Source organism: Pangasianodon hypophthalmus, chromosome 14 (genome assembly GCF_027358585.1).
Source record: "Pangasianodon hypophthalmus isolate fPanHyp1 chromosome 14, fPanHyp1.pri, whole genome shotgun sequence".
NCBI lineage: Eukaryota > Metazoa > Chordata > Actinopteri > Siluriformes > Pangasiidae > Pangasianodon > Pangasianodon hypophthalmus.
Window position 1 is genome coordinate 23,426,159 of NC_069723.1, and position 230,414 is coordinate 23,656,572.

A 230,414-nucleotide genomic window follows, 5' to 3' on the forward strand; every position below is an offset into this window, starting at 1 on the left:
TAACAACTACACATAACTACACATAATCTAAGTGTAAGAATGAATAGATTTTAAAATGGTGTTGTTATTTAACATGTTTATTTAACATTTATGGAAGGAGTCTCCAGTGTCAAATCTGTAGCTTGAAGTTTTCCGACATCTTCAGGACAGAGGAGTTTACACTTTGCGGTTTCTCGGTAACATGACAAGCTGTGTTTGTTTGTTTGTTTGTTTGTTTGTTTGTTTTTGTCTTATTAACTTCAAGAGAGAGAAAGAAAGAGAGGCTGGTGAGGGAACAACTGTTTATAGCTGCTATAATGTAAGTGAGAACAGGAACTAACTTGATTCTTGGACGTTCCACAACATTAAATGTAACTATAAACTGTAAAACAAGTAAAAAAAAAAAAAAAAAAGGAATTGTAATAATTACAAATTGCATGGTGTTAGAGGAACAATAACAGTCAGGATGGGCTGCCAGAGGAAAATAATCAGCTTTGAGGCAGTAACAGTAACTCAAAGTGTAAACTCCTCTGTCCTGAAGATGTTGGAAAATTACAGCTTTCCCTCTGACTGTTACAAAGCGCTGACACTGGAGACTCCTTCCATAAATGTTAAATAAACATCTCCTCATAGAAGAAACAAATCACCATCTCAACGAATACACACGTGTTTTAATCTTGTTTACGTGCCGTATCCGCTGTGAGTCCCTGTGAATGAGCTGTTGCTATAGAAACGATAACGTATTAGACCGAGCACATTAATATAAACCTGTGATTCGCAGCTGCACTACAGTCAGAGTCGCTGTTATAGAAAATTAATCAACACCTGTGCTTTTTGAACCCTTGTTTTTTTTCCATGTGACTCACTCACTTTGAGTTTTTTATATTCTTTTATAGGTTTGCAACAAAATCACAGCTGATTCAGGATGACAAATCTTTTGTCTTTTGAAATCCTATAAAAACATCTCTGTCTCTTTGTCTAAAAAAAAATAAAAATGCATCTCTCAGGAAGTGGATCATAAGCGTCTTCTCTTCCAGGAACCAATCACAAACCCACGCTGCTGCGGAGAAATTGTTTTCAGATGGAAGCAGAGATAGAAGAGGGCCTCCATTGTTGCCGTATTCACAGCCTCTATTTCTGGCACAGGCGTTCCTTCAGGTTTGTCAGATTTAATATACGGGAACACAGTTCGCCTGTTTCCACAAAATTATCCAGACAAAATGCAGCGAGGCAATTTTTAAAAGAGGTGGAACTGAAAACAGGCTCGGAAGCTGTTTCGCATTCAGAGTGGGGCATTTGGAGCTGCAGTCAGGACACTCGAGCTGTCTGAAGGCGGGCTGATGGCTTCCATGTCTCCTGTGAGGAATCAGTGTTAATTCTGATGTGCTTATTGCAGGCCAATTGAACACTGATGAGTTCTTTTAAGATTATTACTTGTCACACTGCACAATATCCCAGTAATATTTATATAAAGCATGTGTTCTCCATGTCAGATTTTACAATGAAGATCCTCTAAAGCTAAACCTGCAGTTGATAAAAATTATTACGTTCTATTTATGTCATCAATCAGCGTGGAGAAAACGGGCTCAGTAAGCACGAACATTCTTCAAAGTGAGCTTGAGGTAATAAGGAGATTTGTTTCTGTCAATTAACATGTTTTGTTTACGTTTCTCCATCGCAGCTAATGTATTTGTAGCTGTACCGTGAGTTTGGCGTTGTCCTACGCTGTCCACCTGTTGGAGGATTTTAGCTGAGCGTCCTAGCACCGCTCACACTCTGAGATTTTAATTAAAAAAAATTCTCACACTGACAGAACTCTGTCGTCAGCCTTCTTTAGTCGCAGTGACACAAAATCGGCCGTCGATAATGTGAGCACGTCACGTTATGTGTTCTAAGATTGCTGATCTGAACTCACGACCAATGAATTCTTTTATTACGTGTGATTTCTATCTATGACAGATAAATCAGGCTGAAAAAAATAATTCATACTGTCAATCACAGTGACACTCGCCAATCATGGACATCTGTGAGCTCACGTATGTGGAAGAGGGCAGATAGCGCTTTCCTCTGAGTGTGTTATGCTGCTCTGCTCTTAGAAAAGATGCAGTTGGCTGACTGAACCACGTGTTCACCTTCACCATCCCAGATTGGTAGATGTTGTGTGATAGGGGAGAGATGACTGTTGACCAAACTGGGATCACTGGGATCACTGGGACAAACTGCATCATTCTCATTCTCAGCTATGACATTAATTTATATTTAGTGCACTTTCTCTTGGAAGACCAGTACACCAAAGCACCAAAGTCTGAAAATCTGGTATTATTCTACACATCTGGGCATATAGAGCCTGAACAGCAGGCTATCACAGATGGCAGAACGAACTCTCTGCATGGATTCAGCCCAGTGACCTTTACCAGATCCAGAATGTCTCACACATGTTAGTCATCGTCTTCCCCGAAAACCCGTTTACTCCCATAATTAAATGTTTTCATTTCTCTGCGTGAGTCATCGGACTGGGTCTGCGCCCTTGAAACCGCGCCATTGTGGATGTGGAAGAGGTCTGGGGACATGTGACGCTGAGCTCATGTTAAATCCATGCCATCGTTTTTGGTTTTGCAGGTCCATCACTGTCAGCATCGACGCTCCGAAATTGTTTTGAAATCATCCGCAGTGCCAACTGTGCCAACAGATCGAGTTCCTGTTTACACTCTTCCCTTGTACGTAGCTGATAGTTTTTTCCGCAGTGGAACATGTTTTTTCTGCATCGGCTCGTCCCTTGACACACTGGAGCATTTGAACAGGCAGAGTGGCCATAATGAATAAGCACCACAGTAATCTGGCTAATTCAGGGTGATTTATGGACAAAGCTGTAAAATATGACTTTAATAACAGTTACAAATGGCTCAGCCGACGTCTGTTTGAGGGAAAGGGACAGAGTATCTTGGCAGGAGCGTTTGTTATTAATGAAATGTGAAAATTGGGCTGTGGTGGGGCTGTTATGGTTACTGCAGACGAAACTGTTGATAAAGTCGCTGGGCTCGTGGTTCTCCTCGTTACTGAGTTTGGGATGCTTTTGTGTGGCTCTTGTCAAGTGCCAGACTGCGGGATCTGCACGGTGCCAATGCTCCGATCCAACGGCTGACCAGTTTATACACATTACTGGTACAGAAACTGCTCGAATTTATAATAGATGGATTGAAGAAAATAAGCAGTGCTATTTTTGGTGAATTTACTGCATAGCTGATTCAAAAAGGACATCATAATTGGACATAATTTACATAAGGACATCAGCAATTTAGGGTTTAAATCCTTTGAGACATTAGACCTAAACCTAAAAGTGGCCAGCTGTGCGCAACTTTATATTTATGACTGTAATTTAGCAGTATAGCACACTATCATCAATAAATCTGCCTCTTCAGTTCTCCCAGCAGCTGAACCAAATACTCAATACAGACATTTTTTGCTACTTTATTATTATTTCTGTAGTAAAGGACCTCAGAAAACTAACGAATAAAAGAATCGAAGGACAATGTTGTTATGGAACGGGTTACTTTATAGTCAGATGTATAGGTCTGAATAAATCTATTCCATGTTTAAAGTTTTTCCATTTCTTATTGAACCAACAATAACTTATAGATCATGATCAATAAAACATTTTATAAGCCAATAAAACTTCCCGGAAGTCAGTTTTCTACAACAGAAGCCACATGTAGGATACAGCTACTGTATTTATATTCAATCAGTCAAAACATGTTTAAAGTCTGAAGTTTGCTGTTTTTCTTGTAGGAGGCTAATGTTGCTAGCAAATAAGGAAAGCTTATAGCATCCAGATTAGCATGACTCATCTTAACAAGACACTGTTTGGTTCAATAGCATGATTTTGACATTTACTTTCATTAAAATAACAGAATAAAGTGCTTTAACATGACGGACAACAAATCACTCATCACTTTATGTCTCACTCTGCTTCATGAATGAAAGGTTAGCTTTTCTGACAGCAGACAAAAACCGCTAGCGTCTCTGACATGGTAACCACGACAGCAACATTAACCACAGCTAGAGCTTGTCCATATGCTACTTGTCAACAATATAAATAAATATAATCTATACAGTGAAGTCTTTCAGAAATGTGAGTGAGCATCTTAACTAGCTAGCGTAGCTACCACACTCATCATCCATCGCTTTGCTGGCAATGTTACAGCCTTGCTAGCGAGTTCATAAGCAAATAGCTGAACAACTCAATAAACTGTTAGTGTTGAGTTTATGATAAATCAGGTAAACTGCTAGCTATAAGCTTTCCTTAAATGTTAGCAACATTAGCCTTGCAGCTTCAGTGCTAAACTAAACCTAAACCAAACATGTGTTAGCTGATTAGTGAAATCTGCAGTAAGGAGGAAAAACCGTACATTTCATTTCAGCTCAACTGCACATTTTTGCCTTTAACTCTTAGATTACAAAAATAAGCTTAACATAAAGCAAGATTTTATATTTTATTATATATATATATATATATATATCTACTTTGTTATAGATGTTTATTTTCTGACTTCTACATTATTGATTCAGTACAAAAACATTTTAGATTCCAAACTTTAGTTTTCCAGCCCAAAATGAAATGGTACAGAAAAATGTTTGTATGTCAGTAAAGAAAGCAGCAGATGAGAGACATGAGAGACACTTTTCAGATAAAAACATAATGAAGGCTGCTGGGTTTCGCTGCAGAAATAAGAAGCGAGTCGACAGTCAAAGTCTCCAGAAGAACTGTGGCTGCTTCTGCAAGATGCTCAGTAACACTTACAGCTCATTTCCTTATAAAACTGCACAATTTTTTAATAGGAAAGGGTCGTCACACCACATATTGACTTTGTCTCATTTATTACTGTTTACTGCTCTTTATAGTATTTTTAATGTAGAAACATTTAACTTCATTATTTTTGAAAGCATCTTTGCTCTGCAGCATTTCTTTGCACGTGCGTAAGACTTTTGCACAGTCCTATTTTATATATATATTTATATGAGCGAATTAACAAGTAATAAAAAAATGCCTGTGCCCAGTCTAAGGTAATCGAAAACTACCGCATATGCATATGCAGTATATTTATGCATTCTGATGTTGTATTAACATGCTCTCTAAGCACATTTGATTGAGTATGCTATGGATTTGTAGTAGGAAGTTTATTTTTTTATTATTGGTTAATTGTGTCCTGTTGACTAATTGTGGAGTGTTTGTCATCAATCAAGCTAAAGGGTCATATGATAAGGCCTTGGGGGATTTTTTTCATGATGATGGTCTAAAACATTTTGTATTTTTGCAACTCTGTGTCATCTATAATGGGAATTTAGCTCTGTAATTTTGGATTTTAATTAATTTTTGCTGGAATTTCCCATTTAAGTCAGACCAACTGGCGCAGTATTGGATGTCCATGAACGTCTCTGGTCAGGCCAGTACTACTAGGCTCTCAAATGTTTAAAAACAGGGTTAAAATAGTAAAGCTGACTTATTATACTGTTCAGAGAAATGTTATTCTGTTATTGCATGCCATTAACTCGGGTCGTTTCACGTCTCTGCCTGTTTTTGTCCCCTGACCTCCAGTTCACGCTTTAGGTATATGGCGTTTTACGACTCACAGCCGGGGTCGGCAGTGATGCATATGAAAGAACCAAACATGGGATTCAGAGCTTGAACTTCATCAAAGAGTTTTATATATAGTACAGGAATAACTTCACAGGAATATGTTTAAGCGGCTCTTGTGTTACTGTGTTACGGTGAAACTGGAGAGTGTCGAGCGGCTTAGCAGAAAGCTTCCCACCAGAACCTGGGCCAGATCCTTCTGAAAATAATCAACAATGGTGCTGCTAAGCATCGAAGGTTCCCCGGAGCTTTATAGGCATTTCAGCCAAGTACATCATTATTCAGAAGATGGGGAAAGAATTCTGCGGCACTGATGCCGCCATTGCACACAGATTTATGTCGAAGATGGGAAGAGTTTCACAACACTTTTTTTCTGGTCGACAAAGAGAGAAGGAATGTTGTTCATTGTCACATGATGTGGTGGGAGAAGGCCTCGGAGGCCCCCTGTTTTTTTTCTCCTCCGCACGCGGCGCACATCTTGCCTGCAGATGTGCCGATACCACAAACACTTCAAAGTGCCTCCTCTCCGACCAACTGATACCCTGACGCCAACTGTAAATGTCCTGGACACGCAGAATGGAAAATGTGAATCCTCTCGCATAGCTTCCCGAGGAGTGTGGAAATCCACAATTGCACAATTCAGACAACAAACGAGTTCCTTCCAGCTCAGAGACAAGCGAGCCTTTTACATCAATATGAATATGCATTGTTTTGAACACCTTCAGGGCTAACATTAAACATTTGGCCATGTCAGATTTATTTTAAAAAATAAAACCCCACATGGGAATTTCTGCAACTGCTAGAAGGGCTTTTGAGAAAATACTAACAAATGCTTTCATGAAGGACATCACAAGAAATATTTATTATGTAGTATATCCAAGCTTTCTGAAAAAAAAAAAGAAAATCATATTATTCTTTATTAGAGAACAGTACTTTGTTACACCAGAACCGTGGAAAAAATGAATAATTAAAGCCATTTTTCAGAGAAAAACGCCAGAAAAAGTATCAGAATCTCTTGACTCAAGTCACAGAAATCAATAGCCAGCTTAGTGTTCATGGTTTATCCACTATCTAATACTCTTTAAACTTTCATGCAGTAGTAGTAATGGCTGTATTTCCAAATTGAGATAAAGGAAAAATGAGTAGGTTGCCAATGTAGACTGACTAAAATTGGGGAAATATGATCTGTGTCTTTACTGGTAATGACGCAGTCTGAACGGCGCTGAAGTTTACGTAAAGAGACAGCAGGACAGCCGGCCAGCAACATGCTGCAACATTCCAATCCCAAAGTTATCAAAGTGTGCACTCTTTGAGTTCTTTACCATCCTGTAGAGTTATCAAATTTCTTACTTTGGCAGTTTGTCAAATTAAATCTGCCACAACTGTGTCCTCTTTTAAAAATAAGCTTAAGATCAGTCGTTCCCTCACCAGCCTCTCTTTATTCTCTCTCTTCAAGTAAATAACACAAAAAAAACCCCACAGCTTACTGAAAAACCACAAAAAGCCTAAACTCCTCTGTCCTGAAGATGAAGATATAAAGTTACAGCTTCACCTCTGACTGTTACAAAGCGCTGACACTGGAGACTCCTTCCATAAATGTTACATAAGCACATTTCTCCTTACAGAAAACTTCACCGTATCAACAATTATACGGTTTTATGCAAAATCAGAATGAGAGAATTAATATTAAACCTGTGATGTGCAGCTGCACTACTGTCAGAGCTGCTGTTACACACAGTTAAACACCTTCTGACCAATCACAATCCAGAATTCAACAGCGCTGCAGTGTAATCTGATTGCAGCACACGTCTGCCACAGACTTTCACCAAAATTTTATTGCCATCTTTTGGTTTTTTGGCAAATGAAGATGTCAAATTTATTATTTTAGAAAAAACAAACTCTGTAAAGAAGCTTCACATTACACTAGAATCCAGTTCACATTAATTTGGTTAAAGTGGGGGTGTGGACAATTTAGCATGTTTGTAATAGCCCCGCCCCCACAAACCTGAAGTATCTGCAATAAAATAGTTCAATGCCATAAAACAATACCACAATGACTGTGCTGGGTAATCTGACACTAACAACCGACTTTCTATTAACATTTTAATGATACAGCATTCTTGAATGTGATTTTTTTAAAGTGTGCTTGAGTAAAATGCACAGTTTAGACCACACGGTAAATATTTTAGCTTGGACTCTTACATTCTTTAGTCTTGCGTGACACCTAAAGCAAAAGGACAAACCACTATGAACCACCAGAGCAGGGAAGGAAAATAAACAGTCGTCCTTCACCACAAACCAACGTGGGGAAGTCCAGTGAAAGTAGGCCTTTTAAAGAGCAGTGATGTGTGAGACTGTGTTATTCCAGACGGTTAAGTAGTACGGTGAGAGGTAAAAAATATGAGTGGCAAATCTTAGGGTGATGAAGGAAGACTGAGTGACTGATCAGTTGAGGAAAAAATAATGTCATGTACATCATCTGAATCTGCCTGAGAGAGGGGCTGGAAAAAGTGTTTAGCTGTACATTTGATTATTATCGCTATTCATTTGGAGTTAAAAGGTTTTCTGTTCCAGTGAACTGCCAGCACGCCAATGTTTGCCAAACAACAGTGAAAAAAAATCATCTTCAGTGTCTCAGCTCTGTGCTTTAGGCTTCACTTTGGATAAAAACGACTCTCAAATAATTAAATGCAAATGATGCCTTGTCTGGGTCGGGGTGTAAGGCTATTTATTTGTTGTGACTCATTTATGAATCCCTTGAGTCAGTTTTATTTTGGAACCACATCCTGGTAAAAATAAACGGGTCACTTGGATAAAAATGCACCCAAACAGGATGCAGTGTGCTAATAAAAAAACAGCATCAAGCTACAAACACAGCAGAAAAGCAATAGAAGCTGAAAATACACCATAACAAGAAAGTAAATCTTAGAGACAAATGACTTAACATAATCACATCATAGTCCTTATTTTTAACAATGTTTACTCTATCCATACTATATGTGTGTATCCTGGCACACTCTTCTCACGTAAGTAAGCTAACTGTACTAGCGACGTACACTCACCAGAATCACCAGTGATCTCTGCTACTTCCTTCCAAGCTTTAGTTTTCCTTATAATGTCTCTTTACACATTTAATGACAGGATAAAACCTTTCTAAAACTTTCTATTTTTGTGCACCAGACAGGAAAGACGAACTAATTGCAGGTTGAAACTAAAGTTGTGAGAGGGGAACTGAAAAAACGTCGGACCACACACACTGTAGGATCAGTTGGAGGAATCATTCGAGCCAATTGTATTGGATTTTAAAATCCCAATATAAACGTTGCTTGTTGCTTGTCGTTGTCGGTAAAATTGCAGCTCTGGAGTTGCACTCGTACATTTTGTCGCTTTGTTGCTAGTGTGAAATTTTCTAGGTGATATTTCTTTGACTTCCAACTACAAAGTTAACACTTGCAGTTTTCTGATGATGTAATTACGCACATTAATTGACAGCCATCATTGACAGTGTGCTTTTCTCCACATACCAGAAGAGTGCACAGGACTTTCTTTTTTCATTCTGTTTCCTCAGTTATTATTATGTTCATACCTATCCATGATGTTTTCTAATGAACTTAGTTGCTTCTATTTTCCAAAATATAAACAAATTAGTAATTCAATATTGAAAGTATAAAGAAGTTACTGAAGGTTTATGAACATGGTGCTCAACACGCAAGCATCCTGTCCTGTCCAGTATGCTTCTATGTTAATTAACTTGACCTTAACAAAGAAAAACATATAATTATTGATATATATGTATATTGACATTTTCCGTAAGGAGATGTTCATTTCTCATTTATGGAAGGAGACTCCAATGTCAGCGCTTTGTAACAGTCAGTAAAGCTACAGGATGGAGGACTTTCTCAGTAACATGTCATGCTTATTAACCTCCAGAGGCGGTGGTATTAGCATGAACGTTGAAGCTTTGGAAGTTGATGAGGAAGTGAGAGAGCTGGACAGGCTACAGGAATAAAGCACAGCTGCATCGCTCTCTTTAGTTAAAGATGAAGCAAGAGTTTCGGCTAAAGCTTGGAACTTGGAATTTCCCATCTTATTGTAGGAAAAAAAAAACAAGAAAATGCCCCCCTCAACTTGGAAGTCCTACTCAACCCCGATTTCAATACCATGACATAATGTTGTTGTCTTTTACACCAGAACAACACTTCAGTCAGATAAATCTGGAGATAGGATCTTCACAGCAGATGAATTTTATTTGCGGAAAGCTCTTCAGATGAAAAAATACGGGAGTGTGGTAGGAGTTCTGTTCCAGTCTTGTCACACGACTTGCCTCCCTTCCTGTCTAACTAAATGTGTGAAAGCCTACTCAATATATAACAATTTTTTAATGCAATAACATGTTCAGAGAGGCTTAGCTCATTGTATAATAAAAGGGTGCTTATGTACATCTATCCACTTATCTTATGGCGAGACAGGTCAGGTCATTCTGCAGAGTCAACATGGCCGCTCACACCGTCAACAGGAAATAAAACATCTTTACTTTACTACTTTAAAAGAGTTTGTAGTAGTTTTTACTTTAGCTTTATCAACATAGACGCATTAGTTGGTTCAATCTATAACACTGATCGTACAGTTCACTGTTTTGAGAAAGAAAATATATAAGCATGTTCACATCTTTCATGGAGATGTCCATGTTTTTTCCCACTGTGTAGCTTAAAGGAGCCGTGCTTGAAAATGATTCCGATGTACGTACGTAGATTTTTGACTTCTGAGTTAAGTCGAATGCAGGTATCAGCAGGTAGGCGAACGGCATTGTGGGTAATGCCGAAAACTGTTAATGAAATAGGTTTAAACCTAAAATGTCAACTAAATTGTTCATTACAACATATACATCACATGGTAAAGATGAAGGTTAACAGGCAAATCATTCAGGGTGTATTTTTCCCTTTAATAAGAATTGTGACTGAGAAAGTTCAGTATTTTTATCTGTTATAGATGCAACACTGTCTTACCTGGCTTGTATTTTACACAGTCTGTCTGAAATCATGACCACTTTTTGCTTATATATACAGCAAATTAGCCCAATCCTCACTCTACTGTATATGTACTGACTGTCACTTTTAATTACTAGTGTATTATATTACTGCCCTTTGTTGTACTGTTTTTGTTGTTGTGTTTTCTTTGTAGACCTCCAGTAATTCCAGTTTACTTGTCTTGATCTTGATCAACACAAATAAGCTATTTTAATCTGAGAATGTAAGAAAGAGAGGAAGAAAGAAAACAAGCTGAGTACGCTAACACGCTCTTACTGATGGCAGTAACTGCACTAATCTTAACCAGATGTTCACTAATGGCTCTTTAAGAGTCTTCGGGGAGCGACGCTGAAAAGATCGGTGCTCTGATCTCGGTTCATGGAGCTCCACGAGAGCAGAAACGCCACACATCATCATCTGGCAGCGCTGCTCCTTAGCAACTCACCTGTTTATGTGGAAAACAGCCCTGCGTGTCATTTAACAATTAGCTGACCGTGACAGATGCTAACCCCTCGGTATTGTTCACCGCTTAGCAATGTTCTCTCCCTAGCCAGTCTTATTAAATTTTACAGCAATACAACTGCAAGATTTATTTTAAAATGGGATTTCCAGTGAGACCTTCTTATGGTTTATTAGCTTCACACTAACAGTAGTGTACCTCCACACTGGGTTTAAATCTTAATGTAGTTTATCTTAAAGCATAAACATGTAAGGCTGAAAACAGAAAAGCTCTAATATACTGTATATGGGACATTTTTATTCGCATGTAACTGTTTTGCAGTAAATTCTTCATGATAAGTGTTCAGTTAGACCTATTAGCTTATCTTGCTAAGCATATCTTACTAGCAAGGAACTTTTTAGCCTGTGAATTTGTGAAACTCAGATAGAAAATAATAGACGGCAGGCTCTTCTTTCTGGAAGAAACAATGAAAAAGTAACTAATCAATGTAAAAATAACAATGTGAAGTAAATGCTAATCATTACATAGCGTTAACACTGTGTCTCATCCTGCTATATATGCTGTATAGCTGCTAACGCTGTATGATTTTCTTTCCCCAAAGCTAACAACACTTCAGGCTGCATCCTTAATAATATCATCCGATAGCACAGCTATGTGTTATTAAATAAATCAAAGTTTTATTATTTATAATTAATCTAATGTACCTAGCCAAGCTAGTTATTTAGTCAGTACTAGCTAAAACTTGGCGCTAATATTGTCTCTATGATTACAGTGTACATGTCATGTGAGGTTTTTTTTTTTCATATCACCTTAAGGCAGCAACTTTTCTATACAAAAATCATTCAGTTTAAATGCAGCCTTAAAAAATTATTTAAAAAAATTATATTAAAAAATATCTAGCTTGCTAGCACTACATTCTGTCCAAAACTGAATCAGATCAGGACTCACAGGTTTTTTGCTCTGCACTGGTGAAGAAAATAGAGAGGTGATAAAGTAGATAGGTATGATGTGCTGGAAGGTGAGAAAATAATTTACATATCTGTGTGAAATCCTTAAGTAGCATGTCTACTGTAAGAACACAAAACTAGAACAGAGTACACTAACTACTGCTGAAAAAAAAAAACAGTAGAAATTGTGTTTTTTACTTCATTAAAGGAATTAGTCTAATGGTTTCCATTAAATATAAGAATGGATTTAATGTTTTCTCTTGTACACATTATGATCAAAAGCAAAAGTATGTGGACACCTGACCATCACACCCATATGTGGTTCTTCTCCAAACTATTGCCACAAACTAAAGGGATGATGATGAGGATGATGATGATGATGATGATGATGAACTAAGACGCCCAAACCTGTTCCTGTTCCAGCTTGAAAGCACAAAGCAAGCTCCATGAAGACATGGTGTGTGAAGGTTGGAGTGGAAGAACTCGAGTGTCCTGCACAGAGCCCTGACCTCAACCCCACTGAACACCTTTGGGATGAACTGGAACACCGACTGAACCCCAGACCTCCTCGACATCCCAACATCAGCGCCTGATCTCACTAATGCTCTTGTAGCTGAATGAACACAAATCCCCACAGCCACGCTCCAACATTTAGTGGAAAACCTTCCCAGAAGAGTGGAGCTTATTATAACAGCAAATCTGGAATGGGTTATACCTAGATAGACAGCTAAATTTAGGATTACAGACACAAAAGTCAGAAAGATCCATTATATCAATTAAGTATCACGTTTAAGCTACTGGCTCTTACCATTAGAGTCACCATTAGAGACCACCAGATACCATTAGGACCATCAAATTCATCCAGACTCACCTGTTAAACCACAACGACCCATATGGAAAAGAAAAAACCTTCATTAAAGTAGATACTCGTAATAGCTGACTAACAGTTGGACTAAAGGTTTAGCTCTGGTATATCTTACTCATGTTCTGAATCAGTATAACTCATCTCAAGCACTTCGTTCAGCTGAGCCAAGTTTACTATTAATTCTTAAATTCAATCACAGCCCAGTTGGTGGAAGATTTTCTTATATAAATATTTCTTTTAAAATCCAGAATAAAGATTTAATGGCTCACACTGGCTTATTCAAAATCCCTGGTATTAAAAATAGCACTTGTGACTGTAATAAATCTAAAGAACTAGTTTTTAGTTACTATCTGTAGATTGTTTTATTAACCGTGGGTTATGTTATTTATTAATTACTCAATTTGTATTAGCAACTTTTGCTATTTATCTTAACTGTGATTCCTTGTTTTATTCTTTATCAGTTTTTTTATCTTCTGTTTAAAGGGCTGTGAGATTTTGGACTCAGAATGCAAAGTGCTATATAAATATAGATTTTTTTTTCCTTTAGGGAGGATAATGCAAAATTTGAATTGTACATCACAGTACATCTATAAGGTTAAAAAAGGGGAAAAAAAAGTCATCTAATAGTCTGAAAATGAAAATTGCACAAGTCAGCCATTTGCTGTAACATAAAAGTGAAAAGAATTTTTTTATTTATTGATGAGTCTAAGGTACATTCTGCTTAGAGAATGATTCAATAGCTAATAAAAAAGAGCAGCATAAAATATTAGACCCCAAAGAAAATATTTTTATAGCACAAGTCTTTAACCTCGTGTATTTAATTAAACACATCAGTCAGCGAGACAACAAACCTTGGGGAAGCTCAGCTGTGTCCACTTTCCAGACCTGAGCAAACCTGTGTGCGTGTGTTTGTGTGTGTGTGTGTGTGAATTCTAATAGCACATATAAAGCCGTTTTTGTATGTGCTGTATTGAGATCCCCACTGATCAGATATTTTTCTTCGCTTTGGCCGAAGACAGAGACTCTACACACTTCATCTGATGATCCATCTTGCTCTCTCGAGTGTGTCCTCGTTCGCCTCCTCTGTATGACTGATGAAGAATCACTCAGTCTTCTGGGAATGATCCTAAACTCGCCTACACTGCCAAAATCGCCCTAGATCAGTGCTTTCCCGTCCTGACTTCTATGAATTTCCCCATTTTACTGTTTTTCTTTTTTAAATTAAACTCCTGATTCAAGTTATCAGTTCGTTATCAAACTGAAGTGTCTGAGCACAAAATTGGTATAGTGTATGTATGAAAAATTCCCAGAGAAATTATCTACAGTGCTCTGGCATACCATTAACAGCAGAACTATTTTAGAGGTCCTTAGTGTGGTCCAAGGTCTAACCAGTAGCATAAATAACACCAGACTCATACTCATACACAATAAATATTTAATATTAGAAAACATTACAAGATCAGTGTATATATTATTTTACTATATTAGTAAACTATAGTACTCATTAATACAAGTGTATCTTTTTCTGACAGGAGTTATGAGATCCTAAATTCCCCAGGCCCAATACTCTCAGGACACAATATTCCCAGGATGCTGTTTTACAAGAGTCTAATGTTCCTAGCGCTTTATGCCCAGTGTTGCCAAAGCAATTATTATTCCCAGTGTCTCTAAGTTCACAGGATCCAGGTTCTTATATTTCCAAAGCCATGTGTCATATTCCTATGTCCTTGGACACAGTCCTACAGTCCCCTCCGAAAGTAATGGAACAGTAAGGCCAAATTTTTTTGTTTTTTCTATACGCTGGAGACATTTGGGTTTGAAATCAAAAGATGACTATGAGACGATAGTTCAGAATTTCAGCTTACATTTGCTGATATTTACATCTAGAGGAATGACCCAGAGAACATACAGATACTTTTCTCTTTCAAATACAGTATGGCTGTCAGCATGCCCTTGTAAAATCTTATGGGATGTACAATTACTTATTCATGTCAAAGGAAGTTTGATGCCATCTTACAATCCAAGTGGCTAGTCAACATTAGGCTACTCTATATATATACATGACAGCTGATGTTACTTTATGTTGCTAGATAGTCTACTGGTATGCTATATTAGTTAGAAAGGTAGGAAGTTTGCTAGCTTATAAGCAATCAGTTATGTAATTTAAAATCAATAGATTGTACACCTTTGTGCACAATGTCATTGCTTCCTTGTGTATTGTACTGTTCTTGTTGAAGGAGTTGAGTCCCTTGTGCTGCAAGTGTCCACTTGTGTGGTGCAGATCTCACATAATTTTGCAGAAAGTCTATGATGGTATTTAATGTAGGATCACAAATGTGCAGTCTCTTTATTAACACACTGGGAAAAGCACAATAAGCCAGGCAAAGAGTTAAAAACTGACAGAGACACAAAAGGACAGTCCAAACCACAGGTAGAGGCAAAATTCTCAGAAATGGGCCCTTTTCACAAAAAACTGAAGTATGTTGATGCAGGGAAAGTCTTATAGCTGATTGTTTACCACAGAAACACCAGAGTTATTACATCTTCAATTGCAACAGAACGATTTTTCACTTCATCTTCGTCAAGGCTGCTGAGACTTGTCCAGAATTTAGATATTCACCAGAAGTGATGATGAGTAGCTAGATATGTAGTTCATTAATATTGTGAATGTATTTAATATTTACCATATTTCCGTATTTTACCATATTTACCCCTTGTAAGACTTTCTAATAGACCAAAAACAGGATGCACAAGACTCAGCAATGGGACAGTTAAGAAGGCAAGACTTCGTAATTAGCTGTAGTGAGTTAACTTATCAAGGAAGTAATGTTCAAGTAATGTTCATGCATTCAGAGAGGCGACCTCTGGTGGTGTGGGGTGGAATTGTCAGGCGAGACTGTAACAAGGAAGGCATTGTAAATGCATGAGGAAAACAGTATGAGAACACACATTGTTTCCTTGTCTGCTTAGACTGCAGAGCTTCATCTCTTCTTATGGTTTTGCTCAAAAGAACGTCCACAACCTCTCTTTGTTCCTTAATGCAAACCAAACATGAAAACAAGTGCGCATTGTATCGTGAATGACATGCCTTACATGCATTCCCAATCAGAGTCAGTCTAAAAGACGCTGCTCTAAATTTAGACTCCTGATCTGAATAAAAAACACACTCTGTCTCTGTGATTCAGGCAGAACGCACACACAAACTCGAACGGCGCATAATTGCAGGACCAAATTGGCCTATTAGCATTGCGCAATCTAACTAGCACATGAATGACAGGAGTCTGGAATTGAAACGACATGTGATTGCCGTCATTTTGTTCCTTTTTAGGCCTTCAAGGGAAGCGGGCGATTTACGATGCGCTCCACACGTATCCCGAGCTCGCTCGACTCTGTGGCACACACTGGCCTTTGTTTATAATGAATCCCGACACGGAAATGGAACACAGCCGCCACGCTGGTCCGAGCCTGACAGGCCGCATTTATATCAGAGCATCACCAAAATCCCAATGATTTCCAGAAAGCAGCTTTTCTTTTTGATCTGATGGCTTTTGAAATGCGCTCTGTATTAATTACCATAGTGTGATGCAAACGCCTGCTTCATAACCAAACCTTCACTTCTTCTCCTTCCAAAATCCCAGAATCCAATTCGAATGAGATTACCTAAGCAAACCTTACTGTTTGATCGCCAGCTCTGAATCTCAATTGGTACCAGATGTGTTTTTATGTTTTTACTCCAGACTCCAGTGCTGCTGCGAGCTTGAATAACAGTGAAATGTGAAAAAAACATACACGTTCGTCCTCCAGGGCCGCCATAATGTCATGGATCACCTACGTCTTGTCATAGAGCCGAATTCTTCTAGAGTAGTCTCATGAAAAGTGCTGATGACCAAAATTATTCGCCGTGATACTCCTGTATGTGTGTAAGACTCTTTTTTTCTGATAAACACCCAGAGTTTCTCCCAGAGTGAGCTCCAGTCCTCATATTACATCTGTAAACATTCCCTCGCTCTCTGTGTTGCCGTGAAAGCATGAGTGCGATTCAATTATAATCAGCGCATATCTGCTGAGCGGTTTATTTATGCAGCCGAGGAAAAGCGATGGGACATTTTGGGCTTAGTTAAATAAACCGGCTATTAACCCTGTCCTCCACTTAAACTAATGCGTTTTGCGAGTGTTTGCTTTTTTCTCTTCCTTACGCAATGGCTGGCGTTCAAATGGCGCTAAAAGGGCAAAGTCCATGAGCACATGTTTGGATTAGATGGTGAATCGCTTATTTTAATTCTACACAAAGCAACGTAGATGAAACGTAGATAAATGAAATGTTAAAAATGAAACGCAGTGCTGTTTAAACCCTGAACTCTTAAGAAAAAGGCCTGGCAAAAAAGTTAAATGTACACAATTTCGTATGCCCTTCAAATTTGCTTTTTCAGTGATGCACTAGAGCTTTGAGGCTAATGTCGCTTTATTAATGAAAAATAGTAACTCTGCTTATCGAAGATGGACGCCACAATAACGTTCCCGTGTTCAGCTACACACAATAAACAGTAAAGTTTTATAGCTGTTTTGTAGATGTTTATAGATTACAGTAAGTTTGTAATTTGAGCAGAAGATTTTGCGTGAAACAGACTTCCATTAATTAGCTGCATTAGCCTTGTAGCTCCAAAGCTGTGCAAACTAAGGGCTGTATTCAGAATAGTGAAGATTTAATACAGAAATTGCACACGTCATTATTTAAAACTGAATAACGCTTAACTACTGACTATAAGTTCGATATTAGTTTTCAGAAGTTACATGAGAGTTACGAACACAGGGTGGAAATGTGCGTGTCTCAGTTTGTTACACTTGATTCTAACCTTGATGCATTTTTCTTCCGTTCAGAAGTATTCAGTCCTGTGCCACTGACTGACGTACAATATGTCTCACTGAAATGTATTTTTGGCTGTAAATACACTCTAAAACACTATGAAATGCCATTCAAGGCCAATATGAAATACATAATTAATAGTATCATTTCTTTAAAGTTCACGAAAAGGTTTTTTTTTCATATGGAGGACATCAGAAGAGACATATCTTAATCAGAGACATCATCTCGAGAACCAACGTATGAAGATTTTATGTATAAAGTTATGAAATAACATAAAGTGAGCTGTAAGTGTAGCAGATCGGTCAGCTTATCCTTCAAACCTGTGGGCACTATCCAATTCACAAATCAAAATAGTGAATTAAAAGCATGATAAAATAGCATACATCCAACACTTACAGTATTTCACCATTTTATGACCTCAATTTACAAATAAATATTGATGTATCTTTTGAATTTAAGTCTGAACCTAAAGAAACAAACATCAGACTCCAGACTTTGACAACGTTTGGAGTAAAACGGAGAAAACTGTTTCGATTTATTTGCTGAAAATTCAGTGTTGATCTGTGTGGAAGTGTGATTGATGTGTGTATAGTGAGTGTAAAAGGTAACTTCTCACGTACCTGAACTCCTCAGAGCTTTCATCACTTGTCAGATCTGTCTTCATGCTGGCCGAGTTCTCATGAACGTAATCTACACTCAACCCTCCAGACATACACGTCAGTCCAATGTACCGTCATTTTTGGCAAAACGGCACACCAAAGTGTGAAATGCACGGAGATTCCAGATGTTTCTCGGTTCCACACAGTCCCTCGAGTTTCTGATGGGTGGACTGGACTGTGATCTCAGAACTTTTGGATAGTCAGGGCCTTACCACTAGTTTCGCAAAAGGAAACCAGGGTTGTGTCCACTGTTAGCAAAAACATGATTCCTCTAAGCACCCTTACTGGTTCTTCTGTCCCATTGGGGGAACCATTAATGGTTCCCACCATTTAGGAAGCTACCCAGATAAAAATATGACATCCTTGAGATGTCCTCTACATATCCTCAAAATCTTTACCGGGTTTAATAAATAGTAGACAGGTCCATGTCCAACATCTATGTATGTTTGAAATCAAAAAGTTTTTTTGGTCCAATGAGTTTACTGCATTGAAGGACGTTCGCTAGTGCTATACATCTTCTGTTAGCTTGGTAAGAACCCGTGACTACCCACAGAACACTTGAGAAAGTGCAGAAGTTTCTCAGAAAGGACTATTGCAACCATCCCCCCCCCCAAAAAATCACAAATGTATCTAATTCTAACTATTATCAATTTTTTTTAGTTGAGACTATTGTTTTATTCAGTTTAGAGTCAAATGAGGAAAGCATATTATGAGGCAATGTGTTAACAATCTTGCATTAAAATGATAGTTACAAGATGTTGTTGTAAAAGCAGTTCTGTGTTTGTACTATAGGTGCTGCAGTTATTCATGTTTTTTTTTGAAGTGAGCCAATAGACTTTTTTGTGATCTGGCTCGGCTAATGTGGAATAGTTGTCAAACGTTTCTTCGGTAGACCTGGAAGAGCAAGACGTTATCAAAGCCGTTATCATGGGTTCGGTTTCTGAGATAAACTATTTAGGTCGCCTCTTCACATGTTCAATCCTGATCTTAAAAGAAGAACAAACAAATAAGGGTGATCATTTGATTTCATACAAAATAAGGTGTAAGAAATACGTTAATAAGTTTGAACACTAAAGCTGCTAATCTTAACCCTTGTAACATTTTACATGAATCAAGTCCTATGAATTGTTAGCAATTCTCAAGCATGAGCCCATGAAACATTCACAAAAAAAGTAAGTTCCTGTTCTCACTTACGTTATAGCAGCTATAAACAGCAGTTCCCTCACCAGCTTCTCTTTTTTCTCCCTTTTCAAGTTAATAAGCCAAAAAAAAAAAACAAGGCAGGTTGTCATGTCAGAAACCTCAAAAAAAGGTAAACTCTTCTGTGCTGAAAATGTCAGAAAATGTAAAGCTACAGCTCTAAGTGTTACAAAGCACTGAGACTGGAGACTCCTACCATAAATGCTAAACAAACATCAAACTTCACCATATCCACAATTACACACATTTATGTGGAGCGTTCAGCGTACAAGTCCCTGTGAATGAGCTGTTACTATAGAAACGATAACGTATTACAATGAGCTCGTTAATACAAACCTGCGATTTATATCCTGAGCTACTGTCAGAGCTGCTGACCAATCAGAATCCAGAATTCAACAGCACTGTGGTGAACATATCTTGAATGAATAGTCAATGCTGTAAAGAAGGCAACATTTGAACCCCTTAAAATGCTGTAACAATACACCTTTACTGTTAGTGTTATTGTAGCTGCTGAATAATACGTTTTAGGAATAAATAACTAGATGGAAACCCTTGATTTTTTGTAAAAAAATAAATAAATAATAATAATAAAAAATTAACTCATTTTTGAGTTATTAGGACAAGAATGAAATGTCATTTAATAATCCAAACTTTCCATTAAAGTTAAATTTCTGTCCATCCATGACATGGAAAGTTCCACTGCACAAGTTTAGGTTTCAGACAAATTTTGACAATCTATTAACTGGAAATGTCCAGAGCGCCACAGTTTGAGTTACAGCGCAGCAGCCAAGTTCACTTTCGGACAAAATCCAACATAGGCTGTTATTCCGTCTAACGATTCCCCGTACTCTGCTGGCTCAGAGGTGAGACGGTTGGACAAATTAAGAGACAGGAACAGAGTTTAAGAAGATGATCGATAGCGAGTTCTTTGACTTTAACTCATTCCCCCACAGACCCACTCATCAAACCCATCCGTGCTGTTCAGGAAGACGTCAAGGCCCCATGTGTGCGTGTCCCTGTTGGCCAAGGTCGTGTGTGTGTGTGCGTGTGTGTGTGTGTGTGTGGGTGTGTGTGTCCCGCTCAGGGTCTCAGCATCCCAAACTCGCTGCAGATGTCGGGAGTTACGAGGTCAGGGATGAAAATTAAAGAACAAATTCCGAACAGGAGTGAGGGAGTGGAGCAGAGAAGAGCGGAGGAGGAGGTGAGGGAGGCAACACGTCCTTTTAGGGGGGGTCAGAAGAGGGCAAACAGCATATGGCTGCTTTAAACACACTGATTAGAGCGCACCGCCAATCAAAGACAGGCTGATGACCTTCCAGTTCTGGATGAGCTGAAGTAACACACACACACACACACACACGCACGCACAGTAGTAAAAAAAAAAAAAAACTTCAAATACGGATTTTTACCATAAAAATAACCATTTATGGTTAACACGTCATGTCCAAAAAGTGTGTTCTGATGGTCTTTACTGATATTACTTGTCATTTTAGCTTTATGATTTTACTTTATTCAAATGAAAATTTCTACCTTGTAATAAAGGTTTATTATTTATAAATAGTGTTTATTTTACTTTCCAGCTAATATCCATTTCACTTAGCTAACATCTAACATCAGTGGAAGCTCTCCAGCAGGAGTAGCTAGCTGATATTAAGTAGCTAGCTGATATTAAGTTTGCTAATTAGCTAAGTAGCTAATCTACGGTGATGATTTCATGTGAGCAAGCTTGTGATTAGTTGATTAGATTTAACTTAAGCTCCGCCTTTTTTGAGACAGACACCAAAGTGCTGCCATATTAAACATCTCAAACGTAAAGCAGCCTTTTGGTTTTATATGTTTTAGCATCTGTAGTTTAAAAAAAAAAAACAGTTTAAAATATTTTAGAAATGTATTTTGATTATCTTTGCTGATGTTAGTTGTAATTTTAGCTTTATGTTTTTATCTTATTGGAATAAAAAATTCACACTACTTCTTTTTTACCTCCTAATAAAAGGTCTTTTATTCATATTCTTTATTTTACTATCCAGCTCACATAGTTACTATCAAACTAGCTTACTTCTCTAACTAGCCTGAATTGAATTGTGTGATTACAACCAATAGGTTAGTGTGATAAAATCCACTAGCAAACTAGCTGACATAAGAGTGTTAATTTTAACTGTTGTGATGATATCATATGATAAAGTTTGGGATTGGCTGGTCATATTTAACTTTAGCTCCACCCATTTTGACCTACTTTGACCTAATCTGTTTTTTTTTTATATTTAATGCTAATTAAAATGAATTAAAAAATAAAAAAAAATTATAGTATAATAATAAAATATTGGCAGCAAAAACAAACAAAACAAACAAACAGAAAACAAACAAATTACAAAAAACACTAGTTATCTTTGTTGTTGTTAATCATCCTTTTAGCTATTTTTCCATTATTTTTAATTAATATGATTTTTAATAAAGGTATTTTATTCACTGTATGCATATTGTCATCCTGTGTATCATGCTTGTAAAGCATAGTAAATGTGAGTAAGGTGCTTTATAAATGAACTTATTATTAAGACTAGTTAATAATGCATTAGTAACAGTAGTAGACCTAGCACAGAACTTTTATTCACTTTATCCATATTAATGATCTGTGTCTTGTTTTTGTGCACTAGCAGCAGTAGGAGTAACAGTCACCGTGCTGATCGCAGCCCTCCATGCTGCCTCTTTATTAGCTTTCAGCTGTCTCCTAAGTGGGTTATTTTTGCAGAGGATTTAAGGCTGAGGTCAGGAACACTGACCCGGTGAACTCGTGCCGCTGTGTTCGCTGTTTTCCTGCCGTCAGATTCAGACTGATCTACTCCGACCTCAGCTTCTCATCTCACCGAGCATTGCACAGGCAATTTCCTGTCCATAAATCATCCTTTATTCTAGGCTTTGACCCTGATATATAATTCTTTTGTGTCGTCTTAGTGCATTAATGTGTACATTATATCTACAGGACAATTCGGAGTCACCAGTGCAAAGCAACTTTACTTCAAATTTTACTTCCTGGATATAATTTCTCTGTATACCTGCTATGTACATTTTTATACAGTGTCTGGGAAAACCATTCGCATATCACTGTGGCTGAATTCAGGCCAAAAAACTAAAACAAAGTTTTCCAAATGCACTCTGTCCATGTGCTATCACATCTGTAACTCTGATAAATATATACAGTCAGGTCCATAAGTATTTGGACAGTGACACACTTTTTAAAAATAATTTTGCCTCTGTACACTACCACAATGGATTTGAAATGAAGCAATCAAGACGGGATTGAAGTGCAGACTTTCAGCTTTAATTCAAGTGGTGTAACAAAAACATTCCCTTAACCGTTTAGGAATTACAGCCATTTTTACAGAGTGTTACAGGCCTTTACCTCAGCTGCATTCAGTTGCTGCTTGTTTGTGGGTCTTTCTGACTTCAGTTTTGTCTTCAGTAAGTGAAAAGCAGCTCAATTGGGTTGAGGTCATCAAACATTTAAAAACATTTAATTTCTTTGCCTTAAGAAGCTCTTGGGTTGCTTTCGAGGTACATTTCGGGTCATTATTCATCTGTACTGTGAAGCACCGTCCTATCAGTTTTACAGCATTTTGCTGACTCTGAGCAGAGAGTATAGCTCTATACACTTCAGAATTCATCCTGCTACTTCTATCAGCAGTCACATCATCAATAAACACCAGTTACCCAGTTCCATTGGCAGCCATACATGCCCATGCCATAACACTGCCTCCACATGTTTGACGGATGATGTGGTATGCTTTGGATCATAAGCCCTTCCTTTCCTTCTCCATACCTTTCTCTTCCCATCATTCTGGTACAAGTTAATCTTGCATCACAACTGGTCAGCCTTTTTTTAGAGGGATTTTTTTTTTTTTTTTAGCAAAGTCTAATCTGGCCTTTCCATTCTGGTAACGGTTTGCATCTTGAAGTAAACTGTCTGTATCAGTCAATTGTCCAAGTACTTTTGAGCCTGTGAACATGGAGGGACTCTGTAAAAAATGGCTGTAATTCCTAAATGGTTAATGCAAAAACCCCTTGAATTAAAGCTGAAAGTCTACACTTCAATCATGCCTTGATTGCTTCATTTCAAATCCATTGTGGTGGTGTACAGAGGCAAAATGAGAAAAATTGTCATTGTCCAAATACTTATGGACCTGACTGTAAATAAGAATCTTACATTTTAATTTGAAAGGTCACATGACCAGATATGCAAACAAAGTAGATACAGCAATTACGATAAAATAATAATGATCTTTTCAGCTAGAACTTTGGATCAAATTCGTACAAGTCATTTTAGTAAATGTTTACACACCAATATACAGCTGAAATCCACAAATCAGTTCAGGTGCATGACGTCTGCAACTCTAAACCGTTATGCTTTGACATAGTACATAGTGCATTTCTTCATCATTCTTCTCTCCGCCTCATTTCCAACACACTAGAAACGACATTTTTCTAATAAACATGGCTGATTTCTTGCATTTCATACGCATGAAGTCATGCAAAACGCTGTGATTGCTAACGCTCACTGCTAGTAACTTTACACACCTGTTAATTAGCGTGAATTCTTGTGAATTTTCAGTCTTGAGACTGTTTTAATGACCTCATCCTTCATCTCTTTGCTCTGTTTCAGCCACTGTTTCATCTGGAACACAGAAACATCCACAGTCTCCACAAGGACATGGGATGTGGGAGTGCTGATAAAGATAAACAAATAAAGAATAAAAAATGTTTAGAGCATTGTGACTAGTTTTTCAATCTTTGAGTAAAGTTGTGCGTGAATGTTTGCGTAAACCAAACTGAACTAAAAATTTCCGCCAGATTTCCAAATGTTTCGCAAAGGCTGATTTTCTTCATACTCCTGTGTGTGTGTTGATGAACACCAATCATCTGTAAATTTCCAGGCATGTGCATGGCACAACTGATTTGCGTTTGGTGACACCCACAAAACTCCATAAAAGGCAAAGCTCCTACAGCTGAAATGGACTTTCTCAGAGGCAGAAGTGAAAGTTATTTTTAACTTTAACTTTTTTTTTCTACATCAGAAGAAAAATTTATTTAACAGCGTAACAGCATCTGAAAGTCAGAAGCTGAAAATCTGGAGCTGAGAAAAGGTGAATTAGATGTGAATTAGAATATAGTCATTGTATTTGTCTTAATTTATGGATATTGGCTTGCTTTCTTTATTTTTTTCATTCTTAATATTTCTTTAGTTAATGCCATTAATATGAAGCAACTGCTTTTCACAAAAGTTTAATTAAATTTGTGTGTGTAACTAAAATTATTGAAACTTGGCAGCATAATCCACATATAATCACATATAAAAGTGCAGTAACTTGTGATTTATATAATTTGAAGTCAGTCAAGTCAAGGTTTTCATTAGTTTGTGTTTTTATGCGTAAAATGTCATGCACTCAGGCGCACGAGTATAGTGTGTAAATATATATATATATTTTTTACAAATTTAAATGATTTTCACAAATACCAAATTTCTTGCGTAAACACTCGTACAGATGATTTACGAGTAATACTGTCCTCATCTACCATGATAAATGAGGCCCGTTGCCTGTTAAAAGAAAAATAATTTGACTATTATTCGAGTGTGACCTCACACCACATGTACGCTGCTTAAATATGGCTGATTGCTCTCATTAATCTGTACTCCGCAACAACAACTATTTTTAAAATGTTATAAAATACTGATAAACTGTGATTTATCTACAGAATGTGAATATCTTACTTTTTAAAAAGTGGAAAGGTTACATGACCAGATATGCAAATAAAAAAAGTTTACAGAAAATATTAAAAACAATTATGTAAAAATAAATTTAAAATAATTAAAAACGTCCAACTAGAAATTTGGTTCAAACTCAATAATTAAATAATAGATTAAGTTTAAAATCCACAAATCAGTTCAAGACTTTAATTTTCTCTGTCATACTTTCGTTATTCTTTAACGTCACACCTTCGCTTGTGTGAATTCTTGTACATTTTCAAATTTGTGATTGGTATAATGACCTCATTCTTCCTTTCAGTCTTTTTGATTTCCTACATTGTATTTTTCACTATTAATATATTTTCCTGACGTGATTCTTGTGATGCGTTTGCCCAGATTCAGGAGTTTTCCTGACCCTATGCTCAAATTCTCCATTTTTCCACTCGTCCATTCTCTCAGTTCGCCTCTCGGTGTCATTTGTTTCTGCTCTTTTTCTTGTCCATTTAGGATACAGCTGTTTTACATCCGAAGTTCAAATTCCCATCTGAAAGCACTCTGTCCTTGTGTGGTCACATCCATTAACACTAAAACCTGCTGTATATCTGTAATATGTGAATAAGTATCTTACTTTTAAAAAATATTATTCCTGATTCTTTCAACTTGTAAAATTTCAGTTTTTATGTTCAGACTGCTGCAATGACCTCAACCTTCCTTTCAGTCTTTTTGATTCATTTATGCCTTTTTGTTTTTCACTGTTAATGCGTTATTATAAAATTGATTTCTCGTGCTTGTCCAAATTCACGTGTTTTCCTGTCTCTAAGCTCAAAATTCTCAATTTTTCTAAATTTCTAAAATTAAATCTCTTTGTCTGTTTAGGATTCAGGTGTTTTACTTCCTGAGCTCAGATTCTGAGAGCTGCCAGCCTCGCCTCTATTCACTCCATTATAAAACCCAATTTCCTGTTTCCGGCCTGGATAACTTCAGCCGCTCAGATTTACTCAAATGGTCGCAGAATTCGCTGCCAATTTGTTTGAGTTAATGGCTGATATTCAGCTTCAGTGCTCTCTGAAGTCAGAAACGCACATGGTCCTCAATCGGCCTTTGTGTTGGAACCTTTTTAGAAAATCCCAGGATGTGCGTGGGTTTTTTTCTTTAAATTGACGTCTTTCAGGTTTCCAGTAAAAACAAACCCTGATGAATGAAACGGAGGGAGATTTAAAAAAATAGATCCTGGCATGAAAACAAAGATTAGCTTTGATTAAGAGATGTCTCGGTGGTCGTTAGCTTTGATTGGAGAGCTGAAGCTTTGGGTTCTAGTGGCACTACTGAAAACCGTCGACGGGCAAAAATGTGATCATGTTTGTTAGAGTTAATGATGCATCAGCGCTTGTTCTTTTAACTTGCGGGTGATTTATTGCAGTCGTAATGTTTTCACCCTCCCACACGTGGCCTGTATCGTCGACGCTCACACTGTTCAGTGGTGAAGATCGTGAGCATAAATACAGAAGAATACTTTTTTTTTGGACGGAAATTTTATGCTGTTTTTTATACGGTAATACTCTGTATTTGCTTCTTTTCAAAACTCCGTAGTGGATTGACATGACACTTTTCTGAAAACAGTCTTCTTCTGGAAGAAATACTATTTTGTGAATTTGGCTTGAAAGCCCCTCTTTTTTTCGCTCTTGACATGCCTGTAATGTATTCTGCGTTAAAAACACTATTATCATATTTTCATAGCCCGGACTCGGAGCCCCAGAGTGGCCCATATGTTTTATGTTAGGAGCGTTCGTGTTTTCGCCCGGTGATGTCTGTTCCCTGGGAAATTCGACCCTATATATTATGACTAATGGCCTTTTTATTTTCAGAAAAGGCTGTATTAGATGTTAACCGCAGTGCTGTGAAGTTCATCCCAGTGTGTCAGAGACTGGCGCTTTAACACACCTCTCAAACCCGGTCATTAGGCGATAAGTTAAATCAGGTGTCGTAGAGCTGGACTCTGATCCTCCAGTCCACACAGCTGAACTCTGATTGTCTCATAAAGTTCCCGCTGGTTGTGTAAGCGTGTCACGGTCCTGCTCTTCCCTGGAGATTCATGCTGTTTGGAAATTGGGCTCATTCTTATATTAACCCCATGACCCTGGGAGACCGAGAGGTCACGGTTGTAGACGCCGAGGAGGGCTCGAGTAGCTAACTGATGACCAGTGCGAAGAGACGGGAGCACGAAAAGATAAACATAATTAGGGCTGCGTGATGAATATCAGCTCGGAGGGAGCAGTGGTTTATAAACGGGAGGCGTTAGGCCATTAGGCCACGTCTTGACTGATGATGGGACAAACGTAGAGGCTTTAAACACCAGTTTTAAGTGCTTTCACCTCGACCTAAAGTGGAGGAAACCATGTGTGGGTCAGAGTTAGGCGTAATTGTGATTTTTTCCCCCCTTTAACACGTCTACTAATCCTGGATGTACCTACTGATGAATGGAATCAGGTTGGGAGATCCTGAACTAAAAGCTGTAGAGATAAATCATAATCCTATGATGCAACACATCTGCTAAAATTATTTCCGAAATGAAGTCAGATATAATTCTCAACGCTTGTTCCAATAATCTGCTTTTTTGTGGTCAGCAAAGAGAACTGGAAAATTGGAAAAATCTGCCTGACTTTCTGAAGGCCTGTTGCATGACTAGTGGCATTTTCTTCTATTGTTACTGAAAGAAAACACTTCCTTTTTAAAATCTCCAGATCCTCTATCAAAGACAAAATATTCTCTCAAGGGAGTTCATGAATTGTTTTGGTCTTTTCTAAGAAATTGCCTTAAATTTCAGAATGACTCATTTAATCAAGTTTCCTGTGTAACTGTCCCACTGATGACTCGTGTCACATTTCAAGAAAAAAAAATTCACATATACACAATTTTTTACCTTTCAGACAAATGCTTGGTGTCTAAACAGTTTTAGTTTTGAATATGTTAGCTAATGTAGCTAACGAGTAAAGAAGCTTAAAGCTACCAGTTTAGCATCCCTCAGTGGCATCCCACAGTTTAGCATCCCTCAGCATCTCTTCAGTTGGTGGACTTGATGTGTTTTCTGACTCTGTACGACACAATTATCTATAAAAACATGGACAAAATGGACAGTTGTAACTCCATCACTTTCTTCCTCAGTCACAAAGTGATTCTTATATTAACATCAGACTCAGGAAGGAGACATGGCCTAAAATTTGGGGGGAAAATCTTAATTAACAGTTTAACTATTAACTGTTTTTAGCTACAAAACCTATTTTAACACTTTCTACACTTCATCAGGCATAATACACATAATTATGTCTATAAATGCACTAAGCTCTATTTCATTATTCATTATGTAAGGAATAAAACACTCTGTGTTGTGCTCTTATAATCAATGACAGTGTGATGTGATGTTCATTTTTGTTTGCTATAACATCATATTCTGAAGTGTTTTATTCCTCTTATACCACAGACATTTACAAAGTAGCATAAATTCTGTCATAAATACATTAATTATGTTTTGTAATATCAGTAACACTTTCCATAATACCACATTTATGTACAATGAGCTATGAATACATTCATAACCTGTCATTATGCATTCGTAAGGCATTGTCTACATCATTCTAATTATATATGAAAAGCCTTCCAGCTTGTAGCAGTGTTTATAATGCATTATTATAATGCACATAAACTGTCCACAAAATGCATTATAAGTAATAGCAAATAAATTATATTTCTAATATGAAAAAAATGAGTGTATTAGTGCATTATAACTAGTTGTAAAGTGCTAATGTTTTGTAGCATGAGTTTCTGATTATCTCTCTAGTATAATTTGTGTAAAATACCTTAGGAAGTATTATAACTGGTTATGAATGTGTTTATAGCACAGTATAGATATGTCATAGATAGTGTTTCCAAAAGGTACTGGTGTTATAAGTAGTGTTCATCACACTTTATATCATGTATATTCATTCATAAAGTATAATCCAGATAGCTATAAAGTGCAATGTATAACAGCGTGTATAATGCCTTATGAATGCTTTATAACATGAAATGAATATGCTCATAGTATATAATAACTGTGACATTCATATAAAGTGTTAACATAGGAATAAATAGTGAAAAATGTTATAAATTTAGATTCAGAAATTAATATTTATGATTTTGAATAAATATTTTAACAAAGATATGATGTGATTTTTATGTTTTTTGTGGTATTGTGCTGTTAATCCATCTTCAAAATTAGACATGAATTGACTATTTATCATCATCATTATTATTATTATTATTATTATTATTATTATTATTACAGTGTAAAAGAAGACGTCATAGATGCAATTTATCCAAAATCTAGGAAAAAATGACTGACCTGACCAAAATCATCATTTCTACCTGCAGCGTAAATTGATTAAATTTTAAAAAATAATAAACAGATGTTTCTCAGATGAATAATTTCCCTCAGGTGGCCTGAGACTCTTGTCCAGTTGTGTATGTTGTACTTCTGTTTGGTTTCCGTGTAACTGAAACATGCTGCAGGGCTTAAATATGGAGTTTGTTTTCTCTGGCTCAGGTTTTCCTTTAAAGCTGGTTTTCATTTGCGAGGCTCGTAGGCCTTAAAGCTGCTCCAGACAGCTTTGGGGGAAAAAAAAGGAAACCTGTAACTGGAGAAGTGAAATGTTGATGAGATGAACTTCTGCTGAGGAGTAAAACCGCCGCCGGCTGCACTTTAGTAACAGGTTACAGCCTCTGACACGCAACGCAAACGTAAAACTAATTAGGAACTAATAATCTGATTATTATAAGTCATTAATAATGAAGCAGCATCGTTTTACTCTGACGGCTTCTGAGAAAGTTGTTAAAAGTGCATCCTTTTTAAAACTGGGCTGTTTTTTTTATTTACATTGTAATCAATTGTGTAAATATATAGAGTAATTGTTAATTCCTACACAGTAGCTAGTTCTTCCCTATAACACAAAACTTACTGACAGGGCAGGCTGAGGAATACAGCATGCTTTCTCTGAGACATGTGAGGCCAACCTTCACGTCTTTTCTGACTCCTGCTCTTGCTACACCTCAACGTGGCTAAACACGCTCGGAGGACAGCATTAACTTTTCTCCTTTTTGGTTAGTATCTCTCTACTTTCTCTATACTATGAGCATACAGACAGATGACATGTTTACTATACATTTACGAATGATACATACTACAAGCACACAACACGGATATTGTGTATATATATATATATATATATATATATATATATATATATATATATATATATATATGTATATATATTGGTATAGGAAAATAATCAACCACAAAGTGGTGTGATGAAGTGAACTTACTGTTACCACCCCAAAGCACAGCAAGTGTTATAAAAGTGTTTTATTCCTCTTATACCACAGCAATCTGTATTCATTAAACACCACATGTTATATTTTTGATCTGTTTTTCATTACTTTTAATGTAAACAAGTTAGTTCCTGTTCTCACTTATGTTATAGCAACTATAAAGTTTTTTTCTCCCTCTTTCTCCTGAAGTTTCCCAGAATTGTGTGAAAACTTAAAGTTACAGCTTTACCTCTGACTTTTACAAAGCACTGACACTGGAGACTCCTTCCATAAAACTTCACCATATCAACAATCACACCTTATTAATCCATTTTTATTATTAGTGGAGCGTCTGCTGCACACGTCCCTGTGAATGAGCTGTTACTATAGAAACAATAACTTATTAGAATGAATGCATTAATGTAAACCTGCACTATTGTCAGAGCTGCTGTTATAGAAAATTAATCAACACCTTCTGACCAATCAGAATCCAGAATTCAGCAGCACTGAGGTATATAAAACAGGACAGTGAAACAGGTTTTATACGCTATAGCAGGTAGCCACAGATACTTTTTGACCATATAGAAGGGAATGATTTATAATCGCACTATCCGGTGTCACCCAGATGAGGATGGGTTTCCTTATGAGTCTGGTTCCTCTCAAGGTTTCTTCCTCATGAAGTCTCAGGGAGTTTTTCCTTGCCACTGTCGCCTCTGGCTTGCTCATCAGGGATAAATTCACATGCTTAAAATGTATATCCTGAATGTATTTATTTCTGTAAAGCTGCTTTGTGACAATATCCGTTGTTAAAAGTGCTATACAGATAAAATGGAGTTGAATTGAATAATGATTTATACAGGATGTGGGCGTGGCCAGTTAACGCAACAGTTTAACTTTATGCAAATGAGCAACAATGCGACGAGCAGATAGTAAACTGTTTAGTTTTTTTTCCTAATTCGAAACATGAGCCTTGGATTTTTTTTTTCTTCTATCAGATATTAGATATTTATTAGATATTTGAACTGCCCATATTCAAGAAATTTCTTCTTTCCAGCTTTAGATGAGGGATTATTTTTTTTATAAGACTCATATTCATGGTGTAGTGTTTTATATTAAGATTTAGATTTTGCTTCAGTTGAGAGGTTGCGGGCTTTAACGATGAGAAATTCGCATGAAGTCGCATTACCGCATGTTTTCTGGCCGAAATGTGTTTTGTGTTAAATTTTAATGTTGCTCTGTCGATACGGAAGACTTCAGTGCTATTAATGAGTGTTTGGAAGATGTGGGACTGTGGTTTAGATCTTACAGCATGAACACTGGCGGTGTAAAAAAAAAAATTAAAAAAAAATCTCCCAAAAAAATCTACAACCGTTTAAATGAAGGTTATTTACACTCCGCTTTTTACTGCACTCTCAGAAATAAAGATCACCATCAAGAGGGAAGCTTCTGTAGCAGACTGTAGATCTCCCTCACCTGAGAACATGAACAGCAGATACATAAGTACAAAAAGTGGTAAAGCTGTAAAGCTGTGCTCTAAACGCTGATTAATGGCATAATAATAATAATACACATTAATATAATAGTTATTATTATTATTATTATTATTATTATTATTATTTCATATTAAAGTACATTTCAAAGTGAAAATCCCCTCTGAAAATCACTCTGCAATTTTAGTTACATTTTAAAACAACAAAAAATGTAACTAAAATTATAAAATTTATTATAAAAAAAGCCGCAAATTTAGGGCTACGTATTATTATTATTATTATTATTATTATTATTATTATTATTATTATTATTACGGTTGTTGGTGGTGGTGGTGGTAGTGGTAGGATTTCCCTTTCAGTAATAAATCATGCATGTATTTTTTATTTTTTTCAAATAAATGCCTAAATTTATAAATCTTTCCGATGCACGACATTCACAATATATTTATTCAGCCCTATTCTATTTATACGTTTTACCTAATATTACCTATATTTCTATATTATCTAATCTACACCCTGCCTAATATACCTTCATAATCAGACTGTAGAATAAAATACCAGGATGAAGGGCTTAAAATCAATAATATTTACTGTATTGTGCTTTTTTCTCTACAGATGAACAAATGTCATTAGTATTATTATTTTTCTTTAATGTAATTAGATTAGTGTATCGAAAAGGTGTGAAAGACCTCTGGACCTTTTAGGTTTCTCCTGCTCTGGATTAAAAGAAAGAATAATAATGAAAAAGAAAGACCGAAGAACTTTGACTTGAACTGTGTGTTGCAATATACGCAGATGATTTATGATTTATTTATGAGGGAAAAAAAGGAGTTTAGTGCGACACGGGCCTGAGACTGAGGGGAAACTAATGATGACGGAAAGTCTCCTCAAATCCAGCCTGGGTAATTAAAAAGCGCAGAGAGAGAGAGAGAGAGAGAGAGAGAGAGAGAGAGAGAGAGAGGCATCTGGACTGAATCAGTGGCTCTTTGATGCAGTTGAAAGTGATTTTTTTCCCCTGTGTGCACACCGCGGCGGGGTCTGACATGCAGGCCAGTTTTCAACATCCGCTGTAAAAGCCAAGCTCTCAACAAGAGCAAAAACATTTTAATGTCAAATCAGAGGTGTGTGCTGACACACGCGCCCTGCTTTATTAGCCTTATAATGTCCTGATCACTCAGCTTATGAGCTCCATCAGCACCAGCGCTCAGCTTTTAACCCTCCAGGAACAAACACAACCAGGAAACATTTAATAATAATAATAATAATAATAATAATAATAAGGATAATGTGAAGTCGGAAAAAAAGCAGGCTTATATTTTTATTAAGCATTAAGTGATGACAAATCTGCTGTTTAACACTCCCACTGTGCTGACTGAACACCTACATTATACTGAATTAACACCTACATTATACTGAATTAACACCTACATTATACTGAATTAACACCTACATTATACTGAATTAACACCTACATTATACTGAATTAACCCCCACAATTCTGAATTAACACCCGCGTTACTGAATTAACACCTACATTATACTGAATTAACACCTACATTATACTGAATAAACCCCCACAATTCTGAATTAACCCCACATTATACTGAATTAACCCCCACATTATACTGAATAAACCCCCACATTATACTGAATTAACACCTACATTACTGAATTAGCACCTACATTACTGAATTAACCCCCACATAACTGAATTAACACCCACATTATACTGAATAAACACCCACATTACTGAATTAAACCCCCACATTACTGAATTAACACCTAAATTACTGAATTAACACCTATATAACTGAATTAACACCTAAATTACTGAATTAACACCCACATTACTGAATTAACACCTACATTACTGAATTAGCACCTACATTACTGAATTAACCCCCACATAACTGAATTAACACCCACATTATACTGAATAAACACCCACATTACTGAATTAACCCCCACATTACTGAATTAACACCTAAATTACTGAATTAACACCTATATAACTGAATTAACACCTAAATTACTGAATTAACACCCACATTACTGAATTAACACCTACATTACTGAATTAACACCTACATTACTGAATTAACCCCCACATAACTGAATTAACACCCACATTATACTGAATAAACACCCACATTACGAATTAACCCCCACATTACTGAATTAACACCTAAATTACTGAATTAACCCCACATTACTGAATTAACACCTACATTACTGAATTAACCCCCACATTACTGAATTAACACCCACATAACTGAATTAACATCCACATTACTGAATTAACCCCCACATTATACTGAATTAACACCTACATTACTGAATTAACCCCCACATTACTGAATTAACCCCCACATAACTGAATTAACACCCACATTATACTGAATAAACACCCACATTACTGAATTAACCCCCACATTACTGAATTAACACCTAAATTACTGAATTAACCCCACATTACTGAATTAACCCCCACATTACTGAATTAACACCCACATAACTGAATTAACACCCACATTATACTGAATTAACATCCACATTACTGAATTAACCCCCACATTACTGAATTAACACCTAAATTACTGAATTAACACCTAAATTACTGAATTAACACCTACATTACTGAATTAACACCTAAATTACTGAATTAACATGCACATTACTGAATTAACCACCTAAATTACTGAATTAACACCTAAATTACTGAATTAACACCTATATAACTGAATTAACACCTAAATTACTGAATTAACACGCACATTAGTGAATTAACACCTAAATTACTGAATTAACCCCCACATTACTGAATTAACACCTATATTGCTGAATTAACACCTATATAACTGAATTAACCCCCCACATTATACTGAATTAACACCTATATTACTGAATTAACACCTAAATTACTGAATTAACACCCACATTGCTGAATTAACCCCACATTGCTGAATTAACCCCCCATTATACTGAATTAACACCTATATTACTGAATTAACACCTAAATTACTGAATTAACACCCACATTGCTGAATTAACCCCCACATTGCTGAATTAACCCCCACATTATACTGAATTAACCCCCACATTATACTGAATTAACACCTATATTGCTGAATTAACACCCACATTATACTGAATTAACACCTATATTGCTGAATTAACCCCCACATTATACTGAATTAACACCTATATAACTGAATTAACCCCCACATTATACTGAATTAACACCTATATTACTGACTTAACCCACAATACTGCATTAACACCCACATAACTGAATAACACCTACATTACTGAATTAACACCTGCATTAGTGAATTAACACTACAATAAACATGTTGTCGAATTAACTCTAAAATCAGCTTCTAAAAACACTTACTATAAAATAAAATAGCACGATAATTACAGCTAAATTAGCTGTCAGTGTTTAATTAACACTTTATACAATGTCAAATTAACTCACTTAACCCTGACATGTTAATTAATTATTTAGGCTATAGTTATATTAAGCATGAGTTAGGACAATCATGAGCTTCAGAGCGAATCTGTTTAACCCTCGTACAGTACTGAATCAACACCTAATAACGCCTGCGTTACTGAATTAACACCTAATAACACCTGCATTACTGAATTAACACCTAATAACACCTGTATTACTGAATCAACACCTAATAACACCTGCATTACTGAATTAACACCTAATAACACCTGCGTTACTGAATTAACACCTAATAACACCTGCGTTACTGAATTAACACGTAATAACACCTTTTTTTTACTGAATTAACACGTAATAACACCTTTATTACTGAATTAACACCTAATAACACCTGTATTACTGAATTAACACCTAATAACACCTGTATTACTGAATTAACACCTAATAACACCTGCGTTACTGAATTAACACCTAATAACACCTGTGTTACTGAATTAACACCTAATAACACCTGCGTTACTGAATTAACACGTAATAACACCTTTATTACTGAATTAACACCTAATAACACCTGCGTTACTGAATCAACACCTAATAACACCTGCGTTACTGAATTAACACCTAATAACACCTGTATTACTGAATCAACACCTAATAACACCTGCGTTACTGAATCAACACCTAATAACACCTGTATTACTGAATTAACACCTAATAACACCTGCGTTACTGAATTAACACCTAATAACACCTGTATTACTGAATTAACACCTAATAACACCTTTATTACTGAATTAACACCTAATAACACCTGTATTACTGAATCAACACCTAATAACACCTTTATTACTGAATTAACACCTAATAACACCTGTATTACTGAATCAACACCTAATAACACCTGTATTACTGAATCAACACGTAATAACACCTGTATTACTGAATCAACACCTAATAACACCTGTATTACTGAATCAACACGTAATAACACCTGTATTACTGAATTAACACCTAATAACACCTGTATTACTGAATTAACACCTAATAACACCTTTATTACTGAATCAACACGTAATAACACCTGTATTACTGAATCAACACCTAATAACACCTGTATTACTGAATCAACACCTAATAACACCTGCATTACTGAATCAACACCTAATAACACCTGCGTTACTGAATCAACACCTAATAACACCTGCATTACTGAATCAACACCTAATAACACCTGCATTACTGAATTAACACCCAGTTGCACCTGCATAACTGAACTAACACCAAGTACACCTACTTTACTGAATTAACACCTAATAACACCTGTGTTACTGAATTAACACCTAATAACACCTGCATTACTGAATTAACACCCAGTTGCACCTGCATAACTGAATTAACACCTACATTACTAACATCTACATTAAACACAGTGTTGAATTAACTCTAAAAGTGGCCTGTTCAATTAACACCAACCCCCACTGAGTTTAAATAACACCTTAATTAACCACACAAGGCTTTCATTTAAACACACACAGTGCTACATTTTAGCTGTCAGTGTTTAATTAACACCTTGTACAATGTTACATACCTTCCCTGTCGACTGAATGCAATTAACACCAAAAATAATAATGTAATAATTTTTTTTTGTTAGTGTTTCATTGAAGTTACAGCATTAAAGTGACTGTCAGTTTTACATTAACACTTTATTTAATGAACCCATACAATGTTAAACACACCCACGCTGTCAAATTAACACCAGCATGTGATAGAATTGTTTAACTATTTAATTAATTATTTATATTTTTATTAATCATCAGTTATGACTTTATTCCCAGAGCAAATCTTCTGTTTAACACCCACACAGTGCTGACTTAACCCTTTCATTACTGAATTAAACACACCTACATTGTCGAATTAATGCTATCCATGGTCTGTTTAATTAACACCAACGCCTACTGTGTTTAAATAATGCCTTAGTGAATCACACCAGTGTTTTACTTAAACACTTACAGTTGTGTTGAATTTGTAATCAACAATTTAATTAGTGTTTAATTACAGTCTACAGTGCAGTACAAAATAAACACACCATCCTGAATTAACACGGTGTTGGATTTACACACCTACAGTGTTGTATTAGTGTTTTATTCATTTCCTCAACTACTCCATTATAACACAAACACACCTACATTATTCAATCAGGAGAAAATCACACACACACACACACACACACACACTCTCTCTCTCTCTCTTCAGATATGAATCATGTCATTATTCACATGTGATGTTCAGGAGACTTTTCTCTAAGTGTTGATGCAGCGATGTTCAGTGTGAAACTTCTCCTGGTTTAAATCCTTCACTACAAACTGAGACTAAAAATAATTCATCATTCATGTCTCTTCATGTAAAGCGTCTTTGAGTATCTTGAAAAGCGCTATACAAGTGTTATGTATTATTATTATTATTATTAATAATAATAATAATTCAATAATAATTCAATAATAACTTCAACAGACTTTATGTTTTTGCAAAACAAAGTGTGAACTTTAAAAATGCTATCCTTTTTATTCATTCTCCATCAACAATCTTCCTTTCCTTCTCTTTCCTTCTTTCTTTTCTCCATTTCTTCTGTCTTTCCTTCTTTCTTTTCTCCATTTCTTCTGTCTTTCCTTCTTTCTTTCTTCCTTTCCTTTTTTCTATTCTGCATTTTTCTGTCTTTCCTTCCTTCTTTCTTCCTTTGCTTCTCTTTCCTTCTTTCTTTTCTCCCTTTCTTTCTTTCTTCCCTTCCCTCTTCCTTTTCTTCATTTTTTTCTGTCTTTCCTGCTTTCTTTCTTTCTTCCTTTCCTTCCCATTCCTTCTTTCTTTTCTTCTTTACCTTTTCTCTTTTCTTTCTTTCTTTCTTTCTTTCTTTCTAATCCTATTAGATCTTTAATGTCAGTGCTGAAGCCTGCTCTACAGATTTTATTAATCATATAATAATCGCGATCACGGTTTATTTTTTTAGATTAATGAAACAGAACCTCTCTCTCTCTCTCTCTCTCTCTCTCTCTCTCTCTCTGTCTCAGTGCTGGACTTCTCCAACCAAGTCCAATGTTCATCCCGGTGTGTGTGTGTGTGTGTGTGTGTGTGTGTGTGTGTGTGTGCGCGCGCGCGCATTACGGGGTGGGGAAATGTCTGCGCTCTCTGTAAAACGTCAGAAACTACGAAAACACGACTTTGCCACGTAATTAGGGCGCTCCTCATCCGTCTGTCCGTCAAAGCCGCGACTCATTTATTCTCCAGCAGCCGAGCAGAGCGGACTGAGAGAGAGAGAGAGAGAGAGAGAGAGAGAGAGTGTTGTGTAGCGTGTGTGGCGTGTGGTGTGTGTGTGGGAAGAAGAGAACGTGGAGCTCATCATCATCATCATCATCATCATCAGAGCTCGTGCTCACTCTCGGAGACGCGCAAAACTTTGTGACAGATGCTGAAGAGCCCGGAGCGCGAGCGCGCGCCCTGACCTGGAGAAGTGCGTTACTCTATCTGGAGTTGTCCCGGAAAGAGAGAAACGGATTCATGACTAGGTTTCGGATCTGACAGAAGACAGAAGACACGGCAGAGAGATAAAGCTCTGTCCTGAATTGATTCTCAGCTCCTGAGTGAAATCCATGTTTGCTGCGGCGCGCTCTCGGAGGCTGTGCGCGCGCCACTTCCGCTCCCTCACCGCCGCAGCTTGAGTCATGACTTCTGGTTATACAGCGCATGTAATGGACAGAGCGATCACTGCGGCCAACCTGGACCATTTACACGCCAAGAAGAACTTCTCCGTGAGCCACCTGCTGGACCTGGAGGACGCGCGGGAGATGGCCGGAGCTCAGGCCGAGGAGAGCAGCGCGGAGGCGGGCACAGGAAGCCTGGAGTCTCCGGGGCTCACCAGCGGCAGCGACACGGCGCAGCAAGACAGTAAGCATCTCTCTCTCTCTCTCTCTCTCTCTCTCTCTCTCTCACACACACACACACACACACACTGTCTCTCTCACACTCACACACGCTTGGAATCATTGAAGCACTTTTTCCCCCCACAGATCTGGATAAATCTGGCACTTTAGAGAAAATCTGAATCAAGAAACTCTATTTCTGAAGCTCTTGTGTTGAATGTTCTGCACAAACACAGCCTCCCAAATTCAGCCCACTTTTCATGTCTTGTGAAATAACTCTGAAAAACTTTGAGCAAGAAGTCAGAACTGCAGTGTGTTTTCTCTCCACAGTGTGTTGTGCATGTATTTCATATGCATGTACAGTGTAGCTCACTGCAGTCTCTTTTTCACTGCCTGGTTGTAATTAGCAACATTAAAAGAAATAAACACTAAATCATGGGAAAGAAGGAAAGAAAGAAAGGAATAAGAGGAATAAAAGAAAGATTGATTATGATTTAACAGCTTAGGATATTGATCCTATATTATAATAAATACATAAATAGAATAAATAAATGTAGCAAAAAGGTTTTTTTTTAAACAATTTTACAAGACATTGTTTTTACAGTTCTTTCTTTCTTTCTTTCTTTCTTTCTTAGGATGAATGAACAGGATGTAATAAATGCTACATATCTCTCTCGCTTCTGTGAGGAAAGTAAACGTTAAAAAAAATTAAAAGTTAAAAAGGCAAAAGTCATAACAAAAATATTGTGTACTGAAAGTGAGAAATAGGTTTAAGCATTAAGGAGGAGTGGTTTTTCTTTTTTCATGGTTCTACAAAAAAAAAAAACCTGTAGATGTAAAAGTCTGTAGATCACTGAGTCTTACAGCCAATCACAAAGTCTAAGCTGAATGTAAAATAAATACAAATACAAATTAAATACATGCTGCTAATAACTATGAGACCATGCCAAGGGGAATTTGAAAATAAATAAATTCATTAAATAAATAAAGCCATGAAAAGTATTTGGTAATTTAGTTATTGTTCATGTAAAACTGAAAATACATTTTTAAAATATTAACATTTTGATTTGGGATTGTGATTAATGCTGATTTTCTGCTTTAATTAGAATATAAAAGTGAAAATAACTCTAGATAAATTAAATTATGAGCAGTATAGCTCGAAGACTATTTACACTGTAAAATAAATTTAAAAGAAAAAGATTAAGGATTTAAAAAAACATGCCAAAAAAACCCAAAAAGCAGTAGTTTGCTACGTGCACTTTTTTTTTCTTCAGTAATTCACTTTATTCATATTTGGAGACATTCATATTTGTTTTGCACAATCTCTATTTACTGTTTGTTGAAAAGCTTTTAGTTTATATTAACGAGAGAAAATAACAATAAGAATAACACAAATAAATTAAATGATGGTACGAACACAAACAAATAAACAAAACCAAATCCTGAAGCGTAAATGAGCTATACAGAAATCAGAGATGTTTGTAGAAAGCTGCAGTGCGGCGACGCTTTAGAGATCAGGGAGTCAGGACGTCCATGCATGAAATAAATGACGCCTAAGCAGTAAAGGACATAAACAGACCCTTAAATTGTAAATGTAATTTTCTCCAGGTTTGAAAACCAGCCAAAATAGGGACGTAGATCATTTTTTCCAGTGCAGGAGAATTAACCTGCTCATGTGAAGAGATGAGGAGATGCTGATGTCTGAGCGTGATCTGGATGAGGCAGGACTAGGGCTGAGCGATATCAATATAACCATAATATATCGATATTGTGATACATTATGTCACAATACTTAATTTAAAAAAAAAAAAAAAATTTTTTAATAATTACAAACTCAACGGAAAAAATTGTAGTTGTAAAATTACAATTTTTACAGATTTATCATTTATTGATTTTTATTTTAAAAATGTTATTTTTGTAGACATTACATAAAGTATGCTCGTTATTATTGTTATTATTTATTTTATTTTTTTTTAAATCAGCTTTTTCACAATTGTTTTGCTAGCAGTTTGTTAGCAAGCCTGAATATCGTGATGCATGTTGTGTATTATAGTGATGTACTATGTAGCAAAATATCTTTGAGAATCGTGATATGATATTTTTTGTCGTATCGCACACCTCCTGGCACTGCACAGCCTATAAAAAGGCAGACTTAAGGACCAGGAGCTAATTATAAATTTGTCAGTTGTGAATGTGCTTCAAATACGGATACCCAATACACAGAGCAGCAGGGGTGTGTTTACATTTGGTGCCTGTAGGATCTATCTATGTTTGATAAAATCTTAGACCACAGGTTTCCACGTGAGTCGCTTGATTTATAAATGGCCTCACCGTCGGCCCCATCTCTTCTGCATTAGACGGTGGGTTTAAATCCCACTGATAAATCTCCTGCAGAAGTGTAAAGTGCTGAAGTGTAGTAAAAGTACTCCAGGTACGTCCTTAAGTACGCTGGTGAAGTGTTTGTGCTTCAGTTATCTATAATAAATCTGTAAAGTTTACAGCAAGACATTTCTCTTCAGTTCTCACTCACAGGATGTAATAAACATAATAAACAGTTTTAAAAATTGGTAAAATAAATGAATATAACAAATATCGCTCGAACTATCAGGACGGATGTTGTGTTCTATCGTTTTGAAATGTTCCTTTCAAACAAGCCACACAATGTAAAAAAATACTGTAAAATTTACAGTAAATAATTGCAAAAAAACATATTTACAGTAATCTACAGCGTATCTAAAAATGATCTTTAAAACTGTGATACTAAATCAAAAATTTACTAAGACACATAGAATTTCCAATCAAGGAAATTTAAACACATACAAACCCAGGAGTTTAAACATTTAATATGAGCACCCTCGAAACGCTGCCGTGTACGCTACGACATCACATCCACATCAGTGTCTTCAACATCGGCCGTGATTCTGGCCTTCAGATCATCAGATGAAGATGAGAAAAACTTGTTTTTTCAGAAAAAACAACTGTCAAATGGGACAATCCCAGTATTTCTACACGTCCTGCTTGACTGTTTATAATGGATAAATAATGAAGATCATTTTCAGATGCCCCGTATATACAGATATTTACTGTACATGTTACATCACTGTGATATACTGTACATTTAAAATAAAATATTATTCACCATATTTGCTCATTTATCCAAAGAGACGTTTGCGGCAGGTGAGACAGGACACGGCTGAGCAGCTGTTGGGATCTGAACACACAACCTTCTGATGTTTAACCACAGAGTCCCTGAGTCACCACTTCACTTCCCTCAGTGTATAAACTTAAACTCAAAGAGTGTTTGTGTTCAGCTAAAACGAAGAGCGCTAAATAAAATCCGCTAATTTTCAGACATCAACACAAACACAATCTTTTCCATTCTCATTCCCCCCTCAGATATCCCACAATGCTTTGCTTTTTCTGGCATTTTACTGCAAACCAGCACACTGCTCTAACTGTACAACTGTTTTGCAAAACAATAATAAAACAGTATTTTACTGTAAAATAAAAGCAATGAAGAGTGAACATGCTTTTCAGTCTTTTCTCGATCCTGACACGCTGCACTAGTGTCGCAGGAGTTCAGCAATAAAAATGGACACGTTTCTCCATCCATCTTCCTCCACTAGTTCCTCAACAACAACACAGAGCACCGAGTGGCTCTGATTCAGTGGAACAACACAAGAAAACACTTTTGTCGAGAAACCAAACATGAAAAAATGCTGAAATATTCATTAAAGAAGGATTTACACTCTTCTGTAAGTGCAGCGTGGCAGGGCTCGCAGAAAATTCACATTTGGTTTGGGTTTAGTTGTTTTTTTCATTATTTCTTCCTTTGTTTCTTTCTCCATTCCATTTGTTCATTCATGTGTTCCTCTTTCTTTCTTTTTTTCTTCTCATTCTTTCTTTTTGTTTCCTCATTTCCTTTTTTCTTTCCTTATTTTCTCTCCTTCCCTTTTTCTTTCTTCTCATTCCCTCTTTTCTTCTCATTCCATCTATTCTTTCTTCATTGGTTTTCCTTATTTTTTTCTTTCTTTCCTTATTTTGATCTCATTCCCTCTTCTATTCCTTATTCCCTCTTTCTTTCCCTATTTCCTCTCATTCCTTCACTCTTTCTTTGACTGGGTGTTGTTCCTCCAGTGCCTCTGACTCAGTAAAACAGAAGTCAAGAGAATGAACACAAACACGCTGAAACTTTCATTAAATAAGGATTTAAAGTCCTAAATGATAAATCTGGAATAAGTAATAAAATGCAGGGAAAATTCCTAATGTCTCAGACTCAGGCACGTGTATGAAGACCAGATCTCGCGCGTAACGAGACGGTGTGAGTTTAATGATTATTAGAGAATCAGTGTGTAATTTAAAACGCTAACGACGCAGGAGAGGAGTAAAGTGATAAAACACAAACACTTCATCAACATGCTTAAGGACGTATCTGGAGTGCATTTACTGAACTCAAATAACGTACACGTGATCCTGAGCTGAACAAACTACTGCTTTCACTTTAAACCACTAAACCACTAAACACTTCCCACTGACGCTAGAGTAACCTTATCACACTTATCACTGTATTGACCTGAAACCTGAAACACATACACACACACACATACACACACACACACAGACAAGCACACATACACACACATATTGTGTATTTTAATCTATCACACAGTACTTATATTAGCAGTACTCACAGCACAATATTTCTAATTCTAATATTTTTAAAAAAATCTTTTATAATTGTTTTGTTGTTGCGTTTTTATCTCTGAATCACTTTCAAGCTCCATCTGAAAGTCAGTTCAGCTTCAGTGACGATTTGGCAATGTTCAGTTTTAGTGTAGCTTAGTTTTTATTTTAAATGTATTAGCTTATATGTGTATTAATTCTGGTGTTAATAGAACAAACCATTAAAGCACAGTCGTTAGGGCGTGTCATTAGGGCTGGGTGATACGACCATACGATATTGTTATTGCAGTAAATACTATAAAGTCACAGAGCGCATTTCACAAGTACACATCACAAGTATTGACATAAAATTCACCTCATTTCCTTTTCTTAGTTAAATAACTCATTTCTATTTGTTTTTAATCCTGCTTTTCAGGCACTTGTATGTGACACTACTCATTTTGTTGCCACTTTGTTCTCAAACGTAGGCTATATACATGTGTGTGTGTGTGTGTGTGTGTGTATACATATTTATGCGCTGATACATTTCACCGTTCCTGATATGATGTATGTGGTGTATCGTTTCACCCTGGAGCTCACACACAGCTTTATTCACACTTACCAGGAAGTTAAAGAATGAGTGGTTTATTTAAGCAGAATTGTGTTTATTTAGTATAATGCAATGGTTTAGCTTGTTTAATGGGGTTACTAGTGACTCAGGAGAAGAAGGAAGGCTTTGTAGCTAATATGAGACACAGCTCACTCGATGAGATCTACTCGATGATTTCTGTTGCCAGTCAAATAAAGATACAAATAAGTCAAAAATAAATTCAATTCAGCTAAATTAAAAAAAAAGAAAAAATGGTAAGGAGGCCCGTGCCAGCTCAGTGTTAAAGAGACAGGAACCAGGATGTCATTTAAAATGTATTTATAACTTTGCTAAAATGTATTTATAACTTTGCTTTTATATATTTTTAGTTCTATATTATTCCAGTTTCAACCAGAGCTACTGAGCAATTATACTGTGATCATGTGACCAAATCTTTCTCAGTTAAAAATGGAAGTATCCAGCCGTATTCAAGACAAAGTGAGAAAGTCACAACTTTTAAATGTAGTCAAGTTTCAACTATTAGGACATATAATAATAATAATAATAATAATAATAATAATAATAACTAGTTAAATTCACATGTATATTTATATTTCTATATTATTAATACAACACATTTTCGGTTCAGGTTTAGTTCATGTACAGTTTGTATCATCTCTCAGCATCTCGCAACATTACAGCTGGGAAAACTGTGCTGTTTTAATCCCAGTGTTTATTCACTGCACATTTATTAATGTTTTATTAAGAGTAACTGGATATCAGTTTCATTTTGTGTAATTTTTTTACTACAATAACTAGGAAGTAATACAGCAGCTCGCTCTGCAGCATTCGCCTTTTTTAGTGACTTTATTAAACTCATTTACTAGCGCTGAGAGAGATGTGTGTCACTTAAAACCGGTGCGGTGTAAAAATCATAGTGAAAAAAAAAAAAAAATCTAACCGAAGCCCTAAAGCTTATGTTCAAATACAAATGTTCAAAGAAACTAGAGCTGAAGTTATAATGACTAAAAGTTGACATAGTTATAGTGCTATTCTTTCTTTCTTTCTTTCTTTCTTTCCCTCCTTCCATTCCATATTTTTTTTCTTTCTTTTGGGTTGTAGAAAATGGCCGTATGTCAGGGCAGATAACGTAATATGATCCAACTCTAGTCCTGTTACTATAACAATGTTATTCTCACTATTGCAGTTTTTATTATTTAAGCCGAGCACCTCGTCCTGTCTTCATTGTGGCGTACATAATAAAATCAGGCAGGTTGATTAAGACAGTTTTTCAGAAGGAGTTGTACGGATTGGGGTGGCTGCAACAGTTAACACAATTACATGTTCAGAATTAGATTATGAATTTTATTGGCCTTTTTTTTATGCTAAAACACCTTCAAACTAATGGCTTTGGAGCGATGCCACTTTTAAAAACATGGTATCACTTATAGGTCTCTTATAGTTCACTTATGGCCATTCCATAACATTAAATGTAACTATAAATGAATAAAAAGCACAACATGTAGCTCTTTAATAAATAAAAAATGTAATCGTTGGCAAATTGCTGAGCTATAAGAGGAATAAAACACCTCACGATGTGCTGTTATAGGAAAATAATCAACTTCGAGGTGGGTACAGTAAGTCTGCTTCATCACACCACCCTGTCATTGATTATTTTCCTGTAACAGCACAACATGGAGTGTTTTATAAACAGCTGAATCAGTCAAGAGCAACATTGTGATGTGAGGCTTCTATTTGTACTGCCATTAGTCTTTACTGATGTGCCATCTAACTGTGTGTGTGTGTGTGTGTGTGTGTGTGTGTGTGTGTGTTCTCAGATGAGCAGCTGAACTCAGAGGAGAAGAAGAAGCGGAAGCAGAGGAGAAACAGGACCACGTTTAACAGCAGTCAGCTGCAGGCACTGGAGCGGGTGTTTGAGAGGACGCATTACCCGGACGCCTTCGTCAGGGAGGATCTGGCGCGCAGGGTTAATCTCACCGAGGCTCGTGTGCAGGTTAGTGATCCAACATAACAGTGACAATAAGGTGTTCACTAACTACAGTACGGTGGATGGTCCTACATCGCATACACACTTCCTCAAAATCCTGTAGTCAACTTTCCTTTTCATACATAACGAATAAAACACTCCATGTCATACTGTTATAGTAAAATTAGCACCCTTACCACCCTGAGGTGGATTATTTTCCTGTAACAGTACATCCTGATGTGTTTTATTCCTCTTATACTGCGGAAATTTGCCAACTATTACCATTTGTTACTTATTAAAGAACACTACATGTATTTTTTTTATCCATTTATAGTTTAATGTTGTGGACATCCATGAAACGAGTTAGTTCCTGTTCTCACTTACATTATAGCAGCTATAAACAGTCGTTCCCTCACCAGCCTCTCTTGAATTTGAGAAGCTAAAACTGCAAAAAACTGCAAAGCTCCTTCATAAAGACTTCTCTGTGTCAAAAAAACTTTTAAAAAAATGCTACAACTTTATCTCCGACTATTACAAAGCGCTGACACTGGAGACTCCTTCCATAATCGTCTCCTTACAGAAAACTTCACCATATCAACAATTACAAATCACACATGTAATTGTTACTATAGAAAACATCACATATTCAAACAAGCGCATAAATATAAACCTGTCATCTGCAGCTGCACTACTGTCAGAGCTGCTGTTATAGAAAATTAATCAACAATTTCTGACCAATCACAATCCAGAATTCAGCTGCGCCGTGATATAAACTAACGTCACTAACAAATAATATAGCTTATAGCTGTGACAGTCGGCTTTGAGGAGATGGTCAGTGTCTCAAATTCGCTGTTGTGGTTTCTGACTGAAGTTTTCTGTAAGGAGATGTTTATTTAACATTTATGGAAGGAGTCTCCAGTGTCAGCGCTTTGTAACAGTCATAGGTAAAGCTATAACTTCTTCATCTTCAGGACAGAGGATAGTGTTAACAGTTTTTTTTCCCACATCAGACCCAGATAGGAGGCGTGGCCTAAAGTTTGAAGACGTCATTCAGATGTTAATATAGTTCTCATTTGTATTGCCAAATTATTCCACCATTCAGAACGTCATATACCAGCTTGTTCATGTAATAGAAATTTGCAATACATTTGCGATACCTTTGGTGTTTACATCATGCCTAGCATGTGCTAGCTGATGATTTAGCTAGCTAGCAAGCACATGTTCATTTATATGAACAATATAAAATACAGTGACACTGGAAATGAGAGGAACTGTTTAGGAACATCAACGTTTCCCTCAAAGTCCCTCACAAAACCTCGCCATATTTAAAGAAAGCATTCAATATTTGAACAACGTTAAAAACATTGCAATTACAGACATTATATAGCACAGACGATATATAAGGTGAATGTCATACAAAATGTATAAATACACTTCTTTTCAATGTTCTCCTCTTTAAGAAGAAAGCTACGTTAATGGTTAATGCTACACATAGTTCAGATTTCCTTATCACAGGAATAGTCACACTGTACATGTAAATATATATAATGTTGTGCATTCGTTGTTTTTTTCTGTCCTGCTTATGTGGAGTGTTTGTTATCTTTTTTTTCTGAGTGTAATCTCTGTTGCTTTCTCAGGTGTGGTTTCAGAACAGAAGGGCTAAGTTCCGGCGTAACGAGCGCGCACTGCTGGCGAGTAAAAACGCCTCACTGCTCAAATCCTACTCCGGAGACGTGACATCGGTGGAGCAGCCGATCGTACCACGGCCAGCTCCGAGGCCGAGCGATTACCTATCCTGGGGAAGCTCACCTCCGTACAGGTAACATCCTCCATCACACACAGCTTAGAAACAACTGCAGCTTATAGGATATTGAATTCTGGATCCTCTGATCGCTTCTCTTATGCAGACATGACAACTGTAGACCATGTGAAAATATAAATGTAAGCAACCGGATCTTATTAATGATATGTTTTTTTTTTTTTTTTAACAGAAAATAACATTTAGAACTCATTAAGTGTCTGAATTCAGTCAGGTGTCAGTTGCAATAACCAATTTTGAACTCATGTCACTTAAATCAACCCCTGTGTTAAATAAAATAAATTCAAAAGTTCTATCATTTCATTATGTCAAAAAAAATCTCTAACTGCGGCTAATCATTTGAAAATCCTAGCTAGCAGGGTCGCTTTAAAGAAAGCAAAGAAAGCCAAGCTAGCACGATATGTAAACTAGCATCTTGGCAGAAGAACAGGAGAAATTTTCCCATCATGCATTCTAGCCAAGGATTTAAAATAAAAATGTATAATATATTTTACTCAAAGATACATGCTAGCTAGCTAGCAGGAAGGCAGGCCATCATGCTAGCTATGCTTCTGTCTAGCTAATATTAGGCTAGCTTTTTCCTAAGTTGTACTGTGTATACTGTATATATATATATATATATATATATATATATAGTGTGTGTGTGTGTACAAACTAAAAAGCTTTTATAGTAATTAATTTTTTTTCTGTTATCTGGAAATAATATATTTGTGGCTTCATCACCTATACATATATAGCATATTGTTAATTGTTATGGTTTAGCTATTTCAGATTTCAGATACATATATTTTGGAGTTCTGAATAAAGTTTTGGAGTTTAAAATCTCTGATCACAGTCACAAAACATTTAGTGGTGTTTGTGTCACTCTTAATTAAATTCTGACTGCAATCCTGACCTTTCCTCTTCAGCGCCATGGCCTCCTACTCGCCATCATGTGCCAACAACAACACAGCGCAGGGCGTGAACATGGCCAACAGCATCGCCAACCTGAGACTGAAGGCCAAGGAGTACAGCATGAACCAGGTGCCGACCGTCAACTGAGAGAGGAAAAGAACTACAAACGCGGGCGACGTGTGGCACCGAGCTGCCATGATCCCCAACAAAGCCCTTTCACACAAACGTTTTCTCTGTGTGGACTCGAAGGCTCGGAAGAAAAACATGTGTAAAGAAAACTTCTAAAGCAGTGATTGACGTCAACGGTGGTCATATTTTTGGCAGAGTGGGGAAAATTCGTCTCAACTCAACTCTGGAAAAACGTGAAATGGAAAGTGTGTGTTTTCACGTTTGCCACGGCTACACGGGCGTTGCTCCTCGAGTAGGAGATTTACTCGAGAGTTCTGGAGACTGAAGCAGCTCCACGGATGAACTTTTTGGAATGTAGCAGTGCAAATCCCGTGAACGTTCAGGGAGCCTTCAGGACTTTTCCTTGATTTCTCCTGGGACGTAATCAAGACCACAGACTTTTTTTTTTTTTAGGAAAAATGTACCTTTGTAATGAATATACTAAGATTTTGCCTTTGGGATTATGTGACTGACATGCATTTTAAAGCATGTCAAAGCATTCATAGGTCTCCACACACACTCACACACACACACACACACACACACATGCACACACAGCATAACTACACAAACAGGAAGTACACATATTGTGTGTGTGTGTGTATATATATATATATATATATATATATATATATATATATATATATACATACATACACACACACACACACACACACACACACACACACACACACACACAACACCTTGCCAATTTGTATAAATTTGTATTAAAAATAAAAAATACTAGCCATGGAAAGGTTGACCAGTTGACCAATCAGAGGTCTTGTCTTTATATTTACCATACAGCTGCACTGATTTAAAACCACATGTAAACAGCTGTTATTAGTTGTCTGGAAATCTGGGTGTGGCCTCTGTGCCTGTCAGTCCCAGTCATAGGGAAGGAGGTGTGGCCTCTCTGCTTGTAAGTCTGAGAGCAGGCGTGGCTTCTATGTATGGAGTTCAAGCTCTGGTCTTTTCTTATGATGAAAAGAAAATGGCAACTTCTTGCATTACTTCTTTCTTAAGATTCACCTTATAATTGGTTTTTGCGCTTCAGTTTTATACTAGTCTTGACTTAATGGGGCGGGGAAAGACGAGTGAGGCGTAGCCAGGATGTCACGTACATGCTATATGGTCAGCTTCAATATATATATATATATATATGTAAAACGTTTGTAACTCACTGAGGGTATTAAAGACCTCAATTTAACTCCATATATGCGCCTGTCAGTGAAGGAGGCAACGCTTGTGTGCATGCCAGTCTGACAGGAGGCATGACCACTGTGACTGTCAGTCCAGTTAGAGGAGGCGTGGCCTGGGTACCTGTCAGTCTAAGAGTAGGTGTGACCTCTTTACATGGAGTTCAAGCTCTGCTGTTTATTGTCTTTTCATCATAATCAATCACAGAGATTGCTGGAAAGACACAGCATGCAACATTTGCTTCTTTCCAATAATTCTTTTATGATACAATTTTCTTTCAGTTTTTGCATTACTTCTTTCATGTTTTATAATTGTCATTTGTTCGCTTCACTTTTGCTTTGTTTTAATGAAAAGGACCAGGGAAAAAATTGTGATGTAAAACCACAGAGGATGACACGTTATGTACATGATCAGCGTTAAAATATTTCTATCTAAATACTGCATCAATACTGAGTGCTCAGTGTTTTATATTTTCTCTTTTTCATAAACGTTAAAGATCTTGATTTGATTTCTGTACCTGCGTGCTGCAGTGACGTAGCCGTCTCTCAGTCCAGGTGAAGGAGGCGTGGCCTGTGTGTCTGTCAGTCCCAGTCCAGGTGAAGGAGGCGTGGCCGCTGTGTCTGTCAATCCCAGTCCAGGTGAAGGAGGCGGGGCCTCTGTGTCTGTCAGTCTCAGTCCAGGTGAAGGAGGCGTGGCCTGTGTGTCTGTCAGTCCCAGTCCATGTGAAGGAGGCGGGGCCTGTGTGTCTGTCAGTCTCAGTCCCGGCGAAGGAGGCGTGGCCTGTGTGTCTGTCAGTCCCAGGGAAAGGAAGTGTGGGCTCTATACCTCTTAGCGTTAGCCCCTTACCCACAGCTCAGTCAATTAAAACTAAACAAATAAATCATTTATATGTATCTTTCATACATCCGATCATTGATCACATATCATATCATCTCAAAACTAAAGATCTACATCCCTAATATAATACACTAAATAGGCAGTTCCTCCTGAATTAATGTGGTACAAGATGCTGTTGAAGCACATACCAATTAAATACAGCTCATGCAGTGTGTGTCTGTGTGTGTGTGTGTGTGTGTGTGTGTGTGTGTGTGTGTGTGTGTGTGGGTGTGAGGCCTTTACCTTTGCTTTTCTTTTTAAATATGGCTTGAGTATATCTGATTCTGTAATATTCTTATGCAATAAAACATCTGCAAGCAGCATAATAACAAAGGATTAGTGTGTTGTGGAACAGAAATATTTTCTGCATTCATCATGCAAAAGTATTACCAATAATGAAGAACATCATCTTTGAGGCATCTGAGCTGTTGCAGGCAACAGTAATGTATATTAACACACACTACATGCTTAGTTTCTTCAAAGTTTTAGAATAAAATTAGAAAAAAAAAAGCATGCGCTCTCATACTTCGACTATTTCTACTATTTTAGAGGTCCAAGCACTTGCTGCTTCTGTGAGGGCTTATTTTTACTATGACTTTATTTTTTTTTAAATCTTGTATCTTTAAAGTAACTCCATCTGGTTTGTCAGTTCATTTAGTTTTTAAAAAGGAGGTCCAGATGTCACTTACATTCTTTCTCTATCTGGATGAAGAATGACCAAAAGTGTCTCTCTGACCGTCTCTTATCTTTGAGCACAATAAAAACTCTGCACAGTGACTCCAGGGGACTCCAATCACTATCACCTCCCCCTCCTCCTCTTTTTCTTCCTCTGCAGCAGGAAAATGAAAAATACCGCTTTTCCCTAGTTGCTGTGAGATCTTACTAACATGTCCTCCATCTCATAAGTCCACTTATGTATTTGTTTTGGACATAGATCGCAGAGAAAAAAAATCTTTTAAGACCGAGGAGAAAAAAATAAGCTGTCTGGGCGCTTCCAGAAATCTGCTGCAGTGTTTTATAGCCTGATGATGGACTCCTCGGTGTTAAGTGCAGAACTCTGATTCATTCAGAGCATCCGCAAAGCCACGGCTGTTAGGGTTTTTTTTCTGTCAAGCAGGAATGTTTACTTTCAAAACACGGTGTTTATGGCACAGGAAGCACTCGTTTGAGTTTAAGTGGCCGCGGGGTGTTTTCTGAGCGCCTGACACAGGCTTGTTTATGTGCCTGGCGACCCCCTTGGTCTGCTGATTGCATGTGACCCCAGATGACCTCGGAGACAGTGGGGAAACCAATAAAAGGGTTTTGGGGGGAGTCCTGGCAGGACAAATTGAAATCTTTGTTTAAGTATAGAAATTCTGCGTAAAGAGAGCCATCCAGAAGCAGAGGTGGCAACATTGCTAACAGGTAGCATGAAAAACAGAATCGCACCATGAGATGGCTAATTTCAATAATAAATCAATGAGGAGAAGTCCAGTGTGAACGCTACTGAATAAAAGCAACTCCTCCATTTTGTTTACTGAAGACAAGAAACCACAGCCATGCCCTCTTTCTTCTAATTTCTATTGGCTCACAAGATGGAGACTCGTGAATTCACGCGTCAAAGTTCACCCAGATTAATTAGAAACGTAAGTAAACACTACCAAAAGCAAATCCTGTGTCCTTTCCCTGTCAGAGAATCAGCTTCTCTGCAGGGCGTTTTATTAGTGTTCGGTCTGAAAAAAAAGCAGAAAAGCACAGACCCTCTGAAAAAAATGTACCAAACTCTACCTATTTTTGTCACTGCGGTGGTACCATTAACTTTTCTATCTCTATCTTTAATAGTTTTTTGACCGGGAAATGTAGATATATATTATACATGTGAAAATTATTTAAGGTACATGAAGTGGACCATAATTAGTTTTTAGTTCTAAAGGTACATTACATGCACCTCTCTAGGTAATAGATAAATACTAACAAGGTACCACGCCAGCAACAAGGACTAGCACAGTTCATTATCCCTTCCCCCCCCAGGAAGGGTAGTTTCCAGGGGCTCCTCTATCCCCATAGCAAGGGATCAAGAATTGTGAATGCTAGAGAATAAGGATGTTTAGAAGAGGTCCAACAGACTGTTATGCCTGGCGGTAAAATGATACAAAAAAAATCCTGGCATCATAACCATACAATCCAAATATCACAGTGTTAAATGATTTGGTTAGGAAAATGGAGTTGTTAAGAGCATCACTCTTGGCCATCACTTGTTCAGGAGAATATTAAAAAAAAAAAAAATTCAACTTTTACAAAAAATGGGCTATTTATACCACCACGCTGTTGAATTCACAAATCTGATTGTTCAAAAAGTATTGACTATAATAAAATGTTGACTATTATAATAATATAGCAATAATATTTTATTTATAAGTGCCTTTCATAGTAACCAAGGACACTGTACAGTTACAAGAACATTTAAAAAAAAAAAAAAAAAAAAAACCCTTAATATTCTCTAACAGTAGCTCTGACAGTAAATCACAGGTTTATATTAATACACTTGTTTTAATATGTCATCGATCCTGTAGTAACAGCTCATTGACAGGGACAGGTATATAATGTAAGGGTAATAATATACTTAAGTTTTATGAAGTTGATATTTAACAAAACTTGTGTAATCATTGATATGGAGAAGTTTTCTATAAGGAGACATTTATTTAACCTTTATGTGCTTGTTTGAAACATACGATAACTGTGGTAAGTATTTCAGATTTATCACAGTATAACATCACACTACTCTCACAGTCTACAAAAAGAAAAAATGAAGCAGTAGTCTGTCAGTATGGTGGAATAAAATAGCAACCAATCATAAGGCAAGAACATGAAGAACAACCCAGAGATAAATATAAAGCCTGATTTTATTTTATTTCCTTTTTTGGATACTCCACAATTTCCTTTGATGCTCTTTTACCATTATTTATATCAATAGGTCTTTAATTGGCTATTTCCCCAAAGTTCATGTGCAGCCATCCATCACAAAAGATCAACCATGAAGTTAATTCACGTAAAAGCCTGAATTTAGAACAGCTCAATTAAGAGACTCAGTATTTCCAAACAAGCCCCGTCTGATCCTTGCACTTAAATCATCCGTCCATATTAAAATTCCAGTCATTATTCCAGTAACGACGCCTTTTCATGTGGCTTCGACCCTCCAGCCTGACCTGTTCCACCTGATTTCAGCTGGAATTTTTATGATCCAAAACGTCCACAAGCCAAAACTTTTCCCAAATGCTAGTCATCCTCGGAGGAGCTGCAAAAAAAAGCTGGACATTAACTTTGGAGTGGGAGCCATTTCCTATTTCAACACAACCTTCTACAGCCATTTGAGTTGAGCTCAATGGGCCTTAAAGTCTTTTCACTCAGCAGTGTGTGGAATCACTCATAATGACACATGGAAAAAGTTGGACTGATGAATTGCATTGCCACACAATAAAACATGAATGGGATTAGTGGATATTTTTCAAAACCTTATAGATAAGTGATATGATCACGGAGCACTGAAGAGTTAAACTAAAACACAAATTTCCACACTAGAAGTCCTTTTCAGAAGACCTTGATCAATGGTTAAGGTGGTGGGACCAGAAGGTTAGGAGTTTGAAAATGTCCTATGAACCAATCATTAGCTTCCAATCAGAAGGCAATATTATTGGGCTCCTAGAAAAAAGCTGTCTTGTTCCGAGATTCCTTTTTTTTTTGCCAAATTTCAACAAACATGCTGAGGAGTGTGTTTACAAATTCAAGCAAATTCATTGTGTCGTAGCTTGCCAATAATGTAGCTTGTATTTTTATACATATTTGTGTTTGAATGAATTAATGACTTCTATCAACCTAGTTACTCTTCAGTAAGCGCTTTATCCTGGTCAGGGTCAGGGTTTTTCAAGCCGATTTTTCTGTGACGGACAAAAATCGCACATCATAAAAGAATTGTTTGGTCATGAGATGAGCTCGCATAAACACAAACATTCTTCAAAGTGAGCTTGAGGTAAAAAGGAGTTTTTTCTGTCCATTAGCATGTTTTGTTTATGTTTCTCCATCACCGCTACCGTATTTGTAGCTGTCCCATGAGTTTGGTGTCCATCTACTGGTGGATTTCATGTGTGACTAAAGACAGCCGAGGACAAAGTTCTTGCAGTGTGAAAAATTTCTAATTAAAATCTCGGAGTGTGAGCGCTGCTACGTCGCTCGCATAAAATCCACCAATAGATGGACGCCAAACCATCTATACTAGCAATCCCTGACCGTCCTAGATTAAAAGAAAGCATGCCCGCGACTTAGTAAGGTGTGGGAGCGAGATAGTTAAGTCTTTTTATCTATTGTAAATCATAGAACTGAGATGGTGATTGTTTTGTATATTATACACTATTCACATACAAATCAACTGATTTAATTGAACACATTAATGTAAAACAAGTATTTTATTATAAAAAAGTTTCTCTAGTGTCTACATCTTAACTAAAACAGGTGTGTGGTGGTTTCCACAAAACCTCATGTATACACCAATTTGTGTGCACACATACACAATGATCGTGTCTTATTAGACGTGGCCACAACTTAATGAGCTTGTTCCCACTAAGGCGTGGCCACGCATTTGGTCCTCGTTCCCATGTGGTAATAAGTCGTTTAGGCAGGGATGTCACCAGTGGGGCTGCATCCAAGTGTGAGGTTTACATTTCACAAAATTTCCCACCATCAAGATTCTGAAGCTTGTGGCCAGAAAAGTGTACCTTCAACAGAACAGATGAGGAACCTCGGCTGAGTAAAGAAACAGCTTCAGGGTTACAAAACGGCTCCGTCTCGTTCCTGTCGTCGGTGTTACAGAAGTGTGCGTGATGTTTCTCCGACTGTAAAGGCCCCATGTGGTTTCCTCTGCCCCTCTACCCAGCCCCTCCTGAAACCCCCCACGGCTCTGCGTCCATCTCACCTTTCAGGTCTCTGACCCCAAGTGTTTCCAGATGTCCTCCAACTGTTACCCCCAACCTCAAACCCCGAACTCAAACTCAGCAACACACAGGATGGACAGATCCACGGATGACAAGCGAGCGCCTCACCCCCATCAGGACGCACATCTGGAACGCATTAGGGAGGAGAGGGACAGAGAGAAAAAGACAGACAGAGAGAGAGAGAGAGAGAGAGAGAGAGAGAGAATCTGGCAAAAGGATACAATTTCTTTCTCATCTGGTCTGAAGCCAAATGTTCACTATCAGTTTTTTAAACCATTTTTCATTATTGCTATTTTGCTCCATTTGCTTTTTTTTTCATTTTCCTGACTGGTCTTCTTGTTCCACATGTGCTTTACAAACTCAAAACAATGAGTCACTACACTATAATTCACATAAACATTGTTCCAACTTCCATGATGTTAATAAGCTACATGGATTAATTACATTGTTTAGCTTTTTTTTTTGAGAATTCTAATAAATTCCACACATTTTTTTTTTACACGTACATACGAAGCATAATGTCCATTTTAGATTTAAGTTTTGTTTGCATTTTATTTTACACCCTTTGTATCTGATAATTCAGTTAAAATAGTTATTTCAAGTTATTTATATTCTCTATAACATCTCTATGTCTCTAATAGGCTAAAGTACAAACTTGATATATATTAAACTATATCACATGAACTAGTAACACAATAAAGAAGCAAATTATGAGCTAGAATTAAACACACTAGCATCATACTAAACACGTTAGCTGGGAGCTAGCATCATAGTAAACATGCCAACCATAAATTAGCATTAACTATGGATAACTTATAGTAAACAGGATAACTACAAATGACTAATACAGTAAATCAGCTAACTAAACTACCATAATAGAAAACACGCTAATCATGTAACCATGTAACTACCATCAGAGAAAACATGCTAACTACAAATTAGCATTATCGTAAACAGTCTAACCGCAAACCTGAAATATATTAAACAGGCTGTGAACTAGTGAAACAACACACAAACTAATCATTAAGCCAGAATTAAACAGGTTTACCACAAACTAGCACCATAGTAAACATGCTAACCGTGAAATAGTACCATGGTGATCATGCTAAAATGAACTAGCATTACACAAATCAGTAATCACACAAACTATGAATTAATGTTACAGTAAACAATGCTAAATACAAACTAGCATTACAGTATGGAAGCTAAATACATATTACATACTTATAGGAAAAGGGACCGTGAGACAAAATCCAAATAATTAGAAATGAAAAAAAAAACTCTGTGCTTAAATTATAATAAATTATAATGAGCTGCTTTCACTTACTACTTTGACATTCACAATGACCTTGAAAACCAAAAACCTGTACGTTGAATATCTTCAAAAAATTGCACTTTTGTATAAGTACAGGTAAAGTATAGGATTTAAAATTTTAGCATTTTGCACTGGAGTTTAGCATTACCAGCCCTTTAATTAAATGAAAGCTAGCTTCAGGGTTACTGTAGAGAGAAGATGAGGATTTATAACCCTCAGTCTGGCCTCGATCAGCCTCCAAATTTCTTCTTCTTCACAAGTTTCCAATCTGTGTCCATCATATCCAGCTTTCTGAAACACATCTCTATGCATGAACAATAAATCAAATCAAACCAGCGTCTCCAGTCTGAACAGAGACATCGCAGGGCGCCAAAACTTTAACGTTCCCACAGAAAGCTCACCGCACACTGAGTGGGTGATATTACAGAGCCGATCACGGGTCAGTGTAGGTAAATGTGCTGTAGAACATGGAGAGATCAGTGAGTGATGGTAAAGCCGGAACGCTACATGACACGACTGGGAAAACTCTCCATCATGGAACAATCTCTCCTTTAAGTTCCACATCATTCCCATAAAAGTATCGGCTTTACCGAGCTATCTGGAAGGAGTTTGATATGAAGGGACACTGCAGGGGAATTTTTTTCTTAAACGATATTTATAAATGTTTGCCAAGTGATTGGTGACTTTCTTACAGGTATTACTTGGTACATTTTCAACAAGTCATGATTGAATATGCATAAATTTGCATACTAAATAAAACCAAAACTGTAGTCTTTTGGTTTTGTTACTATTAAAATATTTATTTCATCATGAAGACGCTCTCAAGAGAAAGATTTTTACAGAAGAGTGTGTTGTGTAATCAATTCTTTAATCAAGAAAACACCATGTACAGTTTATAAATAAATATTTATGCCATTTTTCAGTATACAAATCTAACATTAAATGTCAGAATTGCTAAACACATCACAAATATTTCAATATAAACATGTTGAATGTGGATTTCTTCTTTAACTGGCATGAATTAGCTGACTATATCAGTATAATAAAAGACGCGAAACATTTGGAACAACATTTGGAAGAAGGTTATGTCTGCAAAAGTAATACACAAATACACAGCACACAGCATGTAGTCACACCTCCAGACTGTTTTTGTGCTGTGAGAGTTAAAAAAAAAAAGTTCCTGTGATACATCAAGAAGAGCTCCTTTTGCCAACAGAGGTTCACATTTATACATCACACATATTCACACTGACAGACTGGACGCTAAACCTCCTAACACACTTCCCTCATAGGCCTCAGCTTGCTTGTTCGCCTGAACTGTAAAGGAAACAAGTCCACACTAAAGCTCCAGGAGAAGGAAAACACCGCCGAGCAGGAACAGGGCCATGAGAGAGTTTTCCTAACAAAGCGGCCATGCCGTAAATCCGCAGAGCGGCTCTGTGGAAAAGGAGCGGTGATATTAATGCGCCGGTCCCTGAGGCGGTACACACCCTCCTCTCAGTGCTGACTGAGAGAGTTCATTCATCCAGAGCAGGAAAACGGGCCGGACGTCGTGATTTTATCAGAACACCGCTATTTTCAATGTGATATCAGGGCCTACAGTGAAAGCGCTAGTCACGGGGGTGTAAAAATCACACATTGTGAGTGGAACAGGGTCAGAAAGTAGGCTATGATAATCACACGACATGGTATCATTTTTTTTTTTTTGGTATTTTAAAGTATAAAACATAAATAGTGCACATACCAGGTTTTTACGTTGCATGCAAACACTCTGTGTTGCGCTGTTACAGGAAAATAATCAATCAAGCAGAGTTACTGTTACCAGAAGTAACGAAAGTTAATTCTTCTCCAGTAACAGCACATCCCCAAGTGTTTTATTCCTCTTGCACCACAGCGATTTTCCAATGCTAACAATTTTCAAATAATTAAAGAACACCACGTCATATTTTACCCACTTATATTTACTTTTAATGTTGTGGCACGTCCATGAAACAAATTAGTTCCTGTTTCTCATTCACGTTATAGTTGCTATAAACAGTCGTTCCCTCACCAGCATCTTTTTCTCTCTCTCTTTTTAAGTTACTAAAAATAACAAACAAACAAAAAAAACAATTGAGAAACCACAAAGCGTAAACCAGCTTTGCAGCTTTACCTCTGACACTGGAGACTCCTTCCATAAATGTTAAATAAACGTCTCCTTACAGAAAACTTCGCCATATCAATGAATACGTCATACATATAATTGTTACTATAGAAATGATAACGTTAGAAAGAACGCATTAATGATGAATAAACCTGTGATTTGCAGCTGCACTACTATCAGAGCTGCTGTTATAGAAAAGTAATCAACACCTTCTGACCAATCACAATCCAGAATTCATCAGCACAGTGGTATAAAAAAAAAGGAAGCAGCAAGAAATAAGAAATTTTGCGACCTCATGACATGATCACAGGAGATTTTTTAGTGTATACTGTATTTTTTAGTGTAGCCTACAGTACATCACAAATAAAAACAGAACATGGATGCATGTCATATGCTCTCTCATGTTTCTACACTTCTCTGGACACATAAAGACACATGGAATCATTTCTCTCATCAGTATTTACTGTATGTTGTGCATAGAGGGCGCTAGTGAGCACTGCTCTGAACCCCAAAATGACAAACGTGACCTCCGACGTCTCTGCGAATCTTGTGGGTTTTGCACAAACGCAGTCCAGAGAAGACCACACGTACACGTACAGGATGGAGGACTACACTTTATGATTATCTTCTGAACAGATTACAGCGGAGGAAAGGACTGACCTGTCAAACACACATCAGAACATGAAAGACGTTTTTAATGGTCGTCTTAATTCGTTCTGTAAATTGGTTCCACAGATACGAGAGCGATTAGCGTGTCCGTCTTGCACCACATCTGCCTTCAATTTCCCCCTTTAACAGCCCACCCTACATGTGGAAACGCACTCGGGCTGCAGTTTACTTTATCAATTAGCCATTAAGAAGCAGAGGAGATCTCCTCTGATAGCCAGCGCTAACACACTTCACACTTGAACTCAGACAGGGTGATTCATCATCTGCTGATTTTGGCATGGTTTCTGAGACGAGGGGATCGGAAACGGCAGATGTGATTATCGATCATTATCATAATTATTATTAATGCTCTCAGTAATCAGTTACTTTGGACCCGGATCAGATTCTGTACTTTTCAGAAGCTATTACTGTTATTGCGATTAGTCATACAGATCAAGTCTTTTGAGGATAAAAACATTTTACACATCGAGTCGGCAGTCTTTCAGATTTCTTATGGCTTTAATAAACGTTACTGTAACTGTGTTCGGGGAAGTGAGCAATTTGAAAAAACAGGAAAATTCAGGGTGTGTGGAGGAAACCTAGTCATACACGTGTCATGCTGTTATGGGAAAATAATCAGTGACAGGATGTGATACAGCAGAGTTACTGTTATCACCACGAAGGTGATTATTTTCCTGTAACAGCACATCCCCAAGTGTTTTATTCCTCTTAAACCACAGCAATTTGCCAATGATTACAATTTTTTTATTTATTAAAGAACATCATAATTTTGATCCTTTTATAGTTACATTTAATGTTGTGGAACATCCGCAAAACAAATTTTCCGTTGTCACTTCTGTTATAGCAGCTATAAACAGTCGCTCCCTCACCAGCCTCTCTTTCTTCTCTCTCTTATTATTAATTTAGGAAAACAAAAAGGAGAACGCAGCTTGTCATGTTACTGAGAAACCGCAAAGCGTAAACTCCTCTGTCCTGAAGATGTCGGAAAACTTAAAGTTATGGCTTTACTTCAGACTGTTCTATTTAGCTATAGTTATAAACTATACATTGTTACTATAGAAACGATAACGTATTAAAACGAGCACATTAATATAAACCTGTGACTTGCAGCTGCACTGCTGTCAGAGCTGCTCTTATAGAAAATTAATCAACATGTTCACCTCACTGAAGTACTGAATATTTGCACAACTTTTATTACCTGTTAGCAATATTAGCCTTGTAGCTCCATTGCAGAAATAAGGAAGCAAAAGTCCAACATGAACTGGGATTTTTGGTGTTATTATGCAACCTAGTGGTTAAGGATCTAAACCCAGTCACCAGAAGGTTGTGAGTTCAAGTCCCACAACACAACACGCACCCCGTTCTGTGCATGGACTGGACTCTGATTCACACATGAGTCGCTTTGGATTAAAGGATTCATTGAATGAATGAATGTAAATTATTTACACACCGAGTCTCTGAGTAATGAGTAATGAGGATCACTTCAAAATGTGTTCAGGGATAAATGCAGGGAAAAAAAGCATCCTATTAACATGCATTTAACATGCAATTCTTATTTCTAAATCTTAAATACAAATATTACAAGCAGAGGTACAAACTCTGAATAAATGCTGTAATTTGGTTGATCCAGGCTCAGAAGTAAAGGCCCAGGAAAAAGAGAAACATATTTTAAACATCTGCTTCAAATCTGCTTCAGATCTGCTGGCCGGTGTATTGGATACTATTGTAATGACTCACTCTCTCTCTCTCTCTCACTCTCTCTCTCTCTTTTCAGTCTGGTTTTGATTAAGCCTGATTAAAGGACCTGCCAGCTCACTTCTCAAACACGCTGCCAAGTCATCCGACTGGATTCCACCGTGCATGTGTGCTTTATTTACGCGCTCGGTTTACAAGATTCTCTAATACATACTGCAGTCCGCCCTAATTAGGGCTAAATCTTTACGCTCTCAGAGCACCGGGAAATCGGTGTCATGCTCGCCGTTTTGGAAAAGGGTTATGACAAATCTTCTCAGTGACAGACTGTAGTTCTAAAAGGGAGGCGCACACACACACACGCACGCACACACGCACACACGCACACAAAAGGCTTGGGATCCTTATTAAATCTTCTTCGATGACTTTAGGATTAAGTGCACAAACCTCCTAAAAAATAAGTTATGGAGTCTCCCTCTGCAATGACAACATGCGAAATGCTGAAGAATGCGAGGTGTTGCTGCATTTCAAGACAAACTAATAAACTCACTAACGCCCAAATGTACAACAGCGTCAAAAAAACACGAAGGCTGTAACCACAACACGATAAACTCGATAAAAACAAATCACAAAACAGCATCACTACTCTACAGTCACTTTTCTACAAATCTACACGTTGCACAATGACGACATCTTTGTAGATGATTATTTTAAGTAAAGAATAATACGCTGCGTGCAATGCTGTTATAGAAAAATAATCAGTGACAGGGTGGTGGGATGGAGTGGAGTTACTCTTACCACCCTGAAGCTGATTGTTTTCCTAGAACATCACGTCCAGAAGCGTTTTATTCCTTTTACACCACAGCAATTTTCCAACGCTAACAATTTTCGAATAACTAAAGAATGACTTGTAGTACTTTTTAATCCATGTATAATTACATTTAATGTTGTGGACCATCTGCAAAACAAGTTACTTCCTGTTATCACTTTATGTTTTAGCTTAAAGTTAATAACACAAAATGTATTTTTTAAATTTTAATTGCATAATATACCTGAAGTTAGCAGTCTTGCTAATGAGCCTGTTAGTGGCTTTTCATACAATATTAGCTGACTCTCTCAAAATTCATGATTTTTAATTTTACAATAATATAGTTTACATAATTTGGTCATTTTAATTGCACAAAAAATAATTTATCATCAGGTTAACTCCGCCCTTGTTTTAAATTATGTAATAAAATTGTTTATATACTAGCTACATTTCTAGCATCAAATGTACTTGCGACTGTTTTTAAATTCACAGTAAAATGATTACGCTGATGTCAGCTAGCTTGCTACCCATTTGCCTAGCTATACACTATAAGCTAGCTATTGTTAATTAACATATCACTTTTTTATGCTAAATAGTAGCTTCTGAACTATTAAATTGTCTTATTAAAGCATACGCTAAGCAGTTTAATGAGCCAGAGGAAACGTAAAAAGAAAGTCTCAGATCAGTTTTTTTGGCGTCTCTTTGCATACAAATATTTTAAAAGCTAAAAGGTGCTAGACATCAGAAATTGCTACTTTTTCGTGAAAGTCACGTGGTCATGTCTGTGCTCGGCATCAGGCTTGAGCGGAGAGTGTGCAGATTAGCCAGCAGTTAATTTAGCTAGCTCGTGAATAATCAGCAACAGTGCAAACTTATGATGTTTATGACTTTTAATAAATACTTTTTAATAAGCATTAGCATTTGGGATACAGCATCTTTCTTTCTATTTCTCTGTATTTCTTTTTTTCTTTTTCCCCCTCTCAGTCATTCATCAGTTGAAAATGCTGATGAAGTCGAGCAGACTCGCCTCACCGTGGAAAGAATTTTCCTCCTTCGATCTGGAAACTCTGACAACCACGTCAGGCCCAAATAGCTGAAAGACCACTTATAGGGTGGGGAGCTGGGATTTGTGTGTTTTTTTTTTTCTTTTCATTATGTTGCGCGTTCACAGCATGAGTAAAGAAAAGTCCCAGCTCTGTGTCTTCACCGCAGAACAGCAGGAAACATGAGAGGAAAGGGGATTTCTTCCCACGCTGGAATACTCAACACAGAAATATGGCATCCAGCTTGTTAGATCGGCTTCTGCGACGTACATTTCAAAATGTATATTATTCCATTTAATGCCTGTATACAGTAATGAGTGCTGTATATACTGAAAATATAAAGTAGACTGAAGGCTTTATTATTATTTTCAAGAAAAAAAATGGTCTTATTGAAATTTATACCAAGTCGTGCTCATAAAAAAAAAAAAATAGCATGTTGATGGTTAATGTTAATATTAATATTGGTTCTGTGTCATAAATAAGAGCTGCAAATTAGAGAAAAACTACAGCAGCCTATTTCCTATCTAGGTTATAGTTTGCATGCTAATCAGTGAATTAAAATTTTGCATATGAAAATGATCTTGATTGATTTGGTCATGCAGACAATGAAAATAATGCTAGCTATGACACTACATAACTACTTAACTACACTACATAACTACTAACGTAAGCTAAGCTTTGTTCAAACGTTGATATCTTGCTAGTTAGTTAGTAAATAAAGCTAACATAGCACTTGCTCTTTTTAATCCACAATTTATATTCATTAGCCTCAATGATCCAATCTGGATAATATTTGACTAGCATTAATTCACTTCATTCATTTTCAGTAAGCACTTGATCCTGGTGGATCTGGAGCTTATCCTCATTCACACCTTTCCTTGGGAGGAAACCCAAGCAGACGCAGGAAGAACATGAGAAACAGTTAGCGGTAAAGCTGTAACTTGAAGTTTTCCAACATTTTCAAGACGGAGGAGTTTACGCTTTGTGGTTTCTCCGTAACATGACAAGCTGCGTTTTTCTAGTAGGAAAATATTCGTCGTGTTGCCGCACACCACCCCCTATAAAAGCCTTGCCCACTGTACATAACACAAAGTATTATAATGGTTAGTAGTCATATTTTAAAGGAAACTACTTTGCATCTTGGGAATACAAGATTTTTTTTAATTTATCTTTGAACTTTTAATTTTGAATTTGAGCCATGAGACTTCCCCTGATCTATCGTGCCATCCCACTTAAAATTTCCTGGAGGCACCACTGCTCATAAATTCAATGCAAATCTAAAGAAGTACCAATGCAACAAATCATTCCACATTCAAGATTCATCATTTTAGAAAGAGGGATGAAGCAAAGTTTAGTGTTTAAGCCAGTATGATATGATAAATCTTGGTGCCTTTGAGGTTTCTTCCTCTCTTGGGGCTTCTTTCCTGGATACGACCATTCATGTCTGTTCACCGCCCTCTGTAAGTAACCCTGCTTTCTATTCCATTCTATAAAAGTGCTCATAAACCCCAGAAGCGGCACTTTTTTTTACTGTACCTGGGCAAAGTGCACATCATTCTCCCCAGGACGCCACCATCCCTGAGACAGACGGGGGGATTTTTTAGCGCTCTTTTGTTGCCGTGCTGTTTGTGTGCGGCGCCTGCTGCCACGCCGTGCTGAGGAGATCAGCGCTATCACCTTTCACACCAGCCTCAGTGGGGACTCGGGAGGAATTCGGTGCATTTCCCCTTTCGCTCGGCCAAAACTGCAGCCTTCTGCCAGATGAATCGCTCCTCAGTAACCTCCGTAGATCTGAGCCAAGCCGCCTTAGTACCGAAAAAGGCAAAATATCAAGAACGCTTTGGCAGGGTGATGCTAAGAGTATAAGATTTTCACTAAAAGAGCAGGTTTGGGATACACAATGAAACTCTGGAAAATGGGGATGTTTGAGGGAACGTTGAATCTTTGGAGCTTTATACACTGAGTCAGGAGTAACCGATCACACAATGTCCATCCAGCTAATAATTGTAGGTTAGCAGAACATTTTTCCTGAATGCTACAAGTTCCTATGACTCACTTTTCTGGACTTCTGTTAGTGAAGAATGATGCGTGATCTTGCCTGAGAAATCTAATTTGACAAAATGATGGAGTCAGACTTTTATTCTCTATATTTAGAAAGTTCTGGAAGAAATTTTCCTTTCACATACTGGCCTCTGGATTTACAAAGCCCTGTCTCATCCCCATTCTGCTGTTATACAGATGTTTTGAGTTGTTTGAACTGAACTGAACCTTTAAGCCTTGCAATATATCAGCAATTTACGTCTTCATACATCAGTAGCTTTAATGTTGTGCTGAAATTAAAGATGCCATCACAGAGGCCTCCTGTTTACTGCCTGTGTCATACTGTTGATGTTTTTTTCCCCCCAACATGCTGCTCCAGTTCTGCCCTAAGTTATTAAAATACCTTTTTCTTGTGATTTTTTATTGTTAATGGCCATATTAATGACTCGTTAGAAGGAACAAACTGAAAGACCCGTAATTCATTGTGACTGATGATTAATCACTGTATGTTCTCATTTTGTTATTTTGTTTAACCAAACAATGTAAAAATCTGAAAAGAAAAAAAAAAAAAGCTGTGAGAAATGAGTAATGTACTCGTAAGATGTTTGCAGATTTGCTACAAGAATCACATAATATGGAATTTAGTTCAATTCAATTCAATTTTATTTGTATAGCACTTTTAACAAAGGATATTGTCACAAAGCAGCTTTACAGAAAGATGTTGAGGAGTTCAGTTAGTTCTCTAACTGTTTTGGATGGATGAGTGGACAGACAGATAGGTAGTCAGATGGATGGGTAAATAAATAGGTTAATGGATGGTGGATGGATCAATGGATGGGCAGATATATAGCTGGGGCAGACAGATGGATTGCTGGCAGGCTGGATGGATGGATTAATAGACAGCAACTGTATGGATGCATGGATAAATAGATGGAAGGATGAATGGATAGCTGGAAAGCTAGACAGACAGACAGACATGTAACTAGATAGATGGATGCTTGGATGGATGGGTAGCTAGACGGATGGATGGATCGATGGATAGCTAGGTAAACACATGTGAACAGACGGACGGACGGATGGATGGATGGATGGATGGACAGCTTAATAGATATGGGTAACTAGATGGATGGATAGCTAGAGAGACAGACATATAAGTAAATGGATGAATTTACTGATAGACAGGCAGGTAACTAGATGGACAGATGGATGGCAGGATGGTTGGATGGATGGATAGACAGGTAACTAGATGGATAGACATGGAGGGATGGAGGGATGGATGGATGGTTAGATAGGTTATATAGTGGGAGGAAACCAGAGAATCCAGAGGAAACCCACAGACACACAGGGAGAAGGAGTGAAACTCCACACAGGCAGTAACCACTAGCCTCTGCACATGACAAAATCATTCCTCTCAGAAATGCAAGTCTGTCCTACGCATGTTCATGATTCTACTCGTTCTCCATTTTCCTTGTTTTCTCATTGTGTCATTCTCCTAACATAGGTTACGTATGCTCTGGTGCTTTGACATCTATCTGTTATTTGAAATCACATTTCGAAGTTACTGCTGTTGAGCCTGACTATTTGTGGATTGGAATTAAGATTCTTGGAAAAATAAAGTCACAGCTCATATCCTACTGACACTGTCTCCATTCTTTATTTAAATATCATTCACATTATCTCCTATGTGCTGTACAAATGTGGAACAATAATAGAAATGACGTTTCCAGTATGAAAATCAATACACTTGGCCTAAAGTATCTCTAGTACTGAATATGAACATTTGTTCAAAATGATATTTATATTACACAGATGATGTTCAACTCAATGTGCAATTGTAATGTAAAATAAACCTTTTTAAAAGTACTGTTTTACAAAGTGGATGTTAGCATCCGTTCTATTACTTCTATCTATTTCCTTCCAGATGTATTGGGGATTTTAAAATACATATTGTAGCTGTATTGCTATAACACTATAGCAGTTAACAATATAATGGCTGTGCAGTTGGTTGAAGTAAATAAAGAAAAAAAAAAAAAACACTTTTTTATTGATCATGGTTACACAATGCTAAATATTTAAGAAAGACTGTTCTGCTTAAGCCCTTTGCGGACACATTTATGAGAACATCTTCATAAAAGTGATTTAAGGCTCTGCGGAGTCCATGTTTTAGCGTGTGTAAGCTGGTGATTTGAGGAGCAGCTGTCTAAACACAGCAGTCAGTGAGATTGACTTTACGTTACAATGTTCTTACTGTGCTACATCAGCAGGTGCAGCTAATCCGCGCTCGTACATGAGGGATACGGCACACCGTCGCTGACTTTAAATTTACTTTTGCTGCTCTGTTATTAACTCTGTTTCACAACACCACAAGCTGATCTGGGTTCAATAATATCAGAAATAACTGAATATTCCATCGTTCTTCACTGATACATAAACACTCAGAGGAGTGCAGTCACTCTGTCAATATCAGGTGTTAATCAGTAAGAGGTTGGTGGAGAGACAGATGAATGGAAAAAAAGATGGATGGATGGATGCCTGAGTGGGTGAAAATTGCAGGTGATGGTCAGACAAACAGACAGAGCGAGATGAGGGTTGAGGATAGATTAATAGAAGGATGGAAGGACAGATGGATGAGGATGGATGGATGGATGGAAAAGGCTAGAAGGATTGATGGATAAAGGTGGAGAGAACAGAAAGAGGGATAAAACAATGGATGAAAGGGTAGATGGATGATACAAGGGTGGATGGATGGATGGATGGATGGACTAGGGTGAAGAAGAATTGAAGGCTATGTAAAGGTGTAGAAAGATGAAAGGATAGGTCATGGACAAGAACAAAGGAAGGATGCTATAATAAGGGTGGAGACAGGGTGGATGGATAACAGTTGGGAAGGATAGAAAGTAGAATGGATTGAAGGATAAATAAGGGAGGAAAATGATGGATAGGTGGGAGGAAGTATTGATAAGGGATGGAAGCCTGGATGGATTAGTAAGGGTGGAGAAGGATTGAAGGATAGATAGATAGATAGATAGATAGATAGTTTCATGGACATCAAATTAATGGAGAGATGGTAAGTAGACAAAAAGATAGTGATGGGTGGAGATAGTTAGAAAGATGGATGGATAGAAGAGTTGATGAAATATCATGATATACAAAGTGCATGATATTATCACCACTGATTCTTTTAATATTGCACTTAATGACAGACAGATCAGCAGGAAACGAGGATGTGACTAAGAATGGTTCATAAACTCTTATTTTACTGCTTCCCCATCTGTCCTCCATGCTTGAGGTGTGGTCACTGCCCTTCTTTCCCACTGACCACCATCAAAGCCTCTTCACAGTCTCTCTGAAATTCCCAATTTGTTCCGAACTCTGGCTTTGAAGACCATTCGAGCAGTGAATGTAGAATTCGCTCTTCCTCTCCTGCCATATGGCACCAACATGGGCTCAACACTTCCTTTGTGCTCCGTGTTGGAAATAAGACCAGTGATGCCCAAGGCCTCGATCCTGGCGAACGCTAAAGCGTATCCCGTTGAGGTTAACACTCTCACGTTTGTGGGGTTTTTTTGCCCTTGGATCTGGTGCTCAGAAGTCCCGTCTGCCGAGATTTGTGTGAGCAGAAACCGCCACTTCTCATCACTTCTCATCACGGCAGGTCCAGCACTGAAAATGTGCAGAATGTAAAAAACAGAGCGTCTCTGAAAAACGAGGTGTGATAGCGAGTGAAGTGTAGAAAAGGAGGATGGAAACGCAGCCGGCATGCTTCAACACAGCATGAATGCCGAGTATGTATCTCTAATGTTAATCTTTACATCTGGTAGCATTTCAGCTGAGACGTATGTAAGTATTATACAGCATAATAAATGCATGCATGATCATAATGAAATCAAACATACAACCCTGTTTTTATTGACATTAAGAGGAACGCAGGAACCTTTTAGAAATTCAGAAATTTTACATGTTTCCATCAGAGAAGCCCAAGACTAATTTTAGATCCTGGCCTGTAGTTCCAGGTACCTTTTCTAAATTCCTGCACATCATTTAATGTTGCAGAACATCCGAGAAACAAGTTCCTGTTCTTACTTATGTTATAGCAGCTATAAACAGTCATTCCCTTACCAGCCTCTTGGAAAAACACACCTTGTCATTTACCTCTGACTATTACAAAATACTGACACTGGAGACTCTTTCCATAAATGTTAAATTAATGTCCCCTAACAGGAAACCTCACCATATCAACGAATACACACGTTTAAAGAATTGAAAATGAGTTGCTGTTATAGAAAATTAATCAACATCTTCTGAATTCAGAATTCAACAGAACATTGATATGACAAAAACACTAGCAGATCATGCAGATAATGCTGCTTAGCAAGTTCGCTTTTAAACTTAGCCAATAATATTTTGGCATAATTTTTATTAAAATGAAAAACGTAAATAACAACGGATTTCACCTGAATCCTTTTTTTTGCCGACTCGACATCCCAGAATACTAAAATAAATATTACAGATTTATACCAAGCATTGCAACTGGCTACCTAATATTTTAACGTAGCGTGTGTCTGCTGTTTACATTAAAAAAAATCTGCTAGTCTTCACGAGGATCATTTCAGGAATCATTCCTCAGTCTGAGGAGAATGAAACGTTATGCTTTCCTCATTTATTACTGAGATATCCTATACTTCTCTAGAGATCAGGAAATCCCAAGATATCACCTCGCATAAGGTTACAGCATCCACGTTGCTGTTAAACTCGGTTAGAGATGAGCTTTGAGACCTGTGCTGGCTTTTTCTCCTTCTGTTTGTAATCATGTGTAATGAGTTTCTGCTGTGAACTTTACAAAGCTGCGAGATGCTCGGCTGCTGCCAGTGTGGCTCTGATTCTGCCCTTTGGGATCGTCACATAAAAACCACAGCGTCATTATCATCTCATGGAGCTTTCGCCCACCTCCTCCCTGAGGATTTCTCCTCTTCCCCTTTCCCACTCATGCACTGCAACCCGATCTCACGCAAAATCCATGAGAATTTGTAGAGATTTTGTAGGATTTCACAGGAACACAGTTCTGATTAAAGACACAGTTTGATTAAAAAAATAAAAACGTTTCCTTTACCCCATATGTAGACAATTACAAGAGCTACAAGACTATTATAGCTAACAAGTACAGCGAGCCTACAGCCTCCAGGTTAGCATTGTGCAAATAAAAGGAAAAATTCACTCGGAAAGATTTGCACATTAACCTTTATAATCATCATGTGATCTTCAACAGCTTCCAATGTTTATTTTGTAAAGAAATACTGAGGTTTTTTTTTTAAGGGTTCAAAGTTCTTTCATCAACATGTCAATCTATTTTCACTTAATGGTTTCCTACATTACCCACAATGCCATTCAACTACCTTACTGATAGTGGTGCAGCGGGATTTAGCCCTCCCTTCATCACTACCTAGAGAGAGTGATGCAGCGGCGCTTTAGTCCTTCAGTCTGTCCAGTTCTCTCACTTCCTCAGCTGTACACTCTCCTCAAACAGATCAGCTTCCAAAGCTTCAACTTTCATGCTAATACCACTGTGAACACCATCACACTCGTCATCTCATAGATCGCTAACTAGCTGTTTTAGATAGCTGCATTGCATTCTGGGACTTCGAGACCAACATTTGCATCAACGTCTCCACTACTTCTGTGCTGGATTTCTACCAGCAGCTCACAGAAATGATGATTCAACCAACAAATTAGCACCAAAATCACTAAACACATCACAAATATTCCACTATAAACATATTTAATGTGTTTCACAGTGGAGTTTTCCTTTAAATGTGGAAGGTTTTAAGAGACAGTCTGAGGTAATTGTGTCAAAAATCTTATTTAAAAGTGGACTTTATCTTTTTAAACATTATCTTGGAGTGAAGGATTAAACTGTGTCCACATATGAAAGTAAAAATAAATAAAAACTTTGTGCAAATACATTTAACTGAAAATAAAAGTCAGAACATGGTCTCACACTTAAGGTTAAGGGTCAGGGGCAGGGTTAATGTTCATACATTATCTTATCTTGAAATTTATTTGACATTATTTAAATAAATACAATTTTTTAATTGAAATTCATGCCAGTTTTTCATTATTCTTTTTCCTTAAAGTAACTTTATCCACGCTGGGTGACACGCTTTATCTAATTTCCCATTGGAGATTAGAAAAGAAAATCCATCCATCCAGCCAATAAAGGGAGAGTGACACTAATGGGCTCTTGTGCTACAAATACAAAATAATATTGATTTTATTTATATATTTTTTTAAAATATAGTTATAAATGTCATTAATACATAAAGTTAAATGCACAGAAATGATTAATTGGACAAAAATAAGAAAAACAAAAATATTTAAGTCATGACGTTTGAGATTTGTAACGAGTAACTGGGAAAGTCTAAATGAAAATATAAGTAAAACAAAAGTTAGGGTTTTAATAGATATGTAAAGTACAAGTTTCAATACACAGAGGAAGTACAATTTAAAAAAAAATTAAAACAAAAACTTTAAAATGATATGCAAGTACTGAATCTGATTGTGTCATATACACACATTTGTACAATTTGTACTGTATGTATGTAGAGGTGTGTGTGTGTGTGTGTGTGTGTAAAGCTGAAATGCCTCCCCATATAACTTTTTTTTTTTTTTTTGGAGGTGTGAGTGATGGTTAATGTACTTCAACTAAACTGCTGTAATTTTCTACACAGCAACAGAAAACCATCACAGAACACACACACACACACACACACACACACACCCACACACCCACACCCACACCCACACCCAGGATGATGATGATGATGATGATGATAGGAACCAGAAGTGCTACTGCCTCCTTCTGGCCTCTCAGAGAATTTTTACAGGACCTAATCTGGCAGAAGATTTTATCCAAATCAACTAACAAGAGAGGCAGAATCTAGTCCCGATAACAGGATGTTGAGGGTGCCAGTACTTTTTTACTAACTGTGCAAAACAGTTACAGCATGAACAGCATGAGCCATGATTCAACCTGAATGATACTTGTGTTTCGAAGTGTATTACAGGGAAACACAGTAGTGGTGCATTAAAAAAAAAACTATTATTAATTTTAAAAATTATAATAAAAGATAAATATAAAAAATAATTTAACAATTAACAATTGTGACATAAGCTGCTACCATGCTATGCAATTATTTTAAAAATATTTTTTATTAAATGCTGAAAATGTTATCACAATCACTCAGAAAAGTGTATTATCACATAATTTATCACGATACCGATATTATATCATAATATCATCATATCGCCCAGCACTTGTCTCTGCATATCTCAGAAGGTGATTACTACATTTCTGGGCTTCATTGATTTTCTGCAGACCAATGTGATAGAAACGTACAGCCATGACGACACAGTGACATGCCACGCTAAGCTAGCTGTTAGCTAGCTACCAACTCCTGTCTCAAAACCAAAAATGTCTCTTGATACCAGAAAAAAAGTATGAAGGAAACCACCAATTCCAACCTAAGAGCTAGCCCCATTCAGCCAGACAAAACTGTTAGCTAACTAGCAACCTCCGTTTTAAAACCAAAACTGAAGAAAACTGAACATTCCAAACCTGAACTAGCTAGCTATTTAGTGATGTGTCAGCATTTATTATTAGCTAGCTAACTAGCAATTTCTATTTTGAAAGGAAAAAAAAAGTCTCACAAATCCAGAAAGAGGCAAAGTAAGTAAGAAAATAGCAATAACAATTGATGTTTTCAAACAACATCAAAAAAAGTCTCTCACAAAGCTAGGAGAAAAAGAAAAAAGCTAAAAAAAAGCTATTTAAAGCTAAGAAAGGAGAAAACTCAGGGAACATTGATTAGCTAGCGAGCCATCTTGGTGTAAAGACCAAAAAGGTCTCTTTTGGAGTCAAAATGAAGGAAAGCTGGAAAAGAAAAACACAGATTCCGACCCAAATGTTTAAGATAAATGTTTATTCAGCCATGTGCCAGTGCTAAACTGACAGAGTAATGCCATTAAAAAGACAGAAAAAAGAAAGAAAAACACCCTGGACGAGACAGAAACACAACAAAAACAACAAAAAAGGCAGCATATTGCGTAAAAACAACAGAGCTCCTTCTGAAAATGAACTCTAACTGCTGTTAAACGCCAGACTAACAGAGGCTGCTGCAAAACAACATGAAACTATTATTTAATGAAGAAAATCAGAGGCTAATGGCTTCATTAGAGGTTTACTGGAAAGTACGAGCCAGTATTATTTCACCAAGCACATTATAAATCCATCGGCTGACCTCCAGCTCTGTATGCAAATAAAGAAAAGCAGGATAAGGGCACTCGTTCTCTACACGCCGTCCTCATTAGGAACAGATCGGCTCTAACAAGGAGCAGACTCATGTTCGACCTGCTGTGAATTAAAGCGCAGATCTGTTACTGTTCCTCTAGCGTGAAAATCCGGCCTTTAAAATCAGCCAGGTTTTCTGATGTATACATGCAGTTAGGTTTCATGGGGTGTTTTGAGGAGTGTGTAAACTTAACACGGCTCACACACACACACACACACACACACACACACACACTATGTTCGATCAGGAATTCCTGATCACTGTGGTTTGGTTGGGAAAGTAGATAACTGGAGTACTGTCTCGGAATACATCAATATCAAGAATATATTTTTGGATTATTCACCTTGTTGGTCAATATGTAGTCCAGTTTATTCATCAAGTAGATTTTTAGCATCAACCCATACTCTGTACCAGTAGTTCACAAACTTTTTGGACAAATGACCCTAAATGGTCATTATGAAATTTCTGCAATCCCAGGCTCTGTCAACCCTACCTTCTTTTTCCTTTCGTGTTTGTTTTCTTGACCTCTGTTGTTCCACCGAGTCATTCGATGTTGTCAAGGAACTAGTGGAGGCAGATGGAGAGTGAAATTTGTCCTTTTTTTTTTGCAGAACTCATAGTGAAAAAGACTAAATTAAGAGCACACATGCTGCTTTAAACATGGCTTGTTTGAATGTGACTCCCAGTAACATCTCAAAATAATATAGCACTCAAAATCTCTCGTCACAGTTACAGCAATAATTAATTAATAAATTAATTGAAATCAAATCAAATAAATAAAATAGTATGAATAAAATAATGAGGAAAATGATTTGTAATGGGGTCATGATTCCTAGATTGGGAACTCTTGGTCTATTTCTATAGATGAAGCTATGGAAGTGCAGAACTTAATGTTCTAGTGATTAGAAGACGGAGTTCAAATCCCCAGATTTCCAGAAAGCCACAGATGAGTCCACAATTTTCCCCCTTTTAACCAACATGTAGTCGTCCCGCCATGACATGATTAGTGTCCAATCTTTGTGTCTCTAGATCTAGTCCACTGGAACACCGGTCATTCTGAAAACGCTGTTTTTATTTCATGACCATACTAGCGTTTTCAGTCCATTTCCCAAAAATTTCGTAGCTACAATAAAAAAAACAAAGACCATTCAAAGAATATTGTAATATTTTTTGTACTCCGTATAAAAGATTTGTTATGAAGCTCCAGAGGCACTTTCCTCCACATGTTTTGAGACTGACTGTCTAACTGTTTAGGACTGTCCAACTTTTGTTTTTCTGAAAACATGTGGTCCGTCTTTTATGTGAAAGCACTGGCCTTGAATCTGGCCTAGCTCCTTCCCTGCTGTCGAACGATGATCTTTGTACAACTTTACACTAAACCACGAGAGACTGTTAAAGGCTGGATTCACAGCAAAGAAATCTACAGAGCAGTTATGGATTACACCTGATGTTAATGTAAAAATAATACGGCTAATGTTTTTCTATAATGTTGAAATAGCCCAAACGTTAAAGAATCTGTTTTAAATTGTCATTATATTTTTAAGTAGGCTGCCTCCACATTTTTAAAAGGTTTCTCTCTCTTCATTTATCCTATCTGTATTCTGCCCAACTTTTCTTCAAGCATTCAATAAAAGTTACTAATAACTAATTACTAATTGTTAATAAAATACTAATTGTGCACACTGAGTGTCTTATCCATGACCTTTACATAATTTCTGCTGTTTTGTTTGTTTTGACAACATGAACATAAAAAACACACTTTTTTACATATCCTAGCATCACTTATACGCTATACAATGGGAAAAAAATTAAACTGTTCGGCCAAAATGATCAGCACTAAGTATGGAGGAAAAGAAAAAAGGGTGAGGCTTTTACTGTGAAGAACAGCATCCTAACTGTGAAGCATGGGGGTGGCAGCATCATATTGTGGGGGGAGTTTTGCTGGAAAAGGGACTGGAAAAGGCACCTCAGAAAGTAGATGGCATCATGAGGAAGGAGAAACATCTAGAAATACTGAAGCAACACCTCAAGACATCGATGGAAATGTAAAACTTGGTCGCAGCAGGGTGTTCCAGCAGGACAGTGATGCTAATCAAACCTCTAAAGCTGAAACTAAATGTCTTTAAGACAGCAAAGGGAAAGTCTCAGCGTCACTTATACACTATACAAACCTGAAATGAAAATACTTAATATATAAAAATGCATCATAATAAGTTCCACCTTGTAGTCTTGTAAGTGTGGAGATCACATAACAGTCATCGAGTGGTGCTTTCAAAAAGCTACATTTCCCCTTAACTACACTACTACATAGAAACAGCTTTTAGATTGACTATAATAATATGAAATGATTAGGAAAATATTCCATTTAACAAAGACACAATCGTTTTCTGTAAGCAGATGTTTAACGTTTAAGGAAGGAGTCTCCAGTGTCAGCGCTTTGTAACAGTCAGAGGTAAAGCTGTAACTAAGTTTTCGGACATCTTCAGGATGTTGCGAAGATGTCCTTCTGGCCAATCAGAGCAGAGAACTCAGAAGCGCTGTGGTTCAACGCAATTTACCGTCTAATTATCACAGCATGGCATATAATGAATCTCATACTGATCCAGCTCTAATTGGAATAATCAATTAATCAATCAAATAAACAAAATCAGGAATTAAAAAGCCACAATATTCAGTAGATCATTTCCTCATCTGTCTTCAGGACTTTACAGGGAAAGTGTTAGGGAAAGTGTAATGAGCTAGCTGTGCTGCTGCACTGTGGGAAATGATGAGTGTACTTCTCAGAAACAGAGCTGTGTTTGTCTCTGTTGTCTGAGCCGCACACTGCGTTACAGTTGTCCTTTAACCAGTCCATTGTGCTGAATCAGATCTGAAAGAGCTGACAGTGGGTTTTCACAAACGCTCTTCCAATTAGCTCTAATTGCTCCGTAATAGGACGCAGGCGGACGTGTGTTTTCCATTTGGATTCTTTAAGCTTTAAAACAAAGGTGTTATTAATAAGTGTTTGGGTTGGGTTTTTTCCCCTGCTAGTGATGTTCTACACGACACACAGACGGATGAGAAGGATGAATATGTTTCAGATAAACTGCTGACTCTCTTCCAGCTCAGTGTAAATACGCAGAGGCCAGGAGGCCATTAGCTCATGAGATCATGAAGCGATGGAACGGAGAACAAATCTCAGTATTCAACACTTTATATTTTCAAGGAGGACAACATTAAATGATGTACAACACTGCAGCAGAAATACAGTGCTTCTTTAATGATAGGTCATCTATAATATATTATTAATAAATTGTACTATTTATTAAATATATATTATTCATTAATATTGTCATCACTATAGATCATTGCTATTATATTATATATAAATACAACTATTATTATTATTATTATTTTATAAAACAATTGTTCCACTCTGTTTAATGCACCCTGAACTGCATCAGCTGCTATTTCTACCTCCACTGTAACGTAAATTATAACATAACATATGTAATAGAAAATATAATAGAAATAAATGTATAGGACAGTCAGAGTTTATTATTACTGTAAAGCATCACACTGTTGTATCATCACATCTTTATCATCAGGTTTGGCCATGATGAACGTTAGACCTGTTACACTTACAGACTTTTTAGTCATTTAATTGTAAGAAGTTGCTGTTTTAAAAACTTGCTTTATTCTCCCCCAACAAAACTCTTCATACATTTCATTTTTTTCAGATTTTTGGCACATCAGCTCATTTTAGGTAAAAAATGCACTACAGCTAAAGCATGCTAAACAACAATGTCATAAAAATGTCACAAAACACTGACAGTAGTTTTCTTTTTCTACTTAAAAACCAAGAAATATTGCCTATATTTTGTAAGTCTCAAACTATTATATTGTTTCTTTTGCCATTTGTGGCCTGTTTTAAGCCACTGTTTGAGTGGATGGATGGAAGAAAGAAAGAAAGAAAGATCAACATGGATATTTTTGCAGTAGGAGTGGACTACACTAAACTCTACACTCTTCTGCATGTCCCATCATTCTCCTGTTGTTTTTTCCTGCCACCTTGTGGATAAAATGAGTACAGCAGGAAGTGTGAAATGTGGAGATAAAGTAGATGTATGACGTAATGCAGTATGAAATATTCATTATGCCTTAAATTCATATACACATGTACAGTATTTCCACACACATCATACATTAATAATTATATTATTATTATTATTATTATTATGATTATTATTATTATTATTATTAACAACAACAATAGACTTCATATTCACTGTCTTAAATATATAAACATTTATATATTTTTATAACATTTATATTAACATTTATTATATACACTGACATGTCCAAGAGAAATAAGAGTAAAGCCAGTAATGTTACTCACTCATCGGATGGATTTCCTCTCAGCATGGAGTGGCATTTAAATCCTCTACAGACAACAACGCTCCATATAATCACACACTGCAGCTAGTTAGTAGGTTCTGAGCTAATCTAGTTATTAGTTAAGGATTGGGACAAGATACCAGAAGGACCAGATTTATAAAAATAAATAAATAAATAAGATTAAATTCTTTCTATATCCTCTCTCTTAGTTTTATGTTTGTAACCTAAATTCATTCTCATATTTCTGTCAGACAGCTGCATTGTTATAACCCAATCACTGCAATTAAGCAAAGTGATGTGATTGGCTCACCAATTAACGGTCCTACATCACGTGATTAAACTTAGCTCCTCCTCCTTCTCCTTCTTTCAATGACACCTTTAACAGCTCCTTCACATGGATTATAAACGTGTGTAGTTGTTCATGTGGTGAAGTTTTCTGTGAGGAGACTTTTAACATTTATGGAAGGAGTCTCCGGTGTCAGTGCTTTGTAACAGTCACACGTGAAGTTTTACGACATCTTCAGGGCAGAGGAGTTTACGCTTTGCAGTTTCTCTGAAGGTGGCAAGCTGCGTTTTTTTTTTTGTTTTTTTTTTGGTCTTATTAACTTCAAGAGAGAGAGAAAAAAGAGGCTGGTGAGGGAACGACTGTTTACGTCAGGTCCACAACAAAAAATGTAAACTATAAATGGGTTAGAAAGTGCAATGTTTTGTTTCATAATAAATGAAAATTGTGATTGTTGACAAATTGCTGTGGTATAAAAGGAATAAAACACTTGAGAACATACTGTTACAGGAAGATAATCACCTACCTCCACTTCACTCATTATTTTACTGTAACAGCACACCCCAAGTGTCTTATTCCTTACATGTTGTACAAACAATACCAAGTGCAGCTCAGAGAAGTGCAAAAGTTTGCACCCCCATGCCATTAACATATAATATATAATATTTAATATATACATATATACACACACACACACATTAACATACATACGTATGTATATGTACAGTCATTTGAAAAAAATTAGGGCACCCCATTAAATATTATATTGGAAATTATTTCAAAAGTAGCAATTAATTCACTCAAAAAACAAAGACAGAATGGTGCACTTTATTTTTCACTATATGCAATTTGATAAAAAAAAAAATTCTACATTAAAATAAAGATTAAAAACATGTCTCAGATTGACCACAGATCATGTCCCTGTGTGAGATATATATATTTCCATTTATTTCCTTAAAATGTCCTTTCAAAGATTAGATCTGCTATCAGACCTGATTTAATAATTACTGTGCTGATAATCCCTTATAATTTGCTAGCATTGCTTTGTAAGCAGCTTATAAAGTCATCATCAAGCCTCATCATAAAAGTGCTATTAAATTACACAAGTGTCACTCTTCATCACAGGAAGTAGTCAGAATGAACGGACCGGTGTGGAAAAATAGCGAGAAACAAATGTGTGTAATTAGTTTGGATATAAAGGTTTCCACTTTATAGTGATTATACAGAAAATAAAAAATAACTAATGACATTAAATGTTCATAATGTTTTATGATTCTTTATAAAAATGATTAAAGATACTTAATAAATGCATAGAGGAAAAAGTTAAAGATGAGATTTTGAACAGATTGATGTTACTTAAGGAATTAATACAGTATTTCACAGAGGGCATTATTACAGTGTGTAAAGCATTATTAGTAGAAATGGCACTGATATAATTCCCAGGATTCGTTCTGACTCCAGCAAAAAAAAAAAAAAAAAAAAAAATCAGATATTGGAGAAAATAAAAAGTGAGTTTGATTCACTATGTTTCCTATAACAAATCCTTTAGCACAATAACGTAAACAAGGTACAGTGAGTCACATGTGGAAGTACCTTTTTTTTTTTTTTTTTTTTGGGAAAACACCCATTAATAGCTTTTTTTTGGAAATGTTTACATATAAAGAATGATTACATTACATATATTACATATTAATATAAAAAAAATTACGTGTTTTTGTTAGAATTTTTTTTATTCCATTTATACTTTATACTTTAAATTGCAAATATAAATAAATATAATGAAGTTATTTTGTGTGAAAGAGTTTAACTGAATTTTTAAAAAGCTGCAGTTTTGATAAGTCATGTTTTTAGCATGTTTATTTTTTTTTCCCCTTCATTCATAAAAATCTTTTTTAAAGCTTAGTATTTAAAGGAAAAAAATTAGATGGGTAACAGTGTCAGAAAAGAATAAGTGATATTGTGCCATGTGTAATTATTAGCAATGGAAAACAGGTCGAAAGCTTTATGAATAGAAAGTATAAGTGTACAGTCAGTAAACTCTTGTCTAAAGAACACCGTGTCCATCACCACATGATGCAGCAGTGTTGTTCCCAGTGAGATCGAGAATAAAAATAATCCACGTGCAAGTTTTTAACAGAAACTTTACACATGATTTCCCTTTAAACATAAATGTGCATTTTTTTCCATTATTAACTTTTACATTCTGCTCCATGAGTATGTATGCTCCAGTATTAAACTATAATAATAATCATAATAAGTGATTATTTTATCTCTTATGAGACTGCCTTCTCTGCAACAGGACATGTGATGCACTGGCAAATCTGTCTGAAAATAAAGGACAGTCTTTTTCTTAGGAGGACAATCATTTCCCAAAATGCACTGCCTACGTAGGGAGACTCCTCGAAAAAGCAGTATAGGGAACATTTTAAAGTGTCCATGACATTATTATTAATTATAGTTAATGTTAATATAATTCATAAGTAACGTATCGGAATGTGCCTAGCTATGACATAAATGTGAACGTGATAGTTCAGCCTAAATGTATATACATGTAGAAATGTAGCCTAAAAGTCACGACATGTTTGTCTTTAGTTTAGTCTTTAGTGTTGCACATGAGGCTGATGTAGCCAACAAGTAATGCAAGCTTATAGCCACCAGTTTAGCACTGTGCTAACAAACTGTATCTCTAAAGAGCTTCAGAAGGCACTGGGCCTCTTTTATTAAAATGCAATATATATATATATATAAAATCAGAAGTGAATGAATTTATTCATAATTTGTTAGCAGGAGCATTTACTCAAGATGTGTTAGTTCAGAAAAAAAATAATAATAATCTGTATCCTGAGTTTTGCTCCTGAGTTTGTGTAAATTTATGTATAAGGAGACTCACTGATGTGAACCTCAACTGATCATCTTCGAATCGTAAACTCATCGACAAGTTACTGCGATTTTATATACGGATTACACTGCCAGGCTTAAATTACTTCATTAAATCCAATTTAATGAACATTTTTTGAAACAGGAAAGCTAATCCATAAGGTATGACAAAAGTAATGGCACCCTATAAAAGGACAATGAGTTAGTGTGTCTCTACTGATGCGCTGCAATGGCTGAGCTGCATTACTGGAAGATTTAGCACAAACACCGGACTTGGGAGGTGCGCTTTCGCCGTTTAGTTGCCATTTTGGTTTTCAGCTCTCTGTGAGCTTTGAGTTTTATGGCGTGGCATGGCTAAATGTAAATCGGTTGTGTCGTGAAAGCGCTTAGTAATTTACTCCGATTGACATTTTAACACTCGTGTATGAAAAAAATCAATGTTGCCAAAACTTTAGTAAGGAATTTTTAGATCATTTTGGCCATGAAAATATTTTACTTAAAGACTGATAAATGAGACTCGGAATTTGTCGCAGAAATGTCATTTGTGCAAACACAGCTGGATAAAATAGTAGAAATCTTGCTTCTATTGTACAGATAAAGAAAAACTAATGAGACAGCAAACATGTCGTGGCTGAGTGACTACATTTTTTTTTTTTTTGGCTGAACCATCGCTTTCTTATAGATTATAACATAATATACAGATAATAATAATAAAAAATACATTTATAACGCTGGTCCCTTTGTAAACCAATAGTGTCTGAATGCCTTTAAAATGGATCATTCTCTCTTACACTCTCTCTCTCTCTCTCTCTCTCTCTCTCTCTCTCTCTCTCTCACACACACACACACACACACACACACACACACACACACACACACACACACACACACACACACACACACACACATTATGGGTAATATATACTATAGTGTATCTGGTCTATGTCATTTTGTGAAACCCAGATGCCGAATAAAAACACTTGTAATAAACAATAATACAAACGTGAAATAAAGTAAAAATATTCCTCTGGCACTTGGGGTAGTGCTGTTAGTTACGATGATGATGATGGACTGTACAGCCCCACACATGAGAACGTCCAAACACACACACACACACACACAGGATTTATCCATAAATAACTGGATAAATAGGAATATAATGTCAGCAGTGGCTCACTTCAGCTCACAATAATACCTCAGAGTTCAGTTTGTGCAGATTTACATGTATGTTTCAGAATAATTCAGTTAACGAGCGTCGGCTCTGTGCTGCTTTCTGAATCTTCTCCGTCTGACATCAGACCGGGCATCACACTGAGACCTGAGGAAACACACACACACACCAAAAATGCAGACAAAGTCAGAATTCTCAGAAAACACAAATTCACACAAATGCAAACTGATTCCCGCTGTGGTCCAGTGAACAGAATCAACAGTCTGATTCAGATCGGTGGATTGTGATTGGTCAGAAGGTGTTGATTCATCTTCTATAACAGCAGTTTTGACAGTAGTGCGGCTGCAAATCACAGGTTTATATGAACGCGCTCCATTACTATAGTAACAGGCACTTGTACGCGGACGCTCCTCATAAAAAACGTATAATCACTGTGTAATCACTGATATATTGACGTTTTCACTAAGGAGATGTTCAGTTAACATTTATGGAAGGAGTCTCCAGTGTCAGCGCTTTGTAACGGTCATAGATAAAGCTGTAACTTTTCCGATATCTTCAGGACACAGGAGTTTACACTTTTAGTGGTTTCTCAGTAACATAAGCTGCGTTTCTTTTTTGTCTTATTAACTTCAAGAGAGAGAAAAGCGAGGTTGGTCAGAGAACGACTGTTTGTAGCTGCTATAACGTAAGTGATATCAGGGACTAACTTACTCCATGGATGTTCAAGAACAATAAATGTAACTATAAAGAGATAAAAACCATGATGTGTTGTTCTTTAATAAATAAAAATTGTAATTGTTGGTAAATTGCTGTAGTGTAAGAGGAATAAAACACTTCGGGATATGCTGTTAGAGGAAAATAATCAACTTCGGGGTGGTAACAGTAAAATTATTTTCCTATAATACTTTGATCCCTGTTCCTAAGTGTATGACCTGATATCATGATTTTACATGTTAGGCATGTGAAGATAATTAGATGTTAAATTCAACACGTGAAATTTATATGCGAGTGAATAAATAAATTTCATAAAGCTGAATCACAAATGAGCCGAGGTTCTCTTAGGGGTAAAACGTCGAGTAGTGAGGCCGTCACGAGATCATCAACCATGACATCATTTCTGTAGATAAGAACCGTGCACAGTGCTGTACAGGTTTTGATTGCATTTCATTAAATCCGTGACATTTCAGGATGACGTTGGTGAAGTGAGATCAGTGATTGAGTGAAGTGCAGTCTGTATGAATGTGAATAAAAGTCTCACCATCAGGGAGATGGTTAGCAGACCCGTTTACCTGCTGCTCCACCGACACTGTAATACACAACACCCACCTTGCATATTTGTGTTTCGACTTCATGGCGTATTCCTGAAACTTTTCTGGATCACTTTTCAATTCTATCTCATATCATTATTATTATTATTATTATTATTATTATTATTATTATTATTAAGTCTCTATGGCTAAAGAAAGTACATTAGACCATGTTTAAAATGAAAAGTTTTTTTTTTACGGACAGCTTTTTTAAGCAATAATACATTTAATTTTCTGTTAAAATATTTAATACAACATTTTTTTTTTGTATTAATTTGACTAGGATTCATGGATACATGGATACATATATATCGACACACTCACATCTGACACTGTCTTTCATTAACAGTTCATCACATGATTTAAAGTGCACATGATTTAGGTCACATGACTTCCTGGAAGACTTCTGCGTGACTTCAGGTGAATCCCAAATGACTTGCAGTTTGAACATATACTGCACTAGATATGGTGGAGAAACCATTATTCCATTGCCTACGTCAAAGATGTTCAAACTGTGAGGCGTGAAGGAATTGCAGAAGCGGGGCACGGGTGACAGGTGAGATGAAAAATACCAAAAAATTAATTAATTATTAATTAATTAAATGACTGTATCAGACCTGCCAACCTTTTTTTGTGTTTAGAAACTCTGCATTTTAACATCGGCGTACACTGGGATGCAAAAATACTCCAAACGAGCAGTCTCCTTTCCCCCGCAATAAAAGAGCCAATGAACCAGTGGACATATGAATTCAGAATGACTGACAGCTGCATAGATGTTTTAAACTCTCTGATATTACCTGACACCCTGGAAGCCCCGCCTCCTTCACCACAGCTCACATTAGTAATAATAAGTGCCTCGACTTGATTTGTCTTACGTGTTGCGCTATACAGGAAGCAGGAAGGTTGCACTAAAAAGGAAGATTTCTAATACTAACTAGAGGAACTAATACCAACATCATGGCTCAGTTTGTTTGGAATGACTGTCACGGTGTCAGAGGAGGAAAAAAAAAAAAAAAAAAAAAAAAGAGAGACGAAGGGGATAAATGTGGACTTACGATATCTGATCCTGATTGGCCAGATGAGAATGGTGCAGAGACTGAGTGCTGCTACAACAGCGACTCCGCCCGTAACGATCACCATCACGTAGTGATAATACCACACACACGCAGGACAACATGCCTGAGTACTGCAGAGGAACACACACACACACACACACACACACGTCACATACAGCATGTATACAGGAGACAGGTTTTCTCTGTTAATTCTATCATAATATAAAATTTAATGTACATTTGTATACATTTATAAATATGCGTGTCAAAGACATGAATATTTATAAATGCATAACAGCAGAATGTCAGTAAAATAAAACTATATCATCAAAATTTAAAAAAAAGAGTAAATAAAAAAAAGAGTGAACTTGCTACAGAAAAACTGAATAAAATAATATGAGCGACAGTAAAATAGAGATATTTTAAAATATATGTTGTTTTGGTTGTGTATAAATCTTACAGTGCAAATTTTTGTTATTATCCAAGTGGCTAAAATTCATCTTATGATTTTTTTTAGAAATTATTTGATACTCAGTAACATTTCAGTGTGTTAAATTGCTGTTAATCCCATTTAATATGCATTTGTATATTATTATTATTATTATTTTTATTATATAAGAATCTAATGTGAAGTACGAAGCTATGAAATGAATTCATATTACATTTTTATTTTTTAAAAATGTTGTCACTGACGTACCTTTTCAAAATATATTCAAAGTCACTATTTTACTTTACATTTAACATCGAAATATCTTGAATTGATATTATAGTTTATACCTATTAGATGTTTATGTCGTTGACTTACTGGCACGGGTGCAGGCCCTGGATGATTATGACTCCCACTCCGTTTGCGACTTTGTCAGTGAAGCTCATAGCGCCGTAAACGAACGCTCCGCTTTGCTGTGAGGACGAATATAGAAGGAAAGGAAGACACACATGTAAAGATAAAAGTAATATATTGAAGATGTTCCTAGGATGTTTGTAACCATTTCAGCATTAATAACAATACATTAAACAATTTACTAATTTAAATAGATTATAGCGCAGGTTCCCATCCCTGGTCCTGGAGAACCCCGTCCTGCACCTTTTAGTGTTTTCTCTACACACCTGACTCAACCAATCAGCTAATTAACACACCTGACTCAACCAATCAGCTAACAAACACACCTGACTCAACCAATCAGCTAACAAACACACCTGACTCAACCAATCAGCTAATTAACACACCTGACTCAACCAATCAGCTAATTAACACACCTGACTCAACCAATCAGCTAATTAACACACCTGACTCAACCAATCAGCTAATTAACACACCTGACTCAACCAATCAGCTAACAAACACACCTGACTCAACCAATCAGCTAACAAACACACCTGACTCAACCAATCAGCTAACAAACACACCTGACTCAACCAATCAGCTAATTAACACACGTGACTCAACCAATCAGCTAATTAACACACCTGACTCAACCAATCAGCTAATTAACACACCTGACTCAACCAATCAGCTAATTAACACACCTGACTCAACCAATCAGCTAACAAACACACCTGACTCAACCAATCAGCTAACAAACACACCTGACTCAACCAATCAGCTAATTAACACACCTGACTCAACCAATCAGCTAATTAACACACCTGACTCAACCAATCAGCTAACAAACACACCTGACTCAACCAATCAGCTAATTAACACACCTGACTCAACCAATCAGCTAATTAACACACCTGTCTCAACCAATCAGCTAATTAACACACCTGTCTCAACCAATCAGCTAATTAACACACGTGACTCAACCAATCAGCTAATTAACACACGTGACTCAACCAATCAGCTAATTAACACACGTGACTCAACCACTCAGCTAATTAACACACCTGTCTCAACCAATCAGCTAATTAACACACGTGACTCAACCACTCAGCTAATTAACACACGTGACTCAACCACTCAGCTAATTAACACACCTGACTCAACCAGTCAGCTAATTAACACACGTGACTCAACCACTCAGCTAATTAACACACCTGACTCAACCAATCAGCTAATTAACACACGTGACTCAACCAATCAGCTAACAAACACACCTGACTCAACCAATCAGCTAATTAACACACCTGACTCAACCAATCAGCTAACAAACAAACCTGACTCAACCAATCAGCTAACAAACACACCTGACTCAACCAATCAGCTAATTAACACACCTGACTCAACCAATCAGCTAATTAACACACCTGACTCAACCAATCAGCTAATTAACACACCTGACTCAACCAATCAGCTAACAAACACACCTGACTCAACCAATCAGCTAACAAACACACCTGACTCAACCAATCAGCTAATTAACACACGTGACTCAATCAATCAGCTAATTAACACACCTGACTCAACCAATCAGCTAATTAACACACCTGACTCAACCAATCAGCTAATTAACACACCTGACTCAACCAATCAGCTAACAAACACACCTGACTCAACCAATCAGCTAATTAACACACCTGTCTCAACCAATCAGCTAATTAACACACGTGACTCAACCAATCAGCTAATTAACACACGTGACTCAACCAATCAGCTAATTAACACACGTGACTCAACCACTCAGCTAACAAACACACCTGACTCAACCAATCAGCTAATTAACACACCTGTCTCAACCAATCAGCTAATTAACACACGTGACTCAACCAATCAGCTAATTAACACACGTGACTCAACCAATCAGCTAATTAACACACGTGACTCAACCACTCAGCTAATTAACACACCTGACTCAACCACTCAGCTAATTAACACACCTGACTCAACCACTCAGCTAATTAACACACCTGACTCAACCAATCAGCTAACAAACACACGTGACTCAACCAATCAGCTAACAAACACACCTGACTCAACCAATCAGCTAACAAACACACCTGACTCAACCAATCAGCTAACAAACACACCTGACTCAACCAATCAGCTAACAAACACACCTGACTCAACCAATCAGCTAATTAACACACGTGACTCAATCAATCAGCTAATTAACACACCTGACTCAACCAATCAGCTAATTAACACACCTGACTCAACCAATCAGCTAATTAACACACCTGACTCAACCAATCAGCTAACAAACACACCTGACTCAACCAATCAGCTAACAAACACACCTGACTCAACCAATCAGCTAATTAACACACGTGACTCAATCAATCAGCTAATTAACACACCTGACTCAACCAATCAGCTAATTAACACACCTGTCTCAACCAATCAGCTAATTAACACACGTGACTCAACCAATCAGCTAATTAACACACGTGACTCAACCAATCAGCTAATTAACACACGTGACTCAACCACTCAGCTAACAAACACACCTGACTCAACCAATCAGCTAATTAACACACCTGTCTCAACCAATCAGCTAATTAACACACGTGACTCAACCAATCAGCTAATTAACACACGTGACTCAACCACTCAGCTAATTAACACACGTGACTCAACCACTCAGCTAATTAACACACCTGACTCAACCACTCAGCTAATTAACACACCTGACTCAACCACTCAGCTAATTAACACACCTGACTCAACCAATCAGCTAACAAACACACGTGACTCAACCAATCAGCTAACAAACACACCTGACTCAACCAATCAGCTAATTAACACACGTGACTCAACCAATCAGCTAATTAACACACGTGACTCAACCAATCAGCTAATTAACACACCTGACTCAACCACTCAGCTAACAAACACACCTGACTCAACCACTCAGCTAATTAACACACGTGACTCAACCACTCAGCTAATTAACACACGTGACTCAACCACTCAGCTAATTAACACACCTGCCTCAACCAGTCAGCTAATTAACACACCTGCCTCAACCAGTCAGCTAATTAACACACCTGACTCAACCAATCAGCTAATTAACACACATGACTCAACCAATCAGCTAATTAACACACGTGACTCAACCACTCAGCTAATTAACACACGTGACTCAACCACTCAGCTAATTAACACACCTGCCTCAACCAGTCAGCTAATTAACACACGTGACTCAACCACTCAGCTAATTAACACACCTGCCTCAACCACTCAGCTAATTAACACACGTGACTCAACCACTCAGCTAATTAACACACGTGACTCAACCACTCAGCTAATTAACACACCTGCCTCAACCAGTCAGCTAATTAACACACCTGACTCAACCACTCAGCTAATTAACACACGTGACTCAACCACTCAGCTAATTAACACACGTGACTCAACCAATCAGCTAATTAACACACGTGACTCAACCAGTCAGCTAATTAACAGCGCTTCCTGGGTGGAAGTGGGTGTGTTAGAGCAGAGAAAAGACTCAAATGTGAAGGATAGGGGTTTCTCCAGGACCAGGGATGGGAACCTGTGGATTATAGGAATGGTTGTAAATTCCACATTTAAAGAACAGATAAGAGAGAACAAAGTGACAAACTGGCAAACGTATAAAAATATTCTAGTAAAATAAATGGAACTGAAGGGGAACCTGCAGGGCTACATGATCTGTAGCATAAACATGAATGTTTAGTTCTGTGTAAAAGTCTTAGGCTCATGCAAAGAAATGCTGTAGAGCAAAGACGCCTTCAAAAAGAATGAAATTAAATTAAACTAATGAAATTAAATTTCTACATTAAAAAAAATACTATAAAGAGCAGTAAACAGTAATAAATGAAACACAGTCAATAAGGTGTGACGACCCTTTGCTTTAAAAAAAAAATAATAATAATAATAACAAAATAATAATAGCATTCTCAGGTACAGTGTGTGCAGTTTTATAAGGAAATGAGCTGGAAGTGTTACTGAGCATCTTGCAGAAGCAGCCACAGTTCTTCTGGAGACTTTGACTGTCGACTCGCTTCTTATTTCTGCAGCGAAACCCAGCAGCCTTCATTATGTTTTTATCTGAAAAGTGTCTCTCATGTCTCTCATCTGCTGCTTTCTTTACTGACATACAAACATTTTTCTGTAACATTTCATTTGGTGCTGGAAAACTAATGTTCGAAATCTAAAATGTTTTTGTACTGAATCAAAATACAAAGTATAAAATAAAAATCTAGTGTCAGACTTTGTACTCGGTACTGTAGGTGAGCGTGTGTAAACGTGAAGGAGTGGAGCGGGGCGTACGGTTTGATCGGCGATGAGATCGGCGGTCATGGACAGGGACATGACGAGGATGATGGCTGACCCCGCCCCCAGCAGCACTGCAGCTCCATACACACCGTCTCCCATATGAATGTCTACCAGAGCCCAGTAAGAGAAGACCAGGATCAGGACCAGTCCCACGAAGTAGGCCATCTACACACACACACACACATAGTATATATACATATAGTATATTATGTAAGGAATAAAACACTTTCTGTCATGCTCTTATAGTAAAATAATCAACAATGGCATGGCGTGGTGGAGCAGAGTTATTGTTAGCACCCCAAAGATGATTATTTTCCTATAACAGCATGTCTTGAAGTGATTTATTCCTCTTATACCACAACAATTTGGCTGACACAAACAGACAGTACTACAGCGTCTGTCTGTCTCAGTGTAACATCTACAGCCGATGTTGAGTTTGTCATTTTAACAAAAAACACAAAAAGACTTTTGCTTTACAACAAAGTGTAATCAAGACGATTCTTGATTACATTGTCAATCTTTTTGTTCCTACATAACGCAATTATAAATAAATTGCATAATATTTCAAAAACTTTTTTATTTATTAGAATGGACTTGGAAAATGTAGATGTGCAAAAGCACACAATGTTTAATATCCTTTCTTTAAATATTCTTTATTTAAAATAACCGTTGTTTGCACTATTTGCTATAGATGGTGCTGTTACTACTATTTTTGGACAACTTAGTGAACCTTTCTTTCTGCGCACAGCATCAGAAATAAACTCAGTAAAACTTCTTAGCTTTAAATGAGTTATACTGTATATACAAGTACTAGCTTTAGATTAATCAACATACAGACACATTCATTTGTTAAATCTAAAACACTGACCAACCAGTTTGCTGTTTGAGAAAGAAAATATCCATCACTCATCTGAGTTAGCTGCCTGGCTTGTTACTAACAACATCCGAACACGGGGGCGTCAACTGTCGAACGTGCCGAGGTCGAAAATGACGTCATTTCAACTGGAGAATTATTGCTTAAGATGTAATGTAGCATTATATTTTACATAAACATGTTCATGTGACTTTTCAAACCTGCGCAGCGTTTGGAGGAGGAGCAGCGTTTGGGGGAGGAGCAGCGTTTGGGGGAGGAGCAGGCTGTAGAAGGCGTTTATCAGGTTAAGAAGGCTGTGTTTTTCCCTTCATATTGGTTTAAACTTTTCAATAGCATTTATGGATGTTTTAATTAAAAATTTATATATGCATGTATATCTTGAATAGAACATTTTGAAAATCAAATTAAAACATTCATTCGAATTAACCGAATTCTTTAAGCGACTGTTCTGCTTGGGCTTGAGTGCAACAAATTTATCAACATTTTCTCGACAAAAGACAAACAGAAAGCTACAAACAGAATAAAGAATACAATTACATGAACTTAACGGTAAAACATTTTAAATATTCTGTGATGTACCTCACCATCAATCTCAATCTGACCTGACATTTTGCACTGGGTGAGTAAAGCGCATCATCGTTACACCACCTGATGTAAAAATAGTCAATTCGTAGCTGATAGAGTATTTCAGCGAGGAGGCCGTGTCCGATGATCACAAACCACATCAGTTCATTCTGCATAAAGAAATCATTGGACTTCTCACAAACTATGAGGGTGAGTCAAATGAAAACCTTAAAAGTGCAACATAAATGAGCAACTGGAAGAATATTTTCCCAGAGGACATGATACAATTTTGTGACACATATTTGCAATAAACAATACAAAATGTAAAAAAAAAAAAAATAAGGTTTTCATTTGACTCGCCCTCATAAAAAAGAAAATAAATGTATTTATATTCTGTAAACTCACACTGAATATTTTCGTTTATGGCAGATGTTACACTTAATAGAGGTTTAAATTGTAAGTTATAAATTAAAGCTAGGATAAAACTGTGCCGTTTTGTGCAACCGTTAAATTTTTTAGTGGTTCGTAAACTCAAACGTAGCAGCCATTTACCTTCATACTAGGCTACGACAGACGTTCCTTACGTTCTACTCTGCAACCAGCTCCAGGACATTCCTATTCACTTCTTTTCACATAAAACAATCACGACTCAACGAGAGTTCTTATCTTACTGCTCTGAAATAAGAGTGCGATTTAAAAGATTAATGTTTAAACATTAAGCATTGATCCATTTTCACGTTTGATCAGGACAGAAATCTGTAAACTCACATTTTTCCCTATCAGCTTGTTGAAAGGTTTCATGATCAGCGAGGAGACGAATCCGCTCAAGTACATCACCAAGGGGATTGTGGCGATGTACTTCTGCAATCAGAGAGAGGAAGGAGATAAAAACACACACACACACACACACACACACACACACACACACACACACACACACACACACAAGGCTACGCTTCATGAACCAGTTACAGTTTTATAAACAGCATCAGATAAACAGAGAGCATGTGGTAAAGCGATCAGCTCACTAAACTACAGATATAATACAGATCAGAGCTGCCCCGAGTGAGGGGTGTGTGTGTGTGTGTGTGTGTGTGTGTGTGTGAGGGTGTGTACGTGTTACCTTTGGCAGGAGGAGTGTGTTAGTGAGGTACATAGATATGTAGGTCTGTGACAAGTTCACTATCAGCCTCGTGCACATGTAAAGAACTGCAACCTGAAAAAGACAAAAACATCCCTTTTTTTACGTCACTGCAGCACACACGTGAAATACGACACCACGTCTTCAACAGTAACATGTAGCAAACGTGCTGAAATGAAAAGTAAAACCCCAAACTGGGGAGAGTTACTCTTTATTCATTCTTCCCTTCCTTTCCTAATTCCTTCCTCCCTTCTTTCCTTCTTTGTATATTTATCTATTTCTTTATTTATTCCAATATTTCTTTCTATATTCCTTTCTTTTCTCCTCTCTTTTCTTTCTTTCCCTTTCTATCAATTTCCTCTTCGCTTCCTTTTTTCCATTTCCCTTCTGTCTTTCTTTTTTTCTTTTACTTCCTCATCTCTTTTCTTTCTTTCTTTCTTTCACTTCATCTCTTTTCTTTCTTTCTTTCTCCTTTTCCCTTCACTCTTTCTTTTAATTCCTTATCTCTTTGCTTTCTTTCTTTCACTTCCTCATCTCTTTTCTTTCTTTCTCCTTTTCCCTTCACTCTTTCTTTTAATTCCTTATCTCTTTGCTTTCTTTCTTTCTCTTCCTCCCCCCGTTGTGAAGGCCAGACTCGGAGTTGAAATGACGCACAGACAGCAGGACGTCTGTAAGGTTTGAGGGCAGGGTGAGGTTTGATGTTGTGTTGAAAATGAATCATTATTCTTATGCTTTTAACAGAAGCACTTATTCTTAAATACAATGTTTTTATAGGTAATACTTATCTCTTTTTAAGAAGCTTATTGTATAAATAAAGGTTTTTTTAAAAGTCAAAGTCTCTCTCTCTCTCTCTCTCTCTCTCTCTCTCTCTGTCTGTCTGTCTGTCCCTCTCTCTCTCTCGCTCTCTCTCTGTGTGTCTCCCCCCCTCCTGTCTTTGTCAGCTCCATGTCAGCTCTGTGTTTTCTCCTTCAGGAAACGCAGATGGAGTTTTTTTTTTTTTTTTTTTTTTTTAATGTAAAACCAGAGAATGAGTGATATGAAAAACAGAGTAATGACGTTTATATGCTTCACTGTGTCGTGTCCTCTCTGCAGTATGCAAATCATTTCATGTTCACCTGCTTTAACCCAGTTACCACCTGATTGTAGTTTAAAGGTCACATGATCCTCCTGCCATACAGACAGACTCATGAATCAGTCACGAGTCGTAATCACAGAACTGAGCAGTAAAATCTACAAGGTCGCTGAATTAAACCCCTGACTAATCATTCTTCTCCCGTGGTAATGTGTAAATGCTGCAGGATGCTGAAAGCTGATTGGCTGACGGTGTGTACCTGGTAGAAGGACAGCTCTTTGAGCCAGTGTCGCCACTGCAGAGCTACAGAAGGAGAGTTCAGTGTGGATCGGGTGAGGAGAGGAGTCCGTTCTCCTTCATCACCTCCTCCCTCCTCATCCTCGCTACCCCCAGCCTCCGCCTCCCGCGTGCCCAGGTGGAAAAGCAGAGAGAAGAACATGCCGATCCCCCACACGATCAGACTCAGGTTCTTAAAACACACACACACACACACACACACACACAAAACAACACAGTGATGGGATTAAAGGATAAAAATATAGTGTTGTATTTTATACATTTAAAATGCAGCTCAAAATAGCTTACAGTGTGCCAGAAAATATTTTAAAAATTTTTTTAAATATATAATTAAACAAAAAGGAAAATATTGACATAAGCATTTAGTATTTTTTAGTTTAAAAAATGCTAAAATAAAAGGGTATTTTTTTAATTAGTATAAAAATGTAATTATTTAAATTTAAATGAAATTTTCTTTAAAATATATTTGTACAAAAGAAAGAAATAATTTTTTTTTTTTTTAATTCAACAATTTGGAAATATTACATTTCATACAGCACTTTTATTTACTAAAATTTTTAATTTAAATCAAAACACTACAAAACACACAGAAAGCTTGTATTCATTTTATTCAGTACTTTAAATAAAGTATTTCAAGGAAACGGCAGAATATTAAATGAAAAACATCTAATCGAGAGTAACTGGCTTGGGCTCTCCAGATAACAGGTGTTTCAGATATTGCACAACTTCCTGCTGATTATTTGCAATCTGTGAAGTTGCACAAAGTCAACATCATCCTGGCTTTGTTAAATGTTATTTTATCAAATTCTACATTTTAAATTATTATTTTGAATTTAGATGACTGAGAATTCTGACTCAAAATTTGTAAAACACGGTGTATAGTAAAATAATATTATGGATATTGGATATGTATGAAGACCACTGAATCACATCATGTGCAATAATTAAACTTTAACAGAAGATACAGAAACACTGCACTCGTGAGAAATGGAGAAAAAAGGAGAAGTAAAAGTGTCACCTTTAAAAGTGAACAGAAAAAAGAAAGAGACACCCTTAACTCGAAACATGAAACACGAAACTGACTCTGCTGCACATCACGTCTCTGCAGGGTTTGATTGTGAGTGCCGAGTCGTGTGTGTGTGTGTGTGTGTGTGTGTGTGTGTGTGTGTGTGTGTGTGTGTGTGTGTTTTATACTCACTCTGAAGATGGGGATGTCGACGGGACCGAGGTTATCGGTGATGGACGGATCTTCATTAGACTGGAAATGGAACAGCAGCCATGCCACAGCATACACGGTGATGTTGGCGATCACGGTGAAAGCATATCTGTGGGATAATAGAGAGAAAGAGAGAGAGAAAGAGAGAGAGAGAGAGAGAGAGAGAGAGAGACAGACACACACAGACAGACAGACAGACAGAGAGTAGGAGGAGGGCTATCAATGAGTACATTCACAAAATCAGAATAAACTAGAATGATTGTCTATACTAAAGAAGAAATGCACACAGGCAGTTCCTATACACACACACACACACACACACACACAAACAGGCAGATAGACAGAATATATAGACAGAGACAGATGGACAAACAGAGAGAGAGAAAAATAGACAGACAGACAGGCAGAGAGATAATGAGACAGAGAGACTGAAACACACACAGGCACATGCAAAAACAAAAGACAGACACAACCATAGAGAGCATATACATACACATATACATTATCTATATACACATTATTTATATTACACACACACAAACACACACACAGAGAGAGAGAGAGAGAGACACACACACACACAGACAGGAAAAATACACTCAACACAAAGATAGACGGATAAAGAGAGGGTTTTATTTTTTTATTTTTCCGTAAAAAAAAGTTTCTGATTGTTTTTCACTCAATTTTTATACATCGTAATTTCACATTAAAGCTGGAAAAAGTTCTGACATGATTTATCTTGGGTTCATTTTTTTAACATCACAAAAACCTGCCATTGTAACAGGGGTGTGTAAACTTTTTATATCCACTGTAAATAGCCAGACAGAGGTAGAGAGACAGACAGATCACTGTCCATCACGCTGCTCTCCTGCTGGAGTCACACGCTGGTTGTTTGGAGTAAATCAGTATTGAACAGGTTTGATTTTTTCAGCTGGACTCGAGGTTCAGTACGAAGTCCTGCAGTGACATTCTGCTCAATGACCTGAAATCTAAAGGGAACCTGCAAATGCGCAAAAGCAGTGAATACAGGAAGTAGATTTAAAAAAAGCACCGGAGCCACTGACTTGTGACTGTACCCTCAAATTAGCACAACAACTGTGCGGTTAGCAAAAAAAAAAAAAAAAGCGCTTCCTTCTTTCTTTCATGTGTGTGTAGCACCAAAACCAGATACGGTGTGTGAGCCGGGGTTTCAGTTCAACAACGAGCTCACTGCGTTCATGTTCTAGGATTTTAAAAGGTGTGTTTTGAATACAAGGATGTAGATGTGAACAATCCGGTATCACGAGTTTGAGCGCATCTGCTTAGTAAAAGCTCGGCATACCTGTAAGCAGTGAGCTCCACCTTGGCCGACTCGGACTTCACCAGCTCGGGAATGAGGGACAGGTGGGAGATTTGGGTCGCAGCCCAGCCAAACTGGAAGACGATGATGAAGGGGATGAAGTAGATGAGACTGGCCCATTGTGGAGTGTACTCACTACAGCCTATACACTGATTAAAGATGAAGGGGAAAGAGATCACGACACTGAGCGTCCCTGGAAGAGAGAAAAAAGAAAGATCAGCAGCAGTTAGGTTCCTGGTTGGTCAGAAGGTGTTGATTAATTTTCTATAGCAGCAGCTCTGTCAGTAGTGCAGCTGCCAATCACAGGTTTATATTAATGCGCTCATGCTAATATGTTATCGTTTCTATAGTAACAGCTCACTCACAGGGACGTGTACGCCAGGACGCTCCAGTAATAATTTAAAAAAATGGTTGATATGGTGATGTTTTCTGTAAGGAGATGTTTATTTGACATTTATGAAAGGAGTCTCCAGTGTAAACTCCTGGAGGATATTTGTGGTTTCTCTCTAACATGAGATACATAAGCTGTGTTTTTCCTTTTTAACCTCACGAGAGACAAAAAGAGAGACAATCTTATTCACAGTACAAAAAATAAACAAGTATGCCTAAACAGTACGAGGATTCGCAAATCAAGTAGGTTTTGTGGTCATTCCTCAGTATAATCTTATTGGTGAGCCGACTGATTGGAGAAAGAGTCGACTCTTAATGGTCAGACGAGGTGATTGTGTGTTGAAAGAGTCGGCCCTCGCCGGGACAGGAAAGAGTCGGCTCTCACCGGGACTCGAAGGAGTCGGCGTTTAAATGGGTATCTAAAGACTCAGCTCTCACCGGGACTCGAAGGAGTCGGCTCTCATTGGGTATCTAAAGAGTCGGCTCTCATTGGGTATCTAAAGAGTCGGCTCTCATTGGGTATCTAAAGAGTCGGCTCTTATTGGGTATCTAAAGAGTCGGCTCTCATTGGGTATCTAAAGAGTCGGCTCTCACCGGGTATCTAAAAGAGTCGGCTCTCACCGGGTATCTAAAGAGTCGGCTCTCACCGGGACTCGAAGGAGTCGGCTCTCACCGGGACTCGAAGGAGTCGGCTCTCACCGGGACTCGAAGGAGTCGGCTCTCACCGGGACTCGAAGGAGTCGGCTCTCACCGGGTATCTAAAAGAGTCGGCTCTCACCGGGTATCTAAAGAGTCGGCTCTCACCGGGACTCGAAGGAGTCGGCTCTCACTGGGTATCTAAAGAGTCGGCTCTCACCGGGACTCGAAGGAGTCGGCTTTTACTGGGTATCTAAAGAGTCGGCTCTTCCTGGTGAGCTGAGCCGATTCCTCTGACTCACTGAAAAGGGCCGGAATTCCCATCACTAATGTGTGTATTTGTTTTTCATTTAACTGGTTGTCTCAGAGGCCACGCACCTTTTCTATTTAACCCCATCCACGCTGAAGTGCCACCTGCAGGAAAGCACTTTAAGTTCATCTTCCTGAAGAAGATTAAAAAGCCATGACAAATCCTTACCTATTAAATGCCACGTTTTCCTCTTGCCGTAATTGCAGCATCCTGCGGTTCTGTCCGATTCATATCCGATCAGAGGAGTGCACACTCCATCGGCTACCTGTCCCACTAACAATAACACACCTGCGTACGAGTTCTGAAAGCCCAGGACAGAGTGATAGTAAACCAGGAGGTAAGTGAACCACATAGAGGCGCACAGATCATTCAGAAAGTGTCCGACTGCGTAACTCAGCCGCTTCAGCAGCGCTAACGACTCAGCCATGACCGCGACAACCGGCTGCAGCAGCGTCCACAGCGCGAACTCATCCACTCACACACGCTCTTTCACTTTCTATCCTCTCTGACATCTTCCTCAACCCCCTGCCCCGAGGCTGTGAGTTAAAACAGCGTGTAAACACGAGTAAATCCCGCTCCTGTGCGCCTGCTCGTGTGAACTGAAACACGGCGGCTCTCCGCCCGGTTTCTTTTTAAGTCACAGATTAGCAAAAGTCAGCTGACTCACTCGTCATGTGAGTGGGAGAGGCGTAAACACAACATCTTTAAAAGATTTACAACTTATTTTCAATCATAGCGCACATTAAAATTCACTTTAGCATATTATACCTTCTCCTAAACGCACAGTGAGTTTATGAGTTAATTTAAACAAACTCTCTATGAAACCTCGCCACTTCCGGGTTTCCTCCTGGCTGTGTTTTTTGTTTTCACTCACATCCCAAATACAGCGTCGCCGGTTCATCTAGTGCACTAGATTCCGCTAATATAAAAACCATGTTGTCTCACACCCTACGTAGGGCACTAACGTAGGGAGCCGTTTAGAATTTGGTGACGTCGCCTGCGCGTGAGGTAGCACAGCAGCCGTTGCTGTGGTAGTAGTAGTAGTTGTTGTTGTTGTCGTCATTCATGATATTTTATTGTTAATAAATTGATCTTTCATCAAAATGTTTAATAGCATATAACATTATAATATTATTACATGTTAATTAAATATCCAGAGCAATAAATCTATAAGAAATAATATGTTGTTTCGTTGTTGTTCGGGTGACGTAACAGCACGTGAGAAACAAGGCGGAGACGTTAGCACATTGTTGTTGTTAAATTCAAATTTCTTTAGCTTAAATGTAATCTAATGTAATTAAGACCCAAATTATTATTATTACTACTACTTATTATCATGTAATTATAATTACATTACAGCATTTCTGATCTTTCTATTTAACTTTAGGTCAATATAAATGTTACAATGATATGTAATAAGGAGATAAGCTTTTAATAACATTTATAAATGTTTTTATTTTATAATGCTAATATAAGGAACTTTGAATTTGACCCCAGAGTTCTGTTATACAGTATACACCATATGGGCAAAAGTATGTGGACACCTGACCGTTGAACATCCCAATCCAAAACCATGGGCTTTAATATGGAGTTGGTCCCCTGCGAAGTCTTTCCACTAGATGTTGGAGCGTGGCTGTGGGGATTTGTGTTCATTCAGCTACAAGAGCGTTAGTGAGGTCAGGCGCTGATGTTGGTGAGGAGATCTGGGGTTCAGTCGGTGTTCCAGTTCATCCAAAAGGTGTTCAGTGGGGTTGAGGTCAGGGCTCTGTGCAGGACACTCGAGTTCTTCCACTCCAACCTTCACACACCATGTCTTCATGGAGCTCACTTTGTGCACAGGGGCATTGTCATGCTGGAACTGGTTTGAGCCTCTTAGTTCCAGTGAAGGGAAATTGTAATGCTCCAGCATACAGAGACATTCTAGACAATTGTGTGCTTAAAACTTTGTGGCAACAATTTGGAGAAGAACCACATATGGGTGTGATGGTTAGGTGTCTACAAACTTCTTGCCATATAGTGTAGGATTGAGTTCTTGAGATTGAGTGTCTATGCCTGTGTAACTGATGTGTAGTATTGATACAGTTAATATTTTTAGTCTAGAAACATCTTCGCTAAAAGTACTCAGTTTATATCACCAAATTTGTTAAATGATGGGTTTGGCCAAAAAGGAATTTAAAATAAAAATAATAATAACTTCGATTTAAAAAAAAAAAAAAAAAATAGAACCAGTCCTTTAACACTAGTTAAATGTATTAAGTATAATGCACTGTGTGGGTGTGTGTGCGCATAATGACAGGTCTACAGTGAGCGCACTGCATCAGCGTTCTCACTCCTGTAGAACCTACATTTCTCATCTCCAGCTATATAATAAAATGTTTATTGAAAAAAATTGTTCTTAAATTTTGTGCGGAGTTAAATTCATAATCACTCAGTCAGCCGAAGCCCAAACATCTCCTCATTGCACACAGTGGAGTTTTGCACCGTCATGTACGAGCGACTCTTGTGACAGCTGTGAAAAGGTTAATGATTGAACAGTCACAAGGTGGTCAGTGGGTCTCATGCAGTTCCAGTTCTCACGCAGGTCTGAGTGCAGAAGAAGTGATATATGATTCTTCTTATTTTATGATTATATCACAATATGTGTAGACACTTCACAACCCCTTCATCACAACTCCTGAGGACTGAGGAATGTGGTTGTCATAAAATGTTATCAGTTTGTGAGCGCTGTATACAGCAGGTGGAAACCTCGTCATCGTGCTAATTTAAAAACACGACCGGAATACGACACCAGCTCCTACACCAAAGAGCTCATTTAAAAAAGCTGCGTAATGCAGAACACTTTGTTCTTATTCAGGATACAAGAAAATACTCAGCGAAAGGATTAGCAAATGGATGTTTTGGAAGAATATTGTGAGGATTGTGAGGTTTTATCTTTCTCTTCACGTATAGCTGCATCCTGACCCAGAGGAAGTGACCAAAATTAATCATCCACATCCATCCATCCATCCATCCAGGTGATTAATCAATTCATCCAACCAACCCAACTTACATCCATCCATCTGATTATTAATCTATACCCATACTGTATATGTCTATCCATCTATCCATCACTTCTGTTCATCCAGCTAGCAATCCAACCATCCATTCCATAAATCTATCTATATATTCATTCATTTATTAATTCCATCCATCCATCATTCAATCTATTTGTGTAACCAGCGATCCAACCAAGTTTCCATCCAACAAACTATCTATTCATTTAATCCATCCATCCATCCCATCAATCTATTCATTCCATCCCTCCATCCATCCCATCAATCTATTCATTCCATCCCACCATCCATCCATCCATCCATCTATTGATTCATTCCATCCATCCATCCATCCATCCATCCATCCATCCCTCCCATCAATCCAATATTTAATCTATTCATCCAGTCAGCAATCCAATCAAATTTACATCTAACCATCTATTCATTTAACCCAGCCATCCAATAAATCTGTTCATTAATTCCATCCATCCAGGTGATTAATCTATTCATCCAACCAACCCAACTTACATTCATCTATCTGATTATTAATCTATTGATTCCATACTGTATGTCTATCCATCCATCACTTCTATTCATTCAGCCAGCAATCCAACCATCTATTCATTTATTCCATCTTATCAATCTATTCATTCTATCTATTCAGACATCTTATCAATCTATTCATTCTATCCATCATTCAATCTATTCGTGTAACCAGCAATCCAACCAAATTTCCATCCAACAATCTATATATTCATTTAATCCATCCATTCCATCCATCCAATATTTTAACTATTTATCCAATCAAATTTACATCTAACCATCTATTCAATTAACCCATCCATCCAATAAATCTGTTCATTAATTCCATCCATCCATCAATCCATCCATCCATATCCATCCAGGTGATTAATCAATTCATCCAACCAACCCAACTTGTATCCATCCATCTGATTATTAATCAATTCATCCAATACTGTACGTCTATCCATCCATCCATCCATCCATCCATCACTTCTGTTCATCGAGCTAGCAATCCAACCATCCATTCCATAAATCCATCTATATATTCTTTCATTTATTCATTCCATCCATCCATCCATCCATCTATTCATGTAATCAGCAATCCAACCAAATTTCCATCCAACAAACTATCTATTCATTTAATCCATCCATCCCATCAATCTATTCATTCCATTTATCCATCCATCCATCCATCCATCCATCCCATCAATCTATTCATTCCATTCATCCATCCATCCATCCCATCAATCCAATATTTAATCTATTCATCCAATCAGCAATCCAATCAAATTTACATCTAATCATCTATTCATTTAACACATCCATCCAATAAATCTGTTCATTAATTCCATCCATCCAGCCATCCATCCATCTACTCGTTCATTCCATCTATCTATTACCGGAGGTACAGGAGTGTGAAATGCAGGACTTCCAGACTAAGGAACTCCTTCTTCCCCTCAGCCATTAGACTTTTAAATGGTTAGCCAGTAGACACAGACTAGTCTCACATATCTCATAGAATAGGTGGACTGAACTGCTACAGCTCAATTTGCACATCTGTAAATGCTGCTATTTCTTATCGAGAAGCTTCATTTCGATTTGAACATTGTTAAATGTGACAGCTGCTATTGTTATTGTGTAGTTGCACTCAATTTGCTACAGGCTACTGTACTATTGTTATTGTTTTGTACATAAGTCAATATTGCACATAGAGATATACTTCATATTACTGCTACATGTGAACACTACTGTTACTACATGTACTGTAATATTGTTTTGCACAAGTCAATATTGCACACTCACACATACAGATGTACATAGTCTATATTTCTATATACATAATCTATATTTCTACTTCTGCAACATAGCTACACTTTATGTTTGTACGTATGCGTACGTCCGTTTTTATTTTCTACATAGTTTGTGTTTATCTTGGCATTCAATGTGGACAGCAAAGAAAGAATTTCATTGTACTGGGAAACTTGGTTTCCTCACTGTGCACATGACAATAAACGCTTTGAATCTTGAATCTATTCATTCCATCAAACCATCCATCCATTCAGCCAGGAGTCGGGCGATAAGACGATTTGATCAGATGTTAGTGATGTCGCTCATTTTACAAACAGAGAACTAGAGAGGTATCATTTTAAACAGCTTGTGAAACCCCCAAAATCCATTTTACTTTACTTATCCTACAAATAAAAAAACTACAGCTGAGTAAAAAGTAAACAAAATTCCTAAACAAAATGATTGTTTATGTAAAAGAAAAACAAGAAGAGATCAGGGCTATATTATAAAAGTCTTTATTTATGAGGCATTTAGTTATCACAGAATAAATCAAACTAAAATGTTTTTCATTTCAACTTCTCGATGACTGAAATATGAACATAAAATTCTTCAGCTGTGCACTTTCTCCTCAGCTTCTTCTTTTCTGCTTCCACCAATCAGGAGCGATCCTGGGGGCCATGTGGGCGAATGCGATGAGGTGGGATGATGGAATCTCGCTGTGATTGCAGAATAGGTTTTACGCCATGTCTAGGCTGAAGAATTGTTAAAATTACGTTTGAGACTCGGGCACAGCGTTTGGAAGTGCAGAGAATAAGAGTGAAAAACAAACAAACAAAAAAAACAAAACAAGAATGATCAATGAGAAACAGGTTACCATGACAACACTGAGAGGTTGGGGCGGGGCGTATGACGGAGAGGTGGAGTGATCGCGATCGGTTGTAACAAGTGATTTTTAAATTATTATTTATAATTAATATCAACCAGCTGGAATTCAACCCGAACATCCAATACAGCAAGACAATGCAAAAAAAAAAAAAAAAAAAACCTCAAGTTGAATAAGTAGCCTTATTGATCATTCATTGGTTGCCATTTTTATATGAACCTGAGCAATGCTAAAATAAATATCTGATCCTGAATAAATATCATTGCGTGAGCCGGGGAAGAAAGAAAAACATTTTATATGCATGTCAATCATCATACATTCTCGCTCTGATAGACTTCCTCTGTTTATAAACTCAGAATGCACAGAGACGGAAAGCACCGGGGACAAACCGCCGAGAGCGACGCCGTAGTGTTCAATGCTTCACTTAGAAAGGCACAAACTATTTCCCAGATAACTTAAATCTACTGTGGAGGAAATAAAAATAAAATGAGAAAAATAAACACCAGCCATGTCCTTTTGTCTCGGGGAAACCCGCTGAGCATCACGTTTGTCCTTTCAGGAGAGACTCTGGCGTAGAAACGATCCCGTATCGAGGTTTTATTTCTTTATTTCTTTAGATCATTGCCGTAAATGTCAATGTTTTTTTTTTTCTCTTTTTACCCTCAAAAGTGCAACTCACAAGAAGAGAGATCTCACAGCCCCACTTCAATACTGTTTCCAACACTCACTTTGTCATGCTAAATCATGACGCTATGCTAAGTAGCTATAAACATGAAACAGGAGCAATATAATGTTACTTTACAAATACAACATTTAAATGAAAATTTATGAAGGCCATCCTCGAGTGTCTGGGGGGGTGGGGAAAAAAACCAATAAAATCTGCTTTATTGTGCTAACATGGTGAATAATTAGCTTTGGTAATGCAAGTTGGTCCAATGACGACATACAAACACATGACACTTAAATAAATCAAGAAATAATCAAGAAACAGTGAATTAACAGCTGATAAACAGTCCTTGTTTGGCTAATTCCGCACCCAGGACCTATGCTAGCTAGCTAACTTTAACGTAACAGCTACCTACTTATCCTTACATATTTAGCCTCGAGGAAATGATTTCCATTATCTCAAAAATGGACAAATAAGAAGGAGAACGCACAGCCCCTGGACTCCATGTTTATCAGATTTTAACGTAACTTCATAGTAACTTCATGGTTACGCTAGTTGGCATGCTAGCTAGCTTGCTAGAAGCCGGACATGATTGTACGTAGTTCTTAAGAAATAAAACCATCTCTAAGAAATAAATAAATGTAAACACAAGCAAAAAAAAAAAAAAAAAAAAAAAAAAGCTTCATATTAACAAAAAAACAAAACAAAAAAAAAAATCTGCCTTTTCAGTTGTGGTTTATTTAGCATTAGTAATATTTTTCCTGTCCTTATTTTTTCTCCTGAAGCATGATTTATTTTCCTCGTAATTTATTTAGGACACCTCTAAAAGGTGGATATATTTAAAAATCTAGATGTGGGGAAAAAAAAGAAAGAAAAGAAATCCTCAGTAATATGCTAGCCGGTGAACTACGTAGTTAGCGAGTTAGCTAACTAACACTAGTTAACAGCACTTCCTTAGCTTTACCTCAATCTGCTGACTAACTAGTGTGTTAGCTGGTGTGCTAATTAGCCAGCAGACTGAGGGTAAACGTAAGAAAGTTCTGTTAACTAGAGGTAAACTATGTTAACTAGAGGTAGAGGGATTCTACATAGTTCTGAGCAAAAGGAAAAGCAAAAAAGAGCAAGGAAGACAACTAGCATGGAAGTCCCAAAGAGTCCACTTCTGTCCTGCTAGCTCGAGATCACAAATTAGATAAAGAAGTCCTTGTTTGTTACAGAATAAACCACAGAATCTATGCTAGCTCATATGCTAATGTTAACATCATAACTATCCCTTTAGATTTACCAGGCGTTCACACTAGCAAACAGCGAAAGAAACATTTCTAGAGATTTTGCTCAGTTTTACACAAATTGATTAAATAAAATGTACTTAGGAAAATATAAAGCTGCTTTTATAAGTTTTATTACAAAATTCTAGTACATTTTAAACAAAGTGAACACAGTGATGTGTATTAATTATACAGCCGCCGGTGCGGTGTTTGGCGTTTACCGTTTCATACTGGAACCTGGAATTAGCTGGACAGGCCACGCCCACAAGAGCGATATCATCGACTTGTTGCTTGCTGGTGTGAAAGCAGGATTAGTGTTATTATTTCTGTCCTGTTATCTCACGACTTATTGTTTATGATCTCAAGTCAAGTTGGTTTTACTGAAATAATGAACTAAACAATTAGCCGAGGACATCTAAAGACATAACTTTGAAAATATCAACCGATAAAATCAATATTTCATTAACTTTGCTTTTGCGATAACAGCATATCATGTAGTTGTAGGTTAAACGACTGAGAAACTGATAGCTGGATAAGTAGATAAAGTTAGCTAAATATAAATTAGTCGGATAAAGTTTGACAAATTAGTCAGATAAAGTTAGCTGGGTAAAATTAACTGGAAAAAGTTAGCTAGATAGCTATCCTTTAGCCTTATGTATCTGTTTCATTGTAGCTGGATGAAATAGTTAGCTGGATAAAATTAGCTGTATGAAGTTAGCTGGATAAGGATAGCTGGATTTTGGTTAAGCCATGAAAGTATATTTGAAAGTTAGATGGGAGAGGTAGCTGGATGAAGTTATCTGGATAAGCTTAGCTGGATGAGGTTAGCCAGAAAGCTACCCTTTAAACTTGCGTATATATTTGGTTGTAGTTGGAGAATAAACTAATGAGAAACTGACAGATATATAAAGTTAGTTCGCAGTTAGCTGGGTGAAGGCTGGATAAACTTAGCTACCCTGTAGCCTTTCGCATCTAGAGAAAGTTAGCTGGATAAAGTAATCAGGATGAAGTTAGTTGGATGCAGTTTGATGGGTAGCTACGTTTTAACCTTACGCATCTATTTGGGTTGAAGTTGTAGGATAAACTAATGAGAAGCTTATAGCCTGATAAAGGTAGCTGGATAGCTGGATACGGTTAGCTGGACAGCTACTCTTTATCCTTATGAATCTATTTGGAACTTAAGCTGCTTTTGTTATCCTGATAAAACAACTTGTGTATCTCAAGATACAGGACAGAAAAATGCACTTCCTCGTTGAACCTCTGTAAACAACACCATCGATATACATGAATTTTCACTGCATCTTCATTCATTTTGCTAGCTGGCACATTATGAAGCAGACATGACTGTGTATGTGCGTGTTTTAAAAAAAAAAAAAAAAAAAAAAAAAAAAAAAAAAAAAAAAGAACTGTACAACTTGCTAAGAAACTCATTTCAGCTATGCTGTTCTTCCTGTTGAGAAAACTGAGTGTGTTCCTGTTGAAAAATCAAAACATGGTCAGGGGAAGTGGGTTAGAAAGCCTGTGTGTGTGTGTGTTTGTGTGTGTGTGTTAAAAACAGTATTGAGACGCAGGGCGTGTCTTTCTCTCCGTCTTCCACAGTACCTGAGTACAGCCACTGTGCTACATCATCTATGTTGACAGGAAAAAAAATTATAACACAAAATTAACACAAAGAGAAGAAATGAACACAGAGAGAAAAGAAAAAAACACTACAACACAAATAAAACGGTTCAACTCAGGGATAGCAGAGCTCCAAAACAACTTCATTTTAAATTACATTAAAAAAAAAAAAAAAAAAGAACAGACAATTTACAGAAGCAGAGCGATTCTGGTTTGCGTTTCCTGACGTTTCCTGACGTTTCCTGACGTTTCCCGACTCGGAGCATCACAGTCTGTAGTCTTTTCCCCCCAGTTTCTTACTTTGATCCCATAAAATTAAACACTCATCGTTTAAACATTTGCTTTAAGTCCTCTGATAATGTGATCTAAAATACAGGATTAAACCATCCATCTGCGTTCACGGTCATCACACACACGCGCGCACACACACACACACACACACGCGCACACACGCACGCACACACACACGCACATGTCGCACGATCACGTCTCGCTCTGTCAGTCTTTCTCCGGGTCTCAGACGTTCGTACAAACATACGTAACTCCTCTTTTACGTAACTCCTCTTTTACGTAACTCCTCTTTTACGTAACTCCTCTTTTACGTAACTCCTCTATACTCTTCGTTTCCTTATAAAGCAGGTGGCAGTTCAAACTCTTCAGATCTGAAGAGTATCGCGCATGCGCGCACACACACACACACACACACACACACACACACACACACACACACACACACGATTAAGGAGCGCTCCACACTCCAGTTCTCTCTCTCTCTCTCTTTTCCGTTTCTCCCTCTCCACCTTTCAGCTCTTCACTTGTGCCGCTGCAGGCCTTTCCTCTTCCTCCGCTTAAAAAAGCAACAGCACCTGAAAGAAGTCAGAAGGTGTTGATTAGTTTTCTAGAACAGCAGCTCTCAGGTTTGTGTTAATGCGCTCGTTCTTATACGTTATCGTTTCTATAGCAACAGCTCATTCACAGGGACGTGTGAGGCAGATGCTCCACATATTTATAGGGGGAAAAAAAGAAAAAAGAAAAAAGGAAAAAAGAAAAAAGAAAAAAAAAAAAAAAAAAAAGTAGTGCGTAATCGTGGATAAGGTGAAGTTTTCTGTAAGGAGACGTTTGTTTAAGGTTTCTGGAAGGAGTCTCCAGCGTCAGTCAGAGGTAAAGCTGTAACTTTATGTTTTCTGACATCTTCAGGACAGAGGAGTTTAACGCTTTGTGGTTTCTCAGTAACATGACAAGCTGTGTTTTTTTTCTTATTATTAATGTCAACAGAGAGAAAATTGAGGGAACGACTGTTTATAGCTGTTATAGCGTATAGATGTTCCAAAACATTAAATGTAACTATAAACGAATAAAAAGTATGTCGTGTCATTCATTAATAAATTAATAAATTGTAACTGCTGGCAGTTTGCTGTGGTGAAAGAGGAATAAAAAAAGTGTGCGATGAAGATGATGTTACAAACAATGCTATTATTCATGAGTTTTAAAATTTTTGAATTATTTGAATAAAGTAAAATTATTACACCACAATAAATTTAAACTTTTTCTTTTCCTCAAGGATCAAAATATTATTCAGCCACTTATTCATACATTTCTTTCTTTCTTGCTTGCTTCCTTTCCTCCTCTTTTCCTTCTTTCTTCCTTCCTCCCTGTCTTTCTTCCTCTTGTTCTCTCCCCTCCTCTTTTTTCTTTCTTTCTTTCTTTCTTCCTTCCTCCCTTTCTCTCTCTCTCTCCTCCTTTCCTTTCTTCCCTCCTCTCTTTAGTTCTTTCTTTCTCTTTCCACCTCCCTTTCCTTTGCTTTCATTCTTTGATCCTCTCCTTCTGTTTCCTCATTTCTTTCTTTCTTTCTTTTCTAAATATCAATATTAAATCATATCTATCAGTGTTGTGGTCTTCCTATTACCTCTTTTTAGTCAGATACAAGTTCTGCTGAAGCAACATACAGACCAGGAAGAAAAGAAGCCACACACACGCACGCACACACGCACACACGCACACACACACACGCACACACGCACACCCCTCTTACTCGTTTGGACCTCGTACTGACTCTCGACCCGCAGAAAACTTTGTAAACTTTAAATGCCCCTGTTCATGAACCTCTCTATCTCTGTTTTGTGCCGCACTCATGAAAAAAAAAGAAACTCTTTAAGAGACTCTAATCATTTCTAAAGATGTGTAACGTTCCACTGGACGTGTGTGTGTGTGTGTATGTATGTGTGGCTTCTTTTCTTCCAGATCTGTATGTTACTTCAGCAGAACTTGTATCTGAGGTCTAGGATGTAGGAGCGCATGTGTGTGCTTACTTCGTATCGTCGGCGACCTCGACCTCAGCAGGAGCAGTGATGGGAGCGTTCGAATGACCCGCTGTGGGATCGTCTGTGTTCACCTCGCCGTTGGTAGAACTCATGACCTGAAAGTTCACAAGTGAAAAACAAACAAACAAAAAAAAAAAGATGATGCAATGAGCCTTTACACAAGTGTGCACTTCTGTGTAGAGCTCTGAGACACATTTATTATTACCAGACAGTACAGTACAAAATGAACCCTCCCATTCACTCTGTATAATGAGCCTTAATGTGGCAGTCAGTTTTAGTTTCCTTTACTCTGGGCTGGATTTTAAACTGTACTTCAGCGCCCCCTGCTGTAGATTAAGTGCAGAGCCAATGAAATGAGGTTTTTCACATATCCCAGCTTACTAGGAAGCTGGGGTCAGAGTGCAGGGTCAGCAGATGTGGTTAAGGGCCTTGCTCAAGTGCCCAATAGCAGCAGCTTGACAGTGCTGGGGCTTGAACCCCGACCTTCCAATCAGTAACCCAGAGCCTTAACCGTCCAGCCACCATTGCCCCTCTCGGTAATGACCTTAATCACTCTTTTACACCTAGAAGAAAATGTCCATCTTATCCCTACACTCATACTAGCAAGCGACAAAGCGACACAGAGCCGCATTTGAAGTGAGATCGTGTCGAATGATTCCTCGGACCAGTCCTACACTGGGTGCCGTCTGACGTTTCTTCAATTAGCAGCTAGTTTCCATTTACTGTAACTATAAGGGTGGTTTCGTCTTATCCTGTCATATCTAACCTCTGTACAGAAACATTACATAGAAAAATAAAGCTTGGAAAGAAGTAGCAGAGATCGCTGGTGCCTCTGGTGAGTGTACGTACGTAGCTAATTTTCATACTGATTATTTAATTTAATTAACATCAATAAGAGACTATAAATTATAAATGAGACAAACGACTTGTCACTTGCTAGTGTGACTGGGAAAAAAAGATGTTTGACTTCTGCTACTTGCAGTATTTAGTCCTGTAGCTCAAAGTGACCCTCTCCCAGATATTAAACACTTCCTGAACCGTGAAACGAAAAGAGGATGTTTTCTGATACTGTGAGATAATGAATTGTGTTCAAAGTTCCTGGAACTTTGATTCGTCCCAAACTGAAACAAGCTGCAGTGCGCGCCTCGTCTCTGCTCCAGAGCTTCTTCGATCACTTGGAAACAATGTTGTGAACGGAGTGTGATCATGTGACCACGTGATGCAAACATCCAGGTTTGCAGAAAATACAAACTGCTAGAAACTCTCTCCTCCTGTGGTCATTTTACTTCAAGAGTTTTATCACCAAGGAGACGGGTTAAAAAAACATCCCTCTGATAAACTAATCCAATCCGAATAGGGCTTTAGCGTACAATCCTGTGCTCTAAACGACTATGAATCTAGGAATGTGGACAAAACAAGTGTACTAGGGTTACTACTGCTACTAATAAATTAAAATACACATTCATACAATGATGTTTTTTGAATATATTTGTAACCCTGCAATGCCCTGCGTAAAACTCGCATTACAATCTGACAATTCAAACAGGAATTAATTCATTAATTAAATCAAGGATTAACACTGCGTTCACATCGGCAGCGATTTTCCGTCTAGAGTGCGGTCCGATCGTCAGTTTCCTGTCAGTCGCCATGGTTTCACTGGTGGCACTCGGCATTTAACTTACAGATCAGCCGCTCTTCCTTTAATAATAAAAAATTCTAGAGGGAAAAATTTTTGTGTATAAAATGAATCTGAGAAACTAAAGCAACCGTTCACGATTCTTGTGTGGCAGGCGTATAGGGTTTTATTTTGTAGAATATATTAGTGAAACACTGGCACTCTTCAGTCTGTGTAAATGAAACACTTCGAGCTCATCACCCAGGTCAGGAACGATGATTAGGAACAAGTATGTGGGGAGAAAACGTTAATGTTTCACAGTCGGGGGAAAAAGAAGCACATAACTGTCCCTCGTTCCTATTGGTAGCTGCCAAATCGCTTCGCTTCTCATTTGCATAACTATAAACTTCGCTAAACAGCTTTTTATTTACGCTGCTAGCCACGCCCATTGCGCATCACATGTCCAGTTTGCCTCGTCACCAGAAATCAGTAGCTCTCTGTGAAAACCATCGACTTGCTGGCGCTTTGTCATGTTGCGTCGCTGCTGGTGTGAGCGCGGGGTTACGGTGAGGTCACCAGATCACTAAAAGTAAAAGTGGATCCTTAGAGAGAAGTGAGGGAGAGGAAACACAGCAGGAAAAAATAATCACCACACACACACACACACACAAACACACACACACACACACACAGAAAAGAGGAAGCAGAAAGAGAAGGGAGGAAGTCTGTGTGCGTGTGTGTGTGTGAGAGAGAGAGAGTTTCCATTCCAGCATGTGATTTCATTTTATTTATACTCCAGTCTAGGAGTCTAGGTGTGGGTACTGCAAGTAAAACAAACTCGCGCTCAGATTTTTTTAATAGATTTACAGTTAAAACTATAACAGCACTGTTTTTTTTTTTTTCCTGAAAGTGTGTAAAAGACATGGAGTTGGGGAAGGAGAGATGACACTCATCTGTTTTAGTTGGTTAATATAAAACTCTGTATATATGCACAAGGAGCGTTCTAATTTTCATTACCGTTAAAATTAGTTGTAACATGTTAGATTTGACTATTCATTGTAGACCAATTAATTTTTTTTTTGGTCAAAATCTTTATTTTTTCACCATTTTCCAACAAACCGTTTCGGTGGCATCCCTAATAAACATAGATAACTTGCTGGTTGCTAATGTTAGATACGTTGAACAAATATTAATAGATTTTATTTCACACTAATGAACTCGAAACATTCTCCATGACAGAAAGCAAGGACGCCACGTCAGCGCATTCTTCAAGTAGGAAAAACGAAGTTGGAACGAAAGCAGCAGCTGAAACGTCACTAATGTGAGTTTAGGGTAAGGGGGCGGGGCTTACAGGACATGCTACTTAATATCAGAGAGTAGAAAATAACCTATGCAAGGGTCAATTACACTCAGCTACCTAACAGCTAGCTAATAATAATTTCTGAGCAATGACTTGTACCAGTGTAGTCTGATGTTAAATTGTGCAGCTCCTACCAAAAAAAATTTATAAGTAAAGGTTTATTTAAATTTTTTTTTAATTTTGAGTATTATCTAGTGGACCGTAGTATTTTAGTAATTGTAACTATCAGTAGTCACCACCCGAGACCTCATTAACCTCCAGAAAAACGTATTCTACTTTATTCCCACGTATACAATCCACCAGATACTTCTGGTTTTGGATTTTTTTTTAAACCAGAATCGGGTTGTTTGGTGGAAAAGTGCTATTAGGTAGCTACGTGTAAGTATCACAAATAAAGTACTACAAAGTACATTAGTACAGTTTTGTACTAGAGATGCATCGATACAATATTTTCAGCCCGAGTACGAGTACATTGTTTTCTGGTACTCATCAGTACCGATACCGAAATGAGTAACCTACTTATTAATCAACTTAGTATTAATCAACCAGGAATGTCACTGAACATTTTATGTTCATTTTATTTTACATTTTATGTAAAGAATCATTTACTTAGAATACTAGACTCGTTCTTTATAATGTTAGTGAGCTGATTTTAAATGAAATTAGCTAGCTACATTTACGTTACCTTGGATCGTGCAGGGTTGCAGTGGAGAAGAGCGGGTTTTGATTCACTTCAGAAAAGCGCTTCTGTTTCGTTGCATCTGAATCCCTCGTTATCGATGACCAGCGGCTGATCAACAGGAACCACGTACTGGGAAGTAGCTGTTATTTAGTGCTATCTGTAGATATTTTCTCTCACCTAGCCAGTGTTTGCCGAATGAACTCTTCGTGGTGAGTTTATGTTTAAGACGTTTTTATCACTTGTATTGTAGGAAGAAGCTGTAGTTCCACCTCTTGATCTTTGTACCGAATGCAGTTTATAGTCTGCTTTGCTTTGATTGCTATGATTAATTGTAGACGAAGAGGAGGCCTTTATTTGTCACATATACATTACAGCACAGTGAAATTCTTTTCTTCGCACATCCCAGCTTGTTAAGAAGTTGGGGTCAGAGCATAGGGTCAGCCATGATACAGCGCCCCTGGAGCAGAGAGGGTTAAGGGCCTTGCTCAAGGGCCCAACAGTGGCAGCTTGGTGGTGCTGGAGCTTCAACCCCGACCTCCTGATCAGTAACCCAGAGCCTTAACCGCCCATGAATCATGAAATACGTCCTTATCGCTGTCATGAGAGTATTGGAGAATTTTGTATGAGTACAAGTGCATGAGCACAAATATTTACATTTTCTTTTAGATGGAAAAATACTTTATAAGAGCCATAGAGGAACAGCGACATACAGAGAGAAAGTGTGTGAGATAGAGAAAGATGCTAAGCAAAGCAGCGCACTCACACACACACACACAGCCGCACATATGTACATGTACATACATACATACATACATACATACACACACACACACCCTTCCCAGTACCTGCACAGAGCCCCCCAGCCTATCAGCGGTGAGATGCGAGCCCAGGAGCTCCCTGTTGGTCACAGGAGTCGGCTGGGATTCACTTCCTTTGGGTTCGGGAGACTGGGGGAGGGGAAGGGGGGGTCATGTGGTCGGTGATGCGAGGGTGTAAAAGAAAAAACAAAACAAATAAAAAAACCTAGAAAGAGGAACATTTCCCATGCAGAAGCAGAGTGCTCTAGCTAACAGATGACAGAGAAAGGAGGAAGAAGAGAAAAAGAAAAGAGCTCGACATGCAGAGAGGTGTGTGGTGACCTGCTAAGACTCTTTGTAAACTTTACACATATGAGAACATAGTGTGAATATTTCTCTCTCTCGCTCTAATTTCTCTCTCTCGCTCATTTCCTTTAAACGATCTTGGCTAGTTTAGTTAGGTGACCAATCAAAACAAAAACAATGTTCGAGTCGGGAGTTGGGTTCTAATGCAAAGCCGAGAACAAAATTCATAATAATATACAATTAAAAAATAAAAAAAGAAAAAGAAAACTCAGCTAAACTGGAGGCCAGGAACTCAGGGTTTTATATGAAAACCTAAAATTGAGCTTTTCTGTTGTGCCACTCAGGAGATCGCTGAAAATGTTGTCCGTGAAATAAAGATAGGAGGGGCATACACTCTCTTCCCTGTCAATCAGAGCGACACCAGCCAATCACAGGCGTCTTGCGCTTTCCTCCGATCATCTTACACAGTTTGAATAAAATGCAAAGGTTGGCTTCATGTTAGCGTCCCGGAGGAAGCACGTGCTAGCCTTCACACTCCCTGGTTGGTTGATGTTGTGTGACAGGGGAGACTTAGAGGGTGGGAACTGGCCAAGACCAAACTGGAGAGAAAATGGGGGGAAAAATCCCCCAAAATACTGTATAAATTTATGAAATTAAAAAATTAAAATGATAAAATTTAGTTTATAAATTACCAAATTGCCACAGAGGTGCCAACAGTGCTAATAAGAAAATCCTAGCAGGCGGAGAGAAAAAAATGAATTTTAACACAAAAAAACAACCCTGAGCGTATACAGCTTAAACGAGAGTATAATCTTCATACAGGTTTTACAGACTGAACACTTACATTTACTGTTAATCAGCTGACTTTATAGATATTTGTAGCTTTGAACATCAGTACAGTATAAAGTAAAGGTTCAAAGGTACTTGCTTTTTAAAAGTAAAACCGTACAGTTAACCCCCACTCACATCCAGATAGTATAACCAATCACATGATACTGCTAGATATAGTCGGCTTCCTGCAGGTGTTACTTTGCAGAGAATGTAACGGTTTTTGTTCCCAGATGTGCATCAAGCAACACTGACGCAAACATGTTCTCGCCATAGCAACGGGTGAAAAATCTTCAACGCTCCGGCTAAACTTTCCGTGTTGGCACGTCTATAACCAGGGACTAAAAGGATTCTTTTGTCTGATCAAATCAGCGTCGTCTCCACCATCATTTCTCACATCGATTAAAGTCTTTTTTTTTTGGCCAGGTCTTTTCCCTGTACAGTGCTTCTCTAACATACATATTATATATACACACTCACTGTCCACTTTAATAGGAACACCTGTAAACCTACTCGTTTATGCAGTTATCTAATCAGCCAATCACGTGGCAGCAGCACAGTGCATAAAATCATGCAGATAAAGGTCAAGAGCTTCAGTTAACATCAATGTTCACATCAAACATCAGGATGAGGAAGAAGTGTGATCTCTGTGACGTTAACCGTGGCATGGTTGCTGGTACCAGACGGGCGGGTTTGAGTATTTTAGAAACGGCTGATCTCCTGGGATTTTCAGCATTAACTGAAGTCCCAGATTTCACACTTCTGTCTCATTCTGATGTTTGATGTGAACATTAACTGAAGCTCTTGACCTGTACCTGCATAATTTCACTCACTGTGCTTCTGCCACATGATGGACTGATTGGATAACTGCATAAATGAGCAGATGAGCAGGTGCACAGGTGTTCCTATTAAAGTGGACAGTGAGTGTATCATTGTAGCTTCAGCACAAAGCCACATACTGACTTGTGCTCGAGCCAACCAGGCTCTGTCCGGATGCAGCTCGAACCCAGAATGTAGAAAATACTGGAGCAGAACCAATTAACTTATTTAAAAAAATAAATAAATAAAATAAAATAAAATTGGTAGTCTTTTTTTTTTTTTTTAAAACACAAGCTGTAGCAGATCCTCTGTTGCGACCAATCCTATTCATCCATGCAAATTATTTAGCTGAAGGCAGCTCATCAAGAAAGGAAAGGGTTTTCAGACTTTTGTAGTTGTATTTATTTATTTTTTTAATTTCCTCTACCATCTCTGGCCTGTTTAAACATTATCTTTTCGTTGCTTTCTTTTGCATTTATTCTCAGCTTCAAAATCAAAGCAGACGTCTCATCTATTCAGAGTCAAAAATGTGAATGTTGTAGTGATGCACCACTACGAAACCCGACATAACCACTTTAAACTGATGTCTAACTTACAGCCTTAAACTAATCAGTAATGTTTAAGCATTAAAAGGTTCGTTAGTGTTAGTCGCTTATCCGCACTTTTGTAAGGAAGGAATTTTATGTAGCTGGAACTTCACAACTTTTTACGTACGAAGTCCTGATGCCAGCGATCCTATCTTCATTTTGATTGGTCGCCTCACTGATCCTACTGTGAGCTTTTATATTCGGAGAAGATATTTCAGAAACTAAAACTACTTTGTGAATATCAGTGTGTGTATAATCTGCGCTAAAATAAAAAAATTTAATACAGAATATTTGGAAGTATAGTCAGCTCTAGAAGTATTGGCACCCTTTGTAAAGACAAAGGGACAAAAAAAACTTAAACATGGGTAGATAGTATAACAAAATGATGCTTCACCTTTATTGTGACCCCTAAATAACAACACTGAGTCTTCTGCTATAATTCATGATGAGTTGGTGTGTTGAGGTTTGAAATTTTTACATTACAATAATCTAGGTGAAAAAGATCATGGTTTTACAGTTTCATGGTATTAATCAGTCATTTAAAAAAAAAAAAAAAAAACACACACAAGCCGGTGGTGAAAATGAAGATAAAAATATATTATGATTATTGTTCAAAAGTATCTTTGGACATCCTTGTACAGATAACTAAAAAAAAACAAACAAACAAAAGGAAATAAAACAATTAAATCCAGAGACAGAGCGAGGAATGAGAGGTCGTCTTTCCTGGACTTAGTGTTTTATTTTCTTTCCCCCCAATTAAAAGCTAGATCTCACTCATATTTTCAGTACGAGGTTAAGCTCATTTAAACACAGACATTTTTTTTCCATAAGCTTTTAACCATCTGTACTGAGGGTGCCAATATTTCTAGAACTGATCATCTAAAAGTATCCACGTTTTCCTGATAATAGGTGACGCCGACAGTAGAGACATTCTTAACCGGCACTTATTTGAGCGCGTACAGTAGTGAGGAGGGTGTGTGTGTGTGTGTGTGTGTGTGTGTGTGTGTGTGTGTTCACCTGGTTTTTGGTCTGCTGCTGTGCTTTATCTCTGCTGCTGGACTGGAGCGGTGTGTCAGTAGGAATGGGTCCTATTGGAGTCGGCTGAACAAACATCACAGAAAAAACATAAGTGACTAGTGATAGATGATAAATATACAGCGTTTTACAATTTCAAAAGATGGCATTATTGTATTTTTCGAATTGTATTTTTTTGGCAAAAATCGTGTCTCGATCCAGAATACATGGTAACTGCCTTAGGTAAAAAGACCAAGCGAATATACTTTAGCAAAGCTTGACTGTTTCGGGTTTGTTTATGACATGATGAAGTTCTCCTGCAGGCCGTACCAGAGTTTTGCCGACCCAGTCATACTCGTAGTCGAAGATGTAGCCGTTTCTGTCGAAGAGGTCTGTGAAGAGTTTGCGTAAGTAGTCATAATCCGGTTTCTCAAAGAAGTCCAGTCTCCTGACGTAGCGCAGGTACGTGGCCATCTCTTCTGCAGGACACAGCGAGTTTATTATTAATAAATGAATAACTGTGCATTAGGGATGTGTCAAAGGCATCGATGAAAAAGACTCTGCTGCCTTTAAATGAGCCGTGAGTGTCATGTCCTTGTAGTTACATCTGAATGGAATAATATTCACAGTATTTTCATAACTCTTAATATCATCAGCATATCGTATGCAAGCAAATACAACACTCATGTTCTCCATGCGCTTGTTATCGTTTCCATAGCAACAGCTCATTCATACTCACATAATCAGATTAAAAAAAACCTGTGTAATCACTGATACGGTGAGGAGACCTTTATGTAACATTTTTATGGAAGGAGTCTTCAGTGTCAGCGCTTTGTAACAGTCAGAGGTAAAGCTGTAACTTATTAGAAGTTTTCCAACATCTTCAGGACAGAGGAGTTTACAAGCTGTTTTTTTTCTGTCTAATGTCGAGATTAATGTCGAGAGAGAGAGAGGGAAAAAAGAGAGGCTGGTGAGGGAATTACTGTTTATAGCTGCTATAACATAAGCGAGAACTGGAACTGTTTCGCTGATATTCCACAACAGTAAATATAACTATAAATGGATAAAAAGTATGGAAAAAAAATAAAAACTGTAATCTTTATTTAATGCTTGAATGGACTTTTAATTCCGTGAGTAAATCTATAACTTCTACTTGCGTAACAGGTGACAACGGGAAAAGAGCAGGTCACTGGATTTGCTCTTTAAGATCAACACATGGCTAATAAAGAAAAAAAAAAAAGAAAGGCGTCCTGTGCTAACTGTTAATATAAACTGGTCCTGAATGAACATTTCCACCATCGTTAGCCACGTTATCATCTCTGGGTGATTGGACAAACCTGGGAAGCTCTCACAAAGCACTTCAATAGGAGTCGCTCTTTTGGTGTCTCCTATTTTCTGATAGCGCTCTTTCAGCGTGTCGGCCTAAAAGAATGCAAAGTTGAAGATAAGAGTGTGAGACAGTAGAAGAAAGAAGGAGAGAGAGAAAAATAGAGAGATAGAAAGATAATCAGATTCTCATTAACAGTCTCAAATGTCACACTGTTTTTATACCTGACTGTGAGACGAGAAATTAAAAAAAAAAAAAACCCCTACAAGCAAAACAGCGCAAAATGACAAACAATCCTTTGCTTTTTTTTTTTTTTAAACAAGGTCACCCGACGTTCTTGGAGTAGCTGGTGGTTGAGATACAGCAAAGTGACATTAATTCAATAAAATCAGTTAGCGGGGAAAAAAACCCCACAAAAAACAAAACCACTGGTCAGGAAAAATTCCCCGCTATTTAGAAACACAGCAAGGAAAATATATTACAATTACAATTTACAGTTTTTATTACAAAACATTGTGTAGATTTTGATTGTGATCACTTTCAGATTGTTCACGATTCATCTGCACTAATTTCTTTCCACTTTTCATAAACCAAACAAATCCCGATGGATAAAGCCAACGTCCCGCCCACAAATATGTCATTTCACTCAGAAATACGTCGAAGAAAAACGATTCGACTTTCCTGATCACGTTGTCTTTAAACTACAGGCTGCATGGTTGCATAAAACAGTGCCGTGTGTATGTACGAATTTATTTTGAGTCATCACAGTACCTTCAGGCCTTGCCAGGGCAGACTGCCTCGCAGGAAATACATGAACATGTGACCGAGGGCCTCCAAGTCGTCCCGCCTGCTCTGCTCTGCAGGAGAGAACATCGAGACGTATACATGAACATACGAATGAATGAATGCTGTGGTGTGTCTGATGCTCGTAAGCTAACGCTGATGATTGGATAATCTGCGTTTAAAATTGTTGATTTGTAAAACAAGTCAGTTTAAAGCAACAAACGTAGTGATCAGTGACTTACTGAGACCTGAAAGGTAAAACGTATGAGGAATTTCTTTCGTACAGACGAATTAAAGGCTGAAACGGTGGCTCTGCTATGCTGTGTGTTTTGTACAGCATGCTGTTTACCACAGAGTTTGTATATTTAGCTTCTCCGTACCTTTGCCCAGGTGTGTGTTGATGCTCATGTAGCGCGCCGTGCCCGTCAGACTCTTGTGTTCCCGGTACGGGATGTGTTTTTTGGTCTCGGGGTCGATGTACTCTTTGGCCAGGCCGAAGTCGATGATGTGGATGGTGTGTTGCCGTTTGCTGCCCGGTCGGCCCACGAGGAAGTTCTCCGGCTTCACGTCCCTGTAGATCAGACTGCGGGTGTGAACGAACTCCATCCGTGTTATCTTCAAGAAAAATTTTGAACACAGCAGATGTTAGCTAAACATTTACATAAACGGGCAGAGCAATAAAGCATCTTTAATATTTACTGTATATGACATGACGTTATGCTACATAGTAATGAAGAGTCATGTTAATGAATCTTCTGACGCATTGCGGATGATGTCGCTGGTGATGGGTGTGTGTGTGTGTGTGTGTGTGTGTGTGTGTGTGTGTGTGTGTGTGTGATGTTGCAGGCTCACCAGCTGAATAGCGATCATGAGCACAGTCTTGAGGGAGAAGGTTCGGTCACACAGGTCAAACAGATCCTCTAGACTCGGCCCCAACAGCTCCAGCACCATGGCGTTGTATTTCCCACATGGACCAAAATAGTACACCTGAGGGACACCCTCTAAACACACACACACACACACACACACACACACACACACACACACACACTCGGTTAGACAGCACAGTGAAGACACGAACGCAGTTTTTTTTTATAGCTACGTCAAGAAGATGCATATACACAGGAAATAATAATGACATTAATGTCACAATTAATAAGGAATAAATGACACAAAATTCTTACTCAGAGTAACATTTAAAAAAATAAAATAAAATACTGACTCGGCATTACATCATAAAATGGAGGAAAAACAAAACACCAAAAAACAAACAAAAAAAACACACTAGACGTCACGGCGCAAAACGCCGACTCTGCATTACAGAGTAGACATTTTGACCAGCAATCGTAAGGGCCGGCTTTAATCAGAGCATGTGTGAAACATTACGATGATGATGAACTTGCCGCTATCCCTACACGCCTGGTCTACAGACAGACGGTGCTGTGTTTGTTTCATGTCTGTCTGATCAGAAACCCCACACATTTCCGTCAGTCTGCTCCAGGCATGAGCTGTAATCTGTCTCCGGTCTTATCACACCAAGCGTAGGACGAAGACAGCAGACACAACACGCGAGAACCGCGCACTGATTAACACAGCGCACAGAGGAGGAGGATGTGGAGAATGTGTTTAGAGCACGAAACTGCCCCAAATCTCTCTTCTACATCAACACACACAATTCCACAGAGACAGAGCGAGAGAGAAAACAGCCACATCCTAAAGAAACAGCCCCATAGTTTCTTCTTCTATCGATTTGTGTTCTTTTCATTGAACTGAGTTACTCAGTTAGTGTTAAAAAAAAAAAAGGAAAGCAGGAGAAAAACAGAAATTGAGGAAATTAGTAAAGGATAAGAAAGATAATGCTTGATAGAAATAACACAAGAAAAAGAAAAAGAAAGAGAAAGAAAGCAAAAAAGCAAACTAGAAAATAGAAAAGAAAGGAAAAGAAAAAGGGAAGAAATCAATAAAGGATGCAACAGAACAAAAAGCAAGAAAGCAAACAAAGAAGAAAGAAAAGCAAGAAATGAAGCAAGAATGAAAGAAATAATCAATGGAAGAAAAGAAAAAAGAAAGCAAGAATGTAAGGAAGCAAGAAAGAAGGAAATAAACAGAATGGAAGAAATGTAGAAAGAAAAGCAAGAATGCAAAACGTAAGCAAGAAAGAATGCAAGAAAGCAAAAAAATTAAGAAAGCTAGAACAAAAGAAAAAGAAAGAACAGAAGAAAGAAAGCTAGAAAGAAAAGCAAGAAGGAAAAAAGAAAAAAGAAGAACGCAAGAAAGCAAAAAAGTAAGAAAGAAAGCTAGAATGAAAGAAATAAAGAAAGCATGGAGGAAAAGAAAGCTACAAAGCAAGCAAGAACAAAAAAAAAAAAAAAAAAAAAAAGAAAGAAAAGCAAGAAATAAAGCAAGAATGAAAAATAATGAATGGAAGAAAAGACAGAAAAAAGGAAGCAAGAAAACGAGAATGGAAGAAAAATAAATCTAGAAAGGAAAGCAAGAACCAAAAAAGTAAGCGAGAGAGAAGAAAGAAAAAGAAAGCTAGAACGAAAGAAAAAGAAAGAATGGAAGAAAAAGAAAGCTAGAAAGAAAAGCAAGAATGAAAAAAAGAAAAAAGAAGAATGCAAGAAAGCAAAAAAAGTGAGAAAGAAAGCGTGGAAGAAAAGAAAGCTAGAAAGAAAGATATATATATAAAATATAAATATAACTCAATAGAGAGTGTTGGTTTGGTCATTATGATTATGATTATTATGATTATTATTATTATTATTATAATTCAGAGTGATTAAATGAAAAGTGTAAACACGTCGAGGCTGTTTAATCTTTAATCACGCCGGCGATCAGGCTGAAGTGAGGAAACAGAGCCAGTACAGTGAGCTCTTCAGAAAGGGGCTTTTGTTACAGTTCATGTTGAGAGAAATCGGCACTAACTCACCCGAGTTCCCGAGCTGTTTGTAGAACCGGTACTCCAGATGGAGCTGCGGCGCTCGGGATTTGATCGGCTCCTGTTCGGGGGGGAAAAGAGCGTTAAACATGTCCACGTCTTCACTGGAGACGTATCACGGTCATTTAAACAGCTTTATATATTCTCTTATATTACCGATGACTGTGAATAAAAGAATTAAAATAAATAGTGTGTGTTGGCATGAAGCAATCATTTTAAACAGAAATAAACCAAGAGATATGTTTTTAACTCGTCTTAGCAGCAGCATCAAACAAACAAGCAAAAAAAAATACAAGTGAAGGGTTTAGATGACGCTATACACGTACATGATACTGTAGAAAACATGTTTCCTTCTTTATTCATTATTTGAAGTCACAGCTATCGTCAGTGATAAAAGTAGGCGTGGCAAAAACATCACATCACGACTCTTAAGGACGTTTCTATGATACACAATATGTTTCATGGTGTATAATTTAGCTAACAAACTGCCAGCAAAACAGTAGGGCTGCATTAAAACTGTAAAAAAAAAATAAGAACCAGGTTCGATGATACATTTGTTAAATTTTAACCGTGAAAAAATAAAAATAAATCTATATAAAAAAAAAAACATCAAATCAACTGCTTCCATTCATTTCCAATAGTTTGTAATTATTAAAAAATAAAAAAGTTACAAAGAAATCACGATATCAACAATATCTCAGAAAAGAGAATCGTGACATAATTTATCACAATATCGATATTATATAGTCATATCGCCGAGCTCTAACGAAAAGCATGAGACACTCTAGAAATAAAGACGTTTCTACTTGATATGCATCACAGTAAAAAGCTGCTCTTATCCAATAGCTAATTCAGCGGTTTTTAAATACTTCATTTGTATTTATATTAACTTTAAAATATGACAATTTCATTTAAAATAATTTAAAGATTAAGCACAGAATTCTACCATCAAATCCACAGCTTCCAGTCAGTTTGTAAATATTAAAAAAAAAAAAAAATTGAAATCTAGTAAAAAAAAATATCATGATATCCCAGGAGCAAAAAATATTGTGATATAATTTATCACGCTACTGATATTATATCATCATATCACCCAGCTCTAATCTCGAGTAACAGTCTTTTCAGAAATTCAGGATGCATCGTTACCGGTACCGGTCCAATACTGCGCTCATTTACTCGTATAAAATCTTCCGATACTAAACTCTGATACTACGTGACCAGCATATGTTGCGGCTCTGATGATCAGACGATGGGAAATGACAGCGATCTGGACGATTTCCCGAATAATTCGGTGATCAAAGTTGAGCAGACTGTAAACTGCACTCTGTGAAAATATCAAGAGGAGGAACTACAGCTTCTTTGTATAATACCCGTGATAAAACACATTAAACATAAAACTCAGCACAAGGAGCTCTTTACTAGCAGCAAACGCCGACTAGGCGAGAAAAAAAATGTCTACAGACGACGCTAGGCGAGTGAAAGTGACAGCTCTTAGCCAGTACGTTGTTCTTGTTGTTCCTGTTGCTCTTCTACAAAGAAGGATTCCGAGGCAAACGTACGTTATTTACAGCTGAACGTATTCGCTTTTCCCAAGTAAAATAAATCCCACTCTTCCCCGCTGAAATCTTACTCGATCCAAGCTAACTAATGTAGCTAACTAATGTAGCTCGTCTTTTAAAATCAATGTGCTAGCGTTATGAAGAACGAGTCTAACAGCCTAAGTGCATGAAACACACACTTTTGTGCATTTCATCACCACTATTTAACTCGGGGAAAACGTAGAAACATGAACAGAGCTAATTTAAAAAGTTCTCTGATCTAAAAAGTCCCTGATTTGATTAATAACTAATTAATAATTTGATTAATAACTGATTAAAGTCGTTCAGTCGTTTCGGTTTCAGTATCGTAAACTGAAAAACCAGTACTGATGCATCCCTACGAAAAACGTCGTAGTACACGTTTCAAACGTTTCTTACCAGTTTTATGGCTACGTATTCGTTGGTGTAGAGATTCTTCCCCAGCCGAAGTTCACCGAAATTCCCGCAGCCGATCTTCTTCCCCACGCGGAAGTTTGGTCCGACCATGAGCACGCCGGAATTGGGCGCCGAAGTGCGACCGGTGTGACTGGACCTGCTCCCTCCGGTCTTAGACATCTTCTTCCCTTCTTCCGCTTCCCCTTTCCCTCCACCTCCACCTCCTCCTCCTCCTCTCTTATCAAAATCCATAAGCTTGTGATACCCCGGCCTCTCCACGGTTACTCCGCTGCCATACAAACCACACAGCCGCCAAAACGTCAAGCACAACAGGGGGCGGGGGGGGAAGGGTGGGGGGAGGAGGAGGGATGAAGGAGAGGAAGATACGGGGTATGAAGAGAAATCCTTCAAGAGCGACTGTCTTTAATCAGCTGTATGTGTGCGTTTCACGAAAGATAATCATCCAGTTCGAAACGGAGGATTTCCCAAGTTTCAAAGCAGCATCTTTTCCCCCCCCGGGATACGATCCTAGCTACTGGATTTGAGACGCGGCCCGGTCGAGGGTCCCATCCTCATCGCCCCCTCCTGGTGATTCGGTGAAACTGCGTCGCTCATTCCTCGGCTTTAGAGCCAGCAGATGGTTTACGAGCATCTGTAAGAGAAAACAGAGTTAAGCCTCTTTCACAGGCCGAGTTTCATCTCAACCTCCAGAGCATGTCCTACATGTAGTCCTACGAAACATGGGTGCTTTTAAAAATTGCTGCTTTTTGGTCACAACGGAAAAACGCTCAGAGGGACGTCAAACGCTTTTTTTTTTTTTTTTTTTTTTTAAACCTGTCGACCAATCAGATCACAGCTCTCGGAGATTAGTGAGAAAACCAAGGTGTTGGAGAGTCGTGTCAGTGACTAAACATGAGGAGATCTATGACCTGCTGAATCCTAAATGATTTATTGTACCTTAAAATAACAACTCGGCTATTTGTGAGATGTTCACTAGTACACGATGTGACGCTAATTTACAAGCGACTGCCTTTTATTATAACATCAGTGTTACAAACAACCTGGTGGGAAGTTTATGTTTGGTTCGTTCTATAAAAAAAAAACAAAAAAAACAACATTTACACCCCGCTTCACTAAAAGTCTAAACTCTCCTGTACAATATATTTTGCACTAATTTAAGAGGTCATAGTCAAGCTCGATTCATATTTACAGAAGACAAATCAGACTTTCTCCCTCCACATGATAAGCGCTTTAGCTTAAATGATACATCTTTAAAACCCTTCATATTTAAACGGAACTAACAGGACGCAGAAGAGCGAGCTCCGTGTCATGCTGCTATAGTAAAACAATCAACATGAACACGGGTGTGAACACGAAGTTGATTATTTTCCTCTAACAGCACATTCTGAAGCGCTTTATTCCCCTTATTCAGCAATTTCTCAATAATTACATTTTTTATTTATTGTAGAATGATACATCATGCTCTTTCCATTTATAGTTACATTTAAAACTGTGACACATCAAAGAAACAAGTCCTTTCCTGTTTCTCACTTACGTTATAACAGCGTTAAACTCGTTCTCTCACCAGCCTCTCTTTTTCTCTCTCTTGAAAAGAAAAGAAAAAAAAAACGCAGCTTGTCATGTTACTGAGAAACCACAAAGTGTAAACTCCTCTGTCCTGAAGAGGTCAGAAAACATAAAGTTACAGCTTTACCTCTGACTGTTACAAAGCGCTGACGCTGGAGACTCCTTCCATAAATGTTACATAAACGTCTCCTTACAGAAAACTTCACCATACTAACGATTACACGCGTTTTTAATCTGTGTACGTGGAGCGTCTGCTGTACACGTCCCTGTGAATGAGCTGTGCTGCACGACTGTCAGAGCTGCTGCTATAGAAAATGAATCAACACCTTCTGACCAATCAGAATCCAGACTTCAACAGCGCTGTGGTGTCACTCCTGAAGGAGTCTGCCCTTTAAAAGTACAGCAGTCTGCTCAAGTTCCTTAATCTGTTCACGTCTCTCTGATGTAAGCATAAAAATACAGCGCAGTGATAATAAAAACGCAATAAAGCAGAAACTGCAATCAAAGCCTTCTCCATGAGCAGGATATTCATTTTGTGTTTGCTCAGCACAAACACTTCATTCCCGAAATGGCAGCGAGGAACGATCTCGATCAGGAGACTGAGGCGAGGTCGCGATTCAGTGATCGCTGCTCATTACCAAAAAGCTTCCTGACATTTATAAATCAAACCTGCTGCAGGAAATCAAAGCTTTATGAAAAATAGCATGCCTGACCTGGCTTGTGCTAAACTTTAGGAAAGGCTAACCAACTTTATTTTAAAAGTCTAGCCACTGTTGCACATTTGATCACGATATCATATCGGTTACAGATACAGTGATTTTCTGATACATCACGGTACACTTTTCTGAAATTATACAAACAGTAGGATCATAGAAACAGTTGTACTTCTACAACATCAACTCACTTTACTGCTTTACGAATTTCAGCTTGATTATTCTGTCACGTAAAAAATCGTAAAAAAACAATGTTTTGAGATTTGAGGTCTCAGAAAGCATATGATACGCATATGATATACGATAGGATACAGGACACGCTCAGATTATCAGCGTCTGATCTACTGAGTGCCACTGCGATCAAAGACTCAGGCCATCAGTGTGAGAAACATCTGATTAAGACCTCAGAGTGTGAGCGCTGCTACAACGCTCGTCTAAAATCCACCAAGAGGAGGACGGCGTAAGGCGACGCCAATCTCACGGGACAGCTACAAATGCGATAGCGGCGATGCAGAAACGTGCAAAAATACACTAATGGACAGAAAAAATCCTGTTTTCTGCACCAGCTGATTTCCAGATCTTATTAAAGACACAAGCAGCATGTAGTAATTTTCTTTATATACTTACAGGATCTTCGTCGTATCATCTGACCTCAAGAACACGTTATCACACAGTGTGTTACTGAACATAGACAAGATTTTAATTTTAAAAGACTGCTGAAATTGCACAAAACCAGCACAAGAGACACAATCAGGTGACTGGATGGTAAAATGAATACCTGTTCAGTTCTTTTTGTTTTTCTAGCAGGTTCCATTCGTTCTCATGTCAAGCTCAGTCAACATTTCTCTTTTTTTCCCCTCAACTATGACACTGTTTTGGTTCAAGCGTAGTGTTTCTGTAATTCTATTCCAGGCCACTCAAACACATGAAATCGTGTAAATCATGAAAAGCAAAACGCTGATTTAGGCTCAGTGTGATACTGCAGACGGTGATGCACTGATGGACATGAATCCATTTTATACACAAATAATTTCCATCCAGAATCTGATTTTCGGTGGGAAGTTATTCTGTAGTTAACTTGTACGTACGGCTGCATGATAATGAAGAAAAAAAAAAATTTTTAACTGAAAATGACGTAACTAACATACGTTTCATGTCCTTTTGAGGGAAAGAAAGCATCCTCTGCTATTTGTGTCACCCTAAAACTCTGACTTTTTGAAGTATTAATATCATTCAGTTATCCCGAGCCCTTGCGATATTTCCATTTGCGATATTTCGATAATTTCGATGTATTGTGCAGTACTTGTATGGATATCACGCTACCCTGGTGATACCTGTGAAACCATGGCAACTGGCAGCCAACTAAAGATAGGACCGCCTACTAGAGCGATCCAAATGATGTAAAGGTTTTTTTTTAAAAAAAAAAAAGCAAAAAACATAAAAAAAAATACAAAAAGCAAATGATGTTAAAATGCAACAACAAAACATTTTCAGCTTGTTCAGTACGGCTTCCTATTCACTGCGCATGCTCCCTACATAGGGTATATAACCCACCCTACCTACTGCACCTTTTGCGATAAAGCCACAGAAAAACTTCACAGAAAAGTTCTTTGGTTTGTTGTGTTTTTAAGATCATGTGATAAAATCAGCTCTCAGACATCTCTCAATTTTCACAAAAGATGAAAGTATTGGCACCCTTGCATTTGGGTGTGTTATTGAGCACCAGGTACGTTTTAAAGCCACATGAGACTGGCTTCTGAATTCATGTGGATTTGTTGAAATTAGCTTTCCCGTTACCAGAGAAACTAAAATCACAACACGCGGGCTACTGTCTAGTGAAGTAAAAGTACTAAAACTCATCTTTAAAAATAAAGTCGACTTTCTATAACACGAAATATGACAAGAAGATATTGTTCATATCGTCGTAATACGCAAATATCAGCTTTGGTCTGCTAAAAGAAAGAATTTCTATTGTCTGTAATGTCCAATTAGCAATAATTATCAGTATGAGTCTTTGCAGCATTCAATTAATTAATTAATTCTTTTTAAAAACCCAATTTTCTAAGGTTATTTAGTTATTTAGGCCTCATTGTGGATATTTTGAAAGCTGTAATTCCTCAAACAAAAATGATAAGCAGCCCCTGAACCAGAGGTCTTCCATTAACTTTGTTTATTCATTAAACAAATCTAAAAAAAAAATTAGATTAAATTTAAAAAAAAAATTAAATAATAATAATAATAATAATAATAATAATAATAAAGTGCAACAATAAAATCTGGACATGTACAGACATGTAGGAATGAGGAAAAGTTCAAAATGTTAGCTAAATATCAAACAGAATGCTTATTTAAGATTTATTATCGAATGTAATTTGTTTGTCTAGTGATATTTATAAATATTTGTCAAATTATTATCTAAATTTAATGAGGTAACTTATATAACAGGTTTAGCTAGCAGGCTAGTTTACACAGAGAGCCGGTTAGCAAAACACACACACACACACACACAACTACAACAACTGTGAATTTAGCCTCCATTTCATATTTTACAACGAGTTGAACTACTTATTTTCAAAACTTTACATTGTTAACAAATAAAAAAAAAATCCAACAATTGAATAAATCCAACTCCCTGCAAGCTATTCGACTCAGCTTTAGCAGCTAAGCACCTAGCAAAACAATAACAGCTTTCTACAATTAAATAAATAAAATATTAGCAGTATTTCAAATAAAAGTACACATGTCAATCCAACAAACATTGAATTTTTTATAATTAATTTTTTAAACTCAATGTTAATATTAGCTAAATTCACTTTGCATTCATATGTGGCCCACGGATTTGTTAACTAGCAAAGTTCAAACTAGCATCATTTTTTATGCCACCCGTTTTCCACAAAACCCGCCTCCTACCACGGGATTGGCTAGTATCTCCATTCCTAAGACGGCTATCCAATCACAATGCAGAGCGCCGGAGAGTACTAGCCAATCCTGTCTCAGAAGGCGGAGTTTGTCGGAATACGGATAGGGAAAAGAAAAAGCCTAGCTAGTCAATACAGAGAGCAAAAATGGCAACTGGAGACATTCGAAAAATTAACAAAACTTTAAACAAATGAAAAAATTAGCGTCTGTTTTCATTCCACACGCGTAATCTTGTAATTGTTTGCAAAATATAAAGCTAGCAGTGTAACGTCAGTTAGCCCTCAATACCGGGCAACTCCTTAAATCCGATCGATGCAAAAAAAAGATCATTCTGAGATTAAATTATGAACCTTATCCACCAGGTGTAAACATTAAAGAAGAGATTAGACAGTTTTTTACCTAAAATCGTGCGTTATAAGTTTGTAACAAGTCCCGTTTGTGTCGTTTTTAACGCCCAATTTCTTGAAGCCATTTTCATTTTCTTCGCACTGACGGTCGCTGCTCGGCTGCTAGCGCCAGTTTTCTTACGCAGCCTCGCGCTCCGTTAAGCAGCTTACGCAGGAAAAGCCACGTAGTGTGGCTTTGTGAATCGCAGATCCACTCCGCGTAAAGCTACGTGAGAATCTCTATAGTGAAGTTAATAAGGTCGTAAACACGTAAAATCCAATTTAGAACATTGTGTGCTTTTATAACTGATTATATTTCAATTAAATTAGAAAAATCATGTCGTAATAAGGAGGAATTAATATGTAAAACAAAAACACAAACATGAAATATATAACTATGTATTTTTAAAACAAAACATGAATTTTAATTAATGATCAAAAATGCATTAATAATCAATTATTAATAATCTGTCTAAGCATATGAGACAATATTTGTATTTATTCTTATTATTTCTTTCTTATTAGTATTTCTTCTTCTTCTTCTTCTTCTTCTTATTATTATTATTATTATTTTAAGTTAATTTAAATGTTATATTTTTATAGTCACAGTTATTAAAATATATATATTAATTTAGCCTGTAATTGAAAGTACCTCCTCTCGTTTGTTTGTATGATCAGCTTCACACTGGCAGGTCCGTTGACAGCCAGTCAGTTGTGTCGTCATCCAGCATCATCAATGTAGCAGCACCATTTGGGGGTCTGTAGATGCTGCAGTCATGGATGGTATCGCTGATGATCTCTGGAGCTCCACAGGCACCGGAGCCAGATGAGGCAGTGCCAGTCGTATGGAGTTACTGCTGGGTACAGCCAGTGCCGGATCTCAGCTGGGTGAGGTTGACCCAGGCTCCGTGTGGGAGTTCTCATCCAGGTGGCTTACTAGACGGGGCGTCAGTGTAGTCTATAGTGTAGTACTGTACTATTGTTTTTGTTTACTGTACTATTGTTTTTGTTTTTGTATTTGTATTGTATTGTTTTGTACATAAGTCAATATTGCACATAGAGGTATACCTCATATGCACAAGTCAACATTGCACACTCACACATACAGATGTATATAGTCTATATTTCTATATATATAATCTATATTTCTACTTCTGTAACATAGTCTACACTTATTATGTTTATTTGTATGTATGTGTATGTCTGTTTTTATTCTTTATTTCTATATAGTTCTGTTATCTTGGCATCCAATGTGGACAGCAAAGGAAGAATTTCATTGTTCAGGGAAACTTGGTTTCCTCACTGTGCACATGACAATAAACGCTTTGAATCTTGAATCTTGAATCTAGTCTCGCAGCTGCTGAGATGAGGTGGACCATCTCAATGGTCATCAGTGGGAATTGGTGTACCTCCTCTGGTCCAGTCAGGGTGGAACTGGTGTACCTTCTCTGTTTTACTATTTATAATGTCATTTTACTTTTATTTCATTATTTTATATTCTCTCTCTCTCTCTCTCTCTCTCTCTCTCTCTCTCTCTCTCTCTATATATATATATATATATATATATATATATATATATATATATATATATATATATATATATATATATATATAAAGAGAGAGAGAGATAGATAGATAGATTAGATTAGATTTACACAACCTGAAACAAAGCTGTTAAAAAAGTCTGCAAATGTTAATGCACTACTTTATGTTACTTTATATTTGGAAAAAAAAAAAAGTTATTGTGGCATGTGCAAAAGTTTGGACACCCTACGAAGTCAGTACTTAGTAACACCCCCTTCGGCAGATATCACAGCTTGCAAACACTTTCTGTTGCTAGCTAGGAGCCTTTCTATTCTAGTTTTAGGAATTTTCACCCACTTTTCCTTGTAGAACGCTTCTAGCTCTGAGATGTTCTTGGGCCATCTTGCCCAAGCTTCGTGTTTAAGATCTACCAACATATTTTGTATAATGTTTAAGTCAGGGGACTGGGAGGGCTATTATAAAAGCTTCAGCCTTTTGAAGTAGTTAATGGTGGAATTTAGGTTGGTTTTGGATCATTGTCCTGTTGTAGAAGCTCTTTTCAGCTTCAGTTTCTAGACTGACTGTCATATTTGCTTCCAGAATTTGCAGATATTTACTGGAATCCATTCTTTCATCTACCTGTGCAATGTATCTCATGCCACTGGCTGCCACACACACAAATAGCGCCACCCCCTTGCTTGACAATTTACAAGGTGTTCCTTTCATCAGATGCTTCCCCTTTACTTCTCCAAAACATAACTTTGGTGTTTGTAGCAAAATGTCTCTGACTTATCTAGATGTTGCTTTGCATACATCAGACATTGACTTTTGAGATAAAGTGGCAAGTAAGGTTTCCTTCTGATGACTCTTCCATGCAGTCTTGCAGACATCTACAGTTTCTTTCAACTGCAGTTTCTTAATTACATTTTGGACAGTGGCAATTATGAACTTTGCTTTTTTTTTATAACCTTTAACTGATTTATAGGCATCAATTAGACAAATTTTTTGATCCCGGTGATGACTGCCCATGACCAAAACAACCCCATTCTGACTGTGAAGCATGGTAGTGGAAGCATAATGTTGTGGGGATGCTTCTCATCTGCAGGGATGGGGAATTTGTCAAGATTGGGGAGAGGACAGATGGAGTTAAGTATAGGGAGATTCTGGAGAAGAACCTGATGAAATCTGCAAAATATCTGAAAATGGGTCAGAAATTCATATTCCATTAGGACAATGACCCCAAGCATAAGGTCAAAGCTACCGTGAAGTGGCTTGCTAGGAACAAGGTGGATGTTCTGGAGTGGTCTAGTCAAAGCCCTGACCTAAATCCAATTAAACATCTATGGAATGACTTGAAGGTTGCTGTCCATCGCCAAAAACCAACCAACTTCTCCCAGCTTGTACAGTGCTGCAAAGAGGAGTGGGGGAAGATCTCCAAATCCAGGCGTGCCAACCATGGAAGTATACACAAGGCTGTAATTACACAACCTTAAGTATAGTACACCCCAACCTTGGAACCTAAGAAATGAGGAAATTTCAGTTCTGGCAATTAAATTATCTCTCTCTCTCTCTCAAGTTAAATTCACTGCCTTCATGTGGTATGTTGTGTTGTTTGGATAACGGAAAACAAATCCCATTTAAATCCATGAAGTTTACAGAACCTGTCACAACAAAATGTACACATTTGGAAAGATTGTGTATTCATTTCTATCCACTGTACATCTTTGTTTTTACAGTAAAAACCACTGACATTCTGTATAATATTACTAAATCAATATACTATATACACACACTACAACAGTTCCTTACATTTACATGCTGACAGCCATGTTTATGCTGCTTATATCCAAACAGACCCAGATGAACACTGTGAAGCGCTGGTCGAGCAGTGTAGGTGTTAATTCTACACTATTTTGTTGCTGTGGAAACTGCACCTGTTAAGTAAAACTCTGAAAATTAGTGATTCTTAAACATATCCTGGTTCTTAATATTCACACACAATAGCATTAATGTGTAAATTAAGCCGCTTTAGCTTTTATTTACTTTCTTTATTGTAATTTTTTTACTTCATTTTTACTTCCTTTTTTAAAATCTGGTAGTCAATTTTATGCAAAGTATCGCATATGGAATTTAATTAGATTGACTTTTTACTGTATACCGTCATACCATCACACATCTCGTGGGAACTTTTCCCAAAGTTGCTATTTTTTTTATATATTGGATAGAACAATAAAGAAACAGCACAAGAATGAAGGAATTGAGGAAACCCCCTGAGTTTCTACGTGGTGTGTGTGTGTTTTTAATTTTATCTCTCTGTCAATCAGCTGATAAATGCACAAAGCCTCCACTGGTCACATCCTGTGTTTGTGCTCTGTCAGGTCTATCAAAGGCCGTTTCTATTCAAAGTTTTATTTTTACAAAGTCCGAACCAATCATGTGGTTTTTCATGATCATTTTTCTGGTCCCGTTTCCCTGCAATGCAAAAGGTGAGTCTCAAGTGGACGAGGTTTTTTCCTTCATTACTTTTTACGTAAAAAAACAAGCTTTGTGGTAATTTAAGACTTCATTCAGACATCATAATCCAGATTTCAGTCTACACTTTAATCTAAATTCACCCATTGGGTTTAGTTTTAGATCCTAATTCATAAATTGTATTTTGACTTTAAAAATGATTAAAAAACAGATACACATTTAATTTAGCCTTAGATCCTAAAGTAACAGGTTAATGGTTGGCATAGAGCATAAACCACGGGTTAAGTTTAAACTTAGACATCAGTTCAAACAATGTTTGAGTTTAAAACTGGATTCTAATTTACAGGTAAAATTTAAACTTAAGTCCTAATGCTCAGGTTCGATTTAAACCTAAATCCTAAATTACAAGTTGAATCCTAATTTACAATTTAACCTTAGATCCTAATTTACAGTTTTAATTTAAATTTAGATCCTAAATTACAGGTTCAATTAAAACTTCTGTTTAAAAAAAAAAACATCTTCTGTCCTAATTCTGATGTTGTGTTTAAACTTGGATCCCAATATACAGGTTTAACATAAGCTAAGAACTTAGTTCACAGATTAAGTGTAAATTTAGACCATAATTAATGGGATAAGTTTAAAAAAAATTCCAAATAATAGGTACGGTTTACATTTAGCTCCTATTCTATTGGTGTAATTTAGGTTTCAATGCCAAGAAAAAATTTGAGTTTGCAATGATTGCAAATAGAAAAATGTGCTATTGACACTCACTCATATAATATGTGAGTGTGTGAAAGACTTTTTGGATCTAAAGCATTCTGATTTTAAATACAATAATCAATATGCAAAATATTATATATTTCCAATTTTCTTTGTTGGCTTATGAAGGTGTTTACAGGAAAAAAAAAATTACATTAAATACATAATATTTTGGAAATAAAGTTCCAAAAGGCAAAGATGAAGTCCACAATAAGGGTGTGCATTATTTTTATTAATTACTTCGGTAGGGTGTATATTATTATTATTATTATTATTATTATTATTATTATTATTACTTTCGGACAGAAATATATAATTAAAATTTGCTGTTAAGTGTAAATTATATTCACTTGATTAAAAGACTCAATAATTATGATCAACTCTCTGATTTTACTTTAAAATCTTTTAAACCCGTCTTTCATAAACATGTCTGATGATGCACAGGCTACAAACAATCCTAGCCTGTGACCGATGTCATAAATAATCACTAGGTTGGATTAAATTAAATTCGCTGCATGTTTATGCTCCTCTTTAATAGCTTTATCGTTAACACTCTTGTGTTTAACGCTGATCTTTTCAGATGAGTGTCCTCGCTCCGTCTCTATGTCCCAGAATGGGTATGTGAACGTGACGTTTGGGTGGCACTTCAACCTGACCTGCAATTTCACCTGCCTCACTACGGCCCACAGAGTCCAGCTGCTGAAAAACAAACAGCTGCTGAGTGAGGTGAGTTTAGACAGAGATTTTCCAGAGTCCAGACACAGGATCGTTCTGTTCCTGCTTATTCCTGCCGTCCAGCACAGCGACTCGGGACAGTACAAGTGCCAGAGCGACCCGCCGGACGTCATTTCTTCTGTAAAGGTCAATGTTGGTGAGTAAATTAATATTTATTTTCCTTCAGAATTTTTTTCTTTGCATTTTTGACATGCGTGAAAACTCGTATGAGAAGAGCAATCCATCAGGGCATCAGGGTTTGGAAAAATGTTTGGACCTGGGTGTACTGACCTCCTTAAGACAGACCAATTTCACAATCCCATCCATTATCTTAACAGAAAGTCAGCCATGTTGGATTTTGACCATGGTGTTTGGATGGGTAACAATTTTTAAATACACCTTCTACAGGATTTATCTGATTCAAACCAAATTTGGTCAGCATGATGTCAAGATATCCATGACAATAAATCGCTAAGGAATTTACAGTGTGTTATCTTAAAGGGTATTGCCGTGGCAAGGCGAGTGCTGCATGCAGCTATATTTTTGTTTTCTCCTGTTAAACAGATGCTTTAGAGTTAATCACATGGAAAACCACATTCATAACACTAACATGTTTAATGTTTAATACTGGAATTTGTTTTAATTTGTCTTTAGAAGCTTTATTTTTTTTCAACATCAAGTTTATAAAATGAGAAGTATCAGTAAAGTAGGATTTAAACCATTAAAATGATCTGTCTAGACTAATAAATTAATGTTTTTTTTCTTTTTTTCTTATACTTAAGAAAAGACTAACAATAGCCTCGTAACATCTGTACACCTTTACCCTCATTACAAACTCCAGGAACTATGAACATTCATGAATACGCAAATCAGAAACACTTCATATCATCCTGCTATCCAAAGTAACCAGCTAGTTACCAGCTATACTCAAGCACTTTAAGTGTATTTATTGTTCACATTTCTGTTTTTAATTTCAGTCTGTACAGACAAGCGCACGGCCAAAGACAAGCACAATGTTACGGGTAAGTGATGCCCTGCATTTATTTACAATTTACTGTCATTTTAACAAGATGACCAAATTTCTTATTAAGTGTGTAAGTGGATGGTGTAAAGCAACGCCATAGTGAACTGACTGTGTAATAATTAAGGAATAAAAAACTCAGTGTTTTTATAGTAAAATAATCAACTAGTTAAAGTTAATTATTTTCCTAGAAAAGTACAATCCAAAGAGTTTTATTCCTCTTACACACACACAGCACTTTTGTGTTAAAGAATGTCTCATCCTACTTTTTATGGATTTAAAGTTGCATTTAATGTTGAGAAACATCCATGAAACAAGTTCGTTCCTGTTCTCTCTTACGTTATAGCAGCTATAAACAGTCGCTCCCTCACCAGCCTCTCTCCTGAAGTTAAAAAGACCTAAAAGTCATCTTCTCATGTTACTGAAACAGTAAACTCATCTGTCCTGAAAATGTCACAAAACTTAAAGTTACAGCTTTACCTCTGACTGTTCCAGAGCGCTGACACTGGAGACTCCTTCCATAAACATTAAATAAACCATTACATACCATATGTTTTTTAGTCTGTTTATGTACAGCATCCGCTGTCCAGGTCCCTGTGAATGAGCTGTTGCTATAGAAACAATAAGGTATCAGGACAAGCGCATTAATATAAACCTGTGATTTGCAGCTGTAGTACTGTCAGAGCCGCCCTCAGAAGTGAAATCCACCTGCAACGCACCGTTGTCATGTGAGCAGCATTTCATCTGATTTCCTTCATTAATTTTGAAGCATGATATTAATCTTTTCAATGCATAAATTATTACAAACATATACAGCACTGCAAAAAAATGATGTCTTAGCAAGTGAAATATATCTAGTAATAAAATATTGTAATGTAAGATTACAGTAAACCAAATATCAACCAAATACCGCCAAATATATTATAGAAATAAATGCTTATAATTTGAAACATTATCTAAAAATAAAACAAGACTAGAAATGGAAACAGGTTTAATAATCTAATGTTTGGTTTATTTCCTATTATTGTCTTATAATAGGAAATAGATAGATTTGACAGTATTCAACATATTTCACCTTTCCTGTCACTTTTCTGAAGTGAGATCATTTTGTTTTTTATTACTTCAGATTGCATATCATATGAATTTCTGAAAATCACATATTAAAAATGTTTGATTTGTATCTAGTAATACCATGAGCAAAAAAGGATAAAACATTATACCTGGAAAAAAAACCTTTGTGTGTTCATAAACAAAAAAATGTTAAAATTCTCATCTAAAATATGTAATGATGATTACTAAAATGATAGAAAATATCAACTTTGGACAAATGATAGAATTACACTTGGTATATTAAATGTACAGTTGATCACTGCTGCATGATGCAGATGATTTCAGAGGTTTAATAAATAAATAAATGTATTGATTTTGACCATGATTTGGTTACATTACAGTAATCTCAGAAAAAATCTCAAGTGATTTTCCTAAAAACATATAAACATCCTTAAACTGACTATCAGTACAGTCAGTATGGGCTCAATGCAATGCAATATTAATATTAATACACATCAGTAACCAGCGTGACAGTTTCAGTACCATGTTCCTTTATGTTTTGGATTTGAAATGGAATTTGAAGTAACTGTACTTTTCGATTTCTCTGATTTAGGGAACGTACCTCTGTGGTACTTGCTGTGCAAGATGGCGCTTTTCCTCATCTGCTCCCTGAGTGTGGTGTTGAAGAAAATCTGTTAGGTGCCGTGAGCGATATTTCCTTCTTTAGCAACAGCCATCTCAAGCTCTTGGGGTGCTGTTTAGCTCTTGTTACTTTTTTAAAAACATAGGAATTATTTTCAACATTTACAATTTAATGTACATCTTTTTTTTTTTTTTACAAGATTTCACCTCTGACGGCTGCATTTTCATTTAAATGAGTAGCAGATTTGAGTTTTACACATTTTTTAGTTTTTTAGTCTGTTTTTAGTCTGTTGTGCATAGAATACACAAAAGGTGTTTAACTAGCGTGCATGCTAATGGCACAAAGACTTTCAAATCATTCTACCGATTCACGTAAAACATATATTTTTAAAATTAGTAATTTAGTTTCATCTATAATTTGGGTTACACTTATGGGCTGGACTTTTTTAAAGTGACCTTGTCGGTCAGTACAAAATAAATAAAATAAAATAAATATAAAAAAAGAATAAAAAAGCTCACTTTTCTTCATCTCATGTTCTTCAGAAAAAAATTGATGATGCAACTTCGTGTTGTGGAATATCCAAATATTTCACAGGGGTGTTATATATATATATTTCCATAATCTATAATGGACGATTTGCAGAAAAGGATGATTCAAACAAGGTGTTAAATGAATTCAAACCTTAATGCAAAAATAATGTGATATTTTTAAGAATTTTAATGATCAGTTTGTAGCGTTAGTGAGGAAGACACATGACCAGGAAGCATTGTAATTGTGAATTTTCATGTCTTAGTAAACAACTTTATATTGATGCATGCCATTGTTTTTAAGGTGTTACATGCAAAAGTACTGATTCTGCTTCCAACTATCAATTTTCATATTTTTGAATATTTTCCATTAATAACGTTTCTACCTTACAAACATGCGTATTAAAAAATAACTTCTAAACATACTTTATTTTTATACTCACTTTATAATGCACCATATTACATTGGAAAATTCATTCTAGATGTTTCCTCAGATGATATAATTCTTCATGCTCAAAAGATTTACTTTTCTGGGAATTCTGTTGATTATGGATTTGATGTTTGGGCATTTTATGTTAAATTATTTCTCACAAATGATCCAGTTTCCAATATTTATCTTAAAATGAACATTCACTTTATTTTACACACCGATTCATAGCCAAACTAACATTTTTCTTTTAAGATATTTAGAAAATAAGCACTTATATGTGAATTAATTTATTTTTTTTTTAAAAAGTGATGAGTCCTAGTTTGAATTGTTCATGCTCTTTATTTAACGCATCACTGCACAAAATCATGTTTTACGCAAAAATACATAAATACAACAATAAATTAGTCCCTTAAATAAATGTTGTATCAAGATATACAGTGGAGCATGAAATTCAATTCTTACCAAAAAAAAAAAGATATAAATAAAAGCAAGAGGAAAAAAGTCTCTCCCAGAATAATAAAAAAAAATGTTCTCTATAAAACTGCATGAACACACACCATTTAAATTCAAAAAATAATTAAGAGTCTTGCTATACAGCTTAAATTCACGTGTGATTCACATTTATCGTGTTCAGTGTGATAAAAATGGCAAAGAATGAAATTCTGTACGACAAATAAATATCTGGAACAGCGTCCTTAAGCTTAACCTGAACCTTAAGATGAAAAACATTATAAAGTGATACTGTGGATGAAAGTTTGTGTTTCTATCAGACTAGAGAGAGGAGAAAAAAAAATACTAATGAAACAGTAATGTGGAACAGGATGGACGTTTAAAAGCAAACGGGGAAAAAAAGCCTGTGAATTTGTCAAAAGAATCCGAATCATTAAAGGGCAAAAATAATGTTAATTTTAAAAAAAATAAATATTTAAAAAATATGAAATATTTTAAAAATAGTTTCTGCTCTATCCAATCCAAAGTCAGAAAGTTTAGAGCACAATCCAAAGGGGAAAAAAAATATATATCACTTTTTTCCTTTTCTTAATATTAATATTAAGAAAAAAGGTTGTTAAATGTGTAAAAAGTGTTTTTAAAAAAAAAAAAAAAGAAAAAGAAAAAGAAAGTGTCCTAAATAAACCAGGAGACAATCTGATATTTTTCTGGGATTAAGAGCCACTGTAGTGCTCTCTCTGTGTGTGTGTGTGTGCGCGTGTGTGTTAAGGCTAAGCGAATCTTCAGAGCATTTCATCAGGAAGCATTATTATTGCTCATTTCTGCAGCTTACGAAGTCCGTGCTTCTGGGGCAGTTTGAGGTTTCTGTACTTTCCCATAGTGCTAAATTTGTACAGAATCCCACAGCAATGCGTTTGATTCTGCTCCGAATCGACTGATAGTCGAGGTGTTAAACACACTGACGTGGTCATGAAGGGGTGTTAGGTGCCACCTCCGACCATGAGCAGAGGGCCGAGGAGGTGACGGCTGCTCTCCCTGCGCCGCTGAGCCAGCCGCGATCTGGAGAGGCGAGACAGAGACAGCGACAGCGAGCTCGGAGATGCAGAGCGGAGCAGGGAGGAACGAACGCCAAACGAGTTCCTGTCCTTCTCCTCCAACTCCTCCTTCACTTCCTGCTGGACCAGCTGACGGTTCACGGCCACCACCTGAGCGGCGAAGAACGTAAGGTCCTGGACACTCGACCCCCTGAGAGAGGAACACAGACAAAATAAGACACAAGGACACAAGATTTCTTTAAAATATTTTAGCCAAGCTCACAGGAATCCTTCACCTAAAAGCTATGATGTAAAAGAATCAAGTCTAAAAGGCTTTCAGTTAAATAGCTGAGTATTAAGAATGCTAATTACGCAGCTAACGGTGGTGTTATGAACCCTGGGTACAACCTGGTTAAAACAGAAAGCCTCTGTTGTAGGTTCTTCATAGAACCTTGAGTGGACCAAGAAGTGAACCCTGAGGAACTCGCATAGTGAGCTCCTGTGAAAATCTTCTCTGCATAATAGGGCAGCTTTTATTAATTAGTAGAAAAAGATTGTTTAAAAAAAATACAAATATCGGGACATGAACTCACCGTGAACGTAGTGTGGGTGTTGTGTATTGAGCACGCTGGAGGAAGAAAAGAAAAAAGAAAGACAGGAAATTAGACCCAAAAACAGATGAACGCTAATGTTTGTTATTTTGATTTCCACCATGCTGTATTTTAGCTATATGAAAAGAAAATATTTAAATGAAATTATTATTAATATTAATAAGACTAAGTCGGAGTTTACCTATAGCTTTAGGAAGACTCAAAATGATGTGAGTCTCACAAGGAGTCATGTACATCCAGCCCAAAAAACCAACCTGTCTATGGAGATTTTAACCGCTAGTTCACACACAAAGCATTCTGTAGTGAGCTAGATAACAAGCTAATGTTTGAAAATGACTAAAATATTCATAGATGGCAAACTTGCTATTGAAGGACACTCAGGCTAATTGTATCTAGCTACCAATTTTAACATGTTTTATAAAAACTTTGATGACTGACTTCTATGCTCCGTAAATCTCAACAGCTAGAAAGTGAGACTGTGTGCTTTGAAATTAGCATGAGTTATTATGAAATTAGCATTTAACTGATGGCATTTAAAAAGGAAACAGACCTTAAGCTACTCTATCTAGTGCTAGAACTAATACTGTCAATCTTTACTGTGACAAATAACAAGCTAATACTCTATACTCTGGGCAGTGGGCAATGTTTCCATCACCACAGTGTGTAGTTATTCAGATGAAGTAGATGATATTGAGTCACAGTGGAGTAGTCGTACCTCCTGTACCCATGGGTGCTGCAGGACCTGCTCCGCACTGAGCCGCTGTTTAGCGTCGCGCACTAACAGTTTGGAAACGAGATCTTTGGCCTCAGCAGAGACATGAGCCCAGTCCTTCTCGGGAAACCCGTACTTTCCTTCCTGAATGCTCTCGAACAGCATGCTCTGGGTGTGGAAAAAAAAAAAAAAAAAAAAAAAAAAGTGTTACTTAGCATAGTGAGAGTACTTTGGAAAGGTGTTTTTGTACCACAATGCTGTTGAATTCTGGTTTCTCATTGGTCAGAAGGTGTTTAATTTTCTATAACATCATGTTTAATTTGGTAAATTGCTGTGATGTAAGAGAAATACAACACTTGGGAACTATAGGAAAATAATCAACTTTTGGATGGTAAAAGTAACTCCACTTCATCACATCACCACCGTTGCTGATTATTTTACTATAACAGCACGACACCATCTTACATACATCACCACATCCATCAGCGATTATCAAATCGACAGGACGTGTGTGATTTTACCTGGCAGTCGTGGCATGGCTGCCCCTGATCCCAGCCACACCCGGTCCCGCAGTGACCCGTGAACGGAGGAGATCCACAGAGCAGGATGTAGAGGACGACGCCGAGACTCCACAGATCACAGCGTTTATCATAAACACTGACCTCCTCGTTAAACGCCTCCACCACCTCGGGGGCCATGTACTCCGCCGAGCCACACTGAAACACAACGTACCAGAATACATTTCTACAAGGTGCATCACAATATACATGTTCGTTAACAGACTGCCAGCAAAGCACCACTATATTAATGAGTTTTAATTTAATGTTTACAATAATAAAGTTAACACTGAAATGTAGAAAGACACAGTAAAGTTTTAAAATTTTACAACGTTAATGATTCAGTACAAAATTTGGGTTTGTAATTGTTAGAAAAAAAATTTAAATATTTAAAATATCTATTATGTTGTCATATTGCTATAAAACATATTGTGGGATTTTTGGTCTTTTTTTGCATCAGTGCAGCAAATGCAAAGATTGTGATAATTTGAAACTGACGGTTCATGATCAGTTATTTGTCGTAGATCTGTTTACGCTATATTTATTGTAGAAAGTTAATGCTAATACTTACAATATTAGTGTTTTTACTGCATGGGAAATAGATGTAGCATCATTAGTAAGTTATCTGATGGTGTTGCATTAATATTATCAAAAAAAAAAAAAAAAAAAAAAAGAAACTTAACCTGATATGTGCTCTCTCTCGCTCGGTCTGTGTGTGTGTGTGTGTGTGTGTGTGTCTTACCGGAGTGAGTAGCTGTGGACTGGAGATCAGGTTACTGTCACTGCTCAGCTTCATCCCACTGCCCAGGTCAAAATCACAGATCTTCGCTGGACACATCTGCAGAGAGACTCAAGCCTCAGAGCTGTTCACTGATGAGGAATCAGTAATAAACTAAATCATCAGTCAGGCCATTAAAGGAAAAATCCATCCTGAACGACCTGCTAATTAACCTTTATAACTAACGTGATGACATTAAGTTAACTATTTAACATGGTGTCCCAAACGAAAAAGTGAAAATAGACCAACATGTTGAAAGAAGTTTAAACTACAGGGTGTCTGTAAAAAAGTCTCTATACAGAGGGGAAATGAACACTTTTTAGCAAAATGTCTTCCAAAATTTTTCATAGTTTATACATATTTTTTTTCCAGATAACCTTTAAGAATGAGAAAAGGAGAACGTATTGAAATCATTCTCATGGCTGGATCGGGAAGCTGTTGCAAGGTTGCGATGGACATGCAATGACATGCATAACACCAGACGTGTTAGCACAAGTTCATCATGAGTGGGAGAGACGATACTGTGTGCTGACAAAGAAATCATGTAGAGGAGGTTTTGTAAATATGACATTTTGCTAAAGTGTTAATTTCCCCTATGCATGGAGACTTTTGATACACCCTTAAACTTAAACTTTTAAACATATTGGTCACTTTGGTTAACATTTTCCTACATTATTCACACTGACCTGTTTGTGGTTTGACTACCTGCTGATAGAGTTGCAGTGGGATTTAGCCCTCATTTCATCTCTATCTAAAGAGAGTGATGCAGTGGCACTTTAATCCTTTAGTCAGTCCAGCTCCCTCACCTCTGCTCAAACTGATCAGCTTCCAAAAAAGCTTCAGCATTCACACTAATATCACTGTGCTCATCATCTCCGTCTCTGCCGTAACTCAGTGTTGTATAGCTGCATTGCATTCTGGGACTTTGAGTCCAACATTTGCACCAAAGTCTCCACCACTTCTATGCTTGATTTGTCATTAATATGACTTTTGTTTTCAGAAGCTAGCAGCAAAACCTAACTTATGACTTATGCTTTATACTGTTGCAATTTTTCTCCTAGTAATCACCACTGTAACTGTAACATCATTTTAACACACAACTGCTAATTTTTGACAAGAATAACGCTAGAATACAGCACCAGCCAACAAATCAGCACCAGAATCACTAAACACCTCACAAATATTTCATTATAAACATATTTAATGTGTCTGAAAGTGTTTTTTCACTTTAGGTGTGTGCGTGTGCGTGTGTGTGTGTGTGTGTGTGTGTGTGCGCGCGCTGATACACACTCACCCTGTCACTGTACTCACAGAGGATATTCTCTGGCTTCAGATCTCTATGCGCCATTCCTACATTACAAGGTCACATGATTAATATTACTAACATTAATAATACTCATTATAACCACATCTTTCAAACATTTAAAGAACCAAAATAAAAGATGCACACTATCTCTTTTAAATCACAATGTGCTCTGAATGTGATCTGTCTGAAGTTTTCTTCTTTAGCTTGGCCATGGACCTACAAGGCTAACATAGCTAACAAATAATGGAAGATTATAGACACCAGTTTTCCAAAATTCACCCAAATCACTTCAAATTTACTTCTAGTCTCCGCCTTCTCACTTTAGGCCACGCCTCCTAGAAGAAAGCACGATTCAGCTTCACTGTTTTGTGCCATGATTGTATTTGCCCATGTTTATAGATAACAGCGTATCACACAGAGTCAGAAACCACATAAACACGTCTATCTGAGACACCGAACACCTCCACAAAGCCAACGGAGGAGACGCCACATGCACGTTTAGTGCACCATGCTAAACTGGTGGCTATAAGATTGCAGTATGTGCTAGCAACATTAGCCATGTTGGTTCAGTGAAAAACTAAACAAGCAAAACACGTCTTAACTGCAAAACTAAATTAGAGTATGAGCAAATACAAAACATTAAAACAGGAAGAGTAAGAAAAATAATAATAATAATAAAAAAAACAGATTCAATATTAAATAAATAAATAAATAAAACAAGAATAAAACCAAAAATAAAATTAAATAAAAAGTAAATTACAATTGCAATAATAAAAATGAACTAAAATAAATTCATTTATTTATTTTCAGTAATCATTTTATCCTGGTCAGGGTCCTGTTGTAAATACAATAAACATTTTATTAAATAAAAAAAAAAAAAAAAAAAACTGCCATCCTCTAAAACAATACACAGTAAGGACGAGCAATTTCTGGCTTTAAGGAAAATATTTTCTTCTATAGTTTATTTACTTCCAGGTTCTTCATGTCTTACGAACAGCCCTTTAGCCATTTTTAAACGTTAGGGTCCAGCGTGTGTCCGAAGTCAGAATCAGGGATGAATTTGAGTGTGATGTGAATCAGAGGTGCTGACGGACCTTTACTGTGCAGGAAGTGCAAAGCGCTGGCGATGTCCTGCACCACACCGCTGACTTCCTGTTCACTAAAACGCTGCCTTCTGTGGATGTGAGTCAACACTGAACCTAAAAACACACACACACACACACACACACTAATCAAGTCCGAAAATGAGCTCTAAAATGAAGATGTGTGTCAAAATAAGGACAAAGCAGACTGATGAACCTCCTCTGAGCTTCTCAAACACCAAGTAGAATCTGTCATCTTCTTCAAAAAACTCTACCAGCTCCAGAATGTTTCTGCAGAAAAGAAGAGAAGTTTCATCAACTCACAGCTGGTGGATGAGGAAAAATAAATGAAGAATAAACACTCACTCACATCCTGCTGTTATAGCAGCTATAAACAGCCTCACCAGATTCAACTTTCTCTCTCTCTCGTAGTTAATATAACAAAAAATGCAGCTGGTTATGTTTCTGAGAAACCACAACTCCTCTGTCCTGAAGGTGTGGGAACGTCTAAAGTGTTACAGCTTTACCTCTGACTGTTACCAAGCGCTGACACTGGAGACTCCTTCCATGAACGCTAAATAATCGTCTCCTTACAGAAAACTTCACCATATAAGCACTTACATGAGAATATGCTTTTGCTATAGAAAAGATAATGTATCAGAACAAGAGCATTAATATAAACCTGCTCTACTGTCAGAGCTGCTGTTATAGAAAATTAATCAACACCTTCTGACCAATCAGAATCCAGAATTCAACATGTAAAATTAAACAAAAAAAAAAAAGGTTATTAGTCCTTGCAGGCAGACTGTGTGTGTGTGTGTGTGTGTGTGTGTGTGTGTGTGTGTGTGTGTGTGTGTAATATGACCCTCTAAGCTTGCCGTACCTGTGGCCTTGGCATTGATAGAGAATCTCCACCTCTCTAAAAACACGACTTCGTCTCAGTCCCGGCCTCTTCTCAATAATCTAGACACACACACACACACACACACACACACACACACACACACACACACACACAACACCAAAGTAAAGAACTTAACCTGGCCTAATTATTGAGAACAATTTAGGTCATTCCATGTGTACAGTTGAGTGCAAAATAATTCCTGGATGGACAAAGATGGACACCATTGTTTTAAACTCCCTACAATTTATATTGACTACAGTATGTTACATTAAAAATACATGAATGATTAGACAAGGAAATAATAAATAAACATACAAAAAAAATAAAGATAATAATTCTAACAGATAGGGTACACAAACTTTTGCACTTAAGTGTAAGTGGAAAATTGAAGCCTAAGCAACATTTAGTTAGCTATTGTTTACATTCTGCCTGACTTTTATATTATATAATTTCCTTTTTAGTCACCTTTATGTCTTTTCCTTGATATTTATTTATTTATATAAACTATCTAAAAGCTATTGTAAAAGCTTTTCCTCCTGGTGAACAGTCATGTGAACCCAGCGAGCTCACCTTCACTGCATACTCTTTCCTCGTGCTCAGACTGACACACGTCTGCACCACCGCGTACGCTCCTTCTCCCAAAACCTCGTCCTGGAGTCTGTAAACATCTGAACACAACGGAGAGAAAAGCCTGAAGATGATTCAGGTATGTAATATAGTTAAATAAATAATTATTGAAAAAAAAAAAAAAACCAAAATACCAAAAATACTAGTTATAATATGCTGAATTTATTCATATCCCTTTATTTTTGCTTATTTATGACTCCAAATGTGTTGATATATATTATTTAAAATATATATTAAAGGGGCAGCTTGTAATTTTGAGCGCCCTCTGCTGCTTGCATGGCAAACTGCAATGAAAACATGTCAGGGTGGAGTTTTCTTTTAATAGCTTAAATAACCTTCACAGTAAAGTTAACTTCTTCCATGCGAACCCGAGCTGTGCTCAGCACTGCTGCTTGTCATCTGCTGTGTAAAACCCCCTAAAAGAAACTCTCAGCTTACCTTCAAATCGTCTGCTGAAGCCGTCCGTGGCTCTGCATCTCTTTTTCTTCTTGTTTCTCCTCTTAAATTCAGGGAAGTCCATGAGTTCATGTGAATTGGCTGAAGAACAGAGAAAAGCTTTGAGGCACTGCAACATTAAAACCTGAAGAATCAAAGTTTACTAACACATTTAAACATAACATTTGTCTAAAATAAAAGAGAAAAAAAAAAAAAAAGAAAGAAAGAAAGCAACTTTAGAGTAGGTCATGGAGGAGCAAGAGAATAACAGACCAATACTTTATAACGTCAGCTGTTTAAAGCCGCCTAGTGGATTGCAGTGGTACTGCAGCCTGCCCGCCATATATATTTAATCATAAAATAAAGGCTAAAAATAATATCATGGTATTTTAAATGTCAGAATGTAAACAGTACTGCATATTCTGAATATTTGCAAAAAAAACACCAGTACATCAGGAAGGCATTTTGGAGGAAACTGGAAAGCTGGAAAGTAGACAAACGCCAAGTGGGACACACAAATCTCACCTAAGAGAATTAATTAATCTCAACTAAGAGCACTTTTCATCAGTGTAGTTACATTCAGGTTGGGCTGCACCGCACCAGCCCGATAATTTACCTTTAACAGCACATAACTGAGTGTTTTATTCCATACTGAGTAAATTAGAAATTAGTAAATTATGCCTAATTTACTGTTCTGTGAATCTAACACATGCAAAAGTCAGTTTCTTAAAACTATAACCTACTAAATCCTGCACAGTCTTACCCACTTATCGTTTCTACCCGTTAAACTCCACTTTATATAAATGTCTTTACCCCAGTTTAATCCCGTTTCATTAAACTGCTCTTTCCTCCCAACATAAAGCAGCTGAAGCCCTGAGCAGAAGAGACTGCCTCTGAAATTTGTAACCTCTCCTCCTAAAGTCCCGCCCATTCTCTGTCTTCTGTCCAATCACATCAAGGCTCTGGAAATTGGCGTAATCTGATTGGACAGTGTAAAGAATGGGGTGGAGTTTCCAACGATTATTCAAACAATAAGCTCATTAATCAAATATCTAACATCGATTTCTTTATTACTATCGAGCTTTTTCTTTCTTTCTTTCTTTCTTTCTTTCTTTTTATTCTTAAAGAAACCTCCAGAAAACCAGACCAGTTACACTGCAATAACAGCCATTATATTTTACCCCTTTTCCTAACTTCCAGGGCTGGTTTTCAACACCTGGCAACTTTCAGGCACACACATGCCAAGACCTTTAACACAAAGTCACGTGTTCACCATATGACACTGTAAAACATCATCAGTAGTGACCAACATCCCCTTTACTCCTGCCTCATTTGTGTTGAGCCTTTTACTTGAGCTATCTGTGTAACAGCTTGTGACTACGGGTCACAGGGTACACACTGCTGCACTTAGCCTTACAGTGAACCAGAGGAAAAATTCCCTAAGACTGAGACAGGTTCCATAGTTTATCAGTGTGGTCTAGTTTCAGTGAGAATTTTAACCACGCTGAGAGCCGAACATGTAGAGAGCATCATCTTCCTGGCAGAGCAAGTTTCTGTGAGCCGCTATGTGAGACACTGGCTTCTGCTAACAACGCTTGGGTTTTTGACTGCAGCTGCACCAGTAGTTCCCTTAGGATCGCGAGAATTAAGGGATTTTTAATAATGGATCATCAGCCTGTGGCTGAGCTTCAAACACCACAGACAGACACACGTCCTTGTTTTAACAAGAGCAGTACCATATCAGAGGGAATTAATTGCCACAGATGTTTCCCTCACTAGTCATGAAGCCCCTGCGTTACGCCAGAACACATCAATCAGCTGAAGTTAAGAGCCATGTTTCTGGCCTTCAGATCTTTCCTACCAATGTTAAGACACTCCTAGTCCGCACAGTCAGCATGGTGGCAGTCAGGTACATCAACCACCAGGGCAGCAGTGGATAGTGCCCTCCACTTGACAAGGAAGTAAATGGGCTGACATACAGTTAGCCTTGTTTAAAATGGTAAATCTGCTGGGAATCTACAATATTGCGGCAGATTTGATATCCAGGCAATACATACTCCCAGGAAAATGGTATCTTTATCCAGCAGTAGTGTCCCAGATTTGGCAAAGCACAGGTACACCTCTTTGCCGATGCATCAGCGACTCGTTGTCAGCTATAGTTTTCCCTGGTAGATCAGTATGCATTGGCCCACGACTGGCGTCACTGTCTGCTGTATGCATTTCCACCTCTATTGCTGATCCTACCAACATTGCACAGGGTTTCACGGGGTGGCTCCGAAATGGTCAACAAGACCCTGGTTTTCTCTGTTAATCGTAGCTTGTGATCCAGCAGTACAAAATGCTAGTTAGTTCAAGACCACCTAGTACCTAGGCCTTGTATGTGCTTAAGTGGAGGCTGTTCTATGAATGGTGTGTGATTCATCAGGCAGACTCAGTGCACTGTCTTGTGCCAAATGTCGTAGCCTTCTTGCAGGAGCTGCTAGACAAAGGAGTCTGCAGCTAACTGAGAGTGTGCAGCCATTACTGTGGATGGCAGTGCTAGTGCTGGGGTCTCACTGGGCACCCATAAGCTGGTTACACCCTCTCTGAAGGGGGCAAGACTCCTCTGTGTCTTGAGGACATTCAGAAATTCTACCTAACCCTTGTGTTTAATTTGCTAAGATCCCCTTATTAGTCCATACAGTATGTTGAATTGAATGTTGGGTTTCTCTGAAGAACACATTCCTCCCACCAAGTTACTTTAACAAGGAGAGTAAGTGAGCTGCCTGCTCCACCCTGTAGCCAAGTCCAGGGTTCCTGCCTAAAGTCAGACCAAACACGTTTGTGAATCAACCGGGTGACCTTGCAATGTTCAGTGAAGGGGAACCACCTGAGCAATCTTTGCTATGTCCTGTACGTGTGTTATGTGAGCTGGACGGCATTGATTTGAACATCAGCTCAGCTGCCAGGCCCCTGCTGTAACATCACTCCAGCAGAAGTGTCACCTTGTCATGAGCAATCCAGAGATGTGTGCTACCTGGGCATTGCCATGTCCCTTCATCAGGTCCTACAAAATCAACATTACCCCGAAACACTGTCCCAGGCAGTTTTGAGGGGTAAAATAGAACATTAGGTTACATGGTTCTATGAACACCAGATAACCCTTTACTTGAAACCTAAGATAAACTTGGAAACAAAGTTCCAAAGGAACTGTCGGCCATTACTGATGGCGTTTTATAGAGTCATATTGTCACAGTGTGTAAATATATATATATTTAAAAATAAAGTTGAAGAGTCAAAGCTTGTTACTCGCATGTCTTCCTTTAATAAATCTCGTTTAATCTGGGTGTATAAACTGGATATCTGTTTCAATTCTTATAGCTGATGCTAGTTAAATAGTGTTACCCAATAGCCACACTTGAATGTATGTAAACAAATACAAAAATGACAGGGAATTTTTTTCAAGTTAAATTTAGAGTAACCCATGAGAAAAATGTCTGAGTAGAAATTTTAAAGTACCTGAAATAATGTTTGAAGTAATGTGTGTGTTTTCCGCTGTTGGTGAGTCATCAGTGTAATGCAGTCACTGATGCTAACACTGACACAAGCTAACCTGACACGATAACTATGTTGTTGAGAAATTAGCTAAAGATTAACTGCTGAAATAAAGTATAATGTCTATCATCTAGCAATTTAAATACAAACAACAATGTTATAATTATTTCAGAAACTCACAGTCTAAAAACTCTTACCTCAGTCACCACTTGGAGTTTTCTCTGAGGTAAAAAGTAGTGAGGTGTCGTTTGCTAATGAGTCGGCTCTTTGAATGTTTATTGATTCGACAAGGGCTAATTTTGCAGTCTGTTATGAAGGTGTTTGGGAAAATATATCGAAGTAAATGTAGCCCTTTGCTTTTTTGAAATAGTGAAGTAAAACCAGAAGTTGACAGAAAGATTTTTACTGCATGAATTCCCATTCTCATGGCTGCCTCCTCATTCACGCCGTCAGCTTGATAATGCTTTAATGACCCATACTGGTTAATACAATAATGCAAGATTGGTACCACCTTCATGGAACCTACTATAGAAATATTCCTTCAAAGTATGTATGTGTAGTAATGAAGTATTTTCACTTTTGTTGGTACACTCCACTGTTTTAAGGGCTGTACTGATTAGTGACAAGGGGCTTGAACATAATGTTGGATCCGTTGGCCTCAGCAGTACTGAAATTACAGCTGTGCTCAGAAATATTTTTTATTTAAGACTTATTTTGTCCAAAAACTCCAAAAATTACATTGTTGTAGAATATGATTAATGCAATCTTACTGTAATAAGATTAATGTTCCAGCTTCCATGCAGAGTCTAGTCTATCCATCAAGCTCTTTTGCTTTTTTTTCCTTTCTCTTGTCTTCTCATGTTTAGTTTTGTTCATTTATCCCTTTATGCAGCTGCTTCTCAGTTCTGACTTCTGACTATAAAGTTGCTTTTTTTTTCATTTGTTTTTGTTATTTACTTTGGGTCAGATACATTTTAAAAGATTTTGTGACATAACTATGTTTTATTCACAAACTTTCCAGCAATGATGTAAAATCACATTCAAATATATAATATATGGTCATGAAGCAAAGATTTTTATAACAATTCAGAATTCAATTAATGAGAATATTTAAACCACAGAGAAGGGCATTTACACAAAAGAGTTCTCTACATGTATTCATTAAAACCTGAACTCCCTGTCTCTTTAAAGCCACACCTGCTCTCTCTCTGTCACACTACACCACAAACAGAACCAGGAAGCTCCTTTCTAGAAAAACGAAACTCAGAAAGTTTGTTTTCTAAGTGAGTGTTTGAGTTCAGGAAAATGGCAGAAGCCAGTATTTCAGTAGCTCAGGATCAGTTCACTTGTCCAGTGTGTCTGGATCTCCTGAAGGATCCAGTGACTACTCCTTGTGGCCACAATTTCTGTAAGGTGTGTATTAATGGCTTCTGGGATAAGGAGGGTGTGAAGGGAGTCTACAGCTGCCCCCAGTGTAGAGAGACTTTCACTCCAAGGCCTGTTCTACGCAGGAACAACATGCTGGCTGAAGTTGTGGAGAAACAAAATAAGACTGAACTCCAAGCTGCTTCTCCTGCTCACTGTTACGCTGGACCTGGAGATGTGAAGTGTGATTCCTGCATTGGGAGAAAACGCAAAGCCATTAATTCCTGTCTGGTATGTAAGGCTTCCTATTGTGAAGATCATCTTCAACCTCACTATCAGTCTCCTGCCTTTAAGAAGCACAAGTTAGTGGAAGCCTGTGCAGAGCTCCAAGAGAAGATCTGCTCTCAACATGACAAAGCGATCGAGATCTACTGTCGTACTGACCAAAGCTTCATCTGTTTTTTGTGTACGATGGATGAGCACAAAGGCCATGATATGGTTTCAACTAAAGCAGAAAGAACTGAAAAACAGGTAAGAACTGGATGCCATTATTCTTTTCCAAGTCAATTTATAAAAATTCTATGTATAATCTAATTTCTGTTCAGTTGATTAGATTGATGTTTGCCTGTCATTCACTGTGAGGTGAATTTTGAATAAAAGTCAAAGGGTTGTTTGTAAGAAAGTGTTACACAGGTCAGTCCGATCAGTGCACTTTAATCAGCCAACACCCAACAACATTCTTACAGGATTTTACGGCAACACAACAGTGCACAATGGCCATGTTAAAGCTCTGTAACAGTGTTCTTAAGGTGTTGATGTTTAAATAATTTTTTCATTTGAAACTTTGTTTTGTTTTAGTTCTGCTACTTTGTAATAATTTTTATTGTAGTCATGTTTACGTATATTTTTATATGAAAACTCACTACATACTGTGTAATGGAACTGGAATTTGCAAAAGATGTTTAAGATCTGATTTTCGATTACTGACCACACCTACATGATGTGAAATGTGATTGTGTAACTGTAAAAAGTGGGGAGAACTCTGAAAATTTGAGATGGGGTTCTGACTGGCTACTGCTTTGCACTAAATGAGGGGTTCCAAAACATTTTGGAAAAATTAACCCAAATGGACTTTATGAATTTTCTGTGACCCCAGGTCTTGACTACTCTACATTATTATGCCTTGCTGGTGGCAGAGGCATCCCCCTCAACACCACTGGTTTGGATTTCTACTTGTTTTAAATTACAGACCCCTAGTGTGGGAACCCCTGCACCAAATAGACGGGCCCCAAAGAGCTCAGATTGATGCATGTTGTATCTTGGGAATTTTTTTCTGAGACCCAGTATCTTGGTCTGGGATGAAATGCCTAGAGAAAGGCAATTAGGCTGCCACTGATTAGAAAAACAGGCTGCAATCTTAGAGAGCATCAAACTGTGAAGGAGACTGAGTGGGAGAGCCTGTGATCCTTGGAAGAGCGCGCACTGATGCTTCAGAGAGAGTGCCTCCAATTCTCCAGAGAGAGAAGAAGCTTTGAGAGATGAGAAGGGCTGTAAGCTTTGAGCTTTGTCTATGGGGGTCTCTCGGTGTGGTAACTTTATCTTGCTGAAACGTACTGACAGAGGTCTAGTGTTCACTCTTTTTGATGTCAAGATAGAGCGAAGCCACGCAGTTTTAAAGCCGTTTATATGTAGAAGAATTGATGAAGATTCGAGTACTAGAATGGGAAAGTACACCAAAATGGCACCATTGCCTGACTGAGTGTGCATAGCTGTAAAAAGCAGTAGCTGTTTACTCAGTGCTGCATGAGGATATCCAACAGAGAAATCTGTGAGTGCCAGTGGCTGGGAAACTCCTCATTAATGCACTGATTTTTAAGTGGGAAAGTGCTTAGTATGAACATGAGTGTTTGCATTTGGCGTGGTCGGCACAAAGCCCCTTGATGTGCTTCGTCATTAGTGGAGTAAGCGAGACATGGGGATGTATTGGAAGGTAAATAGAAAAGAACTAGGTAGAACTAAGGTTCAGGCATGGACATTCTCACACTTCAGATTTTTCATAACTCATTACATAACTCCAAAACATATTTCATATTTAATGGTCTACAAGTAAAAAGTAAGAACTTTATCTATCTGAATGGAAGTGTATTCATGGTATCTTAATGTCTTAATATAATTTACCAGGTAAAAGTGCAGAGGGTAATTCATATTAGGAATTTATTTTTTTTTAGTTAGTTCTAGAGGAAGTTTTTTAATTGGATTTTTTTCTCCAAATTTACAATTATACTTTTTTTTGTTTTAAGCTATAATTCTATAGAACATGAGTAAAATTTATTTATTTGCAGTTACTATTGACACACTGAGCTCCTGATGCAGAAATAATGAAATGCATTTCATTTGGTCTCAGAATGAACTAAAGGAGGAGCAGATGAAATCCCAGAAGAGGATCCAGGAGAAGCAGAAGAAGGTGCACGAGGTGAAACAGACTGTGGACACTATTAAGGTAATTAGTGAACAGAGAGATTCTCCTAAACACACACACATACACACACAATATGGTTAATATAGGGTCACAGTAAGAGAAAGAGTTGATCTTTAAATGGAGCTCAGTCATGTGTGTGTGTGTGTTTGTGTGTGTGTGTATCCCAACAGATGCGTTCACAGGCAGCAGTAGATGACAGTGAGAGGATCTTTACTCAGCTGATCAGCTCCATGGAGAAAAGGCGCTCGGAGGTGAAGGAGCTGATCAGAGCTCAGGAGGAAGCTGAACTGAGTCGAGTTGAACGACTCCTGAAGCAACTGGAGCAGGAGATTGCTGATCTTAAGAGGAGAGTCACTAAGCTGGAGCAGCTTTCACACACACACGATCACATCCACTTCCTCCAGGTAACACTCACTGTCTGATCTACAGAGGCCGCTGTTCCTCACAAAGTTTCCTCCTAAAAGCTAATTACAGCAACAATAAATGTTCCTGTCTGAGATCACAAGTGTGTCTTTGTGTCTGATTCAGTCTGAGATTCATTCGTTCCTCTCCTACACTTTTCTCCTTCTTTATTATGTGTTTCCTCTCTGTAGAGTTTCCCTTCTCTCTGTGTTTCTCCTGGATGTGAGGACTCACCCAGCATCACTGTCAATCAACATCTCTCATTTGATGGAGTGAGGAAATCTCTCTCAGATCTGAAAAAACAAGTCGAGGAAATCTGTGAGAAGGAATTCAACAAAATCCGTCCACAAGGTAAACAATGAAACACTTTTTCTACATCACACTAAAGAGAACCATAAAATTCATATAACAGAAATAAAAAGTAAGCAGTAACGAGACTGCATAAAATCACAAAATATTAGCATTAGCCGTGTAAATTACATCAAGATAAATTTACCAGACAAGCAAAGTCAGTGGAACATAATCACAAATCCACAAACTAATCTAACATTTAATTGAGAAAATTGTAGTCGACGCCTTAAATTCAAATTTGGAATTTCGACCCACCAAGGTGGCGATTTAATTGATGTGTTTATCTGAAACAAGGCTTTAAACTGTTTCCATGTCATATTTCTGTCTCCATTTGATCTCCACAGCTGCAGCAGTTCAGATATTACCTTCACAACTGAAAAGCAACGAGGGTTTTCTGCAGTGTAAGTGTAAAACACACACACACACACACACACCCACAGACTGTGTAAACATGTCTGTGTTTTGTATCTAAATCTGATAGATTTGTACCTGATGATTGATATTTAATATTAAAATATTTCATATAGAGCAACACAGTCTCTCACACACTTTTTATACAGTCAGGTCCATAAGTATTTGGACAGTGACACAATTTTCATAATTTTGCCTCTGTTCACTACGATAGATTTGAAATGAAGCAATCAAGATGTGATTGAAGTGTCGACTTTCAGCTTTAACTCAAGGGGTTTAACAAAAATATTGCATTGACAGTTTAGGAATTACAGCCATTTTTTTTGACATAGTCCCTCCATGACTGTATATCATGTGATTAACATCTAACCTGTGGACATTTTATTGTTTTAGATTTCTATTATCTGACTCTGGATCCAAACACAGCAAATCCTGCCCTTATTCTGTCTGAGAATAACAGAGTGGTGACACACACTAGAACACAACAGCAGTACTCTGATCATCGAGAGAGATTTGACCACTGGCCTCAGGTGTTGTGTAAGGAGAGTGTGTATGGACGCCGTTACTGGGAGGTGGAGTGGAACGGTGATGTGTCCATAGCAGTCTCATATAAAGAGATCAGGAGGAAAGGAGAGGGTTTTGAGTGTTTATTTGGATTCAACAGTCAGTCCTGGACTCTGCTGTGTTCTTCCTCCTCTGTCTGTTTCCGGCACAACAAAATTAAATCTGAGCTCCAAGGTCCAGCGTCGTCCAGAATAGGAGTGTATGTGGATCACGGTGCAGGAACTCTGTCCTTCTACAGCGTCTCTGAAACGATGAGGCTCCTCCACACAGTCCACACCACATTCACTCAGCCTCTATATGCTGGATTCTGTGTAGGTAATAACTCAACTGTCAGGTTATGTGACTCAGAATGAAATGTTAGTAAAAGAGTTTACAAAAAATTATAACTGAGGTGTCAGATTTAATTTCACCTTGTAAACTTACTGTAAACATTCTGCTACATGCGTGATGACATCCTTGACATACTACTTGGTAGTATGCATATAGTACACATAACATATATTGACACATACAACATATAAACAGCTTACCGTATTCAGTGTGATGGTTGAGTCTGTTTCTGAGAGCACATCATGCCAAAGTGTGGTTCAATACCCAATACAGCTAACCGTAAATCATCTTCCACTGTCAATAAGCATGAGCAGTAAAGCATGAGCAGGAGATATGTTTGTTCATTGTCACTGGCAAACATATCCCCAAACATAGTTCTACAGATGGCCATTGCTGTTGGATGAATGAGGCTCTATGCAATTGTGTGAGGCTTTTTGGCTTTGGCAACTAAATACACCACCTCATATGAAGCAGTAAATGCCTTGACTGTCACTGGGGTTTTTCTGGTCATCGTTTGTTTTTGGTTTGTTAAGCCTGATTCTTTATGGCGAAAAAAAAAATCAACTGGCTTATGTTTGAATGTCAGGTGTTTGGTTTGCAAGTGTCTTATCAGTTTCACAGGTTTCAAACTGTCATTTGCAAGGACTTCAGAACATACAACACACTGTGGTCGTGGTTCCTTATTTAGTGTGATGCATGCGAATCCATATTTTATGTACTATTTGTCATAATTCCGTTGTTTTGATGCACCCAGGCCTTTGGTTTTTGCAGCTATCCTCACTTGTGTGGAAAGCCCTGCTGACGTGGGGGGTTCATCGCCATCACTGGGGTGATGATCAGCATGCTAGATCAGCATACCAGCATAACGAATTAAATTCACTAATTTTCTCATGAAAATTAGGGCTGTCACCATCAATTATTTTGATAATCTATTATTTGACTCTTTTCTTTAATACTAATTGAGTAGTCAATATCAGATGGAGTCTTAAAACCTACTTGTACAGACAATTTTTAACTTTTTAATTTTTTTTATAGATAAATCGTACATATAAGTTACTGTATTTTTTTTTAAATGTATAGACAAATTACACTTTTTTATATATAATGTATGACTTTCCTGAACAAAAATACTACAGTATCTGTGTCATTACTGTTTCTTGCTGTAGGAGAGACAAGAAAGAGTAATTTTAAAAATTCATAATCTCAGTTTAAAATAAATGTATTAAATCCTTATTAAATACTTTGATTTGCTAAAGCTAACTTAAAATCATCCATTAAAATGTAGGCTGTAATATATTTTAATGGATGATGTTGCAATGTAAAAAAAAAATTTGCAATTTCATAATAGTAACTTATTTTTGTCAGCGATGGTTAGAGTATCAAAAATAGTTACTCTAGTAAAAGTACCATTACTAAGAAAAAAATACTTAAAAAGTAAAAATAAAAGTTCATCCAAATACCTACTTTATGTGCATTTGGGCCATGACACACAGAGGAAGATCATAGGTGAACACGGCACATAGAGATGTCCTCCATCCCAGTCCTCACACAAGCTAACTACTGTTATGCGTGTGTGTTATGTGTGTGTGTTATGTGTTATGCGTCAAGTGAAAACTGATTGGTTGGTGGGGAGGTGTGTCTGATTGTGAATATGGAAATCAGAGTAATACTGTGTATTAAGTGTAAACAATAAAATGCCAAACAATAAAGTGTAAATGATAAAAATTTTCCCTTGTCACATCCAGTATTTTAGATCCTCTATAGACAAGCTTGTGCTCCAAAACTGCTATCTGAAAGCGTAGTCTGTTAAAAATTTTTAAAAACAGCTCACAACAGGAATAGAGGAAAAATGTTCTATAAAAACTTCAACATCAAACCCCAGATTAAAAAAAACCCACCCTCGACCCCTGTCAGCTATCCAACTGTATGCCAATATCCAATCACCTTTATCTCCATTATCCTAGAAAAGATAGTAGCACAGCAATTATGCTATACTTGCATCGGAATAACATTCATGAAATCTATTAGTCAGGATTTAGGCCTCATTATGGTACAGAGACAGCGCTGGGTAAAGTGGTAAATGACCTACTACTGGCCTCTGATCAGGGTTGTTTCTCCTTGCTTGTGTTGCTTGACCTTAGTGCAGCTTTTGATACCACTTATTTGATTGATCGGTATCAGTTTGTACATGTAAATGGTGATTTCTCTATGCATACTAGGGTAAAGTTTGTAGATGAGGAACCAGGTTAATATCCATGATCTGAGACTGTTTAGTGCCTTCAATAGACTGATATGGCTGATAAGATTTTCCCTCATTTTTTACTTTCTCTGGTCTCCCCTTGTTTAGTTTTGTTCATTTATGCCCTTATTCAGCTGCTTCTCAATTCTTACTTCTTTATAAATTTTCTTCAGTCATTTTTAATTTGTTTTTGTTATTTAAGTTGGGTCAGATACATGTTAAATAATTTTTTGACAAATGTTCCCCTGATGTGCTGTATGTGATATTTTATTCACAAACATTCCACCAATGATGTGAAATCACATTCAAATATGTAATATATTTTTATGCACCAGAGATTTTTTTTATAACAATTCAGAATTCAGTTAATGCGAATATTTAAACCACAGAGAAGGGCATTTACACAAAAGAGTTCTCTACATGTATTCATTAAAACCTGAACTCCCTGTCTCTTTAAAGCCACACCTGCTCTCTCTCTGTCACACTACACCACAAACAGAACCAGGAAGCTCCTTTCTAAAAAAACGAAACTCAGAAAGTTTGTTTTCTAAGTGAGTGTTTGAGTTCAGGAAAATGGCAGAAGCCAGTATTTCAATAGATCAGGATCATTTCAGCTGTCCAGTGTGTCTTGATTCTCTGAAGGATCCTGTGACTACTCCTTGTGGCCACAATTTCTGTAAGGTGTGTATTAATGGCTTCTGGGATCAGGAGGATGTGAAGGGCATCTACAGCTGCCCCCACTGTAGAGAGACTTTCACTCCAAGGCCTGTTCTACACAGGAACAACATGCTGGCTGAAGTTGTGGAGAAACAAAATAAGGCTGAACTCCAAGCTGCTTCTCCTGCTCACTGTTACGCTGGACCTGGAGATGTGAAGTGTGATTCCTGCATTGGAAGAAAACGCAAAGCCATTAATTCCTGTCTGGTATGTAAGGCTTCCTATTGTGAAGATCATCTTCAACCTCACTATCAGTCTCCTGCCTGTAAGAAGCACAAGTTAGTTGAAGCCTGTGCAGAGCTCCAAGAGAAGATCTGCTCTCAACATGACAAAGCGATCGAGATCTACTGTCGTACTGACCAAAGCTTCATCTGTTTTTTGTGTACGATGGATGAGCACAAAGGCCATGATACGGTTTCAACTAAAGCAGAAAGAACTGAAAAACAGGTAAGAACTGGATGTCCTTATTCTTTTCCAAGTCAATTTATAAAAATTCTATGTATAATCTAATTTCTGTTCAGTTGATTAGATTGATGTTTGCCTGTCATTCACTGTGAGGTGAATTTTGAATAAAAGTCAAAGGGTTGTTTGTAAGAAAGTGTTACACAGGTCAGTCCGATCAGTACACTTTAATCAGCCAACACCCAACAACATTCTTACAGGATTTTACAGTGACACAACAGTGCACAATGGCGATGTTATGTAACATTGTTGTTAAAGTGTTGATGTTTAAATAATGCTTTCATTTGAAACTTCTGTTATTTTTATTTTACATTTTATTTTAGACACATTCATGTATATTTACATTAAAAAAACTCACTCCATACTGTGTAACATAACTGGAATTTGCAAAAGATATCTAAGTTCTCATTTTCGATTACAGACCACACCTACATGACGTGAAATGTGATTGTGTAGCTGTAAAAAGTGAGGAGAACTCTGAAAATTAGGGATGGGGTTCTGACTGGCTTCTGCTTTGCGCTAGGTCAGGAGTTCCAAAACATTTTGGTCATCTCTGATGCATCAGAGGAGTAGAAAGTGTGTCTGAAATGTTTCAGATGGAGAGAGACAGTGTATCTGCAATGCTTCTGAAGATGTGGCTGATTTAAGGGGCCAGAAGAGACAGAAAGGGTGCGAGCTTTGAGCTTTGTCTATGGGGGTCTCTCGGTGTGGTAACTGTATCTCACTGATACGAACACTAGACCTCTGTCAGTACGTATCAGTGAGATACGTACTGATACGTACGTATCTCACTGATACGTACTGACAGAGGTCTAGTGTTCACTCTTTTTGATGTCAAGGTAGAGCGAAAACCACTCAGTTTTAAAATGGTTTATATGTAGAAGAACTGATGAAGATTCCAATACTAGAATCGGAAAGTGCACCAAAAACAGCAAGTTTTGAAAGCACCATTGCCTGACTGAGTGTGCATAGCTGTAAAAAGCAGTAGCTGTTTACTCAGTGCTGCATGAGGATATCCAACAGAGAAATCGGTGAGTGCCAGTGGCTGGGAAACTCCTCATTCAATGCGCTGATTTTTAAGTGGGAAAGTGCTTAGTATGAACATAAGTGTTTGCATTTGTCGCAGTCAGCACAAATGGATTTTTCATTACTATCAATATATAACTTGAAACATATTTCATATTTAATGATCAACAAGTAAAAAGTAAGAACTATATCTCAATTAAATTCAGTTTTATTTGTATATCACTTTTACCGATGGACATTGTCACAAAGCAGCTTATAGAAATATATAAATTCAGGATAGATATGTAAAATTTTTAAATTTATCCCTAATGAGCAAGCCAGAGGTGATGGTGGCAAAGAAAAATTCAGAGAAGGTATGAGGAAGAAACCTTGAGAGGAACCAGACTCAAAAGGGAACCCATCTTCATCTAAGTGACATCGGATAGTGCAATTATATTGTGTGCAGAGTGCAAGCAGGGATTCTGAGAAGACTAGCTATGACCGTCTGACGAGCAGTTCTCCAGGTGTGGTGGCACTTCTGGACGAAAGCGTGGGCAGAGGGGACCGCGACTTCAGATTCCAGACTAGGAAAAATAGGTGGCTGGTACCCTAAGCTACACTCAAACGGAGAGAGGCCCGTGGATGACACTGGCAATGAATTGTGTGCGTACTCCACCCAAGAGAGCTGTTGGCTCCAAGAGGATAGGTTCTGAGAAACCAAACATCGTAACACCCGTTCAAGATCCTGGTTGGCTCGCTCGGTCTGCCCATTGCTCTGAGGATGGAAACCAGAAGAAAGGCTAACACTCGCCCCCAGTAACCGACAATATTCTCTCCAAAATTTGGAAACAAACTGGGGACCCCTGTCAGAAACCACATCCGTCGGGAGGCCATGAATGCGAAAGACGTGGTCAATGACAGTAACCGCCGTCTCCCTGGCAGAAGGTAATTTGGGCAGGGGAACAAAATGGGCCGCCTTCGAGAACCGGTCCACCACGCTCAAAACCACCGTGTTACCCTCGGATGGAGGTAGGGCGGAAACAAAATCTAGCGCTATGAGGGACCAGGGTCTCGAAGGGACAGACAGCGGTTGAAGGAGACCCTGAAGGTTGAAGGAGGTTGAGGGACGATTGGAAGTCTTACAGATAGCACAGATCAAACAGGCCAAAACAAAATCCCGAATGTCACGAGCCATCAATGGCCACTAGAACCGTTGTTTAACCAAAAAGGTGGTACGATTAATCCCCGGATGACAAGCGACCTTAGAACAGTGGCTCCAGCGGATGACGTCGGACCTTAAAACCTCCGGCACAAATAACTGACCCGGTGGGTACCCGGACGGAGGCGTTACCCCTAGTAAGGCCGTGCGGACCTTAGACTCAATCTCCCAAGTGATAGTGGAGACCACAAGTCTCTCAGGTAAAATAAGCTCAGGAGTGGTCTGTCGATCGGAACGATCAAAAATGCGGGACAAAGCATCAGGCTTGATGTTTTTAGAGCCCGGACGGTACGAGATGGAAAAGACGAAGCGACCGAAAAAAAGAGCCCACCGAGCCTGCCTGGAGTTGAGACGTTTGGCCGACCTGATGTATTCAAGGTTCTTATGATCCGTCCAGACGATAAAAGGCACCCCCGAGCCTTCCAACCAATGACGCCACTCCTCCAAGGGTAACTTAATCGCCAACAACTCCCTATTACCAATGTCATAATTCTGCTTGGCGAGGGACAAACGATGAGAAAAAAAGGCGCACAGATGCATCTTGCCATTCGCGGAGGAGCGCTGGGAAAGAACCGTGCCAACCCCCACCTCCGAAGCGTCGACCTCTACCACAAACTGATGCAAAGGGTCAGGGGCAATGAGAATAGGGGCCGAAACAAAGCGGCTCTTGAGGTTAGAAAATGGACTGCGCTAGACCACTTGAACGCAGTCTTGGTGGAGGTCAAGGCGGTCAGAGGGGCGGCTAGTTGCGGATACGCCGGTAAAAATTGGCGAACCCCGGAAACCTCTGCAGGGCCTTGCCGGAGTCAGGGGTCAGCCAATCCACCACAGCCTTGATCTTGTAGGGATCCATTCGCACCCCCTCGGACAAAACGACAAACCCTAAAAAACGGGACTGACTGTGCATGAAAAACGCATTTCTCCGCCTTGACAAAAAGCCCATTCTCGATCGGCCGAAGGAGCACTCACGTGCTGAACATGTTCCTGGAGAGAGGAGGAAAAAATCAGTATGTCATCCAGGTAGACATATATGAACTGGTCAACCATGTCTCTCAGCACATTATTCACGAGCGCCTGGAAAACCGCCGGAGCGTTAGACAGGACGAACAGCATAACCAGGTATTCGAAATGCCCCCTGGGGGTATTAAAGGCAGTTTTCCACTCATCCCCTCCCTAATGCGAACCAGATGATAGGCGTTGCGCAGGTCCAATTTGGTGAAAAAAGATGCCCCTTGCAGCTGCTCGAAAGCTGAAGACATCAGCGGCAAGGGATAAGTGTTCCTTACTGTGATGCTGTTCAGCCCCCAGTAATCAATGCATGGCCGCAGAGATCCGTCCTTTTTCACCACAAAACAGAACCCGGCACCTGCGGGGGAAGAGGAATGACGGTTGAGCGCGGCTGCCAAAGAATCAGAAATATATTTCTCCATGGCCTCCTTCTCTGGGGCAGAGAGCGAGTAAAGCTTGCCTTTAGGCGGAGACTTACCTGGCAATAATTCTATGGCACAGTCATAGGGACGGAGGGAGAGAAGCGGCCCGAGACTTACTGAACACTTCCTTCAGGTCCATGTACTCCTTAGGCACGTTAGACAGGTCCACTGACTCCTTCTGGAAAACAGAACTAGACACAGACAAACAGGCAGACACAAGACAATTAGCATGACACTGATCAATGTGAGGGTTATGGAGTGTGAGCCAGGGGTGACCAAGGACAACAGGAGCGAGCGGGGAATCAGCGAGTAGGAAGCGTATTTCTTCAAATGATTCCCCGACGTGATGAGGGTTAACGGAGCTGTGGTATGAGTGATAGTGGAGAGAGTTTGGCCATTGAGAGCGCTGACAGAAATGAGGTGGTTAAGTGTCGACACAGGGAGGTGAAGTTGGTGAGCAAACCGATAGTCCATGAAGTTACGTTCAGCTCCAGAGTCCAAGAGGGCATGACCGGGATGAAGGGTGCTTCCCCATTGCAGCCGAACCGGGAGGAGAGTGGTGGAAGAGGTTTTACCCGCAGAAATTCCACCCGACAGTAACCTCCGACCTACTGCCGGGCATTGGCTTTTAACGGGCAGACCGAGGCAATATGTCACGCCCCTCCACAGTAGAGACACAAACCTCTTGTCCGATGGCGAACCTTCTCCTTCCGGGATAGCCGAGCTCTACCCACCTGCATTGGCTCCGGATTGTGCGCTGGGCTGGCCGCATCGGTGGGAAAAGGGGCAAGGAGATCTGTGGCGGCCGGAACTGCGCGTCATAGCCCCAGTTGTTCCTGCTGCTGCAGGCTCGCATCCACCCAAATGGCGAGAACGATAAGCTCATCCAGGGTTGTTGGAAACTCCAGCATGAAGATCTCCTTCTGGATGCAGTCTGCCAGGCCATGCAGGAACATATCCCACTGCACCTCCTCGTTCCAGTTGCACTCAGCCGCCAGAGTGCGGAATTCGATGGAGTAATCCGAGACAGAGAGCTCGTCTTGATGTAAATCAGCCAGTCTCCGAGCCGCTTCACGTCCCGTCACAACACGATCAAATACTCTCTTCATTTCCTCGGCTAGCGCTTGGAACGAGGAACAGCACGGATGTTGGTTCTCCCACACCGCTGTCCCCCACAAAGCCACCTTCCCAGGCAGCAGTGTCAACACCAGAGCCACCTTAGACCGCTCGGTAGAAAAAGTCTGGGGTTGGAGTGAGAAAAACAACGAGCACCTGGTGAGAAAGGCTCGGCAGAGACACGGCTCACCAGAGTATTATGCGGGAGGTGGTAGGCGTGGCTTGGGTTGAGTTGTGAGCGGCGAAATGGTAGGTAAGCGCTGGGGAGCTGACGCAGCGGGTGATGTTGCCGGCTCGGTTCTCAGAAGTTGAACCTGGGCAGTGAGCTTGGACACCTGCGCTACCAAGGCTTGCACCGCACGACCCGTAGCGACCATCTGCTCCTCTTGTCTTTCAAGACGCACGGCCGTGTTCGACAGGAAGTTGCTGACGTCTGAGGCACTCGCTGAATCCATTTTAAGGTCAATTCATTCTGTCAGGAAATACAAGGCAGATTCAAGTGGGAGTTAAATATTTATTAAAGAGCTGGAGAGGGAGCTATATTCACCTGTATTCATGGTGTATTTCACTACAGTAAATATTGCTGAACTATCTTAATATAACTTACCATGTAAAAGTGCAGAAAGTAATTCATGTTAGTAATTTATTGTATTTTAGTTAGTTCTAGAGGGAGTATTTCTTTTTTGTATTTAAGCTATAATTTTATAGGACATGAGTAAAATTTATTTATTTGCAGTTAATATTGACACACTGAGCTCCAAAGAAATGCATTTCATTTGGTCTCAGAATGAGCTAAAGGAGGAGCAGATGAAATCCCAGCAGAGGATCCAGGAGAAGCAGAAGAAGGTGCAGGAGCTGAAACAGACTGTGGACACTATTAAGGTGAGGAATGAGCAGAGATATTTTCCTAAACAGAGACACACACATACACTATGGACAAAATTTGGTGTCGCTGTAAGAGAAAGAGTTGATCTTTAAAGAGCTCCATCGTGTGTGTGTGTGTGTGTGTGTGTGTGTATCCCAACAGAAGCGTTCACAGGCAGCAGTAGATGACAGTGAGAGGATCTTTACTCAGCTGATCAGCTCCATGGAGAAAAAGCGCTCGGAGGCGAAGAACCTGATCAGAGCTCAGGAGAAAGCTGAACTGAGTCGAGCTGAACGACTCCTGAAGCAACTGGAGCAGGAGATTGCTGATCTTAAGAGGAGAGTCACTGAGCTGGAGCAGCTTTCACACACACACGATCACATCCACTTCCTCCAGGTAACACTCAGTGTCTGATCTACAGAGGCCGCTGTTCCTCACAAAGTTTCCTCCTAAAAGCTCATTACAGTGACAATAACTGTTCCTGTCTGAGATCACAAGTGTGTCTTTGTGTCTGATTCAGTCTGAGATTCATTCGTTCCTCTCCTACACTTTTCTCCTTCTTTATTATGTGCTTCCTCTCTGTAGAGTTTCCCGTCTCTCTGTGTTTCTCCTGGATGTGAGGACTCACCCAGCATCACTGTCAATCAACATCTCTCATTTGATGGAGTGAGGAAATCTCTCTCAGATCTGAAAAAACAAGTCAAGCAAATCTGTGAGAAGGAATTCAACAAAATCCGTCCACAAGGTAAACAAGCAAACATTTTTTCTACATCACACTAAAGAGAACCATAAAATTCATATAACAGAAATAAAAAGTAAGCAGTAACGAGACTGCATAAAATCACAAAATATTAGCATTAGCCGTGTAAATTACATCAAGATAAATTTACCAGACAAGCAAAGTCAATGGAACATAATCACAAATCCACAAACTAATCTAACATTTAATTGAGAAAATTGTAGTCGACGCCTTAAATTCAAATTTGGAATTTCGACCCACCAAGGTGGCGATTTAATTGATGTGTTTATCTGAAACAAGGCTTTAAACTGTTTCCATGTCATATTTCTGTCTCCATTTGATCTCCACAGCTGCAGCAGTTCAGACATTACCTTCACAGTTGAAAAACAAAGAGGGTTTTCTGCAGTGTAAGTGTAAAACACACACACACACTCAGACTGTGTAAACATGTCTGTGTTTTGTATCTATATATTTTTACGAAGAATAGAAACACAAACAGGTGTCCAACACACACTTAGTATAAACCCCATAATTAACATTTATGGCATTTGGCAGATGCCCATATCCAGAGCAACTTATATTTATCTCATTTATACAACTGAGCAGTTGAGGGTTAAGGGCCTTGCTGAAGGGCCCAGCAGTGGCAGCTTGGTAGTGCTGTGATTTGAACTCACATCCTTCTGATCTGTAGTCCAATGTTTTAGGCACTGAGCTACCACTTTCCATTAACAGCTAACTTGTGGACATTTTATTGTTTTAGATTTCTATTATCTGACTCTGGATCCCAACACAGCACACTGTCGACTCATTCTGTCTGACAAGAACAGAGTGGTGACATACAGTAGGACAGAACAGCGATGCTCTGATCATCCAGAGAGATTTGACTCCTGGCCTCAGGTGTTGTGTAAGGAGAGTGTGTGTGGACGCCGTTACTGGGAGGTGGAGTGGAGCGGTGAGAGATGGGTGTACATAGCAGTCTCATATAAAGAGATCAGCAGGAAAGGACAGGGTTATGAGTGTTTGTTTGGACACAACAGTCAGTCCTGGAGTCTGGAGTGTTCTTCTTCCTCTGTCTCTTTCTGGAATGACAAAATTAAGACTGAGCTCCGAGGTCCAGCGTCCTCCAGAATAGGAGTGTATGTGGATCACAGTGCAGGAACTCTGTCCTTCTACAGCGTCTCTGACACGATGAGGCTCCTCCACAGAGTCCAAACCACATTCACTCACCCTCTATATGCTGGATTCTGTGTAGGAAATAACTCAACTGTCAGGTTATGTGATCGAAAATGAAATGTTATTAAAAAGGGTTTACAAAAATTATAACTGAGGTATAAGATTTAAATTCACTCTGAGCTACAGTGCCACTTTTGTGTGCACAAACTGTAGCACATTATTATTATTATTATTATTATTATTATTATAATTATTATTATTATCTAACTGCATCTTTTCTATAGATTAATCAATTACATAAGTAATCTCTTAATGCAGAATGTAGGATGTTTCTAGAAAAAAACAAATGTTATCAAATATACTGTTTAACTGTATGCATTAGTAGCAAATCTATTATACTGATATGAAAAGTTTGCATGTCTCAAAAAATTCTGTTTTGGTTTTGGCAAAGAATGTTTCTTTTGAAATAATAAAACTTACTCAAACCGCTGTATCTTCCTGTGTTGCTGCTGATGGAAACACAACCTACTGTGTGTGAAAGCCATTTTTTATTTTATATCTTTGTCAGGTATTTCCCCATCACGCTGAGTGCCATGTGTGTTTTTGTTTTGGTTTCTCTCTCTGCCCCGTCTTGTCATTGGTTGTTACAGAAGCCCCTCCTCAGTTAAAGACACATGATGGCTCACTAGGAGTTTGTCAAAAGCCACCTGAAGGATCCTTAGACCAGGAGAAATGAGATTCTATGATCTCATGATCTGATGCAGTAATATGCTCTGGCCCAATCCCAAAGAGGCGTGGTGATGTAGCTTACAGAAGGTTATGGTCACTGAACTGCTGGATGTCTAGGTGGTGCTCTGATAACAATGTGGGCTTTATAGGTAATTGGAGCACTTTCGAGGGCAAGGCTGGCCTGTTAGGGCGGGGACAGAATCCGTCCCACTCAGCTGCTGCTCTCATTTCTTGCAGCATAGCTGATAGTCTAAGAACTATGGTGATAAATTTGTGCCAAAACTAAACAAACAAATCTATCATTTCACAAACAAGCACAATCTGCTTTGCAAAGGAAAACTCAACTCAAACAGAAAGCAATTTGCAAATACAAAGGGCAATCTGAGAGATAACAAATAAATGTGTTTCACAAATATAAAAAAGCCTACATTATATTTCACAAATAAACACAATCCATTCTACATATCTGCCAAAAATGAATGGTGAACAGGTGGGTTTCTTTTTCAGTTTATCAATGTCAATCAATTTCAATCAATCAATCAATCAATAATTTATCAACTAACCCTTTTCATTTCATTTTTTTTTTTTTTGGGAAATGTTTGGCAAATGTTAATTCCACATCTGATTATACTTTTGCATTTACTCGTATTTGTGTCATGGCACACAGAAGGGATTCATGGGTGAACATGGCACGCAGAGACATCCTCCCTCCCAGTCCTCCCATGAGCTAACTTTTTGTGTCTTCGGTGTTATGCAGTGTGTGAAAACTGATTCGTTGGCAGGGAGGTGTATCTGATTGCATGTATGGAAACGGTGATGATACATTATGTTAATTATGTGAAATTTTCATCAAGGATTTTTTTTTTAATTAAGTAGTCAATTGTAATTGAGTATTCGTGACAGTCCTAATCAAAATCATCAGCTTGTGTACTAGATTCCCTACCTACACCTTTCTTCAAACAGATATTAAAAATAACCAATTCTACCCATAGCACTACCTATGTATCTAAATCCTTTAAACTAGCAGTCATCAAACCCCAGATTAAAAAAACCTGCCCTCATCCCCTGTCAGTTGTCCAACTATAGGCCAATATCAAACCTCACTTTTATCTCCATTATCCTAGAAAAGGTTGTAGCACAGCAGTTATGATCATACTTGCATTGGAATAACATTCAAGAAATCTAGGACTTAGGCCTCATGATGGTACAGAGACAGCGCCGGTTGAAGTGGTAAATGACCTACTACTGGCCTCTGATCAGGGTTGTGTCTCCTTGCTTGTGTTGCTTGACCTTAGTGCAGCTTTTGATACCCTTGATCATATTATTCTCCTTGATAGGCTAGAAAAAGTTGTTGGAGTTAAGGGAACGTCCCTCTCCTGGTTCAGGTCTTATTTGATTGATTGTTATCAGTTTGTAGATGTGACTTCTCTATGCATACTAAGATAAAGTTTGGTGTTCCGCAAGGTTCTGTTTTAGGCCCACTGCTTTTTTCTCTATATATGCTACCTCTGAATGCAATTATTTGTAAACATGGTATTAGCTTCCCCTGTTATGCTGATGACACACAGTTATATGTTTTAGCAAAGCCAGATGAGAAACATCAGCTTAATATAGTTGAGGAATGTTTAAAGGACAATAGACACTGGATGCTGAGTAACTTCCTCTTACTTAATTCTGACAAGACAGAAGTATGTTTACTAGGACCACAGGCATCTAAAAGCAAACTTTCAGATTATATTAACCATTGATGGCCTTTCAGTTGCATCATGTGCAGCAGTAAAAGACCTTGGTGTGATTATTGATTCCAGTCTCTCATTTGAAGCTCATTTAGATATTATTACTAAGATAGCCTTCTTTCATCTCAGAAATATTGTGCAGATAAGAAATATAATGCACTACATAATGCAGAAAAACTAGTTCATGCTACCTCTAGGTTGGACTATTGTAATGCCTAGCTGTCTGGATGTTCCAATAGGTGTATAAACAAGCTCTGGTAAGTCAAGAATACAGTGTCTTCACTAGAACCAGAAGATGTGACCACATCACCCCTATCTTTTCCACCCTGCATTGGCACGCAGTAGACTTTTGCACTGATTATAAAATACTACTAATAACTTATAAAGCACTGTTTCCCACCACAGTACCCAAGTAAACTTCTGGTCTTTTATGATCAGCCACACCTGCTTTGATCAAAAGGTGCAGGCTCTTTTTTTGGTACCTCGAATAATGAAGGCTACACTTAGTGTTCAGGACTCAGACACAGTCTCAGTCTTCTAGGCTGAAAACATATTTGTTGCCATGGGTGAGGTAGTACCTTTGACTTTCCAGCAGCAGCATCCTTTTAGGATGGATGGGAGCACCGGTCTTCACCTGACACCCAACTCTCACCACTGCCTCCAGAACTTGTCCCCAGCCACCCCTGGTAACCATCAAGTTATCTCAGAAAAAACACCGTCATTGGAATGTGGAATGTCCACATACTGTATGCATGTGGGAAGATCAAAGAGATGACACACAAATTTGCCAGGTATGACTACTACATCCTAGGACTTGCCAAAATTAGATTGACAGGGTTTGGCAAGACCACAGCAGAGAGGGCCATAAACGTTGGTCTAGCAGGGATGCCGTATTGGGAGACTGGAATGCCAGAGTAGGTGGAGATGCATACGACCAGTGGGCAGGAACAGTGGGACAGCATGGAACAGGGGAACCAACAATATGGGACTGTGGTTCTTGGAGTTTTCCAGCAGCCACAAGCTCACACTGGCCAACACAATGTTCCCACCTAAGACCTTCAGAAGAACCACCTGGCATGCACCAAACAGTGAAACACACAAACAGATAGATATCATACTTAGCCCCTGATTGCTTTAAATTGTGCATCAACAAAGCCAGGACAAGAACATTCCCTGGCGCTGACATAGGAAGTGATTATGACATGGTACTGATGACCTTGAAGCTCCAAGTCAAGCACGAATCCAGTCCACAAATAAGTTCACCATGGAAAGGTTGAGAGACTCAATAGTTGCAGCATGCTTTAAGGCAAACACTGGTCCTGATTGAGTCAGCTTCAGAGGTGCTCGGCAAAAAAAAGAAAAAAACAAACCGTGGGTGACTGATGACATCCTGGACTTATGTAACAAACAAAGGAAGCTTAAGAAAGCAAAGAAAACAGACCCACAAGCAGTACAGCAATACAACAACACTAGCAAGGAAATCAGAGAGAAGATAAAGGAAACCAAAGAAAGCTAGCTTTACCAGGCTGCCCTTGCAAAAAAAGTACAGTTCTAAAAAACTGCCATGTCACTGTGCCTTCTTCCAGAGAAAAAAAGAAATTATTTGACTGCCACAATTACTATATATGATCATGTCAGGGAACTCTATGAGACCTGACATTTCAAGGCAAGCACTAGGGATGAGGGATGTGGCCACAGTCAGAGAGGGAGGAGTAAAAAAGAAGATTTAGAAACGGTATTTGACAATGTCTATTCTAGAGGCCTAACGCTGTTTTAAAAGTGAACATCCGGAGTCTGTAATTGAGAAAGCTAAATTTGCTGAGCTCTGACTGTCTCATGTGTTCTGGTGTTCAGACACTCCAAGAAATGTGAGCCGTTGCCAATACCGTGAAAATATAAAGTTAGACCTGGACTGTGTGCAACACGTTATCCCAAGGCAAGCATTTCAGAGCACACACGATTTTATTGAAACTGTGGTCTGCAGTCCAGACAGTCCCCACTGCATGTTAAGTCAGTGTGATGAATGCAGAAGTGGCAAGCTGTTGGAAATGGGTATATTTAGTCACATCCCAGAGGAAGAACTAGCTTTTTTTTCTTTTTGAAATAATGAAAAATTAAAGTTGACAAAGATTTACTCTAGTAACACAGAAATTACTTTAATGTCACAAGTGTTTACTGCATGAATCAAACCTTCAGATTCTCTTGACTGCCTCCTCACTCACACTGTCAGCTTGACAAAACTCTACTGACCCATACTGGTTAATACAATTATACCAGTTAGTGCAAGATGGGCATATCAGCTCCATATACTACAGAAATATTTCTTTGACAGGCAGCAATTAAGTATTTTCACTTTTGTTACTTTTGTACCTTATTGACCAGGGGCTTGAACATAATGTGGTGCCCTTATTTGGCCTCAGCAGCACTGAAATTATGGCTGTGCTCATTTGTTATCGAATATAAGAAATAAGTTCTGTTTTTGTAGACATTTTAATGAAGGTAGGATATCAGATGATGGACCAAAATGCTGGGTAAGTCACTGAAACCTGGAGCTTTATTGGTTGGTGTCTTGTTGTTTGCATTCTCATAATATTTTACTGTTAATGATGAATTGTTTCTTTGTTGTTTTTATTTATTTTTGGAACGTTTATTTTATCTAAAAAGTCATTAATCAGATTAATGATTAGAAGTTACTGTAATAAGATTAATGTTCCATGCAAAGTCTTTCTTTGTTAATTTTCCAGGTATTTACCTGATGTATTCAAAATTCAGAATGTAAATGAACAAATGAACAAATTAATCAGGGGTAAAAAGAGACATGTGAGGAGAATGAAGACAGTCTTTAGTGCCTTCAATAGACTGATATGGCTGTCAAGAGCTTCCCTCATATTTTGCTTTCTGGTCTCCCCTTGTTTAGTTTTGCTCATTTATGCCCTTATGCAGCTGCTTCTCAATTCTGACTTCTTTAGAAATGTTCATCAGTCTCTTTAATTTGTTTTTTTTTCATTTACTTTGGGTCAGATACATCTTAAATGCTTCTGTGACATAAATATTAATGTTTTGTTGCAATATGCAGCCATGAAACAAAAAAAATCAGAATTCAATTGATCAGAATTTTTATATGACAGTGAAGCCCATTTACACACAAAAAAATCTACATCTTTTCTTTAAAGCCTGAACTCCCTCTCTCTTTAAAGCCGTGTCTGCTGTCTGTCACACTACACCACAAACAGAACCAGGAAGCTCCTTTCTGAGAAAACGAAACTCATAATACTCAAGCGTGCCACAATTGGATAAGCCACTATCTCTCTCTCTCTGTCAGTGTATCAGTCCATAAAAATGGCAGAGGCCGGTATTTCAGTAGCTCAGGATCAGTTCACTTGTCCAGTGTGTCTGGATCTCCTGAAAGATCCAGTGACTACTCCTTGTGGCCATAGTTTCTGTAAGGTGTATATTAATGGCTTCTGGGATCAGGGAGATAAGAGGAGGGTCTTCAGCTGCCCCCAGTGTAGAGAGACTTTCAATCCAAGGCCTGTTCTAGGTAGAAACAACAAGCTGGCTACAGTGGTGGAGAAACTGAAGAAGATTAAACACCAAGCTGCTTCTCCTGCTCACTGTTACGCTGGACCTGGAAATGTGGAGTGTGATTCCTGCATTGGGAGAAAACAAAAAGCTGTTAATTCCTGTCTGGTGTATCAGGGCTCCTGCCTTTAATAAGCACAGGTTAGTGAAAGCCTGTGCAGAGCTCCAAGAGAAGATCTGCTCTCAGCATGACAAATTAAACAAGAGCTACTGTCATACTGACCAAAGCTTCACCTTTTATTTGTGTAGGATGGACAAACACAAAGGACAAGATACTGGTTCAATTAAACTGGTGAGAACTGGATGTCATTGTTCTTTTCCAAGGACATTTTATCCAAATTCTATTTCTAATCTAATTTCTATTTAATTGAATTAATTGGTTATATGATTATCATTCACTATGAAGTGAATTTTCATTAAAAGTCAAAGGATTGTTTGTAAGGAAGTGTTAAACATGTAAGCCCAGTCAGTGCCCTTCTAAACAGTTAACACCAAACAACCTTCTTACACAATTTTACAGCTAGTGTATAATAACTGTGTTAAAGTTGCAATGACGGGGCAGAGATGGTTGCACGTGCAGGTTGACATTAATGCAAAAACCAGGTCTGGATTATTCGTGTGTCAGCTGATTGAGTACAGATGTGTGCAGTTAGTAATCAGGTGAAGGTGAAAGTGACTGTGGGTGTTTCTCAAATGGAAGGCTGCGTCCTTTGGAGTCTTCTAGACTAGACTCCTTCTCAGCATTGAACAGTAGAATGAGACAGCCTAGTAAGTCCCCGAGGCTACGTCACGGCTACGTCATGAAGGTTTCTGCGCCCCTGGTCACGGCGTGAAAACTTTGAAAAGACAGCAAGCGCTATTGAAGATGACAGATGTCATACCTGTGCTGATCCCCTACTTTGTAGAAATGGAGGAAGCCACCAGGAGGTTGCACTTGTGTCACTTTATTTTCAATTTCAGCAGCAACTACGACATGACTATACCCAGACAGCAATAAGGTATATAACCCTCCAGAAGAAAGAAAAAAATATGAACATATGCATAGAGCATCTCCTACTCTTCATTTTACAGAACACATAAAAGAAAAAACTTATTGCTACACTTGTGCTTAACATATAATATTAATACTTAATTAATACTTAATACGTAATATTAATATTAATACATCTTGAGCTAAAAATAATCCATTCAAGCTCAACTTCAATCATTCTCTTTTACTTTCACTAGGGGTGTAAAGTATGAGATCTCCACTGTATGAAAACCACCACAGAAATATAATGGTATTACAACATAAAAACATATTTATATTACGTTATGACAGTATTACAGTGAATTGCTAGTAACACTGTAATATGTTCTTTCTTTTTCCAGTACTGAAGCTATTACAGTAATGCCATAATATTTTTACAAGTACTATTGAATTTTGTAATTGTAGTATTATAATGCTATTTAAAAATAATTTAGGAAAAATACTGACATTGTCTGCAATACAGCGAATGTGAATCATGTGACAACCAGTTGTGGTCTCCCAGTAGTTTATAACATGGGCAGCATTTAATTTACAGCAAAACAAAAGAAAAGAAAACATGAATTCCTTCATTGCCGAACGTTTCTGAAACATTTCATAACAAACTCGAGGGAGCTCAGTGCTGTCTCGCCATTTTTTTCGAGAATTTCAGAATGTGTGCAAAGGATGGTGGGTGATTGGAGGACACGAAGGATACACTGATGCATCCTCCAAAATCTGCCGAATGAAGGCCACGAAACAAAGGCTCCCTTCCAAGGATCCTTCAAATTGAGATGGCCTTTGATGTCGCTTCATGACGAGGCAGCCGAGATATGCATCCTTACTAGAATGCAGCCTTCCATTTGTGAAACACTCTGTGTGATAGGAAATGGAGTCTGGACCCACCATGTTCTGATGCTGTGGTCAATTCTGGCAAAAAGAGACTATGGCCGAATACAACGCTGACATGACAGAACCACTCAATCTCAATCCCCTGATTATCATGTCTGCATAACAGGCATGATAGTCTGTACAAAGGTGTGGAATGAGCTCATCAGGTGCTGGTACCAGGCATCTTTCCTCTGGGATATTTGCAGTAACAGCTTATCAGCCTTAAGGCATAGGAGAGAGGAGATTGAGATGTTTGGGTTGAGATCAGACCAGATCAAATCCCACTTCTTCAGTAGACTCTGTAATTTGTAATTTCCTACAGAGTCCCCTTTGATGCTTTTTGGGTATATAGCATCACATAAAATCACAGCCCTCTCATTTACAGGGATGCCCAGTCGTGGTGCTGTCCTGCTTTAGGTTGCCTCCACTTCGGCCACAGGAAGTCTTACCTGTCATTGAATCAACACCTCATGACACACTGGTATCTGTTACCTGCAAAGTACAGATACTTTCATCACACAATGTCCATTTAAATTTGGGAACAAAAGCAAATAAACTTTGAGTTAGGGAGAGAGACATTTTGAACCATCACATCCAAAAAGGGCTGTGTAATGGTGAAACTGAAACTATGATTTTACAAAAAGATATACAAGGATATACAAAGGGACAGGTAAGCTCAAAGGTAAAACAAAAGACAAAACACTCTTTAGGTGACCTCCTGTGTGAGCATGCATGTGTGTGATCTCTGTGAAGCAACTTCACTATCTATACTTCCTGTACAATCAATTTCTCAGTGTGTGAAATAATTGACTACAATGGAAATGCAGCTGTGCAAATTTCCTGTACAATCTACTTTCCTCCTTTAGTCACTTCCATGGATACATGTGTGTTAGAGGGACTGGCTCTTCTACAAGGGTCTTAAGTCAGTTCTTTCTTTCTTTTGATCCTGTTTAATCATCTGTTACAGTGGCACCTGAGAATGCCTTCCATGAATCCCAAAAACTTCCTTCATAATTGGGCTTCTTTTTAGATAGCTGTTAGCTTCTCTAGCTTCTCTGGAACTTGTTGCTAATGCCTTCTTGTACCATTCCTTGATGTATGAAAACTATCATTTCAGGTTCACAAGGACAGGAAGATGGACCAACTGCTACATTTTCCTTGACTGGCCTATATGGGTTTGGAATCTGAAAGACACGTACAAACAGAAAGAGTTGCCCCATTTGTCCTCCATGCACACATAAATGCAACATATAGATAACACTGCACAACAATTTTTTTTGAAAAGTTTTGCTTCCTGAAAAGTTTTTGCTGATTGAGACAGGTACCTGGTAGGTATGCACAAATATAGTTTTGGTTTTGCTGCATCACGTAGGAACTCTGAGAAATAGACAGTTAACTGTTTACTGGCAATAATGTATTTAATCGCGTTTATGTTTCTAATACGCTATTAAGTTCAACATAATTAAAAGTGTTTTGCTCCTGATTTTCATTTGTATTCAATGTCCGGTGCATCACGTTGCAGTGTCCAACAGTAATCAGCAAGCATTGACGGATTCCAGTTGCCCTGATATCATTTTTCCATTGTAGCAATGTCCTGGTGAAACCTTTCACCGTGTTCGTCACTGACAGCACCGAGATTTGCATGGAAGAAGTCCAAGTGTGAGTGGAGGAAATGAATCTTGAGTGACATGTTGCAGTTCATTGTTTTGTATGCTTTGAGAAGTTTGTCTACCAGCAGAATGTAATGTGGAGCTCTGTAATTGCCAAGAAAATTGTCAATAATGTCTTTGAAGGCTTTCCAGGCAATCTTTTCTGGCCCAACTAACAGATCTTCGAACCGCTTGTCACTCATAACATGTCTGACCTGAGGGCCAACAAAAATGCCCTCTTTGATCTTGCCCTCAGTTATTCTTGGGAACATCTGTCTTAAATCGCGGCTGTTACCACATTGATGAGACATATTGACTGACACCATTCGTCCTGTAAAACGTCTGTAACATCTAACTTACTTGTTGCAGTGCTACTGAGGCAATGCTATATTCTGAAACAATACGTACACACTATAAGGTCTATATTAATCCAGTGAGCAGCATCTGTGTATGCAAGCCACTTTTATAGCCTGCTGAGACAGTGTCAAGCTGGCTCCGGCCTGCCCAGGCATGCCCGGGCTGCATACTTCCACAGAACAGCTTCCAACCTGGCCTGATTTCATGCCTGGACATGCCCAGACTGCACAAAACATTGTTCATAGGTCTCTTACAGAAACAACAATTTTTGGACACAAATATAAGAAAAAACATGACAAAACTGAAGACTTCAATGAAATGGTATGTGATGGGCAAATTTGGATGTGATTTTCGTGATCAGCAGCCAAAAATCTATAAGGAAAACCCAACAGTGTTCAAGAAGCAAAAACTTTGTTGTGCAGTGTAATCAGACACATAATTTTGTTTTTGTTACTTATTTTGGATTAGATACATTTTACAAGCTTTTGTGATATGAAGGTATCCCTTTTTGTTGTCAATGTCATAATAACGATGTGTTGTCAATGACGTTTTATTCACCAACACTCCAGCAATGATGTATAAACACTTTCAATACACAATATGTGGTCATGAATAAAGACAGTTAGAACAAATCAGATTTCTTTAATCCTTTAAAAGGCACATAATGAAATACTTGTTCAAAAATTTTTTTATGTAAATTCTTACTAATTGGAGAACATTCAACAGAATTTCATTGATTTTTATAAAAATTCACCCTTTATATTAGGAGTTATTTAAAGTAACAGAAGAAGCGTCTGTTGAGCGCAATGAACCAGCAGTGCAGTTAATTTTACTTATACAAATGTAATGAATTTGATTGTTAACTTTTCCAAATGCTTAAATATGAAATTACAATACATTTTTTATAGGTATTTAGTCTCCCACACACTCTACACAGGATGAGACCATGACTATCACTCACAATCTTCTATATAATCTTATATGAAATCTATAAGAATAACCTTCTATTAAAAAAAAACAAACCACAAAATAAAATATACCACATATATATCCACATGTATATCCTACACACATAGCTGGAAACTTTATTTTACATATTTTAGTAAAAAGCTCACAGAAGTTTAACCCATAGCAGCTCAGTTTGTGACCTTGCTTAGTTTGTCACCTTTTCTTTTTGTTAAATACAGGACATAAACCCTGAGGACTGTGGGTCACGAGTGCAGGTTTCTCATTTATTGAGATATATTTGATGTGTCATCATTTTGATTATCGTTGTAAAACAAGTACAACTTTATGCTCATAAAATTGCTGATAAATCTAGCTCACAGCTGAATGAAAGCAGGCAGTGAACTCCTGCTAAATCCCTTTAGTTTAGTGACTTAGTCACTGTGTGGTAACACATTGTAATACAACTCATACATAAATACAGGGGCATGAATGTAATATTATACCTTCACAATGTCAAGAGTGGAAAGTCAAAAACAAGGTATATGTTTCATTTTTTTTTACTAACGTTTGACATTTTAGTTTGGTAACTTGATGAATGAGGTGTAGCATTGGTGATTTTTTTCATATAGTTTTCATACAAATTTCAAAGCTATTTTGCAAAAACTGTGAAAGTGTCCCCTTGTGAACATATAATGTGAAAAACACTCAGTGTAAAAGGGTTAAGCCTGAACCGCTTCCTTCTTTAAAGCCACGCCTGCTGTCTTTTTCACACTGTAACACCCACAGGAACATGAAGCTCTTTTCTGAGGAAACGAAAAACTCTCTCACGCTCTCTCTCAGTGTGTGAGTTTACAAAAATGGCAGAAGCTAATATTTTAATACCTAAGGATCTGTTCAGCTGTCCAGTGTGTTTGGATCTCCTGAAAGATCCAGTGACAATTGCCTGTGGCCGCAGTTTCTGTCAGGTGTGTATTAATGGCTTCTGGGACCAGGAGGATGTGAAGGGAGTCTACAGCTGCCCCCAGTGTAGAAAGACTTTCACTCTAAGGCCTGTCCTACGCAGGAACAACAAGCTTACTAAAGTGGTGGAGGAACTGAAGGAGACTGAACTCCAAGCTGCTTCACCTGCTCACTGTTACGCTGGACCTGGAGATGTGGAGTGTGATTCCTGCATTAGGAGAAAACGCAAAGCAGTCAGGTTCTGTCTGGTGTGTCTGGCCTCCTACTGTGAAGCTCATCTTCAACCTCACTATCAGTCTCCTGCCTTTAAGCAGCACAAGTTAGTTGAAGCCTGTGCAGAGCTCCAAGAGAAGATCTGCTCTCAACACAAAAAACCGATCGAGATCTACTGTCGTACTGACCAAAGCTTCATCTGTTATCTGTGTGTGATGGATAAACACAAAGGCCACGATACAACTAATGCAGAAAAAGCTGAAAAACAGGTGAGAACTGCATGTCATTATAATTTTTCAAGTAAATTCATACAACATCTCTAATCTAATTTCTATCCAGTTTTATGACTGACATTCACTGTGAAGTGAATTTTTATTAAAAGCCAAAGGGTTGTTATCCTGGTCACACCAACCAGTGCAGTTTAAACAGCCAGCACTGTTGTGATAGATGTCCAGGTGAGAGAAAAACGAACTCACAATCTTAGAGAGAAAATCAACCTTCTTTATTCAGAAGAGCAATTTCATACAAAACCGAAGTGCATGTAGAAATGCTCAGAAGGTAGGGCCTTTGGAAAGGATTATATACTATAGCTACCTAATCAGCTGCACAAAGCCTGGTTTCAGTCCTAAGGCGATATGCAACAAGTACAACATAAACAGCTACGTGAGATCACACGAGGTCAGACAAAGCTCGCGTAATATTCATCAACATCAGTAGAATTATCAAGGTTCCACTTATTTTCAGACTTTTACAAAAACCTCATCTCGTCATTATATGCGTGTGCGTGTGTGTTTGTGGAAGGCATACTGCTTCAGCCATTTTACATACTTTGGAAAAGAGTGGCACAATCAGTTGATTTATTTCTCTTTTACACTTAAACAGCTAGATTTGGATGTGCATATTCTTAAATTAAAGCTGAATGTCTGCACTTTGAACTTGTATTCATTATTTAATTGCACCTCTATCATACTGTCGTATGATATACTTGCAAATCAAAACCGTATATGATATAAACATCAACACTGTAATAACACTGCTAAGGAGCTTTAGCACAGTCATGTATGCACTTTAGCTGTAAAATGCTGCAATAATTCTAAAATTTAAACTCAAATATACTGTGCTAGACAGCTAAAACAACAATAACTTTGTCAGTGTCCAAATACTGATGAAAAAACATATCTTGCACATTCCACTACATACTGTGTAACATCACTGGAATGTGCAAAACATGTTTAAGGTGCCATCAACTAAATGACATAAGAGGTGATTGTTGGGTCTGAGCGAGATTTCGAGACCCCAAATAGCTCCAAGTTAAAGATCTCGTAGGATCTGGATGTAGCTGTAGTGTGCCGATATGAAAAAAAATTGCCGTGTCTGGCACAAAGCACCATCATTCATAAACTTGTAAAAATAAAAGTGCATAAAATTCTGAAGACAGAAGTTATTTCATGTTGAGAGTTTATTTTATTTTAGTAAGTGCCGCAGGCAAAATTTCTAGTTTTCAGTAAGGTTTTTTGTTACAATTTTTTTTTTGTTTTTTTTTTTGCTAGAATTCTGTGGAACTTTAGAGACATTTTTTTTTAAATTCTATTTAGGTAAGATTTTAGCTTAGTTCACACTTTAATTTTGTATTTCATTTTTTCAATGATAACTTTAAATATTTAGCTGCAGTTATTATTAACACATTGAGCTCCTGATGCAGAAATAATGAAATGTATTTTATTTGGTCTCAGAATGAGCTAAAAGAGGAGCAGATGAAATCCCAGCAGAGGATCCAGGAGAAGCAGAAGAAGGTCCAGGAGCTGAAACAGACTGTGGACACTATTAAGGTGAGGAGTGAGTGAATGTGTAAGTGTTTCTCCTAAACACACACACACACACTCCTCCTAAAAGCTCATTACAGCAACTGTCTGAGATCACAAGTGTGTCTTTGTGTCTGATTCAGAGATTCATTCATTCCTCTTGAACACTTTTCTTCCTCTTTATTATGTGTTTCCTCTCTGTAGAGTTTCCCGTCTCTCTTTGTTCCTCCTGGATGTGAGGACTCACCCAGCATCACTGTCAATCAACATCTCTCATTTGATGGAGTGAGGCAAGCTCTCTCAGATCTGAAAAAACGAGTTGAGGAAAACTGTGAGGAGATTTTTTTAGACGTTTTGAGATTGAGGTGATAATGGTGTAGGAAACTGTGTGTGCTATTAGTGCGTTTCATTGCGCCATCTACAGGCACGGGCCATAAAACCTGGAACTTTTAAGGTGGAATGGAAAATCGAAATAAGAAGCCAGCTTCAGCCTTGTCACCTAGTTAACATTAGTTGCTTAAACTGCTACTCAACTGGATGGAATGAAGACACTTGCATGATAAAGAAATATGTGTGACTGCATCTACAAACCATTTAGTAGCTCCTCATATTATTTTTATTTTTTAGCTTTTTTAATGCATCTACAGTACAGTTTCCCTGCTGCATTTGGCTCCGTTCATTCTGCCATGTCAGAGGATGCTCCCAGTGTTGCCAACTCTTTTCTGAGGAAGGTAGCTAATGCACACTCAAAAGGTCACTACGTGACATCATATACTAATTAATTTATTCATCATGATCACTGGCATATCCAATTACAAATTAGGATACATAAGGAAGCAAGATCCCTGCCTTGTGCCCTGAGTTCCCTGAGATAGGCTCCAGGCTCCCCGAGACCCTGTGCAGGAAAAGCAGTATGGAAAATGGATGGAAGGAAGGAAGGAAGGTTTTAACTATGAATACAATATAATCACGCTTTGTTATAATAAAGAACAATAGATTATTTCTTTAATTCTTAATAATTTATTTCTTATAGAAAGAAGTCATCCTTGGTCACAGCCCCACAAAGTAAACTTTTACGCATTTACAGAATTCTATAGTTTCTATCAAGAATGCAGACAAAAAGCAGCAGTAACAGTGAGTAGTCATGAAGGAAAGAGTTACTCGCTTGGGATGCCGTGGTAGAAACAGCAGTGCTGCGAGTTTGGGTGCGGCAAAACAGTGGTGATCAGTGATTTTTTGCATATGGTGTATCAGTGAGCTAGAGAGCTGTATTGAGTTCAAGACAGTCAAAAAAGGTTCAAAAATTCGCTAGAGTTGTTGCTAGGTGCTTTTTTGAAATAGTCACTAAAGGGACCTAAAAAGTCACCAAATATACCGACAAAGTCTCTAAGTTGGCAACACTGGATGCTCCATGGTTGCTCCAAAACCTGCAAATAGAAGCAAAATGTGAGTGCGAATGTCACAGATCAGTAATGGAGGCAGTTGCAAGTGCAAATGATTTATTAAGCAAAGTACAAACAAAACAAACACAACAGTGAACATAAGAACCCTAAACATGAACTACAGACACAAGGCAAGAATCTTACAAACTAGAAGCAAAGGCATGGCACACACAGAGCAACAGCAAAAGCTTGACAAAAGGGTGCTACACAAGACAGACTTATATACAAGTGCTCATTATCCCAGTACGTGATTCAGGTGCGCTTGATCTTTCATGGTGTGTGACGTGACGATGTGCTGTGCAGTGGCTGATGGGTATTGTAGTTCTGTACCTCTGGTGCTACACTGATGGTGAACGAGAAGTAATCTTTTAAAAAAATAATTTTGATTTGATTCTCATTACTTATTACTTGTATTTGCAATTTATTTTTAAAATGTTAATTATTAATATTTTGGTTGTGTGAATTGAAGTTACTATTTTACTTGAAACTTTTGGCACAAAATTAACTCCATATCTTCGCATTAGCCTTGTAAATTATGTCAAGATAAATTTACCAGACAAACAAGGTTGAAGGAATTGAATCATAAATCCACAAACTAATCTTACTGAACTTCATACATGCATATTATCAGAACTTCACCTGGGAAAAGTGATTGCTTGTTCTCATGTTTTGAGGTGACACTGATTTGTACATTCAAATGCTGCACAGTTTTATAACATTTTTGGCCAAGTTGTAATAGTTGGACAAGTTAGACAAGCTCTAAATCCAGTCCAACTCCATGGAGCAACAAGGAATAAGATTTTTCATTTTTATTTCGTTTCCACATCTTTTTTTCATCTCCATGTTGTCTCTCTGTCTCTGCAGCAACTGTTCAGATGATTTTACCCTCAGAACCAAAGAGCAGAGAAGATTTTGTGCAGTGTAGGTGTAAAACACAGACACACACACACACACACACTATTTTAACTGACCCAGTTTTACCTGATGACTGATGTTGGGTAATATTTATAATATTTCCTATACAGTAGCATTAGGAAGATAGAAACACAGACAGGTGTCTCACACACATTATTATAAATCCTGTGATTAACATCTAACCTGTGGACATTTTATTGTTTTAGATTTCTGTTATCTGACTCTGGATCCCAACACAGTACATCGTCGACTCATTCTGTCTGAGGAGAACAGAGTGGTGACACACAGCAGGACAGAACAGCGATACTCTTATCATCCAGAGAGATTTCAGTCTTACACCCAGGTGTTGTGCAAGGAGAGTGTGAGTGGACGTTGTTACTGGGAAGTGGAGTGGAGCAGTGGTGTGTCCATATCAGTCTCTTATAAAGAGATCAGCAGGAAAGGAGAAGCTAATAAGTGTTTGTTTGGATACAACAGTCAGTCCTGGAGTCTGCGCTGTTCTTCTTCCTCTGTCTGTTTCTGGCACAACGACATTAAGACTGACCTTGGAATTCCATCATCCTCCAGAATAGGAGTGTATGTGGATCACAGTGCAGGAACTCTGTCCTTCTACAGCTTCTCTGACACGATGAGGCTCCTCCACAGAGTCCACGCCACATTCACTCAGCCTCTATACGCTGGATTCAGACTATGGTATAACTCATCTGTGAGGTTATGTGATCCAAAATGAAATGTTAGTAAAAGTGTTTAGAAAAATTAAAGCTGAAGTCTAAGATTTCATTTCTCCCTGAGCTACAATGACAATTTTTATGGGTTGGTAAAATGACATATACTTTTGCTATTTTTTTTTAATTAGAAAATTATCATGACTAATATATCCCACATATGTATGATGTATATATACATAAGACACACTACATAGTTGAGCATCGGCTGCGGACGGAGAGGAGGCAGGGGAACCAGCAAGTAAAGCATGATGTTACTCACCTGTGCATTATTACTGATAGGCTACATATGTGTGTTTCTCTGCATAGGTGAGCTTTACAAATGATTAGAGATCAAATCGATTTACACCACTGTTTACCATCTGCAAACAGATGGCCTGGTGGTTAATCAAACACTAAAAACATGATTCATAAGTTTGTTCACAAGGACACAGGAAATTGGGATAAGTGGCTCCAACCCCTGTTATTTGCAGTACGAGAGGTCCCACAAGCCACCACAGGGTTCTCTACCTTTGAATTAATGTACAGGTGCAAGCCCCACGGCGTCTTAGACATCATTAGAGAAAACTGGGAAGAGGGACCCTCTAACAGCAAACATTCTGGACCTGTGAGCAAACTCCACCCTCTTCAGCTCCAAATTACTCGTAAAGTGGCAAGAGCCCTTTGAGGTCACATGGTGAGTTGGTATATTTACAGTGCATCGCACTCCATTTGGGTTACATCAATTTCCGTTTGGTTTGTTTGGAGCTCCTGCAACATTTCAACATGGACAGAATACTCTGCCCACACAGCACATATCCCGCTGCTTATTTAGACAATATAATCATTTATAATGACTGGCAGCAGCATTTACAACATCTGAGAGCTGTCCTGAGATCCTAGAGATGGGTGGGACTCACAGGAAACCCTGGGAATTGTGAAATTGGGTTTGTATGTAATTTTTTGGACATCAACAGCCCACTGACTGACCTCTCTAAAAAGGGAACTCCAGATCCGGTCCAGTAGATAAAGCTTTCCAAAATTTTTTTTCCAGGTAAAAGCAATTTTGTGTGGGGGCCCACTGTCACATTCTCCTGGATTTTCTCTCCCTTTTGTTCTGCAGACTGACATGTCAGACAGACGGCAAAAAATCATGCAGATACAGGTCAAAAGCTTCAGTTAATGTTCACATAAGTGAAGAAATAAAATGATCTGAGTGACTTTAACCGTGGCATGGTTGTTGGTACTTGATGGGCTTGTTGGAGTATTTCAGAAACTGCTGATCTCCTGGAATTTTCACATTCACAGCAGTCTCTAGAGTTTACACAGACTGTTGTGGGTGAATTCCCAGGAGATCAGCAGTTTACGAAATATTCAAACCAGCCCTTCTGGTACCAACATCCATGCCACGGTTCAAGTCACAGAGATCACACTTTTTCTTCATTCTAATGTTTGATGTGAAAATTAACTTAAGATATTGACCTGTATCTGCATGATTTTTTGCATTGCTCTGCTGCCACATGATTGGTTGATTAGATAACCAGGTGTACAGGTGTTCCTAATAAAGTGGACAGGGTCACAATGGCTTAGTGGTTAGCTCTGTTGCCTCGCACCTCCGGGGTTGGGGGTTTGAGTCCCATCTCCGCCCTGTGTGCACAGAGTTTGTATGTTCTCCCTGTGCTTCGGGGGTTTCTTCCAAGTACTGCTGTTTCCTCTCCCAGTCCAAAGACATGCGTTGAAGGCTGACTGGCATTTCCAAATTGTCTGTAGTGTAAGAATGGGTGAGTGAGTGTATGTGTGTGATTTATATATATACACACACACACACTGTATATATCCCAGTAACTCATTGATAATTATATGATTTGAAGCTGATTAATCAAGGTTCACATTAACGACTCTACTTATATCTAAATTTACACAAACTCAGAAGTGAAATGTAGGCTACTGATATGAAATTTCTTATGTATATGATTATGCAAAAATGAGGCGCAATGTTAGTTCCTACAAACAGCAAATTGAAATCCATAGTTAGCAGCATTAAATCTTCTTTGTTAAAAAAAAAAAACCTTCAAGAAAAGCTGGCCTGTGTTTGTGTGTGTGTGTGCACGCAAATAAGAGATTTTAATTTATATTTCGCCATTTCTACATCTGCAACTTCTGCCATATAGAGACAAAGCTGATTTTTTTTTTTGCGCTTTTTCTTGTTTAGTATAAAAAAAAAAACAATCCAAGCACATAAATCTTCCTTAAATATGTTTAGTATGGTTCCACTTCAAGTTAAAATCTAAACCAGCTCATTTTGGCTGAACAGGTTGCATTGATAATTCAGCCAGTAGAACCATTATTACTTTTATTATATCCATTTTACTTCGTCTAGGGTTCTGTATAAGAGCGTGATAACTGAGAACCACAATAAATAAGGGAACATAGATTACAGAAATGACAAATCAACTTAATTAAAGGAAAAACCAACATCAAGTGAGTTAGTAAGGTGGAAGAGCCTCCACACTGTATGTGTCGAGCAGTTTCGTTCATGTGTTAGCCTTCACCCTCCCCGGGTGATAGCTGCTTGTTCCTGTTTAAAGGGTAAGACATTTTATGACTTTGTAAAAATGTTTATACTTTATCTGTATATATAGATATGTCTTTTGTGTTGCACTTCAAGCTGAGATGTTAATTTAGCATTCTATAGTAGAAAAAAAAGGAAAAATCTGTCCAATAATATTGTATATATTGTAATGACTGGTGCTAAAGTTGAACTATTTAAATTCAGTGTGTATTGGGCTTTTCTAAATACTAAGTTCTGTAATGTGCTACAGATGAAGGACTTACTTACTCTATTAAATTCTATTTCAGCACTGAAGTAAAAAAAAAACAATGGTATGTAATTGCTTTGCTTGAAAACTTTAATAAAGTTAAAGAGACAGCACTTATTACTCAAGTCTTCTGCTTTGAGACTGTAAATCCTGTTTCATCTGGGAATATAAGATGTATGACTGTTTCAAGTCATAAAATTGATGCGATTTCAAAAATGCTACCCAAAAGTCACAGTTGAATAAAAGTAAAAAAAAACAAAAAAAACAAAAATGACTGGGAAATCAAATTTACAGTAACCCACAAGAAAGATACTTGGTATTATTATAATACCTATAATGTACTTGTATTATACTTGGCATTATTTTTAATTTTGGTATTAAAAGTGGGATAACTGGATGTCAAAAGCAGAGAAAAGCAGTATGATCTCTCCATGTTGTTTTTCATGTTTTATCAGAAAGGTTTTCATGGGCCATACACACACCATCCATTCAGCATGAGCTGTTTGTTACTATAGTAACATTAGCTAACTGGACACTAGCATCTTCTCAACTTATTTATTCATTTATTTAAAAAAAAAACTGAGTGAAGTAATGTGTGTGTTTTCTGCTGATGGTGACAGACTGTATTTGGAGACTAAACTGATAGTTTATTTTAGCACAATTCATCAGTGTAATGCAGTCTTCAGTGGTGGCTAACACTAGACAGCTAGCTGACCCATGCTAACCTGACAGGATAACTATGATGTTTGAAAATTAGCTGAAGATTAACTGTTAAAATAAAGCTTCATATTTTCATCTAAACTACTGATTTAAATAAAAATGTTTAATGTTGCAGTTATTTCAGAAACTCACCAACTAAAAACTCTTACCACTTGGAGTCCACTTGAAGTTGTCTCTGAGGTAAAAAAATAAATAAATAAATAAATAAAATAAATAAATAAATAAATAATAAAAATGAATGAATTGACTCTTCAGATTGGTTTATTGAATCGGTTCTTTGAACATTTGCAACCGAATCACAAAACTGAAGAGTGACGTTGGTGAGAAATGATGTATTATTTATTTTATTTTCAAATTGAGAGTGGGCAATAACAAATGCTAATATTGCAGTATGTTATGAAAGTGTTTATAAAAATTATTACAGTAAAATACATAAGCCTTTTGCTTTTGAAAATAGTGAAGTAAAACGTAAAGTTGATAGATTGAAAGATGAAAGATTTACTCTGGTAAAGTAGAAGTAATCCTTCAATGTATTTTCACTTTTGTTGCTACGCCCCACTGTTTTAAGGGCTGTACTGATTAGTGACTGGGCTTGAAAATAATGATGGATCCTTATTTGGCCTCAGCACTATGGAAATTACTGCTGTGCTCATTTGTGATGGAATGTGAGAAATACAGTACGTTTAATTTTATAGACAGCTTAATGAAGTGTGGATGTCAGATGACAAATAACTGATGCCACAGGCCGGTTGAAATCCCACCATCCTTTGTGATGCCAGCTGGAAACAAGGACCTTTGGGAACTTGGCGAATGGTGGGAGCTTCAACGACAGGCGGAGCGACACGCTGGCTGGAGTACTTATCTGGTCGCATCAAAACTGCAACATCAAAACAAAGTCACTCAGTTCAAGTACCTGGGTTCCAGACGTTCAGGCATGAGTCAACGCCGTGTGGCTAAAATGGCGCCAAGTTAACGGAGTTAAACCATTAAAACCACTGACAAGTGAAGTGAATAACATTGATTATCTTGTTACAGTGGCACCTGTCAAGGGGTGGGATATATTAGGCAGTGAGTGAACAATCAGTTCTCAAAATTGATGTGCTGGAAGCAGAAAAAATGAGCAAGCATAAGGATCCCAAAGCACCGCTTCGTATCATTCTGTGTGTTTTGCCTTTATGACCGCTGATTTCAAAAAATCCAAAATTGTCCTCATTAAACATTTGTTAACTACAAATAAGACAATGTGGAGGCCAAAAAGGAAAACATAGACTGATTTTTCTTTTACCTTTGAAAGACAGGACTTAGCTCTGCTACCCCATTGATACAAGACACCCCTGCATTTTATGCATAAACATTCCAGTAATGATGTAAAAACGCATTCAAATATGCAATATGTAGTCATGAAACAAAGATATTTATAACAAATCAGAATTCAATTTATCTGAATCTTTAAATCACAGGGAAGCTAATTTACACTAAAAATTCTCTATACTTTTCCTTTAAAGCCTCACTGTCACTTTAAATCCACTCCTCACCACAGACAGAACCAGGAAGTTCTTTTCCAAGAAAACAAAACTCTCTCACTTTCTCTCACTCTATTTTTAGTGTTTGAGTGCAGGAAAATGGCAGAAGCCAGTGTTTCAGCAGATCAGGATCAGTTCAGCTGTTCAGTGTGTCTGGATCTCCTGAAGGATCCAGTGACTACTCCTTGTGGCCACAATTTCTGTAAGGTGTGTATTAATGGCTTCTGGGATCAGGAGGGTGTGAAGGGCATCTACAGCTGCCCCCAGTGTAGAGAGACTTTCACTCCAAGGCCTGTTCTACGCAGGAACAACATGCTGGCTGAAGTTGTGGAGAAACTGAAGAAGACTGAACACCAAGCTGCTTCTCCTGCTCACTGTTACGCTGGACCTGGAGATGTGAAGTGTGATTCCTGCATTGGAAGAAAACGAAAAGCTGTTAATTCCTGTCTGGTGTGTCAGGCCTCCTATTGTGAAGATCATCTTCAACCTCACTATCAGTCTCCCGCCTTTAAGAAGCACAAGTTAGTGGAAGCCTGTGCAGAGCGCAAAGAGAAGATCTGCTCTCAACATGACAAACTGATCGAGATCTACTGTCGTACTGACCAAAGCTTCATCTGTTATTTGTGTACGATGGATGAACACAAAGGCCATGATACGGTTTCAACTAAAGCAGAAAGAACTGAAAAACAGGTAAGAACTGGATGCCATTATTCTTTTCCAAATCAAGTTATACAAATTCTGTCTCTAATCTAATTTTGATTTAATTGGTTTTATGCCTGTCATTCACTGCGAAATTATTTTTTATTAAAATCAAAGGGTTGTTGGTAATAAAGTGTTAAACAGGTCAGACCATTCATGGCTTATACAGCCAACGCCCAACAACATTCTTACAGCATTTTACAGCTAAAGTGAACACATGGACATGTTACAGCTCTGTAACAGTGTTATTATGGTGTTGATGTTTATATTATTTTCAGTTTTCATTTGAAATTCTGATTTGTTTTATTTCTTGTAGTTTTTAATACATTTTATTTTAGACATGCTTATATTTACATACATTAAAAATTCACTACATTTTACATTTGGCAGACGCCCTTATCCAGAGTGACTTATATTTATGTCATTTATACAACTGAGCAGTTTAGGGCCTTGCTCAAGGGCCCAGCAGGGGCAAGATTTGAACCCACACCTTTCCAATCTATAGTTCAACATCTTAACCACTGAGCTACCACTGCCCGATACATACTGTACCACTACATACTGTAAGTTTGCAAGACATGTTTAGGGTCTCATTTGCAAGCAAGGACCACACCTAAATGACACATGAAGTGATTGTGTAACAGTGAATGTGACGAGAACTCTGAGAACTTGAGCTGGAGTTCTAGACAGCTTCTATTTTTGTGCAAGGTGTTCCCAAACTTTTTGGGCACATGACTGCAAATGGATGTTGAGAATTTTCCACTCTACATTTTTATAGCTTCTAAGTGGTGCACTAACCTCTGCACTAGATAGACAGGCCCCAAAGAGCTAAAATCGATGTATGCTGTATATTTTTTCTGAGACCCAGTATCTTGGTTTTAGATGAAGTCGATAGAGAAAGGCAGTTAGGTTGCCATTGGTTAGATAGCAACAAAGTGTGAGGGAGACTGAGATGGAGCGTCTTTGATCCTTGGGGGAGAGCATTTTGATGCTTCTAAGAAAAATAACATCTTCAGTCCTTCAGAGAGGGAGAGAACACATCTGCAAAGTTTCAGATGGTAAGAGAGGAAGTATCTGATGCATCAGAGGAGTAGAGAGTGCGTCTGCAATGCTTTAGAGGATGGGGCTGATGTAAGGGGCCACAAGAGAAAGAAAGGGTGAGAGCTTTGAGAGATGGGAAGAGCTATGAGCTTTGAGAGTTGTCTTACAGGGGGTGTCTCAGTGCGATGATGTTATGTAGCTGATATATACTGATAGAGGTCTAGTATTCACCTTTCATGAGTAGAGCAATTCTAGAGAAACTGGTGAGTACTGATGGCTGGAAAACTCTTTATCCAACGCGTTCATTTTCAAATGAGAAAAAGTATAGTATTAAGTGAAGCGTTTGCATGTAGCAGATCTGCACAAAGCCCCATAATGTGAAATCTTCATCTCTAGTGCAGAAAGAGAGAGATGGGGATTTATAGGAAGTTACAGGAAGTTTAACTCTTTAGCTGCAGTTAATATTTACATGCTGAGCTCCTGATTCAGAAATAATGAAATGTATTTATTTGGTCTCAGAATGAGCTAAAAGAGGAGCAGATGAAATCCCAGCAGAGGATCCAGGAGAAGCAGAAGGAGGTCCAGGAGCTGAAACAGACTGTGGACACTATTAAGGTGAGGAATCACAGACAGAAATTCCTACCAACCTAAACCCCCCCCCCCCCCCCCCCCCCCCCCCCCACACACACACACACACACACACACACACACACACAAACATTGACAAAATAGGGTCACAGTAAAAGAAAGATTTGAAATCTAAATGGAGCTCTGTGGGTGTGGGTGTGGGGGGTGTGGGTGTCTCTTAACAGATGCGTTCACAGGCAGCAGTAGATGACAGTGAGAGGATCTTTACTGAGCTGATCAGCTCCATGGAGAAAAAGCGCTCGGAGGTGAAGAAGCTGATTAGAGCTCAGGAGAAAGCTGAACTGAGTCGAGCTGAACGACTCCTGAAGCAACTGGAGCAGGAGATTGCTGATCATAAGAGGAGAGTCACTGAGCTGGAGCAGCTTTCACACACACACGATCACATCCACTTCCTCCAGGTAACACTCACTGTCTGATCTACAGAGGCCGCTGTTCCTCACAAAGTTTCCTCCTAAAAGCTCATTACAGCAACAATAAATGTTCCTGTCTGAGATCACAAGTGTGTCTTTGTGTCTGATTCAGTCTGAGATTCATTCGTTCCTCTCCTACACTTTTCTCCTTCTTTATTATGTGTTTCCTCTCTGTAGAGTTTCCCGTCTCTCTGTGTTCCTCCTGGATGTGAGGACTCACCCAGCACCACTGTCAATCAACATCTCTCATTTGATGGAGTGAAGAAATCTCTCTCAGATCTGAAAAAACGAGTCGAGAAAATCTGTGAGAAGGAATTCAACAAAATCCGTCCACAAGGTAAACAAGCAAACATTTGTTTTCTGTCACAGTAAAGTGAGCCATAAAATTTCATTACAAGAACAAGAAGCAATTCGCAAATTCGAAACTTAAAAAAATTTCGGTTTACAAAATTAAGATAAACAAAGTCAACAGAACTCAGTCACAAATCCACAAACTAATCTTACATTTGTGGAGAAAATCACAGTGTCACCTGTGGCACGTGGTTTTTTTGGGTTTTTTTTTTACAATAGGGGAAGCACAGCTATCTGTAATGTTTTATATATACATATGCACTCTTGTTTAGTTTTGTCAATCTCTCCTTATAAGTATGAGCATCAAAAGACTTTTCTTAAATCAGGTCAACAACATTAGCAGTTTCTGCAGTTTGTGCCAAAGAGCAGTTAAGCTGCTAGCTGAAGAAGGTCATGACAGCTAGCTATACTTTGTAACTAGCTATACAACTGCGAAGTAAAACAACAACAATTTCAGACATTATTGCAAATAATCAAACAGAACCTATTGCTTATAATTTATTTACAATATTTACAAATTACAAAGATAAAATAATACTTTACAGAAATAAATGGATTCACAAAAATATTTTGTAAATATTTGAATTTATCACTGTGAATTTATCCCTAATGAGCAATCCAGTGGCGACAAGGTCACAAGGTTCTGCCCCTTTGAGGGGGCATCAGGGCGGGGCGAGCAAAGAGTGCACAGCCCAATTAATGTGGAGATTTATATTTCTGTGCAAAACCTACCTGCCCACATTGTCATTCACCCCCAGAGAAGCACAGCTTCTGGGCATGGCTCAAAATGACTTGTTAATAGCCTGTTGTCCGATGAGCATTAATCTGTGCTCCCATTAGAACACAGTGTACATGAATCTGCCATAGAAACCCATAAAATCCACTGAATCTATCAAAGTGATTGTGATAAATGAATGACAAGCCAGAAATGGGTGGGTTGTTCCCTTCAGGTTGGGAATGAGATACTGCCTCAAGCAGAGGAGTTTAAGTATCTTAGGGTCTTGTTCACGAGGGTAGAGTGGAGCAAGAGATTGACAGATGAATCGGTGCAGCGCAAGCAGTTATGCGGACATTGTACTGGTCTGTCGTGGTGAAGAGAAAGTTGAGCCAAAAGGCGAAGCTATCACTTTACCAGTCAGTCTTCGTCCCAACCCTACGGTCACGAGCTTTGGGTAGTGACAGAAAGAATGATTTCACAGACACAAGCGGCAGAAACAAGCTTTTTTCGCAGGGTGGCTGGGCTCAGGCTTACAGTGAGCAGCTCGGACATTCAGGGGGAGCTCAAAGTAGAGTCGCTGCTCCTCTGCATCAAAAGGAGCCAGTTGAGGTAGTTCAGGCACCTGACTAGGATGCCTCCTGGATGTCTCCCTGGGGAGGTGCTCCAGGCATGTCCAATGGTCCAAGGAGTAGATGGAGAGATTATATCTCTCGTCTGGCCTGGGAGTGCCTGGGAATCCCTGTGGAGGAGCTGGAGGAGGTGGCTAGGGAGAGGAAGGTCTTGGCATCTCTGCTTAGACTGCTGGCCCCTCATGTCATGTATTCTCTCTCTCACTGTCATGTGCATTTGCTTTGATTTATATCTTGTCTCCACCCCTGTCTTGTGATTGGTGTTGAGCTCTACTGTACGGAGCTGTTACTTGTTTAGTTACTGATTGGTTTTAAGCCCTTGCATAAGTCTCACCCATGTATATGTGCATTTCCAAGGCATGTTTACTTGTCTTTCCCAATTCCTTGTTTCTTGTTTATCTAGTTTGACTTCCTGGTTTTGATTTCTGCCTGTGTGTCTGATAACAATTATGGATATTTATGCAATAATCCTGTCTGCTTGTGACATGACCGATGCCTTGAAATATAATAATGACTAATGATTTTCCCTGAATAAACAGCACATTGATTTTACACACTAAAGTCCTGCTTTGTCAACCCGCACATAACACATAGATAAATTCAAATCTGATAGTCAACCCACTGAGATGGGGATATAGTTGAGGTGTCCATCTGAAACCACCAAGGAATCAGATTTTTCATATGCTTTAAACTGTTTCCATGTTATTTCTCCATTTTGCCTCTGTGTCTCCACAGCTGCAGCAGTTCAGATGATTTTACCCTCAGAACCAAAAAGCAGAGAAGATTTTCTGCAGCGTAAGTGTAAAACACACACACACACACACACACTCACACACACACAGGGTGTGTATTGTTTATCCATTGTTTGACCCATTTTTACCTGATGACTGATGTTGGGTAATGTTTAATATATTTCCTATAGAGCAGCATTAGGAGGATAGAAACACAGACAGGTCTCTCACACACTTATTATAAATCCTGGGATTAACATCTAACCTGTGGACATTTTATTGTTTTAGATTTTTCTTATTTGACTCTGGATCCCAACACGGCATATCGTAAACTCGTTCTGTCTGAGAAGAACAGAGCAATGACATGCAGTGGGACAGATCAACGATACTCTGATCATCCAGAGAGATTTGACTACTGGATTCAGGTGTTGTGTAAGGAGAGTGTGTGTGGACGCTGTTACTGGGAGGTGGAGTGGAGCGGTTTTGGTGTGTACATATCAGTCTCATATAAAGAGATCAGCAGGAAAGGAAAAGGTAATGAGTGTATGTTTGGACGCAACAGTCAGTCCTGGAGTCTGCGCTGTTCTTCTTCCTCTGTCTGCTTCTGGCACAGTGACATTGAGACTGAGCTTCAGGGTCCAGCATCCTCCAGAATAGGAGTGTATGTGGATCACAGTGCAGGAACTCTGTCCTTCTACAGCGTCTCTGACACGATGAGGCTCCTCCACAGAGTCCACACCACATTCACTCAGCCTCTATACGCTGGATTCTGTACATTTTATAACTCAACTGTGAGGTTATGTGATCGAAAATAACATGTTAGGAAAAGTGTTTAGTAAAATTATCAAGTGCTTTTCTCTTAATGCACAATGTAATATGTTTCTAGAAAAAAACAAAATGTTATCAAACAGACCATTTATCTGTATGCATGAGATTTATTATACTGATATGAAACATTTAGAACGTCTCAAAAAATTGTGTTCTGGCTTTGGCAAAGACTGTTTCTTCAGAAATAATAAAACTTACTCAAACTGCTGCATCTTTCTGTGCTTCTGGTGGTCGAAACACTCCCTACTGTGGGCAAAAAAAACCACATTTTTTATTTTATATATTTAACCATTTTCTGGTCAAGATTCTGGTTAAAATACAATGTACTCTGAAACTATACAGACCCCTTCCTCACTAATCTGAAAAAATAATAATAATAATAATACTCATAAATAATACAAAAAACAGTGTAAACTTTACGAGGTTAAAAAAATAAACATTTGCACAAACCCTTTGCTATGACACTTGAAATTGAGTTCATGGTCATTTCCACTGACCATCTTTGAGATGTATCTACTTGACTAAAGTTCTCCTTTAGTAAATTAAGTTGATTGGACATGATTTGGAAAAAAAAAACACCTCTGCTATAAAAAGCCCAGCAGCTGATATGGTGCAGAAGCCCCTCCTCAGTCAAAGATACATGACAGCTCTCTAGGAGTTAAACCCTACCTAAAGGACTCTTAGACCAGGAGAAACAAGATTCTTTGATCTGAAGAAACCAAAATTCAAAATGCATAAATGCCAAGCATTGTACATTTTTGTGCAATGCATAAAATTGTGCAGATTGAAGTAATGATGTATCATTCATGAATGAGTTGGTTCTTTGAATCTGTTTATTGAATCACTCTTTGAAGCTGTGGAGTTGAATCACAGTTCAGAAGGGTTGCTTTGGTGATTGAACCGGCAAGAAATTTTTCAAAATGGGGCAGCATTAATAAGGGCGAATATTACAGCATGTTGTGAAGGTGTTTGGAAGAATTAATTGCAGTAAAAGTGTTTTTTACTTTTTAAAATTGTGAAGTCAAGGTTAAAGTTGACAAAGATTTACTCTAGTAAAGTAGAAAATACTTTACCATCGTGAGTTTTTACTGCATGACCTGACCCTTCAGATTCTCATGACTGCCTCCGCACTCACACTGTCAGCTTAACAACACTCCAGTGACCCATACTGGTTAATACAATTATATCAGTTACTATAATGCAGGCTGGGCATACCAGCTCCATATACTACTACGTATGCAAGTACAGTAATGAAGTATTTTCATGTTTGTTACGACATCCCACTGTTTTAAGGGTGGTTTTTGGTGGTAGGGAGCTTGAACATAATGTTGGATTGTTATTTGGCCTCAGTTGTACTGAAATGATGGCTGTGCTCATTTGTAATGGAATGTGAGAAATACGTTTTATTTTATAGACACCTTAATGAAGCTAGAATATCAGATGATGAACCAAAATGCTGGGTAAGTCACTGAAACCTGGAGCTTTTTTGGTTGGTGTCTGGTTGTTTGCATTCTCATAATAGTTTAACATTAATGATGCATTGTTTCTGTGTTGTTTTATGTAATTTTGGGAAGCTTATTTTGTCCAAAGGAAAAGACAGGACTAGGATGGAAATTAGATCAAACAGAAATGGAAAACCAACACATAAAGCTGATGCCACAGACCTGGGAGCCAAAACCAGCAAAGCTAATGACTGGGTTCTTTTCATTTTCACAAAGATTCTTGATAATTTGACAACCCCTAGGCTCTTTTTATGCCTTCATGGTTTTTTTTTTCCAAAAGGTAACTAGAGAAGGAACAAGGCTATTATCCAAGATCAGAGAATCTCTATACATTCAAAAGATGCCATCAAGCTCTTTCATTTTTTTGCTTTCTCTCATCTCCCCATGCTTAGTTTTGTACATTTATCCCCTCATGCACAATACTCATTCTAAAGTGTAAAGTGGCTTTGACTGTTATTTATATATATATATATATATATATATATATATATATATATATATATATATATAGTGTGGGCCATTAAAGGTGCTGAGAGTGCTGCCTTGAAGCATTTTGTACTGTAAAATATTATGCATACCAGGTAACCTACGTTGTGCTCTTGTGGTGTGTTGCTGACTGTATGCTCCTTTAAATATGTAGTGCTTTTGTGTGTCTGTGCCCAGGGGACCATTGTCTCATAATCCATCCCTGTGAGAGTCATATACATTTAAAAAAACTCAATGTCTTATCAATGAGGTGCTGTCAGTGAGTCAGCTTTATTCACAAACATTCCAGCAATTTTGAAAAAAACATTAAAATATTCAACAAAGATATTTGGAACAAAACTAACTTCAATTAATCTGACTCTTTAAATCACAGCGAAGCTCCTTTACACCAAAAACTCTCTCTTCTGTTGTGTAGCTACAATTTTCCTGAACGCCACTTTAAAGCTTCAACTCCCTCTCTCTTTAAAGCCACACCCACTCACTATCACACTATAACACACAGTGTGGTAATTTCAGAGAAAACGAAACTCAGAATACTGAGTGGTGCTCTCTCTCTCTCTCTCTCTCTCTCTTTCTCTCACACACACACACTCTCTCTCACTGTGTGAGTGCAGGAAAATGGCAGAGGCCAGTATTTCAGTGGATCAGGATCAGTTTATTTGTCCAGTGTGTCTGGATCTCCTGAAGGATCCAGTAGGTACTCCCTGTGGACACTGTTTTTGTAAGGTGTGTATTAATGGCTTCTGGGACCAGGAGGATCTGAAGGGCATCTACAGCTGCCCCCAGTGTAGAGAGACTTTCATTCCAAGGCCTGTTCTACGCAGGAACAACATGCTGGCTGAAGTGGTGGAGAATCTGAAGGAGACTGAACACCAAGCTGTTTCTCCTGCTCACTGTTACGCTGGACCTGGAGATGTGGAGTGTGATTCCTGCATTGGAAGAAAGCACAAAGCTCTCAAGTCCTGTCTGGTGTGTCTGGCCTCCTACTGTGAAGATCATCTTCAACCTCACTATCAGTCTCCTGCCTTTAAGAAGCACAAGTTAGTGGAAGCCTGTGCAGAGCTCCAAGAGAAGATCTGCTCTCAACACGACAAACTGATCGAGATCTACTGTCGTACTGACCAAAGCTTCATCTGTTATCTGTGTACGATGTTTGAGCACAAAGGCCACGATACTGTTGTAGCTGAAGCAGAAAGAAATGAAAAACAAGTAAGAAGTCAATTTATATAAATTTTATTTCTAATTTCTATTTAGTTGATTTGGTTGGATTTCTATGACTTTCATCTGCTGAAAAATGAATTCTTAATTAAGGTCAAGTTGTTGGTAAGGAAGTGTTAAACATGCCAGATCATTCTGTGTACTTTATCCCCCACTTTGGAATGTGTGTGTGTGTGTGTGTGTGTAAATCTTTTGACTTCATGGACAAATCTGGTCTCTTCTGAAAGGTGACCCTTGGTAGTTTGTCCTGATCGATTGTCAGAATTAAACTAAGTGAAACAGAGCAACAAAAGAACTGTTTTAACCACGCTTATCAGCGCGGAAATAAGTTCAGATAGGAAACTGAAACAAAATGACCACTTTCCCATGCGCACACCACAAGCTGAGCGAGCAAAACAACAGAAAAAGCATAGAATTCACAGGAAGAGAAGTTAAGATGAAACAGTGCAAGAGACACACCTTACAGAAGCAAGAGAAAAGCAAACCTGTTCTACCGTCCATGCAAGTGTCTCATGGCGTGCGAGAGAAACCAGAGGACAAAACAGCTGCAGTTTCTGAGTTCTGCCAGAAAATGGAGAGACTGAAGCTAAGCCAAGATGAAGCCAACTTTCTGGACTAGCAGTTCTAAAGCTCACATACCACCACTGAGACTGAGACAATGGAGCATATAAGAGGTTACTGGTAGTAGGGCCTCTGTTTTGGGGAGGATACTTTCAGGATTTGTGAGATATGAGAATAGAGATTGGTGCAAGGCTTTGCACTAGACTGACAGGCCCTTAAGAGCTTTAGGTCAAAATAATGCATGTTACATCGTTTCGAAGACCCCGTATCTTGGTCTGAATAAGACTGTGGTTCTCCTAGCAGAGGAGTTCATGCTGAAGTTGTGATCCGAATGTGTGAGATGAAAGTCCTTAGATGAGGTGTAAAGGGATCCAGTCAAAGACATTCTTGAAGTTAATGACAGTCAAACAGACTTGTAGATTAGAAGAGTGAACACTGAGATTTGAATGTGATTGCCTAGGAATGGCATAAGGGTCAAAAAGGGGGTCTTTCTTATCGACTGTGAAAAATCAATCATCCTTGTATTAGCATGACCCTGTCTATTCAAAGGCAACAAGGATGGCAAAGATGACAGTATGCCTCCCACAGGTTTGAAGGCTTGTCTGACTCAAATATGTGAGTCAAAAAGACAGCCAGTTTTAGAGACAAAAATTCAGGCAAAAGATCAATTGCCTTCTGTAATTGAACCGTGCTGGAGAGGTTCTAGAGGTGACAGTACCGTAACACCCAGTGATTAAGCCTGTGGTGACAGAAGCAAGGTGAAAACTCCTTGGATGGAGCCAGGATGAAGACGTGTCCTCTGAGAGACAGAGGAGGAGGAGAGAACGTGAAACGATGTTTCAGATGCAGAGAGAGAGCATCTGGAATGCTTCAGAGTAGGGATGCATAGATACCAGTACTGTATCACATATCACTGTACACTGTATGTACTGTATCACATATCAGCCTGATAAAATGCTTGTTTCTTCATATTTGTAAAAGATACCTCAACATCAACATCCAATACCAGGTGATACGATGTGATGTAAGGCTTCTTTTTTGACAAAATAACACATAGCATGATTTAGCAATGCCCTCTTGATTGACCTCTTCTTCTTTTGCTTTTTTGGCAACTCTACATCCAGTCAGTTGCATTAACTCCCTCTTCATGACAGTTTGGCAAAAACATTTTAATAATTAGCAAATAATTAATTAATATTTCTTAATATTGATACAATGAACTTTTGATGCAGAAATAATTAATTTTTTTTTTATTTTTTATTTGGTCTAAGAATGAGCTAAAAGAGGAGCAGATGAAATCCCAGCAGAGGATCCAGGAGAAACAGAAGAAGGTGCAGGAGATGAAACAGACTGTGGACACTATTAAGGTGAGGAGTGAGCAGACACACACACACACACACACACACACACAGAAAATATAGACAATATAGGATTACTGGAAGAGAAAGAGTTTATCTTTAAATGGAGCGCCATCTTTGTGTGTGTGTGTGTTTGTCTGTCTCCTAACAGAAGCGTTCACAGGCAGCAGTAGATGACACTGAGAGGATCTTTACTGAGCTGATCAGCTCCATGGAGAAAAGGCGCTCGGAGGTGAAGAAGCTGATCAGAGCTCAGGAGGAAGCTGAACTGAGTCGAGCTGAACGACTCCTGGAGCAACTGGAGCAGGAGATTGCTGATCATAAGAGGAGAGTCACTGAGCTGGAGCAGCTTTCACACACACACAATCACATCCACTTCCTCCAGGTAACACTCACTGTCTGATCTACAGAGGCCGCTGTTCCTCACAAAGTTTCCTCCTAAAAGCTCATTACAGCAACAATAAATGTTCCTGTCTGAGATCACAAGTGTGTCTTTGTGTCTGATTCAGTCTCAGATTCATTCGTTCCTCTCCTACACTTTTCTCCTTCTTTATTATGTGTTTCCTCTCTGTAGAGTTTCCCGTCTCTCTGTGTTTCTCCTGGATGTGAGGACTCACCCAGCATCACTGTCAATCAACATCTCTCATTTGATGGAGTGAGGAAATCTCTCTCAGATCTGAAAAAACGAGTTGAGGAAATATATCAAGAGGAAATTAACAAAATTGTACTACACGGTAAGAGAAGTCGTACTGCTGGAAATATGTATTTGCTCTGAATGTGATAAAGAGAGACGTAAAATATATAACAGAAATAAGAAGTAAGCAGTAACTAAACTGAAACTAAAAAAAACAAATCCACAAACTAATCCTACTTACACAAATGTTTCGAATATTATCTTAGAACTGAGGTTGAACACTAAACTGTAAACAGTAAACTCATCTTACATTCAATACATGCAGGCTGCACAATATTATGACATTTTTGGCCAATAACCTGAGGAATTTGTCTTGTCACATATATGGAATTTGTGTTACACTGTGTCACACTAATAAGTAGACCATCACGCCTACAATAATAAATAAGGGGAGGGAGGAAAGGGGTAAAATCAAAGAAATTGAGCTATAAAGGAGCCATGATGTAAAAGAGCTAAAAAAAAAAAAAAAAAAAAAAAAGAAAGACTGAAGTCTGTGACCCACCAGCCAATTGGATGTAGGACAAACAGCTGAGAAAGTTTTACCTGCAGTATCTTTGGTTTGATGGTGTTAAAAGCAGAGATAATCTAGAAAACATAAAACTCTAGCATAGATCCCTGGACTGTCAAGATGCTGAAGAATGAAGTGCAGGACCAGGTTAACCACATCATCAGCAGACCTGTTGGCCCTCTATGTGAACTGCAGGGAGTCCAACAGGGGGTTTGTGATATCATGAAAATGGGATAAGACCAAGTGTTCAAAGACCTTCGTGACTACACAGGTCAGGGCAACTAGTCTGCAGTTTGGTACTGTAGGATTTGCCTTTTTTTCAGGACTGGGATGTTAAAGCCTGTGGCACCAGTGCAGAGGTCCAGTGATTTATTGAAGATATCTGTAACACAGCATGTTTCAAGGTAGAAAGTGAGATCTGGTCTGGGCCAGGAGCTGTTTTGATTTTGTTTCCTTAAGAGTAGCTGTTAACATCCTGCTCTTTGATTGTGAGACGTGAGGTGAGATGTTGAAGTGCGTGAAAGAACAGTGGTGGTGAAAGAACAGTTGTCAAACCTACCGTAGAACTTGTGAACTCCCAGTCATTCAGGAGAAGGAGTTTGTTCTCACTTTGTAGTCAGTGATTTTTTTGCAGGCCTTTCCACACTGATTTTGGGTCATGAGCAGCAAACTAGCTTTTCAGCTTGTCTGAAAATTTTCTCTTTGTTGCTTTAATCCCTTATTCTAGTGTATATTTGGCCTTTGTTGTTTTGGTTTTCTTTCCTTCTCCATTCTCCACTCATAAATGCAGCCTCTTCACCTAACCAAGGCTGTCTGAGCTCAGCTGAAAACCATGGTGTGTTATCAACGTGTCTCACCCACTGATGTCAAAATTAAGGCATTCAGAATCTTAAAATAAAAAAATTACAAGTCAGAGTTAATTTCAAGATAGAAGTGAAGCATGCAGCAAATACTGTACAGAGAAGTTCTCAATTTTGGGGGCTACATGGGATTATATAGGACTAAACACCATACATAGGAGCAAAATCAATAGTTAAGATACACTATATGGCCAAATGTATATGGAAGCCTGACCATCACTGTTGAGGCTGTAATAGCAGCAAAGGGGGGCCCAACTCAGTGTTAATGCCCATGGTTTTGGAATTGGCACAGATGGGTCATATGATGGTCAGGTGGCCACATATAGATACACACACACACACACACACACACACACACAAGTCAATAATAATAATAATAATAACTCAATGGAAGCTAAGTGGGTCAGTGAGCATGCTGGACCACATGCAGCATTGAGAGACTATGTAACATCAGCTTATATCTGTCAAATGTTGACACTATTTAAAAAAAAGAGATCATTAACATTTCAATGGAATTTAAATGTATGGACTTCTGAATATAAATGGTGGGGCTCTGCTCCACCTGCCCCTAATTGTTCACTCATGAAAAACAATTTTAGATAATAAGTGCATTATTTATACAGTACAGGGACATCATTGCACGAGTGTTGGTAGACACAGAAGCATATTCCTCCTTGCTTGTTTTTACCACGTTGTTCCATGTCTCTGCTTTGCTCTATGTAGCTAAAGTCTGAGTAGATGTAACTTACTGTCTGGGACTATTGCAGAAGGCCATTATGTTGCATAAGTTGGAAAGAAACAGCAGTGGTAGAGGGGTCCAAACATGGTGTGTGTAACATCAGTATTGTGTGTCTAAATGTTACTCTGTTTTACCTGATGAATGATGTTGTGTAATATTTAAAAAATATTTCACATAAAGCATTAGGACAATTGAAACACAGACAGGTGTCTCACACACACTTTTTTTTTGTAAATCCTGTGATTAACATCTAACATGCAGACTGTTTTACTTTTGACTTTTTACTGTCTTAGATTTCTCGTATCTGACTCTGGATCCCAACACAGTACATCGCAAACTCATCCTGTCCGAGAACAACAGAGCAGTGACACACAGGAAGAAAAAACAGAAATACTCTGATCATCCAGAGAGATTTGACCACTGGGTTCAGGTGTTGTGTAAGGAGAGTGTGTGTGGACGCTGTTACTGGGAGGTGGAGTGGAGCGGTGAGGATGTGTACATATCAGTCTCATATAAAGAGATCAGCAGGAAAGGAGGGAGTATCGAGTGTGTGTTTGGACGCAACAGTCAGTCCTGGAGTCTGCGCTGTTCTTCTTCCTCTGTCTCTTTCCGGCACAATGACATTCAGACTGAGCTCCAAGGTCCAGCGTCCTCCAGAATAGGAGTGTTTGTGGATCACAGTGCAGGAACTCTGTCTTTCTACAACATCTCTGACACGATGAGGCTCCTCCACAGAGTCCACACCACATTCACTCAGCCTCTGTACGCTGGGTTCTGGATATGGAGTTACGACTCAACTGTGAGGTTATGCGATCCAAAGTTAAATGTAAATGAAAGTGATGAGGAATCAGATTAAATTCTTCCTAAGCTATGATGACACTTTTGTGTCCCAAAATGAACAAGCCAATGAATAATAATAATAATAATAATAATAATAATAATAATAATTAGTGGTAGTAGTAGTAGTAGAAGATATATTATTATTCGAATATTATTACAGATTGTAGGAATTACATAAATAAGTTCTTAATTGAGAATGTTTGTAGAAAAAAAAATGTTAACAAACAGATTATTTAACTTATTTTCTGTCCTGATAAGTGAGAGTCTTAACTGTCAGAACTGTTTAATAGAAATAACATGACTTAAATGATGTGACATCAAATAAAAGTGGGTTCAGTCATTATCAAACAGGAAGTAGACAAAATGACATACTGCATGCTTTGGCTAGTTTTTTAATAAGGATATAAAATGGTTAAGACTAATATATTCCACATAATTATGATGGATATATACATAGGATGTACTGCTGTAATAAAATAATAATAAAAGTGAGTTAAAATCATGTACATATGTTTATCATTTAATCATTTCCATGGTGTCTCAAATTACCAAATATGATTCAGGTTGATGGGGATGGACTTACAATGCAGTAAGTGAAGAGAGTAAGTGAAGATAAATGGATGTATGAATCACCCTGCAACTAGGCTTAAATGGCGCATTATTGGATTTTTAAATGCTGTTTTTATTAAACATTAATAATCAGGGAATAAGGCAAACTGGGAAATATAGAATGTTACTCAGGCATACTACTGAGTATGCAGAGATTTTAAAGATCCCAAAGAGCTGTCAGGAAATGCCACACCCACACTCTCTGTCACACTATAACACACACAGGACTAGGAAGTTAATTTCAGACAAAAAGAAGCTCAGAAACACCAGAGTTATGCTAAGTGTTTGAGTGCAAGAAAATGGCAGACGCCAGTATTTCAGTAGATCAGTTCAGCTGTTCAGTGTGTCTTTATCATCTGAAGGAACCAGTGACTACTCCCTGTGGACACTGTTATTGTAAGGTGTGTATTAATGGCTTCTGGGATGAGGGAGAACTGAGGAGGGTCTACAGCTGCCCCCACTGTAGAGAGACTTTCACTCCAAGGCCTGCTCTACGCAGAAACAACATGCTGGCTGAAGCAGTGGAGAAACTGAAGAAGACTGAACTCCAAGGTGAATCTCCTGCTCACTGTTACGCTGGACCTGGAGATGTGGAGTGTGATTTCTGCACTGGAAGAAAACACAAAGCAGTCAAGACCTGTCTGGTGTGTCTGGCCTCCTACTGTGAAGATCATCTTCAACCTCACTATCAGTCCCAGGCTTTTAAGAAGCACAAGTTGGTTGAAGCCTGTGCAGAGCTTAAAGAGAAGATCTGCTCTGAGCACGACAAACTGATGGAGATCTACTGTCGTACTGACCAAAGCTTCATCTGTTATCTGCGTACAATGGATAGATAGATAGATAGATAGATATATAGATAGATAGATAGCATTTATTGTCATTGTATTTCTACAACGAGATGAATAAAATGACGGGTCACATCGAGAGAAGAGGTCCTTAAAGCAGTCCTCTCTCATCCGCGATAGAAGAACATTAACAGAACAGTCAAAGCAATAAACAAAGTCACATACGACATCATACAATGGAGCAGTTACGTGAGGGGTCTTTTTTGTTGGTTACAGTACGGGAGGGTGGGGGGGGCAAGAGATTAGAAAAAAGAAGAAAATGTGACACTGAGGCAGTCCTTGACTAGGGCAGAGTATTTACGAAAACAGTGTGTACTAGCCGAATTTGATATGGTGTGCTTTCAGGAGCTGTTGTTATCACAGCTGTGTGTCTTTGGAGTGTCCGGTACAGATCAGAGTCAAAACAAAGCATATTCTGCGATGAAGGTCCTCTGGTAGAAAGAAAAATTAGCCGGGGAGGAAAATGCACAAATATAATCAAGCAAATCTAAGAACTCAGGAGATCGTACAATTTAGTCGGGCACCCGGTTCTGCATGGCCCCCAACTTTATGTCCCCTTGCAGGGCCATGAGACCCCTAGTCATCTCCTCCTGGCGCGTGACCATGATTGCGGACTGGGTCGCGTTGGATTTACACAGTTCCGAAAACATGTTCGTGATGGTATCCAGGCGTCGGGGGATGTCCACGAATTGTAGATGGTACAGTTCCTCAATCCGTGTCACCTTCTGATGTAATGCCCTCACCTGGTCAGCAACGGCTCCACAATGGTGTGAGATGACAGCTGACAGCTTGGGGGATTCTTTATTGGCTGCCTGCTTTCCAATTTGTCGATAGATCAGGAACATCCCCAGGCCAATCATCAGGACACCTGCTATCAAAAATCCAAATATGTAGACATCTTCGACGTCTTCTAGGAACAGAGGTGCCAGACAGACGATGTTCCACTTGTTCCAAGAGTCCATCGTGTATCCAGCAGCAAAAGTCCTGTCCGGACATGTCGGCTCTCCCGAACCAGCATTCCTTCGTGAAAGATCAATTGCGTTGAGGGACCAGCTTATCAATTCCATAATTTAGGATTCGAGAAGCTTCACCAGCAGAAGGAAAAATAGAGACGAGACGGGAGAGGCACACAGACACAGCAGAGAGAGGAAAAAATGCGACCGCCTCCAGCGAGAGTCAGAGAGAGGGATGAACACAGAGGCCATGATACTGTTGCTGCTAGAGCAGAAAGAACTGAAAAACAGGTGAGAACGTACTCACTCACTCACTTTCCGTAAGTGCTTCACTGTGAAGTGTTGATAAGGACATCTTAAACAAGTCAGACCAGTCAGTGTACTTTAAACAGCCAACACGCAACAACATTCTTATAGCATTTTACAGCTCAAATGCACACATGACCGTTAATAGTGTAACAGTGTTATTATGGGGTTGATGTTTGTATTATTTTCATTTGAAACTGAAACTTCATTTTGTTTTAGTTCTGTTAGTTTGCAATCATTTTTATTTAAGACGTTTATATTTAGTTTGTATTTATATATGTACACACCTATGTAACATCACTGGAATTTGCAAAATATGGTTATCCTGTCATTTGTGAGGATGTAGTTGGCCACACCCTCAAATCAATTACATCAAGAATGAATGTGGAACTGTAAAAGTGGGGAGAACTTGGGTGGCTTCTGCTTTCTCCTGCTTTCTCCTGTGCCTAGCAGCTCATGGTGAAGTTGCAATCTGAAAGTTTGATCTGAAATTGCTTGGAAGTGGTGTGAAGGGATCCAGTTAAAGACCTTCATGAAGTTAATAACAGCCAAAATTACTTGCAGAGTGGATGAATGAAAACTTATATTTGAGTCTGAGAGCAAAGGATTGGCATAAGGATCACAAAGGGGGGTGAATTGGGATGAGTAGGGGAGGCTGGGATGAAGTGGCTTGAGAAAAACAATAAGGCTGCGGTCTTAGAGCATCAAAGAACAAGACTGTGAGGGAGACTGAGTGGGAGCATCTGTGATACTTGAGAGAAAGCACATTAGTGAGTGAGAACATCTGTAATGCTTCAGAGAGAGAGGGAGGGAGAGATAGAGGGCATCTGCAATGTTTCTGAGGGAGAGTGCACATCAGTGATGGTTCAGAGGGAGAGAGTGGGCATTTGTGATGCTTCAGGCTGGGACAGAAAGCATGCTTTAGAGTAGAAGAGAGTCTGTGATGGTTCAGAAGGGAAGAGTAAGCATCAGCAATGCTTTAGAAGGAAACGGTGCATCTGGCAAGTCCCTGAAGCTTATCAGCAGAACTTTCATAATCATACCAAACCCACCTGCCAAACGTTTGTTGAGTTTACCCATGAAAAATGTGCTTTTTTTGAGAAATGGCGCATCACAAATAAGGTCATTACTTTTTAATCAGTTGAAGGAATGAATCCTGCTAGAAGAATTTGCATTTCTGATAAAATCATGGTCTATTTGAATGAATAAAAAGTCTCCTGGTTTGCTGATGCTGCCATTTTAGCCAATGAGCGCTCATGCACAAAACTTTGGTTTGGAAACTTTGGAAAATAAAGACAGAAATGGAGCTTTATAGGAAGAAAAACTAGGCTTCAGGTATAGTTTTATTTCTCACAGTAACTTCAGTCCTATCATCACTCTATTTAATCATCTACATGTAAAAATAAGCATTATCTGTGTCAGTGCAAGTGTTGTATTTCAGTCCAGTGAATATTTATGAACTACCTTAATGTTTCTGTAACATTAATTATAGCAATAACATTGTTATTTCTGTAAGTTACCACTTTCACACAAAACCAGAACTCACCATGGAAAAGCACAAAAAATATGAAAACAAATGTTAATTCAGTGTTGCTTTTTTTCAGTTAGTCCTAGAGGCAATATTTTTAGTTTTCGTTTAGTTTGATTTTGTCTATTTATTCAATGTATTTGTTTTTACATTCTAATTTTATGGAACACAAGTGAACTTTAACTCTTTAGCTGCAGTTAATATTTACATGCTGATCTCCTGATGCAGAAATAATGAAATGTATTTTATTTGGTCTCAGAATGAGCTAAAAGAGGAGCAGATGAAATCCCAGCAGAGGATCCAGGAGAAGCAGAAGAAGGTTCAGGAGCTGAAACAGGCTGTAGACACTATTAAGGTAAGGAGTGAACAGAGAGATTCTCCTAAACACACACACCCACACACACACACACACACAATGGACAATTTGGGGTCACTGTATGAGAAGGAATAATAGTTCATCTTTTAATCCATCTTCTGTGTGTGTCTCCTAACAGAAGCGTTCACAGGCAGCAGTAGATGACAGTGAGAGGATCTTTACTGAGCTGATCAGCTCCATGGAGAAAAAGCGCTCGGAGGTGACGGAGATGATCAGAGCTCAGGAGGAAGCTGAACTGAGTCGAGCTGAACGACTCCTGGAGCAACTGGAGCAGGAGATTGCAGATCTTAAGAAGAGAGTCACTGAGCTGTGATCAGCACACTGATCCTGTCACCGTGCGCCTGCAGAATTCACATCACATTTACTTTAGTGTAGATTTAATAACTTCAAACTCCTCCACTCTATATATTTACACCAAAAACTAAACCATATCATTATATAAACCAAAAGAGTATGCTATCATCTTAGATGCATCCCAGTAAAACTGTCTCATTGTTATGGAATTCTGTAATCTCCACTTTTGAAGTAGACCAACATCCAATTATGTGCAGTGATACAATCTTTAAGGGTGATATCAGTGTAGTAAAAGATAAATATAGTAACAGATATATTAGGAATGTATTTAAAAAGAATTTGTACCATGTTCAGCAGTGTTTTGGTCATCTCTTTTTGGAAATATTAACTGGAAAAGGGTCTGGACAATAACAAACAAATACTTTATAAGTAATAAAGTTAGAGAGATATCCTTTAAAATGTCACATAGAATCCATCCGGTTAAACAGTTATTTGAAAGATTTAATCTGGATTTTGATAATTCTTGCGAATTTTGTGCCATTGCAAAAGAAACTGTTGTACATCTCTTCATCCAGTGTGTATGCTCTAGAAGGTTTTGGACAGATGTCTCTAACTTTCTGTCAAGAATCTTTTGGTTCTTTGATACAAATTAAGCTGCGAGATTTTATTTTATTTTTATTTTATGTACATGATAACATTGATTGCAATAGAATTACTTATTTTATCATACAACTGTTTATTTTACTTGGGAAGTATCATATTCATGTGAGAAACTTTTGAACAGTTTATAAAAGAGGTTAGGCAATATGGATCTGCTGTGAATGGCATTAAAAAAAAAACAAAAATAATAATAAAGAAATAAAGAAAGACACATGAGGTACTTCTTTTATTTAATTTGTTGTAAATTGTCATTTTACCCCGGCACAATTTTTAATTTTTATTTATTTATTTATTTACTTACTTACTTACTTACTTACTTACTTACTTATTTATTTACTTATTTATTTATTTGTTAACATCTGTTGTGAGATGTATAGTGTAAATGTATGTATTAATCTTGTATATGATTTAATAAAAGTTTTTTTAAATATTTATTTATTTATTTATTTATTTATTTATTAGGGTTTATAATGCGGAAGTGTTTGTGCATGTAGCTGATTCTGTCAGGAGTGACAATTCGGCACAACACCGGAAGCCCAAAACCTGCTGCAAAATAACTAAATTACTATCTAAACTCCTACTTTTTACTTTATGCTTTTGAGCATGAGATGCCACTAGCATGCACTATGTTGAAATACTATGAGAAAAGCGTCATAGCTTCAGAAACCTTGGTTTTGCTACCACTAGTCAAAGCCACTGAACGAAAATATTACATGCGTGTCACTTCCTGTTTCTCTGTAGCCCCGCCCCTTTCCTCTGTCTCCGTCCTGTTTCGTGTAGCGTCTCTCCATGGTAACGTCAGAGCGGCACGAGCTGCGGCTCAGACTCGCACAATAGCACATATGAAGGTAATAACAGTTATTCGAATTCAAATATGCAATATAACGCAATATTGATTAGAAGTGTGCATGATTATTTAATGATCATCTTTATTTATGTATTTTGTTTTGTTAACTCATCAGTCTGCACTGCCTGTGGAGGCCTAGTCTGGTGTTTCTCATGGGAATTGATGTTCTTAGTAACAAAGCCTAGTGACTTATTAGTTCAAAACAGCTACAGGATTAATGCGTCAAATATCAATAATGATATTAAGGTTGAGAGATTAGCTACTGTCACTAATATCAGTACCTGGATGGGTGTTGATATTATGAATGATCAGACAATAATCCAAGCTGCATATCAGCTTATCATAGCTAATGTGCTTCCACAGTAATGTATGTGCTTTTCTATTATTTAGGGCTTCTGACCTCTGTGACCTGTCTTCAGTTCAGCAACAAGATATTTTTCAGGATGAATTTGGCTGAGATTTGTGACAATACTAAAAAGGGAAGGGAATATGCATTGCTTGGGAACTATGACTCTTCTATGGTGTACTACCAGGGCGTTCTACAACAGATCCAAAAGCACTGTCAGTCTCTTAGAGATCCTGCACTAAAGGTCAAATGGCAGCAGGTACGACACACTCACACACACACACACACCATTCATGCCCTGTGGATGGGGGCCACTGTCACTCCCATGTTTTATACCAATGGCCATCAATGTGTATAACTCCTCCCCTCTTCTGCAGGGAGTAAAGTTGTAACATCGGACACTGAGAATAATAATAATATCACTACCATGTGCAATACGATTATTGTGCAGTAGTACTATTGTTACTATTTATTATTTTTCTATATCACTGACAGTACATCTGTGAATAATAATGTGCAATATCATGGGCATTATCATTTTTCTGCTATTCTACCATCTGAATGTGCAATACCATGTGCAATATAAAGTGCAATATGGGGTGTAATGTCACTTTCTACTTTTCACTCTACTTTTCTACTTCTCCACTTATTTTTTGTGTAATGTAAGTATTGTAACTTACTTATTTTTTTTACTTATTTTTTACTAAAGTATCTCACTTTTTTGCTATTCTATTACACATTGTGGTTATTTTTACTACTTTTTTTTTATTAATATATTGTCTTTTATTCCTACATTGTTGTGATATATCTGTTTGAGCAACCTCTGGCATAAGAATTTCCCTTGGGATGAATAAAGTTCTATCTTATCTTATCTTATAAGGTGATCAGTCAGAAGAACTTTGCAGTGACATCCCAGCAAAATGTCCCACAAAGCATAAAATGCCACCAGTTGTCTTTAATATATCATGCCTTGTGGTACAGTGTTATTCTGACTAATCTGCTTTACCTTTTAATGAAACAGGAGAGTGGATTCTTCAAGAATGACAGTGCCCCCATCCACAGGGTACGAGGGCTCACTGAATGAATTGATGAGTATGAAAATGATGTAAATCATATACTGTGATCTGAACAGTCACCAGATCGCATTTGGCCGAGATTTTAAAGCTGATTAGTCAGAATAACGCTGTACCACAAAGCATAATGTATTAAAGGACAACTGGTGACTCTGTTATGCTTTGTGGAACCTGAACACCTTTGGGAGATTTTGATTGATGCACTTTATCATACCATGAACAAAACATGCTGTACATCTTGCTGTATATGATGGCAATTATGAATATGAAGCCATGTCTTGCAAGCCCTGTTCATTGATCTCATGCCATTCCACTGCTGGATTCAGGTTAGACAGGAGCTGGTGGAGGAATATGAACAGGTAAGAAGCATTGTAAACACTCTGGAGAGTTTCAAGACGGATAAGCCAGTTGATCTTCCCAGTACTCGACCGGAGGACTACATGAGGGACCCTGCTGTGTGGCCACCTCCCACCCCTGCGGAACACAGGTACAGCTGAGGATTAGTATACTGATCTATAACTTTGGGTATATCAAACTACTCAGGTGCCTCTACTTTATCTTAGGCAGGTATATTAGTCTGATCGAACCAGCTGTAACAGGTTTTAGGTTTTGTTGCCCGGTATAAAAACCCTGTTAGAAATGTTATGCTGTATTTATTCTGCAGGGATTACATGCACAACATGTACAGTATTTATTAGGGGTACAATGACACATTCTGGTCATGATCCGTTTCGATTCACGACACTGGCTTCACGATTTGATTCAATTCGATTCTCATTATATTTTGAAGAAAATCTGAATGAAGAAAAATTATGACTGGAAAGTCTCCTTTTTTATTTGTGAATCATAAACAATGTGCATTTTTGTCTGTGTAAAACTCTACAAATTAAAAATTGCCATGAACAGAGGCTTAATATTGTAAATCAAATGTATTACAGCTTCAGCATATCTTAAAAATAAATAAATATTTAATTCTCTCTCAAATTTTATTCAATAAACAAAGTCATAAAGAGTTCCATAGCAGCACCCGAGGCATTATTTTAACCAGAAATTATTATATAGCTCCAAAGTTGACAGAAATCCTCCATGAAAGAATGCAGTCATGTGACCAACGTGCTCTCTATATATGGGTTGCGTAGACTGGGACCTCTGGTTTTTAAGCAGTATAATTGCATTAGATGCATAATTATTAGATTGCACCCTGTCACATCGTTACACTGCTAGTATTTTTTGTCATGTATCTTGTTGTCTATTTGCACTGTAACTTCTGAGTGGTGTGATTCATGTGTTGTTACCTTGTACCTGACTGTTGTCACTTTTCTATAATATATTGCAGATATAACTAAGAGAATGTTATTTCATCCTACTGTACATTTCTACATTTACATTTACGGCATTTGGCAGATGCCCTTATCCAGAGCAACTTACAATTATCTCATTTATACAACTGAACAGTTGAGGGTTAAGGGCCTTGCTCAGGGGCCCAGCAGTGGCAGCTTGGTGGTGCTGGGGTTTGAACTCACAACCTTCCAAGCAGAAGTCCAACGTCTTAACCACTGAGCTACCACTTCCCCTATTTCTATGTGGCTAGAATGACACCAAACCTCTCTACTCTACTCTCCCTTTTAAATTCTGGATAAGGAACATTTCCTCTGTGGTGAAGGGCCCCTGACTCTGTGGTATATGTGTTATATTATACATATACTGTTGTTTGCTTTCTGACTCCCAGACCACCTGCTCAGGTGAAGAGGCCAACCACTGGTGTGAAGCCCCAGCGTAAAGACAGTCCTGGCATGCAGCAACAGCACCGTGGCGCTGCAGGAAAGGGCCAGCCAAGTTCTAAATCAGACAGACCTACCGGCCGCGACCCCCGCAATCCTAAAGTTAAAGAAGAGAAGGTTATTGAAAAAGTGTAATTCTTATGTGGGGAAAATATAACATCTTACACTTGATTTATAGCCATTTCAGTTCAGAAAGACTAGATGAATGTCTCACAGGAGATGAAATGACTGTTAAGCAGAAATCCTTGTCAAGCTATGTATTGAATTTCAATGCATCATTTGGCTGAAGTGAAATAGAACTGTCCCAAACCTCCTAAAATTACACACAATGAAATTATAGATGGTAAAATATATAAGGTTAAAATATATATGTAGACATAATGTCAGCTTTACTGTACTGTACGTCTGAAGAGTATACTAATGCTGATCATTTTGTTTTTGTCCTCTTCAGGGTAAGAATGCCCAGGAGGGGGCAATAGAAGGAGAATTAAAGAAATTTGATGATACAGGTTACGACAGTGACTTGGTTAATGTTTTGGAGAGAGACATCGTGTCAAGAAATCCTAATGTCCACTGGTAAATACTGAGGAATCTCTTTTGACTTGGACAGGAAGATAAACCTAATAAGAAGCAATCTTTACTGAATTTTTTAACTCCTTATGGTTTAGTAGTTATACGTAGTTATTGCTTTTGTTAGGCATTTCCCAATGAAAATTAAAAAAACCTAAATCCTGGATCAGGGTTTTATTCTTTGAATTGGTGTTATGTTAACTGACATGACACAGATCATGCACATTAACAGAGAACAAAAATGGTCTTAAAGCATGTAGCCTGTTTTGGATAACTCAACAGAAGCTTGCAGAGCGATGTTTTTTACTATGAGGATGTCTGCGTAGGATTAGTATCATTTAGTGGCCTATACTTGAAGTTGTAATATGATATCACATTTAAAAAAATAGGAAAAATGGGCATATCAATAATACAGGGCAAAATTGTGTCCAATAGTCTGTTGATTTGTTTATTCTTGGTGATTTTCAGGATTAGATTCTTGCACTATTCGTTACAGCTGTCAGTCAGTGTGATGATTAAAAAAAAACCCAGTATTGGAATGTTAGTTATACAGCCTGTTCTGCATCATGATTCATGCAGGAACGATATAGCAGACCTGGAGGATGCTAAGAAACTGCTTCGGGAAGCTGTGGTTTTGCCAATGTGGATGCCAGATTTCTTCAGAGGAATCCGGCGCCCGTGGAAGGTTAATATGCTAGCACAGACATGTACCATATTGTGCATGACACACACCCACTCAATTACTTAATACAAGTATGAAATAGTAAGATTAATATTACCAGGTTGCAGCAAGGTTTTCATGAGACAGTGGCAATAAACAATAGGAAGAGTAATCGCTGTTATAGAAATCCATGTTGTAACACATGGTGAGCATTGTGATTTTGTTCCTTTAAAATCATATTGCAGATTTATATATATATATAAATTATGGCAAGATTTTGCTTCATTATATTTTGCTCCATAATAATTGCCCCATTATGTTTGTCTAAGTGCCTAAGTCACTTCACTGGTTCTCAGTGTTTCTCTGTAATGTGTGCCAGGGTGTACTGATGGTTGGACCTCCAGGTACAGGCAAGACCATGCTGGCTAAAGCTGTAGCTACCGAGTGTGGTACCACTTTCTTCAACATATCATCCTCCACACTTACCTCCAAGTACCGGGGAGAGTCCGAGAAACTCGTTCGGCTGCTCTTTGAAATGGTAAAGACGCCATACAATATTGATGACCATAAGTTAACTTTTGTGAATTTAGTGTTAAAAAACACGGCAAATGAGGCTTTTTCATTGAATTTAAATTTTATTCTTAAAATGTTACTTAAACCAAGTGCCTAAAATAAACATGTGATGATAAGCTTAATTGGTTGTGTTCTCTGGGAATGCTTGGCAGCTTCTCGACAAACACTGTTATATTTAACAGGCTCGATTTTATGCCCCTACCACTATATTCATTGATGAAATTGACTCTATTTGCGGGAGACGCGGCACATCAGATGAACACGAAGCAAGTCGCAGAGTGAAGTCTGAGCTTTTGGTGCAAATGGATGGTAAGAGGCAGATCAGCAGACAGAGATTCAGGTTTTATTTTTTTTTGTGAATAACCTAATTCATTATTCAGGTGTAGGTGGTGCAACAGAAAATGATGACCCCTCTAAAATGGTGATGGTTCTGGCTGCTACAAACTTTCCATGGGACATAGACGAAGCCCTGAGGAGGAGGCTGGAAAAGAGGATCTATATTCCTCTGCCCACTGGTAAAATGGGATCTATTTCTTGCACAGTCTAACTCATACACTGAGTTCATCAACTCAGACATCTCCACATTCTACTGATAATGCACAATATGCTTTACTTACTGAATATTGGGTCTGTTGGTTCTGTCTGTTCTTGTGAATATATCATCCTTAACTGGGTACATCGTTCATACTAATTGCTCGTACTACTAGCATTTGAATAAGACGGCTACTTTATGTAATATCTGATACCTATTACCTGTAACTGTTCTCTTCAGTAAAAGGGCGAGTGGACCTGCTCAGGATTAGCCTGAGGGAGGTGGAAGTGTCTCCTGATGTTGACTTGGCCGTCATTGCTGAGAAGATGGAGGACTACTCTGGTGCTGACATCACCAACATTTGCAGGTACAACAGCATAAATGCATACAACCTATTCCAGACTTGCCAATATACTAGTTAGTGACTTAACTTACTAATTAAGGTTCTTTAAAAGTATTGTGGTACAGGGTTAGAGTCCACAGGTCCTTAAAAGGTCTTAATTTGTCTGAAATGAATTTTTACAAATCCAAGGCCTCAATAAGAGTTGAATTATCTTAAATCTGTATCTATGGTCTTATATTTCATGGTACAAACATTCCTAAATGAATGCACCTGTGGCTTTTTTAACCTGCTCTCTATCAAAGGTATGTGTAAAGTCTGGGCAGCTACCATGAAGAACAATTTTGACTTGTTTCCTGGCATTTATAAGATAAATCCCATGTAAGTGAAATATGTGAGCACCACAGCAGTTCCGCTTGCAATACATTCCCAGGATAATTCACGTGGCCAACATGGACCAAAAGTGGTACAACTTCACAATTTGAACTTTTATTCTTGTCTCAACCCTAGGTTGTATGGCTTTTGCATTGCACTTGGATTAGATAATTGCTCATTGTTGTTACATCCATTGTTCTACAAGACACAGTCTGAATGCTCAGTACCTAGCTGGTCTGATCGGTTAGAAACTCGTCACTCTGCATATCAACCGTAATCTTATTAAATTTTGTGTCAGATTTATTCTTCCACTATCTCCAAAGAAGACTAAAATATCCTAACTTAAAAGCTGTTGATGTTCAATCTTTCTCTTCTGAGTTACGTGACACAATACATGGATGGACTTGGATGTAGCCAGGCTAGAGCTCTCGACACTGACATCCTTTTTCACTTATTTTATTAAGTTTGATCCTCAGATATTTTTATTTTTTGATGAATATTATCATTGGTAAAGTCTGTGAGTGAAAAAACAGTTGGTATTGACCCCAACCACCTCGCCTATGAAGAAAAAAAAGCTAAGTCTGGGTTAGCTACTCCACTAAGCAACATGCCAGATCCACTACCTGGGCTAGAGCAGATGCTGATGGCTGAGCTTTCTGCAGTACACTGAGAATTTGCAACCAACCATGTCTACACTACAAAACTTGCTCAAAACACGACTATCTCACAGGCGAACAGAGAGAACAAAAGAAAGCTCTTACAAGAGCTAGAGCTAGAACGAGCTTACCCCAGCCTGAGACAGCTGAAAGTTCCTCGCTTTCATGGTCCATTTGGGGCAGATCGGAGAGAATGAAGAAAGGCTGATGGATCCTTTTCAATGGTTCAGCAGGTCACGTATATATCTGGTGTTACATCCTTCTGTTACTGTTAAAGTACTTTAATAAATGCGTGTCCCCTATCTGATGAATGGTGCCTACATGTGTGTCAGTGGTATTCTGAAAATGATCCACTACTCAGTAATTGTACACCTACACTATATGGTCAAAAGTATGTGAACACCTGACCATCACACCTATATGTGGTTCTTCCCCAAACTGTTGCCACAAAGTTGGAAGCATGTAATTGTAAAGAATGTCTTTGTATGCTGTAGTATTAAAAAAACTAGAACTAAGAGGCCCAAACCCGTTCCAGCACGACAATGTCCCTGTGCACAAAGCGAGCTCCATGAAGACATGGTGTGTGAAGGTTGGAGTGGAAGAACTCGAGTGTCCTGCACAGAGCCCTGACCTCAACCCCACTGAACACCTTTGGGATGAACTGGAACACCGACTGAACCCCAGACCTCCTCACCAACATCAGCGCCTGATCTCACTAATGCTCTTGTAGCTGAATGAACACAAATCCCCACAGCCACGCTCCAACATCTAGTGGAAAGCTTCCCAGAAGAGTGGAGCTTATTATAACAGCAAAGTGGGACTAAATCTGGAATGGGATGTTCAACAAGCATATGTGTGTATGATGGTCAGGTGTCCACAAATGTTTTTCTGTATAGTGTACATACTTCACAAGGTGAACTTGATAAAATGACAGTGAATGTAGGTGTAAGTAAGTGTATCTAACAACCTGAATTTCCTTCATATTTCACAAAACTTTTAACAATATGTGTTTGTGTACACAGAGATGCATCCATGATGGCAATGCGTCGGAGGATTCAAGGCTTGAGCCCAGAAGAGATTCGAGCGCTATCCAAAGACGAGTTGCAGATGCCTGTCACTATGGAGGACTTTGAAATTGCACTCAGAAAGATCTCCAAGTCTGTTTCTGCTGCCGACCTGAAAAAATATGAGGCATGGATGAGTGAATTTGGCTCTGTTTAATTAGAAAGACTGCACAGCAAGGAAGCGAGGGATGACCATCTGAGACTTCATAAACGTTTTGTGTGCAACAATGCAACTTGAACTGTTTCATACACAGAAACCTAAAATTCTATATATACTGTCCAACAAAGTCTATATACTGCACCAAGTACAGCAACACTGATGCTGTTTTTTTTTTTTTTGAGACTTTCAGTTCTTAAAGATGCATTATTGCTCAGTGTGCTGTAAGTGTTGAGCCAATTTTATGTATAACTACTGACGTTTATAATTTACTTTCATGATTCCGTTGTAATTGAGTCATTGTTTGCTTTCTTTGTCATTCATTACATATCTTTAATTTAGCTAAAGTAGACAAGATAAAGCATTGGTACTATTAGGTTGTTTTCTTTACTAACTGTTAACTTTACTAACTGTCATAATACATTGTTTACTTTTACAGTACAATGTATCCTTTATTGTGTACTTCCGATACTAGCTACAGAAAGTAAGTGTAATGACTGTCCTTTGACGTACTTTATAGACATTACACAAAAGGTCTGAAGTCCAACACCAGGCGTGACGCGGGAACACACCCCAGACAGGAACCAGTCAGCGCAGGGCACCAAGGAGGAGGCAGGGGTTTTATCGCCCCCCCATAAAAATCTGAAGGGCCACCCCAGTTGACCTCCAGCTCAAAGATTGCATTTGATTGTTTTTTTCAGTCGCCAGTCACAACTTCCATACTTCAGCACAATAACTGACGGTATTGCAGTACATTAGAAAAACACCAAATACACCAAATACAATACTCATCCTCCACCTCGCTGGTGCCGTGCTCGAACTGATACTCTGTGCCCGTTAGTGATCCACCCATCTGGTCCACCTAGAGTCACTCTCATTTCATCTGTCCATAAATCTTGAGAAATCGGTCTTCAGATATTTCTTGGCCCAGTCATGACGCTTCAGCTTGTGAGTCTTATTCAGTGGTGGTCGTGTTTCAGCCTTCCTTACCTTAGCCATGTCTCTGAGCACTTGACACCTTGTACTTCTGGACAATCCTGAAAGTTCTGAAATATGGTGACACTGGAGGCTAGCAGGTTATTCTTCTTAAGTCTTTTGCAGTAAACTTTCTTCTCCACACATTTTTTGCAACCCTGTTCGGGTCAAATACATGTTAGAAGCTGTTGTAACATGAATTTGTCTTTTTTTGTTCATTGAGTAAGTGTTGTAATGATGTGCTGATAATGATGTTTTATTTACAGAAATTTCAGTGATGATGTAAAGACAATCACAATATGTGCTCATGAAACAAAAACCAAAGCAGGCTTTAATTAATGTGATTCTTTATCACATGACAGGGAAGCTCATTTACACTAAAAAATATTGACACCTTTACTTTAAAACCTTGTATGTTTAGGGTTAGGGTTAGTCATATGCCTGCACTCGTGTTCTTTTTAAAGCCACGCCTACTCTCTGTGTGGCGATATAAAATACACAGTAACAGAAGGTTGATTTCAGAGAAAACAAAAGCCAAAATCTCCTGTGATTCCTGCACTGGAAGAAAACGCAAAGCCATTAATTCCTGTCTGGTGTGTCTGGCCTCCTATTGTGAAGATCATCTTCAACCTCACTATCAGTCTCCTGCCTTTAAGAAGCACAAGTTAGTTGAAGCCTGTGCAGAGCGCAAAGAGAAGATCTGCTCTCAGCACGACAAACTGATCGACATCATCTGTCATACTGACTAAAGCTTCATCTGTTATCTGTGTACGACGGATGAACACAAAGGCCAAGATATGGTTTCAGATAAAGCAGAAATAATTGAAAAACAGGTGAGAACTTGACATCATTATTCTTTAATAAGTCAGTTGAGACTAATTATATTTCTAATCTAATTTTATTTCTAAGCTTTGTTGGTAAAAAAGTGTTAAACAGCTCAGACCAGACACTGCAGCTTTAAACAGTCAACAACCAACAACTTTCTTACAGCATGACTATGTTGAAGTTAGTTTATAATCATTTTTCTAATGCTTATATTTAGTTTCTATTTACACATATTACAAAAATATGTACTTTGGCGACAAATAAATGCATATTATAGTAAATAGATCAACGTTTTTAATTTTTTATGGAGATCTGGGGGACATGAAAGGCACTGAATCATGAGAATGTCCCAGATGGGAAGGGCTATGAGCTTTGAAAGACGTTGCCTGATGAGGGCATGTTGTGTGATGATGTTATCTCATTGGTATGTACTGTTAAAGGCGAAGAGTTCACCCTTTGATATAGAGATTGAGATAGAGATTGAAGGTAGAACAAAGAAAACAACGTTTACACAAATGCTGGAATGAGGAAACTGGCGAATGCACCAGAGCTGCCACATTTCAATCATGTCACTACCTGACCAGTGGAGCAGACCTGTGGAGACTGGTATTACTGTTTACTTAGTGCTTTGTGAGAAAATCAAACACAGAAACAGGACAGAGCTGATGGCAAGAAAATGCACCATCTGATTCAATGATGTTCAAGTGGAAAATGTTTAGTAAGTAATGTTTGCATTTGCTCAAAGCCCTGTCCCATGAGAACGTTGAGCAAGAGACAGGGATTTACAGGAACTAACTAGTAACTTGGAAGAAGAGCTACACTGCAGTCATGTTCTGTCTCGCATTCAGTCATCTACAGGAAAAATCTAAGAACTTTATCTGTCTGAATCTGAGTGGATTCATGGTGTATTTCAAACCAGTAAATATTCCTGAGTAAATGTAACTTTTTTGTAACATATAACTTATAATTTTATTTGTGCCAGCTGCCATTTTCAGACAAAACCAGAACTCATCGTGCAAAAGTGCAGAAAAAAATACAAAGAAAGAAGTTAATTAATGTTGGCGATTTATTTTAGATTCAAACTTCTAACTTATACAGGGAATATTTCCAGCTGCCATTTAGTTGTATTTTTACATTTAAATTTTAATTTAAATTAAAAATTATAATTCTGCAGAACATGAGTAAACTTTAACTCTTCAGCTGCAGTGAATATTTACACACTGATCTCCTGATGCAGAAATAATGAAATGTATTTTGTTTGGTCTCAGAATGAGCTAATGGCGGAGCAGACAAAATCCCAGCAGAGGATCCAGGAGAAGCAGAAGAAGGTGCAGGAGCTGAAACAGGCCGTGGACACTATTAAGGTGAAGAGTAAACAGAGCGTTTCACCTAAACACACACATACACATACTACAGACATTATAGAGTCACTGTAAGAGAAAGAGTTCATTTTTAAATGGATCCATCTTCTGTATGCGTGTCCTAACAGAGGCGTTCACAGGCAGCAGTAGATGACAGTGAGAGGATCTTTACTGAGCTGATCAGCTCCATGGAGAAAAAGCGCTCGGAGGTGAAGGAGCTGATCAGAGCTCAGGAGAAAGCTGAACTGAGTCGAGCTGAACGACTCCTGAAGCAACTGGAGCAGGAGATTGCTGATCTTAAGAGGAGAGTCACTGAGGTAGAGCAGCTTTCACACACACACGGTCACATCCACTTCCTCCAGGTAACACTCACTGTCTGATCTACAGAGGCCGCTGTTCCTCACAAAGTTTCCTCCTAAAAGCTCATTACAGCAACAATAAATGTTCCTGTCTGAGATCACAAGTGTGTCTTTGTGTCTGATTCAGTCTGAGATTCATTTGTACCTCTCCTACACTTTTCTCCTTCTTTATTATGTGTTTCCTCTCTGTAGAGTTTCCCGTCTCTCTGTGTTTCTCCTGGATGTGAGAACTCACCCAGCACCACTGTCAATCAACATCTCTCATTTGATGGAATGAGGAAATCTCTCTCAGATCTGAAAACACAAGCTGAGCAAATCTGTGAGTAGGCATTTAACAAAATCCACCCACAAAGTAAACAAGCAAACACTTTTTTCTGCATATAAGCAGGCACAAGACTGCATAAAACCACAAGGCATTAATATTTGCCTTGTAAATTACATCAAGACAAATTTACCAGACAAAGTCAGAAACAAATCCACAAACTAATGTTACATTTTTGGAGAAAACTGTAGCTGATGTCTTACATTTAAATCTAAAGGTGAGCCCACTGAGATAGTGATGTTGACATCTCTCTGAAACAAGCAAGGAATCTAATTTTTTATATTTACAATTTTAACTGTTTTCATGTAATTTTTCTGTCTCCACAGCTGCAGCAGTTCAGATGATTTTACCCTCAGAACTGAAGAGCAGAGAGGACATTCTGCAGTGTGGGTTTAAAACACACACACACACACACACACACACACACATACAGTGTCTGTAAACATGTTTCTCTGATCCATTTTTGCCTGATGACTGATGTTGGATAATGTTTAAAATCTTTCATATAAAGCAGCATTAGGAGGACAGAAACACAGACAGGTGTCACACACACTTATTATAAATCCTGGGATTAACATCTAACCTGTGGACATTTTATTGTTTTAGATTTCTGTTATCTGACTCTGGATCCCAACACAGTACATCGTCGACTCATTCTGTCTGAGCAGAACAGATCGGTGACATGCAGTGGGGCAGAACAGCAATACTGTGATCATCCAGAGAGATTTAATTTCTGGGAACAGGTGTTGTGTAAGGAGAGTGTGTGTGGACGCTGTTACTGGGAGGTGGAGTGGAGCAGTAAGAAATGGGTGTACATATCAGTCTCATATAAAGAGCTCAGCAGGAAAGAAAAGGGTAATGAGTGTGGGTTTGGACGCAACAGTCAGTCTTGGAGTCTGGAGTGTTCTCCCTCTTCTGTCTCCTTCTGGCACAATGACATTAAGACTGTGGTCCGAGGTTCAGTGTCCTCCAGAATAGGAGTGTATGTGGATCACAGTGCAGGAACTCTGTCCTTCTACAGCGTCTCTGACACAATGACGCTGCTACACAGAGTCCAAACAACATTCACTCATCCTCTATACGCTGGGTTTTATATATGGAGTTACGACTCAACTGTGAGGTTATGCGATCCAAAATGAAATGTTGGTAAAAGTGTTTAGTAAAATTATAACTGAGGTGTCAGATTTAATCTCTAGTTAGAATGGCAATTTTGTATGCAGAAACTGTAATGCTAATTATTTATTATTTTCTAAATGAATCTATTCACACACACACATTATATATGTAGTATGTTTCTAGAAAAAAATGTTATCAAACAGAGTGTTTAACTGCAGATTTATTATACTGATATGAAAGATCTACAATGTCTCATAAATTCAGTTTTGGTTTTAGCAAAGACTGTTTCTTCAGAAATAATAAAACTTACTGAAACTGCTGTGTCGTTCTGTGTTGCTGGTGGTGGAAACACAACCTACTTTGTGCAAAGACTTTCTATTTTATATCTTTAATTTTCAGGTCCATATTAATATACAGTGCACTCTGAAGGTATTCCTTTCCTAATTAATCTGCAAAAATAATATGTTTAAAATTTAAAATATGGCTTAAATACAGACTCATTTAGCTAGTTTTGGAATCGAGCCTTATACAGATATTTATTGATTGAATGATTGCTAAATTAAAGGCTGTTGCCATTAGTGTGAGATGATTTTAGCATAGTATTTTGCATGAGCATTTGTTGAACAAGCTACATCACCTATGTAATTATTTACAAAAACCTTTAAGGAAAATCTGTTGATGATAATTGTCCAACAATTTAATCCTGTGTTATTAATTGATATTTCTTGACACCTGGGATTTCAGACATCTTAATTGACTTAATTCCTGATGCATGATAGTGTTTTAGGATTACATCTTCCCTCTAAGACATTTACATTTACAGAATTTGGAAGATGCCGTTATCCAGAGCAACTTATATTTCTCATTTATGCCACTGCCCATTTATAAACATAAACTGTTTATATCAATGTTTATTGAGCCTTTCAATAAAGAATACATATTAAAATATTTTATTCAATAATTCATGCACAAAACCTAAATAAGATTTTTTTTTTTTTTTTTTAAATCAAATAGCACTACTGTTAAAAAGTGTAATTTTATAGTGGTACACAGCAGGGAGCTTCAAAGTTCTCCTTCGCTTATAATTTTACTACAATTATTCTGGAAACCTTATGCATCAAACCATTTACTGAATCCCTTTAAAATTCCCACGTCTTATTGCTTTTAATCAGAAAATCCACTCCTTAAGTTAACTTATTAGACAATATTATAATCCCCATGACTACTGCAACAAAGAAAAGTAACTTTAATTAAAGTATTTATGACCATAACGGTAATAGAGCATTTTAAACAAAAGGCAGATATTTGGGAAGACAGGAGTGTCTAATCTGTATATTATGTATATTCATATTTCCTTGCATTCCTTCCTTATTAATGAAGGAAAATATACTGGAGGACTCAGAGACACAGAGTGAGGATCCATTTGCATAATGTCTACTTACAAAAGGCAGAGTCAAGATAGGCAGGGTCTTTACCAGAATGATCAATCATACCAATGAATACATCCAAACACACAATCCAAAATCAGAGAGGTGATAAACAGGCCAATGTATGTATGTATGAACGTATGTATGAATAAATGAATGAATGAATGAATGAATGAATGAATGTCAGAGATCAGTTTCAAGGCTGAACCACAGGCATTCAATCCAAGGCTCAGAACTCACATAGATGACAAGCAAACTGCAGGACTTTGCAATGTATTTTAAGGTCCATGTGCTTTTTTAAGCACAAACAGGGAACAGGAAATAAGAGTAGTAGAAGAAGGGGTTCAAAACTCAGGGGAGGGCTCCCTCTGGTGGAGCAGAGTCCAATATTACAGTAAACGTACAGACATATTCTCAGGCCATGTTTCTAAGAATTATGTTAAAGGTTTAAAATGGCACATTCAGGGCTGCTGGAATAGGAACAAAGTGTTAAAGTGCACTTGTGTTGTGTGTACTTGTGAACATTCAGCCAATTTGTACCAAACTGCACTTGCACTTGTAAAGTGACAAACTCAGAGCACAGAGTGTTGAATTAAACTTGTGTTTTAATCAAAAGGGAGTGCAGTGCAGTGTAAAAGTGTTAATCATCCTCTGAACCTCCACATACAATCAGTCCTGCTGAAAAAAATGATAAAACACAGAGAACATCTCAGCATGTGTACTTTTAATGAGTGTGTGTTCATGGTGGAATAAAGACGGGCAGTGTGCAACATAAACACTGAGCTCTATTACACACCCACGGTATTCATTTCATTCATTAATGATTTTATAAAATTGTATAAATACACAATGATGATATTTGGGACAAATCAGGCTTCAAAAAATCTGACTCTTTAAATCAAAAAGAAGCTCCTTAACAATAAAACTCTCTCTCTCTCTCATCTTGCATAGCTAGAATTTTCCTTTAAACCTGAGCCACACCCGTTTTCACTGTCACACTATAACGCAGAGAACCAGGAAGTTCATTTCAGAGAAAATATGGAGTGCCACATTCTCTCTCTTTCTTTCAGTGTATCAGTGCAGGAAAATGGCAGAGGCCAGTATTTCACTAGATCAGGATCAGTTCAGCTGTACAGTGTGTCACAGTACATCATCAGCTGATTCTGTCTGAGAAAAACAGAGTAGTGACACGCAGTGGGACAGAACAGCAATACTCTAGTGTGTGTGGATGCTGTTACTGGGAGTTGGAATGGAACTGTATTGGAATCAACTACTGTCTCTCTATCTCTCACAGAACAACCTTCAAGATCCTAACCAGTCTGGCTTCAAAGTGGCACACTCCACAGAAACGGCCCTTTTGGTTGGCAATAAGAAGCTCCATGCCACTAGATCAGCCAAACTGTCATCAGTCCTCATCCTCCTCAACCTTTCAGCAGCATTTGACACAGTCAACCACAAGACTCTCTTGTCCATCCTCATGAGTCTTGGAATTCATGGCACAGCATGGCAATGGTTTGTTTCCTACTCAGAGGGTTGGTCATATCAGGTGAAATGGAGGGAATACACATCTGCTCCACGCAAACTTTCCACTGGTGTCCCACAAGGCTCAGTACATTGTACTCTTCTCTTCTCCCTTATAATCGATCTCTTGGTGAGGTCATATCCTCACATAGGTTTTCATACTACTGCTATGTGGTTGACACTCAACTCATCCTCTCCTTCCTTCCCTCAGACACTCATGTTTTCCGCTAAGATCTCAGCATGTCTGGCAGACATCTCATCATGGTTAACAGCTCATCAGCTGAAACTTAATCCCAACAAAACTGAACTGCTGTTCATACCAGGTGATTCATCCCCATGTCAGGATCTTGTGATCTCACTGGACAACTCTCAGATCTCACCTTTGGACACTGCATGTAACCTTGGGGTACCCATGGACAATCAACTGTCCTTTTCCTCTTACATTGCTAATCTGACATGCTCATGCCGACTTCTCCTTTATGTCATGAGAAGGATTCATGCAGTTACATGACTTGTATTCAACCTTTCAAATTCAAATTTTATTGGTCTCACACACACAGCCATACACAGTACAGTGTGCAGTGAAATGCAGAAAAATAGAATTTACATAAACCAGAATTTTCTTGCATACAAGTAGAAAAGGAAAAATATAACAATATAATATAAGGGATATAAAAGATAAATAAATTTGGAATAAAGTGCATGTGCAGATATGTGCAGTTGGATGTGCAGTACAGTGCTGTGCAACATCAGGCTGAGGTAGCCTTGGTGACATTGCCAACATATACTGTATAATAAATATTTATAAATATGGGGTAATACATGTATATTAACAGGAATGTAGGGGGTGTGGGTGTTGTGCAAACAAGTCAAAGGTCTAGTCCTAGGAGTTTGAGGGCCCAAATGGCCTTTGGAAAGAAGCTCCTCCTCATTCTCTTTATGTTGGCCTTCAGGGAGCTTCCCTGACTGCAACAGAGGGAAGAGTCCATTGTTTGGATGGCTGAGGTCCTTCACTATCATCCTGGCCTTGGTCCAGCACCGCTTACCCTAGATAGACTGCAGGTCAAGGGTCTCAGTGCGGATGGTGCTCTCAGCTGATCACACCACCCTCTCGAGAGCCTGTCTATCCTGCTTGGTGCTGTTCCCAAACCAAGCTGTTATGTTTCCCATCATGATGCTCTCGATGGTTCAGGTGCACCTTAGAGGGCTTAGGAACCTTAAAGTCCCTTAAGAATCTAGGCTGGTAAAGATGCTGAAAGGCCTTCTTCACCAGGGTGTTAATGTGACAGGACCACCATGTCATGGTCCTGCATGATGTGAACAATACTCTATTCACTGGGGCCCCGTTTACATTTGGGGTGTGATAGCTCCTCATGTGCTTCATCCTGAAGTCCACTAGCAACTTCTTTGTCTTGTTGATGTTCAGGAGGAGGCTGTTCTCCAGGCACCAGTTCTCCAGGCTTTTAATCTCCTCCAAGTAGGCCTTCTTGCCATTATCAGAGATCAGGCCCACAGCAGTGTTCTCAGAAAACTTGACAATGGTGGTAGAGTTGGAAGTGGCCACACAGTCATGAGTGTACAATGAGTACAGGAGGGGTCACAAGACAAAACCCTGGGGGGCTAAAGTGCTGAGGGTGAAGAAGAGTGAGACATGTCTGCCCACCCATACTGCTTGTGGCCTGCATGTCAGAAAGTTGGAGATCCACTGACACAGGGACGGCTAAGTCCCAGGTCCTCCGACCACCAAGTTCAGTAAACGGCATTTTAACATCATTTCCCTTCCTGGCATCCAAATGGCTCAGGGCTCAGTTGAGCAATTGGGATGGTATGCAAACTGTATTGGGTCCAGGGTGTCAGATGAAGTCTCTGACCAGCCTTTCAAAGCACTTCATCACAACTGAGGTCAGGGCTATTGGGCGATAGTCATTAAGGCAGGCAGGCTGGGGTTTTTCTTTGGGACAGGAATGATAACATACTGTTTAAAGC

General features: G+C 38.1%; 11 protein-coding genes across 20 annotated transcripts; 8 read left to right on the top strand and 3 right to left on the bottom strand.

The window, feature by feature from the left end:
* The first annotated feature begins 38,855 nt into the window (after positions 1–38,855).
* Positions 38,856–52,093, top strand: prrx1a (paired related homeobox 1a). Its single transcript, XM_026934941.3, has 4 exons — positions 38,856–39,590; positions 46,655–46,830; positions 48,441–48,622; positions 49,531–52,093. Exons 1-4 carry the CDS (start codon positions 39,368–39,370, stop codon positions 49,661–49,663), a joined length of 714 nt encoding a protein of 237 aa, XP_026790742.2. The 5' UTR covers positions 38,856–39,367; the 3' UTR covers positions 49,664–52,093.
* Positions 52,094–80,251: 28,158 nt separating this feature from the next.
* LOC113539336 (major facilitator superfamily domain-containing protein 12-like) lies at positions 80,252–99,732 on the bottom strand. Of its 2 annotated transcripts, XM_026935041.3 has the most exons (11): positions 99,054–99,732; positions 97,532–97,742; positions 96,193–96,319; positions 94,957–95,166; positions 93,608–93,700; positions 93,253–93,345; positions 91,041–91,211; positions 86,655–86,749; positions 85,850–85,980; positions 84,746–84,793; positions 80,252–83,634 (listed from the first exon to the last, which is right to left on the bottom strand). In XM_026935041.3, exons 1-11 carry the CDS (start codon positions 99,310–99,312, stop codon positions 83,558–83,560), a joined length of 1,515 nt encoding a protein of 504 aa, XP_026790842.1. In that variant the 5' UTR covers positions 99,313–99,732; the 3' UTR covers positions 80,252–83,557. The 2 variants fall into 2 exon arrangements, with proteins under 2 accessions (XP_026790842.1, XP_026790843.1); XM_026935042.3 differs by lacking the exon at positions 84,746–84,793 and having other exon boundaries at positions 99,054–99,728.
* An 8,192-nt stretch (positions 99,733–107,924) lies between these two features.
* On the bottom strand, positions 107,925–131,285 carry LOC113539260 (casein kinase I). 5 transcript variants are annotated; one of them, XM_026934932.3, is made up of 12 exons: positions 131,136–131,285; positions 125,521–126,169; positions 123,536–123,605; positions 121,459–121,607; positions 120,987–121,221; positions 120,595–120,680; positions 119,834–119,918; positions 118,827–118,975; positions 118,500–118,583; positions 114,991–115,092; positions 110,477–110,583; positions 107,925–109,033 (listed from the first exon to the last, which is right to left on the bottom strand). In XM_026934932.3, exons 2-12 carry the CDS (start codon positions 125,767–125,769, stop codon positions 108,979–108,981), a joined length of 1,371 nt encoding a protein of 456 aa, XP_026790733.1. In that variant the 5' UTR covers positions 125,770–126,169; positions 131,136–131,285; the 3' UTR covers positions 107,925–108,978. The 5 variants fall into 5 exon arrangements, with proteins under 5 accessions (XP_026790733.1, XP_053095775.1, XP_026790734.1 ...); XM_053239800.1 differs by lacking the exon at positions 131,136–131,285 and adding an exon at positions 127,073–127,092; XM_026934933.3 differs by lacking the exon at positions 114,991–115,092.
* A 9,296-nt stretch (positions 131,286–140,581) lies between these two features.
* Positions 140,582–149,655, bottom strand: LOC113539204 (MAP kinase-interacting serine/threonine-protein kinase 2). 4 transcript variants are annotated; one of them, XM_034310448.2, is made up of 13 exons: positions 149,572–149,624; positions 149,284–149,374; positions 148,762–148,860; positions 148,267–148,364; positions 147,676–147,755; positions 147,010–147,083; positions 146,805–146,909; positions 145,699–145,754; positions 144,369–144,464; positions 143,591–143,785; positions 143,073–143,237; positions 142,340–142,374; positions 140,582–141,957 (listed from the first exon to the last, which is right to left on the bottom strand). In XM_034310448.2, the coding sequence occupies exons 3-13, from the start codon at positions 148,841–148,843 to the stop codon at positions 141,693–141,695; spliced, it is 1,251 nt and encodes a 416-aa protein (XP_034166339.2). In that variant the 5' UTR covers positions 148,844–148,860; positions 149,284–149,374; positions 149,572–149,624; the 3' UTR covers positions 140,582–141,692. The 4 variants fall into 4 exon arrangements, with proteins under 4 accessions (XP_034166339.2, XP_034166338.2, XP_026790627.3 ...); XM_034310447.2 differs by having other exon boundaries at positions 149,522–149,612; XM_026934826.3 differs by lacking the exon at positions 149,284–149,374 and having other exon boundaries at positions 149,572–149,655.
* Positions 149,656–153,505: 3,850 nt separating this feature from the next.
* Positions 153,506–160,051, top strand: LOC113539203 (tripartite motif-containing protein 16). The gene is made up of 6 exons (XM_026934825.3): positions 153,506–154,188; positions 156,062–156,157; positions 156,307–156,540; positions 156,730–156,889; positions 157,234–157,290; positions 157,694–160,051. The coding sequence occupies exons 1-6, from the start codon at positions 153,598–153,600 to the stop codon at positions 158,215–158,217; spliced, it is 1,662 nt and encodes a 553-aa protein (XP_026790626.3). The 5' UTR covers positions 153,506–153,597; the 3' UTR covers positions 158,218–160,051.
* An 870-nt stretch (positions 160,052–160,921) lies between these two features.
* On the top strand, positions 160,922–169,648 carry LOC113539312 (E3 ubiquitin/ISG15 ligase TRIM25-like). Of its 2 annotated transcripts, XM_026935012.3 has the most exons (6): positions 160,922–161,597; positions 167,169–167,264; positions 167,410–167,643; positions 167,833–167,992; positions 168,337–168,393; positions 168,747–169,648. In XM_026935012.3, exons 1-6 carry the CDS (start codon positions 161,007–161,009, stop codon positions 169,274–169,276), a joined length of 1,668 nt encoding a protein of 555 aa, XP_026790813.3. In that variant the 5' UTR covers positions 160,922–161,006; the 3' UTR covers positions 169,277–169,648. The 2 variants fall into 2 exon arrangements, with proteins under 2 accessions (XP_026790813.3, XP_053095629.1); XM_053239654.1 differs by lacking the exon at positions 168,337–168,393.
* Positions 169,649–180,775: 11,127 nt separating this feature from the next.
* Positions 180,776–186,150, top strand: LOC113539333 (tripartite motif-containing protein 16-like protein). Its single transcript, XM_026935039.3, has 5 exons — positions 180,776–181,499; positions 182,964–183,059; positions 183,237–183,363; positions 185,339–185,395; positions 185,596–186,150. Exons 1-5 carry the CDS (start codon positions 180,915–180,917, stop codon positions 186,117–186,119), a joined length of 1,389 nt encoding a protein of 462 aa, XP_026790840.3. The 5' UTR covers positions 180,776–180,914; the 3' UTR covers positions 186,120–186,150.
* A 5,028-nt stretch (positions 186,151–191,178) lies between these two features.
* On the top strand, positions 191,179–197,408 carry LOC113539332 (tripartite motif-containing protein 16-like). The gene is made up of 6 exons (XM_026935038.3): positions 191,179–191,845; positions 193,415–193,510; positions 193,708–193,941; positions 194,131–194,290; positions 196,387–196,446; positions 196,671–197,408. Exons 1-6 carry the CDS (start codon positions 191,255–191,257, stop codon positions 197,195–197,197), a joined length of 1,668 nt encoding a protein of 555 aa, XP_026790839.3. The 5' UTR covers positions 191,179–191,254; the 3' UTR covers positions 197,198–197,408.
* Positions 197,409–199,727: 2,319 nt separating this feature from the next.
* On the top strand, positions 199,728–206,499 carry LOC128317019 (tripartite motif-containing protein 16-like). Its single transcript, XM_026935016.3, has 5 exons — positions 199,728–200,407; positions 202,249–202,344; positions 202,487–202,720; positions 202,910–203,069; positions 205,430–206,499. The coding sequence occupies exons 1-5, from the start codon at positions 199,817–199,819 to the stop codon at positions 205,990–205,992; spliced, it is 1,644 nt and encodes a 547-aa protein (XP_026790817.3). The 5' UTR covers positions 199,728–199,816; the 3' UTR covers positions 205,993–206,499.
* A 370-nt stretch (positions 206,500–206,869) lies between these two features.
* LOC117599033 (E3 ubiquitin/ISG15 ligase TRIM25-like) lies at positions 206,870–225,823 on the top strand. The gene is made up of 7 exons (XM_053239655.1): positions 206,870–207,404; positions 208,613–208,674; positions 223,591–223,686; positions 223,812–224,000; positions 224,235–224,361; positions 224,691–224,750; positions 224,971–225,823. Exons 1-7 carry the CDS (start codon positions 206,885–206,887, stop codon positions 225,501–225,503), a joined length of 1,587 nt encoding a protein of 528 aa, XP_053095630.1. The 5' UTR covers positions 206,870–206,884; the 3' UTR covers positions 225,504–225,823.
* katnal1 (katanin p60 subunit A-like 1) lies at positions 212,283–222,257 on the top strand. Its single transcript, XM_026935021.3, has 11 exons — positions 212,283–212,395; positions 212,785–212,999; positions 214,140–214,300; positions 215,543–215,711; positions 216,046–216,170; positions 216,744–216,849; positions 217,205–217,363; positions 217,581–217,707; positions 217,779–217,913; positions 218,171–218,297; positions 220,324–222,257. Exons 2-11 carry the CDS (start codon positions 212,838–212,840, stop codon positions 220,520–220,522), a joined length of 1,470 nt encoding a protein of 489 aa, XP_026790822.3. The 5' UTR covers positions 212,283–212,395; positions 212,785–212,837; the 3' UTR covers positions 220,523–222,257.
* Positions 225,824–230,414: the final 4,591 nt, after the last annotated feature.

Bases quoted from the DNA above. Each gene is read 5' to 3' on its own strand.
- LOC128317019 (XM_026935016.3), top strand. From the start codon at position 199,817: ATGGCAGAGGCCAGTATTTCAGTGGATCAGGATCAGTTTATTTGTCCA. The intron at 200,408-202,248 runs GTAAGAAGTCAA...ATTTGGTCTAAG, and splicing joins CAGAAAGAAATGAAAAACAA to AATGAGCTAAAAGAGGAGCA. The intron at 202,345-202,486 runs GTGAGGAGTGAG...GTCTCCTAACAG, and splicing joins AGACTGTGGACACTATTAAG to AAGCGTTCACAGGCAGCAGT.
- katnal1 (XM_026935021.3), top strand. From the start codon at position 212,838: ATGAATTTGGCTGAGATTTGTGACAATACTAAAAAGGGAAGGGAATAT. The intron at 215,712-216,045 runs GTTATTGAAAAA...TGTCCTCTTCAG, and splicing joins CTAAAGTTAAAGAAGAGAAG to GGTAAGAATGCCCAGGAGGG. The intron at 217,364-217,580 runs GTAAAGACGCCA...TATATTTAACAG, and splicing joins TTCGGCTGCTCTTTGAAATG to GCTCGATTTTATGCCCCTAC.
- LOC117599033 (XM_053239655.1), top strand. From the start codon at position 206,885: ATGGCAGACGCCAGTATTTCAGTAGATCAGTTCAGCTGTTCAGTGTGT. The intron at 208,675-223,590 runs GTGAGAACGTAC...GTTTGGTCTCAG, and splicing joins CAGAAAGAACTGAAAAACAG to AATGAGCTAATGGCGGAGCA. The intron at 224,001-224,234 runs GTAGAGCAGCTT...TCCTCTCTGTAG, and splicing joins TTAAGAGGAGAGTCACTGAG to AGTTTCCCGTCTCTCTGTGT.
- prrx1a (XM_026934941.3), top strand. From the start codon at position 39,368: ATGACTTCTGGTTATACAGCGCATGTAATGGACAGAGCGATCACTGCG. The intron at 39,591-46,654 runs GTAAGCATCTCT...GTGTGTTCTCAG, and splicing joins CGACACGGCGCAGCAAGACA to ATGAGCAGCTGAACTCAGAG. The intron at 46,831-48,440 runs GTTAGTGATCCA...TTGCTTTCTCAG, and splicing joins TCACCGAGGCTCGTGTGCAG to GTGTGGTTTCAGAACAGAAG.
- LOC113539260 (XM_026934932.3), bottom strand. From the start codon at position 125,769: ATGGATTTTGATAAGAGAGGAGGAGGAGGAGGTGGAGGTGGAGGGAAA. The intron at 120,681-120,986 runs GTACGGAGAAGC...TCTCTCCTGCAG, and splicing joins CAACACACACCTGGGCAAAG to AGCAGAGCAGGCGGGACGAC. The intron at 119,919-120,594 runs GTACTGTGATGA...GCATTCTTTTAG, and splicing joins TGCCCTGGCAAGGCCTGAAG to GCCGACACGCTGAAAGAGCG.
- LOC113539336 (XM_026935041.3), bottom strand. From the start codon at position 99,312: ATGGCTGAGTCGTTAGCGCTGCTGAAGCGGCTGAGTTACGCAGTCGGA. The intron at 85,981-86,654 runs GTAAGTCAACGA...GTTCCTCTGCAG, and splicing joins CAGGGCCTGCACCCGTGCCA to TACTCAGGCATGTTGTCCTG. The intron at 83,635-84,745 runs GTGAGACTTTTA...GTGTTTCCTCAG, and splicing joins TGCTAACCATCTCCCTGATG to GTCTCAGTGTGATGCCCGGT.
- LOC113539333 (XM_026935039.3), top strand. From the start codon at position 180,915: ATGGCAGAAGCTAATATTTTAATACCTAAGGATCTGTTCAGCTGTCCA. The intron at 181,500-182,963 runs GTGAGAACTGCA...ATTTGGTCTCAG, and splicing joins CAGAAAAAGCTGAAAAACAG to AATGAGCTAAAAGAGGAGCA. The intron at 185,396-185,595 runs GTAGGTGTAAAA...TTATTGTTTTAG, and splicing joins CAGAGAAGATTTTGTGCAGT to ATTTCTGTTATCTGACTCTG.
- LOC113539203 (XM_026934825.3), top strand. From the start codon at position 153,598: ATGGCAGAAGCCAGTATTTCAGTAGCTCAGGATCAGTTCACTTGTCCA. The intron at 156,158-156,306 runs GTAATTAGTGAA...GTATCCCAACAG, and splicing joins AGACTGTGGACACTATTAAG to ATGCGTTCACAGGCAGCAGT. The intron at 156,541-156,729 runs GTAACACTCACT...TCCTCTCTGTAG, and splicing joins ATCACATCCACTTCCTCCAG to AGTTTCCCTTCTCTCTGTGT.
- LOC113539204 (XM_026934826.3), bottom strand. From the start codon at position 148,843: ATGGACTTCCCTGAATTTAAGAGGAGAAACAAGAAGAAAAAGAGATGC. The intron at 147,084-147,675 runs GTACGGCAAGCT...TCTTTTCTGCAG, and splicing joins TATCAATGCCAAGGCCACAG to AAACATTCTGGAGCTGGTAG. The intron at 142,375-143,072 runs GTACGACTACTC...TTCTTCCTCCAG, and splicing joins AGCACCCATGGGTACAGGAG to CGTGCTCAATACACAACACC.
- LOC113539332 (XM_026935038.3), top strand. From the start codon at position 191,255: ATGGCAGAAGCCAGTGTTTCAGCAGATCAGGATCAGTTCAGCTGTTCA. The intron at 191,846-193,414 runs GTAAGAACTGGA...ATTTGGTCTCAG, and splicing joins CAGAAAGAACTGAAAAACAG to AATGAGCTAAAAGAGGAGCA. The intron at 194,291-196,386 runs GTAAACAAGCAA...GTGTCTCCACAG, and splicing joins CAACAAAATCCGTCCACAAG to CTGCAGCAGTTCAGATGATT.
- LOC113539312 (XM_026935012.3), top strand. From the start codon at position 161,007: ATGGCAGAAGCCAGTATTTCAATAGATCAGGATCATTTCAGCTGTCCA. The intron at 161,598-167,168 runs GTAAGAACTGGA...ATTTGGTCTCAG, and splicing joins CAGAAAGAACTGAAAAACAG to AATGAGCTAAAGGAGGAGCA. The intron at 167,644-167,832 runs GTAACACTCAGT...TCCTCTCTGTAG, and splicing joins ATCACATCCACTTCCTCCAG to AGTTTCCCGTCTCTCTGTGT.